Genomic DNA, 288,358 nt, shown 5'->3' on the forward strand with positions numbered 1-288,358 from the left:
GTGAAGCAAAATTTAAGCTGAACCAACAAACTGCACACTGAAGCTATGGAGGCACTGATTATGTCCTCTTCTTCTCTACTTTTGAGTTCACTGTGAGCATGGCAACCACAAATATGGGGGTAGTAACTCCTTAAATTACTGCAGACAGGCCTAACAATCAACAATAACTTATCTCAGCTGGTGCCTGAGGTCCAGTTACACTCATGACCATTTATTCCTATGCCTGTGGCCTTCTAGCACACTACGACATCGGTCTTTTAAGCACAGCTTGTGAAGAACTGCATTGAAGGAATTGTCTTTTTGATGGCACCCTGACTGCTGCTGGAAGAAAGGTGACACATCAGCTGATGTTTACGGGATTTGGGCCAGAATGTCTTCAGAAGGTTAGTAAAACTCCTTAGCTTTCTCTTTGTGACTATTCAATCTTGAAGGTTCTTTATGGTGTGCGTAGTGAAAAGCAATGTATGTTGTTGCTATTGTTAACCATTCTCTAAAAAATAGACAAGATAAGCAGTATTTTTGTTTTCCCTTGTAAGGGTTTAAAAGAACTAGGAGTATCTGCCAGATTTAGAAGGTGGTGTGTTTTAGCAGTGTGGTTAAGATGAATTCAGGTAGCAGATGAGCCAAAGTATGAATAATTCTGCAGCTGAAAACAGGAGTGAGTGGATTAGATGCATATCGTATCCATGTGGCAGAAAAATGATTTGTAATATTCCTTTCTTACTTAAATTACAATTCCATAAAATTTAAAAAGCTTTCAGCCTTTATAGAATTGAGGCTTAACCTAATTGCTTCAGTAGTAACACGACTTCTCTGGCCTCTGTAATACAATTCCTGATTTACTGCAAGAGATCAAACTCAAGGCTGCTGCAGCTCCATTTTACTACTTCACTCAAAATAGCCTGTATGTTGTTGATTAAATCACCAGCTATCCCTGCACAGGCAGCACCAGCCGGTGTAACTCAGCTAGTAGCTATACTTCCCGTCTGTGCTTTCTGTGCCCCACTGAATAGCCCTTTAGTCGCACAACTTCCAGTAAAAATAGGCCAGTTTGATGTCTTCTCACTGAAGAACGCTCAAGTTACTCTACCATTGGAGTATTACAGAAGGGGCAATTGCTTCAGACAGAGTCACTGAGATTACAAAGCCGGTGTCTTAAGTTTACCTGATTGAATTTGCTAAATTGGAAATGGAAATATTATTACAGTCTCTTCTTCCAGCAGAACTAGGTGATGGGCCACGCTGAGCAGCTCCAATCAGTAGCATCCTTCACAAAATGAATGTCTGTTATGGCCCAAGTTAGGCACCTCAGGGAATCTCTGCATGATCTTCTGCAGAAGGCTTAGGCTTTCTCTGCCCACGTCCCAAGCAGGTGCAGGCTCCAGGCTGGAGAGAAGCTATGTTAGGATGGCAATAAGCATGAGGTAATATTCCCAGGTTTCCAGCGGGATTACTAGATCAGGTTTGGCGCTCTGCTGATGAGAACTATGCTTTTGGCTCCAAGTGGCTAATGTCCGGGAGAGACAGCTCAGCAGAACCAGTGCGTGACATAGATAGGATCTGTGGAAGAGATGGCCAAAATATTGCCTGACCTAAGCGTTTCACCTCCCACACCCCAGCACGCATTGGACTGTAAATCTGATTCCCAGGTTCTTAATTCCCCTCGTTCACTTCAGAGGGATGGCAAGTACCTAAGTCAGCGTTGTGAATGGCAGCATTTTGTTTTGCTTTTAGGTATGGCATTAAGCGTTATGACATCCAAGCCTCTTTTTGGACATGGCACTAAATATCTATATGTTATTTTGTAGCTTCTGTGAGGACCAGATTTTGAATTTTTTCAAAAAATCAAATTTTATTAGGAAATGTGTTTGGGGGTCTATTAATTTCTCCACAGCTGACACTCAAGCCCATCTGTGCAGCAATTTGTTACAACGCCACTAAACCTGGCACTTTAATTACGGGATGCCAGTTCTTGCTTCTCTGTTGTGAAGTGAACATAGAGTCATCACTGGTTTCTATTTTTGCTTGAAAATGATTCACAATGTAGAATGTGCTGTACTACAAAAGGGATGGAAGAAAATAGTTCCATGATACATGTTGGGAGACAGGAGCAATGGCTTGCTGCTGTGATTCACGCTTGTACTGCCCAGGCATTCCAAAAATGGCTTTCCTCACAATATAGCCTCAAAATCTGTGAACCATAAAAGGGAAACCATTGATCTAACAGCAAGTGATTCCAGCTGGCTGCTTGAAAGGTGATAAAGGAAGGCGATAATTCACAGAGAGGGTCAAAATGTCAAAACTTACTGGACATCTTCTCCCAATTAACTTCACAATTGGGCAGGCCAAACCAGCAGTCTCTGCTCTTAAACTGACCAGACTTACTGGGCTTCAAAAATCAATACAGTCCAATGAGAACCTCTCGCTGATATTTATTAATGGTTTGACTGGCATCAGTGCCCTGTATGCAGCCGCTTGTTGAGGACAGGGCTCCTCTGGGGAGCTGAGGGGCTGCTGCTCACGTATTCCCTGTGGAACAGACTTGGCAGGAAGAAGGCAGCGAGTAGGCTGAGCCCTGGCAGATTGCTCTTCCCCCAGCACAACTGAAAAGTGAAAACAACACTGCTGAAATATGATAATGTGGGTGTTGCTTCCCTCAACACATCTGCATTTTTGGGACCCCCTCAAGCTTGGCATAACCAGGTGCATCTCAAGGACAACATGCGCCTTCCAAGGCTTTTTATGAGGTTTGAGGTTCTGTCAGCTTTGACTAGGAGAAGCTTACAGTAGCTGGTGACGAGGTAAACTCCAGCTGTAGCTGCTGACACCCCTCTTATAAATTATAAGCAGACTATTTATTAATGCATGCCTCCTGAGAGCCTTTGACATATACTTGAGAATGACTCTGGGAAAATATATATACACAAATGTAAGTACAGAAGCTCCTACTGGAAAAGGCAATTTATTACAGCTGCTGGTTCACTTTTTTAAAACTAGAATCCTCAGTGATAATGCTTGTGTATGTTTTGTCCTTTGCCTGTCAGGAATTCCTGCCTAACTCGGCCATGGTCTTGGCTGTATTTCTCACAGTAGATAGGTAGACCCTTTTCCCTTTTGGGGCTGAATCTATTTGCCAATCAACAATCTCAAAGTACCAGTAATTTCTAGGTATCTGATGAAAATGAGAAAATGTTTTTTTCATCCTGCAAAACAAATTATCTATGCTCTGTCTATACACATTCATAGTTCTAGAAGGAATGGTATCTTTAAGAAATAAAATAAACATCAGTACAGTTCCTCAATGTTTATTTGAAAGTATAGCAAAGGACTGTATTGATACAAATTATCATGGGACAGACTTTCTCAGCTAAGTAAATGCTAACCTTTTATTTGAAAATCCTTTAGGATCTCATTAACTGCTCCGTGCCAGGTGGCCTGTTGTCGTAAGAGAGACATTCTGGGTAAAAGGCAACTTCTTTAAATGAGTTCTAGATACTGCTATTGTACAATAATTTGCAACAAATGATCTGTAACACCCTTTAAAATTACATGAGCAGCCTTGAAACTTTGGCCTGAAATCTGGTGTGTGTTGTTGTCAGACTAGATCTGCTGGGCTACTGATTTGGAGAACAGCTTTACAATTTCTGTTTATTTTGCTGTATAATTGTTCTGTGCCAGAAACCTTCTCATTTGACCTCGAGTAACGACTAGTTCTAAATGGCGTGCATGCTGAGGTTTTCGATCATTTACCCTAAGTAATCTCATAAGCAAGTGCTCTCCTTCTAAATCTCATGGTAATAATAATGACACAAACTGATGCACTTATGCAGTGCCACTATCTGTGGGGGCTAGCTTTTCAATTTCATAAATGCATATCAACATCCTGTGAATGGCTTAAAATACAGTTACGGTCAGGAAAAGGATTTTGTAAAAGCAATGTCTCTGTGTTCTATATTAATTCTGAATTATAAACATAGCACAATATACACAAGTCCTACTTTCCGGATGTTTTTTTTATCCTGGTATAACTGTCAGGAGAAAGAAAGCTCTATGCTATTAACAGTCTCATGTCTATTGCTAAATGTCAGCTTCTCCAGATATAAGAATATTTTTTTTGTCACTTCCACGTTTTACATTTCCAACTTTCATTTAATTAAAAAAAAACACCCCAGTTTTAAACGGTTGTGATCCCGAGGATCTGTGACTGTCAGGTTTAAGGGATCCTTTATTTATTTTTTTTGATGGGGTCCTGACCATGCCAGGAAATGCCTTTCCCATTAATCACCTTTGCTCAACTAATCATCCCCAAGTCAAATTTGCTAAGCTTATAAATTAAGGGCACAATCTTTTGGCCCTTTTAGCTGTTACTCAAGGAAGTCACAGTAGATTTTGGTTTAGCTCAGTGAGAAAAATCACAGGCTTCCAAAACCAGTTTGGTTATGCTTTTCCCCTTCCCTACTGCTAATCCCTGAAAGTTTAACCAGGTCTCTGAAGCTGCCTTGTAGTTTCAGGACAGCCCTGCCGTTGCTGATGAGGGTCAGAACTGGCCCTGCCCCAGAGACGCAGGCTGCCGCCATCCAGCTGGCTATGGGGTTGATCTCCTGCATTCAGCACCCTCTTCCCTTCTCTGCAGTCCAGTTACAGCTGTCATGCTTGTGAAGCTTCTGCCTCAAGCACTCTAGTCCACTTCTGCGAAGCTTTGAAGCTTGTTTTTGTAGTGCTTGGTCACTGCAGTGTGTGTTTTACCACGTGAGTGGTACGCTGGCTTGTGGATTACATCCATGGCTGTCTTCCCTTAGTAGCTCTGCTGCTTGCTTGCTTTGCCCACTGCACCAGAAACCTAAGGTTGGCAGGAAACATTCTTTCTTTTCCTTGTTCCAAAAGCAAGAAGTAACTTCTCTTCCCCCTGGCATTGCCTGACTGATTGGTCTTTTCTTCGACGATGGATAAAACACAAATAATTTAAGAACCGTGTGGCATAACAGCATGCAGCCAAATGGATTTGTTCATATCTCCCTTTGACCAGCATATTCAAATCTTCTAAGTGTATGTAGGAATGTCTCTGCAAGCATTGGAGAACTGTGGCAAGCCTTGCCACTTCTCCGGGAGGCTGCTGCAAGCCTGCTTCAATCGGTGGCTATTGGGAGTGGTATTAAGGTGCTTGTACCTTCTTTCTTATTTCTCTTTTGAAGCATAAATAATAGCTATTATTAACCACCAGCAATTGAATCATTGTCCTAACATAATAACCCATCAATGAAGCAGTTGTAGAATGAGAACAGCAGTATTTGTAATGACAGGGTGCGGCATATGCTGGCTAGCTTGTAGGTTGGCACATACTCTACCTACTACCACAGCCATCTCAGGTCAAAATCCTTCAAGAGCCAAGAGAAATCTATTAATATCATTGTAAGTACTATGGCTAAGATCCAGGTAAGGAGAGCCTCAAGACGGTATCTTTAGAGAAGCAAAATAATTTATTTCCCATCTATATTATGAAAACGAATAGTCCGCTTTCATGGGTAGTCCTTAAATGGTCACCGAATCAGTATCAGCATGGTTTATCTGCTGTGCAAGTAACAGTAACCATGTCTGTGAAATCTGTGAAAACTCTGGTCTGTTCTGGAGAGCTTTTTCAGAATGCTTTTCATTCATAAACCTGCTCTTCTTTGTCATCTGCCACCTCCATCATGCTTTTCCCGTATAGCTTATTCTTTTTTTCCTCTTCTCTGTCTTGTCTGTAGTATTGCACTTAGCTTACTACTTATTCTTATTTCAAATGTACCGGCTTTGATCTATCTGATCTTTTATTCTAAATGATCAACATGATAAAAATTATGACAGAAAAGCTAGGGAAAATGCTGATGAAGTTTAAGAAAGAAATCCAGTAAGCTCCCTTCTTTTGTAATTATTTATTGCATTTTGTATTTACTATTCATCATAAGGTTGGTCTTTAGGATATGGGAGTCTAAGCTTCCCATCCTAGATGGTAGAACTATTTGATGGCCCATTCAGATATTTAAGCTGATGAAGGCTGATTTTTTTTGTTAGACTGCAAAGGAAAGACATCATACAATTTTTTTACTGTGCATCTCCTGACATTTTAGATTTAAATAGGGCTTATGTGGTTCGTGAATTGGCCTTAAATCATCTACATGCTGTCACTAAGCATTTTCTTAACAGCTGTTCTTTCCTTTAGTTAATTACTTATCAAATGTCAAAATGTGATGGCTGAGATCAACTTCCAAATATAACCAGGAATGCCTTTTCTGGATTGCTTTGGATTGCTTGCATTGCTGAAATCTGAAGTTTGGGCTTAAAATGAGGTGGGAAAATGTAGAGGAAAGCCTGAGTTACAGAGTAGCTTACTGTCTGTGTCTACAAACAAGTGGTACGAGCTGCACTTCAGTTTTGTACCAGGAGGAACTTTCCTAAATACTGCTCCTAGTTAGTTCTCCAACCCCAAAATAACAGGAGATGCTGAAATAATGTGTGAGTTTCATACCAGTGTCTATCAGCTCTAATCAGAAATAAGCCTTTAATGTGACCCTGACCAAAAAAAAAAAATGTGAGGCCAGAATCTTTTATATGTACAAAAGTACTTTAGCTTAACAGGATGACTCTACATGTATTTTATACCTTGCATTTATTTCTGTGAATGAAGAGCAGGGATCAGAGTATCTCAAGAATGAAGGATCTGTTCGTAGCTCTGCTCTGGAAAGTACAGATCTCATTTGCACATTCAAAGCTCACCGCTTAAAAAGCTCTGAAGAAACAAGCAGAAGAACCTCGCTGAGCTCTGCAGCAGCTCTAGCTGTTCAATGAACAAAGGCAGGAGGACTATGGTAAAAAAAGTTGACAGGCAACATTTTGCTCTGAGGACTGGAAAAGAATGTGCCAGCATGTGTTTCCTTACTCTGGGACTGTGTTAACTCACAAAATGTGAGTATGAGTCCCTGGAGAGGAAAAAGCAAGGAAGTAATATAAAAAGGGTCTGTACCGCTACTAGCCGTTCACAACACCAAGGAGGGGAAACTGAGGCAAAGGGTTATTGTCCACAGTGCTGTGAACAGTCATGTTTTCCTTTGATTCTATATAAAAACAAGAGCTTATTTACCAGTCTTTTGTTAGTCCTTTCCCCTCAGTCAAAGTTCTCTACTTGTTAGGAGAGACATACGGCCTATCACCGGAGTCCAGGGAAGATATTTTCTGTTCTAATATCCTGAGCAAGCATTTCAACTGATGACAAAGGAAATCTTCCTCCTTTTTGTTGCTAATTATACCTAAGAAAACAGTTGCATCTACTGTTTATAAGTAGCAAGTTATTCTGTGCAATCTGAATGCAGTCTAAACAATGATGAAATATTTAGAAATTACTTGGTAGTGATGCACCAGCAGTTAATGGAGTTCTCAGCTTCTTGTTTACATTACAGCATCCATATGTAACGCTTGATAATGTATTTGCTATGACATTGGCATGATTATCTGCATCAGTTAAAATGAGTGTTAATTTATAATCAACTGTGATTGGAATACTGTTCCACGGCATTGAATTATTCACAGCAAGAAATGTTCCATTAATCAATCCAAGAGACTAAAGGACAGGTTTTTTTAAAAAAATGGTTAACTGCCAAGAGATGCTAATGATGTTCTTAGGCATTTTTTAAAACCCTGGCATACAGTGAGCAGCTACAATTCTTCAAAATACCCACTTATTCTGAAACCTGTGCTCATAAGAAGTCATTTATTTGTGCATTTGTTTCTTTAAAAGTGCTTGCACCAATAAAAGTACCACAAATAGTATGGAGGGCTCAAAAATTAAGATACTTTTTTAAAGAGCTAGTTGGAAATTAAAGAGACCCCTGAACTGAGAAATAACTATCTCCTTTTACTTCTGGAAATTATAATTTGGCATATACACTGCAGAATGTTTTTCCTCAGTTACGTGTTCATTCTATGAGCTGCGCTGAAGATGTGCTGGATGTGTAGCCAGGCTGCTGGAAAACAAATGTGCGAAGCAAAAAGTCTTCAATCAATATCTGTGCACATTCTTTATTGCTTGATTGGGGTGATCTTGCCGTTTCTAAGAGTTATTAGGCATGCTGCATGTTTAAAAAAATGAAGTAGCAACAAACAAACTTTCAGTGCATCGAGATGATTCATGTCACGGCTACTGGTGTTCAAAATATTGTGAGCTATGTATGTTAAAGAATACATTTTAAGGGCATTTATCTAATTCCAAATGGCTTTTGCTGTTGATGGGCAACATGAGGTCCATGAGTCACCCAACTCACTTAATCACTGTGGCTAACAATTAAAGAAAAGGAGCTCCCCATGGAAGCAGTTGTGTAATGTTGATTTTAATAGGTCCTTGCCCAAGCCTAACCTTTTCCATGATGCGAGGGCTATCTCCTAGTATCTCTGCCTCATGAAGAACCCCAGTGATTTCATTGTGAATGAAAAACATGGAGTATTGTGAAAGCCTGACTCCACCAAAGACAGTGGTAAAACACACATTGTGTGCGGTGAGCACAAGATCTTGCCTGCAAGGTTTCTCTCTGCCCAGCTCTGGCAACTGACAGATGAGGACCATAAGGCCAGTGTCCTCTTCTGTCCTCACTAAGTTTCACTGAGTGAAACGCTTGTCAGCCAAGCTGACACCAGTCTTGAAGGCAGAGGTACTTCTTTATGTCTTTGAATCTCAGATGCTTTGTATTGGCTTACACAATCTGTCTTTTTTTTGTATCTCAGGCTGAATCCTGCTTTCAATCAAATATTTCCCCGAAGTCAGTGGGAGCTCCAATACCTACTTCAAATCTGGCAGGATGGGGTTATGAAAGCAAATCTTGCAACCACTGCACTGAGATGTGCAGAAGTGCCAAGTTCCACCTAGCTGACTTGCCCCTGTATAGTGAGTGCCCCTGTGTGTGCCTCTTGAGAAGGCTTACATGGATCTGGCAGAGCAGCACCCGGTGCAGGATTCCTGCTGCAGCTCACTTGTATGATAGGCCTCGCAGTGTTGTGACTCGGCTAATTTTATTTGTGGCAGAAATGTAAATGTCTGGGCTACAAGGCAGGAGCTAAGTGAGAAGCTTTGAGTTCAGCAGTGTTAGGAACCTGAAGCTGCTGTTGTGTTCGGACACATAGGTCCTTGAGTCAATTTAATACAGATTTTACTCCTAGCTGGGGTTGTTCATCCCCTCTGTAAATGAAGCCACCTTATTTGGGTAGCCAGTATGGTTTTAGAAGACTAATAATGGATCCCTACGTTAGAAAACTTGGACTTCAAGTTTTCCTTTGGATGTAGGACTCTCATGCAAACTGCAAGCAGAGAGCAGGGGGTCGAAATGCAACATCTGGTCTGTTTTTATAGCTTCTACTCTAATGCATGGTGGCAAATCCATTTAACTAAGCTGTACAAAACCTCATCACTTCTGCTTAATTATAAATCTGTTGCATATCATTTTGGGTTTTGAAAATGAATATGGATAAACAGACTTACCTCTAATCTATATTGATTTCTATCAAGAGCTGAACAGATGATGAACTTAAACCATCCAGTTCTGTACCAGTGCATTTCCCATCTGTACAGAAATAGAAGAATGTTTACTGTAATTAAGGCCAAACACTTCAAGTAAATTATTATGGTAGTAAGCAAAAAAGAAGAAAGGGGGGAAAAAAAAAAAAAAAGGCAAAGAACAAAACCACATGTGAGAAAATGTTGTTCCATGTTGCCAAAGTCAGTTGACACCAGAAGAGAGAGGGCAGGAAATATATTCATCAGTTTGAGTAATGGGTTGCGTTCTTCCCCTTAGCAAAATGCATGAAGGTGAGCGTATTGCTTAACATCTATGTGCTTCAGTTTTTTGCTCCTCCTAGATGGGATAATAGCTCTCTAAAATGGATCTGAGAATGCTTTAAAGGCAACTGGTTTGGTTTTATCCTGATACTGTGTTAGTCAGAAGAAACAATCACTCATCTTCCAGGTCTACCACTAAATTGGGAAAGACTCACAACTACACTGCTGGAGAAGTGATAAAATTAAAACACATCATGCTGTTAGGGGAGACAAAAAGACAAATGACATCCATCATAGCCACAAAGACCAAGAGGGCATCAACCTTTGTGCCTTGTGGGAAGATCCTTGCTGGCTTAGTTTTATAACTATCACAACATCTTGAAATGGTACCTTGAAATTTCCTGTCTGCCTGAAAAGCATTTAGTGGATGAAGAATCCTTCACTAGGATGGTATAATTTCAGTTCCAGAGCAGTATGTGACCCAGTTGGCACTTATGAGTCCTGTAATCTGTCACTCCCATCTGCCTAGATTTGGAGAAAAAAAGATCTCTATTTCCTCTTTCTACTCATCATCATTTGTCTGATGTAACTTCTATGTCAAGTTTCTGAACAGCAAGTGACTTGTTTAATACGATGGCCATATGGATATACATCCAGAGATGATAAACCTCGGTGCCAGTGGGCTTAGGTCTGCTTAACCAACTGTGAGAAGGAAATACGAACAAGGATGAGACTGTTTTCGGTTTACCCAAGTGTAAGCATAATGAAGACTTCCTTATCAGCCTATGAATTAAATTCTCGCAGGTGTCTGGATATTCAAGCTAGCCTGGGGCCGATTAGCATGTGCTGTACTCCGCATCTCTGAATAGCCCATTGTTTGGTGAATGTTATTTAGAAAACTACAAAATTCAACACGATGATTCTTTCTCCAGAGACAAGAATCATCACAGTACATTTATTTTTTTCCCTGGAGAAGGAAATATATACACAGCTCTGTTTTCTTCTTAACTTCTGAATCTGCAGGAGATCATTATCTTATTTCAATGTCCTATTCCGATTACATTCTGGTTTACAATCCTATAAAATTCAGAATAACATGAAAAAAAAATCCTTATATACCTATATAGATATAGAAGTGTCATATGTAATACTTTGCACATTTAAAGCCAAACAGTTTAAAAAGAAATCCAGTGTCATTTCTTTGTGCTTGCTTACTTGCATTACTTTTCAGCTTGTGTAATACCAATTAGATGCTTTATGATTATTTCACATTGAATTTCACTCCAGGCTCCCTCTGCACCAGCACAGCTCTTCAGTGGTTCACTGGTTGCAAATCCTGTGGGAAGAAAGTTTATTTCTTTGTTGGAAGACAGAATTTATTTTGGAATTTGTTTAAATTGCTGCTGTCTGCTCATCAGTCCTGGGCTTCATCACAGACTCATTAACATGTCAGCCCTGGTACTGTAGTAGATGCCTTGGCAAACCCAGAATATGGTTTGGACGTCCTTGCAATGCCAAAGAATTAAATCCTGGACCCAGTGAGTGCCAGGAGTGAGGAATGAGTAAAAGAAAATAAGTTTAAAAATATAAGTAACTGAAATAAGAGTTTGGCCTTACTGAGTTAGCCAAGAGCCTGGGAATCCCAAACGAGCACATGACTCGCGTATAGAGTGACTTGCTGTGCGCCCTCAGCACACAGCGTGCTGTGGTCTGGTCACTAGCTCTGCAAAGGAGGTAATAAATGGGCGCTCACTTTTTTTGAATTAGTACACCCTCAGCCTGTGTCTCTCAGTTATCCCTTGACTTTGCAGAGATCGGTGCCTGTACTTCCATCTAAGTGCGTGGGTCATCAGTGAACTGAAAATTATATGTGTGTAAATGAGTAAAATCCAGGGACCTTTCTGGACATTTTTCCTGACTTTCAGTTACTGGGGGCAGCGTGGCTCAGTGGGGATTGAAGAGATGTGGAGACCATGGGCAAGTCAGTTAATATTTCTGTGTTTTGGCTTCCCTACCCATCTGTAGAGATAATGACACTCTCCTGCTTTGAAGATGACTTGGGAGATCCCTGGGTGAAAACGGCTGTTCAAAGGCGTTAGTTGTTACTGAGCAATACAAAAGAGGCTGGGCTCTTGTTTGGAGGTTCAGACTCTTTTGCAACACAGTATTCCAAAAGAAAGTCCGTTGCTAACAGCCCTGGGAGTTTATGGCTCCTTCTTCCCTCCTTTATCTGATATTTCTTGTTTTCCATTTGTGTGGGCAACAGCAGGGCCTGGAAGCGATACACCCACAAGGCGGTTTCCCAAGCAGCCGTGAACTATTGCTGGCTTGGGTCAGGAGCACAGCATCTTCTTCAACTTGCAAAACAGTGTCAGGAACACGAGGGGGAAGGCAATGTTCTCTCTCTTCAGACACAGTTTCTCACCTGGGAGAACCTATGAGGTGGTTCAGAGTAACTGCAAATGAAGGAGTTACAGGCCATGAGGCTTAGGGGAAGAAAAAAATATTCAGGAGGATGAGGGGAAGGTGATTGAAATTTTTTTCTTAAAAAACTAAACGCCCCCTTGGCAGGAGAACTAGAAATAAACCTGATGACAAGAAGCCATGATTAGGTAAATGTTAATCAGAAAAGGTGGCTCCAAATGTCAGGGAATGTTCTTATTGATGGTGCAAAGTCTGGAAGTTTTATTTTCTGACCCGACTTTAAGGTTATACTTAGGTCAATGTATAATTTAAAGTATTGACTTCAGTGGGAATACTTGTGCTCTGAGAGCGCTGTGTGTGTTACGTATCTGTTGGAGCCAGGGACTCTGGCGGGAGTAGTGCTTTCTGCGCTGGTTAAGGTTGCTAAAGTGTTTTAAATTCTATTTTTGCTCCTTCTCCGGCGCTTACAAGTGCTTACAGCTTTCTGAAACTTCATGTACTGAGCTGAACTCTTCCAGATGGTTTCCTTTTGAAACTGGTTTCATGCATGTGGGCTTGAGGGAAACCAGTTCAGCCATTTTAAATCAGGAATGGCCTTTATTTCCATGTGCTGGCTTTAAATATTTCAGAAATCCCTTTTAACCCGTACAGTTGTTTTCAATTAGAGGTCAGCCTGGCGAGGTCTAAGGACTCTCTCTCCTGAGACTTGTAAGACTGAACACTTCTTAGGGACGTGAATTCCACCTTTTTTGATTTACCTTTTTTGTTTTAGTCATTTTCTTGAAGTAGTCCTAAAAATAATAATGGATTGTCCATAAGAAGATGCAGTGTGCCCTTTGTGGGTGAATTTTTAGGTTTCTGTTTAGGTAAGTGAAATAAATAACTGGGCCTTAATATTACAGGTGAAGTGGGACATGGCCAAGGGAAACTGTAGAATAAGCTTCCTAACACGGAAGAGAGAAACTCACAGTGTACTGAATTCATTACTGTTGCTCTTGCTGAAATTTAAAAATGTTACATTTGTGTCATTCTTCTCTATGCAAGGCTGAGCAAAGTCTTGGAAAACCTTACATTAACGGAGAGGGATTGGTATGACAGGGTATGTCTTTGCTGATGACAAGCAAAAGCAAGCAAGACCTTCCTGGAGGAGTTTTATTTATTTATTTATTTATTTATTTATTCCTGGTGATCCTCAGGCAGGAAAAACTTTCCACAAAGTGCTGTGGCTGAGACTCCCTCAGGAAATGCTGAACTGCTTTCGAAAGGCAGTAAAAAAATTCTGCTCTTAATTTGGTCGTCAAGTCTGTGTGCTGGCTTCGTGTCCTGTGTGTGACTCTCATCTTCTGACTGGCGTTAGCAGTGCCTGTGCCTGTACTGATGTACCATGGCAGGAAGGTGTCCAGCTGCTGAGAGAGGGAAAGTCCTTTACTGTCTCAGCTGCTGCTTTACAGAAGAAATTTTTCACAATGAGGGTGATGAAACACTGGAACAGGTTGCCCAGAGAGGTGGTAGATGCCCTGTCTCTGGCAACATTCAAGTCCAGGTTGGACAAGGCTCTGAGGAACCTGGTCTAGCTGAAGACGTCCCTGCTCATTGCAGGGGTCTTGGACTAGACAGCCTTTAGAGGCCCCTTCCAACCCAAACTATTCTATGATCCTTCTGTGGTGGCACGGTTCCCTTAGCACTGGTGACAATGACCTGTATCAGGCCTGGTATTACTTAGTGAAATGGAAAAAAAAAGAAACTTGGGTGCCGCATTGTGCCATGTTCTCAGGCCACCATCTGAAGGGTGATGAGCTGCCCTTAGAAGCAGAAAGGTGAACGTGGCCAGGGGTTGCCATGCTACCCGGGAAAGCCCTGTGAAGAAGTCATGACATCACAGAAATGCCTTTCTCCCATTTCATGTCTCTCGCATCTTTCCTAAATCTTCTTCCCTGTGAAGTTCCTCTTGGCTGCTGTGGTGCTTTCCACTAGCCAAGGAGTGGAGGTGGGCCCCCCGATACACCCAAGGGAAAACAAATGTTCTTTTCCTTATGGAAAGACATGACAGAATGAGGGTGGAGCAGATGGGTGTACCTGCCTTTAAAGGAGAGTAAGGACAAAAGGAGAAAACCCTTATCAGGCATGATAAATCTCTCTGATTGAGACATATCTAAGCAGAAAGCTTTAATACCTTCTGGTATTTCTTGCTACAGAAGGACTTCAGAAGAGTTGGGGCAACCCTGAGCAGGCTTGTCCCCAGGGTCAGGCGGGACTGGTAAACGTTCCTGTCCCTGAGATGAAATATGTCTTTGCAGCCTGTGAGTTATCTGTAGTGGTGTTATTGGCCCCGGTAATCAGTAACTAGCTATGGATACGAGATAAAACAGAGTGGTTTACTGCACTTAAGCACATGGGAGCCATTTTAGATACTGGGAATGGCATGATCTGGAACATAGCAACCAGTTCTGCCTGTGCCCTGCTTGCCATTTTTGCAGCATGGTGTTCCCAATGGGGCTAGGGCAGAGACTTGCTGCTGGGGTGTGCATGCTTCCTGGCTTGCCTGCAGTTCTATGACGATATTCAGGAAATGCAACTAATAGTTCAGCCCTCTCTTCTGTGCCCTGGTGCTTATCCATAGACAAATTGCATGCCCATTCTCTGTTAGCAAGCCCAGGAGTTATCTGCTTGGGCTGTAAACACTGGGAGAAAGGCTCCTGTGGCTTTACAGCACCTAGCTCAGAGGGAATCCAATCTCGGATCAGACTTTGGACTTTCTTGAAATTCAAATAATTCTAAAGGTCACTGCTCATGTGGAGGTTGGGGGAAACTTGCACCCAGAGGAAGGGGAGAGCTTGGGCGGCCATCTGCTTCTTGGTGTGAGCACTTGTAACACGCAGGTTGCCTGACACCCCCATTTTTTGTTGATCCCTGTAAATAACAGATTGCTTTGTGCTCCATCTAAATGACTGAGACAAAGTATATGTAGAAGAGTCTCGTTATACCTACATGGCCTTCTGGGCAGATGCATTGTATGCTGCTCCTTAGTGTTGGGAAGTGCTAAGGTTTCTTGATTTGCTTTACTGCACCATGTCAGATCTGCCAACTGAGCTGCTGATAGGACATGTCTGTCCAGATGACCCTTTGCTCCTTAAGTACATGAAGGGCCTGGGTGAGCTTTCAAGAGGCATTTGGGAATGCTGGTCCAGAAATGGAAATTGTCTGAATGCTGTAGCCAACCCAGCCCTTTCCATGCTTGCAGCGGTGTTAATTCGGTGCGGCTTGGCTGCGGGCAGCAGAGTGCTGCCACTGCAGAGCCCCGAAGAGGGGATGGCAGCCCCAACAACACGCTGCTTGGTGGGACATCCGACAGCCCAGTAAGCTGCTGTCCTTCCCTCTAAGTGTCCTTGGGCTCGACTTAGTTTTCTAGGAAAGGTCCTAAGTAAGATCCCAGTTCTGAAGCCCTCCCACTGCCCTGCTTGCTCCAGGGTGGAGAAGTGAGTAGCTTACATGCTTGTGCCTTACCGCCAACGCTTCAGCCATTGTCGGCCGAAGACAGCTCTTGCCTTGTGTCAGGTTAAGGGCTAGCCTTCGCTCTCGGGTTACCTTCACTGCCACAGAGCTGCCGTGCCGGGTTTAATGAGCCTCTGCGAGAAGGGGTTACACTGTCCTCTCCTCCCCATCAGAAAAGACTGATGAATAACTCAAACTTGCAACCTGATCTGTAGGGTTTTTTGCCACCAATTATGTTTCTGCTCGTGTAACCCTGGGGTGCCCATTTGAGTATGTGAGGGGGACCTGCAGTTCTCTCATCTCCCCTTTGAAAACAAACCTCATGGTCTGTGATACGGGTATTCCCGCCATGTAATGATAATACATCCTCTGATGGGCTTAAAATAAAGAGGTATCTATATAAAATAGTAGCACCCAGTATAAATTGATAGAGATTGATGCCTGCAAACTTGGTTCATTGTTCAACTTGGAACATTCAGCCTCCTTGTGTTGCCATTTGTCTGAACGTGGCTCCCATTGTACTGACGTGGCTGCCTGGTAGGTAGCAGGGGACGCATGGCTGAGTTTTCTTTATAGTTGCTTTCAAATATTTATCTGCAGGAGGATAATGGGAGAGCTGTGTTTCCTCTTGTCGTCAGAATTTCAGAAAGGATTTTAATCCCTTGTGCTCCTTCTGCTCATGGAGCCCTGACAAGAATGGCTTGGTCCTGCTGGCACAGCACCATCTCTCCCATCTTCCCCTCCGCCCCTGGCAGGGAGGTACTCGGCCTTCCCAGACGGAGCAGCATGCTGGGAAAGTATCTGGGTTTTGGAAACTTGGCTGAATGTGCTTTTCTGGACTACAGGGTACAATCAGTGAGACCCAACGGGGCCTCCAGCTCTTTCTTTTTCTTTTCTGTGTTCCTCCACTCCTCCTTTTAACCCGTGAGAATGTGAGTGAGGCTGAAGGATGTACAATTCTGACTCCAGTGTGAGATGTAGGTGTCCAGCACATATCAGAACTGGGCACTGATTTCACTCTTGTCAGCATGGCCATTAACGTGAGCATGTCTTGAGATGATACAGACCCGACTGCAGCTTCTGTTCTAAGTGCTTATGACTTACGAAGGGTCTACAGTGAATCAGTTAAACCCTAGATTAAAACCTTAAAAGCTGCCGCAGGTCTGGTGTACTGCTCAGTTTTAAGTCAGCGCTGAGATGACACTATTTACCATAGGGTTGTCCACAGGGACTGCCTTAAGGTGCTGCCTGCTCATTACAGTTTAGTGCTTCGGATTTCCCCCAGTCTGAATGTCTTCCCTTCCTTTGCTGTAGCTCCAACTGGGCATTAGGAGTTTTATTGTGTCTTTAGAAGTACCTGGCACCACAGCAGCCGGAGCATCAGTGTGCCTGGCCTTTGTGTTAATGATGGTGTTACAGGCCATGCACTAACAAAGATAAGGATCGTGTAGGGTTGCCTTCTGCCTCTCCCCACCCTCAGAGTGACATTGTGAGCTCTAATAACATTTAAAATATAGTTCAGCAATTGTTGTGAAACTAGGGGGACAACCCTACGCTTAGCAACCTGCCTCTCTGCTTCTCAAACTCTGCCCCTTTTGCAAGGTACGCACACCACTGCAGTGCTGGTGCACAGGGGACAGGGTGTGCGCAGTGGAGAGAAGCACAGCAACGTGCATATTGCTGTGCTGGGATATGCCACGTGCACCCGCGTTTTCATAGAGCATGTGAGAGGGGCTGCAGCCTCCTTACCTGCCTCCCTGCCCACTAAAACTGGGGGTTTCACAGCTGCTCCCCCGGCTTTATTCAATGCATCTCACCCCTGCTCCAGGCAGGAAAGTGGTTCTTCTCCCCTGAGCCCAGATATAAAGTGAAGTTCCTATCTTCTTCCTGTTTGGTAAAAGAAACTCTGCAAGAGAAAGTATTCTTCAGCTGCAGAAAGCCAGTGTGAGCTTTTCAGAGGACGCTCCTTGCAACGCATAGTCGCCTGCCACTGGGGCTCAAGGATATGAGGAGGTGAGAAGGGACCGTGTGCTTGCCCGTCTTTCCAGGCCCGGTTGTCATATAGATATCTGTTAAATTTACATTGTGGCTTATAGTGATAAAGTACAGCCTGGTGACTGGAAAGGAAAAGAATTCCTCTGTAACTTAACTGAGAAGTATAACCTTGGACTGTCAGCTGCAATCCAGTTTGAGGTACAATGCTGGTGTTAAGCTTTGACCTATTAACTGCCTGAGAGAATAGCTGGGTTGATAGATACCAAGATGGTATCTGAAATCATGTTTAAGACACTGTGGTGGTTTTCTTTTTTCCAAAACAGGGCTCTTCATTAGTATGTCACACGTAGCACTGTGTCAGGGGAACACCTAAGGCTTGCTAGATAAACATGTACGTTGCTCCTCTCCATGTGGGAGGAGCAGCCACAGAACTGCATCACGCAGTCCTGCTGGGTGCTCCTCCGTCTGCAACCTGCTTGGTATGCAAAGATACCTTCTCTGCAGTGAAAAGGCTTTGATTCGCCCAGGTGGAGATCACTTTATTAGCATTCAAAAAATCCCAAGAGCCTCTACAGGTGATAACCTTCTGTTCAGTTTGATCATCTGCTACTTTTGTGATCCTAGAAGAGATAATCTGGAAAGGTGTGTTTATTGCCTTGCACTTAGCAGATACGGATATGCCTGGCAGTTTCACAAACGTGTCCTTGGTTAAAGTCTGTTGCTAAGCAATAGCTTAAGATAAGCAATATATACAAATCCCTACATGCTCAATTTTTAAGGCTTTAGGCACTCATAGGAGAGAGGTATAGCAACATCCTGCTTTTGCCCAGAGCACCCAAATGAAATGTTAATCTTTGTTATCCTGGGAACAGCACTGAATTGTAAGGATCTGCAGAGCATGTTCCCCCTCCTGCAGCCAGCTGCAGAGCACAGCAGAATAAGCAGGTTGGATGAGTAACCAGCGGTACTCCCCATCCGAGGTGACAAAGTACAGAGAAAGGACAACTCCTTCTACATGTGCCTTTTATTTATGGCAGATATTTGCTCAGGGAGATGACAGGAAGGGAATCAGAGCCTTTCACTTCTTATCCCTGATTCGGTGTGTTCCATCCATGTGGCCCTTGTGGCTAGAGGTCACCTCGCACATCTGTCACCCATGTTGCCTTGTGCCCAGCAGGCAGTGAGTCACTTCATAAGCAAAGGCAAACTCTCCGATAGTGGTTCTCTGTTGCTCATGTCTCATGGATCGCGTTGCAGACAGGCTAATTTAATCTAAAATTGAACCTGCTTCTTCATTCTCCACCTGCCCCGGAGCTTTAAGTCACCAGGTTTCCACTCGTGCCCCCTAAGCAGTTTTCTGTGCTTTGCAGCCTGCCTTTGGTAGATCCAAGCAATGCTGCAGAGCCAGGAGATGAGCTCCATCCCTGCGTCTCAGCAGAAGCCTCATGGAAAGCCTTCTAGCCTTCTGCTCTCTCCGTTTTTTTTCTCCAGTGCGTGTGAGGGAAAAGCTAGTAGCTGCAGGAGCTTGGCAGCAGCGGTGGGCTTGAGCTGAACTGACACGTAGGGTGCAAGTAGAGTCATAAAGTATATGTGGCAGTGTGATGCATATTAAAGCGATTTGCTGGGTAATGTTTCCCTGACTATATTCTTAGTAACAGAGAGAAGTGATCTTCCCACCTTAGCTGTGGGCACGTAACAACGCCCACCGCAGGGGCCATCAGAATCTGGATGTAGTGCTGGCTCCAAGAGACCTCAAAGCCTGGGTTTGCAAGGGCCCCGTCCCTCCTCCACATGGCCAGCCTGCACCCTGCGACGCTGGGAGACCCTGTGCCATAAATCCGTGCATGTGTGAGCACATGCTGTCTCCTTGTCCTGGCTCTCAGTGGCAAACATAAAAACATGCCGAAGAAATGACTGTGTTCCCTCAGGAATAAGGAAGGACCAGCCTGGCTAAAATGAGAGGAGAAAGTTTTATATCTGTGTAGTTAATAACTCTTTATTTGGAAAAACAGAACTGTTTGTCTGGTGCTTCTTGGGCCTTTGACTTAATATTAAAATGACCCTCGCACAAGCCTTCTCCAACTTCTTCCCAGAGGAGAAGACAGAAGTCACAGTTTTCTTTTCATTGGCTCTTGCAGAGGCTTAAAACTGGGCTGCAGCTGCCCTCTCTAGTGAGGCCACAAATAAAGCAACTGCATTTTAGCTCAGGAGATGTTAACCCCGTAGTCTGCAGGGTGCGTTAGCCCCGTAGTCTTGCCAGCTGGCAAGAGGTCTTGTCAGCTTCGCAGGAGTATGTCCTTAAGCAGGTGAGGGGTCTTCCTTCTCACCCGCTCTTCCCAGGCGTGAGAGCTCTGAAGCCCTGGCCGTGGGATTACCCTCTCCTCTCCTCCCTCGCTCTCCACCTCCAGCACAGAAGGTGTGTGTTGGGGTGGGAGGGACTGGAAAGAAGGAAAAGAAGCTTTTTTTTTTTTTTTTTTTTTTTTTTTTTTTTTTTTAATATCTACATGACTCCTCCAAAGCCTGCTGCCAAACTCTGGCGATATAATGTTCTGCCTGTGGCCTTGCTTTGCAAGCTTCCCTTTCTCAGAATCACAGCATGGTTGAGGTTTGAAGGCACGTCTGGAAACCACCTAGTTCAGTCCCCTTCTCCAAGCAGGGCCGGCCAGAGCAGGTTGCTGATCTGATGGGATTTTTTTCTATTTGCAAGGGTGTATGCCCCACAGCCTCTGTGGGGAACCCGTTCCTGTGCTTGACCACCCTCACTGAAAGAAGTTTGGTTTCATGTTTAAGTGGAATTTCTAGTATTTTACTTCCACCAAAAACATACCCTCATCTGAACTGGGCCAGGAGTTCCTGCCTTCAGGTACCTGCGCAGAGAAGGAAGGATTGCCTGCCTTTGTGTGCTGTTTCTGGGATGCTATGTTTGTTCCCATGTCAATCAGCTACTCTCATCTCTTCCAAGCAGAAGGAAGTGGCAATATCTCCTCTTGGTTTCCAATAGTTTTAAAAGTCCGCTTATGTAGTTTTTACAGGTGTGTGAAGTTGTATGCACAAAACCTCCTTTGAAACAAGCTCCTCCACTTAGTATGTACTTCAGAGTCTCTGGTGATGGTACTCTGGACCACCTTTGTGCTTTGCTGCCAACATGAACAAAGGCATCTTGAGATCATGCCCTACCTTTTCTGCAAGTTACTTTTTAACCTGATAAGAATACTATTATCATACGGCCTCTAAAGCCCAAAAGCACAAATGGCCTGGGCTGCTGTTAACAAACATGGCAAGTTTTCCTGCAAATTCTCCTGGGAGGGTTTGATCATGGAAGTTACTTTTGTTATACCCGACTCCACTAAATATATCTCCAATTTTCCTTTCTCTACAGCAAATGGTACATGTTAAGGAGCCTAGAATAACAGCTGCTGCCACTCGTGTTAACTGAGAGGAGCACAAGACACTGAAGTGTCTAGTTTCTCATCACTTACGGGATGGATAAAAGTATCTGTTGTACTGACTAGTCCATCAAATATGAATGATGCAGATAGAGTGGCTGTTTACACACAGCGATCTATTTTAGTTAAATTGAAAACACACAGGGGAGTGTTTCAGCTTTGTGGATAGAAAACACTGGAAACGTTTTTTTTGTTTTGTCTTTTCCGTTTGCCGGTGACAATTAGCTCTCAGGGGCGCCCGGTCTGCACTGGGAAAGGATAAGCTCTCTTCCTCTAGGATAAACGAAGATCCAAATATCATTATCCAACCAAATCTCGTGAAATGGAGGATGAGGTGCTCGCCTCCCTTTATAATTCTAATTTTACCCAAATATGCAACTCTTTTGTACAGGTTAACATAAGTATTTACAAAGCTGGTCTCTCTGGAGGATGACAACAATTGTTTTGCTTAATGTTTAATGGCTTCCTCTCCCTCTGGACTCTGTGCCAGTGCATGTTGTAATGAACAAGCTCTGGAAGAATATCATAGCCTCACTTAATCTATTAGGACACTTTACACAGAAATTTATTTTGCACTACCATGAATTATATAAACACACAAATTAAAGATACATACGCAATGACTGCTTGCGGAGAGCATTGTCTGCAGCAAACTCATTAGGAGAATGAATTACTCTGTAGAAAACCACTTAACCTTTGCGGATTTCCTGGTACCATGTTTATTAATGCCCTTGCTTTGTTTTGAACCAATATCTCTGTGCTATCTGAAAACATGCTCCAGATTTGAAAATGAATGTACAGCATTAAGGTTTCCCCTGAACGTACTAATTATATAGAAAGCAAAAAGTGAGGCCGTGTTCTGAGCTCTCCCACATCCATGTATAAAAGAGTACAGATGTCTCCGCCTGTGCAAAGACTTCCACAGCCAGAGCCAAATGATACGGTGCTAAACAACTTTGCAGGAGGAAAAGAAAAAAAAAAAAAAAAAAAAAAAAAAAGGCTTTGGTTTCCATGGGCAAATGTTGATTACAAGTGGAAAGCTTCGCTGAATAGCCTTTATCAGGATTTGTCTGCAGGGCACAGTCGCTAACATTCTGCTGTGGAAAATATTTCTCCAACAGCAAATGGAGATCAGGGAAAATAGCAGACCAACTTTTTGGCAAAAGGTCTACTTCAGTTAGAAAAACAATGCTCAACATGCACATGATTCTGTCAGGAAGACTGCTAGCAGGAATACGGCAGCTCTAGTAATTTTGCAAGTAGTAAAAACAGGATGCATCAGGAATAGCACGCTCGGTGCAGAGTAACCCACACAGAAACGTGCTGTTGCAGGAAGCTGTGTGTGTGGAGACCTGCACCCGTTGATATTTTCAGTGGCAAAGCATCTTTGAAGTCTTATATAGTATTATTGAAATAACAAAAGCTAGCGATTAGTCACTGAAAATTTCAAGTGACCTTGGTAACCTGACTTCCAACTCGTTCTGTGGCGAGACGGCGGCTTGTCCTGTGCATTGGGAGAGCTGTGACCCACTGACCGAGGAGAAGCTGTTGCAGGTGCCTATCAGGGTGACTCGCCATTGTGCTGCTAACTGCATGGACATACGGGACCATGCAATGTAAGCAATGGAGAGATTTGGTTCAGTAGGTTTTAAGTCCGTAGCCTTATTTCAGGGACATGCTGATGGGAAATGAAAGCAGGAAGTGACTCTGATGTGCACTGGAGCAGACCGACGTTCCTTCAGTCTGTTGTACTGGGGATCTGTGGGCCTTTGTACCGCTCCTGTGGCACAGAGTTGCTTCTACCTTTGCTGGAAAAATACACATCGTTGTATGCGTACTACAACATGCTTGTATCTTCTATAGCTGCAATTAGAAGCCTGCAGAGTAAGTCAGTAGAGAGCAAAGGTTATTGACTTTCACTGATATGTTTCAGGTGATACTAATACAAATAGAATAAAACTTTGGCCTTGAGGGGAAAGCTTCAACAAAAGGCTACATGGAATAATTAAACCTACGCACAAGCCATGTCATCCTGAAATTAATTGACAAGCAATATGAACCTGACTGGAACTCCAGCATCCTCACAGGTCTGAAGGCCTGGCATGGACTGAAAAGGCTGGCATTGGGGTGGGGAGTGGTCCTGAGGACACGTATGCTCTAGCTGGCAGCACATCTGAGTCTTGTAATTACTTAACTGTAGTAAAAAGAAAAAAAAATATCCAATTTTTGCTGCTTCTGCACATCAGCATCATCTACCACTTTATCCTTTGCACATTGTGAATTCAGTATGGAATAGTTGCCAGCAGGGAAGGAGGGCTGGGTGTGGAGGGTGTTGCAGATACTGCCTGTAAAGTAAGTAGAAGACCTGGAAGGGGGAAGAGGGAGGAATCTGTGATGGAGAGAGGAAGACCTGAATTCCTACAACCTTTGTGCTCTGATGTTTCACTTCCACCTTAGAAAAGGAAGCATCTTATAAGAAGCTGCTAATTTAGATAGGTTATGGATCAACAGACTTCAGCCTCCTATGAATTACCTGAACAATCTTATTTGTTGCTGGAAGTTATAGCGGGTTAACCCTGTGTGTTGGGTTTGTAAGATTTCCCAAGAGCGATATGAAGTGTTTCACACACGGGCTGAAGAATGGAAGTGTCTAGTCTGTAAAAGCTCCTGATCCAAATGCTGTAATTTGCAAAGACAAGTGAAGCAAGGTTACTTATTTCTGTAACTTGGAGACTTACAAGAAGAACACACCTTGTAACTATTTAGATTTTTCTCCTAAGGGAGAAGAGAGGAGAGAAGAGAAGGGAAAGAGAGAAGAAGATGATACTAGAGTAGATTAGTGCTATGTCATCCTTTTCCATAAGAAAAGCCAATGAATTTTAGAACTGTTCTTTCCAGTGAAACCAAACCAGCTCTGATTTTGAAACCAACTTCATTGTCCTGGAGCTGGGGTATAATGATTTGTGAGTTGAAACTAAAACGTAACTTTGTCTATCTTGTCATCATTATCTGATCACAAATCAATATTTCCTAACTGTAACGGTGGAATGCAACTCTTGGACAAAAAATGGACTGAGCGTCTCTTTATATTTTAGGTTTTGCATAATGAAGCTATGGGACCCACTGTATAGGGATGAACATTTCTATTTTCATAGTAGGTTGGTAGCAACATCTTTCTCTCACGTGGGATGACTGGAAGCACCACAGCTGCTTAGTTAGCAATTGGGTTTTCGTAGTATTTATCAACATGAGTGAAAATGTGCATACACGGATTTAAGAAAGTGGACAGACTGCCAAATCCATTGATCAAATGTTTGGAGAGATAAGTTGAAGACATTTTTCAGTGCTGTAAGACAGCTCTTAGCCTCTAATACAGTAAGAAATGTTGGGCCCTATATGATGAATCCTCTAACTGCTTTTTTGCAAAGCATGCATGCTCCCTGTTTTTGCAGGTGTTGGGGTGGTTTGTTTTTTCTTAAAGCTCTTCAACACACACACATTCTCAGCTTCCACCTCACCCTCTCAAACGCAATGATCTCTGTGTGTGATTGACCTACGTGATCACCATGGTTTCCAATTCAATTCAGGTCCCCAAAGAGGTCTTTTAATTAAGAAACTCTAATAGAATCTTGGAGAAAACTTCTAAGTCCCCAGTCTTCAGGCTGTGCGCTACAGATCCCAGGGGTGTCTACGGCCAACGAGCGCGGGACCCTGAATGTGCCTTTTTTTGGAAAGGTCATATCCTATGCAGAAATTTGCGTAAGTGAATCTTACAGATGTAGATATCCCATGGAAAATTCCTGGGGATCACAAAGAGTTGAAAAGCTCTGTAGTACGCTGCTGTTGAGGAGTGGATAGTGACCAAGAGAGCAGTGGTTTGGAAGCAGACACACACGGAAATGGCTGTGTGAAGCTCTAACTGCAGCTGGTGTAAGGTGCTCAGCCCAGCTCACAGCCAGCTCAAGCAGCACCACAGCACAGGGCAGCTCTGCTTCTAGGACTTTGCTAGTGCTTTGCTCTATGTAAAAGTGCACTTGTTTTGGTAGCGAGACCCAAAATATTTAAGAACTAATTTTTACCCAGAGTGTGTTTGAGCCAGCCGTGGACTTTAATCACCATCACTTGAATTGCAAATGCGTACCTGAGTGGGATTTCCAAAAGTACTTGGGCTTGGTCAGTATTTATTTCGGTGGGGATAATCCCACCTTGTGTGTGTGCACGTGTGCGCAGAGTAGTGTATGCTGATGTTTACTCAGCAGCTTGTAAATCTCCAGGAACAACCTGTGCTTGTTGGACTGTGGATGCGATGTTTGGTAGTGCTGTGCAGGAGTGCTTGAGAACGCTTTCGCCCTGGGAACTCCGGCATTAGCTGTGTATGAGAATAAAAAGTGGGGCTGGAAAGCGCTTCTGAACTCTTTCAAGTATGCTATTTGCTGAAAAGCAAAGTTCCAGAAAACTGTAGGCACATACAAACTTGAGATAACTTTGGTGAATAGTTCTTGGCTGGAAGACAAAAAGGAAAATTTAAATGTGCTGTGTAGATTGTTTCAGGATTAAACATCTTGAATTTTTGTTTCAAAATGCTCTCCCTTCTGGCAATTCTCTCAAAACTTCTGGTCATATAAATCTGAGTTATCGAAGATACTACTTGAGGACTCCTGTCAGAACAATATTTTGTTTAATTAGAAGCTCTTTATTTAGTTGAAAAATCTCTGAAGTTTTCCTTTGGAATGTAGCTTGAGACAAAAAAAAAAAATTCAGTTTATTACTTTGTGGTTAGCTGGCTGAACAGAAAGCACTTTGCAAGTACCCAAGAGGGAACAATGGGAAAACAGAAGAAATTCATAAATAAAAGCTTTGGCTGTGATAAATCACCCTCTTGACACAGCAGCACTCCAGGGCCAGACCTGGACCACTTGTACAGAGGTACCTGTACCTCTCTGTACCTTATAGTTGCACTAACACGTGTCTAACGCGGGTCACTGCTGACTTATAGAAGTCATATATACTGCATTAATATAACAAGTGAGTGGAAATTTCCCTTAGGCCCCCCCCTGCAGAAGAATCCTGGGAATAAAATGGGGGTTGAAGGAGGAGTGCACCATGCTGCGATAGGGCACGGCACTCACGGCTGGGAGACAGCCTGCAGAAAGGAACAGACCCAAGGCACAGTAATTCAACCAGTTCTGCACAAAAAACCACCCCTCTCATGGCTCAACTCACTTGGTAGACTTGGTTCTCCATGTGGTAAAAAATGGGGATGAAATACCTCCCTTGCTACCCTTCAAAAAGCACTTCAGTATCCTCCAAGGAGATACAAGACCAGCATCATTATAACAGGGAAATTAATTGCTCGCTTGCTGGATTTAGCAGCTTCCTGTTCTGGAAATCCGAGATACCATCTCAAATTTCTGTTTGTTGCCAGCTTAGAAGAAGAGACTCCAAGGCTGCAAAGCCTCTGGCAAGGAGCGCTTCATTTGCTAATTGTCTCTGCCAGACAATGCCATTTACACTGAGCACAAAATCACCTCTAACCTCTACTGAACAGAAAATCGTTATATCCTTGAACTCTCATCCTTCTGAAACAGTACCCGGCGCTGCAAACTCGGGCTGCATATGTCAGCTCCTCTCACAGGACAAGAGAATACAGGAATGCTTATTGCTGATTAATTTACAAACATCCCCGTTTCCAGACCTAATTATGGTATCGTAAGCAACTGCATTATAAAAAAGATGTCTAGCTGGTCATACATAATGTAATGAATCTTTTGCTTCGAAGACTGTGCTGTCCTTCGGGAGGCAACGAGAGCTGGGCGCGGGGCTGGCATCTGCCGTAAGCGGCCGCGGGGGGTCCCGGCCCCGCGCTCCCAGGCTGCGCTGGGGTCCCCGGCTGCGGCGCAGGGCAGAGGCAGCATCAGGGCTCAGAGAGCCCTTTGCAGTCCGGAGGCCGGCGTGAGGTGCTTTACACTTGCCTTTACTCTCACACACTGGGGTTTCTTGCGTGTTTCTGTCGGAAAAGCCAGTGAAGCTGGGCTTTGCCTCTGTGAGAGCTTTTCAGTATGGAAAACATCACCTATTTTACAGGTTTTGTCACTCTCTTGCTTTTTTAAGACATGTTAACAATGCCTGCCATTTTTACTGTATAAAATTCAGATATTCTGTCTATCTGCTTCTCGTCCTCCATCAGCCAGATGATCACAGCAGCTACGTCAGTTCTAAATGGGATCAGATCTGAAAATGGCAGCTCCGCACATTCAGGGGAATGACCTGCAAGGCCTTTTCCTTCCATAATTCACCACTTGCTTAACTTGGAGCACTGAGAAAACCTTTGGATCTTGCTCTTCGGTTGGTGACTCTGTGGAGATGTTTTTGGCTGTGAGATGTTGCTCTTCGATTTGGAGACAACATAAAAGTGGAAACTGGCTTTAGAGCCACAGCTCAGTCTGTGGTGACTGCTAATGGCAGCAGAATAAGCCAGCGATACCCAGGTCTGCTTTCTCTAACACCGGCCTTTAAAGATCAACAGGCTAGGTGTGGATTTGTTCCAAAGACTGGTTCAGGCACGTCTGACTGGGATGTGACATCTCCCAAGGGATGTGGTTAAAGATGGGCAAAGCCCAACGCTGCTGCTTTGGTGACTCCACAAAAACCTGACAGGCGGAGACTGCCAGGGAAGCGAGCTCCTGGGCAGCAGCGATGCTCCTCATCTCTTCCCTTGCTGTTTATGGGACTGCTAAATATCTGGCCTTCACACGAGGCAGGAATATACTGTATGTATCTATGTGAGCTGGTTTTACTCATTCCACAGCAGAAAGAAGCAGAGGTATGAATAAATTATTTAAAATTATTAAATTATTCTTAATGACCTTTCAAGAGTGTCATGTCAAAATTACCACTGAACCATAACTTGGTTCTCTGCAAAGGAAGAAGTGATTATGAATTCAGGGTGGAAAGTACTCAAACCATCTGGAGCTCCTCCCATCAAAAATGAAGGGCAAAAAGACTTGCTTTTTTTTTTTTTCCACATTTAAGCAGAAAGGGAATATTAAGCATCTGTGTGATGCAGAGAGGGTAACAGGCAATGTACCAGTGTTAGGATGGAAGCAAAGATGCATGGTGTCCCTCAGGGGGGACTGAACAATGTCTCCAGTTTTCACTGGGGTTCAGCTGCTGGGCTCCTGCTTGGAGGGCCCTTGCTAGCCTTCCCCCCACCTCCCCCCGTCCCCCTTGGAAACCCCACACCACTGCTTCACTCCCTCTCTGTATCGTGGGAAAGAGGAGAAAAAAGTCAGAGCCAGTGTTTCGTTCACTTTTATTTCCAGTTTTTAAGATTTCGTACTAACAGCTGAAGGGCTTTATTCTGTTATTGCTGCTGCAGAGGAACCTTGTTGGGCTTGTGTCACACTGAATATACTTGCAAACCAAAGTAGCGACAGTTATGAAGAAATGCTCTTCAAAACCCTGTCCTTAATCTCATTTGAGTATGAAACTAAGGGGCTGGCTTTTTAAGAAGGTCCTCTTGAAGCTTTCCCAAAAGATTAATGTGTAAATGCAAAGAATGCTTTGGAAGCTCTTGAATTGAGACATTTTATTTCCAAATAACCACAAGGAGTAACTGTAGCAAAAAGATGATTAATGGCATTGTGGCCATTATATGGTCACCAAAATAAGGTGAGTCCCTAAACTTGACGGCATAGTATTTGCCTATTACTTCGATGTTTGAGTTTCTCACACTACCTTTGTTTGTTTTTACTGGAAGAAGCACAAGAAAAGCATGATGCTCATCTAAATCTCCGTAAATCCAAACATCTGAAGCTACATTACTCTTTTTTCCTGGCTCCGTTCCTCTCTAAAAGCACATTGCTTGCATGCTCACTCTCGTTTTTCCCATGAACTACAGGGTGTAGGCCAAAATACCCTTTGCAACTGGTAACTTGCTAGGCACACTAGGTTCCAGTTAATATAACAAACGGTGGTTTCATAATGCTTGAAGTATCTGTGGCATGAATATATTAAAAGTCCTGAAATTGGCAGGAAATACGAGGAACATTTTTTGTTTTCCACAGGGTCAATTTTATTCATCTGGTGAAAACATCTTACAATGACAAAAAAGGTTAAGTTACATGGAAAACTGGTTCCGACAACTGTGTTAACAGCATTCAAGAGGCGGGTAGGAAACACTTGTACATGCGAAAGCTGTGCATCCCTGTCAGTGCTTTTAGCTACAGACTGGCATGGGTTTCTGTGGGGAAACAAGCTGGAGCTTTTAGCATCCAGTTACTTGGGAACCTGCCTTGGTTTGCTGGAGCTGAAGGCACAAGCCCTTTCATTAAAGGCATCGTTGGAGGAACCATCTCAGCAGCTGCTGGGTCAGTGGTTACCTCCCTTCCTGCCAACGCCACCAAAGTGAAGGCCGCTTCAGCTTCTCCTTTCTAAGAAAATAACTCTTTATCCGAGCATGCACGGATATCCTGCAGCACTGAACAACAGCTTCACAGCAAGGAGACCAGTGCCAGCGGCCAGGCTTAGGGAACAGCCAGGGGGGTGGTTAAACCAGCACGAGCAAGAGGGTGCTGGCGAACACGACCGTGCAGCTGGTGGCAGCAGCCACCTCGCAGGTGAGAGCAGGCACCAGGGCAGTGCTGATGGGCAGCTAGACGGGCACTGCAGTTGTCCCCTGGGGCATAAAGCAGCTCTCCTTAGCCAAATATTTGACATGCTGGGGGAGGGAGAGATGTCTCAGCTACACATATATGCCCGTTGCATAATTGTCAAATATGCCTGTAATACAATTCCGTCAGAGGCAATTATCGCTGCAGCGCGGTTGCTCTGGCAAGACTTCCTCTCCTAGGCTGAACTGCAACTAACAAATCTCTATTGGTTTGGCTGAAAAAAGATCATGGCAGTGATGTCTTTTCACTAAAAAGGACTGTTTCCCACTCTGCTGTCATTAAAACGAAGTATAAACCAGCCAAGCTCTGTCTTCACCAAGACTCTCCAAAAATGGAACATTTTTTGGATAAAGTAACTGTAATTCTAACTGCAGCAGTTGGTGCTGTGCCTACTCTGGTACCCAGCCAGTGAAATTTAAAGTAAACACCCTCCAGGACTGTTCTCCATTTGGATTTATTAGTCATTACCAAGGAAAGATAATTAGCACTTCTGAAGCACTGTGATAATCAGTAGCATGAACTGTTACCAATAGAAACGGACTGGGGTACTTGTGCAGCGCAGGAATATGGCAGCGCCGTTGTACGCCCTGTACAGAATGAGTACAGCGGTGGGCAGATCCTCAGCTGGAGGAAACGCTTGTAACTACCAACAACTCCAGTGGTGCTAATGACAGTTTACACGGGGCACGGCACGGAGCTGTTCCCTGGCTTGTTGGGCTTCTCCTGTTATCCTGGAGGCAGATTCATTTTTGTTACAATATACAAACCTTCTGGTTGGTCAAAGGCAGTGGCAAATACTACTTCTTTACTGCACAACAGAAAAATAGAAGGTAATTATTTTTCTTTGGTATGCGCCCTGCCAACAGAAAGGAAAATAACCTTGTGGTGGAACAAGAGGAACCTGGGTGTACACCTGGATCCTTTAGGCAATGAAGCTTTTTTCTCTTCCTCTTTCTAAACTAATGAGAAAACACTGTTGGATTCAAGTCAGTGCTAAAACTTGCAGAACTGGTATTTCACTGATTCTTCCCCAAACTTCCATTACTTACGATCATCTGTAATAATCATATGAGGGATGGGATGTAAATCTTATGTTCTTAGTCTCAAACCCTGCCAGGCTCCCTGCTATACAAAGAAATATTACTGAGCTCAGGGTAGTAGGTCCATTAGATTTACCAGCATTGCTACCTAAATAAATACCGCAATACATAGGCTTGTCTGAAGTAGTTGTCTTTGGTTTTGTGTACCTGGTAGTATGAACAAACTCCATGCAGAATAACAGAAGGCAGCATGTAATCCTGGGAAGGCTTCTGGTTTGGTGAGTACTAACAGCAAAGTAACCAGAGGATTTACCCCCAAAATACTTGCAGGTCTGCAACAACCACCCTCCTTCCTGCACTGCATAAAGCATTTCAGGTCAATGTAACCCCCCTCCAGCCAACAGGTGCTTCGTATCCTCTGGGAAGCATGCAGCAGATCTTGGGATTGCGGCCAGTATGCATGTAAAGTACTTTGCAATCGCCACAGGGGCTGTGGTGTGTTGTGCTCGTAAAGGGTACCTTACCCGTGTAATTCCTATTGATGCTGACGGCATTTACTCGTATATGTCTTCCTTGCCACACCGGGAGCACAGGCTCTTAGGACTGCAGTTCCAACGGCAGTAACACTCATTAATGCATACAACAAACATGGGACCACCCTGACAACATCTGACGGGTTGATGCACTCGGAGTACTCAGGCATGTTTGAATCTCTCCTAGGAAGATGACCGCTGTGGTGAGTCTGATTATCGCCGCGATGAAGTTCGCCTGATGGCAACAAATATGATGGGGCTGGTGGCTGTTCACAAGCTACGCATGCAGAAGTAAATGGGTCTGTGAATGTTTGCTTTTAAGCTGCTGCTGGGAAACAGGCACCCTCCTGCCAGGTCACGGACCAGCTACATTACAGACCTCTTAAAGCAGCTCCTCAGCTGCGGAGGTAGATGCATAGCTTGTACTCAAATAGCTGCCCGGTACACAGAAGTTGCTATGGCAGCGCTTTACAGGTACACGTTGCACAAGAAAGCAGTGATGTTGGACCACACTGACTCTTTTTGTGTCTTACACAGAAGGCTCGCTCCCACCCTGGGAACTGTGGAGCAGAACAAATACTGGAATATAATATCTATCTATATATATCTACTTAAGTCTATTGTCAGATTGCATCTGACTGTGGAACTGGGTTTAAAGCACCTAGGTAACAATTTACATATTATGTCAAGAACAACGTCTCCCCCCCCTCCCTTTCCCCCTTCCCCCCCTGCAGGGCAGAGCAAACCGACTTCATAGCATCCTTCACAGCAAAATGGGTCTCTGCTGTGTCTTTCTGTCTTCATGAAACTCATTTCAGTCTGATACTTTTAAGACCTACTCCTTCCTCTGCTGCTGGAGCTACTGCAATCAAGAAATGTGGCTGGGTAACGCTGTCTCCTTGGAAACCTGCCTCTGGCCTAAAAAGCCCAGTTTGGTGCTGGTGTGGCACTGGAAAGCCAGAGACCTCACGGGCCAAGCGCCTTTCACACCTCGGCTGTTTTCACTCCAGATCCCTTGGTGAACGGACAAACAAGCTGGGCTATTGCACCAGTGTGATTTAATGGGGAAAATTAAAAATATTGGCCTGGGAGCGCAAGAGGCTGCCGAGAGAAAGCTGAGGGCAGCGTACTTCCCTTGGCGGGGCGCCTGGAGGGCAGGCGGGGGGCAGGAGCTCTGCGATGGTGTGGTCTGGGTCTGGATCCATTAGCCTGCAGATTTCCAAATAACTGTGAACAACACTGACTTCAAGCTTCCTGCCAGAGCCTCCAGCTCTTTAAGAAACCACCCCTACTCATTCATCGCCTGAGGATATTATTATTTCCAGAAACTAGTTGTGGATCACAATACTGGGCAGAATTATAGTACAAAGCGTGTTCTAGTGCAAATCTACTTATGAAATAGTCACAAATCTTCTTTGGACAGAAGTGGGCGCAGAGCCCCAACCTTCTGTGTAGCAAGGTGCCCACAGTTCATTTCTGCATCATCTGGGTCCCGTGCCACCTGGGACTGGCCTGGATGGGACTGGCTCTTGTGTGTCGTGTGAGAGCACGGTACAGCTCCAGCTTGCCGCTGAGGCCCCAAGGAGGTCAAGCAGAGCCAAGGAGCAGCTCAGCAGGGGAAGATGCCGGCTGCGTCCCCTGCCCTGGCCATGCCAGCCATAAGGAGGCTGCACGATGAGGAGCTCTTCACCTTCATATCTGATATGATATGCAAAATGGCCCTGCTCCACTTGAAGGCTCAGCTTTGTACCTCTGATGTGAAATTTCTACAGACAATCCAAAGCTTTGGTTTTAAGAAAGAAGTATTAATACACACACATGCTGCCTTCAGCATACTTCCACTTAAAAGACTGCTGCCATCTTTTGCATCATGAAACTGTTTTGTGCCAGGAATGGTTATGCAGTAGAGCACAGAGTTCAGTCACTATATACTGGTAACCACTATATTCCTCATTAAAAGTATTGCAATAGGTGATTAATAAGAACGAAACCCAGAGTTTATAATTTGGTACTTCACGTAAGGCCTTTCAATAAATATGTAAGTGGAGACATATATGTATTTTTAATACTAATTCAAGTGTGAACTGATTTGGTCTTTGGTCTTTCTGCTTTTATGAATCATACTGCAATAGCAGCTTTTTAAAAATAAAAGTATTTTCAATTTAAAGTGGTCTAGGCAAGCACCACACTAAATATAGTGAGCATATGCGGTATGTAAAAGCAAGGCAGGAAAAAGATTATCAAAATAGCTGAAATAATTTTGTAAACAGCATATATTGCATGTCTATATGTTTTAATTATCATTCCTATCCTGCCTGATCATGTGGAGGCAGCCACATGCTTAAGCACGACTTGGTCGAGTTGGTGCCTTTACTCCTGTTTAGAGCAGGTCTGGGCTTTAATTCAGGGCTTGGGGTTTTTATCTTTAATGAAAACTGAAAGGTGCAAGTCTTTGGATAGCGGTACTCTAGCATGATCCTTCTACAGTCACCTTGAACCAACACTCTGAAATAAGCCTTGCTATTAACTTGAAGAGGAGGTTAGCCAGGCACCTGTGAAGGAAAAGGCATTCTCTATTTCTCCCTGTTGCAAATTCTTCTACATTTAGTCTGGTCTCAACTAAGCATGTAGACCTGAGCCCTGTCTGGAATTATTTTGCCCAGTTCCAGGTTACAATGGCACTTTTCTCTTGGGCTTTTTCTTTGCTTATTTGTTTGATTTTGGTGTTTGTCCACAGAACGAAGGTGCTTATTTAGCTGCAGAGCGAAGTTTCAGAGCTCCCTGGGTATGACAGTGAACGGCATGACAGGACTGCTGGATTCAAGGTCCAGAGCGGTGAGGAAACATTCTATGGCCGCTTCATTTTTCCCTTGAGCTTGCAAGACTTCTCCAAGGCTGTTCCAGGCCCTGTGACTGGTGGTCTGGATCCGGACGGCGTCTCTGAGGACTTTCTGGGCCAGGTCCTTCCTCCCAAGTCTGCTCAGCACCAGGCCCTGTCAACAGACAAGTGATGAGCAGTTAACAACGGCACAGAACAGAAGAAGAAATGGAGCGCTGCGAGCTTCCAGCAAGCTGGGCAGACGTATGAGTGCAGGTACAGGAGTCCTATGGGGAGGATCTTCACCTGTTTGTGGAGTAGAGAAGCAATCAGCTGTTAAGCTCCGCTTTTTTGATTGTGATGTGTCATTCACAAATCAATTGTGAAAATAACTTTTTTTAAGCAGAGACTGATTTAGCTTTGCAAGTGCTCCTGCTGTGTGTTACTGGGAGAGCATATACTGGTGCCATATAGAGGAAAGGCTAAAGGCCCTTGAAGCATCCCTGTCTCCTTGAGTAGGTTACACTGGCTTCTAATCACCAGGAAAAGATACACAGGTTCAATTATACCCAGTATCTAAACTAACTCTTGCTCATCTGGAACATCCAGCTGAAGCTGAGGAAAGGTCTTTCAGCTCCTACAGCCTGACCATACAGAAAGATCTTTGTTCTTAACAAATGGGGCTAGAGGGACGCAGCCCCTTTCCAGCCTTCCAGGGGCAGGCTGTATGTAACAGCATGGGGCCCTCTGTTCTGCACTCCAATGTAGACCCTAAAGCAGTGTGGGGGAAGAGAAGGATGGAGAAACCTTGTTTAAAAAGCTGTCCTTAGGGTAAGAAAAGACACAAGTGGGTGTAACCATCTGGAAGGAACAGGAGGGGGAGGATGAAAGAAGTGGTAGGAAGAACATGTTTTCCTACAGGGCTTGCATGGATGTATCTGAACCCACAAAGCATCTGAAGAGCCAGGCTCCCTTTTAATTACACAGCACTCAACCACACCGAGCCCAGACGGTCACGTGGGCTTTGCAGGCCACAACGCTTTAGTGCCATTTCTCTGCTTCCTCCTGAAGGTGCACACACCAGGACAAGCCTCCCACCAGTTTCATCCAGGTGTGGCCTGTGGAAGAAGCAGCCAACACTTTCATGTCATCTGCCAAGCTCTGCGTGGCCTCTGCCTGCACTTACCCACGGGAATGTTGCAAAGTGAGACGACTGCCTGACTTCATGCTTTTCCTGGAACTACATAGTAAGTGGATGCACATATATGTAAAGAAAAGCATTACCTTCACCTTTACTTCATCTTTATTTTGTGTAATTGCCTTTAGTTGATATGAAAAGACGTAAGATACCTGCAGTCTCTTTGCAACTAGAACCCACGTAAATTTCTCATGAAAGAACGGTGATGCTTTTGGAGGTAGTGAAGATTTTCCTTTGTCTTGTTTTGTTTGCTTTTCCAAAAGTGCCGTTACATGCAGGATGCATCAACGTGACTAAGACCCCATGGCCAGTGATAGCACCGATACCTACAGAAACACATTACTCTGCCTGAGAGAAAAATTAAGGCACACCCATTTAATCAATTACCAGTGGTACTGTGAAAACTTTCACTGCTTCTTTCTTGCCCATAACCTTGACCTGAATAATCAACTCAGTATTAAATGTGATGATTTAGAGATGCAGTGGGGCTGTTTTTTCTGTAGGTTTCTCTATCTGTCAGAAAATGGCAAGGCAAGGTGCCTAATCCTCCTGTCCCCTTGCAAGCAGGCACGGGGGGCGCAGAGGTACTCTGATGGGAGAGGCTGGTTCCTCTGCAGGTAGCTGCCTGGAGACAACTGCAAGCGCGTAATGATAGACTGGAAAGTATTTGAGCAATTATAATTTGAATCACCTGCTTGACAGGGATAATGAGGCATAGAAAGGGCAAGTAGTGCGGCCGTACCAAATCTGCTGCCGAGCCAAGAACTGACAGGAGCTATCTCAGCTCCAGTTTGTCCTCAACCACAAAACCACTGTTCCTAAAAACTCTTCCTGTTGTGCTGACCGAGCAGAGCCAATTGTGCTCTCTGGTGGCCGGGGACCCATCGCTGTCCTCACCCTGACACCAAGCAGCATCAAGCCTCTCCACGCTCCCAGAGGGCTGCTGGCCCCAGAGGCGTAGGGGCCAGCAAGCCCGTGCAGCTGCTGCCTGTCATCCCTCTCCAGCGAGGAGGGGAATTCCCTCCCCAGATGACATCTCGCGCCTCTCAACAATGCTGCAGTGAAATCCACCTCATCGTAAACTGCTTGTGCAGCACAGCTCCCTTGTCTGCCCCAGCACCCTTGCTGGTCAAGGACCAGAGGCTGCACGGCTTCCCCCCACCGCTCCCCAGTGTGCAGCCACTGCATTTATTTCGCCTGTGCTTGAGGTCCCTGCAGCTTGTTGTGCAGCACCGGGAGGAGGCTGTACACACACCCCAGGGGCTGTGTTCACCTGAGGGAGGTGGTGAAGCTGATGCCCACCGGTAAGTGCAGCACACATGAACATTTTCTCATTGGTATTCAGTGCTTTCAGGCACGGCAGTTACGCTGAAAAACTAAGAACCCTCAGAAAGGGTGACCTCAGGTTCTCCAGATCCAGGGGAAAGCCTCCTGTTGATGCTGCAGTATACTGCATGGGTGAAAAACTGCTATATCTTTCTGGGGAGAAATACTTGCTAAAGGAGGTAAAGATTTCCTGTCTCCTCGCTCTCTCCCTGCGTGACAGCGCCAAAGGCTGCCCAGGTCCATGGCCCTTCCCAGGCATGCCCGCTGTCCTGCTTTCCCCTTGCTCTCATCAGGAGCAGCCCCATGTCCCATTCCTGCCCATGTGCCTGGATTTCCATGTGGTGTGGGCAAAGGTGTTGGGCTTCAAGCCTGAGCCCGAACAGAGGTTGGGGTCTGGCCAACCGGCTTTGCAACCCAGGTCCTGCCAATGTTCCCAAACGCCAGCACAGAGACCTACTCCTTCGCCCAGAGCGAGCTGCAACAGATAGCGCCAGACTTTCCCATAAGGCTTAACTGAACCAGCAGAAATATGCTGCTGGATGTTTAAAGGACAGGTTGAACATCATTAATTCTGTGCAAAGGAGAGTTTCTTGCTTTGGGTTTCCTCTCTTGCCTCTTCCCCACGCTGCTCCTTGCAAACCACAAGCATTTTCTGAGAGCTGGAGGCTGCACAATCCCCACGCCTCATGAAAACGCAGCACTGAGCACTTCAGTTTTTTGTTTCCCTGAGGTATTTGCACTTGAGAGCTTCTCCTTGCTACTGAATTTCTTATTTCCCTATGGAGTCTGGCTTGCTATAAACAATGCCTGCATGTTGTTGCTATGTAGGTCCAGCTGGAATCTGCCTACAGTGCAAAAGAAAAAAATTATATATAAATTCAGAAAGCCACCCACTGACAGGCAATTTGCATTTTTATCTGGAAGATATTTTTTTTTTTTAATTTTCTAATGAAAGTTCAGTTCCTGAGTTTCTATGGAAACTCATCTGCTTAGTGTGCATGCATAATTTCATAAAGTCAGATCTCAGGAAGATGAGCAATTAGTATAAATACAAGCAGGAATGTGATTAAGGGTTTCATCCTCTTATTCCTGAAGATGGAGGGTGGGGCTGGGTTTTGTTGTCTTTCCTTGGTTTGTGTTTGTGTTTTTGCCAAACTAAGGCAGGAAGCGGTGCACACGGTAGCCTGGCTCCTCTGCCACCTCCTGGCTACCACTGGCACTTCTGGCTTTGCCCAGTTATTTTCCTCCCAAAGATGGTGAGTACCTCCAAGTACGGTCCTCTCTCTCGGTATTGCTGGTACTGAGTCAGGCCCCGCGGAGCGATGAGGACAGGCTTCTTTTCAAACGGAAGCATACTATAAATAGTAAAAAAAACCCCAACCCAACCCAAAAGGTGTGTGGGAATCATTTTGCTTTCGAGCTCCTGTGGGCAGCATGTGGCTAGGGGCTCACCCCCGGGCTGCGCTAGCCACGCGCAGGCAGTTCATGTGCTGCTTGCGTTAATACAGCTGTACAGAGCTTGGATGCTTGCTCACTCACTCAAGGAGGTCTGAGGGTAACTTCTGCAGATTAATTTTATTTTCTTCTTTAGGTCTGAAGACATACTTCAGATCTTGTAAACAGAGGCTGAGTAGTGAAGCCAGACGACAAGCCAGACTGTAAAAGCTGGTGCTGAAAGCACTGGAAGAAATTCATTGGAGGTGAAGGGTTGCAGCACAGCAGAGCTGGTACGGTCTAGTGCTGCATGAAGGCAGAGGGGAGACAGCGAATTTAGTTTGCTGATTTAGGGTGCCTTATGCTGGCAGCTAGACGGCTCAGTTTATTGTTTTTAACTTCAGGGAACAGGGGGTGCACACGGGAAGCTTTTTCAAAGTTATTTTTGACCACATACAAAACAAACAAAACCTAAACCACTTCTATAGTAACACTGGGTTTGACTTCCTTGCCTTCAGTGATGTGATATTTAGTAATTGATACTTGAGTGAGGCTATTTTTGTTTTACAATAGAAAAGCCACACTTCATTTTAAGTTAGATGAGCAAAAAAGTTACTTGTCTTCAATTTCCACTAATAAAGAAAGTGAGCATAATCTCCATGTGAAGTTCCACTTCAGAAGGTTGTGAAATTTCTGATCCGTGCCTTTATTTCCTTAGTTTGACAAAACCTCCTTAAAGGTTGTTAGATCATAAAATTTGCAGAAAATAGTGCAGAAAAGACCTTACGGAAGACTACAAAATAGGCCTTACGTACAAGCTGGAGTTTATTTTTAGCAGTGAAAGTCAAAACTTCCTTTGCAAATGTTTAGTTCAAACACCTGATAAGCTGCAGGGAGTTATCCTGAGTCTTGGCATCCTCGTCTCCTTACACTAAGGTGGCACAGATCTACTTGTTCTTTCCTTCGGGGCTTGCATGGGAAAGAGTTTTCTAGAAATATGTTTTATTTCATTCCTGGAAGATTGCTTTTCATTTTGTTTGCGTGGTCATCTCATTGGAGAATCTGTATAGGTGGACTAGACTTTATCCTTTACAAATCGATTTTAATAATAACTTTAAATGCAAGTTCTCTCTATCTTTCCATGAGACTCAAATTCCAAAGTGAGGTTGCCTCTGATGCTTTTCCTAACTGAGCAGAGCATTTTTGCCCATTATTACCCTAAGAAGTTTCCAGAATAAATTGGACTTTGCAGACTTTGCTGTTGGGCTTCTGCTAGTGCATTATTTAATTAATTTCAAGGTAGATGGGGTATCCTTACTGTCTGCTCCAATCTGTAATACAGATATGTCACTAGCAGTTAGTAGGCGGGTAATCAGCAGCTGGCAAGATCAGGGCATACTGCAGAAAAGTGCTCGTTCCAAAGTGTGCTTATTCAGCAGAACCCTACAAAAAGCCTTTCAAGATGCATTTGGCACTTAGTGATAACAGTCTCATGTAACAGAAAAATCCGCACTGCTGCAGGGCAACATACACTTCTGTAATTATCTAGCAATCGGAATAAGTTGTAAGCAAAATCTGTTGCATAAACCATGAAATATCAGAGTCCTTTTGGAAAATGGCAGATTAACTCTGGAAATCCTAGGTCTCCTAGAATAAGGATAGACATGTAAGTAGCCAATGATCTGTGATTCTTTCCCTTACATTCATGACCTTTGCATTTCTGAGGAGGCAGGAATATTTTTTTTTTAGCTGTGAGCAGTGAAGTGAGTTTTTGTTGTGCTGTCACTTAGCCACACCGCAGCTGGCAGTGTGTGGGGTAGCTAATCATCCATTTTGCTGATTCAGTCCAGGTTGTAGCAAACCTGAGCTATACGTCTGAGCTTTGTTCCCTGAAAATACACTGGGAATTCATGGGGCAGGCAGGGTCTGCTCGCCAAACACACTGAATTAAGAGACCGTATCTTAATTTGCCGCCCTAACAAAGGGTGACTGGGATCCACTTCTGGAGGAAAGCTCATCTTTCAGTGTTTCTGCTGCCTCTTTTGTCAAAAGCAGATTTTTCTTCTTTTCCTTCCCCCTCTGCATCTCCTCCGCTGAAGCTGCTGCATTCCCTGTCAGTCAGTGACGCTGAAGTGCTGCATTTGATAAAGCAGAGGAGGGGAAGGAGAGAAGAGGATAAGGCAGGCAGGCAGGGCCACTGCAGAATGCAGCATGTGGAAAGGAAAAACGAAGGAACAGCACCGGAGGAGGGGGGAACTGGCAAGTGCTGGGAAAAGCAAAAACCCGAATTTGCATCATGATTTGTAGCACTTGTGCACTACCTGTGGGTTTCAACTCAGTAGGTTCAACCTGGAGATATCAGCTCCAGTACTGCAGGCACCGAAGGAAGGCAGCCCAGCAGCTGATTGCTGCTTAAACTTCACTGAAGTGTCTTCGTGTGCTACAGATGAGTGTGAGGTAAGGGAAGAAAAGAGACTGCAAGGAGGTATCAGGAGCGATAGGCTAGCTGAGCATGAAGACAGAGATGTCTTAAGCCCACCACAGACCTGGGCACACGGATATGCTTTATCAACCGTACCAAGGTAGCTTTGGCAGGGAGAGAAGGAAAAGCAAAAGAAAGAAAAGATCCAAAGCGGTGAAAACCCGGAGAGGAACATCCCCTTCCCTAGCTTGCCAATGTGTTTTTCAAGGCAGCGTGTAACTGTAAATGCACCATCCCACCCAGGCCCCCCATGAGGCAAGCCCCCCCTGCAGAAGAGGAGCACTGTGCCATGCTGCACGCTGCCCTCTCCCCAGGTTTGCCATCTCTATTTGAGTTCATCAAATGTTAGCAGGGATGTTTGTACCGTGTTTGAAGCTTAAATGTGATAAAACATTTATTGACATAAAAAGCAAACCCTAAGGCAGCATTTCAAACCAGGAGGCTCTGATCTCTTCATAGGGAGGCTCATACAAGCCTGGGGAGAATGAAGAGTTTTTCTGCCTTGTTGGATTGTCGTCACTTAAGCTTCGTTCAAAGCAGAATTGTTTGCTGCATGCTGAATATTCTCTAGACAGTTCTTCCTGTGCTGAGACCTACACGGAGATGAAGCAGCAAGCAAGGAAACCTAACAGGATGCCTCAACCGCATGTTTGAGACTATCTAAATGCAGTATTTGTTTCACACTCTCTTTTCCAGGGAAGGCAGATTTCTCCCAGCCCTGATCTTAGCAGTTGTCATAGTAATGTTGCAGTAGGGTGCACAGTAGTTTCAACTATGACTCAAGCTCATGGTGTCATCTGTAAAAACATGCACTAAGAGAAGGTCCCGAACTAATAATAAATAGCAATTTAGAATAAAAAAATTGTAATTTAAGGTCCCAATTCTGTTATGCACTGTACCTGCTTCTCTGGCAGAAAGCCTTGTTGAAATTAGTAAGATTCAGCCTAGATATATCAAAGTATTTCAAAATACATGCAGAATCAAGACCGATCAGCATCAGCAACGAGAGAAAAGGCATGCAACATACACGCAGGATGCTGAAGAGCAGCAGCCAGGTAACTTAGTAGCTAAAGCCCTTGACTAGAAAGCCATTGCTGTACTTCATTGGTATTTCACGTTAAATAATCTGCCACTACTCAGAAACACTTGAGATAAAAGAGACAGGGTCAAGACAGCAGCTCTGGGAGGCAGAATTCTTGGGTTTAAGTGTTCTCAGATTTAGAAGGGTTGAGACCTTGCCCCTCTTGTGCCCAGGGAGTGCATGCTAACTTCTAGCAAATATTTTTAAGCTGGGGTAACAGTTAAACACCTCCTTCTCCCCCAGGGGGGAAGCAGCACTCTGCCTCTATTTTGATAGTAAGCAGGTGCCTACATTCATTGCACAGAGCAAGATGTTGCTGCATACAGATGGGCAATGTCTAGGCTTAAGATGCGGACACTCAATTAATCTTGAGTGCCCACACTGTGCTGTGGCTGATGAACAGGGGATTTCTGTCCGCTTAGGTTTCCTCCAGTGCCAATGCTGCATCTTTCCCCAATTTTTAATGAACTACTTTGACGGAGGAGGGGCTGATGTGCACATTTCCCATGCATGTTATCTTTCCCTCTCTGTACAGAGTAAATCTGAACGCATGAATCATGAACAGGTTCTCCTAGATAACAGCTTCAGCTCTGTCGAGGGTCTCTATGAAACTCAGTCCCACAGAACTAATCACCAGAGCAAGTGCTGCATTTAGTAAGTCTCTGAGGACGGGTGTAGTGCAGCAAAGACCCGGCTGACAGAAGCACAGAGCATGCCAACGTAGATTACAGCAGATGTCTTCTGAAAGGAGAGCTGAGATATTTAAAACATCTTAATTTGCTTAGTTTTCCACTACTGGCAGTCTCTGGGATAGCATATTATCAATGACAACCTCTGCACAACTACAGCCGCAGCCTGAGTGCAATATTGCAGCCGAGTGCTAGGCCAGCTGCGCTGCTGGGAAACAGAGCGAGCTGGGCAGGAATGCACTGCTGTGGTCCAGCCAGTGCCTCTGGCTTCTGCACCGGTGCCTCTGATCCCGCAAGAAGCATGTTTCCTTATCATCTCTTAACATAAAATCTCTCATGAATGATGAACCCACATGCACAAAGAGATTTTGCTGAATTACAGACAGCATTTTCTGTTACGTGCTCAAAAGAGAATGAATGAAGAAACTCATTGAGCAGATAAATAATTAAAGACTTTTGATAAATACTGCACATAACATTAGTGTAAATGGAAGCTCCAGTGACACTGGAGAGCTATGATGTCTTCATGCTTCCCATTTGTTTGGCAAGAAGGGACTTCTGCTTCCTTCTCTTGACTGTGGCCAGCTCAGTGTATCGGGACAGCTTGCTGAAAACCTGCAAGTCTTGATAGTTCCCACCCTGCTGTTTGTGCAGCTGTGTCTTAGGTACCAGGAGGCGACACATTCTGTTATTGCGCTACACTCTATTTTATATACTGTATTACTATAGTCTATCACCCTGCCCTGTCTTTGGTGCGATAACAGGCAGCCTAAATAGCACAGAATTTAAACTAATTATAACTGGTTTCCTTGTTTTTGAAAAACAGTGTTTGAAGGTTGAAGTATAAAGGGGATAGCCATTCCACCCCTTCTCCCTTCTGGCAGTTCCCTGAGCACTTTCTGAAATAACCATTTATGAGTTCAGCTGTAGGCCAACTTGACTGCTACAGTTTCTATGTTTTAATTTGATCTCAGAGCAAAGCACAGCATGAGGACAATACTGATTACTAGAGCTGCAGTGGTTATCTCGAGGGCTGTGGATGAGAAACCACAGCCAAAGTTAGTAACGAAGATCAGGTTGGAGCTCAGTGGGGAGGCATCTGCTGCAGGGAGAGATCAGGCCAAGGACAATGTCTTTAGACCTGGATGCAAGTTTTATTCTCCAGAGAGGACTGAAACACCCCAAGAACCTGAGTGGTTTAATAATAAATGCATCAAGTTCTCTTGTAAGGTGTAACACACGCTTTAGAGAGATCAGAGAAGAGATGGGCAGTTTTGTCTTTCAGGAATTTATTTTGGTTTCTAAAGTTTGGTAAACACAGCCTGAATAATGTGGTAATGAGCGCCTCAGGGACATGAAGAATAACTTACCACAACAGAGGAATGCAAGTGATTGGCACAGATAAACAGGAGCTACGGGTTCCCTGGAAACTGGGATAATCCACCTTCGAGAAGCAGAGCACCAGCTCTCCTGCTAATGGACTGGAATCTCTGCACTGTGCAGTGGGTCAGACTTGCTCCTTCCAAGGACCTTGGACATCCCAGCAGGTCCTGGTCCCTCGCTGATGAGGGAAATGCGCCGTTCCCCCAGGAGAGGAAATGGCCACTCATAGTGGAAGTGATGGCTTCAGTGCCAGAGAACCACTTACCACCTCCTTTGTGATGGCTCCACTGTCTCCTGGATGGAGGAAGGAAGCCTGGCAACTGCAGAGGAAGAGAGCAGGCAACAATCCTGCAAAACAACTCTGTCAGCTCCGAACTGGTGCTCAGGAGCTGTGATCCTGCTGCACAGCCAGGGATTAGCGCCGATGGCTGGGCTACCTGGGGAAGCTGCCAGCTAACTAGTGGATTTGCTGGGAGGTTGGCAGTGGGGGAGCGGAGCTTCTGCAGCAAACAGAAACAAGGAGAACAAAGTGTTCGCAATTCCTTGGACAGTGAGTGAACTGACACACAAACTTATTAATGTGAGCATCCAAAATGCTCATTTCTCCTGTGGGAGCCAGTGACTAGAGGCAAAGACAAGTTCTCTCCCTCAAGCTCAGCTGCTTCAACACAAAAAAATTGAGCTAAGAGGCTGCTCTAAGGATTGCTTTTCCCCAAGGAGAGCTTAGAGCAGTTATTTTGGGCTATCTGAAGCGCAGGAACATTCCTGGGATTCTGCAATAAACTTCAGAGTTGGGAAAACAGAATCTGCCAATCAGCCATGGTTTGGAAGGAGGCTACCAGTCATCTCCAAAAGCCAAATGTTGCTTTACTGTTGTTCTGCTTGGCACAGCTGCAAAAGGTATGTGCCAGACAGGCGTAATACCCACAGGGAGAGCTTCTCTAAGGGTCAGATTAGGATTAGTTTCGATCTCTTTCTCCTCCCGAGCCCATAACCCACCTATCTGGGACTTGCAGAGGACCACTGCTGTACTAACGGGCAGAGAGCAGCTGTCCTGATTACACTCAGCATGACCGGGGATGCTTCCTGCAACCGCAGCCTTACGCACACACAAGGAGCGTGCAATCACTTGACGGCGAACTCCAGTGGAGAGCATCGGCCGCAGGAGGCCATGCTGATGGTCCACCAGCAAGTGTTGCGCTGCTGATGTGCCATTTTTGGGAGGAGGTGTAACTAGCTATGTCACCCTGCACAGCAGGCTGAAAATAGGATTGCACTCACTGTGCCACGTGGCTCAGTGGTATGTCAGGACATGTATTTTTAGGAAATTCCTCCTTTGGGCAGAAAGGGTGAAGTACTTGGCCTGGTTTGCAGGCTACTGGCTTTGCCCAGATCTTTCATACTAGGGTGTGGGAGCATGTTAGCCACCAAGTTGGTCTGTGGATGCCCTTAGTGCCGCGGCACAGTGCTAGTCCTAGTTTCCTACTGATCAGGGTGGTTGCAGAAGGGTAGAAGATAGCTGGTCTGCTGCTGTGCTTTTCTTTGTTTCAATGTATGCATGCTTGCTCTCTCTCTTTGCTGGTGCTTTTCAGAGAGGGAACTGACCTCCAGCAGAGCAGGGATGGAGAAAAATGTAAGGAAGATCAATGTCTTAGGAAGAATATGGTCTCTGAGGAGCAGCAATAAAAACGTACCTAGCAGAATGAATGTGTGAGGCGAATGGGGAGCTCAGAGAAGATAGCTCATGCAGAGAAAAGAGCGAGAGCGAGAGAGAACGAAAAGCAGATGGTAGGTAAGGGATTTAAATAAGCTTCTGAAGAGGCAAAGAGGAGTCTGCCTTGGTAAGGTGCTTTTTGGGTGCAGCATAATGAAAAAATGCAGTACATCTCCATGCCCTGCCAGTTACTGATGCATAGACAGTGCTGTGACTTGTCTGACCCCATGAAAAGGACAAGGTAAAGCAGTGTTGGACTCAGAATCAAATTCTTCTCTCTGACAGACACTTGCCAGCTTCCTCTTTCCCCCAGAACATCATTCCTATCAGGCAGTATGTGTTCAGCTCCAGCATCTGGGTTGTGATTTTTTGGCAGCTGCACAAAATCTCAGCTATTAAATCCCACCTGCCAGTCTCATGTCTGCTCCCACAGACCTTTGCCTGTTAGCAAATGTTTCGAAATCACACTGCCAGGCACAGCACATCATTCTGCAATCCTACCTCAGGCAAAAACCCTCATGCAAGGACTTCTTTTAACTTCAGTGGGCTGCAGGAGGGAAAGGCTAGAGGACAGGCTTCTGGATTACAGGCAGAAATACTCATTTAGGTCATGGCTTGCACTGCATTCTTTTCAGCACTAATGTAAAACAGCTATTTTCCCCATGAATTATCTGAGTAACACTATTTGTCTGTGACATTTTAAGAAGCTTTGAGACATGTTCTGTGCTATAGATGTGCAGTAAGAGAATTTTGTGAACTTCATTCACCAGAATGTGTTCATGTGAAATTGTTCTTCCCTTCTTTACAAATTCTTCCTTTCCCTTCGCTTGCTTCTTAGCAGTCCCAGATGAGAAATGCCACCGATGTGATGTGTGCATACTGTATGTTGCTTCATTGTTGAAACAGTTCATTAGTAAACAAAATGCTGAAATACAGCTTGATCATCTATCCTGGAAAGAGATCTACCCACAGAAGTAACTGCAATTTTTAATTTTGTATGGTGAGAAAGGACTTAAACTTCCACATAAATCATCTGCTGTAAGATTTCACAATCTGAATTTCCCCAGCATGAACCTAGGCAATGAGGCTGCACTTCTGGTGCAAAAGGCAATCTCTCTTGGAGATGGTCTAAGCTGCTTGATTATGGTATCTCTAAAATTGCAAACAAAAGAGACAATCAGTGCTTTTTGATGTGGACATCTGTCAGCAGAGAAATCACTGCTAACTGTCATATAATAACCACACCAGACACTTCCATAGCAGTCATCTTTCTGGAAGTCAAGCATGAAAAAGCATGAAAAAAACCTGTTACTCATCCAAGCACCAAGCATATTTTGTCTGGATCTGGTTGCGTTTCTGTAACTGTTCTGTAACTCCAAGGTGATGTGACAGATGGATACTTGAGGTCAAAATATTTAGCCAAGATATAGCAGTCAGTAACTATTTTTGTTGGCATGTAATTAAAGTATTTAGCTTTATACTCTAATATTTGCATTTTAGTTTTAGAAGCAATATAAGTACACTGAGAGAAGGTGCCGATAGCCTGACATAAATACAAGCAAAAGGAATTTGTAGAGAATTGGCTCAGCAGCAGAACTATCTAGCTGCACTTCACCGTTCACAGAAGTCCTTGCTCCTGCAGAAGCACCATAGGAGCTGTCAGTTTGGCAGGTACATGGTTCTGCATGAGCTCTGAACAATGTTAAAGCAGTACAGCGCTGTCTAAAAACCATGTGCAGCAAGGAGTATCTAATTGTCTTTTTATGAAAGGATTGACTTTAGACAGCCTGCCATCTATAGAAATCATACACACGATTTCCTAAAGCATTTGCACACCTCCTTTGCAGGCATGGGCTCATCAGCGTGTCACTTAATTGATGAAAATGGAAAAAATAGTTGCAACCTCTCCACAGACAACAGGTAAGGGGATGACATCTAATGACTAAGTAACCTGGACCAGGTTTGCATTGCCCAAAAACTCCTGTAGAGTATCTCTTGTTTAGATGGCACCAGGGCTGCCTGTACTACAGACCAGTTATTTTGCTGGTTACATAGTTCAGCACTAGTCTAATGATGGATACTGTATTTGCACGAGGGAAAAATGAATTTTCTTGAGAACTGCCAGAAGAAAAATACTGGATCATCAGGAAAGAGGGTAAAATCAGTCTCTCATGATTTGCAGCAAACCAGTGAAAAGACTCAACTGCCAAAATATAATGAACTGGGTAACTCCTGCAATCACACAGAAACATACACATAAGCTACACTTTAGCGCTGCCCACATATCTAAGCAAAAAAAAAAAAAATTAAATCACAAACATTATGAAGTCTTTTTAATCCATGTGGGGTGAAAGAGGACATTTACAGAGCAGTACAACCCCTAGTATTGCATCCATTCTCGAATCTAGCAAAGCCCTTTAATGAGGCTGACTTTGTGCTCGGAGGAACAGGCATGGGTACATTAAATGAACCAGCCTGCATCTGTGAGATGCCCAGGGATGCAGCAATGTGGAAAAGACTCACCACGTAGCAGTGTGGCATGAGTGCAGTGCTCATGTGTCGGGGGAACTCTGGAGACAGCAAGCAAGGGAGAGAGGCACCTTCAGCTGTTGTTGTTGTGTCAAAGCCTGAACAAAACAGGCTCCAGCAGCAGCCCCTGATGGAAATGATGTACTTGTAAAACATTTACATTTTCAGCAGGATGTTTCTAATTAAACTCAATTGGTTTGCACACCTGCTGGGAGTGACTGCTCTGCACCTCATCTCCCTCTCCTACTCGAGCACAAAGAGGATGCGACTGCCTAGGCTACCACATAGCACTGTGTTCCTTTTGTGCACTGAGAGTAATTGAGAAAATGGATGGCAACAGCCATGTTTTTTGTTTGCTACTGTTCTAGGAAGCGCCTTCCACCCCCCCCCCCCCCCCCCTTTTTTTTTCCCCCAGAGCATAAAACTGCTCAGGTTTTACAGCCCTTTTGCAAGAATGGGGAACTGACAGGGCTTTGTGTAGTTTCCTGACTGTAGGGCATTATGATTGATGCCGACAACAAACCTCTCAGGACTGAGGAAAGACCGGTACAGGTCCTGACTAGCATCAGATCGATGGGGAAAGGATGGTATTGAAGCATGCTATAGTTAGTAGTGCAAGGCAGAACAGCCAGCTGTCACTTATTAAACACTTTTTAGCCTGTCTTACGAGTGCAGCCTGACCTGAAGGTTTTAAGAAAGGGTTTTATTGATACTGTGTTATATTCTCTGAGTTATTTATGGGTTTGCCTGGAAAGGTCTAAGACAAGCAAACCTTCGGAGAAAACTGCTGAAACTGTGTGGACAGCCAGCAGGATCTCTGGTCTGTGACTGCTGTCCGAGGCTCCCTTTCTGCATCTTTACGGAGCCAGCATTTGTCAGTGAGATGTAAGTCATGCCTCAAAAGAATACTTGAATGTATTGGCCTTGTTGTACTGCGGCATTGCCCTGCTGTGAAATGAGAAAAATGCATTTACTGTGCTGTGGCAGCAGGTTGGCATCCCAAACGTTCTCCCCTCCAACAAGCTCACTGGGTCAGAATAATTCTGTTTTGAATTGTACAGGACAGTCTCCTGGGTAACACGCTTCACAGCAATGCTCGGGGGGAACACGCCCTTGAATGCAAGGCAGTCAATGAGATTTATAATTACCGTGTTTTATAACCTCGTTCATTCAGGCAGGGAAGGATACTGCTGAAGAGATCTCAAACAAGAGAGATTATATATTCACAGCTACATAAATAGTTGTTAATATGATTCAAAACCTGGATGGCAGAAGGCTCTCTTTTGTCCACTGTGCTGTCCAGTGTAACACAAAAAACGCACAGACTAGTTTTAAACTCAGGCAGCAGCAGGGCATAAAACTCTGACTTCGGCTACCCTCTCCCAGGGAAGGGGATGTAAAATACACTCTGCTATCACCAAAATCTTCTGATTGCATTAAGCAAGGTCTTGGCTCAAGGCCAGGTCCCAGCCACCCCTTTAGTGGTAATGACCGCCCTTCCTCAGGGCGCTGAGCACGGGCAGAATCCAGCTGCGTTTTCACACACGCACACATGTAAATTGTCAGAACATGGTGGTGTTAATGCTTCTGGGATGACAAATTGAACCGATAGATGTTTCATCCACTGCGAGCTCCATGCAGAATGCATTGTATTTTCAGAAAAGCCCGGAGGTCAAAAAAATAAATCTCCTGGTACAGTTTATCTGATGTTTTGTTTTTGAGTGTCCTTGATGCATAACAGCATGGTATCATCTCTAAAGATTAAAAACAATCCCTTCATATTGCTCTGCTAGGTGTTTTCAAAGAAATTCATGCACAGATGAAAACAAATAAAAACAATGCCCGATGGCTCTGCAGGGATCCTGGGCCTCTAGTTTCAGGTAGTCTGGAGACAATTTTAAACAAACAGGGACGTCTTAAATCCTCAGCTACAGCTCCAGTGAGGACATGTTGGCAAGACTTCAGTAGCTTTAATGGGGCGAGGCTGGTTGAGGATTTTCAACATCATCTCCATTTTGTGGTTTTTAGGGTATAGCTTAACTAGGATCTAAAGCTTATAATGTGCAATACTGGATTTTCATTATTTTTTAAACTGGAGCTTCGAGATAACACCATCTTTGTTTAGGGTTTGTTTAAACAAAAATTCAGAGTAGCTAGGTTGGTTTTAATGATGTTGTGGTCTGGGTTTTTTGATGGACTAAGGCATGGGAGGAAAAAGTCACCCTCATCGATGCAGGACGGGGGCCCAAAATGACAGAATTAAATGCAGTATAAACTGAGTGCGCCCCAGGCACTGATGAAGGAACAATTCAGCTCGCTTCAGTTAACATGTCTTACTTTTATCCACTTGGCTTTACTGTTTTAGAGGATCTGGCCCACTATGAGAACAAAATCCCTCCCCCAGTCCCTGTTCTGCTTCCAGCCTTTGCTGCTGGCTAACTCTGAAGGACAGCTGCAGGAGTTTCTTAAGGAGAAATCTATGTGACACTGCTGCACTTAGGAAAAGGCTGAAAATAGGCTTTTTACTTTTTCTTCACTCTTGCTTAGGCACTAACTTTGTTCAGGCTGAAAAATACTCTGCAAAGGTAGACTTGAGGGTTTGTTTTTTATTGGGCAGACTCATTCACGAGATCACTTGCAAGGCAAAATAACTCCAGACAGAACTTGCGTAAGATGTTTGTGCCAAATACGATGCACATATTGATTTAGGGGTGCTGGTGGTAGGGAGGATAAAGGGATAATGCTGAATACAAAACCATGCTCTGTTGCTGATGAACAGCCCCACATGCAGTGTATTGCAATGCATGGGAAGGAAGCCACAGCAGGTCACATTCAGATTGTACCTGCTGTGGAGTTTCGTTCCATTTTTTAAAAATCTCTCTTTTATTTTTAAATTACCTTTATACCTGCTATGCACCGCCCACCTGCTTGTTTGCTCTTAAGCCTGTATGCTGGCTGGGTGTTCAAACCGCCCTCAAGTTTTTGGACAGGCATACATTAAAAAATACTCCCATGGCCTTCCCTCACCTTCTTTAAGGTGTTAAGACTTGTTGCTTATTAACTACTTTGTCCTTGTTAACCCTGGCCATCCCCTATCCTTTGCTGTGAGGCCAGGGCTGCTGACCACAACTACTGTTAGTTGGTTACTTGTGGTGTAAAAGCACTAGCAGCAACACTTAGGATGCACAGTATTGCAGGACACCAGTTGCTTTCAAGGCCACCTTTGCCTATTCTCCTTTGGAAGGGGATTACTGGAAGCACAGTGGCTTTGTCTGGGATAGTTACTTTTACCTCTTCCCTGGCTTACCTCTTGAAGTACTGATTTCCCAACCTCCCGGAGGAGCTGTGGAAGCACCAGGTTCTTGTGTTGCGTGCAGTCAGTGAGGGACAGCAATGTTCAGGAACGGTTACTTTGGCTTGTCAAAGCTCTACGTAGCAGTGCTAGCCACCTGGGGAAGTAGGTGGCATCCACACCTACACAGCTGCTTCCCTAACCTCCTTCCTTGAGAACAACAAATCTTATCTAACATCTCAAGCCTAAGTAGTGTTAAAGACACAGTACAGGTCTTGCTTCCTTGCCCCAAGCGCTGGGATATGCTGCCATAGATACCAAAAAGCCATGGCAATTCCTTTTAATTTGAAAGGTTTCACCTTTCACCATCGGCTCTGTGGTATCTGAGCAAGGGAAGTCTCTTCTAAAGGGAGCTCTCTTCTAACAGGAGATACAGAGAAGCAGTCCCTCTGGTTCTTCTCAAACTGTGACACGCTGTATGATCACCGAGATAGAAAAAGTTTGCAAGTTGTCTAGTTCAAAGTATGCAAAAATAGCAGGGATGCACTTCCAACAAGGCTGCTCTTCTGTCCCTATTTGATGCTAGCTTGTGAGAGTGAAATTGAGTAGTGCAAGACTATCAAGATTTAATCTGTTTACAGAATTTCAGTTATATGAATTTGATTTGAAAGGATTTGTGCTACATGTGTATATCGTGACTTGTCATAGCTGCCTGCATTGACATTACATTATGTGAGCATTCTGATTCCAGAGACTAGCTACATTGGTAAAATCACTCACTACAGCTGACCAAGCTAAAAATAAATTAATAAAAAAATGTTTGGGTTTTTTTTCTGCCTTTTGGCTCAAGGATCTCACATATACACCATTTTTACTTTGTGATGCTGCTATTTTATATTTGCTTGTTTAGGAAAGCTAACTTCAAACAATGGGTTACTTCCAAACCATTTCTTTTGATGATTGTTCATTCACTATTCAGAGTAAGAGATTAGTTTAAAATGGTATATACTTCCAGTCTGTCTGATTTGCTATATCAGCCAACAAATAGTATATAATAGAGAACTTCTCAGAGAACGCTAAGTCTATGAGTTCAGAAAGTCTTCTAACCACTGGTGACATTCAAAGAAAAATAATTTAAAGCTGCAGAAATGTGAAATTAACACTTATCTCAAATACACAATCATTTATCATTAGTGAAAAGCAGTTCTGAGATTTCAAGGTTGCTTGTTTGACCTATTTGTGGTATTCTAGGAAGAACAGCAAGGAATCCTGAAGTGAGGGTTTCTGCTCCTGAAGCCTGGAAATGTCCAGGGCTTGTGGGTTTTATCAGTCTCTCTCCACATTTATTTACTTTTTTTGCTCCTCAAGGCAAGACACTTTTCAGGCAAAAAGGATACCAAATGGTCCATGAACCTGGTGCTGAAGATACTGCAGGCAATTTTGCTCTCAATGTGCATGAAATATGTGCAGAATCTCTTATTCCTGCTGAAGTCAGAAGGAAAACTGATATGTGCTTGTACTGCAGAAGCCTGTCCTGAACTATCCTCATGTACATAATTTCAGTTCAGAAAAGAATTAAATGCTGTAGGGTCTGGCTGTATGTTAACAAGTCCATAAACTCCCCTACAACATCAACCTTCAAGCCTCGCAATGCAGTAAGGGATCATACGGGACTTCACAAACGCTCTGCTGTGGCATTTGTTTAATTTGACCTAGCTTCGTTTGTCTGTATTAGTCACTTCTGTGCTGTTGAGCTGCAAGTGACAGCCTCAAAGAGAAAATACCACAGCCTGCCAATCTGGCACAAAAATTAATCTAACTAGAAGTTCAGAAATTCTATAGATTGTTTAGATGCGAGGGAATAATACTGCTCTCTTATTAAAAACCACACAATCCCGTATTAAGTGCCAAACCTGTTCACCATTAGCTGCTTTGGGAAACACTGCCCAGGGGAGTATTTACATAAAGATGAAGCTAACTTTTCTCCTTGTTTAAAAAAATAATCACAATCTCAGAGCTCCTTGACAATTTCTTTTAAATGCAATTCATAGCTCAGCTTTCACTACCGATTACGTTTGGCCAGGTTGGTATGTTATGTGTAGATGTGCTGAACAAGTGCTAAATTTCACTTCACGAGGAACTAGAGGCGGTGGGAGTGGCCCTGTATGTTAGGAAGTATTTTGATTGTCTGGAGCTTAATGATAGGGATGACAGGGTTGAGTGTTTATGGGTAAGAACCAGGAGAATGACCAACAAGGCAGGTACCACGGCAGGAGTCTGTTACAGACCACCCAACCAGGATGAAAAGGCAGACAAAATACCCTATAAGCAGCTGGGAGAGGTCTCACAGTTGCTAGCCCTTGTTCTCATGGGAGACTTCAACTTACCAGATGCCTGCTGGAAATACAACACAGTGGAGGGGAAACAGTCTAGGAGGTTCCTGGAGTGTGTGGAAGAGAACTCCCTGACACAGCTGGTGAGAGAGTCAGCTAGGGAAGGTGCCCTGCTGGACCTGCTGTTTGTGAACAGAGAAGGGCTTGTGGGTGATGTGATGGCTGGAGGCCGTCTTGGGCACAGCGATCATGAACTGATAGAGGTTTTGATTCCTGGAGAAGTAAGGAGGGAGGTCAGCAGAACCGCTGTCTTGAACTTCCAGAGGGCAGACTTCAGCCTGTCTAGAAGAGTGGCTGACAGAGTCCCTTGGGAGGCAGTCTGGAGGGGCAAAGGAGTTCAGGAAAGGCTGGACATTCTTCAAGAAGGAAACCTTAAAGGCTCAGGAGTGGACCGTCCCCATGTGCTAAAAGACGAGCCAGCAGGGAAGAAAACTGGCCTGGCTGAACAGACAGCTTTGGCTGGAACTCAGGAAAAAAAGGAGAATTCAAGACCTTTGGAAGAAGGGGCAGGCAATTCAGGAGGACTACAAGGATGATGTGAGGTTATGCAGGGAGAAAATCAGAAGGGCCAACTAGAACTTAACCTGGCTACCGACATAAAAGACAATAAAAAACGTTTATGTAAATCCATTAGCAACAAAAGGAGGGCTAAGAAGAATCTCCATCCTTTATTGGATGTGGGGGAAAACACAGTGACAAAGGGTGAGGAAAAGGCTGAGGTACTTAATGCCTTTGCCTCAGTCTTTAATAGTAAGATCAGTTGTTTTCTGGGTACCCAGCCCCTGAGCTGGAAGACAGGGATCGGGAGCAGAATGAAGCCCCCATAATCCGAGGGGAAACTGTCAGTGACCTGCTACACCACACCTGGTAGCGACACGAGAGCCAAAGCATGGGTGGTGGTTTCCCAGTGCCTCTCTGTATTGAATTTGCATGGCAAGGTTTTGGTAGCAGTGGGGCTACAGTGTGGCCAAGGTCAACCCACCACACTCTCTGTTTCAGGTATCCAGCATTGCCTTCACTCAGACTCCACTCTACTCCCTTCAGGATCACTAACTGCTTACAAACAAGGCTTCTCTCTTTCGACAACTTAAAACTCCTCCTGCCTTAGCTTGGCTAGATCTGCAAGAAGTGCTCTTTAGTTTCTTACTCTGCTCTACCCTGGGGCACTGCCCACTGACCAAATGGCACTGGGGACCTGTGCACTTTCAAAAGCACCAGACCCCAATCAGAAGAGATTGCACAGGGGACACAGGAGATGCTCCTTCCATCTAGGGTTTCCTAACCAAATCTGAGCCTGCTAAAACCAGCTGACACTACATTTCTTGTAGCTCTGAGGTACACAAATGCGTGTGTGAACACAGAGACACACACATTTACTTCCCTGCTGTAGGCCACAGGGGATGCCAGAACCATTCCAGCAGCTTGGCTGTTTACAAACAAACACTGAAAGCATAAAATCATGAGGTCACATCAGGGCGCCTCCTACCAAAAGTGTCTTACTCCAACAGCTTTCCAATGACTAGTGATTTCCCAACAGGCCTAACTTTTTCACATTTCCTTGTGTTTATTCATGTTGCCTTGGGCAATAACATTCCTTACTGTCTACAGTGTTGAAAAAAAGCCTGAATACTGTGTGGCTTTCTGTACAAAGGGCACTGTGGGTTACTGAAAAATTCAGTGTTGATACCAAAGCCTCAGCATAACTCAGAGATGGCAGCTTTGTATTTTATTTTAGCATTGACCAAACTTTATCTTTTACTTCTGAGTGTGTCTCATTTGCTGTAAGTGATCATTATGTGCGATTCGCCTCTGGCCCTTAACGATGCAGGTCTTGCTTGTCCTTTCAGTGCCCCTGCTTCCCTGCAGCTTTAGGAGGAACTGCATTTGCTGAACAGTGGCATCTTGCACCTGGGGTGGAATAACATCATGCAACTGCATGGGCTGGACACTGACTTGGGAGAAGCAGCTCTGAAGAAAAGAACTTGGGGATACTGGTGGACAACAACGGAGCATGAGTCAGCAGGGCACATGTGCAGTGCTGAAAGCTAATGGCATACTGTATGTAAATGTAAATGTAAAAATACATTACCTAATGCAGCACAGCAGACTGAAAGTAATTATTTCCTTCTATTTGGCATCGATCAGAAGTGCTGTTGCCATTTTTGGGTTCCCCAGTACCAGAGAGATGATGACAAACTGGAGAAGGGCAGGTGGAGGGCCACTGAGACGGCTGGGAGGGCCATGATACTGTAAAGAGTCTGAGAGAGGAGCATTTATCCAGCCTCTCCCTCTCCAGGCCAAGGAGGTATCCGATTGCCATCTTCAGCTACTTAATGGGGGACTGGCAAAAAGATGGGACCAAACTTTTCTCAGATGTACTCAGCTGTAAGAGATTAAGGTACAGCAAGGGAAATTCTGGTTGACTAGCTGTTAAGAAAAAATTCTTCACAAGGAGTGGTGCAAAATCAGAACATGGGCCCAGGGAGGTGGTGGAATATCCATCCTTGGAAATACTCAAAACTCAGCTGGACAGGGCCCTGAGCAACCCGGCTGTGTATTTGAAGCTGGCCCCACTGTGAGCAGCAAGTGAACCAGATGACCTCCAGACGAAAGCTCCTTTCTCACCTAAATTCTTCTATGATTCTAATGTGCCTCATGGTATGTGTGCTAAGATACTAAGCACACTAATATATCATCACTGGTGTCAGGTATCATCACCACTTCCATCAGCTGGAACACTGCCGAGCTGACTCAAATACTGTACATCTTGTCTAAATGCAATTAAGAAGGCACATGGCAATTTCTGTGTATCCCAATTAGCCTTGCTCATACCATGGCTGTTGACATTCAAAACTGGCTGACTTGGAGGCCTGTTTCCCACTCAATTCAGAGCTTATATTGAGCTTCCCTGGTTTGTTGTAAAACTTACCAAGGCCCACAAAGTAAGGCCCTCCTTCAGAGTCACATTAACCACAATATGGATTTGGGGGGAATCAAAGCAAAGCTCACACACTACAAACCTAATGAATCAAACCCTAAAAGATTAATGTTCCTGAATAAAGCAGCAAACCCCACACAGCTCCAGATCTGCCTCTTCTTTTATTGCTCTGCTCTTAGGATGTAAAAGAAGCCGTGGCAGTTGATGGCTCTCCCACATTGGCATCTATTATTGTAATGCTAAATGCTAGCTCCTATCACCCCTGTAATCCTGTTTGGGAAGCTCTGCTACAGTGTTTACATTCTTATCTTTGTTTAGTCAATGCTGGCAAATAAAAGCACAAACAATCTCCACTGTACAGCTTGGCACTACTGAGATGCTGCCATTTGAGTTCCAGTTGATTTTTATTTGCAGTCTCTTATGCTGGTGACAATCTTGGAAAGCAGATACAGTTACATCACTTACCAGGCTGTAAAACTGATGTTTTTATGAGCCTACACTTTGTATTAAAATGAATGCTGAACAGGTGAACACAAGCAATAAGAGAACTGGGCTAAATATAAACACACCAATGCAGTAATTTCTCTGGAGCAACTCAAGTGTCATTTCACCTCATTTCCTGCCTTAGGCCATGCATCTTAGGAGATACTCAACCGCCTCATGTAACTAATTTAAAGAGGTATGTGATCTATAAAAACATGGCACCCATTTTAATTGCACAGTCTCCCTATATCTTCAGGGAAAGAACAGAGGCAGACTCTTCCACAAGGTAATGCAGAGCAGGAACCTAACAAAAGGGGTCTGCACCAACCCTGGAGAAGTCCCTCTCTCTGGGCAACAGGTAGAGAGAGTGATGAACTCATCTACCTAAGCTAAAGGCTGAGAACTAAGCAACATGAATTTTCACTTATGACTTAAACCACCTAAAACGGAATTGCCAGCTCAGACTCTCAGAAGCAAAGAGGAAGTATTAAATCCCATTGTTTTGTTTATTTCTTACAAAGTTGATGGCTATTAAGTGAAGCACAACAAGAAAAATCACTCCCACCCAACTTCCAAAAATACTAGTTATGAGGACCCATTTAGGCAAACATATATTCACAATGCTAGTGAACTAATGCATGACTAAAGAGAGCAACCACAAGACATAGATGCTTAAGCCTGTTTCTGATTAAGCATCTCACAGTGTATGCTGCACCCAACGACTGCCTTCAGTCTATGCCCTGGCTGATGGAGGAAAGGCTTGGGTAACTACACTGGTCATAAATCTCCCCATTGAAATGTGATTAGCTTGAAAATCCCCTGTTGTTCTGTCAGGGAGCTGAAGAGGTGCAAATCCATTCAATTACATCTTGCAGATACATATCTAAGGAGAACACACGGCTTTTGGTGATATATGGAAACTACCACCTTATACAGTATCTCCTTCCAAATTAGCATTCTTGCCATCTGATTCTCATTAGACTGACTCAACTGTTCTCTTAATCTTATATTTTTCCTCCCAAGGGATTAACATCGATTTTTTTGTCTTGCACACACACAGGAAGGTCATACTGTTTCCTACAGGGTGGATTCATTCAATAAGGAACTGCGCTATTAAACCTGACTTGACATTATTGTCAATAGAGCTAGGCTGCCACAATGGTGCTTATTTTTAAGAGAATTTCAATGCAACTCTCCTGAGCCTGTAGTTCCTGAGCTACATCCATCATTCTACCCCATGATACACACAAGCCACTTGACAACTCGTTAGAAATATATATACAAAACGAAGGTCAGGGCTGTGTGCCAGGGAAGCCCTACTAAGATTCAAACTCCACCTCTAACTTAAAAAATAATGAAACAAAATAATTACAAAATGCCTCTGTGAATAGAAGTTCTTCAACAGAAGAAGGAAACAGGAAGGCAGGACAGCAGGTGGGCCTGCAAGACATTTTTAGCTGGACATTCTGGGTTTCATGTCATATGTGAAAACAGTACGAATCCAGTCACTGGTGGTCTGGTCTGGGCAGGGCAGCCCACAGGCCTGAATGGATCAGCACTATTTTGGGTTTGGTTAAGTCCTGCTTACAGGGACCTTCAGGGATGCCCCCTCCCTCCCTTGTAAACTGATGAAGCTCCAGTATCAGAGGGGTCAGATTGTTCTTCCCACATCTTGTCCCGGAAGGCTGCTTCAGAACCTCTCTGCACCAATGGCCAGGAACCCTCTTTCAACCTCCAGCAACAATTTATAGCAGATAAAGCTGCATCCTTCAGCTGACGCAGCTTTTCTCTCCCCACAGCATTCACTATTTGTTTCCACACATACCTGCAGAGAGAGCAAATGTATCTCTCCCCAGTCTTTATTTTGCTACCCTGACAAGTCACACTCTCTCTTGCCCATCCCTGACCATTGTAGGGGGTTTGGGTTTTTTTTCCCCTGCTCATTTTCCTGCCGGGGATTCTCTCTCTTGAGCACTTTTGCAAAAACATGGGCAAATGTCACATTAGCAATATTAAACAGCAGCTCACTGATAGACTGGATCTTTATAGAAGCATAAGGAAGGATGAGAGGGAAGGAGCAAGAGGAGTGTTTTCAACATATAAAAAATGCACAAGTTAAGATGTCGCAAAGAACAAACAGGAAACCTATATTGAGTTCCTGCCTCAGGAGTCTAATTTTCCAAAAGGTTGAGAAGTTCCTCCCAATTTCTTGGTTCGTTTGTTGTTTTCAGACACTCCTCCAACACTGCTGGAACAAGCTCCTGACCTAACGACACTTTCAGATTCTTTGTAGTGAATTTTACCTTTCTTGGACAAAACTGCAAATAAATAACATTGAAAGAGATTTCTGGGGCAAATCAGGGTTGGGTTCATCTCTTGCAGAAATCTACAAGGCAGAGCGGGGACAGAAAAGAAGAAACCACCTGCTGAAAGGCTAACAGAAGACAAAAATAATTGTAACTGTCTCTGGTCAAAGCTTTACCTTAGTATTTTAAAGCAAGCAGCAGTCTAAGCTTTTTGCTGTCTCTTCAACGTTCCTTCTAATTCTTTTCCCTCCCCTTCTCTCTTATACACCTATATATTACCATTTGCCTGCTCTCCAAACGTACAGGAGAAATGCAGTGCACTGAACAGAAAAAAATTTGTAAGAAAAACTATTAACAGCATATAGAGATTTCCCCACATTGAGGGAAAACTTACGGAGTGGGCTAAACTGTTTAAATGTTTTGTACTACCACAGTAGTCCATAAATATGCTGCTGGAGACTAGGACTTAGCAAATTCACCCTTCAAGTGTTTTCTTGTACACTCCATATTAGGCAGACCTAAGAGTCCCAGAGTCTGCAGCTCTCCAAGCTGCATCACAGCAGACGTCACTGCTCTTCCTTTGGGTTGCTATAATCTCCTGTTGACTGTCACTATTACTTACTTAAGGGGGGGTGGGGGGGTGGTAAGGCACTTTGTTCAAGGGTGCTCCATTTTTTGAAAGGCTTGTAATGACTGCCTACTCAAATGCTTTTTCTACCTTTAGGTCTGTCATCTCTCTCACAAATCCAAGCCCGTTCTCACCAGGGGAAACTGCAGAACTGTACTAGTACAAAGATGTTCTGCTTGCGCTAAATTTGTGGAGCAGAAGGATACATTCACTGCCAGAGAAAGGAAGCACCCCCCTTCCCCCTCCCGCAAAATGCTATTTTTTGCAGGCGTTGTCATATCGTATCCCCAGGAAGAGGAGAGGGCTGTGCTAGAAAGTCGTCAGATCCACATTTGCTTCTGTTTTACTCTGTCCTTCACAGCACCGCTGTAACAATTTATCAGTACAATGGAGGGCAAGGCACAACACACAGGCAGGGCAGACTCCTCTAATGAAAACAAATCCTTGCGAGAGGAAAAAATAGTTTAGATCTGCCTCCTAAAACCCACTCCCACCACAGCAATGTTTTCATCACTACTTACATTTAGGGACATAAGGGTACTCAGAGCTGTAAAGCACATCATTTGTGCTGAACAGTCGCAGTATTTTGCCCAAAATATCTGTAGTCCAAAAGCCCAAATGAATAAAACACCATAGGAATCAAGAGATATAATTAGGATAAATAAGATTTTGCGCTTACAGAGCGCCCGTCATCTGAAAGTATGTGCAGAGATTAATTAAGCTCCACAAACCCCAGATGAAGTAGATTAGTAGCTTCATCCCTTTACAGAGGTTTAGAGCGAAGTGTGACACATAATCACAGCTGAAAGTGCAGCGGAGCTGGCGGTGCCCGGGATGGGAGAGCCAGGGCTCCACCTCCGCTCCAGCCCCCTCCAGTGAATTGCCTTCCATGGAAAATGCCTGAGCTGCAGTCCTTCGCTCTCTGGAAGAGGAAGGACCCACCCTGTTGCACAACAGAAGCAAAGCCCTAGCCTGAAGTGTTTTGATAAATACCATGAAACCATGCTCAGCTTGGAAAGAGAAACCAAGAGCTCACTCGCTCTCATGCATTTGCTTTGGGTGCTCCCGCTCACTCTAAGATGCCAAGAAATCCCTCTGCATCAGCAACTCCCCAAAAAACTGTCCTAACAACATGGCTTGTGGCTTCAAAGGTTTGGAGGACATGGCATACATAGTATCTTAAGTACTTTAATCTGCAATGTTGGTTATCATTTTCCCGTTTCTATGTATTTTACTATATCAGAACTCAGAAGCCACACTGACCTAGGATCACACAGACACAATGTAATTAAAAACTATAGTCAATACATATATCAAAACCTTAAAAGAACCCTCCCTTGAAGCAGGTTTTACATTCAGAAATTCTGGATAATAACTATAAAAAATAAACACATCTCATACCATCCAAAAATATTTAAAGTAACAAACTTGATGTATATATGTATTTAAGAAAAAAAAACCTTTTAAAAGTAGTGTTACTAGTAAAGCTTAAATTGTTTTGTATGTCAAAGAACAGTTAGAAATTCCCTTTTCTGTCATTGTCTACTGAAATTCAAGTTCTTACAACAGCAGTTTCTCATAGATTCCCTTTAAGTAGTACCTGTGATAATGAAAAATATTCTCAGTATCACAGAAGTAGTACAACTATCCACTTAATCAAAACTACCAAGTCCCTAACTCTGCTTATCACCTCTGCCAAAATAAAACAAGTGCAGGAGGAACATCAAATGCAGCCAGGAAGAAAAAAATCTCCAGGACGGATAAAAACAGGTTGCTCATTGTGTCTGTAGATATAATTATCCACCTATTACACTCAGGGCAAACGCACAGTTGTCCTAACTACAGGGCAATGCATTTTAATTGTGATGTTAAATTCTCTGTACACAAATATAAAAAAAAACTGAGCAAGAAATGTCACTAAAAAAATGGAAACAGACCACGGCATACTTATCTACAAAATGGCAAACAAATTGGATAAAGTACAGACATAAAGCAGCTCCTTAGATGATAAATTACTCTATTAATGTGAAAACTATGCTCTTTTGTGCCCACATTTAAGCACAGAAAACATTCTAACTTCAGCTTTCAAGGTAAAAATGCTTTTAATTAGGGGCTAGCTACCTTACAAGACACACAGACCTTGGTATGATGGAGCTATGATAATTTACCCATGCTGAGAATGTGCCCCATGATTTATATGATTACTTCATGGCAGCATGAAACAAATCCCCAAGGAAGTAACGCATGTCATCCTTGAAAATATTAAGCAATCAAGCCATGTTTTTATTATGTGAATGGATGCCTTTGAAAACAAGGATGCATGCACCATACTGTGAGGTAAAATGAAACAAATGAACAGAAATAATTCATTTCCATGTTCTAATCAGTGGAAACTGTAGTCTTTCAAATTATACTGATGCTACCAAATGTGAGTCTAGAGACAATAGGTTGACTCTTCTACTAAAATGAACGTGAAATTGCATCCTAAATACACGATGAAGGCCAAATTAAATAGTCCAAGGCTCTTCCTTTGTAAAGGCTCTTTCTTTTCATTCAGTCCTTGCATCCAACTGAACAATTAAGAGCAAAAGATTGAAACAAAGCATCATATAGTTTTTAAACGCTCAAATCTAATCAAATCCAATATAGTTATCTTAGGCAAAAGGAACATAATCTATAAAAAAATCCTGTCTCAATCAACCTCTTCATCTTCTAGCATTACCAGCAGAGAGAAATTTGTGTTCCACCAGCTAAAAGGAAGTCTCTGGCAAGCACAATGAAGAATATATATCAACAACCAGAACTGCATGCATGCTTCCTGGCTGTGTTGTATTCACAGACTGGGATACTGACATCTCTGCAAGGACCCAGGACAACACTGTTACACGGCTCCTATGAAATCACCATGCATTCATTAGAGGTGCTGACCATAAAAAAAAAATAAAAATTACAAAAATCTAGTCCCTACAGGCACAAGGAGATGGAAACAGAGCTGTGATAATGAGAAAAGGCTAATACAAAACATTTGAAATAGAACACTGAATTTGTATGAAAATTTATACTATATACTATATAATATATATAATAACTACATGAGTAGAGGACCACAGGACAGTGAGGTTTTTTAACACTGAGTCTACAACACTGCCTTTGAAGCTAAGCTAATTTGTTGTAAGTGCATTATTTACTCTAGCCTTTTCACCTTAAAAAGAACTGTAAGAAGTTTAGAGAGAGGCCACAGCAATAATGAAAGGAATGGGACTGGTTCAGTGACAGGTATCTATGAAATCAGTAATGGGAGGGAGGATGAATAGTTATCAGTGGTATGTTATGTCTTCCAAAAAAAGAACAAGGTGCGTCAACATGGCTAGGAAGAGCTGCATCAAGAACATACAAAATCTGGCAATTCTTTGTACAGCAGAAAGCAGACCTGCAGGTCTCCTTGCTGAAGGGTACTATGAATGCTGAAAGCTGACACAGGCTCAAGACAAGTTCAAGAAGGAGAAATCCACTGTGAATTACTAAGGAAGAAGAATCTACACCTACTTCAAGGATGTCCCTGAGCTAAGTCATAACCTCAGAAGTACCATATATGTCTGCCCTGCTCTTGTTCTTTCCTAGGCACTTCCTTTTGCTGCTGTTGGAGGGAAGAACTAGTTGAACCTCTGGTCTGACCCAGTAGTCATGCCAACACTACACTTAGTATCTACCTGCAGAAAAAAATTCCTGGTAGTAGCTTCCAATTCACTTTGCGGCGGGGATGACTGGATGGAAGGCTGCTTTGCTAAAAAGCACCTGTTGGACAACAAGCTGGCCATGAGCCAGCAAGGTGCCCTGGCAGCAAAGGCAGCTAACAGTATCCTGGGCTGCATTAAGAGGAGCGTTGCCAGCAGGTCGAGGGAGGTGATCCTTCCCCTCCACTCAGGACTGGTGAGGCCATACCTGGAGTACTGTGTCCAGTTCTGGGCTCCCCAGTACAGGAAGGACACGGACATACTGGAGAGAGTCCAGCAAAGGGCCACTGAGATCATTAAGGGACTGAAGCACCTGTCATACACTGAGAAGCCCAGAGAGCTGGGACTGTTCAGCCTGGAAAAGTCTCAGGTGGGTCCTTACCAATATGGTTAAACATCTGATAGTAAGGTGTAAAAAAGACGGAGCCAAACTCTTCTCAGTGGTATCCAGTGACTGCATGGGCACAATCTGAATCGCAAGAAATTCCATTTAAACATGAGGAAAAGCTTTGTTTACTGTAAGGGTGATCAAACACTGGAACAGGTTGCCCAGAGAGATTGTGGAGTCTCCATCCCTGGAAATATTCAAACCCCAGCTGGATACAGTCCTGATACCCTGCTCTAGCTGAACCTGCTTGAGCAGGCAGTTGGACTACATGATCTCTCAAGATGCCTTCCAGCCTCATCTGTTCTATGATTTTGTTATGTGCCTGACTGTATTCACCATAGAAACTTCTCCCCAGAATAAACAGGCCTTCCTGGGGAAAGGCCAATACCTACACTAATCTCAGGAAAACCAGCCTGCAGTCAGTTTGTTGGCCCAGCTTAGGTGCCTTATACTCAGGTGAGTGGGAAGCTTGTTCTTCCATCTTCATTTGGAGGGTACCACATGAGTGCTCAGCCCTTCTGCATGGCTGTCAGTCTCATGTTTTGTGGTGCAGGTGACAGTCTAAGAAAAAGCAGAACTCTCATGATTAGCGCAACTGGCATTACCTGTATATTCTATTTGACTTGACTATGGAACAAATTCAAATACATTTTCAGTAGATTATGTTTTCCACCCATTTATGTGGTCACAACAGAACACAGGAACACATTATGAAGACTGCTTTCCATTTCAACCTTCAGAAAAACTCACCGAACAAAACCCAATATATATTTCACTTTGTTTTGCTATCAGGCATAATGATGAGGCAGTGCAGACAGCTCTGAGACATTCTGCTAAGAACCATATCATCCTTGCCCCAGCCTTCAAGAGAAGTAAGGAATCATTACAATCTTCCACTGCAATCAATAAGACTCAAGTATGAGTCAAGTGAATTTTTTTTTCTTTGTTTTGACAGTATTTTTTGTTGTTTTCATTAAATCTGGCACTGGTGGAGATGAGGATGCCCATTTCCTTCCCTTTTAAATACACGATTCTCTTTCTTCTTCCCTGAACTAATACATGCTGAGAATTGCTCTAATGCAGCAAAATGCTATGTGAAATGCATGCTGGGCAGGAGTCCTCTGAATATCTCAGTATATTTTCAGTTTATCTTGCAATATTATGTATGGAGCTTCAGGACTCAAATCCAACATGCTGGCATTGATTTTCTCCTCTGAATCAAAAGGGAAAATGGTACTGAATGAACTGGGAACTAGCAAATTTCAGTGTCCTTCTCTAGTGACACATAGGTAGGTGGATTTGTGTATCACTTTAAAAGGAGGTGTCATCTGCCCCAGCTTATGTTATATTTTCTGACTTGATTGGGCACATGTCAGTTTTGTTATCACCATCCCATAGCTGTGTGCATCATGATGTTATATAACCAAATTTGGTACACACTGAAAGAAGTAAGTCATAGTTATTTGGTTTTGTGCTATCAGAGATTAGCATCTGGCATGGCTGACTAGGCACAGTGTAAGACAAAGGGATATGGGCTAAGCTCTTGTTTCTGGACCAATGAAGATACCTACTCAGTGGAAACTCCATCAGCCCCCCCCCCGGGAGGGAGATGTGCTCTATGATCTTTGCAAGGAGGCCCCCCCGAAGGAGCTTGTGAAAGGTATGAAGGAGAAAAGAACAGGGCTGTTCTAGTAAAGGGAGGGAAGACAGAAATGTGAGACAGAATGAGGAGAAATGTGGAAAAAAGCCCCTAGCAAATCATATTTCTTGAAGAGAGCTATGGTCTTACAGTATGTGCAGTTTCTAGGGGCCAATCCAAACTAATTGTTTCTGACAGCAAAGAGTTGTTCAATCCAAGGAGTAGCTCCACACTTCACCAGGAGTATTTGGCACATAAGTACCCTCCCAATAGCCCCAAAACCTGATATATGTGTTTTTTCCAAACTTGCTCAACAAATGTGCTTCCTTAGATTAGGTGCTAGCCCATAGTATTTACTTTGTAAAGGCCATTGTTGGAGTCTTAATACAGGTGTAAGCATGCTGTGGTATCACTTACAAACTGCGAGTGCTAGCAAGAAGCAGCACAGCTACGTAGTATTTTCAATGTGCCTGTGGTTTCCTAACCACAGTATCTGACACCCAGTGCCAACAGCTCCCACGATGAAGCAGGACCCGCTACCCACCTCATCAGATGCTGCCTGCACTGCAGTCCTGCTGTACAGTGCTGCTCTTCCATGCAGCAGCGTGCTTTACATGGAAAGCACACTGATCTGACAGATAACGTAAACACCCAACAGTCACAGTAAAACACAGCAATTCTCAGCTATGCAGAGAAGGAGCTTGTGTTTATTACGGCAGTGGCCCTATCCTGTGTAAAAGTGAAGTTACTGACACCCAACGGACTCATTCATTGCTAGATCTATGCCCTTCATTTAAAGCCAGCAACGCTCTTCAGGTTGGAATTTTCCAAATATAGCTTTAACAACCCAGTTCTGAGAGCCCAGGGGAAGAGACATGACTACTTTGCTAATTGATGCTGATACACCAGAGGAATCATCACTGTATACAGCAGAGTTTTCCCTTAAAGCGGACTAGGTCGGTTGGATGGCAACTGCATTAAGTCAAACGGTAATTCTCCTAACCAGACCCTCTTTCCCTAAGTTATTACACAATCACAACAGTATTACTACAGTAGGAAAACTATATGCTCAAATGTTTGGGGAGACCAGCACTGAAACAGCATGTGTGAATTTAATTTCAGCTGCCTATGTGTCTTGCATAGTTTTAAGCCACTTAAAACTAGCTGATAATCTAGTTTGGCATCTTGCATAATTCAAGACATAGATCTCCCCCTGGTAGGGGACTGAACATACTGTGCTCAAGAACTTGCATTTTCAGTAACAGTACAGGTAGTACTTGGCTAATACATGCCTTTCAGAAAGGTATACAGTCTTCTTCTGATGGCCTTGAGGAAATGCAGAATTTACCACTTGTTACATATCCTCAATTGCATAAACCCAGTCTTAAGTTCTCCATGGGGACACCATCTCATTCAGTACACAGGACACAATCACTTAGCTAGCAGCCATTCAGTATTTTAATTTTGCCCTTTTTATTTGATGCATAGCCCTAAAAGCCTTGTTTACTGAACATTATTCCAGCTCTGTTCTGAAGGCAGAATGATTAATTTCTTTACAGGCTTTTCTATAGTGCTCATCAGATGCTTCGAACTTGTTATGTGCAATTTCCTAGCTTTTGGAAAAGCATACAAAGGAATGCCGTTATGTGGCATCCTGTAACTACTGCCATGATTCATATCAGCAGGGATAGACCAGACCTTTGGTATCTTAGCTAGCAGGTGTGAACCACAGGCTGCCAGCATGGCCGAGCTAAAGGACATGAGGCACATGCTTTAGGAAGTGATTTTCACTGATACTAAGATTCAGAATTTTAAGGAGACTGAAGGCTATGGAGTAGAAGTACTCTTAGAGGTTCATGCTCCTTTGTCTCTCTTGTAAGACTGACCCCTTTTAATTCATCCTCTCCAACACGTGCACCCCTCAACCCATGTGTCTCAGCCTGGCTCCTGAACCCAGTCTTATTCTTCTTATTGATCCAGTCTTACTAGTGTTACCTATCTTATCTTATTTTCTGTCTATCCTTATTTCTCTCACTTTATTATTGAGGTTATCTTTCCTCTTCCCTACTTGCTTATGGACTAAGTGTCTGCCCCAAATTCCCCATCTCACTGTCTTTTTCACCTCTCCTAACTTTCACTTCCATCCCTTGACTATGAGATGATGAAGCTTACTAACGTTTGAGGGGAATGAACATTCACAGACTCCTTAGAGGTCTCAGAAACACATATCTACTAAGCACATATAAAACACGTTTTTTTAAAGGTTGTAACTTGAATAGCCTAGGAAGGATTTTCTTAGGCATGGTAAAAAGCACATTAATATGTTACAAAGACTACCCATTCCTGACAAAACCTGGAGACACTAAAGCACAGTAAAGATGTCACAGAAGTCTTTAAGAGCTCTTCTTTAGCTTCATTTTCAGAAACAGTTAAGTCATGTTGGGTGACATTTTCTAGAGTAAACTGGGCCAGAGCAGATGTGCATCTCAGAAATTTTTATTCCAAATTACTATAGTTTCAGAAAATTGCAAGCAACTGAAATGGGCAGACACAGTATGTGGCTCTGCCCATAAAATAAGACAAAAATGAAAGCTGTTATCATGTTGGCATCTAACTTAATGCTGCTCTGGTATCGGTGACTTGTCTGAAATCGTGACACTAACTGAGCTAGAATGCCATTCTTTCTTGCCCACTTTTTACCAACTGGTTTTGTAAAGGTTGGATCACAGCAACAAAGTAATATTATTGCCCCATATAAGCCTGATATGTGCATAGCTGTTTTGTAACCTTCTCCTGACCTATTTATTTGCTAGTTTTGCACTGAACATTATTACCAAATATCTTATCCCTTGCCTGTAGGTCCTATTTTCTCTCAATTATAATTTCACTTTACATTTGTCCTCTTATGCACTGCTACCCCTTCAGTTTTGGAGTTGCAAGGCAAACCTCATCAGGACCAAATTTATGCCAGGAATGCTAGCAAAGACACAAAGTGATCACATGGATATAGAATTCCTGTAAAAATTAATCAAGAAAAACTTCCAAAATCTAAAATCCCAGAAAGATCTAGTAAGGGCTACGGTTAACAAGACCTATCATTGATGAAATATGATTAACTATTCTGATTTCAGAAGAGAAGTGGGTTTTAGTCTTCCACAAGGCTCCCTGTATTATTGTTATCATTACTAAGCTCTAGGCTCTGTGTCTGTAATTAAGTTTGTTTTGAGGATGGTGCAACATAAAAAATATTTGCTGGGTAGGAATGTTGCCAAAAAACCTTACAAATGTGGGGCCACTGCCCCTACACAAGGTTGGAGCTAAGCTGCAGCTTAAGACAATAACAAATTATTTCTATTGTAAAATCATAGTTTATCTTGATTTGAGTAGACTCAAGACTCCAGCCCAAGGTTTACAAACCCCATATATATCTAATATATCTATTTTCTATTGTTATTTAGTTCAGATCTTTCAAATATCAGTGTACTGCTTACTTAAAATGCGTAACAGTTAGTAGGAAAAGCAGCAAAAGACAAATCAGTGAATTGACTTCCAAAATAATCAGCCTTTGTCAATTAAAATATTTACTTTGACACAAGTACTAATTAGTTAAAAAACATTCAAACCAGTCTTAAAGTAGAGGTTCAAGCTCCCAATTTATTCTTGGAACAGTCACTTGCTTTCAGGATTAGGAAGACAGCGGCATCCAGAGCAAGCGTGAGCCCTCTCCCCTCTTATTACAGTTAATCAGGAACATAAATACTATAATGGAGCTGAGCCCCTGCAAACTCACCAGGCTGTGCATAATTTCCACTCCAGCTGGATTCACTGTGAGCGCTTCATCATACAATTGCCTAGCCTCCTCCAAGTTGCCTTTCATCTCTGCCAGCCTCCCACGCATGTACAGTACAGCATGAGATGTGGGGAAAAGACTAGCTGCCTCCTGGATACAAAAGCTTGCTTCTTTGAGATGATGTTGTTCCATGAAGAGTTCAGCTAAAAAAAACCAAAACAAAACCCAAATAAAAAAAAAGGAAACCAAAACCCCACCCTACCATTAGTTGAAGTCAGAGACCTTTCTTCACATGAATTGTGTATCATCTCCCATCTCCCTTAAGCATTATAAAATATGAGGCCATGATCCTCCACAGTGCTTACTACTATGGTTAGTGCTTACTACTATGGTTAGTGCTTACTATCACAAATGGATTCACTGAATGGATCTATTTTAATGCTAAGACTCTATATAGACATTCATGGACATCTTTAGGTGTTATTCTGACAGAGGACAGCCTTGAGGATTCCTCCATTAGGAATGTAAGCAGTGCTGAACTGAGCCCTAAAGAAGCAGGGCTGGTAGCCACTTGGAGCCATCCTAAGTATTTCCAGATAATCGGGGGGGGGGGGGGGGGGGGGGAAGAACAGAATAAGCCATCACTGTCTATAAGGAACTTCAAACATGTCAGAGTAATGGGATACATCTGACTGAGCTGGACATTAGATAACTTAATTAAAAGAGCACTTCCACACTTTAAAAGATTATTAAAAGTGTTTCTCTCTGCTTATTTGTCTAGTTTATGAAATAGCTGTCTCTTAACTTTTCATAGACTATTAAAATCAAGAGGCTTTTTTTCACAGATATACTTACATTGTGTATTCACACATTTACTTCCTCACACATACTCTACAGAAAAACAAGAGAGTGCTCTTGGAAGAGACTTTGCACAGGCATTTACTTCCTTCAACTATCAGCAACTACCTTACTGGTTTTCTTAGGGAAAAAAAAAGTAACAGGCATATTAATGTGCTTGACTGTCAATTTGTTAATCAAATCATTTCTCATGTTAAACCGATTTCGTTAACCATATAATTTCTCCATGTTAAACAAATTTCATAACATACCTCATAGTTAAACTTTAACAGTTCTCAGGATTTGGACTAATGATCATTGTATGTCCATTCTACAACCTGTTTGTGTCCTATATGGTATCACTGCAAAAACTCAATGTTGTCTTTTTTTTTTTTTTTTCTAACTGATACAGTAATGCAGTAAGTATTGACAGTTCAAGAGTCCAATTCAAAATCACTAATTCAGGCTCCAGATTTAGATGAGTAATTCTGAAATAAGACACAACCTTAAATGCCCTGACTTCTAAAGGTAGTGAATATTCTCAAGAAGCCTCTGTAGAGGGGGGAAATTAGCCTGAAAATTCCTCTTAAATAGGTTTAAAACTCTGCCAGTTTAAAAACACTGGGAGACCCAGATGACCATGGGGACTTGGCATGCTGACATGGAGTTTCCTGGGTAGAGGTCTGCAGAAGAGCATCTCAAAGGCAGTCCTGCCTGACAATGGGAAGGCTCCTCTTTGGCCTACCTGACATACCTTATTGACATAAGACTGGGACCACAAATAGCACACTGAAAACAATCACGTATTGAAACGACAGCGTGGCTGAACACTGTCCCACTTCTGAAGTGGTCATTCTAGAAGAAGCGTGAGACATTGTCGAGAAAATGCTCCAATATTTCTTAGCCATCCCTAGGTTATGCTACAGATAAATGTCATTCTCCAAGGCTGTCAACGTAAACAAAACTAGTTCCTTGGTAAAAGCTATACTCTTTAAGAATGACTCACTTCTCTCTGGTTAATCATAAAATCTCAGCATGCATCCCTTCCCTTGGCTCCCAAGAAGTTGCAGCTATCTATAATAACAGAAAGCAAGGCTGTGTACCTTGTCAAGCTGAGCATGTGCACAGCCTTATTCAAAAGTTTGTGGGAGGACAGTATTTTACTCTCACTTCCCAAGGAACAGAGCATTTTCCTGCCAAGTGCTGCATAGCAGCTGACGCCGTGCACGTGGCAGTAATGAGGATGGGGATGTGCAAAGTGACGATTCAGAGCCTGGAGATAAACACTCCATTTGCCAAGTTAGCACAAACGAAGGGGTGAAATCCTGGCACTGTTTGAAGTCAGCAGAAGTTCTGGATATTGCCATATTAAAAGCTCTATTAGCAACCAACAGCATAATGTGACTTGTTTCATTTCAGAAAAGAATCAGGAGCAAGGGGGTTTAGATATGAAATCACGCACAGCCAGTGTTTCAATGCATACAAAATGGAGAGTACTTATTCTTTCAATAGCGCCTGTAAATCCTCTTCAGTAATAACAATTATTTAGAGGAAGAGCAGCAATGCAGAATCTAAATAAGATCTACAAATTGTATTTTATGGTATGGTAATGTAGCATATTAAAGTTCAGTCCATTTCTTTGCAGGCTCAGTAGTCAATAAAAAGTGATTTAAGGTGTGGGAGGCCTAATTTGCATAAAAAAGAATGAGAGAGGTGCCTTTGGGTTACGAAAGGAAAGGATTGCACCCACCCAGCTAAAAATAGACATTAAGGAAAATCATTTAGGCCTGCTTTAAAATGTGTTTTCTGTAAACCCATTTTTCACTTCTATTACATACTCATTTTATTTACAGATTAGCAAGATACACTTACACAACATGGAATGAAAACACAGCTTGAGGCAGAAATCAAACCCAAAAAACAAGGACTCATCACATTTATCATGGTAATACTACTGCCTCCTTGATAGTACAGAAAGCACTGAAACACCTCCTTTGCATTACCTGGGTTAGCAGCTTCCTATCCAGTGGATTATTCAGCATCTCTCCATCATCACTTAATCATGCTGTAAATAAACATCTAACCAAATTAGCAGCCCTCACAAGGAAGTTCTGTTACAGAGGCATGACACCCAAGTGCACTCCAAAGCAGAGGATATCTCCTCAGGCAAACGCAGGTACACAGGATCTGTAATTCCTACCCTGTGAAAGGTTCAATGCTTTAGGGAAACCATTCATAAACCTCCTGTTGTTGGTACTGATGTTCTTTGCAACTTATAATCTAAAGGCTATGTTTGCATACTTCCTTGCCCTCTCTCACTTAATACCATCTTCACAAAAACTTAAATTTACATTCTGTTTTGAACTAAGTACATCAAAGGTTCTGTGAATGCTATGAGCAAAGAGAGGTATCATCCTGGACGTACCACCTCCTCTATTAGCCTCTCTGGAATAATGCTAGAAACTCTGAGTGTGAGTGATTATTAGGAAATATTTCAGCATTTTTACCTATAGGTACAGGCTGAGAACAGTGCACTGCATGGATGGGCAAAGACAGGATGAATCACGCACTGTCTCCTTTCATTCAGTATATGAAGCTTGAGCCTGTACACACCAAGACCACAAGCAGCTATCCAGCTGACTCCAAGGTCCAGCCTAGCACGATTCATTTCTTTCTCAAATCCACCTTACGCTTCCCATCTGTCCTCTCTGGCAGTACTGTCCAGCCTGCTCTGCTGTTCTTCCAAACAACTGTTGTCTCCTCTTGAGGCTATGGCCTCCTTTGTCTTGACCTGCAATTAGACTTACACTGACACATCAGTCAACACTGGGCCGGTCCCCAAGAGCAGCACGCATCTCCACTCAGATTATCATTAGATGCTAACATGAGCTCCTAGTTCTTCCAGCTGTTTCTGCTGGCATTTAAGCTCATCTAGTGAAGTGAAGATCCTTAATCAAGTGAGAATTGCCAGAAGCATATAATCTACTTGCTCTCCAAGACCAGTAACAAATGCACAGACTGAGAGCACTTTCCAGAACACTAACAAAACTGGGTCTCCTACAGTCAGGCTTCCTTTTTTATCTCCATGATAAATTATTTGACAGAGCTGTTAGGGAGTCCATCAGAGGAGTAACAACAGTGTAACCTAGTCACATTTGCATCACAGTGCTAGTCTGAGGAACAGAGTTGCTTGCCATCACCTTGAACACCGACTCTATTCCCCATTTCCTAGGTGTTTCAAAGCAGTATCAAGAGTATGCTCGTCACCACAGAAGCAGCAACAACTGTAATTCTAGAAAAAAAAAATCAAACTGATTTTTGCAATGTGAACAACCCAAGAGTTAAATTTTTACTCCTTGCAAATCACATTTGGTGTCATCCAAGACACAGCGGTTGACTCCCACAAGCAGACTGCTCCACATCACTCGGTTGTGTGTGCCTGTTGGATCTAAAGCACTTGTCTGCTCTTGCCCACCCCAAAAATGCTACTGCATAGCAACACAGTCAGCGCAATGCAGATGCCCAGCAGGATGGTACAGCGGAGAGCTGCCCTTCACACTTTAAGAAGGTGAGAGCACCTGTGAGGATGTGTCAGGAGGAGATTTCTGTTCCACATCATCTGCCTTCAGGAGCTATTAATGCTTGTTACTGCAGCAGCCCTTCGCCAGCTGGAAAGACCCACTCCTCTGAGACAGCTCTGCCTTGAGCTGTGAATACAGAGCTATTACTGTGACAAAGGGTACCCCCGTTGCCTTGCCTTTCTGGCAGGTAACATTTAGTCATTGTACCATGTTATGACACTATCCTGTATGCAGTAGCTTGACAATTCACAGGCAGATTAGATGGAAGGTTCCTCAAGCTGTATCCTGACTGCAGTCATTTTGTGTGATGCAAACCTTCCTTCAGAAATGAAGAACAGCAACTACTACCACTTGTTCCCATCCACTTGAGCTCAGCCACTTGCTCTTTTGAATGAGGCAACAGATTTACATCCTCAAAGGCTGTCTTTGCATGCAAACTGGTAGTTAACTGGAGTCCAGGGACCACTTTAAATTTCCAAGCTTCAGGTCTCACAGGGGCTGAAATGGCCACTAAGCTTCTTTATTTACATATGCAGCATTAGAGTGAAAGTTTCTGGAAGCAACACAGGACTAGCTCAAGCTACCTTCTACGCTAAATGGTGCAGTCAAAACATTACTTGAAATTCTACAAGATAGCTGGTTCCTTCATGTGAAGTGGGGCCCTGCTCACTGGTGAGGACACAGCTCTCTCCCAGGTGGGAGAAGCAAGCCACCAACTTGTAGGCAATAAGGCCACCACTGATATGGGTGACATAAAAATGCTTTTGTTTGAAGGGCACCTCTTGGATTCTCTCATGTATTCTCTCTCAAAACACCTCTAACTGGCTTATATATTTATATTTGACTTCTATACTTACAGAAGTCAAAGAAATGACTTCTAAGTCTTCATATTCCAGTCCAGTCAAGGATAAATTAGTCTTTTCAGTCTCTGGTGTGAATAGATGTCATGCTTCCTTTTTCGTGACTGCATGCACTTCATCACTTGCCCAAAAATTACTGAGCAGCTGAGGAAATGCTAGTATTTGGTACCCTCTGTCATCCTCTAGGTACCACTGGCAGTGCAACAGGTTTCTCTCTGTCTCTTGGCAAAGGATCTACAGACTGTTTAACAAAAAGCATTGCTAGCTGCTGTCTGTTTCCTTCACAAGCAAGTGTTCAACACACACGCGCATGTTTGCATGTCCCAGATTTCAAGAAATGGCATGTGCTCTTTGAAGAGCACCCATGCCAACGGATTATCAATCCACAAAGTTTCATGTCCTGCTCCAGCAATGAGAAATACCCAGAAGCCTCAGGAATGGGGGAGGCAATCCAAAACTCCCAGTACCAATGTAAGGCCAAGACTCCTTTTGACTTTTTAAATTCATTGGTGATAGAAAACACACTAAGCCAAGCTGGAGAGTGTCGATCAAAACCTAGTATCCCCCTGAGGACATTCAGGTGAAGAGAAATGGGAAATTTGCCGATGCTTAGCCTACACCAGAAAAGCCTGTTGCTAAAACAGGAGGCTTAGCAGAACCACTGCTGACTTCTTAATTCACCAGTAACATTTCAAAGGGGACCAAACCAGCTCATTTATCACTTCTAACTCCAGTGTGAAGTGTTCCTAATCCCTCCTAGTAAGTAAACACTGCAGGGCGACCATCTTTGCAGTACACCTTTGTTCTCCTCAGTAATAGCTGTGTAATAAAGGACTCCTTCCTGCTCCCTCTCGCCAGGTTCCAACTATTCATACTGCTTTGTGTTACTGTAGAGCCACAAAAAGCAGCGCTTATGGAGCTCAAGAACTCAAGTAGTGAATGGGGAAGTTCTAAATTTGAAAGCACTTAAAAAAAACAACCCCAAAAAAAAACAAAAAAGGAAAAGAAACACTAGAATTGCTTCAACAACCACTGCTGCATCACGAGGCAGTATCTGATCCCAGCTATGCTGGCAATGTCAGTAAAGATGTCTCCCAGACCTGATAAACACCTTTAATATCAGAGCCAATAACCTGAGGGGGCTTAGGATCACTAAAAGCTTCGGGAAGGAAGAGAATTTAAATACCCTCGTGCAAGCTGTGCAAATACGAGCTGTGCAGAGGAGGGCTCGGCCCGGCCGTGCCTTTGGCTGCTGCTGGGGTGCCTGCTGTGTGGCCTCGGGCCAGCCAGGGCTGAAGATTCCAGCCCACTGGCCCCGACGACACTTTCTTGTGGAACAAAGCCCATCTCTTCTAACACAGCTTTTTCCCAGGAATTGGCCCATATGGAATAAAATAAATAAATCACAAGTGTTTTGTGAAGGGAGGGTGGAAAAAAAAGAGTTCCTGCTGTACATAACTCGTGGGAGCAGATGTTTTTCCATTAGCTCAGTGTTCTCTGCACACTAGCTGTCTTTACGTTTCTTGTTCATGGCATGTTCATTGCAATGTTTTTTTCCTAGGGTAAACTTCAGCATGTTACTGAGACAGCAGGTAGCCCGCTCCAGCCCCCCTGTGAGTACATGGAATAGTTACCCTAGCAATTTCTGTTTAAATGCTCCTTTAAATTAGCCCTAGGTCTACCTGGTGAGGTTTGCAGACTGTGCTTAGCAGGCACTTAGCCAAACTTAGATCAAATTACCAGACCTACTTTGCTGTGAGTGGCCATATTTGGTAAAGTATTGGGTTAGTCAAGAAGCTAAATTGTCAGATATAAAGTACTAGTAAAGACAAACAAAGTGGACATTGTAGTTAAAAGTAAAGCTTAAAATAATCTAGCAACAGGAGCTGGAATATTAGAACTCATATTAAAACTGGCTTGCAGCATTCTAAAATGCTGTGTATAAATAGAGCATATGGTTATTACTGCCTAGAAATATAATCACACATACTTCAGATAAGAAATCACTCCAGTTACCCAAAAAGCGTAAAACTATTTCTTTTCAGTACTGACAAACTTTGCACTCTGGGTCAAAACTGATCTTACAAAAATTTTGAATGAAGGTAAAATTTGGTCATAAATTTGAACCATTTCAAGTAAATTTTCCTCAGCCAAAGAGCACGACTGTATTTTCTAAACAGTAGTATTGGCATGATTTTAAAAAGGAAATAACGGGGAGAAATAGTTCTTAGGTCAAGACATTTCTCTTGGTAACACAAGCAGTATTATCACCAGTAATCTCTAGGATTCCCCTTGCAGCTCCTCCTGCAACAAGAGGTATAAGGAGTTAACAAGCTTTACCAATGCTATGGAAGTTCCTTCTCTCCTCTCAAAGTTGAATTCAAACTCTCAGTCATGAAAAGTAGAACAAAGAGCAGAAATGAGCATATGGATCACATAAAGACCACCTCCCTTGAAACTCACCCCTGCAGCATATGCACTGCAGCACCCTTCCTCAGTACTCCCTGAAATGAGCTGTTTCTCAGACTTGAGGCCAAGAATAATGTTTAGGGTTATTAATATTAAAGCCTAATGAGATGACTCTCTCCTTTTAATAAGCCATTACATTTCAAGAGGACTAGGGGGGGTTATTGTTAAAAGGGACCAGACAAGCTGTGTTAACAGTCATTGCTGCAGAACACTTGAGAACAGAGTATGCTTATTACTATTCCAAGCATGCCTGCTGCAGGGAGTGGACCACCTCTCTAGTCTTTGGGGACAGCAGACCTCTTGTACTCTTTCAAAGCTAACTGTGACTACCTGCAAGGAAAACAGAAAGATATGGAAGCCCACCGAAGAAATGTGCAAAGTTCCCTTCTGCAGATGACTGTATTCCCACAGCTGGTCCTATGAGAGGTGGCTGGACATGAGATAAAAAGTGAGAATTCATAGTTCTGTCTGGATGTGTGAAAGAGAAGAGGGCTCTTTCTAGAGACCACAGATCCATCAACAAGTGAAGTAGTTCTCTGGCTGCTTACAGGAAGCTACAGAAAATTAGCTTGCCAAAGTTCACTAAGCATTGCTGTAGGGAAAGACAAGGTGCAGCATCCATTACAGTGCAGCATATTTAGACTTGGGAACTGCACTTTCAAAGCTGCTGCTTTAATATCTTCCCTACATAACTGTGCTGGTCATAAACCCAGAAAAGTTACAGATAAAAGCATTAAGTCTATGCTCTCTTACGCACAAGGTAAGTATCTTTATCACAGCACAAAAGAGATTAACTATTTGCACAGAGTTCACAGCCTTGCCTTCAGCCACTGTTAAAGGAACGCACATATTCTCATGCACTAATTGTGAGACCCCAGTGAAACAAGGGCTCTCCATCTCTGAGGGAATGAGGATGCTTCTGCACAAGACAGGAACTGCTATTGCAGCTGCAGATGGAGGATGATACAGAAAGGATTCCTCTATGTAAGCACCACCTGATAGCTACCACCCACCTAGGTCCCTTTTGCAAATGTATGTGCTGGCTTTGTGGCCTGGCCTGCTTGCTGGAGAGCCATAAGAACAGCCCTCACATAGCTGTGGGATAGCTGCTTTTATATACCTTTTTCCAATCTAAGTGCAGAAAGCTCTAATTGGATCAGTCAGTTGGTACCACTAGTTTTCATGCCTTGGGATATGAAGAGGTAAGGGAACTGTTACGGCTTTAATGGAATCCAGACGCGATTGCAGCCTGGCACTCTAAATCCATACCCACACACAGAGACATTGCCAGCTGCATCCTGTTAAGTGTCTGAAAAGGATGGATGCTTTGTTATTTACTTACTGTAGTATGAGGTTAGGAAATCGTAATAATTTTATCTAAAGGTTTATGCTTCATGCTAAAAAGGTTAAAGTGTTAATGACAACAAAACCAACAATACACAAGTCATTTCCCAAAGGCAGATTAACATTTTTTCCCTTTAGATACGGGATACTGAGCTATGAAAAAGTTAGGCAACTTGCCTAGAGTCACAAGATGAGTCATCGACTGAAAAAGGACAAGTCCAGACTAAACCTGATAGAAATCTACAGCATACTGGTACAGCTCATTCATGAGCATGAAGGGACTCTGGATGCAGGTGTCAGAACGTTACGCTTATTGCCTGTTGCTTTCCCCTGATGTCAGTTTTGGGGTGAGCTGTAATGAAAAAAGCATCGGACTACCTCAACTGTTTTTAACCACACATTTCTGTTTAGTTTGTTGTTTATGAAATATCTCTGTTTTGGAAGTTACTAAGTTCTTACGAGTATACCTGCTCCTCCTTTCAGATGGGAAAGATCCTAGTACAGAGGGTCAGTGATACCCTTTTGGATTATTCCACTCACTAAGCCCACTGATCTGACCCACTTCAAAGAAGTCCTGTAATTACTCAGGCGCTGTGCTCTTCTCTGCTGAGAGTAAAGACTACCCCAAAACACCTGTGCCTCTCCTCCTCCCTCTCATCCCTAAGGATACCAGAATGCAGCAACTTCCACACTACTGAGAGAAGAGGATGGACAGTACTTCACCAAGAGCTCATTAAGCCACATCCATAACAATAACTGACTTCAGTAACGAAATTACAAAGCAGCCACAGTATGATTTTTCAGAGTATCAATCCTGATTCAAGTCCAGTTAAAAGTAAGCATGAAACAAAACAAAGATTTTAAAAATAATTAAATAGGAAAGAAAAGTTGCAGCTTATAAAAACAAATTCTATTTAAAAGAATTAACACCTTTGAGAAAGGCACTCGATTTACACTAAAAAGTAATCATAGCCATTCACAGCTAGGTCAAGCAAGCACCAGGTCTTTATTGCTTTTGTCTTTTCACACAGCAGCAAAAATTTAAACTGCCTAGAGCTATCTGCAGGATGATGGACAACAGACACCTTGACTTTCTATTACAATAAACTCCAGGTCTTTTTGCTCCCCAGCAGCCTCCTCTGCCGCCTTAAATCAGGAGCATTAACTGAATAAAGCAAAACCTTGCTAGTGATTTTGAAGCCCACAGCACATCACTGAAATCCACATACACACAAGCCATTAAGTGAACATGTGTGATTAACTTAAAGGATGATGCATTCCATAAGAAAAAATCTTTTGTACTTTAATAGTTAGTCAAATTGTAACAAAAGGAATGTCACATATAATTGGTAGGAAATGGCCCACAAAACCAGCTATAAAAATCTTTGCTGAGAAGAAAGGTGAGACTTCCAGGTTTTATGTGAGAATTGTCAATTGTACAGATTAGCTAAATGAGAATTTGAAAAGTTCTTCTGCATACAGAATAGCAAATTATCAGCAAGGTTCCAGTGGGCTCTGCATTTTTTTTTCATTGCCAACAGTTGCAGAGACATCTAAGAAGCAATCACAGCGCTCAAATGTAATTGCAGGTGCACAACTGCGTGCCCAGGCGTGGAAGAAAAGCTGTATTTCTTAGGAGCAAAACTGCAGGGTCAGAACTCTTTTTATCAGTCCTGAAATGCTGGAATGCAAATGGCAGAATGTGCTGGGCAACTGCTTCTCACCAAGTGTTCTACATAAAACCCTTTAATGAGTTTGGAGATCGCCTCTGGGTAGAGTTCCTCTCACTGTTCTCCTTCCCCTTTATGTGCTCTGCTGTAACATCTCTACAGGAGTGTCTCAAACTGACATGCTGCTGCCCACAAGTCCTTGGGAGATTCAAACAGTCAAGGATAAAATGAGTGGAGGACTTGCTCTTTTTAATAATTTTCACTTAAACCTCAGCAAAGATTGGAAAGTTCTCAGTCTAAATAACATTTAATGCATGGTTGACCCAGTCTTATTACAGGGAAGCACACAGGAAAAGAAGAATGAAAAGAACTGTCCCTAACAACTAATATTTGTTAATGAGGAACTACCTACCCTCTTCTTTTAAAAGCATATTTTAGTGATGACTGAAGTATTCTGTATGTTATGGAAAAACAGAGGTGAGCTGAAAAATCACACTACTCCAGTATTTTCTTTGTTATATTGAATCAAGTAAGTGGTAATTCAAAAAATGGCTGGGATAGAGAGGCTGATTTTCTGCTGGAATAAGGTGATTTTCAGGTGCTGATTTCAACTACTCCATTAACACTTACGTCATCTCATTCACCACTGGAGGGAAAGAGGAACTCTAGGTGGTCCAGGACTTACCAGCTTGTAGCCAAATTTGTTCAAGAGCTGTCCACAGATGCATAGGTCCTTGCTTCATTGCGCTGCTCTGCATAGTTATTTCAGACATGGCCTGTTCCAGTCTTGATGCAGCAAGGGAGGAGGCTCGCTGTGATCCTATGGACCAAATAAACAAAATCAATAACACATTCTATACTTCTTTGGGATATTTCTTTGACTCATTCAGGAAGCAGGTCTGATTCTCCACTCACTGCATCTGTTTTATGTAATAGGAACGCCACTGAATTCTGGCATGACCAACTGCAGAACCATGTTTTATAAAAGGTTAACTTACTAAAAAAACCCCACCAAATTACCCAAGGGCTGCAGCTCAAACAAGTGAATTAAGAGACAGACATTAATATATAGTTATAAAGGTCTGCTTAGCATTCCTCAAGGAAGCAACCGTATTCTGCTCATTTGGAAAGCAGAACTCTACCATCAAGTATTTCCCACAAATACTTGCTGGTAACCCGTTTTATAAGCATGCTGTCACCACACGATTACAAAATACGGCCCACTAATGTAAAATCTTAATACAGCATTACAGAGCAGCTTGGCACCGTTCACACAGCACACACATCCCAAGTGACATCAATATTGTTCTGCTGGTTCAGAGGCAGCGTGGTTTTTCATTCAACCTTGGGGAGCAGCGCGCCCAGTGCTTCGACTACATTAACCTTTAGTGTGTGCCGTAACATTTATGCAAGAATAAAGTATTTGGCGCCCGTATCTTGGGGACAAAACATCCCATTGACACTACTCCCCAGAAGGATGCATGGGCAGAGACCATGTTTGCCAGTACAGCAGGTGAGATGACACTGGGGAGCCTGGCTGTCAGAGGGGTACCAAGAGGGCGGTAGCAAACAAGAAGCTGTAAGATGAGATTCTGGAGTATGATTTGTCAAGCTTTGAGAAATAAGTATTGGAATGCACACAGGTGTAATGTGATGTTAAGGTTGACAAGCTCTTTCTGTGGAGAGCCGCCGTGAAGCATTACTCTTCAACCTATCCTTACAGGCCGGCCTCACAGACCGCAAGATCCCGGAGCTAAAATCCCGCTTTCCTGCACTGAGGGAGTGGCAGAGCCCAGGCACAGGTACCCTGAGGAGCCGGGAGGGCTCTGGGCATGGCAAGGGCCACAAGGGCACACAACCTGCCGCAGGGCACACGCACCAAGTGGTCTGTCCCAGCGGGCCAGCACTGGAGCCTGCTGAGTTGGCCGAGCTGCACGCCCCCCTCCTCCCCGCAGCAGGCGGCCAGCAGCAGGCTGGGCAGGGGGGGCAGGGCGGGCAGGGGGGGCAGGGCGGGCAGCGGGGGCAGGGCGGGCAGCGGGGGCAGGGCGGGCAGCGGGGGCAGGGCGGGCAGCGGGGGCAGCGGCAGCCCCGGCTGAAGGGCCGCTCCCGCCCCCAGAGGCACCTGCCGCAGCCGCCGCCCCCGGCCATGGGGGAGCCGCAAGCGCAACCCCAAGCCGCAAGCTGCCGCCCGCGGGAGGTATTTGTCCCATTACCTCACCGCTAACTAATGCCATTCATTTTAAGCAGGAGAACTTCAAAACAGCCCTGCATGGCAGGGGCCTCCCACGGCTCCCTCGGAAAATGCAAATGTGCTCTTCCTAGATGCATTTCTTAAATTCCTGCGTATTTTCAAAGACATTCCTGATCTCGTGTTCCAAGAGATGACAGTGCAGTAATGTAGCAATTACGGCTTTAATGCTACAGTAAAAGCCATTCTGCTTTGCACGGAGAATTTATTATATTTAACAGTTGATTTACCAGATCCATCTTCAGCCGGTCCCCGTGCACTCGCTCTCCACTGTCCCCACCTCCACCTGGGTGCAATGTCACCAGAACTTCCAGGAGTTCAACTCAGACAAGGGCTGTCTAACAAAGGGAAAGCCACCAGGCACTGACCCCCAGCCATGCAAAACACGGGCAGCTTCTCCACAGCACAGGGGCAACAAGGAAATGGCCACAGGAACAGCCAGCGATGTTCCCAGGAGTGCCGTGAAGTCAGGGCAGACCCCTTGCCTTCTAGGTTGGCAAACTTGCAAAAAAATACAGGGGCTTTTGGGATTTTGCAGTCAGCCTAACCAGATACTTACATTAGCACTGCTGATCACGGTAGCATGCTTTGAAAGCAACTTTCAGCATTACATCCCCCTGTCGAGGCAGCCCTCCTTCAGAGAGGCTTTCTGGGGCTGAGTTTCTTGCAAGTGCCCCTGCGTATGGCTGGTCTGATGCTATTAGGTGGGCACATGGGCTGCTGGTTTACTCGCATCCTGACAGAGCTCAGGGAAATCCTCTTTTCCTTGCAAGTCAATCCAAGGAGACTATGTGAGGCATCTTTGGGCATTTTGGAGAGGTTCACATGCACTGTGAGGCTGAAGAGCCACTTAGGATCTACTAAAGCATCCTCCCCTCATGAAGCAGGCTTTAGGAGAATATCACTATGAGCTACTTGTACTCAAAGGAACATGACTTAGCTGCTCCTCTTCTTTTCTTCATCAGCTGAGTAGTTGCCAAGAGGGGAAAGCCTACGATCATAGACTGATCTTGCCCAGTGCTGTGGGCTTCAATCTGCACAGCAATAAAAAGGGAACCCACGTTATTTAGCAATTTACAGCGGAGGCTCTTTGCATTTAACAGCCTTTGGCATTCCAGTCCTTTGATGTTTATTTTCTTCTCCGTTCCAGCCTACAAGGAAGCAAACCACACTAGGCAGGGACCATCCGATCCCTTCCCATCCCTGCTTGGCCTCAGACACAGATATGGTCTCCTTGTTCTAGATGCACACATGCCAGGTGAAAAGACTCTCTCCATCCCAACCCATACCTGCATATTTGCTACCACTGTTCTTACCCATCTCTGCTGGATCGCTCACAGGAATGCTGCTTAAAGCTTGTCTGCTCAAATAAACTTTGTAAGAGATGGCCTTTGCCAGCCCTGCCCTTCTGGACTGAAAGGAGCTCAGCCACAGCTCGGAACCTCAGGCAAGCAATACGGTGACCCTGGGGGTGGGCTGAAGGCTACTGGAGCCAGAAAAGAATACACCTCTAACACACGCCGCCTCCCAAGAGAGGAGGTAGGCATGTATCGTACCAGTATCGCTCTGACCTCAGGGCAGTGGGGGCAGCCAGAAAAACTTCAAACAACATTAAAAAAAGGTCTCTGAATGTCTCATTATAAAATATCTCTTCCTAAATAAATGTAGATCTTTATATCCTAACAACAACAACAAAACCTGTCTCGCAGAACTTTAATGTCATGCCTCAAAATACATGCAAATGTTGGCATAAGAAGATATCACAGCAATTTGTTATTTTAGTGAGGTCTCTCTCTCTTTTTAACAGCTCCACTAGACAGAATATAAACTTCACATTTTACAATAAAGCTCTCCACACATTTTGGAAAGAAATCATAAAAATAACAAAACTGATTTTGTCGTGATGAGCTCTGTGCATAAGCTATATAAAATATATCTAAATAATTTTAAAGTGCTCTTCTAGCATTGTTATAAGACTAAGAAAGACCAAGTTCAATATTTTGCATCTATGAAAAAACTGCTATCAAAATAGAAATGTACCTCAGTAGATTTACTAGGCTTATAAGAAACACAGAATTCCTCAGCCTAAATCACTTCAGGCAAGAGCATTATAAGATAAGACTAAATCAGAAAAAGAATGAAACAGCAAGGCAGCTGACTGATACCGGTGAATTTAGTTAGGAACACTGCTTCAGTTAGAAGAAGATGATGAAAATAAAGAGGAATTAAATCTTCCTGGCAGCAAACCTAGAATTCTGGCACAGCAAATAATCTCATTGTGGTCTAACTGAGGCAGAAGCCAGTATCAAACGTGGCCGCAGTAATCCCCCCTTCAGTGATGAGCCCAGAGATCACAGAGCGCCTGTGCGTTACAGTGATACTGCTGCACACTCCCAGGGGATTTCATGATGGAAACCAGAGCCTGTTCCAGAATGGTGGGAAAAAAAAAATCAGATCTCCTCCCTCCTTCAAAGCAGCCAGCCACAGCCGCAGCTCTGGGGAGGCACAAGGGAGAGAGGGGCTAGAGCTGTACACTCTCCAATCTCACCGCCTGCTGTCTTCAAAGGCTCCCAGCTGGGACCATAGACCCAGCTGCCTCCTTTCTGCAGATGGAAAACAGCAGCACCTAGAGCCTGCAAAGCAGCCAGCTCTGGTGAAATCAGCCAGTGCCAATCCTGCACTAATGCAGATGTACGAGCCCCATCCTTACATCCATTGTGGGTACAACCATGTTAGCACGGAAACTAGATTCTTGAAGTGGAGGAGGAATACATTTCTTGGCTAAAACCAACCTGCATTCAGTACAAATCACTTCATGTGCGTGAAAGGCTTGTTTACAGCTTGTACTTTGCATTAATTTGCTCTTTCTGGCAGGCAGTACCATGGCATAACAACATTTTATGCTGAACTACAGCTCCTCCGCTGCATGCTGGCTGCTAGAACGGGGCTAAGGGCAGGCTGGAACAGAGACCCAACCCAGGTGCTTTTTGAGGAGGGCACTACATAGAAACCAAACATGCCTGAGCTTTGCTGTGACTCTGGAAGAAGTGCTGCAGGCCTGCAGCAGAGCAGCAGGCAGGAGTGAGGTCTTAGAAGGGTGGCACAGCAGCACATCAAAACATTACAGGCTCCTGGTGACAATTTGGTCTCAAAATCTCAAACCATGCTGTGAAGTGGATGTAGCCCAAACCTCACCACACTCTTTTCCCCAGACCACTACAAAGCAAGGCAATGAATCTCCAGAAGAGCATGGAATCCACATCCAGAATGCCTTTTACATGCCACTAAGCACCAGCTAGAGCTGAAGGGGCAGGGATCAGTCCAGGCACAGCCTCACAGTCTAGGCACCATAAGCCACTTGCTATTTCAGCAGCACAGTGGGAATTGGACTGATAACAAAAGTACTGTGGCAAATAATATTTTTGGGTTTTCATTGCTTTCCTAGTAATGCCTAGTGGCTGATGGACTCTGCAAACTACCAAACCATTTTCATATATTCACTGAAACTGAAAGTCCAATTCACTGCCCAGCATCAGGGATGATAGGATATATTTCACAAATCTTCACATTTATGTACAAGTGATGACTATCCTCAATGATTCTGCATCACCAGGAAGCTTTCACATCATATCCACTCCCTTTTCCAGATTAATTTTTAATATGCCAAACAACACATATTTAGTATATCCTCTTCATCTATCTGTGCTGAATTTGGCCTGTTCTCTTTAATTAAGCCAAAGACTATGGAACACTGCCACATAAACAATGAGAAAAAGGACCTATACAAAATAGAGACTCATCTCACCAAAGGGTAACAAAAGAGAAATAAACAGATTAAAAATTGCATAAATATGTGCGTATATAATCAGTAAGATTACAATGTCATAAATATAAACCTTAAGGGTTTAACACTACAAACAAAAGAGCAGAAAGGCTGAATAATGTTTTGACATTTGAATGTATGCTCAAGATCTAACCTTGCAATACTTTTTAACTATTGGTGGGTGTAAATGCAGGTTAAACACACATAATACAAGTTACGTACTTGACATGTAAGAACTTGTCCTCCATCTCAGCCGTATACGCTGAGCATGTCAATTCAGTTTTACAAGTTCCAAGTGTTCCTGATTAAGACTCAGATAGACAAACCTAATTCCCTAGCCCCAAAGCATGAGACTTGTTAGTGTTATGTGTGCTGTTTTTTTTAATTAAGCTTTTATATTCTTCTTGTCCAATTTTTGAGTCTGTGAGGCCTTTTTTTTTCTTTTTTTTCTTCTTTTTTTTTTTTCTTCTATATCCAGAATGGGAGAAAGTTGCTTCTCTGATAAAACCCTACAGGTTAAAACACAAGTTTCTCACATAATCATCTGATTCTGAGAGCTCGAGTTTTAAAGGAAGCACCAAGTATCACGAGACTTCTGATAAAAATCACAAGTCAGCAGCACACTCTGAAAGCTTCCTTTCCCCCTCCTGCCAAGATCAGCTTTGATGTCTCAGTTATTTCCATCTGATTATATCTGTTACTGTGAACTTGTATTTACCATGTAATAAAGCATCACAAGGTTTATGTACAAATCCCAAAGCAAATCATCCTCTAATAGGAATTCACACTCTCGCTCAGCTTTCCAAACCCACAATAATAGCTGGCTTGATCAGGACATCTAAATAGGATTAAAATTGGGGGGGGGGGGGGGGGGGGGGGGGGGGAGGCGGCAGGGAGAAGAGGGGGGCAGGGAAGACTGAATTATACAGTTCTTGCAGAAGCATTACATGGGAGCTCATTACACCTTTCATGCTCATCTCAGAGAGCTTTGTAAAAGAAAGCAGGAATTCTTTGTTTTAGGCATGTAGAAGCCAAGGTACAGACAAACCACGGTGACACGTTCTGCAGCAGAGATGGCCCTGGAAACAGATATGGACCTCTTTGACCACCAGCCCAACAACGTACACAAGCATGCATGCAGCCCTACTGCTGCACCCCAACCCCCTTTGCTGAAGAAAATGAAAGTTCTCTCTCACAAAAGCATACATTTAGGATGGGAAAGCACAGATCTTGTTTCCTCACCAGAATCGGTATCATGAGCATCTGGGAGTGTGAGATGCAGTCCATTATGCTTTTTGATCACTGGTGTTTCGGTCACACTACTTCCTTTCTCAGAGCCACTGTAAAGAAACAAAACTGTGTTACCTGGCCATCTTTCAGCAGAGAGACAATGTTCCCCTCGAAGCAGGCAATAGTTTTGTCTAGCTGCCACTGGAACTGAAAACTCAAGCTTTAACTGTCGCAGGCTGGCAGCTTCTTGAATGTGCCGTTCTACACCCCCACGCTGCCAACGGACAGGCAGCTCAGAGAGACAGTGCACAGCAAGGGTTGCAGGGCTCATGCCAGTATCAGTTTATTTGGCTGTTGCAAACCACTGGACAAGGAACATGTTGGCAGCTAGAAGCCAGACCAGAGGAAGCCAACCAGCAGCCCCAAACCCAGGAAGAACCACCATCCCTTGGTCTTGCCTGCAGAAGGATTTGTTCACAGCTCTGTTGTGCGGATCCTTTTGAAACAGACCAATTACCACCTTCCACCCAAGTGCTAACTTTTCATTTCAAAGGGATTATTTTCTCCTGTTCCACCTTTGTTCTGTTGAAACAGAGGAGGAAGATAAAAGCTACCACACAGCACCACTTTATGAAAGAAGGACTATCTGGTCTGCTCTTCTACTACACTTCTGTCCTCACAGGAAAGGGAATCTCAAAAAAACCCCACCCAAAATCATGTGCCCAACAACAACAAAAAAATAATCACTTAATGCAGATCTTCTGAGCCTTCCTGTCACCCCATGGTGACATGATGACATCATGACCCCATCCCCCCAGGATTAGATAGTGATATCTCCTCTCATCACCCAGTAAGGGACAAAATATCAAAAGGAGAAGTGACTGCCTGGTTACTTTCTCTGGTACATTTCCAAGCCTGCAGCTCAGCCTTTGGAGAACGTTCCTCCCAGGAAACAAGCTGTGACAGAATCATGATTGCTGTGGATGCCCCATCTTCCAGTCTCATCAGTCCTGTGGTAGGGATTGCACAGGATTCCCTTGAATTGGCATTTATCTAGCAAAAGAATTAGCTTGGGACTGCTACTTGTTTTAAACATGATTGTTCTGTTATCACAGAAAACAACAGTGAAAGATAAAACAAGTCTTGTCCTTCCCTGCTAACAATCTAGGACTGAAAGGCACTTAGTGTTCTTCATCATAGTGGTAATCACATTTACAGTAGCTAATTAACCTTTTACTTGGGTTTTGGGATCACACATTACTGTTTCTATTAATGGACTCTGAATTCTCGGACATTTGAGTGTTTGCATAAATCTCCAGCCTTGACTGGGTCTCCCCATCTTCCATACTGGTTTCCACAATGATACCCCCCATTTGAGACTATTGTGTGGTGACAGATACAGGGGAAAATTAAATTCTGTCCTGTGCCTCAGCCTAATCCAGCCAGGATTAACACAAGCGTAGGTGCCCTGGCTGGGGGCTGCTGGTGGAACCGTAGGGGCATTTCTGTCTTACTGGTGTGTTGCGTATGCAGGAACGTGGCAGCTGCACTTCAAAATACTACTCCCATGAGGCGAGCGCTGCTTTGGTGCGGCGGTCATCACCACCAAGGCACTATTCACACTGGCTTACACGCTATACTCTTACACAAAGGAGGGGTGAGTAGATGGGTGGATGGCATAAGGCTGACCACAGCAAAAACTGACTCCAGGAAAGCAGCATTCGGAGAAAGCTTGATCAGATGCCTTCAGTTAACAGAACGCACCTCAGTGCAGTCAACAGCATGGCCTTTTAACTGGGAAAAGAGACTGAAAAATCCCAGCCGAAAAACCGAGTGCATTGTGCAAAACAGCCACTCCCAATGGCTTTATCCGTCACCCTGGAGAAGGGCTGAAAACTAACTACTCCTTCAAAGTTGCAGTACGAGGCCTTCAGCCAAGAAAGCTTTTCCATGCACCACAGAAGGGACAGTAGCCAGATGATTTGCCTTCCGCATACAGCACTGGAAAGGCTGACAGTGGGACACGTTGCCACTCCGCTGCCCATGTTTTTAAAGAGGTAGTTGAGACAGCGGATAAGACGGTGAGAAAAACTGCTGAAGGGAACACTTGGTTGTAAAAGACTGCAGAGGCACCAGTTTATCAGAGAGAAGACAAGAGGGGACTTCAGCATGGCACATGAATAGCTGCCTGGGGAGAACGTGCTGGGCCCTGAAAGACTCTTAAACCTAGCAAAGTCATAGTAAGTTTGCAAAGCCAGGAAATGTGGGCCACACAAAAGCAGCCAAATGTAATTAAAGTGCAATAAACAGGTGATTTAACTGCTGATTGAACTAGTAAAGAGTATTGGGTGCAACAGCTCTCAACTTTATATAAATACAGGCTTCTCTTTTCCAAGAGGCCCTAAAAATGCCTGCGCCCAAGTCTCAGTGATAAGAATTCCCTCCAAGTTCCTTTGCAAGCCCAACCCGGAATATTTTACATATTTGTTAGCTCATACTGCTGCAACTTGCTTAATACAAAGGGGCTTCCTAGGTCATTGAATCCAGTCTAAAACTGCAGGTACCAAGTTCGTTCTTGTTACCTTTCAGGCAATGCTTCACAATAGAAAATACAACTTTTTTTGGGGGGAAAGCCAAACAGTCCCACTGGGAATAGCAGTGAAATACACATTGGAGTTCCTAAAAGCAAACGCAAAGCAATTTGTTTTGTTTAGGCTTCTATGGCTAAAGCTTATCAAAAGCCTCTAAAAGCTATTGCATCTCGGGTTTTTAAGTATAACAGCCAAAGCACAGCTTGGGATCCGAATGCAGTCCAAATGGCTGAACTATTTATTTATGTGTTTTCCAATGTACTCTCTTCAGTCGCAGGCTTACAGCCCCCCTCCCCCGCAAGAGTAAATCTTAGTTATATTGTTCAGTGTGGATTTGATCAGCTTCATGAGGACTACTCATGGGTATAAAGATTATTCATGTGAGAGGTACACGATTGAATTCTTAGCTAAAAAGCCTAAGGCCTAAGGAAATCAATGATTCCAGCCTGTAAGAGACCATTTCTCTGCTGCTATGTAAATATCTTGATTTTTGTGTTTGGTCTGCTGCTCATTAGCTAAACCAACAAGGAATTACTAATAATCCCTCAAGGACGACTTGTATATAGACATGCATCATTCTGTACATATGCTTCTGGTGTTTATAAAGCTTATGTAAATGCGTACAGAGATTGGGGAGCAATACAAGCTTCATCAGTCTCCTGTCATGACTGTTGCCACCAAGCATGCCGTCCTTCGCATCAAACACAACCTCTATGGACATTACAGGTTAGAGATAAGTATAGGCTTGGGATAACATTCCCAAGACAATTGTACAGTGGTATCATGACTAGGACAATATCCAAAGGGCGTGGGAAGACAGAAAACCCAACCTGGAAACTTCTACACTTTCTAAACTTTTCTTTTTGGAGGCAAAGCAGATGACAGGGAAGGAATGAAGAGGGAACCTAGCACTGCTTAAATGCAGATTTACTAGGACAAAGGAAGGGAGAAAGATGCTACATCCTTCACTCCTTTCCTTGCCCAGTTAGCACCAGGCTGTGCAACCAGCATGCAACCACAGCATATGATAGTGTTGGCTGTGTGCCTTTCCTTGGCTTACTCAGTTCAGGACTGTGTCACCCCCCACACATTCCTGGGTGGTGCCAACTACTGCAGACTGTGAACAATAGCTGGTGGATGCTCAGCAATATTAGGGAAAAAAAATCATAAATCTACCCTCCGTTCTGGATATCTGAATATGGATAGAGGTGTTTAGACATTCAGATCAATACCTTTTGGTTCAACCCGCTTCTTCAATCTTAAAAATCTTGAGGTTTTGTTTTGTTGGGGTTTTTTTAAGTCATGGCTATTAAAATCTTGCCTTTTTTTTTTAATCATAGCTTGAAATATTACTTATGTGTCTTTTTAAACAGTACTGTTTATTACTGTTTTTGCAAAATAACGTAGGTATCTAGACAATTAAAGAAGATGACTACACCTTCATTATGAAATCTGAACTTGTTAACACAACAGAAAAAGCCTACCTGTGCTGTAAAGCATTAAATACCATCTGCCACATCTGCAACATATGTCTGCATGTCACCAGAGCCTCTTCAGGTCCTTTGTGTATCCATTCCAGTTTTACTTTGGTGAAGAGTAAGCTGCAAGATGAAAACGAACAACTTCTATTTTATTGACATCTCATAAATGTGGAGAATCAGTACCATTCTAGCGAGATCCTGGCACCCAGCATTTTTACTTGCTTTGTATGTGCAGCAATAAAAGAAAACACTGTAGCACAAAACATTTCATATGGCTCAACTTTGATTCCTCACAAGGAGATGAGAGGATTAACAATATTCCTCAGCTGCAGTCAAATTTGCGTCACAAAGCTGGCAGGACAGTGTTAAAAGCAATGCACTGCAAAGCTAACAAGGTGAAACACAGAGTCACTCTCATTTTATTTTGGACAGCATTGAAAACAGAATAAAAAGGAATTGCCATAATACATATGCCAGACTGTTTTCTTAGTCTGGCATCTTCTTATAGCACTGGCTTATATAATAAATTTCAGACAAAACCCCCAACACACTTAATATATGCAGATAATTATGTAATGCCTCACAGGAAGGAATTGCTTTTTCTTAACCCCAGCTGGCAACCATCTCGTGCCCCCAGGCAAGGCAGCTGATAGCCCCTGTACATTCTTGTTCTAGGTAGCGTAACTGCTGCTACTATTCTTATACCTAGAGAATATGAATATGTACTTGCATAGAACACTGGAATTCAGCAGTATTAGGTCAAGCAGAGGTTAGAAGACAGATTTGGCAATGACACAACCTACCTCTTGCTGCTAGTGTAGCTTTTAACACCGTCCTTCACAACACCCACTTTTGGGGTTTTTTTTAATTGCTAAGATGATTTAATTTATTTCTTATTTACTAATGTAAATTTACTTATCTGCTTTGATGCTTTCATGAAGTCCAAGATCTACACATTTTGAATTGGCTCAATATGGCTAGTGATTAATCCACTGTATAGCACATACACACATGCACACAACCTTAACAGTTGAATGCTAAAAATCCTAAAAGCTGCTTTGTCAATGTGATTTGCAGGCTCCTGGGGAATTCAAACAACTTCAGAAAGAGACAAAGGCAACTGCATAGATGATGTTAGAGAAAACTTTGCAGCTGAATAAGAGATCTTTCATTTGCAGTAATAAGAAATCTGCAGCTGACTCTGTGGTGCATATCTACCAAAATGCACTAAAACGGCAGTCCCATTCTGAACTAACGAACATTAGTGGGTTTCTGGGTGGAGGGTTGTATGGGTGTGCGTGCTCTATCAACTGCTATAGGGAAGTCTGCTCATGGCTGCTGCTACAGCTTGACCTCACAGGACAAGCATTCAACTAAACTACCCAGGCACAAACTTAGGCTAGGAAAGAAAGATCAAGTTTTATAATCAAGGGAATTTGTCTTTGTCCTTTACTATTTTATATCCCTACTGTATGTTTACCTTTGATTTTCTTGTTACTCATCTGAGCAAAACAAATACTAATAAAAACATTCCCTGCTTTCAGAGATGCTGACCCCCTAACTGAAAGGGAGTGCCCTTATGATGATTCAGGTAGTTATTTTTGGCTAGATCCATGGACTAATCAAAAATTCTGCTGGGACAAAGAATATCACAGTCAACACACTCTTAATAGAAACGAGACTGAAGTCAAAGGACTGGTTAGCAATGGGAACTGGCCGGTGATGCATGCTGCTCTGTATCCCTTACTTGACTGGGCTCACAGGAACAAAGCTTGTTTTAATGCGAAATAATATAAAATCAAACACCTACGAGCAAGGAACAGATATAACACTAGAGAGATGGGAGGTTATACCCCGGAGTGCAATGGTGTTATAAAAGATAGCTTCATGAATGTGAAGTTCCTGAACAACAATCCAGTTAAGAGGTCAAGCAACCCTTAGCATCCATATACAGAAGCACAATCAAGTAGGAGCTGGAAGATGCGGTTATTCCTGTCCACAGCATCAGCAAGACTCTTACTACAATCCTGTTTCTAGTTCCTGCTCTTTAACTCCAGAAGACACCTAAAAATGGGATGAGGTTCAGAGAAAGATTATGCAGGTGATCTTAAGCCTGTGATAAAAGACATTTTTCTGTAGCCCTCAGAAGTTCAGTTTATTTGGTTTAACTAAGAAGCAGGGAAGAAATTATTTTGCCCAAGACTGCAAGCACCCACATGAAGTATATGATTGAGTCTTTGATCTAAAAGAAAAGGTATCAGAAAATCCAAGCATTTGTTGAAAGCTGAAACCAGTCAAATGGAGATGTGTAAGTAAATGCAGACATATAACTATCAAAGAAAAGAATCTATGCAGCAACTACATTGTGTGCCCAGTAAATTCTGTAGTCTTTAAAGCCTTTCAGCAAGAAAGGACAACATCTGGAAAGGAATGGTAATCCACAAACAGAAGCTATGGCTTTGATGCAAGGCTTATGAGAGAGCTTCCTCGGACTGCGCTCTGCAGAGGGGTGAGACTGCATCGCCACCTTCATTCTGGCAATTGCTCTACTAAAAATATTCTACTCATCCAAGAAACAAGCACATTGAACAATCTATGCTATTGTAAGCATACAGAGTATTTTTTTAAACCACTATAAACTTTAAAAATCAAAGACCAGCAAAAGCACTGTACAATCCTCCTTGCAGCAGAGGAGTGGTGGTCAAAGAGCCTGAAGCCTCGAGAACAGTCTGTTACATCCCTCAATAACTCCATGCTTTTGAACGCTGCAAGGTACCACTCCAATATTAATGAAATACAAAAATATAGGAAAGAAGAATCTGTTATACACATAAGGGTTATAGTAAGGGTTCCTTCTCCCTTTCACATTAGTAGGCATACAGACAGCTTAGTTATCAGCAGGCAATTACAATCACTACACAGTGTATTTAAACATTAAAAAGACAAACACATCAAGTTCTTCTCTCCATCACTCTGCTGTTTACTGCTTACATTCAACTTCGGATGAAGACTCAATGTTCCATCTCAGGAGAGAGATAACAACTAGTGAAACAGGAAAAAAGCAAATCTCTCGCACAAACATAACAAAGGCTCAGCACAACATTATCACTAGTCATACAGCACACAAAGGTTAAAAAACCCCCACATGCAAATCCAACAACTGTCTCTGCGGTGCAACACTACCAGATCCCAGAGATACCATGCACTGTTAGCTGTTGTGGTAATTCACCTTTGGAATAGTGCTGCTCATGTTATCATGTAATAATATAGCGAAGCAAACCGAAAGGCAAATAGGAAGAATGTAAGGGGCAAAAGGAATCAAACCATACTGACAGCAGTAGTAAACAATGCAATTAAACATGATAATTAGAAGATGGAAATACAAACAGAACATTAGGCTGTGCTATACATTATTTGTATTTCTCAGCTTCTAATAAGTTTTTTAACAGCAAAACCAGACAAATAAAAATACAGGAAAACCACTGAAGTGATGTAGTATCACTTATCTTCAGCTTATCATTTTATTACCGAGACAGTACTCTTCCTACAAATAAATCTAATGAGTACTGTGTCATATCAGTGTCTGTGCACAACTCTCGGGCATAAACAAAAATTATGTATGCACAGATCTCACCTTATTATATTTTCTTAATATCGTTTTACTGTACTTTTGTATGATGCTTGCGGTATTAAGCAGAGCAAGCTCCTAAAGAGATTCAACATATAAAAATAGCCCCAAGTTTATTAATACAGTCGTTGGTAATTCTGTTAGCCTCTGAAAATGAAAACAGATTTGGGCTAAAGCAAACATACAAACTGCTACTACATAGGCACAGAAAGAGAGAGTGAAAAATCCACAAACCATTCTTGTAATTTGTATAATTTCAAGGACAGTAACAATGGAATATAACCACTGCTCACTCTTGACACCAGAGTCTAAGCTCCTGCTCAGAAGAGGTCTTCTTTTATCATGCATGTGAACAGTATGCAAAAGGCTTCTATTCCCTGATGTACCGTCCCTTTACAAGCAAATTTACTTATCTACCACAGTAACTTTAACTCTGGAAAATAAAAGTCTGCATACAGTTGACTTTGATGAGATATGAAGCTCTGAAAATTCAAAATTAGTTTTCCCAGGTATCAAAATTCCAGTAGTATAAATGATAAATATCAGTTTTATGTGCCATGCATTGACAAAGTAAGGACTGGAATACTGGAAGGCCTATGCAAATTTTCAGTAGCAAGCAAGCTACTTCGGTTGGTTTCAGAAGGTGTTCAATATTTGTTTTCATGAAGACTGATTTGAGCTGCTGATACTCACTATGTCTCAAGGCCTGGCCAAAAACACCTACCCAGCCCTCCTGAGTGCCTTCTAATCTTAAAGGCTGAGCATTTAGCCATGTAAGTTCTTTAATATTACCCATGATGAAAAAAGGCAGCTCTTTCCTATCATTGACAATCCAATTCCTTAGGTTTAATAGTTAATACTTATTATCAGACGGCTTCATGTACGCATATAGTATACTATAAATGCTTATGAGCACATCTCTGGAAGAAGTTGTAAGTCGCTACGTTTAGTAATAGCCTATTGACTACTTTATGGATGCTCTAGGACTATATAAGCATTTATTAATCAGTTAATTATTGGGACTTTAAAAAGTTGCTTTAAAATGGAGCTTTTAGTATCAAATGTAGCCCTTTAACTACACATTTATACAGCATCACAATGGGATCTCTGTGCCTTATCATCTGACAAGCAATAAATAATGCTAGTACTATAACAAACAATAACACATTCCACTCCTTTCAAGATTGAGAGACCAAATTAGTAATAATGAGTATTACGTAGTCATTTAGTTATATGTTTTGCCATTAACTGGCTCCTTACAACCCCTCCAGTTTTTCAGAGCTTGTCAGCAGCTGCTCAGAGATCTGCATATCTTCGAGCTTTACCAGATCAGGGCCATCATTCCCCAAAGTCTTTCATTATTTACCCAGATTTGCCTGCCGACACACACAGCTGCTGGGTTATTTTGGATTTTGAATACAAAAGGAAACCTAACAAAACACCAAAAGCAGCAGCAATATGTCCCAATTCACAGAGACAATTGTGTACATTAGCATGAGGATACTGAACTTCTGCAACTAATATGTGTACTTTGTTTCATTAAATGACAGGATGCATGTGCCTGTTTGTTTGTGTGTGTTTACAGACATTTGCCTGGAGAGAGAAACCAGAATCCTAGTCACAGCGCCGAGGACAGCAAATGCACTTTATCCAATGACTGATTGATGGGGTGCTGGAGCAGCATCCAAGTGGCACTGGACAGCAGAGACCAGCTGACCCTCCCACCTCTTCGAAACCCAGATAAATGTTCCACACCAGCTCCAACGAAAAACAGGGGGATGCCACAACCTGGATGGGTAGACAGCCTGAGGATAGTCTTTGAGGAACTGGGAGCCAAGGATTAAAACCCCAAAACTTTGATCACTGAACTCTTGAATTAGTTTCCTCCCCTTTAAGGTAACAGATGCAAAAGCAGGATACAGGTGGATACAGGACATAGGCTGATCTAACAGAGCAGGAAACAGGATGGAGGAGATAAGGAGAATGATCAAAGTTCCGGGATGTTTTTGATATATGGAGGTAGTAAACAAACTTTGCCTGAAAAAGAGGCTGAGGGAAGAGAGAGCAGATGTATAAAATCATTAATAGCATGAAGAAGATCAGGAAATCAAAACGGTCTGTGTTGTTTCAATGAAAGAAGTAAGAAATATCCAATAAAGCAATCAAACAGTGGATTTGAAATGCCAAATGAAGTGCTTTTTCATACAACATAAAAGTAAAGTGCAAAACTGCTACAGGATGTTCTGAAGCAGACACATAAATAGGTTCAAAAAGGGATTAGATAAATTCACGGATGACAGGCCTATCAGGGGCATTAAACACAACCTAACAGAACCTCTAGCTCCAAAAGCCTCTGAACCACTCAGCTGACAGAATCGGGGATGATATATGAGGGGTAGGATCACCCTGCTGCTGTGTTTCTACATGCTTCTCCCTGTGCATTCACCAGATGCGCTGCTGAACCAGAGAAGCCCTTAGTTTGATCAAGAATGGCCACTCGTTACATTTTGATACAGCAGAAACATGATTGCAGCCTGTGTTCTTTTCATAACCCAGATTGTCTGGTCTTGTTTCATCTGCCAGTATGAGAGGACAGCGTATCTGCAGCTGTAGTATCTTCACAGCAAATTAGCTGCTCAGTTTATCAGTTGCTGAGTTTAGCTTCAGTGGTGAGTCACCTGTACAAGCCAATTAGCTAATGTATACTCTTTCACCATAGCCATTATGGTTTCATTAACCTTCCTAGAGCAACTGCTAAAGCCCTAGTCACATTATCAATAAGAAAAAACACTGGCAAAATTAAAAAGCTGTGGTTAATTGCCTGCATTTTTGTTGATAAAATCAAGATCAAAGTTGCTGTCTTCTCAAATAACTCGGTGCTTCTTGCAGTCTCCTGACATTTAAGGGCACATTCTCTACTTAAATTAATGCCAGCAACGCTGACTGCAACCTCCTTTTATAACTCCATGCTGTGCCATGTTATCTATCACTTCCCCTACAAAAATAAATTGATCATATACTTTTACAGACATACAATCCTCTTTTTTTATGGCTCCCTGCCCATTTACACACACACCCCCCCGCCCAATACAAATGAAAAATAAAAACAAGAGGCCTGGTAGCATGTCCAAAGAACTGTCCTTTAGAAGAATGTCCTGTTCAGAGCCCCAGTCTTGCATGATGACAGCAATTCAGCTAACGTTGCTCCATCAACTATGACTGCAACAGCATAGCACAGGGCGAGAACAGCTTCTAGAGAGGTGGATTCTAGGCTATTTAGAAGTTTACATGATAAAGACAATTTGCTACCCTTAGCCTCACACACAAGGCACCCAGAAAGCGGCTCTTGCTCATAGAGTAGGAGGGAAACAGAAGGGATCCCAAAAGCTAAGACTGCAGCCCAACCTGTCAGAGACTGCACAGCAAAAACAAAGGAGCAGCTACTGGCACGGCTCAGGCTCTGGGTGTTTTTCCTTGGATTGCCTCCTCCTGCAAGCTGCACCTTACACCTGATGGCAGAAGGGCCTCCCGTCAGTCAGGCGAAGGTCCTGCCAACAGACTAAGTTGTGTATCTCTGCATGGACCCAAACGTCATGTCCCAAGACCAACATGTCTGCAGCCAGTGCAGCAACCTCACACTCCTATTTCAGCATTCAGGTCCATCAGATTCATTTGTGATACAGAGGGCAAATGTGAGTCAATATGGATGCGGCCCATCCAGAAACTGCCACTTACATCAGAAGGCGATCTTGTAAGAAACCCCCTTTATCCGCTAAACCCAGGCAGGTTGTCACCTGAAGGAAAAACAACAACCGATAGATAGTCTGCTGAAAGAAAAAGCATGCTGGTCTGCTGGGGCAGGGGGCACTGAAAGTCTTCCTTGTCTTCAACTTTCTTCAGAATCAAGCCATATCTAGTTGCACCCAAGAAAAGGCGGCACACAAAAAAAGGGGCAACCAGAATTATTGTCTCCTTTTCTTTTAGTTAGATCATTCATTTTGAATCCCAGACTTGTGGTATTTTGGTTTTTGTTAAGGATGTAGGAATGAAGCAAATTGTTAGCAGACCTGATAACCGTTCCCTCACCCTGTTACATAGGATCCTTTGGGTGGTGATACACCTGAAAAGTTTTTGTTTTCCTCTCACCCTGATGAGGAACTGGCAATAAAATGATTTTGCACCATCAAAAATCTTAGGTATTTCAGTCCCTATCTCACCTGAATAAAGATAAAAATAATTGTCGTAAGTTTCACAGCAAAACCTGAAGAAAAAGGTTCTAGAGTTGCTATGCAGAGTGTTTACATCAACTTTTTTATATGTAATTTCCCTCTGTAAGGACAGTGTGTTAGACTTTCCCTTGTAACACTTCAGAAGATGGTAAACTGAGGTTTAATTTGCAAGTCTCGCCCCACGTTTTGTGATTTTTTTTTCCCTCTGACAGACTCCAACTACACAGAGTACTCCCCATTGCACTGTACACTGCATGAGCACATTTGAAAACTGGGGCCAGGTCTCAAGCATCCAAGGCTAGGAGTTTAGAGGTCTACCTCCTATTTAATTTCAGTCATGAATTTACTAGGAGTTCAGCGCATAGCTTCTCCAGCAGATCTGAGCCCTGGCACTTAAATTCAGGTGACCGTGGTGCAGTATCTCATTTGTGGGTGGAAATGGACACATACATGACAATGTGCAAGTGTCAGTGCCATCTCAGACGTGTACTGGAAATTGTGGTCCACTGTTTTTACCCGTGGTGGCAGTGTGGACAATACTGTGGCTTGAGCTAGGGACACGGGAGAGCCATGGTGCTCACTCTTGCATGGCTTCTTAGCCAGTCTTGGTCAAGTCACTTCAGGTCCCTGTGCTTCAGTTCTTCTAACTGCAGAGCAGATAACAGGAGTGACCTTTGCAAAGCATTCAGAGAACTAAGCTCTTCATCATCGCCTTCCCCGTATCCTTTACATTTAATCTCTTAATACTGGTGCTCTCAACTTCAGAGTTATTTGTGGACAGGAAGGAAAGCAGGTTGAGTTCCTCTGTAACTGACATCACTTTTAAAACATTTTCTCATTTTGTTGGGCCTGATTCTTCAGAATTTCATCAGATGTGCCCCCAGGTAAGTCCAGCCAACCCTGATTAAATAGGAATTCATTTGGAAGGGCAGAGCTGAGAACTATCATGCTGTCACAACCACTGGAATGACTCTTGATTTACAGAAATGGAAAAGGAAACCAGGCCTAGGGTCTCTAATTGCTGAGCTGAGATCCTGCCAGACAAGAAAAGAGCATTAACAGGACTAAGCTGAAGTACTTAATATGCTGCCAATACTTCCTATCCCCAAAGACTGCAGAACTGGATGCTTCACTTACACTTCTGTACTGTTAATATTTTTCAGAAAAGCTTCTCCCCAGTGCAGTTTAGGCAGCTTTTAGAGGAAAGGATACCAGGACTCTGGCTAATACAGTAACATTTGACATCAACCTCCCAAAGTCACCTCAGTCTGCCACCAAGAACACTCTTTCTGGAAAGGTGTGTCAGAATCCCGATTCACATATTTAAAATAGAGTGTAATACCTCCCAATTAACCTAGTGTCAAGGTAATAAAAAGCAATAGCATACTCCTATTATGGTTGTATAAATTATGCAATGAAATACAGTATAGCAGAACCCCCCATAGGATTAATAAAACATTTCTACCCAACTTGACACATTTATGAAATCTTGTGTGTTACTGATACTTGGAGCCAACAGTCTGAAACTGCAGCACCCCCTCACTGTATTAGTAAATTAGAACCACACAAAATTTGGCTTTGTTCTAAAAACAATAGGCTTTTTGGTTTTGAAATGTATTACGCAATGCTGTTAAACAGACCTCACTGTTTCTATCAATTTATTTTGGGACAATACAATTTATGCCGTTGTGGCACCACTCCAGCAAAGCACTTACAAAAGGTCTTCATCTTTAAGCATATGAGTAGTCCTGCTGAAGTCAACAAGAAGTCAATTATTCCTCTCCCTAAAACTAAGCATGTGCTTAAGAACCATAGTAGATCCAGCTCTTTATGAGAAGGATTATGACAGTCTCTCCTAATACCTTAACTTTGCGGAGGACAAAGCATAAATGTGAGTAACACAGGAAGGGCCAGAGTCTGCCGATATTTAGCACTCACTGTCTGTATGTCTCAGCAGAGGTGAAAAAGATAGAAATCAACCTGCCAAACACTGCTGAATTTCACTACAGGATGCTGGTCCTGAGGCACATGGGGGCATGTTTCAACCTATTTTCTGGTTGAAAACCACCATATACTTACAACAGTTCAGAGGCAGTGCTTTTTGTAAGATAAGCTTGTTTAGTAAGATATGGAGGAGCAGATTTCTATGCCAGCCTGAAAAATGATGGGCAAAGGCATTCTTAAGCAGTGAAAGAAGTGACAGAAGACAGACAAAAGCTCCTTCATTTCAGAAAAAACCCGCACATAATCTTGACCAAACCTGTGGTGTCGTAAGTAGATAGAAAACTGCTGGCTTCACCAAAGAAAATCCTAGAAAAAGAAACGGGTATTTTGCTACCAGCAGGAATCATATTTGTCTAAGCCTGCAAAGCAAAACCATGATGTAATTGCAGTCTATGTTAGCACCAGTGCCAGCTGAACACAGTTAGCGCAGTAACAGCAGCAGGAAGACACAGGAGCATGACCTTTAACGCAGAGCTAGCAGTCAGCATACAGACCCGGGTCTGTACTTCAACAGACAGATGTGCTGAAGATCATGCTACTGCAGTTTTGCTCAATCCCTCACTGGCACGACTGACCTAACAAAACCTGTGCTTACCATTTGGCTCAATGCAGCACACTGCCTCACAAAAATCAGACAGACGAAATTGTGTTCATGGTAGTGCTGGATTGCTTTTTCACCACAGACAGTGATTTTGGAGATGCACAACATTTCCTTATTGAGTTCCTTTATAGCTCCTTTTCAACCTGTACAAAGCTAACTGCAGGGTCAGGATTTGCAGCCCTTAATCCCTGTCAGGTCTGCGATCCTGCAGACTGGCTGTGGCAACGACGGCCTTTTTTATCGTGTTGTGATGTTGTTACCCTCCCACACAGTGTGGGTTACCCCCACAGATCTCAGCCCAGCCGGCTGAACTAAAACAGTGACAGCTCTCCTTAAGCATTACTCTGAGACAAAAATCAAACTCAGGATATAATAGTGAATAGCTATGTATGCTTCCAGTCATATTGAAAACGGTCACCATGGTTTAAATAAACACTGGAAGCACAGTCCACCTGACTGTATTTTTTAATAAATTCTGCTTCTTCAATATATGTAGATACATTCTTCTCTGAGTTAAGGTACACGTGCAGCCACTCAAGCCTTTCAGTTTAACCTAAATATTTTTTGTTTTCTCAGCACAAATGCAACTAAATATAAAATAATTCTTTAGATTTTCTTCCTAAGAATGTCTCAGTTATACACATCATCAACGCAAGGATACTGCCTACTTACAGAACCCAGTTCCACAGCTTGCATCCTTGACTACTACTTCAGCACAAGGTTTTCCTAGCAGAAATTCCTAGCAGAAAGCTGTGCCCAGTTCAGCTGAACACTAATAAAGTTGAGGATCTTGCAGGCTGTATTTTAAATATGAAGCTTCATTTCTTAGCCTTGCTGGAAACTCTAACTTCACTGTTACATGTATGACTCCAGCAGGTGCACCTTACACTGTTCAAATAAGCTGAGTCACTGCTTATGAGTAACAAAGAAAAATCAGCAGTCTCTCAACCTGTCAGAAATACCTAACAGATTTCAATTACAACTGCCAACAAAAACTAAAAGCCTCAAGGTAAAAAATATATGCACATTAAAAAAAAAAAAAAAAAAAATCCATGGCAGATTGAGCTTAAAATCAGATTAATGGATTATTTTTCTGCAATATCTATTACAACCCAATGTGACGGATCTTCCAGATGTGCTGAGAAAAGATGACAATATTACAGATCCCGAGCATTGCATGTGTGATTAAAGAAAATCCTTTGGGAAAAATGCATAATTATTACATTGTAAACATGCAAAAATGGCAGTATTTTGCCTTCTTTCAATAATAGCCTGACAGCACACCTCAGTGTAAAACTACAAATACTATTTAAATGCTGGATAGAATAAAACATGCTTGACTGTTGAAAAACAGGTCTCATTTATATACAGCACTCTGCAGGTGATAGGATTTGTAGTAGATTTGGATTTACTTTTGGGGTCTTCACCCACAGATTACCTGAAGGCTTTTTTTTTTTTTTTCTTTTGAGAAACAGTCCAGCAGTTAGCAGCCACTGACCTTTACATATTTTTAATGCCACAGTGCTTTATAAATTGAACTCTGTTTCAAAATTTACAGCAAATAGCTGCAATGAAACAGGTAAAAGGAACTAAACATTCCCTTCAGCTGACTGTCTAGCCCTGAATCAGCTCCGTTCAGCTGAAATGAATGCATTTTCGTCTTTTTCAACTAGCTGGGGATCTGGCAGTGGAGCTTCATGTCAGAAAGGCTCAGGCAGGCTGCCCTCAACCCCCTAAAAATGAGCACGTCAGAAACACAGAACTAAAGTGCAGGGTCAGCGCAGTTTGATCAGCTTGTACCAGCTGACTTCCTACTTTATCCCTTCAAATAAACCACTCATTTGCAGAATTCTAGCCTGCAAATCAAAAAAAGAGATGCTTGAAACATTCCCAGTGACTCAACCAAAAAACCCCACCACCACCAAAAAAACAAAACACCAAAAAAAAACCCCAAACCGTGTTGAGTTCTTCCATAATGATCCAGCAACTAAAAAAAAGAAATCAATAGAAACGATGATGAATAGCAAGCCCCAGCCTTTCACAGGGAAAAGCTTTATACTTTCCCTTCTCCTTTGTGGAGAGACACCCCATGCAGAAATGCCTGGCTTCTGCGGGGCTGCCAGAGGCGACCGGCAGAGCAGCCCTGCAGCAGAGCTGTAAGGTGCCTGAGGTCTAACTGCATCTCTATATCTCAGCCAAGAAGGGGGACAGAAAGAGGCTGGATAGAACTCCTTCACACTCGCTCCTGCTGACAGAACACAATGAAATCCCCATATTTACTCTTTTAATTCAGTACAGAGCTCTCTGCAGAGTAAGAGATCAGAGCACACTAGGATAAATCAGAAGTGTGTATTTATAATCTCTGCCTTCTGATAAGTTAGCAGCATGTACCAGTTTTTCCTTGAAATAAGTCTGAAGGGGAGGAACAGATGTCAACCTGAAAGCATAAGAGCATAACTGCCCTGTGTTTTACCATTAGCATTTATATGCCTCTACCTTCCCTCTTAAAAGGCCATCGTGCAAGCCAGCTGTAATTCAGAGTGCACAATCTGATTTCTATTCCCTCTCCTTTCTAAACCAACATATCCAAACCACAGGTAGAGCGTTCTCCATTCCCACCACACTGAGAAAGCATTTGTATTTGCATCGTTATTCCACATCTTTCCTCAAGTACCTTGCTGAAAGGATGCCCAAAGTCACTGTGCAGAACTCCTTACTCCAAGGCAACTGAAAGGGCTCTGGCTCTCTGCTGACCTGATTGGTAGTTTGCCTCCAGAAGGCTTAACAGAGCCTGTCATTATGTATGTGATATACCCTACCATAATTAATTCCCTCAGGGAATGACATCCAGAGGAAGCACGGTTCAAATACACAGCATGCACCTGAAATTTGACATTTTGAATCAGATTCTGAACACGAAGATGCATCCATGGAAGGTCTGAGGTTTTTATTTTCCTTGACCATAGATACATGGCATAAACTTAAGTATCCTGTCATAAAGAGGTGCGCTTAAAAACTGTTGAAATATACAGATAAAAATCAGTGTTCTTTGTTCTTGAACAGATTTGATTTAATTCATTAGAAATCCAGAAGGTGTTTAAAATTACCATGTGCCATTTCATATAAGATGAAGTAATAGCTTCCTTCAGCCTTAGTGGAAAAGATTCAAAGCTGTAATCCTTTTTCAAATAATTACCCTGTTCATCAGGCTTCAGCACAAGATGACTCCAAGCAGACGAGAAATGGAGTCACCAGCTATGAAAGCTTCAGTATATACATGCCCAGCTGAATGGCGATGAGAGCACTTCGCAAGAGTTTGTCGAGTCACAGGCCTGAATTATGCTACAATGAGAGCTGCGAGGGCAGGGCAAGGGCATCTGAAAGTATCAAGTCCATCTAACATATAAAAGGGTCTTTGGAGAAAAGAAGTAGGAAGGGTGGGCAAGAATGCTGATGGGGCGAGGCAGCTCCTCACAGCTACTGCAGTGAATTAATGCTTTCACACAGAGAACCCGTGTGTTTGACTCAGCCATGAGCTGTTCTGTGTGGCTACCGAGGGAAATGAGCTGGTAGAGAAGGGAAAGTTAGTGGCGGACATGAAAGAGCTGGCACAGCCTACTGCTACCCCCACTTGCACAGGCTTTACAAATATTTCACTTGTACAATTCCAGGACAGTGCAACTATATCCTTGCTTGGAATAACTATAGCGTTTGCTACCCGGTGTTCAAGGAAACCCTTCATCAGCTTGCACAAATGATTCTCTCCAACAGAAATGGCAACACAAAATCCAACATGCTGGCTAAACAGTACTGCAAATTACATCCTTGAAGTCAATCCCTGTACAGAATATTCAGGACGGCAGTCAATAAACTTCTAGGGCATCTTTCTCCTGGAGGCACTCAAGTTAGTAAAAGCAAAGACATGTGAGCTGCAGTGCACTTTTAGCATGAATGAGACAGAGAATGAATTAATTTGGAGAAACATCAGCCCTGCTGGAAGCTGACAGATTCCTTAATGCATCAGATTGTGATTGCTTATGGCATGACTGATTTTTTTTCCCGTGTGTTTTTCTTTTTCTTTGTTTTTTATTTATAATTTATTTTATAAATATTTGTTATTTATAATGAGGTTCTGCAGTAACTACATTTGGCAGATTTGATATATATATACAGGCCTTCCATTAAGTTTTGCTCAATCCCCTTCTCCCACTCTATGCAGCTCTATCTGTCAGGTCTCTCCAGGTATAAATTTATTTTTCAGGTAATACCTGCCATTCAGTCAGTCTCAATGCAGAATTTTTTGGTGTGATTCCACTTACCCAAACAGTTTCATTTTTCCACTGACAACTGTAAATAATAACATGCTTGATTTACTCAAATCTGGTGAAGTCTGCTTCAGTAAACCCTGCAGATCAATGTACTTCAGACTGCCATCTCGTATAACCAGTTTGCTGTTTCCAATGGATACAAATTCTGATCTTTTTGTTCAGGATTACAGCCAATGGACAACTGAAGCCTCAAGTACAAAAATACCACTTTTGCAGAGCCACTAAATCACAACAACCGTAGCACGTAAATTCCCAGGTCCATAAAAGCTATTATCTAGACACTACTTAAGTTGTAGAACACATCAGCTACTTGGTTTGCTCTGTAATACAGTTCTGTAGGAGTTAACCCAGGAAAGACCACCCTGGAAAATGGATTAAACCACTGAAACGTTTCACCTCTCCGTCTAAGATGTGTGTCCCCTCTTTTTAAACTAGCTAATCGCATTGACGGGGTAGCCTGGCGTGGCTTGGTACAGCTCTGCACTACTGCAAACTGCTCCATCCTGACTTAAGACACCACACTTCACTGCGGGCAACATCTGCAGCAGCAGATAGGAGAGGCTCTGTTCAGATACACCAGCCCTCCCTGCCTAAACCGTGTAACTGTGAGAGCCCCTGTCTAACAGGGAAAACACAGCCAGGACACTGGACTCTCCCTCTCCTCTCCCATGGGCTGTGCCTCGGGACATATCCATGTGACAAATATTTCTTTTGCTGCCATAAATAAAAGTAAAACTGCAACTTACCTCATCAAATGAGTCATTCCACGGTTTATTATTGCTACTCAAAAAGCAGGCCTAAATTACAAGAGTGAAAGAAATATTATGACTATCTCTGCTTGGGTCCTCAGCCAATTTTTCTTAAATTTAGAGCACAGACCAGTCCACAAAGCACGTATGACTGCTTCTTATGAGCACGGTGCACTGGCAGAAGGAGGAAGGGACAACCTTAGCAGCAGCGATTACAGCTGTGTCTCGGGATCCTGTATCCAGCAACCTGAGCTACGCTGGCTGCTGTACTGCAATCTGTTTTGAACACTACCCCCATCCTGCAGGGAACTGCAATCTGCAGTTTTGGTAATTTTGTCCTAGAGAATCCAGGGGATGAACCTGTCCAAGCCATAAGCATTAGTTTGTGGTCCACAAATCACAAGCACAGTCATGCAGGAGACCCTGTGCAAAAACTGCTGTACCATTACAGCTGTTATACAGCACCACAATGTTAAATGCTCCTGGGAAACAACACGCACTGACGTGATGTAGAATGAAGCCTGAAACTTCCTGCCTACCCACCTTAACTCACCCTACTGTGAATCCATTAAAATGGGGAGAAAGGCAAAAGCTGAGTTTTTTGTTAACCAGAACTGTGCAGTAAAGATGGAAAATCCAGGCAGTTCTACTAATTTTAGAACGTTTCTATTATGGAATTCAGGACTGATTTAAGGGAGTAAAAAAAATGAGTATCTTTCCAACCACCAAATGAAAGAGGTGGATTCAGTCATATCTGGCCAGCTTTCCTTAACACTTTGAACTAAATTGCTTTTATTTGGGTCTTTCAAGATTACACTTGTCCCCTTAAGATTCATCCTTTTTAATACCCGTCCCATCCCTCATTAGGATCAGCAATTTATTTTAAATGAAATGTAAAACCCAAGTTTTAATTAACTGAAGATATTAAGGAGCCTAAGTCACATTTTTACAAGAACAGAGGTGTTGGCTCATATGATAAGGTGAAACTCCAGCTCTGGTCTCTACATTCCTCCTCTCTCCAACCATCTCACCCACTTCAACTGGCTGATTATTTTTCCTAATCTGATACATGCTATTGTTATTCCCTGGTAAACAACTGTTCTACTCGTCCCCAATCACAGCTGCATTTCACTGGTGTGGAAAGTGCTTACAAAACGTTTGATGCACCACAGCGCTACTGGGAAGTTCAAACAGACTATCATGGCAAAGAGTCTGGAACTGAAATGGTTTACTACGGTTATACACCATCTAGGCTATGGTGCTTTTGCAAAAGAACAGCTTTTTGCTTCCTGTCTGCTGGTGGACAAACAGCATCTTACTGTGCAGAAGAGGTGAATTACCATATTTTCTGATTTGCAGGAACAGCTCCATAAAGCTACATAAAAGCTTCAGATGGATTTTCTACCTTCCCTCAAGTCCAAAGAACAGATTTTTGGCTTTCTCTCACTCTGTTTTTCCTTCTGTTTTCCACACCTCTGTTTCCTTGCCTGGTGCTCCAAATACTCCACCACCAAATGGCTAGAGAACTAGTAGGAGCAAGAAACTGTTGCTTTAAAGAGGAAATACATGGAATGGGAGAATCCCCTCCAGTGCAGTAACGCATTCAGTTTTATTGGAGGCTCATAATGTGAATTTATGTCTCATCCATTTGAACAGAAAGTTACTGAACTTTAGAAAAGGCAATTATTCACAGACAATAGAAGAGAGGGTCAGGGATCTTTTTAAAAACTAGCACTTTTTTTAGTTTATGAAGCTGGGATAAGGAAACTCAGACATATACTGTCCAAACGCAGTCAACAGCTTTGGGGCCAGAACTGCGCTTTCAGCTTGCTTCAGCAAATGCCATGCTTCCTTTAAAAGTGTCTTCCTGCTCCTCGTAAAACATGGGTTTGGCAACAGAAAAGCTCTCCACTGAAGTTTTACGAGACCTTTTTATTAACGGAATACTAATTCTTTCTGCTGTTATTTAACCAGGCTGTCACTTGGAGGTTAGGATTTCTGTGAAAACCTAAAAGAGGTGTAATTCCCTGGTTTCCAAGGGAGGCTGATTCCTGTGGGCCATGCCGAGACCCCAGCCTTTTACTGCACCTCCATCTGACACGTGCAGATTGGGTTAAGCCACACCGATTACCACTTCCAGCATCCCTCACTACCTTCCTTACTCGTTCTGCTATCACTTGTTACACATGCAAGCGAGCATACACGACACAGAAACAAACAGTATGTATTTATATACTCGTCACTTAAATGCCACAAACTGTCCCTTCCCAGATGGCATGCAACTTCCTATGGATTTGCATCCTCTGCCCCTGTCCCCGTTGCAATCTGTTTCTGTCCCGCACACCAGCCCTTCTCCCAGAGCCACCACCCTCGTGGCAGTGCTGCTGCTTTGTCCCCGTGTGTCATACCCCCTGTACGTGTCCTCGCCATCCCACTGGCAGCTGCCAACCCCAGCATGGCTGGGTTCCTCTCTGCCTGCCCTCTCCGGCCTCGACCCAGCCCGCTGCTTTTAGGAAACTTGCAGATACTTTACTTCTGGGACTTACAGCACACTGTCAAGACTTGAAAATATTGGCTGATTTAAAACAAAAGTGCTCAAGGTATAAAAGGCCCAACTGCACAATCACCATCTCTTTAGGAAAACAAGTTAAAAAAGCAGGAATATAATTAGAACATTTCCATTTGAAGGCAAAAGGAGCAAGTCCCTCCACAGGCTTTAGGCAAAAAAAAAACACCCCAAAACAAAACAGAAAACCACCACCAAAGCAAACCCACACCAAAAGAAAACAAAATAAGATTTCTGAATAGGTTTGAAAATACAGTAGTAGCTATTAAAATAGCCTTGCACACAAAACTGATAAATAAGCATATTTCAGGGGCTGGATCAGAAAGACTGATGTCCTGCTCATTGGAAATACTCCTTCACTAGCTAGAAACTTTGTTTTGTTACTATAGTTACTCTCACTACAAGTGGCCCTGACTAAGGCACGAGGTATTTGTTATATAAAACCTCGACGCAACTGCAGCCTTACACTTCAGAAAGTACCAGCTCTGCGCTCAGTCCTGCTTGAAAATTCTATTCCAAGCACAAACTCAAAATGCTTTCACGCTGATTAGGGCTTACGCTTGAGCAACGGTTTAATGGCACAGTTTATGTGCTGAAAACATAATCAGCATTGTTCACGATATACACTAAAACTGCGAAGGAACGTAGACGGACTGCACTGAGCAAGTCGAGCAGTGACTTCCTCCCCAGACAATTACACTGTTAGCGGTGACTGTCATGCACAAGAGAAACTGGCAATCCAGTTTAAAAAAATTTGCTGAGAAGCTGTTGAATTTGATGGAAAAAAATGTTTGTAGCCAGTTAGAAGAGCAGCAGGTAGAAAACATATATCCTGCAGTGCTGTGATTTTTTTGTTTTGTTACATTTTTATCAGCTTAATTTGATAAAGTTTAACATCAGTAAGAAAAAAATAAATATCCTCGCTTCCTTGGCCTTTAATGTATTCTGGTTTCACAGAATTTTTTTCTTGTTCTTCTGGGGGATATTTTCAGCCAGACAAACTGCTATTATGCATAATCTTGGAAAAGCAGCTTATGAGATCCCAAGTGAAAACAGGGAGATGACAGGACCTCACTTTTTAAGGTAGTCATCTGATGCTGATACTCCAGTACTGCGTGCCAATCCGATTCAGGCCATCTGCACTGTTCTCTGCTGTATTTTTTCCCCTACTTGGGTAGGGTAAAACAGTGTGGCTTTCCTTCTCTTCAGCTTGAAATCTAGACACTAGGCTTTTTCTTAAAAGGCCAACAGCCCAAAGAGAACCTGCTCACAAGCGGCAACAAGCACTTACAAGTGCTGAGGTCAGAAAAATTAATCTGTACATATGCTTTTCCTGCAGTAAGCATCATGCAGGTTGGGCCCATGCCAATGACTACTACAGCACTGATACAGAGCTATTTAGCTCTGAAATGACAGATGTAGCCATTTATGTTACATAGCTGAAGCTATGAACGCTACAGAAGACTGGAAGGGTGTCTTTCTCTTTCCTTTCCCTTCCTCCCTCAGTGCTGACACCCTGTACTATTCTTAGAGTGCAGAAATCAGTGGTGTTAATTTCAGAGTTCACACATCACAGGAAGCATTTAGAATTTATTCATTCATTTGTGAGAACCTGTATACAGCTTTGTCCTTAACCGTAGAGCAACACACTTTTTTTTTTTTTTTTTTTTTTTTTTGTCAGCTGTGACATTACTTGCAACCAGTCTTACAGTTTATTACAGCCTCGTAACTGCTGAGGAGCAAATCTGCCCTATCCTGTAAGAAACATGATTTCCTTAAGGTGCTGTTCGGATACAGAATTGCTTCATTGCTTCCTCCCTGTAATAACAGTGCTTGCAGTGACACCTAAAACCATGATCTCTGTTTCTCCCACGTCTTGCAACTAATCCCAGGCTAATGGCCTTGTCTATGTAGGCAACTAATGAGCACCTGCTAGAATACATAATTTGTGAGTGCTACTTCTAGCTTTTCGTGACACTGCAACTTCACATTGTACCATTGCTTACACTGTGTTAGAGAAAAAAGTTATTATTCAGCTACAATATTGTTCACATCCAGAATTTCCAAATTCAGGGTGTATATTGCAATACCTCTTAAAATAAGACACAGGCTCTAGAGTGGCTAATTAGATGAGATCAGAAGTGGATATTGCCATATCTAAACTACAGTTTTTGTATCGGAAGTTTACAGGAGAAATAAGCAAAGTCTAAATTAATATATGATGCACATCCAATGAAAAAAACATACTGCAAGGATTAGGTATGCTCGGAGCTGGTAAGGCATCTGAAGAAGTTGTCCCACTTTTAAGACCAGTTTAACCTCTAGAACATCAAAAATCTGTAGTAGAATCCTCTACATGCTTTCCAACATTACTATCACAGCTAGTAAGCTGAATGAAAACCCCTACAGCAGTTTATTTAGATACTGTCCTTCACAATATCATCATAGGGCTTAAATAAACATTTTAGTTAAATAAACTATCATTGCAGAAATGTAACATGTGTTTGTTTCTACATCCCCCCAAAGTTTAACTGAAAGAATAAGTCTTAAGTCAAGCCTGCTTTTGCTCTCTTCATTTCTATATGTATCAGTCAATCTTTTTTAAAACAACAAAGGTTTGATTCAGATGCATTTTGTCTCTGCAATTTTTTTTACAAATTGTAAGAAATGCAATGGAGCTTTTTTCAGAAGCAGTCTTACATATGTGGGACAAAACACCGTTACCAAAAGAAATACACAGTTTGGGGCGACACAGAAAGAAAAGAACGCCAAAGACCACAGGCTTTCCGATGGCAGTTTTCCTGCCCTGCAAGGCCACAGTGCATACCATACACACACACACACACCCCCCAAGGCATCATTATGCTACAGGATCTCTCTTTGTCTTCCCCACAGACACTTTGCACAGGGCAATATCCCTGCTATTCAAACTCTTGACGTTTACAGGTGGCCAGGGAAGCAGCAGGCAATTGCCGATTGCCACTGAGGAAGAAGCAACATAATCCCAGAGTTACTGGTAGAGCAGGCTTCAATCCCTATTATATGTGAAAATCATGGGGTGTGAAGGCTCCACAGAGTGCGTATATATTGAATTTGGTGGGTTTTTTTCTTTTTTAAAGTGGACTTGAAAAATAAAACCTTTTTCCAGTTGGCATTTCCAAACTGACAATGTACTGCCTCTTGATTAAGATGGGACATAGTTTATACCCCTGGCAACAGAGAAAACTCCAAGCATTTCCATCTGCTTTAACACTAAAGCAATAAACAAGAAAATGTAGCATCCAGTTTACTTTCAGAAGAATGTTTTTGATTGAAAGATAAATTAGTATATATATCCTGACTCCTACACGCAATTGCGTAAGAAAAAGCATAAATTCACACAAGCACTTTGGATGCAAAAAACCCCTCCAAATAATAAACTCCCAATACTACCATGCACAGCTTTGAACAAGTCTTTCTATAGAAGAGTGCTATAGCAGGAGCTCAGAAAGGCAGAGGAAACCTCTGCATTCTCCTGCTCAGGAGCCACTCCTTCTGCAGGTGTAGAAAGAGCACAGATTAAAGCAATCCCAGGTAGATTAAAAAATCTCCCAAGGGTACGATCAGCACATCTGGCTGGCAGTGGCATGGACTAAGCCTTGGGGACTGCTCTGTGCATTACCACATGCTTGGTTTGTGCAGACCAGGAAAATCTCTGACCCTTTTGCTCTCAAGAGTCCCTGTCTGCTACCTAGTGCTAGTTACCAGCAATGCTTTGCTCACCTTGCTGGCAGTTGGTGCAGCTTGATAAATTCAGGCCAGTCGATGCCTAGCTCAAGGCAGCCCATGGGGTCCACAAGGCTCACGAGTGTGAGTGAAACAGCTGGGCAATTCGCCCACACCGATCCATGTCTCTATGGAGACTCTTGTCAGCAGCAGCCCAGGGAGCTGGGCTGAAGCCGGCCCAGACACGTCCCTGTGTGGAGCAGCCCTGGCAGGGCGGACATACCCTTTGCCACCTGTGCTCCCTCATATGCATCAGCTTTTATTGCTCCCCATGGAGACTGTCTAGCAGCCACGTCTATCGGTTCTGCATCCTTATTTGTCAGGGAGTGCCACCCCTCCTGGGGGGGCTGTGGCAGCTGGCAGGAGCACCTGGGGTGGGCAGATGCCCCCCCCCATTCCTCAAGTGCCATTTTTGCTATGCAGCATCACAGCAGCCTCTCCAAGCACTTGTGCTGCAGTGGTCTGGAGAAGACTTTAAAGATGATCCTTGCACCTGTATTGGATCCCTTTGCTTCATATTGAGTTATGTCATTCCTCCTTTACTATACTGCACACTTAAACATTACTGAAATTTATTAAGCTAAGTGAAAGGTTTTTTTCCTTTTCTCCTCCAACACAGCAAATGCCTAATTTTTGAAGAATCAGACAAAATGACTCGTTGCTGAAACTCTAGGGCAGGAGGCACAGCTTCCTCTTCACTCAGTAGCACAGCTTCCTGCAGCCCCCTTGCCCACTGCCATCTCTCCTGTTCATTACACGGACTGCAGTGACATGCTACATTCTCAGCTGGGTTTAGAGCCTCATTGCATTACATACTCTACCAACAACAGAAAGACATTGACCCTGTCCTGCAAAAACACAACAAAAACAGCAGAAAAATCTTAAGTCATTGCAAGTGTTCAGATGGTAGATGCAAAGGGCCAGCACATTCCAAGGGGGGTGGGGGAAGATGCCCAGAAGTCTTTTCACTATGAATTTCAGTGCAACTGCTTTTACTGGTATGATGTTCAGTTGAGGTGCCAGTTATCAGGCTCCTGCCACTTCTCCACATGACAGAGGCACATGCAGTAGAGGTCAATGCATTAATTTCCTAACCTGCTGGAACTCCAGAAGTTCACATTTCCAGTCACAGCATTCAGAAACACAATACTACATCATCCTTACGTAATTCTGGGTTGAATTTTCTATTGGTGTACGTAGGAAGAACTCTGCTAATGACTGCACCACTTGAGCAGACCATTTAGCTCTCCATCCTCATGCTCACCCTTCCTCCTAAAACAGTCTTAAAACAAGCTTACTGCTGAACTATATACGTAACAGAAAGCTTCAAGCCAAGGTAAAAATTAATAAAGGAAAGAGTAAAATAATTCATATTATCTGTTTTGTGTTGTAAAAATGTTATCAAGAAATATGTCCGGATATTCTTAAAGACATGTTAAGGCAGAACATCTACATTACCGTCTCTCTCTATTATATTACCTCCATTCATCATTCTCTTGCCTTTACTAACAGAAACTAAAATATTAAATAACTTGAATACTAACTAATATTAAATAGTATGACTATGCCCACTTACATGGTTCTGCAGACAGTAATGACAACAGAAAATGGAGATGAAAAAAGCCAACCTTTTCATTGAGTGATCAGAGCATTATATGCATCTGAGAGACAATATGGCTTGACCACACTGCAAACTTCTTGGAAAGTCATTTGCTGCAGGAATCTACAGGACAACCTGCCAAATCTGAGCTTGAAGTCTCAAACACAAATTTACTGATGTTCCCTTATGAAACTTCCTGCTTTTCCACAAACAAATTGCCCTGAAGCACAGAACTTGTGGGTGGTAACTATCTCATTTCAAACAAGATACGCTATTCGTGCATTTTGGAATTTATTAAATTTCTGAAACAAAGCCTATGCATTTGCAGAACTTGTGTTACCTCTCCAATGCCAAACCCAGCACCTAGAAGCACTGCTGCTCATTATAAAGGTCTTGAACGGAGGCAGCAGCCATTTACTCAGGTGGTAGAAAAAAAGTTGTTATGAAATGAAATTGATTTTTCATTCAGAGAAAGACTCAAAACACTGCCGCTAAAATTGGCAAATCACTGTTCCTTCTTTTCATACCACCCTAAGAAAATAAGTCTGCAGCAGGTTTCCTCTCTAAGCTCTGTTTAAGTCATTTTATTCATATCCTGAACCCTGTGCTATGAGGGAATGAAGTTCTCCCCAGGTACCACTGAATCCATCCATATAATTTTAAGATGAATTGATACGTACACTAACACAAATCCACTTCTGGCACAAACAGACGTGAACCAGCTAGGGGGGATATTTCTTCCCACTGCATTAAGATGGTGGGTAGAAGGCTATTACAATCATCTGCTGAATTTCTGCCTTAGATCAGACTGTGATCCTTCAAAAGGGATGCATGTATCTCTTTGAACCTGCCAAAACGGGAATCTGATCTTGGATACCATAAATTCTGTTTCCTCATCAGACAGGGCAAAAAAAGGAAGGAAAAGAAGAAGAAAAGAAAAAAAAAAAAAAAAAAAGAGCTAAGAGTAGAAATAAATCCAAATCAGGAAAAAAACCCTTAGATTTCTATTTCTAAATTTTATTAGCTTTAAGTAGCTCTGTTACCATTAATAAGAGTCAGGAGACTAGCTTAAAGCTTTCCCTTCATCTATTTGGCATACAAATACTCAATATCATTACCAGTTCCACAGAGTACAGTCCTGATTATTGCAATGTATCACCAAGGTTTTTTTAGGTTAATTTTATAAAAACAACAAGGGATCCTAGCATGCCAACAAAAGCAAAAATTCACGGTTACTATAGTAAAAAACCCAGCTCAACCCTTCTAACTCCACATAATACATCTCTTGTTTAAGTGAATCACAAAAGCCTAATGTTTTGTATTCCTGTAGTACCCAAGTACATACTTCAATTTTTTATTACTTCATATTATTTTGTCCGCGGCATCAATACAGAGACAAAAATCTGTGGGTCACTCACCACCCAGGGTGTGACCACACCACCACAAGAAGTCAACTTGCAAAAGCTCCACCCTTAAGAGTTTTGAATATCCTGTTTATGAAAGTCGTCTAGCATGATCAAATGCTACAGCCAAAATATTAATGTATCCCTGCTTTAGATCCTCAGATCTTGCTCCCTTGAGGAACTCAAACAGAACAATATTCTAAGAATATTAACAAGCTGTCTTATCACCACGTCTGCTCACAAGATGTACCAGACTTCCCTTGCCCCTTGCCTAGTGATGAACTGGAATCATATCAGCAGGCTGATGGGATTCTCTAAAGCCATACTTCTACAGCTAAGTGAGGTCGCCACCCCTTTTGTGAGAGAAGTGGTAAATACCATTCTACAGCATACACAATCGTATTACCTGGGGGTGAGGTAAGGTGAGGGGGGGGGGGGGGGATACAACCATCTTGACAAAAACTGTAGTGCAGACTAGGCATTAGACAAAGGTTTGCAAACCATCAGCTGAGATGCAATTGACTCCTTATTCCCCATAAAGATTATAGGCAAGACAACAGTTCTACTTCATGGCTGTCAACAATATTGCAGTATTCCACTAGTGCCCATAAAGATATCGCTCAAAGAAGGCATGAGTTATTTACTTTCAACATACAAGAAACTGCCTGACAAGTAATAGAAAAAGAATTCAAGCTGGAAATGCCAGTTTAATCATGCATCTTGAGATCCTGATTTTACACCGCTTTTTTTGTAGCAAGTGGAAGCACCTGTTAAATGACATTGCTTATATTCCACAAACTCTCCCTCAGTAAGTCTGCACCAGACTATGATAAATAAATCTTACCGTATGATTACTTCACATATCCTTAATGAAATTAACGTAGTAGTGATGAAGTCAAGGACATCTGCTGTCAGTAAACCACTTCTAATCCTTCGTATTTTGAGGGCTGGCTGTAGCCAAAAACCCCCTTTCTGTTATAACACCACCAAGACAACATACACAATTCCCCATGCAAAATTTACTTCCTTTTTTATTCATCTTCCCCAAGGTATACTTTTAATATTTCTTGGCCTTCTGAGCTTTGTTGCACTGTATCTACAGTAGTTACTTTTGTGACAGCAAAAGCATCTGCGTTTGACAGCTACATGGCTCTGAAACACCAACCCACCTGCTCGTTTTTGAGTTTTTATGTGTAGAATTGCAAAGCTTCTCAGAAGTTTTCTGTTATTTCTTTCTAAAACTAGTTTTGAGGCTTTGAAAGCAACAGAATAGTGACTTATAGTCTAGGAAGAGAAGGAATATTAGCAGTTATTTATTTAAGAGTTACAATTCCTGTGCCACATGCAGAACTGCTACAGATATAAAGATGTAATCATTTAACAAAACATTCACCATCACACTGGGCAGCAATTAGAAGTTGTGGTTGGTTATGCCAGAAGAATGTATTGTTCTAACTTAACAGGGAGCCATCCAGGAGACAAAAACAAGCCGACAAACAACAGAACAGGTTTTGATAAGCAGTCTGGGAGCAATTATAAAGCAATAAAGTATCCATAAAATTGATAACCTATTTTCAACCTCAGGCTAGGTACAGACCTCATTTTTCTCCAATGATGGGAGCTAACCAATTAGAGCTAAAAGATGACCAGAGTGCAAAACAGTCTCTGGAAGAGTGGATGAGTCGGGAGGACAAAGTCAATTTTACACAAGTGAAACAGGAAGGAGGAAATACTACCAGCTGAAGGTAAAGGACCACGTTACCTCCTTACACAGGCTCTGTGGTGGGTTCTGCAGGCTGCCAGACCTATGGGACTTCTGCATGGAACATTGTGAGGTGTGAAAGTAGACTTTGAAAAGGGATATTCTTCCTTTCTAAATAAAAAATTGCATTATTTTAAGAAGATCACCTGGAGGGCAAGAAGGGTGCTCACTAATATGATTTCTTCCAGGTAAAAGATCTATCCTTGAGACAAACCTGGGGAGGTAATCACAGCCAGTCCCAGGCAGAACGCTGCCCAAAAGGCTGGCCTTTGAGTTGGAAAAAAACTGAAGGAATCCATCTTAAGAAAGGCTTATGATCAGCATCACTGACCTGGTGGGGACATACATGATGCTATCAGGAGTCCTCTCTCCTAAATGTGCTGGAGATGGTGCTTTGAAATATATACTAAAACCAACTATTGATACTGCACTCATTAACTTCTTTTAAAAGCATACCAACATTGACAGGATGTAAACCCAAGTTTTACCCTGGGCAGTCTGCCTCCAGAGGAGCCAGTGATTTTTCAGGTGGTACCTCCCATGTAAAGGTTGCTATTATTTCTATCTTTTATAGTCATGACAAACAGAGTACTACTTCTGGTTCACTCCATCTTGCAATAATATGTCTAAACCAGGTAGCTCTCATTCTTCCTCTACCCAGTCTTCCTCTGTCATTCTAGACACATTTGGGTCAGTATTATGGGGCTCATGCCACGAATATACTGTATATTTTTTTTCAGTTGCCTCAGCCACCAACAAGTACATGACAACCTGAACAATTACTTCCTTAAAATACATAATGAAAGAATTTAACGGGGAAATAAAAAAACAGGAACAAGCTCATCTTACATACAGTCAGAGACCAACCAAACAGTATGGAATGTCTGTAGTTTGGGCCAGCTAAGACCTTGATTTTTAATGTATTATTCTTTTGTTTAGGATATACATCCAGGTAATGCTTATGGCTTTTGCCATCTACAGAGCCCTAAGGTCCCTTAACGCAGCTTTCATCATCTTTTCTTGATACGTGCCATCAAACTACACTTCCAAAAAGGGTTGTCATTAGGAAGGGAGCCCCCAGGCACACATTACACAGTCGCCTGGTTCATATCAATGTGAAATGGGAAAAATAATCAACCGCTTTTAAATACAGCTTTAAAATCGTGCAGTTGAACTTGCCTACATAGGCACATGAAGTATCCTGTTGTCATTCCATGCAGTAGTAAAATTTACTACACTTTTTTTGTAAGGCAATAGCAACTTGACATGTATGACGTCATCAGGTCTTTCTCTCTTAAAAGAGATTTTACAAAGCCGTAAAGCCCTCCTAGTATAACCTTTACTTTGGTCCTCTAGAAATTCTGGAACAGTTTCAGAATTGGTACAAACTATAGATGTATTCTGTTACTCTTCTTCCTTTCCCCCCTCATTGGATTCCTGTTCTTCCTTTTTCTTCAGAAATGCTTTTTTAAAGAATATTTTTTTTCTGTCTTGCAACTCTGATACTCTTTCTCCATTCCCTCACTCATGAGTTATTTGCCGACTGGTTTAGAGAAAGACCCACACAGGCGAGGCATAGCAGCAGAGGCAAGAAGCCAGCCCCTACTCCTGAATCTGTGTGTACCTTTGCATGAGTCTCACCGCCAACTGTGTTACATACCACAGTGCGTGCAGGGAGCAAAGACGTGTTCTTCCAGGGGCACATGCCCTAGCAAGTCTGTGTCTAGGAGTAAGCATGAACCTGTGGCTTTCACTACCAATATTAATCGCTTCTATCACAGATGACTTATTCTGCTATGCCTTGCAATGCCTTTCCACACATGAAAATTGGCACTAGAAGCTCCTATGCTAGAAGCATGGGAGATAATATTCTTTCCTGCTTTGGAGAAATCAAACTACCAGGCCGCACAAAGGAACCCAGCCAGCAGCCCTCCAAGATATTTTGTGCACCATGTTTTCTTTGTCTTTTCCTGAAACATAAATTATCAGTAGGTGCTGGAGGAAAAATCCAGGACCAGCTGGTCAATCTGACATGGAAAATACTGCATCCCTCACATAAACAACCAATTTCTTCTTCCTCTTCCACCTCCATCTTATCTGTCTTTGAGTGTTTGCAGTTCTCAAGGAACGTCTGACCTTTGACTGTATGATGTGACCTTTTGACTGTATGACATGAGGGGTTTTTACTATGCTTATTACTTGCAAAACACAATTTAGCAGCCACTGGAGTATTTCCTGTTTCAGTCATACCCATGTTCACACTTTGAAGAGATGCTGTCATCATTTTAAGAGCTCTTCCATTACCAATTTTCACTTCGTTCTCAAAGATGCGCTCTGACAGTCTTAGCTCCTCACATGCACAATTTAACTAACCTCAAAAATACATACAGCAGAGCTATTTTAAATGGTAACATTCAGCTTACAACGAAAAGCATTATATGCTGATACAGCACCATAGTTCTAAAAGATCCTAAAGTATTCAAGCTCACTTTTGGATAGCCTCTATCTCACTTGTGACCTTCCTTTGCTCTGGTTTAGACAACATCCCACTCAGCTGCTGGACTACACCTGTGGAGGCCACTCCCCCTCTGCAATGAGAAAGCAGGCTGCCTAAAGACAATGCTGCAAGGGTTTGAAACATCAATTAAATACAGGCAATTCTGAATGCAAGTTGGTCTTCCAGCAATGCAACAGGATTTTCTGTAGTTTGGCTGAGAAACCCAGCTAGTATGCCATCACTAGAAAGTATTACAGTAGCTTTAATTTTTGCACAGAACAGAGAAATTCATTGGTTTGAAAGGTCATTAGAGTAAATTGCAATGAATTCAATTTGTATCCCTCAGATGGATGAACGTATGCAAGTCAAACACAGAACAGTGGAAACCTCTGGCTCCAAAAAGTCTGCTGATTCAAACCTGCTCTTTAGGCAGCCAAACCATCCTTTCAGCTATGCATTATTACAGCTCGTGATTTTCATCTGATCTTCTTCCGCAGCTATGCTATTGCAGCAAATTGTGTCATACGTGAGCATCAAAAGAATGGTCAATACATGAAGAATTTGTTTGTGTTTAACCAGGAAGTTCAGCAAATACAAAATTATTTGTGATACAGACAGACATCATCACAGATGTCTCACACTCATTTCTGCACGTGTAAAGTGACATACGAAGAAAGTACAGGGCGATATATGGGAGAAAACACCATCAGCACAATACTGGAAAAGCAAACAAGCATAAGAACTAGTTTTAAAAACAGAAAGACCATGAAGATAGAAAATCAAAAGAATACCCCAAGCCTCATGTTTTAGCTTCACAGTACACCCAGAAGGAGAGTGACACACCAGAAGCACACCTGATTTAACAGGCTCCTTGTGCATAACTGAGAACAACAGAGCTAGTGAGCAGATCATCCCTGACTAGACGTATTGCATCATGCAGGAAGTCTTACCTAAAGCTTTCTGGGTATTCAACAACAGCCATGTTGATAACATCCAGTGCATGCTGATAGTGCTTCTGAGCTGAAAAGAGGAGGGCCAGCAGATGAAGTGAATTCATATCATCTTTGCACAGCTGCAGTGCTTCTTGAAGATGTTCTATAGCATCAGAAATCTGGAAGGATATGGGATAGAAATAAAAAGAGAATACATTTCTCCTTCAGTCCTATGTTATATGCCAAAGGTAAGAACAAATACTGTCATTAGAAATCCAGAAGTTCTACTTAGGCTTCTATGAGGAAGGCTTCTACTATCTGAACAGTCTGCCAAAATTAACAGACTGCATTGCTTGGGAAAAAAAAAAAAAAAATCAAACCACACATTCTAGAGAAAGGAGTCTGCAGCATTACTAAATCACTGCTTATAAGCAGGAGCAGCAGTTGATCCAATCAACCCCCTCTTACTTTGGCATGGTGCTTCTATGCTGTAAACAGATCCATTATATAGGCCCAATTCTCAGCTCCATTGTCTAGGATGGGTGGCTAGCTCTTCACTGAGGGGAGAGCATTACACATCTCTGCTGCATTTTGTCTCTTGTGATGGCTGTGCAGGACCTTTCACGATGTGGATCAAGAACACATAAATTAAGTTTGAATGTTCAAGGGTAAGAGAGTCAAGATTCAAAACGCTGTCAGAAAAAGAAATAACTTTGCAAGCAGTGATATAAAGAGCAGACCTGACACTCACAGCAGCAGAATGTCATGAGAATCAAGCCTCACTTGGCAGAAAACTTAACATCTATAATGAATGTGAGTATATCACATGCTCTTTGTAATCCCATACCCTATTTTAGGCTATCTGTTCAAAAGGGAACTTCTTAGTATGTTTTCTTTCCTTTGGCTACTGCTAAGTTTTATATGGAGAATTTTCTTTAAGATTCTCTAATGTCTGAAATTACTACTTGATTTTTACTTAATTGGTTAAATTATTCCAGATCTGCGTTTGGCCCTGGAAGCCTGCAGATAAAAAAAAAAAAAAAAAAGTATACATTTCCCTTCCTCATGTATACTTGCCTTGTCCTTCCCTTAAGGGCTGGAGAATGTAGTTCCTCCTTTGCTATTGTGAGAACTTCCCACCTAGCAAAGCTCTGCAGACATTCCCCTGCCTTGGCATACCACTAGTGTCAAATTCCCACCGCCTCCACAGATCACTCAGGTAGCACATAACTAAGGAAAGCAACAGTTAACACTGCCTGCAGTTAAAACACAGATTGCTGATTATCTAGATCTCAGGTATACTTCTGGAAGCGTGGTACATATTTTGCTCATGGAACGACTTCATCCTAATGTCCAAGTGACATTTTACTCTTGCTGTGAATCTGCAAGCCAAAGTACTTAACTACTCTATTACTGGTGATTCCATGCAAGTCTGGAGATCAGTGTGACTGCTCCACAGACATAACCCCAAACTGGCATCTGGCCCACAGTTTCAAAACCGCTGAATGTCCTGGCTTAGGTTCAGGTTGGGATATATGACTGAGTGCTCAGCTTTAATGAATTACTGCTTGTCAGTGGAGCTACTTTAACCACGTGTGTTATTATAGCCTACTGCAAAGGTAAACACATTGGCTTAAATCACCGGTGTTCCCTCAGCAGCTTACTAGGACAGATTTTCTCACAATGTAAAAACACCAGTGATGACAAGACAACTTGGAATCAGACCATGCACAAGACTGTGATGGGCCCAGATCTGCCCATCCATGAAGTTCTTCAGGAGGTATATAAATCTGACTTGCTACAATGAAGCTGCTATCCAGACTCTTCTTGCTTATTTTTTCTATTTCTCTGTCTCAGACCTGCACAAGTAGTCATAAATAAATTCTAGATTTTGGGGGAAATAAGTTCATTAGAAGAAAAAGAAAACTTGCAAACAAACAGCTGGAGGAGGCTTTGAGCAACCTGTTCCAGCTGACCCTGCTTTGAACAGGGATTGAACTGGGTGATCTCCAGAGGTCCCCTCCGAACTCAACTATTCTATGACTCTACTCAAAGATTTGGGAAGGTGATCCTAATTTGCTACTATGAATCAGACAAAGAATAATACTTGCAACTAGCGTCTTTACCGAGGGATTTGAAACTGTAAGGATACTTGACCTTACTTGCATATTAACGTGCAAACTAAGTCACTGAGACTTTGCTTTATGCGTGCACATGCCAAACGATCACACAACTGCAAGTTCATACCCCTACCAGAGGCCAGGTATCAAAGAAGCTCTTGGAGTGTTGTAACATACACAAAACAGAGCAGCACAAAAGCCAGTCGTGGTCACTCCTGCAAACCTGTGCCTGCTGAACACGTGGTGACATACTGTTGAAACAGACATAATCTAAAATAATTCTCCCCTGTTCTGTAGCATAGGGTTTGCAATAGTTACATCTCATTTCAGTGCTTCCTTCTAGTACCATCAGAGTCACAGGCAATGGCTGTTTCTGAAAGTTAATCGTGCTTCCCTAACACCTGATTGTTTACCTTGAGCCCAAAAAGGTTCTTCAGTGCTGTAACACCATTAGTACCCTACACAGTACTGCTGCATAATTAGAAAGATGGACAAAACACAGATGAGAAAAAAACCCCAGCTTTGATAATATGAATAGACTCTATTCCTTTATGGGAATCATTACACAAAACAACCACCTGCAATAGACCAGATGCAATGAAATACAAACTACATTTCTAGAACAATAAAAGCAAGATATTTGGCAGCAGTCAACACAAACTTCTTTTGAAAAGCAGAGATCAACCTATTGACAGATGCCACAACTTATTTATTTAAGTAACTATGTAATTTGAGAAAGATGGAAGCTGGCAGCCCAGGTGGCACCCTGAAACTTCAGGGGTGTATCAGAGGTAGGCTGCCAGTTTAAATTCCCTACAAGTGCTGCACTTTTAAATAATCCTATTTCAGCTGGACTGCAAGTCCAAGTGGGACCTGCAATTAGAAGATGCTACCCTTCTCCGATTCATCTTTCTGTTAAAAAATATACCACATGCGTTCTGCATGGCATACAGGTATATTCAGATCCCACTGATTACGAAGTGAAGATACTGCAGCAAGCCAGAAATAGCATCTTACAGCACTACCAAAATAATGCCACATTATGGATTGTTTAGGCTGCCTCATATATAGCACGACTGATTTCAATAATGCTATACGTTTCCTTAAAAACAATGCTGGGATGTTACAACTGTAGGTATAAAAAGGAAACCAGTATGAACATTAAAAATAGTTCCCAACAGTAGAATGCACTTGCATATTTAGATTGGTAAATGAAACAGGATCTTCTAAGAGGATTTTCAGGCCTTGTAATTTCACATCAGTTGTGAGTTAGCTAATTAATCATTAAAACTACCCTCTCCATCTCTTCCTATAGCACAGGGATTATAGAAAGGAGAACGCTTTATGGACAGGCAACCAAAACCAGAGTTGCTACAGACCACCAGAACTTGAGGAAAGCAGGAGCAGACGTATCTGTGAGTTACTACTTAATTCTTGCTACAAACTGGTTTTGATCACCAGAAAAATCTAGGCCAGGACCTAGACAGAAAAGCAGCATGTTGCTGTTCAGCAGAGGCGGCACTAGCCGCTCTGGGAGAAACAGAGACCAGAACTACCCACATTCAGCATTTATCTTGCTGAAAGACGTGCCTTTCAATACCTACTAAAACCAAGCTCCCCTGCTGGGGCAAAGACAAGACAGCAGTCTCTCCTTCTTGAAACCAGAGTAAACACTGTGGAGAAAACAGCTGAAATACGTTCTCTGGTGTCTTAACCAACATCTATCTTATTTTTACATCCAGACATTCTGGAAGGTGATAGGTGTTTTTTGGATATTGCCACTTGAAACTTCAGGTTTGTTGGCAGCCCACAGATGAAACTGGTAACTGAGACCTCTAATTCTCAGCTGCTGGCCCCTGGCTGTCTTTCCCTTCCTGTTTTCATGCAAAGAAAGGTCAAATCAAATCAAGTATTAAAATGGTATGAAACCCCCATATGTTGTTTTTATGTTTCTGATACTGATTTACATGGCATTCAAGGTCAAAAACAACACCACCACCCAAAACGAGAAGGGAACCTGCACTTAAAATTAAAAAGAGTGCTGACTCTCTAGAGTCATTTCCATAGAAACTGGCCTGCTAAAAAAAAAGGCAAGGCATTAAAATCAGTGAGCTTTAAAATATTCATTCTACCTTGTTTTTGCTGATCCAAATGCTGTTGCCACAGAAACAAGAGAAGCAGCCGAACCAGCCGCAGGGAGTGGGGAGTTACAGGTCTCCTCTGTGGATCGGCTCGGCTGGGCCAGCTGCCAGCCAGGCACTGCAGGTGGAGATCACCACCACAGCAAACACTGACCTTGGCCTTGTGGCACTTCAGCTTTGGGGGAAAACCAGATTGAGACCCTCCTTATAAAAGAGGATATTATCCTTTGTATTTTGCTGAAAAACCTACCCTAAAACACTGCAGGGCTGACCTAGACCCTCCAAGAGTCACTGGAGTCCTCCCAGCAACCCCAGCAGTCTTCAAAACACAGAGCTGCGCACACAGAAACACAAGCACAAAGCACGTAATCATCTTTCATTTTGGTTGCCAGTGGTTTTCAACTGCCAGCTCTGTGAAAACCCTTTATAACCACCCCTCTTCTTGTCACATCCTCATCACATGTCAGAAGGAAGCTTACACTTTTCCGTTTCCCCTTTCCCTTGCCCAGTGCTCACAGAGACAAGTGCTATTGGAAATATTTTACAGAGTCTTCCAAGAAAGATGAATTGCCCCAACTTTGCTTGGCACTCTACTGGTCAGCTGCCTCTCTTGCTTTGTTCAATGAAAATGCTCTATGCAAGCTGATACCTAGATTTTTCAGCGTTGGGTAAGGTTACCTAATTTATTGCCCTTGCCTATGGAAACAAAAAGACCTATTTATTGAGAATAACATTCAGGTATTATATTATAACCTACTGTGCAGGAATGGCCTGATTTGTTGGTATTGTAGCATCACCTGATGAAAGCCTAACTGTGATGTTCAATAGTTAATGCAATCTACCAAAAAAAAGGTATCATTTATCTTTCAGTTAATTAGAAGGAGAGTATCTTAGATACTTTAAATAATTAAGGATATTAAAAATGCATTACCAAATGTTTATCAGTAAGTAAACTGGCAAAAGAAGAGTAGGACATTTTATAGCAGTCTAAAAATAAAGATGTCTCAGGTATCTCCCCTCTCTCCAAGCATACGTTAAAAGATTAATATCTCACTAGATGGAGAAGAGCAGAAGCAGCATCGCAGGAGTCAGGCTGACACTGCATAACACACTTAGATCACACACCTATGGTAGCAGGGGCAACTGGCAGAACATCAAGGATGAAAATACACAGGTGAGGCAGACAAAAGAGAGAGTGAACATGAGGACAGGAGACTGAATGGAAAGAACAGGAGGGAGGGGAAATGATGAAATGAGATATACGAAACAACACTGTAAAGGCAGGCTACAACTAGAGAAAAAGAAAGGGTAATGAGTTAAAATACAGCAGACCAATAATAGTGAAAACAGCAAAGAACCAATTACAACAAAAATCTTGATTTTTAAGGATAGCAGCTGAAAAGCTGTAATGCTTTTACTCATGGAAAGAAGCAGAAGAGGCAGCAGATCAGACAACCTCCCTAAGAGGCAAAAGCTGTAAGAGAAAGGAGGGTAGCTGGATATTTTTTAATGAAAGACCCTGAGCAAACTGCATCATAAAGCAGCCAGTAGGCAGATGAGAAAGTTAAATAAGCCATTTTAATTACTCTTTCTTATTGCAGGCTCCCTTACAACACACTGCTCTCATTATGAAAGGGTTACAAAAGTGGCATTATCAAGAGTGTGCTCTCTTGGAACAATTAGTTTAACCTAATGAACACACAGCTCCCCTAATTAGCTCAGGAAAGTAAGAAAGATCCAACTGTTTGACTCTGTAGTGTAGACTAAGGAGAGAAAACTGCTGCAAGCAGGAAGCCTGCCAAAGGAAGAAACTATGATGATGAAATTTCAAATCGAGTTAGAGAAGCATTTAAAAAATAGGGGCTGCTACAATAAAGACTTTGGCTTTTAAACAGAAGGGACAGAGAAATAAAACACATCCCAATTATAAACAGAAGGGACAGAAAAATAAAACATGACCCAAATGTTTTTTCTGAAAGGCAGTGCAGTGTATTTTCTGATCAGCTTAATTTTTATGAGTTAACACCTGCAGCAGCATTCAAATGCCAACTAATCCCACTCGCTGCAGAACTCCAGCACCCGTCAAAGCCTAACGCTGAACGTACCCAAGTATGGAATAAACCAATCCCCAGCGCAGACAGCATGCGATCTGGTGTGATACAGAACTGGGCAATAATGAGAGAGCTTTTGGAGTGGCCTGCAGCACGGTGCAGCATAATATCCAGGAAACACACCCCACTCGCCCCACACAGACAAAGTTGCTCCAAGTGGGAACAGCACTGCTCAGGATTTAGAGCTGAATGCATGCCCTAGTGAAGGTCATTCCATGCACTACAGAATAATTATTTAATAATAACGGAAAAAAGCCTTACACAAACATATTCTGATTGCTTGCTATAGATTACAATGCAGGAAGGAAGGGATCCTTAGCAAGTCTGGGTCTTGTTCAATTGGACTGTCCTTCTCCCACCCTCTCACAGCTCAGTAGTTGCCAATTACTGCACATACCTGTCTGACAAGAGCCAGCTGCAGTGATAGGTAGAGGATGATTTGGTGATCTTCTGGGGCCAAGTCACGCGCTCTTTAAGGACGATCACATAAAAAAAAAAAAAAAAAGAAAAAAAAGTGACTGTTAGCTTGTACTTCACCATGAGTCACACACAAGCACAGAACAAAACCCAGTCCTCTCCTACTGAAAACCAATTCAGTAATGGGAGCACACCGAAACTAGACAAAAAGCAAATCAATCCTGGCCTGGCTAAGCCAGGCTTACAGGAACAAGTATGTGAAACACAACTGCCAGGATGTTATCCAACTTACATGCTCCTTCACTAAATACCACTTAATGTTTTAGAACTTGGATAACTGATATGCAGGAAGTAGCTCTTAACGCATGGCAAACCCATTAAAGCATTATTTTAAGTAATTTAGGTGAGGGAGATAGTCGTTCAGCTTGTTCCTATATTGCCACTTCTCAAACAATAGCAGAGTTTTAGGTTAGCACTGAAAAAGTAATAATAGTTTCTGCAGTTGTTGTGACTATGAGCATCTAGAGGTCTAAAGATCATGAGCCCATGATGTGAGCTGGTGCTCCAACACACAAAACATCCTCCGCCCTGCAGCTTCTAGTCTAATGGCTGACAGTAGACTCCTGATGTGGAGAGGGAAGATAATGAGGATTTGATGACAGGAGCTGAGCCTGGGCCAAAACCAAGGCCCTTACTTCTCAAGCCTGGACCTCTTAGATACTACCTTCTAGCCCACAGCAGGCAACAGTGTGCACTGCAGGGATCCTGTGGCTAGTGACAGCTGTAGTGTCTACAGAACCAGACACAGAGGCCCTTCACACAGGCTTGTGCAGTGCAGCAAACAGGGATGGACAACCAGGGCAGAATCATCCCGCTCAGACTACACTGAGCATGAAACGGCAGTCTGAGCTTGCTAGCCCGTGGAGAAGCCATTAACCAAAGCAACATGCAGGTAAGTGTTTTGAGGACCTAACTAGGAGCAATGTGGGGCACTGGCTCATGCCACACTGGCAGCCCAGCCCTGGGACCAGTGGATTATTGCCTTGCTGACCCACAGAGCTCACTCCTAGCTCTGTGGCACAGGGAAGTCACTTCACGTGGAAGAGATGGGGAAGAGGAAAGTCCCTCGTAGCTGATCGACATTCCTGACACCTCTTTTTGGGCTGCATTCCAGGATCTGCACCTGCATCACCCTGCCCGAAGCAAGTACAATTAATGTCCTCATGAAGGAAAAACAACAGGCTCACAAGGCTGGTGGTTAAAAACCCTACCAAAACTATTCATTTGCTAATAATAAACAAACAATCAAAAGAATTACTTCAGGAAACAAACCACACACCATTTTAATGGCAGCCACCTCTCAAATGCCATCTTAGCCTGTGAGCAGGAAGTTGTTGGACTTGTTTTTTATAACTAATGTCTCTAGAATGAATTAATTCAATTTGAACTGAATGTGTCCTGCAACTTTGCAAGTCAAAGCAGCACTAAAGGCTTCTGAAGCAATGCCAAAGACATCAAGGTCTGTACTAATTGCACAAGTCATTAATTTGTCTCCCCACTTTAAAAAACCAAACAAAACCCCAAACCAACCCCAACAACAAAACCAGAACACCTCCCACACACACACAAAAAAAAAGAAAAAAACCAACCACAAAACACCCACAAACGCCTAAAACTAACCAAAACCCAAACAACAACAAGAAGGCTCCACAAGATGGAACCTAGCTTTGCCCTAAGCTGTTGGGAGCAGGGTGAGCCACCTCTTTGGCAAGCAGCTCCTGTGAAACCTTCAATAGCCTCTCCAACAGTAAATAACAGGAAAGTTCACACGGGTGTATGGGAGAAGAGGTTAATGGTACTTTTGGAAAGAAACAAAGTTACGTTACTGCTCAGTATTCTGAAAAAGTATTAAAAAAATATTTGATCCAATCTCCAGCTGAAAAGGCCACTTACAAAGATGGCTACAGGCTAAACCATGGATTGAGAGATCATACATGTACTTTAAAAACAGGTGAAAAACAAGGAAGTGAAACAAAAAGAAAGAAACCAAACCTCGGGCATTTAGGAAGACACTAGTAACCAGCTCACAATCACAACATCCCTGTTGGCTGGGGTTTGAGTACTTAATGTTTGGCTAGAAGCTTGTGTACTTCCTAGCTAGAGTTAAGATACCATGAAAAAAAGTTACATCCAGTGGGAAAGGTCAAAGGATAAAAATAAATGCAGTTTAAAAGCACTGTAATTACATCAAGATTGGGCAGTAGTGGAAGTATTACATTGCAGTCCAGGAACTACTGCAACTTAAAAATATACTCCTGATCTAAAAAGTAACCACATAAATTGCTTTTTAAAAATTTATCTTTCAGATCTCCATAGGGTAAATATCCAGAAATACATCCGTGGTTTCAGCTTACTACACACTCTTGCAACCACTGCAAAACAAACATGCCGGACTCCTTGCTCAGCATCAGAAAACCAGCTAAGATCCAGTAACATGTTCAACCTACTACATCTGTACTTTGAGATAGCAGAGATCTCAAATTTTCTTCACTTTTGTAATGCGTTTATTACAATTTATTTTTAATATACAAACTATTTAATACAGTTTATTACCATACCAAACCCAGAACTAGATAATTCAGGCCAAGATTTAGATCACAGAAGCTTCCATTTAATTGCCATCCAAAGATGCCTACAGGCATCTATATTTACAGTATTACCTGCCCAAACACCACCTTGTGTATTTTGGTTGGCGTAACTTAGTCTTAACAGGGTCAGGACGCTCACACCTCACCTCTACTACAACAAAACAGTTCTTAACCCAAGCACTTGAGGTAACTGTAGCTACAGAGGAATTTAATTCACAGATACTTTCAGGGCAGAGCTATTGCATCAGACTTCCCCACAAAATACAGGGGTGAGGAACAGCTGAGTGGTAATCACTTTGCATGGCTAGTTCCACAGCCCCCTTTTCATACCACAGCTCACTAATCACTCATTAGGATGGCAATCACCCCCTCCCCGGTAAGCAGTAAGCGCGCTGATGCCAGGTCACCTCACAGCAGCCTACACCCTGGTGGTGAAGGTACTTTCCCACCAGGAGGGAAACAGTTGAAGCCTGCCTCACACAGGAATGGAGACAAAACCAGCTTTCCACATCCACCTGCTGCCATCATGTGAGGAAGCTGTATCTCCCGGCACCGTAGAGCTCCCTGCAGCTGATTTGGTGCTAAGGTTATTTCTGGTTAGTGGCAGAACAGGTACTCTTACCTTGGATATCCAACCAAATATCACTGCATTTAGCCATCACAGAAATGGTTTTGACAGACTGTTGCTGAAAACTACTGAACTGGTTTTAAACTTTCAGGCAAGGATGCTTTACAAAGAAGAAAAAAAACCATTAAACCCAACAATTATTCTGAATTCATCCAAAGAAATACACAACGCAAGTGTCTGCAAGATTCCTACTCACCTCTCCAAAGTCTGAAGTGCTTTCTTGTTTAATTCATCCTGAGTGCCCTTCAGAGTAGCTGCAGGACAAAATACAATGCCATTTAAGAGTTGAATTCAATGTTTCAGATTAAATAAATAAATAGTTACACATGCACAGAGTATTTCAAACTGGGAGCACAAAAATGTGGAAATCTGGTGGTTCAAGGCTGGAAAACATGCCATTTTGTTCTTGAACAGAAGAAAAACAGTATTTAAATCTGAATTCTCAATTTCATTTTAAATAAAGACTCTTCCAACTCCCTTGTCTGAAATGCCAAAGCATTTTTTATGTACATATGCCACTGAAGAGGTCTGGGAGGAGAAGGGGCCATATGCTAACTAGATAATAAGACAATAAGAGGCCCTCTGCCAGATTGGGGTAAATGCTAAAAGCAGTAACAAGCAGTATATTCTGACTCAGATACAGACCGTCTCCACCACCGTCCTCATGTAGGAGGGTGTTGCAAGTTGAGCAGGGAACACCAGGAGCCAGATTTACAACTCCACGACAAAACCCTTGACAACACACCACCCCACTGAGACCATGACAGACTTTTAGTCTACTTCAGGGGTGGCATTAGCCACTAATGCTCTCCTTGGTGCCTCTCATTACTTGACTAAAGGATCCTGCCCGCTACACTCACTTCTCAATGTGTGAATTAACTCCTACCAAAACCATATAGGAGGAGAAGAATCAAGTACTTGTTATGCCAGAGTACCTTATCATCATCATCATGAGCAAGGGGAACAGAGGAAGAGCTTAGAAGAGCAAGGCTTTCTCAGGTCCAAAATATCTGGAAAGCTAGTGACAATTTTCAGAAGTACATTGGTTATCTTATTCTGGTTCTTAGTTTTGAGATCTTGCATAGCAGTTGTTTCTTGTTCTGTCTATCCTGAATTTGAGATCTACTGGTAGATCTCACAAAGTAGTGAGGAGTAGTTAATCCATCAGCAAACAACCACCTATGAATATACTTGACTTCAAACATCAAGTCACTGTAAACTCCAGAATAGAAAGTAAGCAGTATATACATAAGCAACAAAACCAGATAAAATTCAAGTATTCTTAAAAGCTGTTGAGAGGAATGCGTTGTGTTCTACAAGACGAACAAAGGTAATTAGTTTCTTTGGACTCTGCCAACACGCTGGTGAGTGAAACTTTGAAAGTAATTTATTTTCCTGAAGTAGTTATAGTGATCAGACCTTTTTTATTCCTACATCTTCTGACAGTTCTTCAAAACACCCGGTTCATTTGGGAGGAACAGCAATCTTCATAACTTCCCACACCACAAAGATCAAAAACTGCTTATGCCACAAAATCTACTCTAAGTAGTAAAAACTGAACAAAAAATTTGCAGTTTAAAGAATAAATTTGAAGGCGTGGACTTTCATGCAAAATGCAGCATTTATTAGAAGTAGCTGGAAATAATTTACTCTCAATAGCCTTAAATTGAGTGTTCAGGTCCACTGCCAAATACTGGAAAAAGACAACAGAAGAGGAGAATTTAAAAAAATTTACAAGAATCAAGATGGATGTAAACATAAAAATTCTTGAGAAGACACTGGAAAGGAGCTATGAACATTCATCCAGAAAAAATATGTCAGATTTTTTCTCATGGAAACTACAAGATTCCTTATGTAAGTTAGAGCAATTCCGGAGATGCCACATAATGAGGAGCACTGAAGGAAATTTTACTGTTTGCCCCCCAAAATTTACATCAAATGCTAGGAGAACTTTTAGGTTCCACCTGGTAAGACTTCTGATTGATGTTCAGCTTGTAGACAGAAAGAGCACAAACTATGTTATGGAAATGATTACAACTAGTTAGCTTTGCCTCTGCACTACTGGAAAACAGCATGTGAGTCCCACCTCCCACGATATCAACTGCATCTTCAGCTACAACTACACTGGAAATCTAGTTGTCCATCTCTAGATTTGAGTCCGACTTGGATAAACACGTTGAAATTTGTGTTTGGCAATACTGAGGACTGATGCTGCAAGTTAACCTTGCCATTTACAGGGCCTTTACAGCTAAAGGAGATAAAAGAGAAAACAAGCAATGAAAAGTGATTTTGGGAGGGATGCGTAAGAAGCAGCTTGGCCAGGAGGTCAATGGAGGTGACTTTCCCCCCCTCTACTCTGCTCTCGTGAGTCCCTGCCTGGAGTACTGTGTTCAGCTCGGGGGCCCCAGTGCAAGACAGACATGGACCTCTTAGAGCAGGTCCAGAGAAGGGCCGTGAAAAAGGTTAGAGGGATGGAGCACCTCTCCTATGGGTAAAGAGGGTAGGGTTTGTTCAGCCTGGAGAAGAGAAGGCTCCAGGGAGACTCTATTGCAGCCTTTCAATACTTAAAGGGGGCTTATAAGAAAGATGGAGAGAGGATTTTTTACCAGGGCCTGTAGTGATAGGACAAAGGGTAATGACTTATCAAAAATTAAAATAACCTGCAAAGTGGTCTGACCACGGTAAGGCAGAGAGCACAGGGGAGTTTAACTTTCTGAGGCTTCAGCAACTATCCCTGTAAGACACAGTACTTCTGCAAATGCCACCTTAGGAGCCCAAGATTTATTTTCTAAAGCACTATTTTAAAATAATTTTTTTTAAAAGAGCTGAAGCCTTACTAAAAGTCAACAGGATCTTCAGCAACATTTTGGTACCTAAATACAAAGCTCAAGTCACATTTGAAAACAGAGGAGGTCACATTCTGTGTTAGTAACCAGGTGCAGCACAGTAAGTGTGAATGCATGGAGTGAAACACAATGCTGAGGATCAGCATCAACACTACTAAGACAGGGACGGGGTTTACTTTTAGTGTTGTCCCACAGACTGAACACTCACTAGCAGCTGCAGCACAATCAGGCCTATTTATGTAGCACATTAGTTTTATGGGAAAGAATTCAGTTTGTGTAGTACAAAAGTGTTCCATTATGTGAATCACAACATAAGTGGGGATGATGGAGAGAGGGACTTCACCAAAACACCAATATGCATGTACCCTTTTGCACACATCAATGGGTTTCAAAAAAACATTAGGTGTCTTAACACCTAATACAGCAAGGTGCACAGTTTTAGCACCCAGAATTATAAAGATTGTATGTGTTGACTGTTCTCTCCAGAAGCAACAATGATGGGTTTGTTCACTAATAAGCAATGTCTATTTTTTTATTTTTATTTTTTTAACATTAAATCAGTGCTGTCAGAATACAGGTTATTTATAAAATCCACAAGGACTGACAGAAAAAGTTTCCAATTCAGTCCCTGATCCATGGCCTTACACCAAAATTCTAAATGAAGACAGACACAGCACACACTCTCATCTCTGAAAGAGTGAGGGTCTGTTAAATCTACAAAGATTTCACAAAATGTGAGGTGGTGATGTTAAGATTAGAAGAGACTTGTATTTCATAATGCATTCTCAACCAGTCTTTCCTCTTTAGCCTTTGTTAAATTCATCTCACCTTTCCCTGTGTTCAAAGTATTCTTCAGACCTAAGGGAGGCAAAGTTGACAATACAGCTTATGTCAAAACTGGAACTACAAGAGGAAGACAAAGGTTTGCTGTTGACTTTGACCCATTGGGAACAGATCTGCAAAAAATTTAGCATAGCAACAGATGGACATTCTGTACGAACAAGAGATTTGTGCTTCTAAGAGTGAGGCAAAAGTGGCAATGACTTCCTCTGAGGACACATCTTTCAGCTACTTCAATGAGATTTATTTCAAGAAACACATAATTAAGACATTAAGAACAAGGAAGCTACACATACTGCTACCCAGCATAAGTTCCAGGAAGTCTTATTTCATCGAGGAGTGAATCTAATAGTTGTAAAGGGACTTTGATAATTACCAAATGTTCCCACAAGTTCTTTGAATTGTCATTCAGTAGGATTCTCTCTTCTGACTCCACTTTTTAGCAAGTGCTTTTTTGCAGGTCACAAAGGCTTTAATATAACTCCTCTGTACCTCTGTCACACAGGAGAAGTATTTGCTAAAAGGATATATTAAATAAGAAAGCCTGACCTTGAATGGAAGGCATCTTGATATAATACTGTGAGCTTTATAAGGCAACTGGACAAACACTTCTGAAACACTTTGCTACCATTGAATATGCTGACTCACTGAAAGTCAGCTCAAGCAGAAAGTTATAGAAATCATATATTCATACAGACTTTTGACTGTGTGCCTGCATATGTTGCTATGAACTGGTACAAACACAATGATAAACAAGATTGACAGTACAAGGCAGAATTACATAGAAGAGTTGCTATCATGCTTTCAGCAAGTTCTACTCTTGCTTCCTCATTGTGATATGCTATCTTTTAATGATACTAATGAAAAAAGGTCTCGTTAGTGCAAATTTGATGTTTTCTAGTAAAATGCTGTTTCATATTTATGATTATCATAAGTATGCTTTTGAAAGAAAAGACTAAATGGTTTTAATAAAATATAACCTGAAAGATTGAAATATACTCTTCAGATTTCCCTCAAATAACTGAGTGACTGGCCCTGTTGACTTAAAGGCTAGAGATACAAGGAGAAGGCAGATCTTTCACTGTTTCACAACATAAATCAGATGCTAATCTGGAAAAAAAAATCCAATAAATTTGTTGTGAAGACTGTCTCCTTTACATTAAAAAGGATACATTACATCTGAACTAGTCTTTTGAAAACTCAGAGAAGACTTCCCTTCCTGAAGAAGCTTCCAACTCACGTTTTGCTGCACCAAAGATTTTTAGAGCTAGAGTACAGCACATTCCTCTACAGCTCCATTCTTTAGAAACTACCTTCTTTCCATACTGAGGATAACAAATTGATCATAACGGGCTAATAGAGAAAACCACCTATCTCCAAAAATAGTCTCTGAGATCTTGTGTAGCTTTAGGGACAGTTTAAACAAAGTCTGGGCAAAATGCCCTAAAAGGTAGGCTGTTAAGCAGAAACCAATGTTTAATGAACTTAAAAAAAATTTTTATATATATATATATGAGAAAGTTCAGTCTAGGAAGGACATATGTTTCTTGACAAGAACTTTCTAGGAGGAAGTGTTCTGAGGCATAGAAATGGGGAACTGAAGAGAGCTACAGTGCCTGTTAGCCTTCGTGTTAGAAACCAGTTCTCAGAACAGCTGATCAGATAAGGGTGACTGAAAAAATACACTGACTTGCACTACTGAAGAGCACAAGCCACTTCCTCATATAGATGCCTTGCAGAATTCTGCTGTAACTTCCAAGGCCTACATACTTCCATGATACCATACAGTCATTTTAGCTTTGTTTCAGGCTCATTTGCTGGAAGAAGTTGGTTTGCTTCTATGGGACCCATCTGACAGAAAAGACATTGCTTGCATGGGGGCAGAACTCCTAGATGGGTTAGGAAACGTACTAGCTCAGCCATTATTCAAAGAAACCATGTTAGGAGGCCTTCTGCCTATGTTAGAAGTCATAGAAGAAACAAAGACTGTTCCCACCTGTGAGCTTGATGAAGGTCAGAGCTAGAACTCTCCCAAACACTGGGACTTCAAGCCCTTCTGGCCACCAAGCACCAAACCAGCAAGAGCCCATTGTCCAGTCATTTAAAACCCAAGCAAGCAGCAATAAAATAGATCCTTACATTCAGTGATCTGTGTCTAGTCAATATCCACACATACCTGCAAGGCAGATCTTTTTATCTTGTTTACTTCTAAGCACAGAAAGAAACAACATTGCAGAGAGGTTGAATCTCTGCGAGGAATCAGTATCAGTATCAGTATCAGTCAAGCACTTCTGACTCCAGTTCTTGGACTGTATTTCTTTATGTGATTTACCAGTGGGTGACAAAATAGATATGTATTTTGTCATATGAATGAAACAGAAAATAGATGGAAAGCTTGACTTCTTGTTGTGTAAATAAGTGAAAGAAATGTATTAAAAATACTCAAATAAAGCACACTAAGCATTGTCGGCTGCAGTCAGATTATCACCTCCTAAGTAATGATTTGCATTCCTTCCTTTACGTAAGTTCTTCACTTTTATTACCACAGAGGACAGTTCTCTGAGCAAGTGAACAGTCCCTATCTGTCTTGCAATCTGATTGTTTTTCATGTCCAGTCAGCAATAAAAGCAAGGTTTCTAATAAATTTCCATTGCTTGCACTAAAGACTTTGAACAGATGCTCTCTATACAACGTTCCTGACAAACAGGATAACTCACCATCAGTAGCTTGAAGACTGTATGTCAGGCCCAGTGCCAGGTAACCCTTTGCTAGGGACTCTCCAGCATCCTCACCCAGGTCTATCACCATTTTAGCAAAGTATTCTCCTTCTTCCAGCTGCAAAATAGGTAGAATGAGACTTATAGGCACTTCCTCTGTACCTGCTACAATTAGATTACCCCATTAAACTTACCTGTAAGTGATCCGAGAGCCATTCATACAAAGGCCTTCAGTGGTCACAGTAAACACTCATAGAAAGGAGGACGTAGAAGGTCAGATTAGCAGACCTTGGTACACATGCACAGTTTTGAGAAAAGTTTTGGTTTCGATTTAAGCATCCACCCCAAACTACTTCCAGATGTTTAAGGTTAATGAAGGACACTATCTTATTTTTGTATTTCCCTTCAGGCTTGCTGCAATCATGCAACCTTAAACACAAATGTTGGACCGACTGCCTAATATACTATCCTAGCAGTGCATTGAAAGGTCTATCAAGTTTCTTCCTTCAAAGGAAGACCATCTAGTTTCGTTGTATGATGTTTTGAAACTTCAGCAAATTTTACTTCCTTTTAAAGTGTTAGAAAAGTAAAACAAGAAAGCAAAACTTCACTGCAAGCTTTCAGCTGCTGCTTGCAATTCTGCTGCCACAAGAAGGTGGCAACAAATCCAGGACACAAATTTTGATCTGAAACACCACACTACCTTAGCAGCTCATGCTGCACTAGCCCCATTTTGCATTATTTGCGAAGACACAGTTCCCTTGAAAATGCATTTTATATTACAGATAATAATGGGAAGAGAAAGCAGTCATGACCTCTCAGGATCAGTCTCCAAACTGGTGAAATACATAAGCTGGTCTCTTTTACTACAGTACAGACTGCTCCCCCCAACGCTCCTTTTTAGCCAGCCACGCAGATCTAAGTCTAATGAAGCTTTAGTATCTTTACAGTTTGAGTTAATGATAAACAAACAAAAAAATTTATTACAGAATAGAGTGCTTCTCATTTCTAACTTTAAACTCTCATAACATCACTCACCCATTTTACACAGAAAAGACTAAGAACTGTAGACTGTACATATCTGGAAAGGTGCAGGCAAAAGCTGTAAGTAATACTTGAAAGACACAGCCTACAGGAAGACCTCATTTCTGTAGAAGACAGTCTGCAGATATTGTTAACCACAATCAGAGCCATCCCTAATCAATAACCAGACACTGGAAAATCATCCTTTTAGAAACTTTTATCACATGATAACTGACTTTCTGGGATGGGGTTGTTTAATTCTGAGAAAATACATTATTGTTTGAAATCCATCTGTTTTAGGCGCAAGTACTGCAGACGTAACTGAAACGTGCTCACTTAATATTCAGCTTTGTCAGATGTCAGCACCTCATGTTCCTTAACATCTCAAAGGAGTCACCCATAATGAACTGAAATCAAAACATACCAGCAGATCAGAAACTCCCTTTCTGCAACGATTTGTTAATATGCTGCCTATGAACAGAATCTACTTGACTTGATACACTATGCAGTCAACGGGCCTCCTAGTTACATCACTCGAAGACATTCAGGTGACAACATAAACTAACAGCTTCATAAATAAAGGAGTTGGTATTTATTAGATGGTATCAAACGTAAAAAAATTACTGTTAACGTAAGTGTGAAGAAAAGCTGAAAAGTGCAAGTGAAGAAGCAATCTCCACTGCTTGGGTCTCTTCCTCACCTGCACAGCTCCCTGAGGCCATACAATTCAAACTAGAGGTAGACCAACAGTTCCTAAATTTCTGAAACCTCCGGTCAGTCCGCCCAATGACCAACATGTATTTTCTCATCAAACTCTTCCCTGAAAGCACTACAAAAGCATTAGTCTTGCTGGTTGCCTAGTCAACTACGAATCTGAAACTACGAACTGAAACAGGAGTACTCACTCCCTTGGGACATACTTGGGGCTACCAACTACATTGCAAGGACTGCCTTACATGTCATTATCCAAAGTCTACTGAAAACACTGGGAATAGTCCTACTGACTTCAACGCTGCTCAGATGAGACCCTTTAAACTCTGATCACACCAGGAAGACTGAGATTTGTTCAGGAGATTTCTTAATCCTGTCAGTAGCCCTGCTGACTTCCCCAACACATACTAAAGCATGTTCTGAGCCAGAGCCTAAGACAATGGAAAAAGAAAATGCCCCGTGACTTGCTACACAGAAAAAAAAAAACAAAAAACCCAAAAAAAACCCCTTCCCTTGAAACACTAACTGAATACTGCAGCTCTCAGGAACTTTTATGTAAGACACGAAATCTCTGCAGCCAAAAAATTAATTATGCACCTCTTTTGCCACCATAAACAGCTGTATTCCCACTCCCTTCATTGTTCTCCTCTGCACCTCACACACACTTTCATCCAAGAAGTCTTCATTAGATGAAGAAAAGAGCTATACAAGGAATTCTAACGATGAGTGAATAAGAATAGGGGTGGGTAGAGTGTATGAAAAAAAAGAGATTAAATGAAAGGTTTTGAGTTGAAATGGAGACATTTAAAATTGGGAGAGATTTTGCTCCATTGTTTCTCTGAATGGTCACCTGATGGTGTTTCCAGTCTCTGACTGATGGCCTACACTGCATAAATCAGCAGCACACCATTCAGCTTTCTTGCCTGACAGTTATCCAGGGCCACCTGTGAATGTGAGATTAATCTACTGCATGAATAGTTAAACCCACAACTTTTCAGAATGGCTGAAAAAGCACTTCTAGCACAAACATTCTTGTAAACATTTATTCATACTAAACATTAACGACATTTTGACCAGCCACAAATTCTCATGAATGCAAACTTGGGTCAGCCGAAGGCTGCTTTGAAAATAAGTGGCCTTGCAAACTCCAGCACAGCTGGTTCTGTTTATGAGAGCATTTACTTTTCCTTCTTACAGCACTCGGCTACTTCCCCTGCCCGCCTTGCTGTAGCTGCCATCTGCCCCCTCCCGTTCTCCTACTCTTCAGTCACTCTGGACAAGTGTGAAGAGCCAAAACTTTCACTCATGCCACCCACTGTGACATTCCCACTCCCCAATGGATGCCTCTTGCTTAGTCAACTATGATTCTGGAAACTACTAACTGAAAAAGGAATACGTCCCCTTGGGGCATACTTGGGCCTGCCAACTGAATTGCAAGGACTACCAGATTGCAGTCTGGATGAAAACTCCCTCTCCATACACCTGAGCAAGGGACCATCAGTAAGCCTGAGCTGTGATCTGCCAGTAAAGCTGTACCTTGCAGGGGTCCTTAAGCATATGAGATGTCACTCTGTGCTGTAATGATGGGAAAGGGAGAGAGGAAGGCCTCCAAATGAGGCATCAACCCTTCTAGAGTCCCACCAGATACAACAATTCCCAGCTGGAGCTCCTGCATGCTGCCACTTGACCTGAAACAGCAGGAGCTGCTCCCCCTTTCTTCTCTTTCCATGTGGTGTCAGGTAGGTCAAATCTCATCCTGCAGGACTTCCAGAAGTTGTGAGCTCAAAGTACACACAAATGAGCTATGTGGCAGAAAGTTTATCAGAAGAGTCAAGATGTCCATTTCTACTCCTACTGCACAGACAGAGGCCAGCCTCCATATGAAGGGAACCTAAACGGTTCATTCTCATCAGAGGGGGACTCAAATCTTAAGGTGACAATGTTGCATTGGAAGGGCAAGGAACACAGATCAAAACTTCTTATTACAACTTAATAGACCCTTGCTAGCAAGCTCTAAGCCACAGGATGCCACGTCCTCCCCCACAGCAGGCATGGGACAGGCACCACTCTGTGATTAGGAAATGCACCAGGTCACTAGCAGTGCCAAAGGCAGCTCCCAACACCACGGAAAAGATACTCTTTGGGCATCAAGAGTGCTGGTAACAGCTTGAAATCAGTTTCCTTAGAATCACTACTTGTTATTCTCTCAGAAGCAAGCAAAAAACAAAGTCCCCAAGACACACAGATACTACTCAATTTGGCCCTTATATTCTTACATTCTTCTGCATACTTTGCACTGCATAGCTGGTGGACAGAAGGGCAGCACCACAGGTTGCAGGGAGAGGTTCCCTGCCTCCAAGACCTACATGGATGAAAACTCAGATAGCAGGTGTGGGGAAAGGATAACTTAAAAGGAACTTTTTGTATTTTGAACTCAAGCTGTATAAACTGTCAGGAGGCACCTGGAAGCACTTAGCTAAGGAATCTCTCCACCACACCAGAAACAAGCACGTACCTGGCACCTGGAGAGACACAGGCTACCAAACTGTGCCCTGACACTGATAAGATTGTAATGCTGTGGGGTTGTCTGGGTTTCTTCCCTCCTTCCATCCTCTCCATCATCTTTGATGGAAAAGGAACAGTTGTTAGCTGTGCAACCCTGACGGACGTTTTCCCTGAAACAGAGTGGCTGTTTCATACACCCTCGTTATTTGACCGCAGGTTTTGGTGTGTGCTTGAGCCAAGCCCGGGGGCAATATTGACAAGGGAGTGGGGAACAGCAGGTGCTGTCCCCTGGCCTGTCGCCACCCAGCTGGTTTCCAACTGCCACCCAGCTTGTTTTTAGAAAAGCTCAAACCCTACCCCACTCAATCAACACCCTGCAGGACTAAGTGGGAGCTGCAGTTCTCACCAGCATGGATTTAGAACAATTGAGGACAAGCAAATTGATGATGTACAGCAGTATGGACATGGCACCTTACAGTGCCAAGAGGAGTGCTCAAGGGAGGAGGCAGGAAACATCAAGTGACACTGGACCTAGGACAGCAGACAAGGTTAGTGAAGCAGGGGAGTTTGGACACCAGTGAGACCGAGTGATACCCAAGCACATAACGAGACCCAAATCCTGCAGAAAGTGTATTTATGCAAAATTACTCAAGATATTAACTAGTCAAATTGATGACCTCTTATAATTTCCATTGTACTGGGTTGTAGGTACAGTGACTAATTAAAAAAGGAGAAAAAATTAAATATTGGAAAAAAGAGAATAAGAAGAAAAACGCACAGAAAGAAAGTGGCTAATAAGGCCTAGTATAATGGAAAGGTTTTGTCCTGCAGCTGTTTACAGTATACAAATCAAATCATGTTACATATGTCAGGAAAAAAAAAATATCTTATGCTTTCTATTGTTGGTCTAGTCAGCATTTTATCCATGTGTCAGTGCTAAGCTCACCAATTTACTCTGCATGTAAGCTCAGCCTCAAGCACTTAGGAATACTTAGGCCTTTCCTCCACTGTAGCGAGAGTGGTTTGTTCACAAAGGAGATGCATAGAAGGCAAAATACTTGGTCATTTTTGATGTCTAAAAGCCTTGGGATTGCGCCAGTATCAGTAGCTGTGGTGTTAGCAAGAATGCCTTTTAAAAGATGGTAGAAAACTCTCATAGCTCCTTACCATTCACTGCTTTCTCAGTAGCTTCTTGCCCTAGCGATGTCGGTCCTCTAGAACATCCACTCAGTAGGCAGAAAAACTCCAATAACGTGACTAGATTTGATATTTCAATATTATTCATACTGCAGTAAGACCTAAGCATTTCCATGCAACTCCAGGGCTCCTAGGTGACTGGGTACAAGCACATGCTCAGCATTTATTATCTATAGTGACAGGGTCAACAACGGACAGAAGGAGAGAGAAGCACTCTCGGATTAAGTGGTCTGTGAAAGTAATGAATGAGAAGCTGTTGCCTCAGAAGTATGCAGCTCTAAATCTACATCCTGCCAATCTCCCCCCGCCCTGAGGTACTGACCTCATGGTATGTCTTACTCACTTTTTATGACTCCACGCATGGTCTGGCCTGGCCCGACCCCACTCTCTTCTCCCTTTCCCTGACTGATGGTGTGATCTCTGTCTTCCCAGCAAAATACTGGAGTATAGCGCTTCACTGTACACACTAGAATGGGCGAGTTAAAAGAAATAAGGGAAATGTCTGAGAGGCACAGCACCATCTTGCACTGCAGCTTTTGCTACAGTTTGAAGTCCCTCCAAAAGCTCATACTGGCTGGTAATACTGGCATCATTTGGTGCTACACAAGTTTAACACACCCCCACTATTTCTGTTGTATCAACTGGGGGCAATGAAAACAGTAAGAACCTGCCTCATGTCTTCCTACCCTCTGTCAGACCAGAGTCCTAGAAGATTCAAGCCTATCTTATGACTATAGTCCATTTGTCTCTATATGTATTTACAAAATTTTCAACTTGCTTCCATTGAAATAAATGGAGTAAAAAACGTAATAAAGGCATCATAAGAATCCTAAGTGCCTTTAAAGAAGGCTCCTAAAAATTTGAGAAATTCACTATTTAACACTTGCCTGTAGGCAAAAGTTCTGGTTTTAGTATTTTCACACCACCTGCCATAACAGGGTTCTGGAGAACATAGATTAGTAGTGAAATTTACAGTATTGTACTATTAAAATGTTAAAAACAACAACTCATGCTGCAGCTCAAAGTCACTGCCAAAATAGGCAAGTGAGCATTCAGCTGAGGACATGCCAGGGAAGGCTGAGTGAAAGAGGAAATTGCAGTAAGCCTTTTAGTAAGTGGAACTCTGAATTGAGAGTGGACCAAGGCAGGACAACCTCAGTATGGACATAATCCACTGTAAGCTACATCAACTTTCCTACGAAAATATAATACTTTGAACTTCAATAGTCAAAAACTTCATAGTGCATTCTGTAAAGCTAAAAAACAGCTGACTAATCAAAAATGGGATTTGTGTTCCTGGCTGGAATCATCCATATTTGAGTTCAGCAAACTGTTGCGTTGAAACTCCAGCAAACTGGAAGGCTAGGTAGCATGCTGCCTCAAAAATAATTCTGAGCCTACTACAAAGACATTTTAAACACCTGTGTAACTGGCCAAATACAGTACAAAAGTTCCAACTTTGCTGAAAACTTTTGCATCTTGTGAGCTTTAAGTACAGGTCCCACCACATTCTGACCAGAGAAGTGTGGTCTATATAGGTGCACTAGTTTTGGAGCTTTTCTGTTACTCCAGGACAACTGGATAAGCTTTACAATTAATGAAGTATCGATTTACTGTTCACTCTGCATTTTTTTTTAATTTGTGAAAACCCTGTAATTCTGAAAAAGGTAACCAAAACATTGCTTATATCACTTGATTGTTTATGGCAGGCCCAATCCTGAAAGCTACTGGTTGATGGGGCAGCTCATCTGCTGATATAACCCAGCACGGTGCCAGTAATATGCCAGTGGAGTAGTGCCAACTTACATCAGCTAATAATCTGGTCATACTGTCACAACAAAAGCTGGGGGCATTTAGTTCTTTTCCACATCAGGCTCTGTTATATATTGATTTGCATGGCACAGTATGAATGTACACGTTTTTACTTTGATTTGTTCTGCTTTGAGAGATAATTTCATAGATGTGATCTGAGCATTGTCAGTGCTGTAAATCCATGTGGTACCTTTCAATTATTTTTTTTTGTTTTCCCTGGTTCTTGAAGTGTGCTGAGACACCACGTACAAAGCCAGCAAAACAAGTTAAGTGACTACTAGATTAATCAGGAAAGAAACTGTTCTGTGTTCCTCATAACATTCTGTAATTATTCAGCTACATGAATGTTTTTAGGGTTTTTTTTATTGCTAGTAACTGAAATAAGACTAAATAAAGTACTGCTTGTCCATGGACCATAAACAGAGTACAATATTGCACCAAAAGCACATAGCAGACAGATGCAGGACATATAAATTAGCTGTTTCATTTGGATAAATGGTGATCTGGTTTTACCCTTTTCCTGCCTACCCAGCAATCCAGTACATAGATGTATTTCCTAATTGAGAAATTAATCATATTTTATATGTTCTGAAAAGCAAGATGTATTTGAGTATTTGTAACTGTTAATATTTGTCCATTAGACTGTTCCCATGCCACGTCTATCCTTTCTATTTATACTGACATTGATCAGCTCGTTCACTTCCAGTTTAAATGATTCAGTTCTGATTTGATTGCCATGTAATTTAAATGCAAATAATTACTGTAAGGGTGACATTTAGAAAAACAGCTCTGTTAAGCAGGAAGGTCTTTATTAGGCACAGGAGTTTGCCAGTAATATCAGAAGCATCCCTTTTGCCTATGAGATATGGGAACCTATCATTTCAGTTCTTTTAAAAGATTCTCTAATTTCCATCTGACTCCCCTTAATTAAAATTCTTCTAACCATCATCAAGTTTGGTATCGGGGTAGAGCACAGGGCACTGAGTGAAAGGAAGAAGGGAGACAAATATTTTAAATTTGGTTTTAGTTCATAAGGTTGCACTCTAGATAACTGCAGTAAAATTACCTTCTTGTGAAATCACATTTGTATTTCATACTGCACCCCAGTTCTGAGCCAGGGTTTGACTGAATAACACTGAACAGTGTTTCACACAATTAAAAGGCAGTAGGTAAGAGGAAAAAACCCTCCTACTTTGCAGTAATCAAAACCAGCTCGTTTTTCCCTTCTTGCTCCTATTTTTTAGAGTTAGACCATTGCTGCCACGTATGAGAAAGTCTGGAGATACTGGACTGTCTGAGGACAGAGTTGGGACTGAACTACGGTCTCTTTATCTTTCCTAAGTGTCTCTGTAATAAGGTATTTTTAATACGCTAGCTGTGCTAGTGGATCCAAAAGGGTTTTGTGGAGAAGCACCAATGAGAAGGGCAAATCCTGACTCTGCCCATCGCAGCATCTTCAGTGTGGGCTCATAATTTCACAGCTGGGAGACTTTAATAGCACCATTTGAAATTTAGTCCTCAGTAGTGAAAGCTGCATAAACACCAGGGTAATACATGAAAGAAATGGGATTCTATGCCATTTCTTTTCTTATGGTACAGAAACCTTGTCCTTTCACCTCAACACACATCAATGACCCAGAGTTTGGTAGAGTGCCTCCATTAAAACTCAATTGCTCCTGTTAAACATAAGAACATCCCAGGGATCTTGATTTTAGCATGGAGTCTCACAAGATGCATGCACTGTATTTCAATTTTGTTCAAAGGCTAGTTACAGCAGAGGCCACGTGTTTAGCAAGTACCAAGAGACCACAGCCTTCTTGAAGTCATTATTTGTGTTTAGAAGTGGTCAGTCGGTCAAAGCACACCTGAATGGACCATTCCACTATTTGCCTTGTTGCCTTCTCTCAGGATCCTGAATTTTGGCACCCCATAGTCAGTGCAGTCAAGGCTGCCCCCAAACCTCACATTCCCAGCCAGTTCTTCCTTGTTTGTAAGTATCAGGTCCAAAAGAATATTGTCTTTCATTGACTTCATGGCTCTACCACCTTCCCCTTGTTGGATTAGTGTTCAGAGAGCAAGAAGACAGAGGAGTGAAAGATTATTTGTAATATGGACATCCCAAATTTTGCCTCCTATACTAAAATTCAGGCTACTAGGCAAAAATCAGCCTGATTTCAGAGAAAGAATTTCCTCACATTTAATACAACTGTTCTCCTGAGTTTTGGTTGGGCTTATTTTTTTTGGGGGGTGGGGTTGCCTCCCAGCAATCCTTGAGACAGCAGAATTGCCAGGGGAATCTGTTAGGGTCTTGCAGTCCCCCACTACAGCTCCAAGTGAATGCAGGAATTTAGCTCACAAAGTTCCTCTAGCTTCAGAGCCTACAGAGTAAAATTCATCAGTGTACTTGCTGATGTTTTAGACTAATGACAAGTTGATCTTGCTTTGAAAACTTCATCAGAGTACTAATAAAGAGTGCTCAACACAGTTGTAATGCCTGGCTTTCAAAGTGTGTTAACATCACTAAGAATCAGAGAAATAAGGTTTATTTGCTTTATTAAAAAAAACAAACCAAACAAAAACATTCACTGTGAATGTTATATCACTGAGTGACTTTCAGCCCCTAAAATTTAGATATTGAACTAAGGGTGCAAGAGATTTAAATTGCTCTATATAGATAACAGAGGTAGGCTGGGTAGCTCAGCAAGGATTCCTCTCAAGGCCATCAGACCTGAAAGATTATTTCCTAGAGAAAGATCCTTCCCAGTTTTTGCTGACTCACATGTAAGTTTATCATACTTTGAACAGTATAGTTCATTCAAAAACATACATAACCAGATTTCCTAGCTGACGGTGGTGTAAACTGACACAACTCAGTCAAGTTCAGCTGAATACCAACTTTCATCAGACAGGGATGTACAGGATGGGGAGGTGGCAGGCAGAGGGACACAACAACAGCAAATCTAGCCCCTACAACTTTTAACCAAAAATCTGGGCAGATACTTCTGGTATTTTCTTTCATGCTTTCTTGCATCTTTGTTTTACTTGTATTAGCAATTCGAAACCTTCACTGACTGCAGGGACACCTTGTGGTGAGGGCAGGTGAAAACAGCAGGCTGCCATTCGATTAATTAAACCAAGCAGCAAAAGACTGACAGATGTTTCTGCTTCTCGGGATAATCAGAATTTCACAGGCACAGACTTCCACTCCCACTCTGCTTCTGGGACATACATTAACACAACCAGAACAGAAAACACTGACACAGCAACTTCAAGAACAAATGACTAAGTTGTCCAGCAGACCTGAACTACCAGTCCATTTAATTATTAACTTTTGTCTTCCAGGGGCTACAAGAGTGGCCAATTCAGCTCAGCACTCAGCTGAAGCAGCAGTCCCCAGAACAGCCGTTATGGCTTTCCCCCCCTCCTCCTTTGTTTAATGTGCCAGCAAAACACATTTCAGTGACTCACTGCAAAATTTCTTCCTGGGATTTTCATCTTTTTTTGAAAAGGCATGCATGTGTGTAATTTTTCTAACAGGGATTCCCTTTCTCCTCACTGCAACTACACCGTGGCACTGTCACTGCAGCACCTGACCCATTACATAATGAGAACTGCATCAGCTTGCTTACCCAGTGCAGTGACCCAATGCAGACCTTAGCAGCCAGAAGAGGAACGGTGGGATCTGTAGGTCGCAGTTTAGCACACTCTTTGAGCACTGACACAGCATATGCTGACTGGAGGAGGAGGGGGAGAGAGGAGGAAATAAGAAAGGCTGGTTAGACAATGCGGTTACAGAGTCTAAGCAAGGTATTTCAGTGAAATATACAAAGAAGTGCTAGGAAATAAATAATCATGTATCAGCAACAAGTTAGCAACTTCATTTCCACCTCCACAGACACACGTGTGCACACATGTGCATGTGAACACACACTCTTCCCACACTCAGAGGTAACGTGCCAAAGAACCAGCCCTGGCTGTGCACTTTACAAGGAACAGTTTTCCTCAGCTGTTAATATCTCGATTATTTTAACTCTGCCCCCCCAATTCACAAGGATTCTGCTATAGTTTTCCTCGCACACAACCATCTTTCAGTAAACCAAAAAAAGATCATAAAGAGTTTATCCTCCAGTGTGTTAACATTGTAGGTCAAATCTACTGAGAGAGAGATTTGTGCAACTAATCTGCTCTGGAGATTGTTTTGTGTCTTCTCCAGTTCCAGAACACACAAGAATACAACTGGGATCCCACCATACAAAGGGTGGAGCAAGCAACTGCAGAGCAATACACTGTTCAGTGGGTGGTCTGAATAGCATGTGTTAGAAAGAAAGCCCATAAAACTTCTGCTGTCAGGTTACCATTAATGAATGACGTTTATTAAGATTAACAGTTATATAGCCCTTTTGATTCAATGTGCTCTACCAACACTGTTTTTTACAGCACATGTTCATGGCTGCCACATTTCAGAAGGTTTGAAGGGGAATGAGGAAAGCTCTGGTCCAAGAAACTGCTAAGGTCTGGTCAGCCAATGAGGAGATGACACAAGTTGCTCTGCCACAGTCCCCCATCCCACCCGGACCACAGTTTCTTTCACATTTCCAACCATCCTCACTACTGACCCCTGATGCCTCCAAACTCTCTCATCCTTGAACTCATGGAGAAGTTTTCTTCTCTCAAGATCTCTCCTTGCATGTCCCATTCCTCCTAAACTCTTCCATACAGTCCCAAGACACACACAGGTGCCCCTCAGTCAGTATTCCCTCTCAGAAGCATGTTAAAATAGTCATGGCCTTTCCGTATTAAAGAGGAGCAGCAACAAAAGCTTCCAGAGTCAAACTAACCACTATTCCTGTCATGTCCTGGGCATCTCCTCCTGACCTGACCCCCAGGGGCTCTCCCTAGCAGAATGACCAGCACAGGCAGCTGGGTCTGGGGTCTTCTCCAATTCCCTGCAGACCTGCCGGTGTTCCCACCGGCCATCAACACTTCCCTTCCTCACACCACACCAAAGCCAGCTGCACCTCCTGCCTCCTTTCTACACAGGACCAAAGGTCCACTATTTGCTATGCGATTCAAAAGCCTGGATAGGAGTTTTCTTGGAAGGAAGACTGAGAAAAGGGAAAACCCAGATGTACAGCAGCCCTACCTATGCTAAGGCAAAGATGGGTTTCATAACCAAAGATGCGAGCTCCACAGCAGCAGAGAAAACCCACTTCCTTGAAGAGCTTATGTACCTGCTGCGTGGCCTGAAGAACAGCAACAGCATGCCCTGTGTTCTCCAGGCTGCTCCCACCTACCTAGAGCATCAGGTATCATCAATAAAAGTAAGGAAATAATTGCTCTTTTACAATTCCAAATGCACAGTTTGCCTAAAGTTAGAAGAAAGCTTGTCTCAGAGCAAAAATGGGAATCAATACACTTTGTCCTAGAGCTTAAACCATTACCTCACCCCTTTCCGAAACGAAGACTTGGGTAATTCAACCCTGAAGTACAGAAAGAAACGTATCACGCTACTCTGCTGTCATGAGGTGACTAGCATCTCTCAGAATGAATCTCCCTGACACCTATTTGTTCAGAACAAGTAGTGTCTCAGGTTTTAGTGGCATCTTATTCCGCTCTCTCACAGAATGCTACCTGCACTGCAGGCAGCCAGTATTCCCAGTAGCACTGCTGGACATGTTGGAAACACAAGTATAACCCTATAAGGGGCCCAGCCTGGCACATCATCTCCGTGCCCTCCTGCCTATATTCTAGCCCCATAGGTGCTTCCAGACAAAAGAAACCCAAGGAGTAGAGCAGGACAACATGCACCTTGCCAGCTGGTGTATCTGCAGCTTAAGCCCCCAACCCTCATCAACTCACCATGCAAAAGTGAATTGAAAAGGCCAGGTATGTTGTAGAAGAGTGTACGCTGTCCAGTGCCTTCAGAAAGATACAAGCCAAACCTGGTGGTGGTTTCTCAGCTCCCCATCAGCAGTGTGACTGCAGGGAAAGCAGGAGATGCCTGGGAGCTGGCGACAGCTGCCCTGGGGGCCAGCACTAGCACAAACTGGAGCAGTAAGAGGCGTGTCCTAACCTGGGCCACAGCTCCAAGACCTTCCAGAGTCTACACCAGATGAGAAGTGATACAGTCCAGCTCCATGCCAGTTCCTCTTGTACTCCGCTCCCTCTTTGTCTGCAGCCAGTCCATTGAGTAAGACTGGTCCTTGGGACCCCTGCAGCCTCCTACAACCTCAAACGGCAGAGTGGTTCTCTTGTCTGTCCTGAGTCTGTGCAGGAGGCAACTGCAAAACAGTGACTACCGAACACTGCAAAGCAGAAAGTCCCACCCTGTGCCTACGCTCCAACACCTCATGTGGAGTTACTTTATCACATGCACTCAGGAGCTTCTGAACACAGATTTAGAGAGTGAAAGCCACAGTTTCCACACTGCTTCTAAAGCATTTACAAAGTTATGTCACTTTAAAGAAGTTTATAAAATTAAATGTATGGAGAAGAAGTGGTTTTACAAACAGGGTGACATGAAGCCTTTCTCTTCAGCTGCATTTTAGAAATTCAAGAGATCTATATAATTTCACCTTGAAAACTTTACTCAGCAGAAATTACATATAGATGATGAAAACATTAGCCATGGAATAACAGGAGAAAGAAAATCCCACTCCCACAGCGACCTTACTTAGGGGAGACTGGCTTGATATATAATATCAAGGTGTTTAAAATACATTAATTACAGACCTTAATAGGCAGGGAACAAATATCATCTACTCAGTATTGAATACAGATGTCACTGGTTTGTAAAAATATTTAATATGAAACAGTGTTTGTGTAACATTGGAATAATCTGATAATTAAAATGTACATATTCTTTCACTTAGCGTGGGTGGACCAGGCAGCCAAGCGCATTGTTTGTGAGATTCACTGCAAGGCAATAATAATTAGATTTATTGGTGAGGCATGTTTTGAGAAGAGCAGAGCTTGAACTCCAAGTGAGTGCATGCTTCCTACTCATAATTCCAAGCATCAGAGGGGCTCACATCAAAATGCAAGCCAGGGTTTAAGTTCTTTCTGTTTAGCTTGTTAATTGCTGGATTATAATAATTGCACTGCAACCAGTTCCCAAGGATTTCAGAAAGCTAGAGATCTGCCTCTGGGTCTCATTTGGCCTCTCTCTGGGAAAAAGGCTTTTAAGTTCCCCCAAACACACACAAACCCATTAAACAGACACGGTTTAAAGAAATGGCAGGCTTGCCAACAGCTGCCTCATGGGGGTTTCTACTTTGTTGATGGGAGGTCTAATGCAGGAGTTGTTCTCAGCCTTGGGATCCTCATCAGGTTTAAGGAGATTCAAGACCATCCTTCCCCTTGTTGTGACCAAAGCAGCACAGAGCTCAAATCAGGTTATGGAGTGAAAATGCTGCTTTAAGGGGAATGTTCAGCCATCAAAAAAAAAAAAAAAAAAAAGTAGTTAACTGTGTAAAGGACTTAGAAACTTCAGTTACCCAAGTTGGGCATTTCCATTCTTCACATACCAGCAACTTCATGGGTTTTTTTTGCAATGGAGACAGGGAAGGACATGACACTACTGTTCCATATTTAAATCCAGCATTCATAGGAAGCTGCTGTTCTCTGTCAATTTTTTCCTCACCTAGTCTACTTGCACACAATATGTTTCTTCTGCAGAGATCACAAACATGCTCCACAATAATTTATGAGAAAAAAAATAATTAGGAATGGTAGTTTCTGGGAAGTAGCAAGTAATACTGACAAATGGCTGCTTTTGATACAGATTTCTAAAAAGCTTGATGTATGTATGTGTAAGTCCTTGATTCAGCATAAACATCACCCAGCAACAACTGAAAACATAAGTGTGCTATCAACATTGTTCTCACATCATAGCCAAAACACAGCACTATACTAGCTACTAAGAAGAAAATTAACTATCCCAGCTGAAACCAGGACAACCACATCAAATATAGGGGACACTTCTCGATCTGCAGTGAGAAATCACAAGGAAGCTATTGGGGAAGGTGAACACTGAAGACGACTTTTCCCCCTAAGTACAGCAGCCATGCTTTTGAATCCTGTAAGGGAGTAAAATGTAACTAAATGCAAAACAACTCCCATTCCCCATTTACTAATTATATAATGAAGTATGCAAGCATACTCCTCAAAGATGCTTGCACATGAGCGGTACAAAATGAAGAACTGTCTACAGCTAATTCTTTCTTACTTTTCCAAAATGTTCAAGAGATCTTGCCATCAATTACTATAAACACATCGATACTGCCCAGATGCTGGCTTTCCTAGCTCACTCCAACACGATTTTCATTTTTCCCCCTCCTCTTCTCTCCCACCATACCAAAGCAACAAAAGAAGGACATCAGAGATTCGTTTCATATTTAAACGAATAAAGATAAAGAAACCACAAATGTAAGTAAAAGGAAGAATTTCCAGACAGTAAATCATGCCAGGCAGATTTGACACACCATAAACAGTTGCTCTTTTCTTGTAAGGGTTCCAAAAACCTTTCTACTTTTTTTGCTTCTCTGGTTAATACTTTTCAGTCAGAGGGAAAAATGTTCCTCGTGGTGGTGGTTTTGGTAGACAGCTTCATTCCAAATTCACCTTGCAGTTTGTACACAGATGAATCTCCACAACTATTACTGCTTTCTTTCTAGCATCATCCTGCCTGATTTTAAAAGCTGCACTATTTCTAAGGGATTGTGGGGAAGGGGAGAGGAAATCTTTCATCATTATGCAAGAATTAATACTGCCTGTATCCTGGGATTCGCAGCCATCTAGCTATAAATGACCTTGAACCAACATAGGAAGATAACACACAGTGAGCCAGCAATTGATAACTCTGGAACTAGTTCTTCTGATGTTAGCTTTCCACTGGATTTCTAGATTTCTGCAAATCCCTCAGCATGAACATTATTCCTCTAAGACATTTATTTCTCTCAACAGAGGGACCAGTTCTCCCCCTTTTCTTTTACATTGTGTTTAGCAAATTACAGCACTGGAGTTAAGGAGCTTCAAATATTCACTTTTTAAAGTACCTCTTAAATTTTAAGATCTATAAGCATAAATTTGTCCTTGCTAATGTGGCAAACACCCCACTTCACACTTTCTGGCAGGAAAAGAGAGTTAAGCCTGAAGGCAATTATATAGCCCACCTAGGTATTCTGTTCGACAGTCTGGCATCTTTGGAAATTTCCATTTTTGTATTATCTACAGCACACAGGCACATCCCCTTCTAATCTTTCTTTTGCACCAAAGGAAACCAAACTATTGAATATCCCCTAGACAGCTGACCTTTGTAACAGGATCTTTAACCAATGAACGTTCAATATTTTAACTTTCATTCCCCAGCAATGCTATTTAAGGAGCTGTCCGAGGCCTCTGCTGCTCCCAAGGTTCCTGCCTGCAATGCAAAGAGAAATGTACTTCTTTTTTATGCCAGTTGCCTAGCAACCAGCCTAAGCTTTTGCAAGGAAACCAACAGAAGGAACAGCCTAAATCATAAAATTCATCTGCTGTTGCTGCAGAATTATGTATTAAATTTATTTATAACTTTCCTTCTAACCTTCTGGAAAGCTGTATGTTGGCAGTACGGGCATGGCTGAGTCAAATTTGAAGCTCCTCGAAGCTGTTGGAGACATCCACTTTTGCTGTACTGTTTAAATAAGGGGAAGCTTTCCTTTTCTTGGGTGCAACACAGATATGAGCAGCTCAGACATCAGCTTGTCATTGTTTGGCTATGACCTGTATGTATCAGCAGCTTGCGAAGGGCTCCAAAATCAGAGTTCATGTCTGTGTGAGCCTGGTTTCAAAACCCTAAAAATGCTGCCAGCACAAGCTCTGGGCAGGGCTGCAGTGCCTCCAACTGCTGAGCAGCCAAGGGGAGCACGCTGACACTGCAGGGCTGGCTCCAGGAAGAAAAACAGCTGAAGGACAGATGCCAAGAGGGTTATGATTATTTCCCTTCGTGTAACACCAGACACCTCCTGAAGCATTAAGAAAACCATTCAGGTAGACAAGCATGACTCTTTCTACCTCTTTGCTTTAAAGATGAACAAACATAAGGGGTAAGAGCAGAGAGGACCATTTTGTGTAGTTGCAAGCAGCTGTATCTGCCTGGTTTTGCAAGGTACCATGCCTGAGGCTTAAATCCCCCAGCTGTCAACCCATTGTACCTACACAGCAATGTTGACCATGGCCCCTATGGTGCCCTCAGCATGGGCCAGCGGGGGCTGGGGAGGGTCAGCAACACCACAGTTGTTTCTGAAGTCATGCCATTGCTGTCCTTAAGGCAAGCACTGGGCTGATGGTGTTCTGTCAGCAGTGGATGACCGGGGTGGGACAGCTGCACACCAGCCACCCCAGGAACACATAAACCACCATCAGCAAACAATCCCAGCACAAGGCCTGCTGAGCACAGCCCTTGCCCTCCAGGTAACTGCTTCCAGCTCCACTGGCTTCTCACAGAGGCTCTTCCTGACAGCCCTTTCAATTGCTCCTGAGCTCCTCCCTTACACTTTTTGCTGCACTTCATCCCCTAAATGAGTATATAGGGTGAGAGGTAAAAGCAGATTATCCTCTCCTAGCAGACGTTCCAGACTTCCCTCAGCTGGTCTGAGGCTGTATCACTCCCCACCCCTCCTCTCCAGAAACGCACATCCTAAAGCTTTTAATTCACTAACCAAGTTGTGTTGGCTGGGGATGTTGGGCAGAAACATTAAATATGATCATGAAAATGGTTTAATACACTGCGTACAATAATAATAAACATCCACCAGGCACGAGAGATCAGTGTAAGACTGCTGTGAGTTGAATGGCTCAATTAGGGTACCTAGCACTTTTAGACTAAGTAGACTCAAGTGTTAACAGAATAATTTCACAGCTATCCCTCCCCCACCGCCCTTAGGAAAATGGCACATCAATGTCACTAAATACATATCTTGTCTTCTTGGTTGTAGGTAGAAAAGACACATCAGTGCTGCCTCATGTTGTTCAAGGCACGCATTTTATCAGTTTATCTTCCCCTTAAGCAGTATGACAGGTAATAAAAAAAGACAGTCACAATGCAGATCTAGAAGACTTTCTGACATACTGTCAATCTAAGCTAGAGCCAAATTCCATGATGCACTTGCGAGTTTCTACTCCCAGACAGCTTCAGTGACACTTTGGGACACCCAGGCTGGGTTCCGTGTGAGGCTGTTTGGTGTGGAAGGGGACAGAAATCTAAACAACTGAACACGTAACTGACCCAACTGGTCCAAGGCCAGGAAAATGCTTGCAAATGCATAGGGACCTGGACCCTGTCTCACTTCCCTTGTGCATGTAATATGTCACCCAGCCACTACGACAATTTTGCCTCCAACTTCAGATATGTCAGCAGCCTAGTCTACAGGACCGGTCACCCTAGTCCACAGGAGTGCTGTGCACTGGTAACTGCCACCATCTCCAGCGGAAACTGTTTAGCTGAAAAGCAGCAGCAGAGAACAGATCTGTCCCAAACGGCTGTCTCTCTTCTCACTGCTGTGAAGACTAAAAAGTCTCCCCCATTCTGTAAGTAAGAGTTTGGTCCTTTCTTTCCCCATTCTGCTAAATACAATTCACTTTCTCAAAATCTCAAGACAAGCAGATGCAACCTACTGGACTTGTTTCACTCTGGCAGCAGGACAGTGGCTGATATTGCCTGAAGACTGCCAGGTGGCATCTGGCTATCATACCACTCGCCACTCAGACTCAGGCCTGTCTATGCATGGCAGCAGAGCCAGGGAGCTGCTACGGCCACTCGGCCTCTGGCTCTCGTATTACCATATCACAAAGGTTATTACCAGCAGAAGCAATGTAAAGCAGCTGTGAAGAGTTCAGCATTCTGCTTTTCAGCACCAGTTCAGAAGAACAGAGGTGCTGCATTAGACTGATTTAAACCTTCTATCCAGAACTGCACTTGGTGACACATGGCATCTGTCACTACGTCTTTGCCATTGTCTAGGCTTTCCCAGCATTTCATCTAAAATTCCCTTCAAAAGTTTTCTGAATGAACATGCTCCTTTTGTTCAGAAAACATACAGCTCAGCATACATGCATTCCCAAAAGTGAGTTAAAAAAAAACAAGCCACCACCAGACCATGCCATCTTTCTCATTATGCAAGTTGCTGAGAAGCACAGGAAAGTGAAACTGCTATCCCTCCATTATTTCCACCGCTTAAGTGGATAGGAAGACAGACAGGAAGGTTATGTTCTCTGAGTTTCTTCATTCACTGTTTCATGAAGCTCTAAGGCCTCGCTTGCTCTGTAAGAACTTACTGAACTGATGTACCTATTTTTAAGACATGTCTTTTAGAATAATGTGCAAACTCAAGCCTACATACAGTAATACGCCCAAGTGACTGGGGCTTGACATTCAGACTGATCACTTGTGAAAAATGACAGTCACCATTTGGCAATTTTTTGGCTGGCAGAGGAAGAAAATAGTTTGAAATTCAACTTGATAGACTCAATCTGAAGAGGAATATACAAAATAAAAGTAACACTCATCAAATGCAGTGTAGAATAGAGGGCATGATAGGATTTTACAGCACTTTTAAGAAGGTCAGAGTTTGCAAATGCTAAAAATGTGTTAAAAAAAAGAGAGATCAAAGTTTCCAGCATTTAAAGGTTAATAAAACTGTTCCTGTTGTCCCAGGATTTATGAGCATGATTTGCTGTACTGCAGAACAAGTAACGCTGCAGGATGTAAGATTTCATTACCAAGAAATGAGATCAGGAATTGGCTGTGACTGAGACAGGTGAAAACAGATCTTCTACCTATAAAAGCTCAAGTGTACTCTGCATCCTGCAGTCTAGACAGACCACACTGTTTTCTCATCAGTTCTTTCTGCTACACGGGAGCACTTACTTTTAAATGAACTCTGTCCTGGTATCAAGCTGCAAAGCAATGTAAAAATGTATGCCACATCTCCCATTAGCAAGATGACGCATTCCAGAGTATACGACAGGAAACGTCAAGGAATACTTTGGGATTAGAAGTGAAATACTGCACAGACAGGATTGTTGGGTAAGGGAACTCCCTCTGACACATGTAGGGCTCAGAACATTTAGAGCTTTTACAACAATAGGCAAGATCAGGCCATTTTACCTTGTAAATATTTAAAGTACAGGCAAAAAGACATGACATACTTGAAAAATCTCAAAAGACAGGAGAGTTATAGAGATACAGATACTTGTGTTGCTCTTCCCGCCCCTCCCCCCTTAAGTATTAAACATTTAGTAACTTCTAGGGAAGGTAAAGAGGTATGCAAACACATAAGGACAAGGACAGCGTTCTCATGGAAATTATTAGAAGCTAAAGATCAGGCCCCGTTTCTCTCCTCCACACTAACCTAAGACTGAACCACAATTACGCTCTGGATACACTCCTCAACCATCCGCAGTTAAAATCTAGATTTACTCCCTGGCAGATCACTAGAGCTACAGCATTGTTTGCTGTTGAGAAACAGGTTACACAACCTGTAAAGCCAATGAAGTTCCCAGACAAGTCCTGTGTTTATGGGAAGATACCGCGCCTTTCCATCATTGACTATCTAGTTGTTGTTCTCTGTATCAAGAGATCAGGTATCCAGAGGATTTGCAAAGGCACAGAGGGCAGAAACGTGCTAACTCCAGCTGAATGCCAAGGGGAGCTGGACCTGACTTGTAAACCCCAAACTCGACATAGGCCAGCGCCAAGGAATTAGCGCCATGGCACCAAGCTCATTGTTTAAGTATTCCACCAGTAGCTTCAGGTTTCCCCACACATGATTGAATCTAGCCATCATTTTCATACTTGGAATGGGATTTTGAAATGCTTGCATTGAAATCCTATAGGAATCTGTGAGCCTCCTTCTCACTAAACATCTCCCTTCAGCTCCCTGCTGATCTAATATGCTTTGTCAAAGTTTTGATGTCTCCTTTGGATCATAACAGATCTAGCTGATTTATGAGACAACTCTGGAGTCCCAGAACAGAGTCAAAGTTTGCAAGGTCCCACCAAGTACACCCCTAGTGCCTCACAGTAAGGTCACTGCTGACTGATATTTGTCTAGAGTGTTCCACAGATCCCCAGCGATGCAGGCTCCACACAACCTCTACAGGCAATCTTTTTCCAGTGTATCACGATCCTTATTTTTTGCCCCTTAATAAGAAACATGAATTTGTATTGCTGCAACTGGAAGCCATCACATCTTGTCCTACCCACAATAGAAGAAGGGGTTAATTTGTCTAAGAGCTCTTGAAGACTTGTTTCTCTTTTGGATGTTCTTCTTCTCTTTAGGGTAAAAAAAAAAAAATAAAAAAAATTCTTTCAATCTTTCCACAGTCCTGCTTACTATACCCTTAGCCATTCTTGATGGTTTTTATTAGACCTTCTCTTGCTGCTCTGCCATCTTCTTGAAGTGTAACGCATAATAACTGACAGTCTTCCAAGATAAGGCTTTGCCTGTGCTCACAGAAGTGAAGGAATCCCTTCAGACATCTTCCAAGCTTTGCTGACGTTTATACATCACAAGATGATAACTTCTTTGCAAAACCACGCCACTGTATATTCATCTCCCCCTTCCTTGTCAAAGCCACTGTTTCCAGCTCAGCTTATAGTCATAAAAGGCTGGCAGTAGTTATCATTTGGCAGATGACTGCTAGTGGGTGGTCTCTGCCCAGGTCCACGTGGATTCCCTTACACTCCATGGGCACACAATATAGGACCATATTAAGTGGTCTAGTACTGTACAGCGTTAATTTGCTCACACCTCCTACAAGTGTAGATGGGGACCCCCAGAATGAACAGGCTAAATTCTGTACCATCCATGTTTCCTGCAGGAAGTCTACTCTTTTAAGACTAAAAAAGAAAAGCTTCTGCTGCCTCTGCCTACCTTTTGCAACCAGACTTTAGCCATCTCAGGGGTTAACTGGTCACTTTGACAAATGCTACACTAACTTAAAAAAATGCTTATTCTAAAACATATGGCCATGCCAATATTCACACATCACTTCTCTTTCTACAGTATCTTTTGCACCAAGCACTTAAAAAATATTAATCCTTGCAAGCTCTCTATGAAAAAAAATTAACATTTCCTTGATCAGATGGAGAAACCACAGCTTAAAGAGAGGTTAAGTAACTGCCCAAAGACACTGAGTTGATGACAGTTTTATACATCAGTATCTTTCTTACATTAACCACATTTTTGTTGAAACTGCAGAGAATGAACAGCTGTATAATGCTTTTCAATCCACAGCTACGCACAAAATCTGTTTTCTCCTTGATAATGAGAAGCAAACACTACATGGAAAGAACAGTACTCAATACCACACATTTGATCACAAAGTGCAATCAGAGTCTAAAAGGAGAGCGCTGTCATTCCACATAGCTGTCTGATGGCACCTACCCCCACAAAACACAAGTAAGCTAGTTACAGTCTGCCAGACGAAAAAGTTCCCTTTCTAAGTTCGGTTTGAACCTTACCTTTCCACAAGCCACCATGGACAAGGCAAGCTGGTACCAGAGGTGAAATTCATCAAACGCAAACTTCATGGCTCTTTCCAAGCACTGAGAAATAAATGTTGGGAGAAATATCAGACTTCTTTTTTGTTTTAATATCTTTTGTCACAAGACTGTTGCTTGGCTTAGTAATCAAACCAGGGGAAACAATCTGTTGTGGCCCAGGTGTTTTGTTTTTTTTTTTAACGATATCATTTTCTTCTTCTCAGTTAACGGGGCTTGCTAGCATACACCATCACTTCAAATGACAGCCACTTTGTTCAAGTGCCTACACACAAATTATCTAACGTCTCAAACAGTTTTGTGTACGTTTTTGGCCTGTGCTGCCATAGGTTTGTAGCTGTTTCTGCTAATTGCCAGCTAGTGTGGCTCATTTTCACCTTCCCCGGCAAGTTACTGCAAAGGGGGGCTTTGCTGGGGAAGTGGAAGTTTCCGCAGCAGCTGGGAGGAGGTACCTCGGCAAGCAGGACATACTGCCCTCTTCTGCCCAGCGTGATGCTGAGCAGGTCGTAGACTGCAGAAGCATCCCGGAGGCTGACAGCTCGGTCGTCCTGCTGGTCTGGGGCTCGGCTGATCACTGCGTCCCGGTTTGCCTGGGCACAGACACAAATGAAGCATCAGACCCCAAAAGAGCAAGGGAGAACCGACTCCTTCACAGGAAGTTCCACCCGTCATCCGTAACATTTTGTTTACAATCATCTGGAGATTATTTGTTTTTAACTCATCCCAACATAAAGAAGGTGTTTCCAATAGAGTTACTTTTTATCCACGTGAAGCTAACTCCAGAAGATAGCTGTACATACAGACAGAACTGCTGGGAATACCTCATCTGGATTTGTTTCACAGAATCACGGCATTAGGAAACAGACCTACGAGATCCCATTTCCCCAATAATTAGAAATTCAAGGCCATCCTTAAACCATATTCCTTATTACTTCAATTGCCTGTGACTGTGATAACTGCTTCCACGGTTCGTATTTTATCTTCTGTGTCTGCACTTGATTTCTTCTCAACAACACATGGTGCTTTTCTGCTACTTACTTTTTTATGTTTTAATTTGAGCAGGTTGCCTTAGTAATCAGATTTGCCTGTCATCAGTTTAATGCAATTAGTAGTCTGGGCAACGCAATATGAAGTAATTTTTTAAAAAATAATCTTTTAAGTGTTAATTTTGCATTATCTATCAGTGCATTGCTTGGCCTAGACCACAAAGAAACTACTTTTGACAGAAAATGATCAGTCTAGCAATTAGCAGGGATGTCCCCAAATACCATATGCCATAGACTCAGATTTACCAAAAGATCCCCAGCCTCTGTTTTCTGAGCACAGAGGGAGATACCAATCCCAGAGTAAACTGAAAAGTCCCTCCGATCTCCAAACGCAGAGGACCTAGACTGGCTAACCTCTGCACCAAGCAGTGCTGGATGCCATCGCGCTAGCACTGACCGATAGCACAGATACACTGCCCTGGGCTCCTCAGCTTGAAAGGGGTGCAACATCAGACATTCAGGTCTAGACATCTAAAAGATCAGAAAAATTAGGAAGATTGCTAGCAGTTTTACCTGGGGCAAAGACAAACAAAACGCTCTCTCCCTGAAACAGGAAGGCTATGAGATATATTTTATAATACTTACTACTATAATCTTACATCTATTTCTCTCTAATTGCAGGGAGATTTTTTTTTCCTAAAAAGGTTAAACACGGGAATTAAGTGTAATAAAAATTTCCAGAATATGCAGCCCTTAAAGCCCACGCATATTTCATTATGATTAAGCTGCAGCTGTTTCATCATGATATTATCTGTGTAATGCCCCAGTTCCAAGCACTCTTCATCACAGCCTCCAGCTGAGACAGCAAACACAATTACTGACAACTAACACAATCACAACCAAGAGCTAAATGGCAACTACAGTTAAAGGCAAACTGACAGGTCAGACTCAGTCTAGTGTTTGCACAAATAAACTTACACAGACTCTTGTAGCCATAAAAGTATATTTTTTTTTCCTCATGTTACTGCAAAAAGTCATAATTTGTGATTTAAAAAAAAAATAGTTCAGAACAGTAGGTTGCATGACAGAATGAAACCAGCTTCAAAGAGAAAATCCTGCAACCAGAGTACAGAAGCACAGCTTCTTTATTTCTTTAATTTAATTTCTTTATTAGCAGAACTAAACAAATGGGAATTAAAAGTAGTAAGTAGATGTTTAAGCTCTGTTTGGATTTAACCCAAGACTGCTACTTTAAAAGGAAAAAAGAAGTTAAAGGCATATACAGAACAACTCTGAGATTGCCACTTCAGAGAGTTAAAGGCAAAGCATATACAGAATGAACCTTATTGCTGAGTGATTCCTCCTACATATATACAATAGCATTAACAATTTTTTCTGCACCGGTTATATTGTTATGACAATTGTTTGTAGAAAATAGCTACTGAGATAGCACCCCCGTGCTCTGTAATCTCATCATCAGCCTTCCATTAGTCACCTATAACCTGATGCTTTTCTGAGTATCCATCTAGTGCCAAGCTATGATTTTTAAAGTTGATGCATTAGCACAGATAGAAAATTATTCAGAACTGGTGAGTGCCCATTAACATCTGCTAATAGATATCGGTACTAGAGAGAAGAACATGCCCAAATCCTGCAATAAGCAGAAGTATAAGATATATTACAAGGATGCAACATTCTAAAATTGCAGTCATACTGAACATACTGTAGATATTGTACTTTACTTCAGCAGACAGCAGCTCAAAACAACATATGCATAGGCACGACTAATATGCTTTCCAAGACAGTCATAAACCTGCTTATTTTGTTCAAGCTTTCAACTCTCAAAGCCATAGAAGGTCTCTGCAATATATCTCTCTATACTTGCACGCATAAAAGTTGCCACTGAGCAAATTCATCCACCACTTTATCCCAGCTATTTTTTTAATACTGAATCTATTGCCAGTTGCTAGTTCCAGCTGCTCAAAAAAAAAAAAAAAATGTCAAGGAGTTCCCACATTATCACAGAGAGATAAAAAACACAAAACCAAAACATTCAAGCCTTATAACAAACTGAACAGTAGCAAAAACATGGAGAGTGTCTAACACAATAACGTAATCATCATCCTAAGGCTCACTGTATTATTTACTACTGCAGCATTACATACAGGGTTACAGAGAAGGGAATGTGAATCACTATTGCTTGAAACCCACCCAGGGAAACTGGCATGTTTGTTGTCTGCCCCTCACAGAAGCAAGTGTGCCATGACCCAGATCACCATTAACCAATTTTTTTCTCTTTAACTATTTGGTTTTGTAAGCTTCAGTTTGGCAGTGAGAAATCCTGACAGTTGCTATTAAGTATAGATGCAAAATAGTTGTACAGTTACTGCAACAAAGCATACAGTGATGCTGTTGGATTGGGAATTTTACTTACTGAAACATATCAAGAGAGATACTTCATTTTGCATTTGAGAATATGTAAGTTCTAAGCCATTTATACCAACATCTTTTCAATACTTGTGTTTATGTTGTTTCAGACAAGTAATTTTCCTGAACACCAATGGAAAAAGGGTTATTTGAAGAACACCGATCTCCAAACAGTGTATCAATAATATCAGCAGCAATTCCAATTTGTCCTACCACATCACTTTGTCCTCCTCCACTATAAGCAGCAGTAAAACATAGCTACAAATACATTTTCAACACCCCCAGCGTGACTCTTCCCTTTAAGCTGTTCCCATGGTCACACAGCCATGCCTCACAGCACACAAGCAGGATTGAGAGAGATGGTGAGTCACACCATTAAAAGAAGAGAACCTCTGTTCAAGGCTCTTGTGTGGGATGGAGAAGGTCACTAATGCTACCAACAGGAGTTTCACCATCAGGAGTTAGTGTAACTTGCATTACACAGAGCAAAAACATACAGTCAATGCCCCTTGTTTGAGGTACTCTTAGGTAATGGAGCAACCCAGAGATGCATCGCATTTGTGTATTTTGGGGTGCATTTGACACAATTAGCTGTGCGTACAGGTGGCTCAGACATGACACCAATCCTATTTGCGAAGATAAACCACATCCTGCACTCAGCACAGACTGTGCACCATACAAGACAAAGCACACTTTCAGCTCTCCCGTTCCGCAGCCCAGGGACGCAGCCCGTTCTGCAGGCCACACACATCCAAAAGGCTCCTCCAGCACAGGCTGGTACCCTCAAGCCAACCCAGCACTCTGCATTATAATCTCTCTGTATCATGCTTGAAGCCCAGCTGAGGTGTTCAACCTGGCTGGCCACAGCATTGGGGTTCAGCAGGGCTTTTTAGGTCTGGCTCCAAACTGCAGCAATACAACAATACGGGACCTTCAGACCCATGCTGGCTCTGAAAGCAGCGAAGAGATCTGCCTTTCTGGGGCTCTGCAATTTAACCAATGACCCTGCTGAGCTACTGACAGCTTGTGCTTTCCTATCCACATACACAATACACTTACCTGCAAACTAGATAAGCCACCTGTCCATGGAGGATTTGCTGTACATCAATGACCCTGATAATTACAGCTTATTTATGGCATGTTTATTACATGTAGAAAGGAAAAGAGCCATAGCAAATCCAAACAGCCATTACTTCAGCAGTTATTACGCACACAGTTACGCTGCAGAAAATTAAATTTTACCACAGTACAATGATGTGCTTCTTAATAAAATGTCAAGCAATCACATGAATTACAATAGAGCATATTCCACGTAGCAGCCCCTTCTCACAGCAATTAGCTATGAAGTATCCTTTAATTGCTCACTTTGAAACATGGCTCCCCCTGCTTTTTTTCCAAAGAAGAAAAAGAAAGCAATTAAAATCTTTAATGAGTGCCTGCTGCCTGCCCCCTAATTCATGGGCATTCTAACGTTCAACTTGTGTCTTTTCATAATAGACATAATTGCCAGATCCACTGCAACCCATCTATACAGAACGGCAGCATGTTTTACACAGTGTACTGTAATAATGTAATTGGTGTGATTCAATACTAGCATTAAGAGAGAAAAACAAATGCTATGTGTGTAAGATTGACAACAAGCTTTTGAAATTATGCAATTGATGCCTCTACTGCTAGCAGCTGGGAAATAGTTAGCCCATATCCTTTGGGTCTCCATTCTGGCTGCTTTGCCTGTACTGCCAAAAAAATAAATGAATCCTTTGCAATGTCAAGGGCCCATTCACATGTAAGAGGCCTTGGACTTTCCACCCAAGTTACTGATGATCTCTAAAAAGCACTAGAAGGTCCCCCTCACTAACATATACAAAGAAAATATTCACGGTTGACTGCAAAGCTGCTGTGAAAATGGTAAGCAGGTGGAACAGGGAGGAAATACCATATCCCAGCCACTCCCGAAATGCCTCTTACAGAGATACTGCAACTTGCTTCACTTGAGGCCAGAAGCCCAGCAAATGGAAGCTCACCGCCTTGTGAACTGTGTGGCATCTGTCTCATTTCTGGTAAGCAACAGATCACAAGTTACTGGTACCCCATTCAGATGTCTCATCAAAATAGCCCATTATTATTGGTTATCAGCTCTGACCATATAGCTATATTTTATCTCTCACCAGGTATATTTTAATGTCTCTTACTGTAGCAGAACGAATTCGGAAACATCACTGAAAGCAAGACAGACAAACATCCCCCCACCCCCCGACTAAACAGCCCAACAATACTAAATAAAAGAAAGGGAGACTGAGAAAGTAAGGAAGTTTGTTTATAGATACTCTCTTTGGTAATAAAATTGTATATTTGATATCAGTATTCTGCCTTTAGAAAGCTATCTTCAAGAATTTGCATCGTCCTTGCAAGTTTGGAAACAAGACTTGCTACTGCAAAGCAGAGGAAAAAAAGCTCTCTACCCTGACTCCAGCAACTCACATTAGAACTATTTATTCAAGAGGTAATTAACAGAGGTGGTGTATTTTCCACTAGAAAAATCCTGCAGTCCATCTTTGCAGGTCCCAAACACATAGCTTTGCCTTGCAGACCAATTAGACAGTCGGATTTGCTATTGTAAGTGCACAGCCGTGATTTGGCAGGAAGCAACAGAGCAGGCAATCCTGTCCCCAGTTGTCTCTTTCAGCAGCCATAGTCTAATAGCCCTCAAGAAAATACTCACGATGATTGTCCAGCTGTTGTATCATCACTGGGCTTGGTGTCATTAAAAAAAATAACAACACAAAACCCTACAAAAGCAACAAGAGATTCTTCTCCTTTGCCAACCCATTTGTTGGACAGTATTATTTTATAAAGCTAGGAACTGCAGAACTAACAGATTTTAATTACTGTGCTTAAAAATACATGGGTCTAATCTTATTCCATTACAGGCATGCTTACAGCCATGAGTTTGCTCTCACCAGTAAAAAGAACCGGACAAGTCCCAGTATCTTACTTTCCCCCTCACCATCTGTCCTGTGCTCTCAGGCTCTCCAAGGTCAAATATCCTTTAGGGATTCAAATCAGAGATAAGATGAGGATGACATTTCTAATCTTTGTTACACAGGCACAGAATTTATTAGTTTTGGATACAAGGAGCTTCATTTCCAGTATGAGTGATGTGAACACAGAGCCAAAAAAAAATAATCCATGTTACCTGGTATGTTTGGTGGACTGCATCAGCCAGAATCCCAGACTGAATTTTAGACAGTATGTTGGACCTCAGATTCAAGAAAGGAAGGTTTCTAAGTGCAAACAAAGAACTTTTTCTTTCTTAACCACCTCAAAAGTAAACACAAAAAGTAACAGAAAGTGTTCTGTTCCTGGCTCTAAGAAACTTCTGGCTAATTTTAAGGGACAGTGCAGTCAGCTCAGAATACTCCTGAGAATGGCTACTAAAATAAACAAAACTGCAGCTAAGGGTTAGTCCTGCCAAACCTCCCCTGCCTACGCCCTGAAGCACAAAGTACCAGAGTCCCTGATGGCAGAACCAGCGTCGCTCCCACTGGCAGCACGATGCAGAGAAACCACACTGCAGCAGGTCACAATATGTCCTCAGTTCTCCCCACACACACAGTGTCACTGGTTTTGATGGGTTAAATTCAATAAGAGAACTAGCAGGTTAAAAATAGGCAAGTCCATTTTTTCCAACATGTGATAGGAACACATCATTCTACCACAGCCTGATCTTGTAAAGGCTGTCACCAGCTGGCATTCTCCTTAGTATGAAGGAGAGCATTCCCCCTCACAAACACAGCCCATCCATACCATAACTCAGGCTATGCATAAAGAATGAGAATTCAGCCAGGAGGCTACAAGCCCTGCTAAAGACAGCCCTAACTGTGGTAATCTTCAGGCTGCCTGATTTGTTTCACTAGATTCCTTCATGAGAACTCCACAGCCAACCACCATGACTAAATAGCAGTTGGTATGCAGGAGGAACACTTGCCAAACTCAACAACTGGGATGCTTGTCATTGTTTGCTGAGATGCCTTAGATTATGAAAATTGGTTCCCATTTTCATTGGGACAGAACGAACACAAGAGGCAACTCAGGAGAGCGCCAGGAGGAAATGGGCACCAAGCTTTAACTGTAAGTGTTAATATACCCACAGAAGCATCTCGAAAGTATGAAAGAGGCTACCATATTATTTGGCCATCTGAAAAACTTTCACGTACTTAGGCTCTGAGACAGAGTGAGTGAAACACTGAAGGAACCCTTAATTACCCCCTTAGAAGATACTTCATCCCACTAGAACATGCAGAGTGGCTCCCTTCCAACGCAAGGTAAAGGGATATGAAGAAAAGCTGGGGCAGCATCGCAAACCAGAACCCAACACCACAAGAGCCAGAGAAGGCTTGCTGGAGTGTAGGGTCTGGCTCACAACACCTTAGAAGCGATTTCTTTTCTCCTTTTCCCCCTTACAGGAACAGTTCTCATAACCCCTGTTAACATCTTATGGGGAGTCACACAGAACCTGGAGAAGTAGATGTTAGCTTCACTTTAGGAAGGCAAGACAGAAAAATTTCAGCAGCAAACTACCTAGCACTAGTCTCTCTGTATGGCTTGGTGCAGCAGAAAGGTGTTCCAGATGTGTACTTCTTGAAAAAGCTACCATGTCTCCTTTTCATCAAATTTATCACATATTTACTTTGAGGTTCTCTGATGATTTATGTTCCTCCCCAGTCCATCTTTTCTCTGTGTCTCCTCCACGTGCTGACAAATCTTCTGACCTCCCTCCCTCCAATTCTGTTCCCCTTGAGCCCATTTTGGAGTGTCAAAATTCAGGAACAGGCATGTGGAGCAGCTGTTTGGCTTTACTGTCCTGCAAAAGAGTTATAATGGCATGGTTGCTCGTTTGTCTTTTTAAAAATCAGACAGGAAAAGTACCTTTCTGGTGAATTTTGCTGTGACAGAGCAATCAATGTGTCAGAGAAGCTGGAGAGCTCCCAGCAAGCCAACCTAATTGTACACTTCTGTTTTAAGGGGTTCATAACTGCAAATACTGAAAGAACGCCTAATCCAGCCACAATCTAGGAACATCTACTATGTTGCTTACTTGCCTCAAACTTTTATCACTTGCCATTAACGCTCTCTCCAGGAAGGAAATAAGTTTTATTCAATTGTTAACATTATATCATTAGGGAGATCTCAACTGGAAATCTGCTTCTTGTTAACTCATTTTCCATAAGCTTCAGCAAGTTTTAAAAAATAAACCAAAAAGTTTCAAACAAACCAACCTCTACATGAGAAACTCACTAGCTGACACCAAAGATGTCTCATATAACTAATTAAATAAAACTTCCCCTTCTTAGTACCATAATAGTAAAACCACAGGAAAATATTTATGGATTGCAAACATATGTAAGAATCAGGTTGCTCCCTCTGCTCCTTCGTTTAGGAAGCACATTCCTGTGGTTCCCAAGTGTATTTCTATACACAGATGTATTTCTACATACACTTGTCCTGTACTTTTCTTAAAACAATACACTCATGGCAAGCCTATTGCTAATGCAACAGGAAGGCTCAGATGTTCCATTTCCCAAAAATCAGAGACAACTATGGTTCCTGCAGTACTTGGCTACAGGGTCTTTGATTATTTAAGTGCTTTATATGCAGCAGATCAAAATGCCTTGCACCTACCTCCAGAAAGTTCCCATATATAGAAGACAGCACTTAAGCAAACACAAGCTTACTTATTTAACCTTGAAGTCAGCACAGCAGTCCAGTTCCTATCAACAGTATTTTCACACTGCTTCATCCATAACTTATGGGACTATTTAACCATTTTATACACTATTGGATAAAACAGGGATAACTTTCATTCCCCTCAGCAGAACAAGATTATAGAGTTCAAGGCCCCACAAGGCCTTTCTGACTACAAGCTCTGTCCCAGAAAACTGAAGCAGCCAGTACTGTCGCTGGGGCTGCAGACCCCTGGTCCTCCTCCCACTTGCATCAGCCCTGACAAGCCATGCTGACACAAGTTCTCCTGATTTTAATAGAAGCACATGTGGTATTCTACAAGCCCTTGCTCCTGGAGTCTCCACTTCTGATTATGAAAAGCCCTTTAACTGCAGCAAAGCCCTTGGAAACACAAAGCAGATGTACTGTAGAGGCTTAATCTAGAAAGCACGGGAAACCACAAAGTAACACTCTGATGTACGTGATTTTTAAGGCAATTTAATATTTTGGGGTGGTTCTGCCTCTTCATACTTTCCCCAAATTCTGAAAGCAAACAGTATTAAAATGCCATGTTCTGAAGAAGTTTGCAGGAAAGAGGAAGGACTTGAGCCAGAAGAATCAGATGACAAAAAACAAAACAAAATTTCCACAGTACTTCTTTTCAACTTGTCTGAAAACCGTTTGAAAATTCCCAAGAGGGTCACTGATGCTCCAAGGTTTTCAAGTCTCACCTTTGAGCTACAAGTGACCACCCAGTATTTAAAGGAAAGTAACTTTTCTTACGTTTTCAGAAAATATTCCTTACACATTTTCTGAATGTTTGCATCATCTCAGAACATGAAAACGATCACGGGTTACCATGCAGTTTTCCATGCAGTTGTTTTTCTCCACCTTTTTCCCTTCCTCTTAAAGGGATTTTTTTAAAGCAACTGATGTTATAAATAGAGGAAATCTAATTATTTCACTGCAGTTCATTATGGGTGTTTCTGCATGTGACAAAACTCCCTGTATCATCGGAATTCACAAACTGCCAAAGATCATTCAGGACTGCCACAGCTAAAATATTATCCCTGCAGACTAAGGAATATAAGCAGGACGTTGTACCCTGAAAATGCCAAACAGTGAGTACCACCCTCATGCCTGGCTTTAGGCAAGGCTCCCTGCCTCTCATTCTTGATCCATAAATCCACACAGATGTTTTGAATGGAAACATCTGTCTACAGACAATGTATCTCAATGTCAGAACCTGCATACAGCTGTGGTGAATGCAGTCGCTTACTGTTCTTGACAATTCCCAAACCCCCTCGCTAACATTCCATTTAATAAAAGTGATGTCACTAACAAAGAAATAAATAGCATTCCCTGTTCAGTGGTCAAATCCTTGCTTCTGTTTATCTAGGGAAGACTCTGTAAACAAAACCAACCAAAAGACTTGACACGGAAACACTAGCTATTCCTTTGTGCTATTAGTATTACAAACTCATTTTTGGCTTACCATGGATTCACTGATTAAGAGGAGAAGAAGAGCCTCTTCTACGTTGTCTTGAGGGCAGTATGCACTGAAAAGACAGAACACATTTTTCTGAGGAAGGTCAAGAGTTATCCTGTCAGCCTCTCTCTCATTTCACAAGAGGAGCAGTAACTTGAAACATGTCATGCATAATTCATTTGCCAGGCAATACCTTCTTTTGCGGGTTCACACAATTAAAAGCTCTGCAATATATCCTAGATGAGCTATACTGAACCATAAATAGATTATTTCCATTTCATAGCAAAGACAGCTATTTGACTGGATTTTCCTCCTTCCTGGGAAAAAAAAAATTAAAAAATCAAGCACTCCAGGTTTAATGTTTTATTTTTCCAGCGGGGCTTTTGATGGGAAGTTAAACACAAGAACACACAAAACCATGACATGAATCAGTGACACAATTAGCAGTACTGAAGAGTATTCAAACACTCTCCTTCCTCCTGCCAGTAAACTAAAATTAAAAAAGAATGCTTACTTCTCTTCTGTGTACAGCTCGGGCCTCCGACAAAGAAGATTGCTAATGTAAGACTGATCTTCCTTGTTCATGAACTCAGGAAGCGGATCAGATAAAGGGCTCCAGTAACAGTCTTCACTGAGGGAATGGAGAAGTACTTGGGCTAGCTGTTTGGCTGCAGTCTAGAGATAGTGAACAGTACAGAAAAAAAATATATCAGTTAAGCCTTCTCCAACACAAAAAGTTCACCCCTCCCCACGTTCCACCTAAAAAGCTGCTAAAAAGTCTACAGCAGTGGCAGTTTCTTCCCTCTTCTGAGAAGGCCAGCCTTTTGCACTTACATATCTTTTCGCAATGCTGTAGGAAAAAAGTATCAACAAGGCCTGACAGCAAGGGGCGTTTTGGTAAATGAAGATAACCAATGGCCACATGGACTGCTGAGACAATCTCACAGTTGGAGTATAATGTCACTTCACAACATTGTCAGCCTCAGAATCTTGTATGCAAGTCTCAGTCCAGAGCTACTTTTGTATTAGGTTTAAAAGATCAACCCGTTATCTGTTTATACCGCTCTTCCTGCGGCATTTTACAGCTTCATCTGGGTACTGCTTCTCTTTTTGTTGCAATAATGGAGGGAGGAGAGAAATGGGTTAGGAACTTTGTGTTGAGACAGCCACATCACATGCACTTTTTTGAACATCGAGTGGCTGAGGATCCTTAAATATTTGCTTTCTGGTTCATAAGCATAGCTGGCAAGCTGGGCCCAAAAGGAAGCAAGTTAACTTGCCGGTGCAAAACTATCTTTGGCATTTGTCCTTGTTACCCACCCACCAAATCTCTAATTTTTTGCACTGTAAATAGGCAAACATGCAAACAAGCATGGAGATATCAAACTGGGTGGTATCTTCCATGAATTCTAAGCAGCACAGCATTGTAAGCTGTGAAGTAAATACTGCACAGAACAGAGGCAGGCTGAAACTTCAGCCCTTCTGTCCTATTACTTGTAAATATTATTCTGGAACTTGACTGGACATTCTGGAAATTACTATTGTGTATGGGGTTTTTACATGTAATTTACACCTTCAGATGTGTTACAAGGCCACCAAAACTAATGTTCTTTTAAATACCAGGATAGGTATGATTGATAAACTGAAGCATTATTCCACTTAAGGTACGACATCTGTAGGACCAAATAAATCACACTGAGGTTAAAGAACCTTGCATCAAAGAAAAAGTTATTTTTCTGAATCTGGTAACAGGAACTTTATTTTCATCTACCTCACCACATACAAATTCACTGAATTAGTCTAAAATGCAGCCACAGTAGTGTGCGCTGTTTCTTAAACACCAGAAAGGGAGGTTTCATAGATGTACCTAGCAAACAGCAAAGCGATTTGAATGCAGGATGGTGTCTCAGAGAAATACTGCCACATAACACTCCGTGAAAACCCAAAGACCTTCCATGCACTCCTACTGACAAGTTACAGAGAGCCTTCTTTTTCTAACTAGGCTTTTCTATGCTTTTTATAGCAATAACCATGAGCAAAATGGCCTGGGGCCCTGCAACATTAGCCAGTATTATTTTATCGTCTCAGTGTGTCATTATTTAGTCAGTTTTACCCTGAGGAGCCAACTCTCCTATATTTTTTCCTACAGTCTTAGGGGGGAGGGGAAAACACTATGCCAGCAACAGAAAGACCTCTACTGGTTCACACAGAAGTAGGAGTACAGTTTGTGATAAGCCTTTCAAAAGGCAAGCACCAAATACTTTTAATGTCTTTGATTTTAACATACAGTACAGTAGCTGTGTAAATTAGCTTCACTCTTGTTTTGAGTAAGACCAAACAAACCAGAACAGGCCAAGACTTTGATTTATGTTATTACTGCCTTTGGCTAAAAAAAAAAAGCATCATTATGCTTGAAGAACACTGTGATCCCACAAATTAGGAAAAAAATCCAACATGTATTTCACTTTCATGCTTGAAAAACTTGTTTAATTAAGCACGTTCCTCCCTTTGCCCTCTTGACAGCTCTCTAAAAACAAGAAAATGCAAATGCAACTTCCAGTAAAATAGAAATCCCAGGAAAAACTATTGGATTAACACCTTCAGATTTCCCCTTAGGGATAAATCCTCCAGGGGTTGTACAGCTCTCCCCAGTTGCACAGGGACAGGACCATGAGTGCCATGTTCTGTCATGGTATAGGAACAGCAGATGGTTAGACTAATTTCAGCAAAATAATAAAACAGGCAAGCAAGAAAAAAACCCTGAACCCTGATCTCAGTCTGGAAAAGGATGCAACCATTTGAGTGTCACAGTTATTTAAGTCACATCTTCTAATCCCCTGCACACACTTCCATATGCATCTGTATTCTCAATTCAACATACAAGGCAACAAGAAGATTAATATACAGAACAAAAGTTCCAGACTACACATACGTGAGGAATCTAGGCAAAAAAAGCACCCAGGATACACTTTCTGCTTGCATTTTCATTTTAGCTCTGCATTTGCACGTGAGCTAGTCATACAGTCCATCCATTGGAACCTGGCACTCTTCATATCCAAAATGCTATGCAAACCCACGCCCACCTCCCTTGCTGAACTTCTCTAGAATTACACAAAACACAAAGCTGAATCAAGCACAAAACAAGTTTAGTCATATCAACATCAATGCTTTTAGGCTGCAGAGGTTTCATTCATGTTTTCAAGACTGCTATTCTCCATGCTGTTGACCTCATCACCTCCTGAGCAACCTCAGGATAAGATCTCTTAAAGGGGACACAGGGAAGAACCAGTTAAAGGTCTAAGTTGTTGAACAGGCACATAAATAACTTTCTCCATGCTTTCTTTACCAGAGGCTCTCAGGATAACAGGATGTAGGATACCAACAAAAGAAATAAAAACAAAGTTTAAAATCACTCTGTACTGTCCCGAAGGGAGTTTTACAGGAACACCACTGAAGTGAGTCTAGAAAAGCACTGCTTGTTGCAAAACCCAGAAGTACTTAATGCTTCTACACGAACATGCGAAAGGTGTGCATGCACACAATGAACAGTGAGAAAGAAAACAAGACATTACCACCTGAGAGCATCACCGTTAAGCTAAATACATCCCTATTTCTACCAGGGCTAGAAAATGCACTAAAATTAAAAAAAAAAAAAAGAGAGAAATCAAAAGCAATCCACATGTCCAGGTCTGAAGGCTTGGAGGTTTCAGTTGGGCAGGTCAGTCTGAATTAAGTGCATCACTTGACACATCACTTCCAAAAAAAGGAAAAAAAAATAAAAAATGCAGCAATCAATCAGGTGAGGACAAATACATTTTTGTCCTACTGCATTGGTCAATAAACACAGAATTCCTGCATAGCAGATTACCCCACCTACCCATCTCCCATTCCTCTTACCATTTTGAAGGTCTGAGTGGCTTTTGTTTCCACAGTCCGTAGTATTTCTCGCAGACTCCTCATTCCTTTCACGATATTTCTGTGGGGAAGGCAGGAAAAAAAACCACATTAAAAACCTGAAAAACATTGGAGACAAAATATATTTTTATGATGTGCCAAAGCTTGGCAACAAATTTGACATTCAAACAAACCCATGAAACAACCACTAATAGCGAGTGTGCAGTAGCAAGACAAGTCACTCCGAGGCACAGACAGGACAATGGCACTGAGTAAGGCAGCGACTGTAGCATGCCTACTCCAGATGGCTTCCTAAGAGAAGATCACATTCACATTTGACTAACAGAGGGGACATTTGGAAGCCTTTCATAGCTCATCTTTATAAAGCAGATGCTTCTTCTCAAGAGCATCCACATCTCCTCTTCGTACACACAGATTGTACTTGTTTGAATTATATTAAGCCTATGTGATGCTTTTAAATGATGGCTGCTTTTAGGTGGTGCTTAAATGCCTTGTGTCTGATGGTCCAGACATGATGAAATTACAGTGGTTTAAACAGTTTATTATCAGGTGGCTAAGTTGTAGTATCTGTCTGCAAGCACGGCTTAACCTGCACTAAAAGGTGGTTAGACTTGGGGGGGGGGGGGGGGGGGGAGGGGGCGGGAAATCACTTTATTTTGCATACACCATGAACAAAGCAGACTAATTGCCAAATGGTATCTTAATCACGTGTCTGAGCACTCAGACAGACGCAGAGAGGAAAGATTAAACATTGGACATACTACTTAACACACTTGCAGCCTATAAGCTCTTCAAGGTTAAGGACATGATTCTACCACTACAGTTAACTACAAAATAGTTTAGCTCATTTTCATTGCAGGGTGGAAGCTACCTAAAGAAATACAAGCTAACAGAAAAGGAGCAATGCTGTACTGAAATAAAGGCAACCAGATAAGCAGTTGTACTGGTACATTAACTGTCACTTCAGCCTATTCCAGGAGAATTTTCTGTGCAGACAAAATCTAGACTTCATTAAAAAAAAATAAAAGCACCACAAAACATAACAACCTTTTCTGTCAATCTGATTAAATTTTGCAGATAAGCAGTACAGACTGCGCTTGTACTCACCTTCATGCGCCGCAAACCTTACACTCCAGAATCAATGGCAAACATTTGAAGAAATAATTTTAAAAAAATAATAATTGGGGGTGGAGTGGGGTAGTGCATGCTGGGAAGGATAAAACTTGATCATGTTCACCATAAATATCAGCTACATAAAATGCTGCCCTAAAGCTTATGGTCAGCAAGTCACAGAATGCAAAATGCCTGTGGTCCTACTTCCAATCAATATTCATCCCAACATATTTAAACCTTCAGGTAACCTGTAGATTACCTAATTGTGGGCAATCTACTGGCAAGCAACGATGTAAGTCAAGAGCGAAAACACTGGAGACTTGCCCCTGTAGAGAAAGTCAGAGGCTGGCTGTCTTTTTTCCCCGCCACTTTCTCTCTTACACAAAAGACGTGCTTTGAATTTATCAAGGGAAGTAAGTTTTTTTTTAAGCTGGACTCTAATGCTTCAGCAAGCTCTCCAGCTACAGGGCCAACACACCAGGTGCTTTTCTGTGCGTCTAGGAAAAAATATACCCACAAAGATGCAGCTCTGGACCTTAAACTGAGGAAAGCAATAAAGCACATGGTGATATTTATGTACACGAGTAGTCACACGAAATCCTGTGAACAGGATAGTTCACATGCTATGTATTATCAGAAAGTCAAAATCAAGAAATTCCTCCATCTAAACAAAACGCACCTGCCCAGCTGCACTCCTCAGTTACTGAAAACTACTGGAGTTTCCTGTGCTTCCTCTTCCTTGGGCTCCTTAAAAGGCTGAACAGATGAGTTGTGGCATATAACAGTTATACAATATTTTAAGAAATCCGTATGTTTAGATTTCTTGTTAGGATAATGCTATTTGTCTTAATAAGGTACCAATGAATTCCTCTAACGCGCATCAGAAAGATTAGTGACCACTTGCAAAGTCAATTAATTCCACATTTGGCACATACTTAAAGAGACAGAAACCCAAGAGAACACACTAAAGAGACAGTTTTGTTCCCAGAGAACGGGAGCACCATTTCAGTTCCACTTTTTAGACAAGACCATAAACCAAGTTAAGCTTCATGGCATAAACACCTTGCTCTGCGGGGAGGAAGGGTAGAGGAAAAGGACTTACACATTGAAGAGAATGAAAGAACAAATGGCAAATTGCTGCCCATCTGCAAGCAGTCAGGGTTGAAACCATGAACTGCATGACAGATCTCTATGAGTACCTTCAACAGAAGGTAGAAGCACAAGAGGAGCACCCAGCACTCGCCACACTCCAGACAGGTGCTTGTGTGATCAAGCTCTCTCAGAGAGCACCGGCTCCTGCTCCGAGCTCTCAACTCTGAGATGTGCAAAGCATCTGACAACAATACCAGTTCTACAGGACTGAGAATTTTGTTTGGCAGCTTTTACATTTTGAGCTTTATTGAACGTTATTGAGCCATGACAGGAGACTGAGGACACCTGCCAGCAGTCTGCAAACATACCTCACTACAGAAGTCTTTCTACTCTACTGCTCCAAGCCAGGAGGCCATCTGAGCACACATTTCATTTTAAGCATATGAATTGCTCTACTCATAATGGTAAGGAACTTACTGTTCCATTAATAGATGTCCTTCACATAGTAAATGCGCACTTGAGGTTTTTTTTAAAATTAGGACCTGAAGAAAATAAAAAAAAAAAAGAACATGTGTTTGAACACAACTACATGTATGTACATGAGCTGATAAGGATGCAAACATAAAGCCTCTAGCAATCCGTGGAGAATCCATTTGATTTTGTCTACATCAGAAACTAAGCCATCTTGAGCCTCTGCAGGATTTGGACAGAAGACTATCTGGAAATCCCAGGTACTGCTGCCTGAAGCCACAGCATCATAAGTGAACATCAGACCATGGAAATTAAACGAGTTGGAAGAGTCCATAGGCCCCTATTGCGCTGCTAAGGTGCCAGAAAAAAAAAAAAAAGAGGAAGAATAGGAAGGGAAAAGCACATGCTCAGTAACTGCTTCAGTTTTAGCCACAAAAATGACAAGAGAGGCATTTAAAAAAAAAGAACATGATGAAATGTGGTTTAGGACTCAATTACAGCTAATCTAATAATGATGAACACAGAAAACCACAAGCACAAACTGTGACTTTAAAAAGCACCTTGTCCAGTCAGTCCAGCTTGGCACCAAAGTACACTTTGTTTGTACAAGTACCCTATCAATACAGGGTAATTAATTACCATTCATGAATCAAAGCAGTTGTATCACATTTATGTCATATTGTTTGGTTAACACTGCACAAAATTTTAAGATACAAGAAAATAAATACACTGTTTTCTATGCAAATTGCTGGGAAAAATATTGGTAATGAACTAGAGTGGACCGTCTGCAAAGAGAGTCCCTGAACAACACGGGCACCAGAAGATCATGTTTTTATCCACACTCATTAACTGTTAAAACCATTAGCCACTAACAGATGGGAGAGACCATCTTGAGATGTCCACATGGAAGTTTGCAGAGCCACCTCTCCAGGGGAGAGCAGTATCCAAAACACACAAATAGCAGCAACACCACTGCCACTGTCCAGCTCCTTTTGCATCTTTGTGTCTTGTCCAGATTTCTAAAAATCCAGTCTCTCCTTAAACAGCTGTTCATGCACAGGCCAAAATGCACCTGAAGAAGTAAGCATCAGTTTCTCAGATTCCTATGAATGAAGACACAAGACAAGTAACTCCAACAAAGCACATCATTTCCTTAATAGCAGCCGGTCTAACAGAAGTGGGGTGCTCAAAGAAACCCCACCAAACAACGATAATACAAAACAAAAGATTAGCACTTATCTAGATCCATCCAGCAGGCAATAAGACTCAATCCCAAATTACCAGCTGCAGTGTCCTGGATAAGGTGCTAGACTGGGAGGACTGAAGAGGAGATAAATGACAAGCAAGCCCACATAAATTCCTCAGAAAACACAAACAGTCTGGCAGAGACTGTACAAAGGGAGGCAGGACATTAGATTCTACTGTAAAACAACACATACATGAAGTTACTCTTTCAAATCGCCCTTGCAACAGAAGCCTACGAAATTTCAAAAAGGGACTGAGCACTCTAGAAAACTGACAGGAGAAGAGAAAAAATGTTGTAAGCTTTCCCTCCTTTTATTTTCATCAGGGTTTTCCAAAGTAATATAGGTCCTAACTGGAGGGACCATAAGGAAATCCAATTTCTAATAAATGCTTACTATTTATTTTTCAGAAATTAATTTTCTTCAAATGCGTCCCATCTGGAGCTTCCAAAACCAACCACATCCTCTAGAAACCTCTGACTTTGTCTTGCCTGTGAAACTCCACACATACTTCAAGTGCCATTAAGAGAGCAGCATACATATAACCATTACTTCACACAGGTCAAGCCTGTTTACCCTAGGAAAACGCTAAGAACATCTTGATCAAAGCCCCCATCCGTAATAGTATAAAGTAGTAACACCTATCCAAAAGTCTGAAAAGAAAGGCAGTAAGAAATGAGCCCAATCTTCACATATCCACATCAAAAAAAATCCACAACAAAACCCAAAACCCAGTGCAGATGCTAACGTAAAAGACAAGTGACTGCCTCCTACAGTATGACAGCATCTGCCTGCCTATATTCTGCATGCACAGCATCAACACTGCTCGCTGGAAGAATAAAAGAAAGCTTTCCTGGGATGCAGCAGAGCAAACAACTGCAGGCAACATGTCTTCAGCAACACAATATTTTTAAGTAAACATCTTATTAAAAGCATCTGGGACTTCCACAGCTGCAAGACTTGCTGGTCCTTCCAGCTGGCGGCTCAATATCTCAAAGGGAGACTGGACCTTTGTTTTGTACTGGTGCCTTCTTTCCGCTGCACACTGCAAGAGAAAAGGACATTCCCGAGAATGCTCCAAGAGATGCATGCCTGTTCCTGCCAGCAGGAACAAAAGCACAACACCACTCATATCCCTCAGCTCTTCCGCCTGGCGAGACAAGAATAAAGTACTCACTATTTCTTTTGTACACATACCTCTGGGGAAGGACAATCCACCTGATAGGACCTACCCCCCTGCCAGCTTAAGCATTCATCATCCAAGGCTTATTTCCTACCTGGACATGCTGGAAGCAATAAGGAGAACAAAAGCATTTCTTTGAGCTGATCAATATTGGGTGGAGAAATCTATTATACACATGAAGCATCCCAAAAAGCTTCTTCCCACTTCCCGCCTCTTTCCTTAACATATCCCAATGCCGCTGACGCCCTCTCGTGGCAGACACCGCACATGACCGCCAGCGGGGGGGCAGAGACACGCCGCAAAGTCCCACCCGGCTCCCTCCTGCCCCACCGGACCTTCGCGTTCCCCCGGCTGGTGTCTGTCACTCGCACCGGAGGAGGCGAGGCGAGCCCCTGGGGCTCCACTCCCACCCCAGCCACGGGAGCTCCATCACACCAACCAGATGCTCCTTTATCAGGAGACAGCTACAGAGAATATTTTGCAGCTGATTGATTATAAGCCGAATTGCTGCAACAAAGCACTGCTTAATTCACACATGTATTTTAATTCCAAATTGTTTTCCCGTAGGGTTTTTTGTGGAGTTTGTTTACTGGATTTTGTGGTGTGGGGGGGTCTGTTTTGGATTTTTTCTTTTAAAGGCTGTCAATAAACTAACATGGGAAGGGAGCAAGCAGGGCCCACAGTAACAGCTAAAACAACCCACTGGATATATTGAACTGATGAAGACTGAATTAAAATGTCGCTGAATAAAATGAACATGAGTTTGATATTCAAAAGGTGCCTAGAGGACATCAGTGCCATATGTTCTAAATGACATTTTATTTTATCACATAGTTAATGAGCTTACTGGCAAGACCTGAGCTTTTTGCTCACCATGAGAAAGGCGAAAGGGTAGGAAAGCACACGCTTGTGCCACAGCTGGTCAACACCAACTCACCCCAGAAAACCACATACTTGTCCCTTACTGCTCAGGTATATAAGGTGTAGTATCAGTCTAAGTCCATACTCTCCTTACACATAAACTTGTACTCACCTGACTAAAGGGGTCACTTTACAACATTTGGGCTTTGTGTATTTGTAAACTTTTGGGTTAAGCAAGGCTTTCTTGAAGGCACCTCTCATGGATAGGCTTACAAGTATGGTTCACTGTACATGCAGGCTTTTAATGAAAGAATGGGGAACAGAGGCTAATCACAGTTGCATTTAAAGTCATACTTAGGGAATAAAAAACTAGAAAAAAGTCCCTTAACAAGAAGCAACTTCTCCTCCAACAGGATCAAAAAATGGTATCAATTTTCTACAGAAAAATTTAAACTGATTTTTTGCTAGGATTCTCCCCCCGCCCCAGTTTTCTTCCTTTCAAATCTCCCCTCACTTTTCGTTTTCTTCTCCATTTTACTTGTCAGGAAAAGGAAGAGTGAAGAATATGACAGGAAGTATCTTTGACTGGAGATGAAGGTAAAACCCAACCAAATAAAATACTTTCAATGATGGTTTGCTTAAAAAAAGTTTATAGAACTTTGACCAGAAGTATTACACTGAGCTGTGAGAAATTCAGTTTACAAGTCCTTGAGAACAAATGGGATAATATGATGCAAGAACAGGACTAGGAAAAGATGGATTCTTGCAAGTACTGTTTATATATGTTGAATAGACCTTTTCCTAAATAGCAATCTCTCCATCAGTTAAGAGTTGATCATGTTTTGAAGACATGGCCTGGTTTAGGGAACAGTGTGCCCTCACCAATGGCCTTTGGAAGTCGGCATTTGCAATGCCTTTTTTATTGTTCATGAGAAGGGTTTTTTTCAGGTGAAACTCACTGTAGGCTTGCAGCCACCAACTTGCCTTGCCCTTTCAAGGTTCACTGGGAGCTGTATTTCAGAAGCGCAACATAAAATCTGGAGCAGCGCTGTTCTGCACACATTCTCTCTAGTAAAACCACACAGATTTGGGGTATTGATCAGGATATTTAAGATCTTAAACAAACAAATGAAAGAAACTACCCTTAAGACTTCACTGAGTTCTTAGCCAGGCCCCCTGGTTGAGCATTTTAAAAGCACACAGCAGTGTAAACTCCACCCTCTTTCTATGGTCAAATTCCCCTTGTCCTCACAGGGAACAGAGCCGACTCAAGACAAAAAAAAATTGTTCTACTCCACGCTACTTATGGGTGTGGAAAAACTAGGCTTAGGGCTCTTAAGAGAAACAGAGAGAAAAAAATAGGAGGGAGGGAAAGACACTGAGGGGACCTGAGGTGAGCCAGCAGCAAAAGAAGTCACAACAGAACACATACAAAGACATAAGGCTTCATCTGTTCCAAGCCAAAACATGCAATATTATCTGGTTTTATTAACATCTGCGTCCACCTACCCCTTCTTCAGATGAGTCACATAGGCACTCTGTAGAGCTGCTTCCAGGAAGTAGGAAAGTTCAAACTCAGAGTAAGTCACGTTGCTGCCTTTGATAGTCCTTGAATGTGTGTTGTTCAGGGTCTGAGGGGGAGGAAAGAAACCATCTGGAATTACAGGAAACTGTTCGAACTAGCCAGCTCTTCATGAGCCAGAGATATCTTCAACAATAAAATGTTAGCTTCTGCCACCAGATACCTCCTCAGACTACTTGAAAAACTCACCTTGATTAGCTACTCAAACAACTTTCAAAGTCAACTTTAAACTATACAGTGACTTCAATGAAATATTCTGCATACAAGTTTTGAAACATCACCCCTTATTACTTTCCAACCTTTAATAAAGTAGAAAGCTACACATTAATACTGAGGTCTTCAGAAGTACTACGCCAACCACATAGATCCAGCATCTTGCACAGAAATATTAATGCAATGTTTGAGTATGTATGCCTAGCTTAGCATAATGTAAATATTTGTTAAGACTTAGTAAACTATCAGGAGTCCTGAGGGAAGATTCTTCGCCCTTTCTCTTGTTTCTCCTCTCAAATCCTTCTTGCTTTTGCGTACTTACTGGTAACGAACATATTTCATTGCTGAAAGTTGCCCTTTGTGGGCTCTCCAAAGCAGGGGTTTGCACCCAGGACTGCAGAAAGCCCATGGACTATTAGTACATATCTATCAGTAAGCCTGCATCCTCGTTTCTGTATCCAAAAGATGAACGAATTATTGTTCAAACTCCTTCCCTTCTTTGCAGGCACAAGCTGTCAGTAACAACATTTACAGTACCCAGTACTGGCAGGAACTTGTCCTTCCACAAGGGAAGAACAGTACTTAATTTTAAATAAAAAAGCCATTCAGCTTTTTCCTACAAAGAAACAGACCAGATAACTTGATAGTTGGCTTTCTTAATGAATTTTTATATATGTACTAAGCTCCTTTCTTCTTGTTTTAATGTATTTAAAAACAAAACCTGGAACAGACACATTCCTTGCTGCAGAGAAGAGCAGAAACGTCTGGTCAGAAGGTCAAAGGCCATTAAGTTACAGAAAAACATGTAATATGCATTGCCATCAGGGCTGCTGGTATCAAGCATAATGTGTGGCAAAGGAAGGGCATGGAAGAGCATTGTGTGCCCTGTTAAACTTCGCTACACAAAGTTAGACAGAGACTACTAAGCACACGCCCTGCACATCGGCAGCATGTATTACAGCTCAGTGGAGGGCTCACAGTATTCATCTTAGCATTCTAGCCAACCACTACTAAGCAGTTACTTGCTCCTAATGGTCTAGGTTCCTCCAGTTTTACTTGGAGGAGATGAAGCACCAGCAATTAAACTGCTGTGTAACCCAACAAGGTTACTTTCAGCTTGTTACAGGATCTCAATATCCACTACTGCAGATCACTTACATTACAGATATGTAATGTCTTGAGTTCCTTCACGTTGGTGCTTGCTATACAAAGTTTGTAGTCCCTCTTTAGTGTTAAAACTTGAAATACAACCTGAGCAGATCTGAAGCATTCAGTGCTTTACCACAGGCAAAACTGGTTTCCAGACCACACTCTCAGAGGAAACAGGCACAGACCAGATAAACTGCTGTTTTGCAACTCCTTATACTGAGACACCCTCACTCCTTCCAACTTGTTCTCATGCTCACTGTTCGATCACTCATTTTTGCTGTCAAAATGCTGGAAATTCTACCCAGGCCACGAGGTAACACCCTGAGCACATTTCTTCTTACCTTTTCAAGCTCCTGCAAGTACACCTGGGCAATGACACATGCCGTCTCAAAACAAGCCATGACTTCTTCCTCCCTTTCACACAGTCGAGCACGTGAGGCAATTGAGTTGGTTGAGCGCTCCAGTGACAGACCTGCAAAATCGCAACACCTTCTTTAACTGAAGTCTGCCAACAGCAGAATGGCAGTGTTATTCCTTCATTTACCAGCTAACAGGAAAGTTTTTCCACATGTGGGTTTCTTCCTTGTTTTAGTGGCTTTCAGGAAAAGACCCACGGGAAAAACATAATTCCTACACATGCAAGGCATTTCTGTCATGCTGCTCTAACACACAGTGTCATTGCACACTTCTACAGCACCTTTCAAACACTTCAGGAAGAAAGGACATATGATCCCTCTGGTAGGCATGAGCAAGCAGAGAAATTAAAAGCCTGTATTTCCAAAGATGGCTATAGATTTGGGGTGCTTCAACGCAAGCACTGTTTTAGAAACACCCGGGCACTGGATTTGATAATTTCTAAGCATCCACTATTCCAAGTGAAGCTTTCAATAAGCAGCAGTTTTGAGGGGAAAAAACAACTGGAAAATGATACCAAAACAAAGGCGGAAAATCTGAGCACGTGCAAATTGCACATGGACATACAGCAAGCTCTTGGCAAGGCACAAGAGACTCTTAACCCTCTTTTCAAAACCAAGGAAAAAACGCTGGGTTTTGTACTACTAAAACTCTTTCTTGCATCATCATCCAAACCCACTTAAAACCAAAAGCATATTAATTAGAGATCCACAGCTACTGTCCTTACGTGAAAACCTTTTATTATCAGGTCCTTGTCTGGCACCACACTATGACATCCTTTGTATCTCTAAATCTATTTGGAGAAGCTAAATGGCCACATACTGATTTTACTCTGATCAGTGTAGGTTCTTATACCACATTGGATCTCTACAATACACTGCTGCTTGGAAACTCGGGTCTTCTACACTAAACACAACTGCACTGGTGTCCGGTAGCCCGACACAGGTCGCAAAAAGTTCAGCACATGCTTCCCAACAAATTTTATATATAACACCACTCACTAATACCAATGAAACACACATAAGATATAACACAAAATCCTAGTGTTTCTGACAGATCCACAGAGGTGATGAAAGAAGAAAGCATTCAGCTGCCTGGACAGCCTCTCCAAGGAAGCCATTCAGACTGCTGCAGCATACAGCAAAGGTTTCTGCTCCATGTGAAGAGCCGCTGCGCGTACCAGGAGCCACCATCTCCTGGATCCCCATAATCCCAGGCAGCACAGCCCAGCTCATTTCAGGAGTCTGACAACAAACCACTGTGAGGCAGCAATGGCAAGGCAGGTTTCTCCATGATGAACAATGAGGTGGTAATACCCAGCTCATGCTGGAAGGGACCCGAGGTTCCTAGGCTGTCTTAGCTTTGTTTACTTCTCATGTTCAGTGTTTGTTTTGTCCCCTTGGTTACTCTGCTAGGACTTTCCCTATCTCATGTCTTACATTTGAGTCAGACAGGAGCAGTTAGTTCAGTGGGTTGAGAAGAGAAAATGACCCGTTGGTTGGTGCAAGCTCAGGAGGTGGCTCCTCACTCCTCCTGCCCTCTCCCAAGTCAGAAGTGCATAGCACATTCCCTCAAGGAAATATATCTTGAAGGAACACACATTAGTACTTTCCACCTTTGAGAATTCTGACCAGAGTAGAGCAGGGGGAGTGAATTTACTTCAAACTGACAAGGGGCGGGGGGGGGGGGGGGGGGGGAAGAGGGCCAAAGATCATTTTGCTGCTTTTAACTAATGCCCATTCTGTGTTCTCTCTTTTCTACTGACATACACCTTGTACAGCACTCAACGTATAACAGATTTTGTCCTCTAGTCCATCCGTGAAGTCTTTGGCTTTATATCATGGGTTGTTTTCCTATTATTTCAAATCTTCTATTTCCTAACCCTGTTGCTATGTAATGAAGGGGAAAAGAGGACATTAACCCTCTGTATAGTTATATATTCAGCACCATCCAGTGCTGAAGCTAGAACAATCAGCCGACAAATATCCTTACATCTGTCTCAGTTTGATCCACCTTTGAATTCTAGTTGTTCCCCTTAACTGGAAATCAATTTTAAGCATTGCGGAGTCACCATCCGCTCAAGTGCAAAGGGGGTCTGAGGGCCCTAAAAGAAATCCAGTACAATCCACTGACATTCATACACATGCAGCATTTAATCAAACTGCAAGAGCCATCCCAGCACAGTCTGTGTGGGGGTGGTTATCGTGGGAGATGTCACACAGTGAACAGGCTGATAAAAAGCCATTTACACACACGCTCAGCCCACTGCAAGGAGCTACTATCTCTAAGCGTTGATGTCGGGGAGGAAAGCAAGCAGCCTTTGCCAGCACCAAGTACTGACAATAAACATGCCCATCCATGCAGAGAAACAGAGCTGGGGCTGATCAGACAGGGGAACGAACATCTCCAAAAAGAATTCTTGCCATAGTAAGTACAGAATAATATACAGTGTATTAAACCAGATACAATGCTACATTGCACACATTTTTCTACTTGTAAAGGGCAAGAAGGAAAAATGACCCACATGATGTGACATTAGTCATGGTTCTTTTTGCTAATACCATATGCACTGACCTGATGTCATCAGAGTATAAGATCTTCTACAGAATCCAAACAGGTCTATTCTTCCCTACCACAGAAATGCAACGAAAAGAAGATTAGAGCAAGCAGACTGCAAATCCAACAGATAAAGTGAGGAACAAGAATAACAAGAGTTCCCTACTCTTGCAGCCACCAATTCAGTTCTCACAGTGCAAAGCCCCAACAATTACAGATTTGCTTGAAGTGCAGTTGGACAAAACTGTTTACAAATGCTCCAGTTCTGAGAGCATGAATTCCACTAACTCATCTCCATCCCCCAGTTATCAGGCACAGAAAAATCTGCAGCACAACATACATTTTAAATTCAACTCAGTTTCCAAAAAGTGTCAGAAAGCCACAAAAGTGCTACTTCTGTGCAGGAAAATTGTAGCTCTTCCTAAGACAGAATTAGCTTCCGAGTAAAGCATAAAGCCATATGCTTTCTTGGTAGCTGGCTAAGGTAAAGGGACTTCAGTATTTTTCACAACCACTTATGGTAAGATAATGCCAACTTATAACTCATCTATGCTAAGATTTTTCTCATATGAATTGGGTGCCCAAATTTAAATATATACATAGATATATGCCACAAGAACACTTAACATAGTGAAGACACAGATTTCTAATAGAGTATGGCCCAGGCTCAAGATTTAGAGAGACACATGCTTCCAGATTACACTTTTTAAAAGAACAAACTCTTTCTACCCACTTCAGAGCCAGTAACTTTCTATGTATAGAAACACCACTTTTCTTTCCTGCATAAAGATAAGGCTTCCATTCACCTCCTCTAGTTCTCCCAGATTCATCTCTGGCTTTTGATCTCTCTATAATCTTTGCCTCTTCTTCTCCCCTTCTAAAACTAATCTGCATTTATGTCAGAAAAAAAACCCAAACCCGTAAGGTCTGCAAGAGGTGTCACTGAACTAATTTGTTCCTAGAGCTGAAATGAACTGCTTTCATTTTCGGAAACCTGAAAGGGGAGATTTTATGAAGGCGTATTTCCACTTTCATCTCACTCAGTCCTTGCTAAGGAAAGACATCATATCATGTAGTGCCAGTGCTCTGAGGTGATGTTATTACCAGAACTGGAACATACATGTGCACATGGACACACAGTATCAGATTCTCAGCAACATAAATGAGACGAAAATTCACACTAGAAGGGATCCCTGGAGGCCCATGGTCCAAATTTCTGCTCAAAGCAGGGCCAGCTCAGGGCATCACTCAGCCTGGTCTTGGAGACCTCAGTGCACAAATGGAGACTGCACAACTGCCACAGAGAAGAGGAGGCTAAGGTGGCTTTCTTTTTATTTAGTTCATAAACTAGTTGACCAAATAGCAGCATTCCTTCTTTTGAGTAGGAGGAATATAGCAATCCACTCACAGGGTCTTTTTTCCTTTTTACAGACTTCCAGCCTCTTGTATTTGGATGAATTTGCACAACAGGGGGAACGGTGGGTTCATAGGTGTAAGAATTCAGGGTCAGCAGCAGCAGGCTGCTTTCACCAACAGTGCTAACCTGTAGCTACTAAAACCCCATAGCCCAGGAGCATCAGCTACCTGGCAATCTAAGGAAGGAACCAAAGAAACACAACAGCACACAGAGCATGAAACCTACCTCTCGTGTTATGTCCTGGCACTACACTCGTGTTGAACACAGCTATGGCAACTTGAAGCAAAAGACACCTTAAGGCAAAACAATACCAGCCCCAGTCCACAGAGCAAGGCTACACCATCTATGCTCCTGTGCCACAGAGACAGGCCATCCTGGCCAGAAGCCACTGTGCTGCTAAGCTAAGTGCTTGAAATAGTCTTACTCTAGCTACAGGAAGATAAGTAATTTGTCTTGAGGTAAGCTGGGTGTGAACATATTGCATGGCAACTGCTGCAAGGAAACTGGCTGTGTGCGTGTTCTCACCTGGTGGCTGATGCCAGGTCATTCTAGGCAGCTGTCCCCAAGCGAAAGGCGCACTTCATTTCTAGCATGGGGCCTTTAGCCTAGTGCAGAAGTGTGGCTCTAGAAAAATCGATTAGCATTGAAATAAGACTATTTTTAAGACTACCTCTTCAAACGTATACACATGCACACTGACTAATCAGTTCAGCAGAATACTAAACACATTTCAAAGACAAAATCCAAAAGCACAACCAAACCATTTTAGAGATGGTATTACGACCAGCCTGCCTCACTGGCTAAATTTTGAACTTGAGAGCACAGCCCTGAAACTAACAGTTGGATTCATTACTGTGTCTTGCAAAGCAAAATAGCCTGAACCTCAACAAGCCAAAGGAACAGTCAGGATTAGGTTGACACAGGCAAGACCCAGCACTATGCGTTACTTCTGCCACAATTCATGCAGTTTAAGTCATTCACATCATGGGTCTTGACACTCATCTCCACAGCGATTAAGCTATGATTTTTCAGCAGGATTTATTTGCAATGCAAATAGAAGAAGAGGGGGAAGAAAGGCCTAGAAGCCCTTGGTTTTGAACATATTCATTCACACTGCACCTCATGAAAGGTGGGGAAGAGGACAGAAGTTTTGATTTGCAAGAAAACTGCACAAACTTATTTCACCATTGCTTTGTATTATAAGGATTATTGCATATTCACAGCAATCTATTATAATCTTGAGGTACCTTTCATGTATAAGTCTCAAAGGTACAAAGGAAGAAGATTTCAGTAACCCTAAATAAAAATATCTGAAGTACTTTTTGTCCATAAGCTGGGTATGAAGCCTGAAAATTTAAGTAACCTGTGCAAGGATGCTTAGTTGCATCAAAGCAGAAATCAAGACCCCTACGCCCAGCCTTCCCACTATATGCAATAAACCAATGCTAAACAATGTTACTCCGATTATTTTGAAATTAAGAACTCTATCCAGTTAGACTTGTAATTATAGCTAAAGCAGACTGTTGAAACTAGGACAGTTTGAGTGTCTTGTGAAGCCAGAATTTAACAGGCACTCCCCCTAGATGCAGCCTCAGTCACCTACCCCTGGATCGATGCTGTCCAGGCTCTGCAGCACACTGCATATTTTTCTGCATAATAGAAATCAGCAATCTGAATCCAAAGACGCTAATTTTCCAGCGTATATCAAGACCTGCTGCCAAACATCTGGCTGCTCTTAAGCTTTGTGGCAGATCTTTGGACCTCAGCTTTCTGTAATACAGTGGTCTACAAACTTTTTTGATCACACACCCCTATGAGTAAAAAAACTTATTCAGCATGCACACCCAACATACGTATATACACACACACACTGCTTTACAATGTATTTGTGTGTTTATTCTTTCAAAACCATCTGCTAGGTAGCATGCTACTGACAGCCATCTGTCATCATGTAAAAGGCCTGAAAATTCAGAAAACTGACTTTTTGTAAAAGCAAAAAAGGTATAATTCATCTTTAAGTTTGACAACTCTTTTAAGCATTTTGCCATGAGACAATCAGTGAGCTTTGGTGTAGTACAAAAGATTTTCACGGTCACTCCCCATCTCATTACAAAGTATTGTAAAGATTCTATTTCAAAGTTTTGCATTTATAAATTTAATCCCATTGACAACATCCTACAGCACTTTGCGTGCTTTTGGGTCCCACTTTGCTGCTAAGTAGTTCTTAGTGTATTTCATTGTTGAACCAGAATCTAGCAAACTCCTGACACTGAGACATGTTAGGAATAACTGTCCTTTGATGCAACCATACAGTAAGCCTCCTACACCGTGTAGTTTGTTTGAATACTTGTTTCTTCAAGTCTTTGGCAATGTCTTTATGTTGCATTTTAGTTTGTTGCCATATTGTTTTCTGCGTGTTATCTCAGGCATTTTGCCACAGCTGGAAGAAAAAGTGTTTCCCCAGTGGTATGTGGGGTTTCATCTTTTGCTCTCACATAATAAATCTCAAAAGAGGCTTCTAAAAAGTCACGTTTAATGAATTTTTTTAAAGTATTCAATTGAGTATCATTGGACTTTAAACATCACTGATTAGGTCTGATTAGACTGTCATTGCTTTTACCTGATGAAGAGCTCATACTAGAAGCAGTGTCAGCTCTGCCACTTTCTGATTGTTCACTTGTGCTCATGTTCTTAGTACCACCTCCAATCCACAGCTTCTTTGAGGGAATCTTTAAGCTATTTGTCTATTTCAAGAGGGTTTGCTTACTTAAAACTAAATAATATAATAAAAAAATCCACTTAACCAGGCACATGTGAGCTGCAGTACACTGGAAGTGAACAAACAAGTGAGGGTGTCCCTGTTAGCCCCTCCACGCTGTTTAACACCCACTCTTTTGCAAGACACTTCATGGGCTGTACAAGACATGGAACCCACCAACATACAGACTGAGAGCACCACTGTCAAACCAATATATTAGTAAAGCTTAATTTTATTTTTTTTTTAAGAATAAATATAAATAGAAGCTCTGATATTTTTCTCCTGCACCCCAGTGGATCATCTTGCACACCTCCTGGGACAACAACCCCACTCTGGGGACCACTGCTCTAATGTATTAATTGTCCTGGTACAAGAAGCCACCTCCATTCCATGACGTACCAGATAGAAGTTAAGGAGATACCTCTGCTGGAGCAATGCTCTGGGGCACAGCAAACACAGGGGAGAACCGCAATCTCTTACAGCCCCACATCTAAAGGACTTTGCCAACACCATTCACACCCATAAAATTTCACGGCATGCTGCAAGCATTACATATTTTCCCTGGTTTAAATCCAACAGGCAGAAGCAGAAGAGAAAAAATGGAAAGTGGATGGGGCACAAGGGAGAGAGATGCTGCTGCTGATCAAGTATTAGGATTCATTCAGCTTGAGCTCATCTACATCACAGTCAGGCAGCATGACCCGTTGGAAAGTTCTCTTCTAGCTGCAGTCACAGTCACTGAATCAGACTACCCCACCTTCATGTGTACTTTGGATGCAGGAGGGAGAAAAGGGGAGGGTAATTCAGATTCTACTATGCTGATTCATATCAAGTGCTCAAGCCAACTCGACTGAAAATTTGTTAGAACAGACATAGCCTGCACAGGCTTGTTGCCCTGTCACTTAAAAGATGGTCAAAGACATTCAGAGCTTACTTCAGAGTAAACCAGCACACGGAAATCTTCCCAAAGCCACTGGACACAAATCCTGCTACACAACACAGCCCCACTGTGGGGACAGCATCACATCCATCTAAAAGCTACCTCCAGTTTAGGCCATCTGAGAGTACATTTGTATTTGTTTTCTTTTAGTGAAAATAGGAGTGTAGCATGTTGTCTCATGTTACCACACAAACATTATGCATTCCTTGTTGTTTCCACAGAAATGCATGTACAAATATTCCTGTATCTCATGATGCTGCTGACTCCACAGCTTTAGAGAACTAAACCATAGTGCAGAAGGTGGAGAAGGTTTTGTGCATACGTGCAACCAGCAACTGCAATTTTATATAGAAAATGGACTGAAAGACTACCAAAAACTTTACCATCACAGAAACCAAGTTACATTAACAAAAAGGAACAAGAAATTATTTTCCACTCTCCAAATTTCAGTTATTTGCATTTAGTGGCCTGCAGCTAACCCTTCTTAGAAGTCTAACACCACACCCATGCTGCATTTGTGCATAGCAGATTGTGCTAAACAAGCTACTCCTAAAATGCAAACAGAAAGAAGTAAACTATCCTATCTGACAACAGAGGAGAGTTCACGGAGTGCAACAGCAAACCCTAAGTGCACCAAGAACACCCAAGTTGGAAAGCAGTAGCAGAGAGGCACACAATTCACCAACATACAACAGCTGCATAGTCAGTACTATCACAACATAAGAGCAACTCCAAACTCTTCAAACTTCTATTCTGAAAAACCAAGGAAGGCATATGAATACTAGGCCCTTTTATCAAGACAAAAGCATTTACAAGCTGGGGCTTTTGCTTATTGGACGGCTACTCTGATGCCAACATGCATAAACAGCATGCTTCCCGTCTAGCTGTCAGAATGGTGAAAACCAGCTCTTTGAAGTGCGTACCAGGTACAGAACAAAGTCTCTCTCTGATGCAGCTTTTGTCAAGCGAAAGTGAAAACAAGCTCTGCTGACAGAATGCCTTACCTTCAGTTACTCAGTTTTTGATGTTATATTGTATCATACATCCATGTGGCTGGGACTTCATTTTTCTAATGGCCAGGCCATAAAAAGTAGTTTTATTATTTAGGTTTTGTTTAAAGGAACCCACCTCCCCATGGATATCAATGCCCAAAGATAGGAATCTCACCCCTTTTTAGCCATCAGAGAAGGATTCAAAAGAATTTGTGGCCTGCCCGACAGACATTTGAAAAAAAAAAAAAAAAAGGGGGGGGGGGGGCGGGGGGGGGAGAAGCAAACTCAGTCTGTAGCGAGTGAAATTCATTTCTTAAATGATTTTTTCGCCTCTCTAAATAATTAAATTCATAAAATCTTTTCAGTTAATCAGAACACAGCTTTGCAATAAAGCCATTTTGTCCTAATTTCCCAACACATGCAGCTGAATACAAGTTTCACCTAGGAAATTAATCACCCTGTAGAAAACCATATTAGAAAGTGAACGACACACAAGCAAACTTCAAAATTAAAGACTAATGAAGTATAACAAGTGGGTGGTGTATCCTCTGATTAGCTAGAATGAACAATTTTAATACCATTTATATTTAGTGACTGCAAGCCTGGGCACCCCGTGCCAGTGTCTCACCACTCTCACTGTAAAGAATTTCTTCCTAGTATCTAATCTAAATCTACCCTCTTTCAGTTTAAAGCCATTCCTCCTTGTCCTATCACTACATGCCCTACTAAAAACCAACAAAATAGGAAATTGATTAAGCAGAACAAGCACAAACGAAGTCCAAAATAGATTATTCAATTTTTGAGGTTTAAGTTGGTCCATTTAAAAATCACGATTAAAATTAAGCAGGTAGTTTTCAAACCAGCCAAGTAAAAGGTCAGGTTTTTGTGTATTATCTCTGCGCGGTATCACCATCTTCCTTTCAGGACACCACATGACCTCTAAACAACCACTTCCAGTATTACAAACCCAAGACAAAGATTTCACAGTGGGACAAAGCTGAACAATATACTTCCAAGCAATACTGACCTCATTATCATTAAAGTTTCAAAAGATACAACCATAACAGAAACAGGAAAACGCGTAAACTCAGCCATTTGTCTTAAAAGCGAACAAAAAAATCCCGAACTGCAAACTCCCAATGAGCTGAACTGAACCCAGCACCCTGGAGGCAGGCTCCAGGCTGTTTATTACCATCAAGCTCAGGAAAAACTCTCAGTGGTGGATTCAGGGTTTTGCTTGCAGCAGTATCATTCACAGCTCTTAGGAGGGTTCTGAAGACCAGTGGCTCAATTCAACAGTTTGCCTCATGATCTTACAGTTTTTCAGAAGTGTCACACTACAGATCTTAAGCATCTTTAAATGACTGAAATGGGTTCAGAAGAAAATAAAGATTGACCTGAGCCACTGAACTAACAAAGCCTCTTCTTGTACATGTGACTTGTGGCTGGACTTTTTTTAACAAAATGCAGACTATGATCAAGGCTTCTTACAGACACAGTATCACTCTATTCTCTTCCACATGGAGTTTTCCAAGATCTAAACAAGCCAAGCTCACACCGCAGCATTTTCATACAATGGATCTCTTAAAAAAAAACAAAAAAACCAACAACAACACTCAAAACCCGCAAAAACTTTTAGAAACAAATTTACAAGGGATTAATCTCACCTTGCTTTAGACACCCAGAAACAAGTTAGTCCAACTCTGTCAGAAACTTGGTAGAATACTGAGTGACTTACTTGGCTAACTGGAAAATAATCACCATGACTGATAAAAACCGTGGAACAGTAATAGCACAGAGGTTGCTCTGCTATGGCAGGGGCTCCTTACAGTTTAAACACAAACACAGGGGCAACACAATATGTTCAAAGCCAAACCACATGGGAGAAACAAAAAAAACAACACACACAAAAAACCCCAACCCTGATCCCCTGAGGCAAACACCTCCACCCCCAGTATCTTCATATGCAAGTGAGGTAGTCAATACCACAGAAGAGGCCTTACAGGAATTATTCCACCAGTGTTCATGCATACTTTATCACACTCACAACTCACCAAGGGCCTCATTCAGCTCCCAGTGAGAGCAGCGCATCTCCATCAGACTCTGGAGTGCACCAACAGCTGCTTTCAAATACACAGCTACAAATGCACTAGCAATTACTCACTCCTCTGTGCCATGCAAGTGTTAGTGTGAGTTACAAGTAAAGTAGTTCTGCTCCACAAAAGCTCATTAATGAGGCAGATTCAACCAGTACCACACAAAACAAAATCAAAGCAAGCAAAGCAGCACAAACCAGGTTTTCAAAAAAGCTTAACGACTGCGTGAGATCATGAAACAACCAAAGTATTATCAGTAATAATAGCAGCCCAGTCAAACAGTATTTTGGTTTGATTTGGTTTCACTCTTTTACATACCAGTTGAAGGTATCTGATCATCAGAGTTCTCATTCACCTAATTAGCTGGTGGACATGCTGAAAAGAGTAGAAAGCAGTAGATAGGTAGCAGTACTTGAGCAACATTTATAAAGGAACTGAAAGCAAATGAAGGAGAAGAATACTAATCTTTTTTCCCCCACAAGTCATAAACTGACTAGGGTCTTCCTTTCCCACACAAAAAGCAAATGCAATTTCATCACCCATACAGGCAGTTTTTATTTGGATCTCTCAAACAGTGCAACGCTTGTAGAATTACAAGGGGGAGGAGAGATTCGTGTTTGTACATAAGGTCTGATACTGTGTGACATGCATTGCAAAAACATACTACCTGCTTTGAAAGCACATATTCTGTTAGTCCAGAGTTTAAAACTTAGAAATATCCTCCTTGCTTAATTCACAGAAATCATTAAAATATTCAAGTAGATTTAACACTTTCAAAAAGAAAGCAGAGGCCCCAATTCAGCCAAATGCTTGATTTAGATTTTCCCAAAATGGATACACAAGCTCAAGTATGTTGCTGACTTACAGCCAAGTTACCACAAGATTTCCAATTTCAAGATTTACTTTAAAAGCCAGCTGAGTTTAAGAACTGTGGACTAAGACTCCATAATGACTTGAAGTTTAAACTACACAGAGCATACTCAGTAGAATTTTCTAAAGCATACAACATTACTCTAACTCTGCTCCAATCTAATCATTTGGAGAAATACCTTCAACTTAAACCTAAATACAGCATACTTCAAATACACATACATGGTCCTTTACCTTTAATAACGAAGGCTTCAGTTACCAAACGCAGCATGTACAGAGGTTCATCTTTTGTTGACAGGTCATCAATTCCTGCTCTTGCATACATGCTGATGGCATCTCTGTAGGACCCCTCCACATAATGAAGCTTTCCTAGGATCAGCATAGCTTCTGTCATATACTTAGGCTAAAACAGAGCAGGGAAAGGAAAAGAGTGTTTACATGGTAAAATACCAGACAGCAAGAATGAGGTACTTCAGAACAAATTAAGCAGATTCGTAATGCTTTCCCCTCCACATTGCTAGCTCCACGGGTCAGAGTAGGAAGGATTTAAGTGTCTAGAGATCATAGGGCTATGCTCATGAGAACAGCAAGCAACAAAGGTCAAGCAACTACTTTGGAGCTCTGTTTGGGAATACACCACTTACAAGACACCTCTTTGGTTTCAGCTGACCTATTCTATTGATTTACCAGCCACAGATAGGACATAAAAGCCTGGCACTGTCAGAACTGCCTACATAACACACCAAGAAACCCCTCTACTTTTAAACTAGGCAGAAAGCATCACTTTTCAGTCAAGTGTTCCATTCCCAAATTTTAAGTTATCAAAGAACTTTCAGGCAACAGTAGAAAAACACAAGGCATGCCTGCTATTTCTGAGATTTGTTTAGTTTCTTAAAGATTGAAAACATGCATACAAATCTGCATAACAAAAAAATCTTAGTAAAATACATCTGTTCAGACTCTTTTCATGCTTTGGAAAGCATGAAAAGGTCCCTGAGCCTTCATACTCTTTTTTTTTTTTTAATACAAGCAGTCAACACAGGGTCAATGCTGCACGAGTAGCCAAGTCACCACTAACAATGAAACAGTAACGGCAATTCACTCAGGCAAACTTAACATCAAGACCCAGAAGAATTCAGTGAGTTTAGCTGTTATGGGGGCTAAACTATACAGAAAGAGGGTTGGATGGACTTCCCTTCCTTCCCCCCTCCTTTCTAAATACACTGAATTTCCAAGAAGTTAAATACAAAGAACTCCCCCAGAAAAGCCACTTGCACACTTGCTCCCTGGAAATTAACTTGACAGAAGTATAACATACACTTTCAAGCTAAGTTAACCTGTCAGTTTCAAAACCAAAAGTAACACGGGTCTAGAATAGACTATTGTAATTCATCATCTTTTTAAAGCCAGTTATGCAACTGTATGTCCAAGGACACTACCACAGCAGCACCCACAGAGGCTGGGTCTAAAAACATTCCTGAAGCTCTGCAGCTGAGTTGACAGGCAGCTACCAAGCACACACCCAGACCACAAAAGAAAATAAAAGCATAACTTCTCTGGCAGAGACCAAAAGCAATGCAAGGCTGTAATCCTGGACTCACACCACAACCTTAAGTGCCTGACAGCAGCCTGTGGCACATTCTACCTCTGATCTGGAACTGACCAGGTGTACACAATTCCCTCAGACCAGGAGCAGCAGTAGGTCACTCAGCTGTGCTAGCCTGACAGCACTGTTAGGCAGCTGTGCCCCACCACCCCACAGAACTCCTAAATATTTATCCTGCTTCTTTCTAATAAAAAGTAAAGAGGATATATACTTGTAGCACATAATTCATTTCTTATATAGAAAAAGCAAGTCTCCCAGCAGAAGACACTGCGAAGGGGTATTGAATTACCAGTCCATTAATAATACCTACAATACAGCACTGTACATACAGGAACACAAACAGGCAACACAACACCTTGTATCAGACCAATAATCACATGAAAGAAGCATCCACGTGGCAGGAATTATGATGACAGGACCCACTTACTCGTAGTTTTCCTCTGCTCAAGATATTGGTCAAATACTGTTTAGCTTCGCTCAGTTTTGGCTCAGTCTTCTCTGTCAGTGGAATACAGTCCTTCAGTTTGGCAAAGTTTTCCTTCAAACATTCTTCCAGCAGGGCCTCTGCAAGCAGCATACTCCCATAGTCCTCTGAAAGCACATACCAACCAGGAAAAAAACATTGCTTAGGGCCATACGGCTGATAAATAGCATTACAAACACACACAGAAACAGTAACTTAAAGTAGTTATGAAAAAATGAAACAACACTTCCTTTTAACTTGAAGATTTTCCCCAATGAATCTGTTCATTTTGACAGCACAGCTCATTCTTGTGCTGTCACTAATAAAACAGTTAAGAATTTTCAGCATAAAACTCACTTCCTAAAGCATAAGACCCATCCTTGCAAGCATTTAAGTGCATGCTTTAGATTTACAAATGTACAAGCATATAATGCATGCTTCAGACTACAGATACAAATTTCACTGCAAAACAGTAACCACATCAGAAATGTCAAAGATTTTACTGAAAATTCACAGAAAGAAATAAAAATGGAGAATTTAGACACACAAGGCTTGATCCAGTGACATAACTAACATGGCGTATAAAATTCTTTCTACATTAAAACCCATTCCTGTTCAGTTCCACAGAAGAGAAACTCAAACATAGGTAGTAGCACTGTATATGGCATGAAGCATCAAGTGATGTTGCAACCATGCACTGGGAGAAAAAAAAAAGTTTCATCTGCTAGTGTACTTGGTAGTTCTTGCATGATGGGTCCAGTTCTGCAGTTCATTTATTCATAAAAGTAACACCTCAATCAGCTGACTAATGGGGCAAGCAGGGTAAGAAAATCTTCGTAAACCAAAGAGCCAAGCCCTACATTTCATGTATACTTCGCTTTTCAAAGTTGGAAGTTCCAGAAAGCAGGAAACACGGTAATGTCTTTATTTCTGTATTTTCAGTCCATGGGACAACTTATCCCCACTTAGTACCCATGCATTATATACATCACTAATAATCCACATGTGGGGGGGTCATTTGTTACAGATTTTTTTTGTTGTTGCAGCTTAAGTGTTCAGCTGCATATCAAATCATAACCATAGTTCTTCCTGCTCAACTGTGGATCTACAACTAACTTGTATACACAAAGTATAGGTACATGAAGTGGGAAGAGTAAATGTCCCAAATATATTCCCCCACCACCACCGCCTTGCTTGCAATCATTTCTACACAACACTGAAGAGCTTTCAGGTAGCCACTAATCTCCCTAGCCAAAATTAAGGAATTACATAAGATCATATACAATTAAGAAATAAATATACACAATCCCTCAAAGCAAATACTACTGTTAAAAAATTCCATATAGACACACGATTGTTTCTAGAAACACAAAACTGCAGCTAGTCCCTCGCTGGAAGAAAAGTTCTGTAGCCGTAACAAAAACCCCCTCTTTCATAACTAGCAAGTTATGATGACATAGCAGCAAATTAACAATGTTTTTACAGCAATCACACTGTTGTTATGACTCTTAATTACAAGGGAACAAACCAATATGAACTCTTCAACTATTAATGCCCCCAAACTGCATGACGATCTCTGCGCCTGGGAAGCGCAGCTGAAACTCGACCGAAGTTCAAAGGTTGGCCACGTGGCTCACAACAGGACGCTCCATCAGCATCACGTATTACACTGGGAAAGCCTTGTAAATAAATCTCTATTAAGCTACCAACATCTCCTCCCACCACGCCTTCCCACTCTGAGGTTTACTGCACCACAGCAGGGTTCAACTAAATCTAAGGCCACATCCCAGAAACACATCTCTGAAGAAGGGGGTTTATTCGGGAAATAGCTCCCCTGACTCCAACAGCAGAACCTCTTGTACCAGCACGGTGGCTTGGATCAGGTCTTCTTCACAACTTATTGCCGCTGACTACAGACACAGAATTTTACAGTTCTAACGCTGCCTCACTTCTTACAAGTGATGTCATTTAAAAAGAAGCTGTGTGTTGTAACAGGGAAAAAAGAACACATTCGCTATTTATGAAACCTGTCTCACACGTGAAAGGGTACTGGGATGAGCCCCAGACTTTAAATAAAGCAGTCCCATTCAGAACTGAAGGGAGACAGTACAAGGGCACCCACAACGGGGTGGGAGGGAGCAAGAGGGCACCGGCACCGCACGCATCGCGAAGCTGCAAACAGCCACTTCCGAGCACGGCAGCCGAGGGTCGGCAGCCTGGCCGCAGCCCAGCCGAGCCTGCTAAACCAGGGGCTGGCACAGCGGGCGGCAGCCGCCACCTGCGGGCCGCTGCTCAGCGCGGCGAGAGCACCGTGGCAGTGGCCGGTGGCCACCGAGCGAGCGCCGCCGCTGCCCCCCGCTGCCAGCCCCGAGCAGCGCGTGCCCCGGCCGCCCGGCGGGCCGGGAAGCGCCGAGGAAGCGCCCAGCCTTCTCCCGCAGCCCCGGGAGAGACGGAGCAGCCGCGGCTCCCGCCCACGCCAGCCCACCGGGCCGGGGCTGCCGAGTCCCGGGCGGCGGCACGGAGCGACGAGCCGGTCCCGCCGCCGCCGCCGCCCCGAGCCCGGGCGGTCCGGTAACGGCGGACGCCCCGCCGCTCTGCCCTACCCCGCCCGTCCCCCGCCGCCGCTTACCGGCGTCCTGCGCGCCCCCCGCTGCCGCCGCCTTGCGCGGGGGCCGCGCCGGCGGCAGCAGCTGCTGGGCCAGGTGCCGGAGCTGCTCCCAGTGCCCCTCCGCCCGGCACCGCTCGATCTCCCCCTCCAGCTTCACGTGCGAGTGCGAGCCCTTGGCCGCCATCTTACCGCCGGGCCCGCCCCGCCCCGCCCGCCCGGCGCGGAGTCCCCGGCGGCGGCTCCCGGCAGGCGCCCGGAGCGAGCGCGGGGCCAGCGCCAGGTGCCCGGCGGGGCGTGCGCGGGCGGGGCGACTCGCTGCCCGAGGCCTGCCACCGTGGGCCGCGGCTCCTTCACAGCCACCCCTTCCCTGCCACCTCTCACTTGACGCCCAGGCCCGGAGAACCGTGCCCCCGGGAGGGCAGCCGCTGTCCCGCCACCGCGGCCCGCCAGCGGCGCTGCACCCACCCGACCGACCGCGGCCTGCGGGCCCGAGAAACGCCGGCATTGCTGAGGCGCTGTTTGCTGCCCCACCGAGGCCCTGGGGCTCCCTTCCCCAGCGGGGAGGGACAGAGGCGCTGCCCCCTTGCCAAGGCCCTCAGGAGCCCCTGGAGCCCCGGGTCGTTTCTGCCCGCTGTCCCGGCAGCCACCACTGGGCCTGAGCAGCGGCCTCAGCAGAGGACACGCGGCTGGTGCACGAGCAGCGAGCCAAGGGCCCACGCCGCCTCCCGAGCCCGGAGCTGGCTCTGAGGGTCACAACCTTGAGGTGACAGCAACGGCCGTTCAGGCGCCAAGCACGAAAATGAGAGACCTTCGGCGTCTGGTGGAGGGGGAGCAAAGCGAACGAGCCGTTTATAAACGGCAGAGGTAGCGTGCCAGGGCGCTGCTGCTCCCCGGGGCACGACGGGGAACGGAGAGCATCGCCGCTCGCTTGTGGAAGGCACTGCGGAGAGGCCGCGAGAGAAGCGCGCAGAGCAGGGGCTGACGACAGCCCTCCGCCCGGGGCACGGCTGGCTGGATCCGCCCGGTGCGCCCTCGGGACGGGCGGCTCTCCGCACCGGAGCCGGGACGGGGCTCACGGCCGGCCGCGGCCCCGCCTCGCGGTGGGCGGCGCGCTCCACCTGTCCCTGCGCGAGGGCTCCACGTGGAACTGCGGGAGCGGTGACGCAGCCGCCGCCCGGCCGAAAGGTGCAGCCAATGAGCGGGGAAGGGGGGCGGGGCGGGAGCGCGGCGCGTGCGCCGGGTCAGAGGTGAGGCCGGGGCTGGCGGCCGGCCTGTCCCCGGCCCGGCTCCACCTGCCCGCGCCCCGCAGCCACGGCGTCGCGGCCGCCATCGCCCGCCGGAAGGTGCGTAGCCTGGAGGCGGCAGGGCCTCTCCGCCCGCCCCGGCAGCCGGGGCTGGAGCGGGGCGCGCTGCGGCCCGGGCGGGGGGCGGCGGGCGGCGGGCCCGGCCGGGGAGCCGCGGGTGGGAGGCAGGCAGGCGGGCGGGCGGGCGGCGCGGTGCCATCTGCCGGGGCCTCCGGCCCCGCTCCGCGCTGAACCGGCAGCAGACTGGGGGCTGCTTCAGCTGGGGGTGGGAGAACTACAGAGAAGCCGAAACCAGCGATCGGGTGTTTCGCTCGCCTCGGCAGGGCCCCCTGTCCCCCCGGCCTGCTGCCGCGCTGTGGCGTGTCCCTGCCCCTGAAGCGGTGCGGTGACCGATGCGTGGGTACAGCCGTGTGTTACTCCGGGCGTGCAGTCCGAGTAGATCGGCTAATGAGATGGAGTCTCTTCGGTAATTGTAAGCGACCTTTGCTCCCCTAGCTGTGGGGCAGGTGTGCGTGAAGCTGGCATGGTTGGTTGTCTGGTAGCTCTGTGAAGACCCACGCGTGGCTGAAGAGTGGACATGGGTGCATGGGGAAAAAAAGTCATTCTCTGAAAGTTACTGCGTGTCGCCATGAAATAGGGACCCTCATAGAAATTGTTAATTGGAGTTCTCTGGTTTTCTGCTTCCTGAGTGCTTGAAATGTAGCAGGTTCTTCTAGAACTTAGTTGGGTTATTTCTAAGCACTCTAAATCTGCTGAAAGTAGATTGCAATTTTGATCTGTAGTGTGGTGTTTTTTTTTTTGGGGGGGGGGGGATGTTTTCCTTTCTGTAGGAGATCAAGATGGCTCAAAGGATTTTTCGAATACATTTGCTGTTCTGCTCTCTGGCTGCATTCTTCATCTCTGCACTGGCTGAGGAACACGTAGGAGAGAGTCAACATGCAAATATTCGCCTTGATAAGAACTTGGTACAAGATAAAGAGTAGGTGTTCCATGTTCTAAAAACGTAAACTTTATTAATGATTTGCTAATTTCTGAAGTCTTGTTAAGTGAGTTGGACTTAAGCCTAGGGCACCCTCTTTTCTCAGGATGTTGTATGACTAGCTAGAGTCAGATATGAGACATGCTTGCTCAATAAGTTTGTGGAGATACTAGACCTAGAAAGGCCTCTCAGGAGCCTTTAGCCCTACGCATACTACAAATAATTTCCTGCAGGAATCCTGCCTACCTAGATCAATATACTTTAGACAAAATTGTATGCTGAACAGGTAGAGTGACAATTCTTTTCTCACTTGCTTCTTGATACAGGCAAACCAGTGGTAGCAGCAAATAAAACTCCCTAGAATACTTCATGTTTGACTAGAAAAGATCTTCCAGTTCTTGTGCTTTGGAAGACAGCCAAAAGGAGTTTCTGGGCACTGCTTCAGTTTTGATAACCTGCTAACCAGGGCAGAAGAAATAGAAATAGCTATCTTGGTATTAGAGGCTGGTACGACACCTGTAACAAACCGCTTTTGTGCCTCCTTCATCTTAGCATGAAAGTGTAGCTTTCGGTTGTCCTGGTTTTCCAAGGTGCTTTTAGAGATACAGTATTTCCTATGTATTTGACTGTTTGATCAAAGACTAAATTTCACGTAAACAGAGCATTAAATATTAACTGACGGATATGTTGTGGGGTTTGGGGTTTGTTTTTTTGTGGTTTTTCTTTTTCTTAGCCACATCATGGAACATTTGGAAGGTGTTATTGAGAAACCAGAATCTGAAATGTCTCCACAAGAGTTGCAGCTTCATTACTTCAAAATGCATGACTATGATGGCAATAATTTGTTAGATGGGTTAGAGCTTGCTACTGCTATATCACATGTCCACAAAGAGGTAGGTAGAACTTTGTAATGTCATATGTGTTTGGAAACAGTTCTGTCTACAAGAATACAAGAAGCTTAGAATAGAATGGAACAGTTAGAACACATCTTCAATGCAGTTACAGTTTTGCTTGAAAGTGAGATTATTACACACACACACACCCCTCCCTAATAGTTTTGGTTAGTTTTAGAAATGTGCTAGCTTTATCACAGCTTTTCATGTCACGCTGCAGTTTTCAAGAAGACTCTGTTGTAGTTTAAACTTCAGAGTGCGGAAGGACTGTAGAGTGAAAATGATTTGACAGAGGGGACACTTTGGTAGGCAGGGATGGGGAGAAAGGGAGATGATCCAAAATGGGATAATGCTCATGAGGATTTGTAGAAATAGCATGTGACAGGATGCTGTTTGAGGTTCTGAGGCTGATGTTTTCAACTCCAAACCATTAATGCCTTGGATACAGAAACGGTAAGAGACCTCTTGCACAAAATTAGAATTAGAAGAACCAGTCACGGTCTGAATTTTTCATAAACGCAAATTGCCTTTCCAGCTAGGAACTTCTATGGACAAAGTAGGAAGATACAATCATTAGATAGACCATGCTAACATGTCGTCTCATACTGACCTTTTGGAAGTATCATCCTTTTCCATACGTACACCTGTGGCAAAAAACACCTAGATGAGAACAGAGTAATGACTGTTTCCTTTTTGTATTCAACTTTGCTCATAAGGGGTGTTGCTAAGAGTTTTACTGACTTAAGCTACAGCGCTGGATTTCTTCATTACTCTGTTAATGTCAAGCTTGCATTTTATAAGTTCTGACACACAGGAATATTTTCTGTACTGTAGGCAAACTATAGTGTCTCTATTACATTAAGATACAAATAAAGAATACATCTGTTAGATTATTAACCATTAGTATACACTGTGCTTTTAGAAGTTTGGCTAAGTATATGAACTGGATACTTATTCTGAAGTCTGGAGAACCTGGACTTCATAACTTGCACCTGGTAAAAGTTGCTTATATTGGCATAAATGATTACTTAAAACTTAGTGCCAAATGAGGCACCAAACATGAATAGCTTAACAAAAAATCAGTTGTCAGTAATCTGTCATGTGTGCCACTAGACGGAAAAACACTGCTAAACTGTTCAATGTGATTTCGTTTTTGTAGGAAGGTGGTGAGCACACGCAGGCAATGAAAGAAGAAGAGCTGATTAGTCTAATAGATGATGTCTTAAGAGATGATGATAAGAACAATGACGGATACATTGACTATGCGGAATTTGCAAAATCACTGGAATAAGGTTTTATGGGGGGCTTGTTTCTCCTTCTAACTACATGGAAATGTGAACCAGTATAATGTGATTCATTACTGTCTCATATCAACCTCTGTGCTGTGAGAAGGAAAGGTGTCCAGTTCCAGCTGATTTTATGTTGTATGTGTTAAAAGACTGGCTAACTCGGAGCAGGAGCAATGTTTGACTAAACATAGCTGTGCATTTGAATCTTGACACATGGAAGTGTCAACAGTACTCCATAGGGTACAGCTGGCAAACTCTTTTAAGTAGCTGTGTATGAATACTAAATAGACCATATACAATCTAAATTTCAGGTTTTCTGTCATTGGATTATATAGTACTTGTTTGCTTTCAACTTCTATTTAAATTTATAAAATACCTAGGAAAGCAAGAAAAGATTATTGCAAATAGTTGTATTTCAAGGATAAATGACCTTACCTTCCCACTAATTTCAAAGGAAATTTGCATATAAGTACAGGTGCTTGAAACAGCAATTATAGAGGAAAAGCGTTTGAAGGTGGTTTATGTTTGAGGTCTGCATGATACCATATGGACTTTAACCCAGACTTTGAAGAAACTAAGTATTTTTAAATATATGTACTTCCTAGCATACCCTTAAATTTTACATATAAATATATATACACATGTTTTTCAATTGCTTCTCACCCTTCACAGATTTACTTTTTGTGTCTTAATTTACTGATTTTTCCCCCACTACCTTCTGTGGTGTTTTCTTAAGAAAATGAAAGTATTTTTATTACATTCATATGTTGTATTAATGCTGTATAGCATTTACTAGAGTAGCTTCTGCTATCTCGTTTTGAAGATCACATTAACAGTAAACTGGTTTAAATATAAAAGCTTGTTCAGTTTGGTTTTTACAGTATTAGCCAGCAGGATAATCAAAGTGAGCAAGTAATGCTGCCTTGTTAACATTTAAGTTCATATTCCTTGAGACTTAAGTTATGGTATTACTTTCAGGAAGTATTTCATAACTAGCAGTTTCAAGATACTGAAGTATTTGCAAATTAACATGGTTCTAGGTTTATTTTCACTGTCTTGACTCAACACTTAAATAGTCAGACAGTTTAAGAATGTTAGAGAAGTGACATAGTGCTGTGTTATTGATACTGGTGGCTCACACAACTGAAATCTTAAATAGCATTCAATCATTATCCATTAATAGAGAATCTAAATGTTAGCCTATTTCTGTAAAATTTATAAAGAACTATTTTCTGTACAAAATTATTCTTATACAAGAGAAACACATTTGTAAAAAATTATTTCCTCTGTTTAAATGTTTGTGCAATGAATCCTGAGTGTCGGACTCTTTTTCTTGTACTATTTATTTTGATACCTTTGTGGCCAGGTTTGTGCTGCTTGTACAAGCCATAAAAATAAGCTGAGGCTTGTGCACTCTGGAGCTAGACACATAAGGCTGGAAGTTCTAGTGGGAAATGTACCTAATTTTCTGATGTATTTTTTAGCCCATCTCTGATGCTAGTAGTCATCTTAAAAAGAAAGTTATTTCAGTTGCAGTCACAGCATTTTTAAAATACCTCTTTTGAGGGTAATTGATCTGGAGTAGATGTTAACCTAGAAGAAAGTATAGAAAATGCTTGTTGGGTGAGAGGGGAGAAGAGGGTTAAGCTCCTCAGCTTTGAGCACTTAAAGCAGGTTGCCTGTAGAACTGCCAGTTCTTCCATGCTTCTGAGTTTTGGATTTATTTGGGATGAAAGAGCAGACCAGGGAACTGAATTTATGCAACTGCTTTTAAAAAGTTATAGTTTTCTTATCAAGCACAGCGTAAACTTAGTCCAGAAGCCACCTGTGAGGCAGACTTACATACATATATTGTATTTATATACATATTTATTAACTCCTATTTTATGTGGCAAAGGACATGCATCATAGAAGCCTTATATCAGAAATAATTATGATAAGTGCAGGTACTATGAACATTGTTTACCTGCTATTTTAAAACTGGGGTTTTTTAAGGGTTCAAAAGTATATATAAACAGAAAAGTTATTTAGCAAAAATGGAGAACAAAATTGGCACCTCTGATTTCATGATACATGAAGAGAGATCAAATCAAAATTTCTGCTTTCCTAGAAAGAACTGTTCAAGAAATGCTACCCAAGCTGCAACCTGCATCATCATGTCTTTACTCAGCCTCCTAAAGCAAATACACATACTTAAGTGCACTCAAAGATAAATGGTTTAACAGCTGTCTAGGGAGCTTTCTCAGTTACAAAGTAGAAAAGTGCAAAATTGCTGAGAGCGATGGTGAGTCAGACTTTTTTTAAAAAATATAACTAATCTGTGTGCTAGTCGGAACTCATGCCATACCCTGAATATGCTGGTACAGGTTATATATACATAGAGTATTTTCCATTTCATATACGTAACGTAGAAAACACAGCCTTTACAACAGAAGTACTCGTTAACTATAAAGCTGGTTTAGCTTCGATAGAATGGTACTATCTTCATTTCACAGATAAGGTAACAAGGCAGAAGCGGTGTATGATTTACTGAAGCCCAATCACATCCCTGGCAGAAACAAACCGGGCGAATGCTGTTGTGTATGACCTTCGCCTCTTCCGAGTCTGATCTCAAGGGATGGAGTTTGGTTTTCCCCATTAGAGGAGAACACATCTGGCCTTGCATTACTGTATACGATGTGCCCAGTTTAAAGTATCTAGATTACCTGCTTTTACCTCACAAAATATTGGTTCATGTAGGAGCTAAAGAAAACAGGTAAACTTGTTCTTGAAGTACTCCTACACTGAGCGGTATTTTTACTGGTCAGTCTAGGACCTAGTCTGTGTATGAAGGAGAAAAATCTTAACTGCTTGTCCAGTGTCTGTCAGAATGCTGTTAATGACAAGAATGACTGCCCAGAACTTCCAGCAACAGTTTTGTCTGCCTATTCATGCAGACTTTGCTACCTTTCTTTTTGTATTCTTTTATTAATCACCTCTAACCTCAAAATGTCTTAGACCTGTTAAGGAATGTTTACACTTACAAATCCTGATTTAGTCTAAAGTATTTTTCAATATTGCAGTTTGCAAGCAGAACAGTAACTCAGGAAAAATGTCATGATCGCTATAGCCACTAGATAGCGTATTGACACCACATTTGTTCCCTGCAGTATGTAACTTGGAGTGATTTTCAACCTGGCTTTCTCTAAATCATCACCACTACTTGCTCCCCTGTCTCCCAACACCACATTGCCAGTATGATGCCCACATTGTTATTAGTTTACACCTGTCATAGAAATTGACCATAGCGTGGACTGGTTACTGGTAATTAATTTTCATTGTTGAGGGAATCCAAATCAGCTTGAAGTGATAGTAAAGAAATGTGGATTATAATATTGTCAATAAAAATATTTGTGTAACAGGAAAGCTTTTGAATATAAGCACTAGGCTTGGCCTGACTTCTTGACCATCTCTAGTTGGCCTATGAGAGGTCCATGAGGTATCTACAGTGCTGTCAACCAACAGTAAAGAATACTAGAGGGCTTTAGTAGGACCTAAAGTCTTCCTGGTTTTGAATTGGACATCAGTAAGAGCTTCTGTCACTGTTCTTACAAGTTATAGGTCCAATGTGGTCTGATCAGCTATTTTTGCTTAAGGTGAAGCTTACTGCTTTTTTCTTCCTCTCCCCCGTTATGATCTCACTGTCTGCCCATTGCACCACGAAACAGCTGCGTAACGTTTTAAGTCTTTAGTAAAGAAATTAGGGCAAGGATCATGGCATACCTTAGTCTAGATTATTTATTATCACAAAGCATTTGTGTTCTAAATGTGTTTCATCAGCACAGATCCTCTGTCCACTTTGAATGAGATCCATTATAAGGGCAGTTATTAATGCTTTACAGAAGCTTGCTCTGAAAACACATTTTCCTTCCCATTCTTCATGCTAAATTCTGAACAGCAGTGTAAATCTTAAGGGCTAAGACACACTGTAATTGTCACTACCTGCCTCAGCTGAGCAGCAGTGTTACATGTAGGTAGAGGGCAGTGTAACATATGACTCAAAGTCTACTACCAGATATGACATTTTAGAAGAAATCAGTACTGCAGCGAACATAGTGTCAACTTCTGCCACTTGATCCAAGTGACTGACAGCACTAGATTTCAACAAGGCAGATGTCAATAAACTCAGAGAATGGGTAAGGAAGATCTCGTAAGAGGCAAATCTAAGGGAAAAACAAATCACAGAGAGCTGTCGGTTCCTTCAAGAAATGCTAATGAGAAACCAAGTGCAACCTATGCCATTTTAGAAGAAACTAAGGAAATTCAGCAGAAGTCAGCTAATTCACAACCTTTTAATTGACTGCAAGCATAAGAGAGAGATACGTGTAAAGTAGAAACTAGGTCAGCTGGTTGAGAACCCGCACAATACTCGATTCATTGGGGGGTTGAGGGAGTGTGTAGTTAGTAAAGACAAAATGCACAAGATGCAATTAGCAAAGCTTGCCAAAAGTAAAAGGCATTTTACGTTTAAGGTTGTAAGAAAAAAACCAAGGGAAGTTTGGACCACTACTCAAAGATTGTGTGTGTGTGCTATCAGCATAGGACATTAAGGAAGCTGAAGAGTTTAATGCCCTTTTTTTTTTCTCCCTTTTACATCAAACTTTACTACAAAGGTCAACAGAAAACAGACAGTGCAATTATCACCAGGAAAAAGGGGTAAAATTTCAGCCTAAAATATGCTTAACAGCCTAAAAACCTGCTTAGAGAGTAACCAGTTAAGTTAGATGTTTTCCAGTTGCCTAAGTCTGATCAACTTCACTCTAGGAGTCTTAAAGGGAGGGTGAAGTAATGGCTGCAGATGTCATATAGCTTGAACTTATTTTATTTTTTGCAAAGCCTTTAGCACTACTTCCTATAATATCCTCATGAACAGTCTAGTGAACTGTGATCTAAATGAAACCACTGTGGGAAGGGGCAGGAGGTCAAGTCTGGTTGGTTAATTGTATCCATGGGGTAATTCCATCGTAACCTATCAAAACACACAAGTTTTGCAAGGAATTCTGTGGGTCTTGGTCCCATATAAAGTTTTATTTGATGATTTCATTGAAGGGGCATACAAGATGGAATATGAAGTATGATTATTAAACTTGCAGATGGAGCAAGGATGGACTGCAGATGTTACAGATGCTAAACCATCAGAATTTGAAATGGTCTTGATATATTTAGAGAAGTCACCTAAAATGGACAGAATGCATTAGTGCAAAATACCATGCTTAGACAGAAACACCCATGTGTACTTGTGTAACTGTAGGTACCAATTCACAAGAGAAAAATTCCAGGGACTGTGGTGAAACAAGGTGAACATGAATGGCAAAGCCCTGACGTTGGGGTGTCTAAAGAGTCAGTGTGGGCTGATACCCACTGTTAAAGATTCATCTGGAAGATGTGGACTGTTAAGTGCACTGTACTGCAAGAAAGATACGAAGTAGTTGGCAAGAGGCCAGAGGAGATCAGCAAAAATGGTCAGAGGTCCAGAAAACATGAAGGAAGATTTCAAGAAATTGGGGGCGGGGGGGGGGGGGGGGGGGGGGGGGATTAGTTCTGAAGAAGTAACAAATGAGAGGAAGGAAGGTTAATAATCTTCAGCTAAAAAGCTTTGCAAAGAATAAGGAACTGGTAAGTTCTTAGTAGAAAGATCAGGAAGAATAAAACATAAAGAAGCATAAGACAGCTTGGGAGATATAGATTAGACACTGGACAAAGCTTCAATATCAACAATAAGGTACTGACATGATTGTAACTTGGTCTTGCGATGGAAAGGTGGAGTTAATGACTTCTCCACATCCCCTCTGGTGAAAGCCTGTCTCTCGGTGAGTCTGTGACTGTCAGCATCTGTGTGAACTTGTAGTGGGAGGAGAAGTCCCTTAAGGTGGGTTCCACAGCTGAGAGCCAAACATAGGAAGCCTGTGCTCAGCTCCAGCCAGATCTCAAGAGAATTCTTCTCCAAGATCACAGACCATCCTCCTCTGTCCCTGCTGCAAGCCTTTCCTCTTCTCCTTATCATCTCTGTACCCTCTTACTGAGCCAGCTGTATTCCAGTTTCCCCCTAATCCATGTAGCTGTCGGTTTTAAATCTCATCTTACCATCATAACCCATTTTCCCTCTAGAAAGCCCCCGAAAGCTTGTTTGTCACTTCTGCCTTGCAGTCAGGCAGTTCTTCAGTCCCAGAAGACAGTGGCCATTTGGACAGTCCCGCTGTGCTGTCGCTGTGCCACATGGCAGAGCAGCCAGCAGTGTGCAGCTCAGTCCTGCCAGGGTGTGCCCGCTGCCAGCAGCATCCAGGTGCAAACCCCTACCAAGTATCTACCAAGCACATAGAAAACATGATTGTCAGGAGCCAGAAGTGAACATATGAACTAGAATGGGAGGAAAAAAGCGTATCCCTGCCTCCAAGATAATGCTTTGCTTGGGATTCAAGTCCTAGCTCCGGAGCACAGAGATACCAAAGCTCCTTCACAAAACAGAGCAACAGTAAAAAGAATCTTTAAAATGACAAAGTGAATTCCTAGCCCTGTTTTCAGCAAATAGTCAACTCTTTGTTGACACTGAGAATGTAGCCTAAGAGCATTCACACCGAGTCAAAACAAAGGTCCGTCTAGCCCAAGAGCTTGCTTCAAATAGTGGCCAAGAACAGATGCTGATGGAATAATAAACAGAGAAAGCGTGGTGTTGTACTTCTCCCAGATACACACACAGGCTCCAGCAATTTGTAGGTCAGGAACCTGACTTCAACAACAAAACCAACTAAAGTCAGGAGCTCAGAAAGATCAAGGCTTAAATGTTTAAAAGTCTGGCAACATTATTAACTAAAAACAAGGTCCCAGGGGACAACGGCCATGTCCCATGGTCAGTAGCACATGCAGGGCAGACTTTACTGTTGCTGTGCTGTATCCTTCAGTACAAGCTAAGGGGATGATGCAGTGGGTAAGTAGTGATCCCAGGAGACCACATTAATGCAGTGGTATAGCACAACTATACTGTTTCCAGATGTCACATTCTTCTTACTTAAAGTGAGAGACACTGAAAATTGTCTAATGAGTCTGTTTGCCTCCGGTTTTGGTCAGACTTCAAGAACTGTCTTTAAAAATTACGAGAAAGCCCTAAGCACATATTTTGAAATAAAACCTCTTTAAGAATAGAACATTATGCCTCAGAACTTACTTTGTCATAAAACCCGAAATAAGCCACAAAACATATATGCTGAAAAATAATATTGACTTAAGACTTCTCATGTGTGGCTTGCAACCATCAGAGACTGACTTATTGCCACACGTCATGGCAGGTAGGAATTTTTTGACCCGGGAAAGAGCACTGGGATGGGTAGAATGAGATTTGAATGCTGTTCCCTTTGGGAGAGGTCTCCAGGGACTGCGCAGAAGGGACTGTAAAGCCGTGCTGTCAGCTTCAGCATGGATTGCAGTGGGAGTCAGGAAACACACAGGTGAGGATTTTAGGCAGCAGTGCGTACAGATAGGACTAGTCTCAGGGAAGCAATGTGTCTGTTTTAAGATACACGCAGAGTTGTTTAGAAACCTTACATATGCCACTATAAATTTATGAGCACATTGGCACTGACTAGTTAACATCTCCAGAGAACACATAACACGTATACATACACACACTGAGGCAGGAACCACTTTCAGTAACCAAATAATTCTGTCACCAGACAGCCTAAAACTATTCAAAGGCACCATTTCTAGCCAAGACCAACAGATCTGAAATATTTTTTTAATCTCTAGGCAAGTGAATTTTCAGGATATGACAAGCCAAAAAGCCTTTAGGAATCTTTCCAAGCAGATGATCTCATTTTTTTTTTAGCCATCATCTCTCTTAAACACCTTGACCAGTTTCCTTCAACTCTTCCAAAAAATCTGTTCCAGAATAAGATTATGCCTGTGAAGTTGTAGGTGTATAGGGCTAATTTTGGCAAAGTAAAGAACAGGAATAAAATCAAGTTTATAATGGAAACTTAAGGACATCTGCAGTTTACTGAATACTGTTCAACCTGGTCTATATAATGCCTGATCTTTCCACTGCAGCAAAAATATAAAGTGCTTTTATTATCACCAAGGGAAAAGACCACTTCCTCCATATGAAGTCCTACCTATTGAGACAAAAAGAGCTGGCAGGTCATGCAAGTATTTTTGTTTCCTCCCAGTAAAATGTTTATAGGATCCAGATTAATTTCCTAAGGTCTGGCTTGAGGATTTGTGCAGAGTATTACACCATGTTGGCAGTGCAGAATGATGACAGTTTCTAACTGCAGATGTGTCTCTACCACAGACCTTATTAGAACTCTAGCATGGCATTGACATACCCAACCAGTTTTAAATTGGCCAGCTAAGGTACTGTTAATGCCATGGCAACGCCATTACAGAATCCAGTACAACTGCAAAGCCCACTATAAAAGCAGGCTACAGTAAATGGTCAGGTATTTTTTGCAGGCCATCCTGAACACTGTCTTCCTGGGATAATGTTACTAATTAGACCCAAGCCATCTAGTTTAATGGAAATTCAGGTTTGTCAGAGCTCTAAATCATCTGAAGGTCCAGTAGCGTGGGTAGTGAAATTAAAAATATTCTGGGTCGTTATAAAGTTTACCTCTAGACAGTTTGTAGCCAATAGCTCCTACAATTCACATTGATGCCCAGTTTGGGAAAATATAACACATACAGAGTTTTTACTGAGATCTGGAAATTTTCTGGGTTGCACAATGGTTAAGGAAAACCTCCTTTAGGGACCTTACACAAGCCTTCTCAGATTCCTGTGGCAGTTAGAGGTCCTTTCTAGGGCTTGTAAAGCGGACTAATAAAAATATCTGTAGGGAAAGGGAGAGGGTTATATAGGCTGCAGATCAGAGAGCACATTTCCACCCAAAGTGCAATTCATCTGCTGATATTAGTCTCAGAAAGAACATATCATCCTCAAAGTTACTTTTGGTCCACTAAACCCCACCCCTGACCCACAGTCATGCCAGTTATTTCTGGTCAACAAATAGCCTCCCAACACAAGCATCTCACCAGGGGACAACTCAGTTCCCCCTGAAAGCTCTTCCTGTTGACCTCTCCAGTATTGTTTGGAAAACATGAGAAAAAAAAATAAATGATTCAGTGGATCAAATTAAAGTAATTCTAAAAGCTGCCAAAGTAACTCAAGTCCAGGAACTAGCAGCTTCAGCCTGGTGCTCAGACCCACAAGGAAAACTGGTCCTGATTCTGTATGACAGGGAATGCCGATCAGAAATATGACAACTGGACAGCAGTGGAGAAGGTAAAGGGTGAGCAGAGGAGAGCTATAAAACTATCATACATACCCAAACCCAAGATGTGCTCAAACTCAAGCCATTAGATGCCATCTTTGCAATTGTGCTCCCTGGTAGCGTAATCTCAGTCTGCTTAAAATTTTTGTCAACAGTATGGGCTACATATGGGACTAAGTATGTCAGTGGACCAAAGTACAGCCTCAGAAGACACTGGTCATTTGGAAAACTTTAAAACTGTCAAGGAAGTCTACCAAGTTGAGAGCCTTGAACATGAACCTCTTGCACTCAGGCTGTTTAGCTGCAACTCCAGCTTTGGCCTGAACACTGACCACAGGGGAGCATCTAACTCCAGGTGGTTTTCCTGCTCCCTCAGGAAAGGAGAAATGTACAGTTACTCTCTGAAAGTTTGTGTTCAAGTGACTTTTCAGTGATCCAGGAACTTGGAAATGCCATGACTATTCATCTAGGCCCTTTCACATACAAAACCTCAGTTTCTGGTGACATATGGCATGGGAAATTCCAGCTCAAGCAGCTGAATCCTGACAAAATTATAACAATCAGAAACCGCCTTCAAATGGAAACTGTTAGACAGCGTTAGCTATTGGGCCACTGTCATTTTCACAGCCAGAGAGTGATTTAATCTGTCAGTTATGTGAACACTAGGAGTAATGAATAGGTCTTTGTATTCATTCACAGCAAGTACATACTTAGAATGACATATGATGTTGGTTTTTTTCTGATAGTCCACTGGATCCCTAAAGAGCTGGGAGTTTGCCCAACACAGCTGTCTAAAGCAGTGCCACAAAAGATACCATCCATGCTCAGAAAGAGGGATTCCCAGTGTGGCTGGCTAGTGCCCTTCTTCCCCAACTCAACTTTTCCATTGTTACCTATGCAACTTAAATTCCCCATGTCAACAAAGCTGCCCAGTTTTTCCCTCAGTTTTAGCTATCCCTGACGGCCACGCTTATTATTAAGGTGGCACAGGGGCACAAATGCAGTTTATCTATGGCTGTCAGCACAAGGTAGTGCAGCCACAGGGCTCCTCTGCAGGGCCAAGCCACATAGACCTGCTAGGGCCATGCTAGCAGCCAGAGCTTTTGGGTGACCACACTCCCAGAGGCACTCAGCTGTGCTGGCAGCACAAGGAGCAGAGCACAGGGCTGCCCAGCCAACTGACTCCTTTGCAGAATGACTTCTCCCTGCTTTATCAGTGAGTGCAGTCTTCTGACTTCTTTTGTTGCCGCAGCAGCACAAAAGGACTGGAACAGGGCCAGCAACTTATATCATGCTTTTACCCGGTGTAACTGAGAGCAGAGTATGCTCTCCACGTGTTCAAAAAAATCCTTTAAAGCTGGTTGCAGCTCTGCCAAGCTCTGGTGGACGTAGTGGTCCACTCTTCCTCAGCAGCTGCCTGGGCTGGAAACTGGCTGGGTATAATCCTCTGTGGAACAGAGCCACGGGGGGACAAGAGTGAGGTTTGACATCTGGCTAAAGTCCTACATTAGCTTGGCTTTTCTAACGCTCAGGAAGCCAGTGGCAACTAGTCCTAAGCCAAACTCCTTCTTCATTGCCATATATAAAATGCTAATGCACACCAAGTCAAGCAAAATTAGATGATTGTAAAGCTTCCAAGGGTATTCCAAATGCCAGCCAAAAACTCTCTGAAGTCTCACTTTTAGGTTACTACATGCTACCCTACAACCCTTCCTCCCAGGACAGGTACAACTTCTAAACTCATCTGTGTTCTAACTGGTGTGAAAAATTAGAGTCTTTTAACTGGCCACACTTCAACAGTTCTCATTTCATCTTGGCACCACCCCCAGAGATGATTTCTGCTGTTGAGATTAATATGGCTTATTTATTTTCCTCTTATTCTTGTGATCGTTAATTTCTTAGCACTTAATCTCAGTGTGGACAAGGTGCTCAGTCAGGCCCTAAACAACATGAATTATGTTTTTCTTCTTTCTTTTTGCTTCCTGAGCTGCCCTTAAACGTACATACTCTTGACTCCTAAGGGTGAGCTGATCCTGGGAGGAGGTGCAGCAGAGAAGAGATCTGTGTGGGTGTCTGGGGATGGCGGTAGGATTTGGAAGGGACAGGAAACAGCTGTCTCCACCAGCCTGTGCTGGAGAATTGAGACATTATGGCCACAGTACGAAGGTTTGACTTCCTGCTGGGGTGTCCTGCCCCAGCAGAGCATGGTGCTACCAGTGGGCCACAACCAGAGAAACTGGAGGAATCTTTCCCTCTCTCATTTTCCTGCAGGTCAGACCTAGGTTTCGGGAGAGCACCTTTCCTCCATCCTCAATGAGCAGCTTGACCTAGGGCCCCATCAACCTCTACTTTGGAGTTTCATGAAAGGTTTGAATGGTGTTGTCTATCACAACCAGAAAGCAAACCATTCCTCCAGGTGCAGGACTGTCAGGGCTGGCTCCTAACTTTTATCTTATCTGGGCACTGCAAAAGAAACTGTTGAAGTGCTGGCAAGCCATGAACTATGAGTAGGCACTTAAGTCCATCCCTATTCAATGAAATGACAGGAATGAAGTGCTTAGAGCTAAGTGTGTGCTTAAGTGCTTCACTGAAAGGCATAAACCTTGAACTAAGGCAATTGTCAGAGGACAGGAGAAAAGGGGAGGAGGGAACATTCATCTACAGCCATTACTTCTGAAGGCACAGGAAGGGGTCTGCTGTCCAATATCAGTAACACCAGCTGCATTTGGAAACCACCAGACCAAAGGTGAAGTTAGACTGGGACGCTGCATGGGTAGCATTTGCCATTTAAACATTGCAGAGAAAGACTGCAGAGAAAGACCATGCAGTACTGTACTTGTAAAGATGCAAGTCACTTCAGGCGGTTAACAGGTTCATTGAGCAACCATTAACACAGATAATTAGAGAGAAGGTACCAGTTTCTCAGTGTGTTGTCTCCTTTTGACAGACAGCTCCCAGAAGTCATGCATGATTTTCATAAGGCGAGATAATAAGCTGTCAGTCATAGGATGCCTAGAGTGAACCACACAGAAAATCAACATGGTATGAAAACAAGAAACATGTCAAACTTCAAAAACAGTTTCTGTCTTGAAAAAAAAAGGGGGGGAGTCATTTGAACAAGCAAGATTTGGCTTGCAAGTAATATTCTAGCCCTCAACAAAAAAGGAGGAAAGTATCTGATTCTGGAGTGGTTTGACAGGAAACATGCTGAACTTAACTCTTGATATGAATTTGCCCAGTGTCGTCCCTTGCTCTCCAGGCTGCATGACTTCATCCTCAGCTCCTCTTCTTCCCTGTAGACATCAAGTTAGAGAGAACAAGGAGAAGAAAGGGAGAGCGCAGGACAGTTAGGTGGGAGGAAATCTTAGAGGAACCATACATAATACTTCTATATGGTGTATCTCATATATCATATGCATGTTTTGACTCTCAAACACTTATGTATTAACTTACATAAATGACAGGGAAGACTTAGATGGTCATCGAGTCCTATGAGCACAGGACGTCACCTCAAACAGAAAACGTGTAAGAAAACTCACGTAACCCATGGCGCTTGCCAGGGTGCCGTGTGGGCTGTGGGGACAGGCTGGGGCACGGGCCCGTGGCCTGGCAGAGCTGTGGGGGGCTCCACCTGGCCCTGCTGCAGCATTGCTGGGGCAGGGAGCTGACATGGTCTCCTGGGCCCTGAGCAGGGTGTGCAGGGGCTGGGCAGGGACATTAGGGCCCCTGAGTGCCACCAGGGCCCTGGCAGCCGTGGCCCAAATGTCAAAGATACCTCAGGTCTATGTGAAGAGACACGAGTTAAAGGCAGGTTGTACAGATATTGCTACCTCCAGCTGTTTTGGGGTAAATCCAGCAGTGGTGGTAAAGGGAGGATGTAAACTCCATGATCCTGATCCACATGGCAAAGATGCCCCAAGCAGGACAGGCACTGTTAGCCGTGATGAGCACCAGCACCTCCATTCCTAGCCATGGGGGGAGAACAGGTTTTTCGTGGCTGAGAGCCTCAGCAGAAGGACGGACCAGCTGGAGTCGAGCGTCATTCTCTCCTGCCCCGCTCTCACCCCGCTCCAGTCCTGCCCGCGACAGCGCATCCCCGGGGGGACAGGAGCAGGCTGGAACACTGAGGCCATCGCTGCCTTCTCAGGCATTATTTGCCTTGAGGAGGACCAGACACCTGGTTTTACTCAGGTGGAATACCCTGCATTAGGCCTTCGTTTACTTTTTCTTTTTTGTTTTGGTCTTTTTTTTTTTCTCAACAGAGTGAGTCAAAATTGTCAGCAAGTGACAGTTTGGGTTGCTGGGCTTTAGTGGTTTTTAGTTTTCTCCCCCCAGCGATTTGTGCCAACTGTTACTTCATGCATATGAAACAGCTTCCAGCCTTTCCTCACTGGTGTGAAGTAAGAGTTTGGCACGTGTTGAAAACAAGAGCAGAAATTAACTTGCTCTCTCCCATCTTTAATGTCAATACCCGCCAGTAATTATTTGGAGAATTAAACATGTAGTCATCTTGCCGTCACCTTAATTCTCCACATTAAAAAGGGATTATATAACAAATTAGCCTGATTTAGTCTATCTTCCAGGGACTTACCCAGTGGTTCGCTGCTCTTTATTAAATTAGCAGTCAAAAGAAGCTTTTGGCTTTCAGACGTGTTATGAAATCCTTCCCAAGTCGAGGGACCGGTGCTAGGAGCTGCTGAAGTGCTTACTGCTCTGGAACCACCTCTTTGGTACCGGCGGCGCCCGAGCTCCAGCTGACGCACTGTGCAGCAGCAACGTGCGTGTAGGCACCTGTCATCTGACCTTCCGACATTCGCCTTCCCTTTGGAAAAAACGATCCCCCAATTCACCGGGGTCACAGAGTCTTCAGGCTCTTTCCTGTGCTCGTTTAAATGTCACCCAGGTATCGGGTTTGGGGTATGTGACAATGGAGTCTCTGCTAATTCTCCCTCTGGAGACGGCTTAGCGGGAAGCAGCCGTTGCAAAGCACAGCGAGATGCCTTTCCACCACTTGTGCAAGAACATCTCCGTTGCCTTCGGTGACAGGCGTGTCTGCTGACCAGGAGGGTGAGTTGTAAGACACAGAGCGTCTTATTCCTCCTCAGCTGACTGTATGTTGGAGAACTAATGCTTCTTTCATACAGAATTACACAGAATGAAGTCTGCTGATTGCTAGTCATCTGAAAGCCTGATGCAATGCCCACTGAAGCCAAAGACTGTTTTTCTTCTGCCTTTATAGGCTTTGGATCATTGCCTTACTCAAAACACTAAACCTTTGAGTGTTTCAAGCTTTAGAGTCAAACCCCCTTACTTACAGCTAAAAGCAAAGAATGCAGAAACAATTCCGTGTCACCACCACAATGCTAGATTTGATGGCAAACAGATCTGTGAACCACTACAGACACAATCATATTCTCCTGGGTTTTTCCCTTTCCTTTCTTCAGCTTCTCCCTTGAGGGTATAAACCCAACTGCTCCAGATAGGCCCTTCTTATACTCATTGGAATTGCAACTCCATGTTTTACTGTGGTAGAATGAGATAACTATATTAGCAGTGCCAACAGATAACTTCTACTGAGACTTACAAATATTAGATATTTTTGCTTAATTTTAAGCAATAATTCCTGGGTGTCTTACAAAAAAAAAATCTATTTTAAAGAAAAATGACAGATGAAAACACACACAAACAAAAATTACACTCTGGTTTTCCAGGACTAGACAGTAAGTCTGACCTCCTGTACACATCTTCTCATTAGTGTGAGTTGCATGCCTTTGCAGCTGACCCTGAATTGCTTGTTGAAGGTGTTGGCCTGAAGTGCAGGGTAGCTGAGCTCACCCACGTATCTGCACTACTTTTACAGCACAGGCAAGGAAAGGGTGCCTGTCCTCACTGGGCTTGCAGCAGCGCTTGCCTGAAGAAGCCCTAAAGGACTGATTGCTGATGACAGCTCTGAGGGCTGCCTGCCATCAAGGTTTTCACACCACAGGCATGCACACATGGGTACCTCATGTGGGACTTCAGAGGGTGGTTAGGGGACCACAGCTTTTGGTCACCACTGTGGAGGCTATGGGTAAGCCAGAGGCGGAGGTATCTGTGCTCTGCTAATGATCCATTCCCCATTCCGTAGGCAAAACAGAATCTGAAGAAAGAAGAAAATACAATCCCTTGTTTTCAGAGCTACTGATACAGCTACCGATTGCAACAAATAAATGTTCTGGTCAAATCTGGCCTACACTACAGCAAACAGTTCTTGACTGGCAAGGTTTGGAGATGACCACAGTTTAAAAAAACCCATCTCTGTTAGTTTTGATTTCTGTCATTCTCTGCTATGTATCTTTTTTGCCCATGCGGTCACCTCCTGACCTGTTAACCCATGTTGCTTTGAAAAAGCTCAGTTAAGGAAAATTCAATACAAAGCCACATTTTGTTCCCAGTACCCTCATGCTCTGCCTACCACAGTTGTAAAAGAATGGTGTTTACCCAGCTGCAGAAATTATCAGTAATGTTGAACTGACATTGAAGTTTCCCTTTAAAAAGTCTTTATGTGGGGTGCTTTTCTTTTTTTAATCAAAACCTGATCCTGTCAGTTGCTTTGTTTTATTCCCAACAGCCTCTGACTTAAGAACAGCTAAACATTCTCATGGGAGGAACATATTGTACCATGCCTCAATATTCATCAAAGTAATTAAAGTCACCCAAAGAGGAATTAATTGGTCCTAAAATTACATACAATTATTGAACAATTAAGCAATATTTCATCTGAAGTTGTTCATAGTAAGCAAAAACTATGTGCAAACATGCAATCTGAGATTGAAACTCCATGTACTTGCCTAAGGAGTGATTGCTTACAGCAGATAGGCTGGATAAATAAAATAAAGAACCCCAGTCCTCAAGTGACAAACCACATGGGTAGCAATAGCGGTTCCTGCTGCCTTTGGGGATCTTCACACCCAGAAATGGAAGAATTTGCAGGAATTGTCCTTCCAACCATGCTATTACGTGCAGTGTGAAAATAGCTTCTTTCAAAACGCCTCCCATCAAAAACTAAAAGCTTCTACCCACTCAGAGTGGATATATAAAAAAAAAGAGGATGCCTTACAGAAATGGACAGGGATAAGGAATCTCTTTCTATAGAAAGGATTCCTACACATATAAAAGTAATGACTCAATATTTTGATAATGTAAATTTTTTCCTCATTTTTACACTTTTTCAGGATTTTACAATGCTGATTTAAACATCTGCGATTCTGCAGCCTGGTTTAATGTGATCTATATGTAACATGTCCCACCAGTGATGTGAGCTACATGCTCCCCTGTGCCAATACACACAGCTTTAGTTCAAAGTGCAGCAGCTTGTACTTTTCCATCTAGTATTTTTGCTTTGGTCCCCAGTGTCAGGCAGTACTGTAATAGTGAAATGTAATTGCAAATATTACATTAAAAATGTCTCCTGTTCTATAAAACGTGCTAGTCCTGTAAAAGTGAAACCCTGTTGGAATCCTGATAACTCAACAGGAGGCAAACAATTAGACATTGGCAGATTCTGTAGAATATTTGTGACCTTCATTTTTAATCCAGCAGCATGGACAGGATGGAATTGGATTGGCAAGCCCACACACTTGTCAAAAATATTTCAGTCCCCCCAGTGCACTTACATGGGATCCAAAACACCACAAACAACTTCTGACCTCTCTGGGCAGTCATCACCCCCAATGATGGCATTCTGCAAACTGGAAAAATAAACAAAGAAAACTAAAATAAAGGAAACTGGTTTTATACAAAACAAAGGCAAACAACCCAAAAATCTTTCAAAGGAAGAGACAGAGCCAAGCAGCTATGTACCAGTATATCTGCCTCAGAGGGATTTCCCACCTCCCCTCAAAAAAAACCCAAGCAGACTATGCATTCGTTATCCATTTAAACGTCTTTTCTGCAATGTTTTGCTTTTAAAAATGAGAGGAAAGGAGAAGGAGATAGAGATTAAAAAAAAAAAAAAAAAGGAAGAGGAAAATCCCATCGTAAAGTGTTGAGCGACGTATTGCTCAGTGAGGGATGTATTCAGAGAGGTTTCATGGAAGTTCCTCCCATTAATCCTGTTGGCAGGTACTAGAAATTGTGTTGCAGAGCTTCTGGGCTTGCATGTACTGGATTGCTACAAAACATCAGAGCAATGCCTGCAGCCAGAACAGAAAACTAACTCTAGAGTACACAGGAATGAAACTAAAGAGAATGACAAGGAGGTTTTAAGAGCAATATATTAGGAAGAAGACAGAAGCAGTGAAAAAAATGGAAGTGGGAAACCCCTTCAAATCCATAAAGTCCTAAGAGATCATTCGGAAGTGTCTCCCCCAAAGCAAAATGTTCCTATTGCCTCATTTCACTGACATTGGCATTTCCATAGGGTCTGGGATCTGATATGGCACATGTCATTTACAGAAGGCTTATAAAATTTATTTACTATAACAGCACACAAACAATGATGTACTATGGATTTTACATGAGTCTTTTTTTTCTCCACAGAAGTCAATAAAGTTGTGCCAGCAGAAAAGTTGGCTTTACAGTCACATAAAATATTTTATCCCAAAGAACAATAGAAACTCTAATCAGACTGCTTCACTTTATATTGTTACAAACTGCAATTAATCCGCTCAGCCATACTAGTTCTTGACTGAAAGGCATGTCCTTACATTTCTGAGTTGTTTACGTGTAATGCAACACGACAGGAATTTGTGCAGAGATCGGAGAAAATGAGTTATTTAAAATTAACCATTTGGAATCCTGTCTATGGCTGTTTGCAGTCTGCAGTGGATTGGCAGGGCTGATTACATGGACTCACGTGGCATTTGTAGGAGGATTTCTCATACTGAGTTGTTCTTTAAAGAACACTTGGTAAAAACTCACTGCGCTTTTGGGTGTTCAGGTCTAGGGAGCAAGGAATTCTGCATTAACATCCTCTGTTTCTAGCAACAGTAAATAATACATCTGAAAAATAGAAATATGTCAATTGTGTTAAGCAGGACAGGTAAAAAGTAACGAGATTCATACCTTGTATGTGAAATGTGGCAGTTACCTCCCGCAGTCCTTTTACCGTGGGATGCTGAGACAGATGATGGAGCCCTGCAGAATGGCTGGGCAAAAAGCAGCAGCAGGGCGCCACAGGGTCTCACACATGATCACAGGAGACGCTGTGCAGAAAGGAGGAGATTTGCTTAGGTAAGTACAGCAGAAGATCTGTCAGTGTGCCTGCACAGTGACTAGTTGGTGTGAGCTTGGATGTAGAGAGTCAAGGCAAGCATAGGATCCAGGCTCTGTGCTCGGGCCTGGGCTGTAGGCAGATATATCCTACTTAGGAAAGTTTCTTCCATTGTGCAGGTTTTTTTCAACTCCTTAGTCTAGCAAGCTAGTTAGAAAGCAAGGCAGGAAGGAGATCTTCTCTCTCCAAAAGCCAGAAAGAATTAGATTGAAAACATGAACCATGACAGTTCAGAAAACAGGAAACAGTTAAAAACATCCAAGTATTTGTTTGTTTGCATGTTTTAAACACTGGCAACTTTCACCCAATCTTCTGATCTGGGGCACAAATAGATATTTGGGAATGAGATTTTTGAATGTCTAAGATACATTTTGGGCCAAAAATGAGTGATAGTCTTGTATGTCAATTTAGGATACCTCAAATAAATAGTATCAGGGATGAGAGGGCAGGTACCCAGCATTTGCTGTCACTTTACAATGTTTCAAACTTAGTACTTGAAATATTAAGAACCCCTAAATCACCAGGAGCTTTTTAAATCTTCATTTAAAACTTTTTCTTTGTCAAAGAAGAATCTTTTTCCTCCAGAGAAGAGCCTCCCCATCATCTGGGAAAGTCTATTTGATGATGGGAAGGGGAGGAAAATTCATTAGACAAATGAAGAAGGCAACTGGAAAAACTGAGTTCATTCTCAAAAACTTCATATGCTCATGGAAAACCAGCCAAAAGTTAGGGCTTCAAATGATTTGGGTTTGGAAGAGGAAGAAATTATATTGCTGGTGTTAAAAAGACAAGTTTTGAGACAGATGTCATCATATCTTCCACTGACAAAGAGCTGGTGCTGAGCAGTGATGACAGCAGTCACCCTTGGCGGGTCTTGGTCCCCTGGCAAATTTTGTGACTGCTGTCAGGCACAGAAGGATTCTGTGGTGTCTTTGCCTACCCCAGCATCCTGGCTACCTTTCACGCAGCTGCTGTGCTGACCTCCTAGTTGCCGGTGGCCTGTGCCCGCTCGCTTTGCTGTGAGATGGGACTGCCCATTGGCATGCTCAGGGGTTTGCTCAAGACACAAACGTTACCTGACTACAGCTCCTGGTGCAGGGGCTGAAGGGTGGCATGCTTTGCCTTATTTACTTCCATCTTTTGTTTTTGGAGAACTGGATTAGCTACTGGATTTTCTCATGGAGTTGCTTCTATTTACAACTATTGACACACAGCAGCTATTGCTGATCTGCAGAAAAAGCACTCCAAAGCACACAGGTGTCTTTCACTGGGGATGTGTTCCCCCATACAGAAAAAATACAGAAATCTGAGAGGGAACCACAGAAAGAAACACAAACCACAGAGCAAAAGTTCTGTTCATCTCTAAACTAGTTGTCCCTCAATTAGGTAATTAGATCTGTAAGAGAATGAAAATGCCCCTACAAAGATAGTGAGATAACTCTCTTCATGTCTCAGACACTGAAGGAAGATAGGTTCAATAAAGCCAGTGGAAAATTATTAATAAAAAAGGCGCTTTATGTGCTACTCTTGTTTCTCTCTCTAGCTTCTCCTTGCTGTTTGATCTGAGTTAAAAAAACCAACTGGATCTGTAAGTAGAAAACCTGCATTTCTAGCTTTCATGCTTGCTTTGAAGCTTGAGTCCAGTAAGTGAAGACCAGTGAATTTATAAGGCATATTCAAGCTAGTCCGTAGAGACAAGTTTATGAGACTCCAAAACTCTGGCAAGCATCTGCATCTGTTCTATTTACTCAGATAACACGAGAGAGGCCACACTACTAAAACACAGCATGAGTGAGTTACTAAATTAGGTCATTCAGCCCCAGCATTAAAACTGGTGGTGATTATATATTGGTTTATTTTATTAATGTAGGCAGTTACCTCTCTAATGGGACTCAGATGATGTTCTTGCTGGTAATGGGAAAAATAATAATCTTTTTTAGTTCTTACTGTCTCCTCCCTTCTCATTATGTATCTGAAATGGCTGTAATCCAATGGCTTCTGAAAATGTAACCTCTAAAATAGTGCTTTCTTAAAACCAAATATAAAAACACAACAAAAAATATCCCCTGAACAGCTAAAAAAAACCATACACAACACTCTGAAAATCTTTCTCTCTAAATAGTTCCTCTGATGAATACAATAACGGAAGGAAACAGAGTACATTGAACAAAATCTATCCCATGTTAATTATGTTGCTTTTTCCCCTTAGGAGAGAGTATTGGGTATATGGCAGAATACAAACTGCTGAAATTAAAATGTGCTGCAGAACTGGAATCTTGTTAGTCTCTGCTTAATGTTTAGCCTTTCACTCGTGAGCTGGGAAGAGATGGCAGTTCGTATAGGAAACACCATGTCTCTGCCAGGCTACACATGACAGGAGTGATCAAACAGTCTGCACCCAGTACACACACATGCACTCGTTCATGCCAAGACAAGAAAATGTTTTGGGGGCTCAAACATACAAGCAGCTGCTGCAGCAATCTGAGGTAATGTTGCTAGTGCCTCAAACCTCCTTTCAATGCTGTGGAAATGCAAAGGAAAACACACCTCCATGAAATTCTGTATTTTGAATATAACCGAAATAGGGATTTTTGTCTAAATTAAAGTATGTCTGCCCTTTTGTTAGTGGCGCTTGTCCAGCTAGATAATGAGAAATCCACTTCTTATTCTTCAGTTATGAAAAGTTGTTATAGGTACATCATATGGTTAACAAAACACATCTACAGCAAAGCTTAATACTTGAAGTTGTCATTCTCAGTTCAGAAATGCTATGTGACACACCAGAGTCCTAGTCATGCCATAGTATGAATCATGGGCATCAGTGACCATGTTCCCACATAAAGCAGATAAAATACCAGAGCTGTTCCTTGAATTTTGCTTTACAGCAGAGAATATTGATGTAAACAGCAATCCATCAACTCATCCTCTGCAACCTAGAGCATTACCGTTGCGATGAAGAACCAACAGACAGCTTTGTCCCCAGAGCATCCCTCAAGAGCAGGGTATAGCCCAGAGCATTTGCTTTGATCTATCCAGCTGCCATTTGCTTTAAGCTTTTTCCTGCAGACCCAAGTTTCGGCTGGGGAACTGGAGGCTTTGAAAGTCTGGGTCACAGCATGCACGGAAAAGGCATTTTCAAGGGAACTAATTGCCTGCCCTGGTCCAAAGCATCACAAAAAGTTCAAAGGAATCAGCTGCCCATGCTGGACAGGATAAATACCAGCATTTATTACTGATATGAGTCAGCAAATAATTTCTTGCCTTGCAGAGTCAAAAAGTTTGTAGCTGTCAGGCTCCCCATAAAATCTGACATAGAGTCATGAAATACAGTGAATTTATCAGTGACTCCAGCCTAGTCATGAGTCAGAGACTCACACTGCTCCATGAAGCATGATAGCCAAGGTCCTTCTGTTGCCAGCTGTAGGACTGGACTCAGACTGACAGAATAATTCAGGCTGGAAGGGAGTTCTGTAGGTTATCTGGGACAATCATTTGCCCAGAGTAGAGCCTGCTGAGGTCATGTTTGTTCAGGGCCTCGTCCAGTCAGGGTTTGGGTATCTCCAAGGTTGGTGATCCCACAGACTCTCTGGGCATCAATTCCAGTGCTGCACCCCATTCCAGTAACGAATGTGAATTTCCCACATTGCGATCTGTGGTTGGTGCCTCTTGTCCCATCACAGTGTTCCTCTCCTAAGAATCTGGATTCAACTTTATACACTGGCAAGTTTCTCTTGCTGCCTCCAAGTCTCCTCACATTCTCCATCCTCAGACAAACTACTCTCTCACTAAAACACTCAGTGAAAATGACCAGGTTCCTCCTTGCTACCATCCTTGTTCATCTTGCAGTCTTCCTTCACCCCTCACTGGAGCCACACTCACTTCACTACCCTGACCAGTGAATGAGTTCAATGCTGAAACATTTTTTTTTAAAGAAGCCAGGCAATCAGCAGTGCTCTACAACTAGGCAAGATTTTCTGAAACAAATACACATGACCTATCGTTTGGGTAGTAGGATGCAGAGTGCCTCAAGCCAGAAGACTTAGGCCAAACTTGATTAAGCCTTCAGCAGGAGAAGACATATTGTTTTCCTGTTATTTTTTCCTCCAGGCTTTTAAAATTCACTCTTTTCTCTCTTGCTGTCTCTGTAAACTTTTGCTCAGCTTGTGTTTCCTAGGCAGCTCATGCCAGTGGGAATAAATCCTGCAATGCCAATGCTCCTTCGCTGAGTCTGCCTCGGCTCAAGGCAAAAGGCTATGGCCCTAGTCAAGATTGAAAGGCTATTCTACACCACATTAGATCAAAAAGTACAAATATTCTCATGTCTTCTTGTCATTCAGCATAATATAAGACTCTTACCTATTTTCTCCCCTTAGAAAAAATACATAAATGTGGGGAAAGAAAAGCAGGCCCAGCAGCATGAAACAATTACAAAACATTCTTGCCTGCTGCTTATTGTCACTCCAGTCATGACCAGTTCTGATGTACACAATTGGGAATTCATATCTATCATGAAAATTTATCTATGGTGAAGTTAGTAGGATGGAGTTTGTATGTCCTGAGGTAAAAATCTACTGCAGTAATTTACTCTGAGACTGAGGTGTCATGTCTAACAAGTTCAGGCCTAGTGAAGACATCAATATACTGTAAGATAAGCAATATCTACCCAAAGGGCTGCTGCTAGTCACTATATCACAGCCTTCTTCTGTATCTCTGAGCCACTAAGTTTATGTTCACTTAATCTATTAAATTTTACACAGCAACTTCATACACTTAAAATATTTTTTCAGTATCTGAAAGGAAAAGTTTCCATTCTCTAGTTTTCTGGACTAGCCAAACCCATATTTTGGTCCCAGAATGGCAGGGTTTATCTATTTTCTATCCTGTCATTAGAAAAAGAATTGAAATATTTTTCTTTCTCATTTCTAGCAGCCAGGTATTGATGGCAGTAATCAGTCAGCTCATTATTATTGGAAATAATAATGTTGGCAATAAGCCAAAGGCTGTATTACAGCCTTGAGGATGCTCCCATGCAGCAAAAGCTCTGGAAAGCATTTGGGTGGCTTAGCAAGATTTCAGCATGGCTCCAGGGAGCAAGATTAAGGAAACTCTGCAACCTTTCGAAAGAACATTGTATGTTCTTTTTCCTCACAGTTCCCGTCTGTGAGGTTTCATGATCAAAGCCTCAGCAAACCCCAAATCATAAGGGAATCACTTGCCACTCCACACTGACATCAAGATCCTGTTTCCCACAGAATTTTTGGCTGGTGGCTGGACGGAGGCGTAGGGGTAAAGCAACGTTCATACAACATTGCAGAAATCTAGTCTGAAGTTTTTCACACTTCAGCAAAACTCAAGGCCATTTATGGGCTTTGCTGAACACCCTGACTGAGTTCAGAGTCTTTAGACTGGAAAGTACATGGAAACAAACCAGCAGGATCCAAAACATCAGCTCACCGTAACTAACCATGGCAAAGCTCACAAAGGATCAGGTGTCACAGGCTCTCACTCTGCTAGAGTGCTCCCAAGGGTGCTTTGAAGTTGAAGATCAGCATCTGATGACCAGATTCCCTCGGCCTCAGCTTGGGCTGACTTTAAATTCAGTCTGCTCTTGACCAGGACATGTCGGAGCCCTTTGGAAAGGCCCAAGATCCTTGCAATGTAGGATCTGGGTAATCCTTTCTGCCAGACATTGTCACCACAAGACCAAATACAATGGTGGCAAACTGCACAAAGTGCCAGGACCTCATCATGCCACAGGGAAGCCTTCGTGCAGCAGTGTGAGCAAGCTATTGAGTCCAGCTCTATCAGAGGCACAACACCCAGGAATGTTTGAGATTATCTGCTCCAGCTCCACTTTAAAACCAGGTGGCTTTCTTCCTCCTGTTTCTCTTACTGGCTCTAGGCTGTCACTTCCTTGACAATTAGAAACTTTCTAATTGCCAATGTGAATGTATTCCAGTTGTTTGTATACCCTTTGCTTAAATAGATCTTTTTCCTCCCCACAGGTTACGCCACTAATGTTCTCTTAGGGAGCATCTGACCTTGACTTGGGCAGCTAATCCCAATCATCTCACTCTGCTGGTTTCCTCGTTCCCTAATACTGATTCTGGCTCTGACTATTGCCCTCCTCAGTGGAGGCATTCCTCCAGGAAAAAAGAGATTTGAGGGAGGAGGGTACATAGCGTTAGCAAAGGCCAAGTTCTTCCTGTCCCCCAACCCCGTTAGGATGAGGTACTTAAAGCAGTGCTATGATGTTGCACTGGTGACAAGTTTCCCCCTCCCTGGGGAGCAGCGTTCCTGCTTGGATTCTTCCTTTCTGCCTAAACAGAAGATACATCACCAAATGTTGTTGCTTATTCAGGGAAAATTGCTAGTATTCTTTTTATATGAAACAGGTCAATATACCACAGACTTGGAGCAACCGGATTAGAAATTAATAGAAAAAACTCAGGAAGATGAAGAGGAAAAATCCCCAAATCACAAGTGAAACTACTCCTGCCCCCAGTCTTACATTTAAGACAACAAATATATTAAAACTTGTTTTTAACTTGTAAGTATTGGCAAGCAAAGCCAATCCTAGAGCAATCACAGAGCAATAAAATAGCAGCCATAAAAAACAGATTGGATACTGTGAGATAAACTCCTGCACATCAATTTACTCAGTTAATAACTGCCAGAATAATTGCAATTCATTTAGGAGTTGGAATCAAATCATAAATCAGTCCTCAGCCATGTCTTAACAACAAATACCAATTTTAATACAGAATTGTTGAGTGCGGCATTAGTAATTGTAAGGAGTGTTGTAAATACAGATGCTTATCCCTTAGGGTTGCTCACAGTATTATGCACACATTCTGCACTAACATTTTGTCCCCAGTGGTGTTGCACACCACAGTATTTATTCCCAGGGTAGTGTATTACTACTTGCTAATTCCCATGTACCTACTTGGCCTGTTGCTCAATGAACTTCTGCCGTATGATTTGCCCAGTGACCACATACGTGGTTAGCAGCCCTTCTAAGTCTTACCAGAGAGAGTTTTCCAGACTTGCAGCAGTCACTATCTATGACGGATAATCAAGTACCACTGATTATCATTATGACAAAGCAAAACACGTGTTTCCTGTTTATAAACTATTATTATAGGGCCATAATCTGTGTAGTTGTAAAGCTCAACCTTCATTAAAGTTTTTACTTACAATGCAATACTTTGTGCTCATAACTGGCTCCTGAAGAGAGGGAAAGAACGTGTTGCATCCGTGACAGACATAGTTTGCTGACTGTGATGGTTTGCTTCTCCTGAGCAGATGCAGTGAGGGTGAGGCGACAGGCCATACCCACGTCCGTCTATTGTTTCTCTGCTTGCTCATGACAGGTATGGCATATTGGCTCCCTCCCTTCTTCATCTCTCACAACTTTATGTAGAAATCCTTGCTGACTTCTCTGTCCCCTTGGGTATGACTCTGGGGAATGATCCAGAAATTAACCTTATCATCATATTCACCTTGAGAGGAAAAGCAACTCCTTCTTCCCTCTTAACCATCGTAACCCTCATTGAGAACAAGACTGAGGTTTAGTGGAATTCTTGTGTTTCTGCATTTGAGATAATCATTCTTCAAAAAAAAAAAAAGGAAGTCCCATAAAACATGCAATATTCATGCTCCATCATGAGGGATTTTCTTCAGCTTTGCTGAGCTTTGGATCATGCTTCATATCACTTGAAACCTCCCACAGTCTCAGACCTCATCATTATTGGCCTTTCTACAAGCCTGTAAGGGACCCAGCAGTCCCACCCTAAACAAGATTTCAATTAGCTCCATCTCCATCTTAATTTGCCAGTTGATCTAAAGATGTTTTGAGTGAGGCCTGTTCCACATTTGCTCATCAATACTGCATCTCACATCTCAGCCCTAGAGATTTCTATATTTGTCTTGTCTGGGATTACAGGGAGGACAGAAGGAGACTGTAAATAGTTCGCACCATTCTTCTTGACTTATCAAGGGCTTCTGGTATGGAAAAGAGTGCTGGCTGTTTTGAAAACAATTTGCAAAACCAGCTTACATATAGACAGCCACACCAAGTTTCAATACAGTTTAATATACAATATTAATAAGAAACAATATAATAGTATGGCTGAAAAATATTTTGCTTACATTTGTTTATATTTTACCTAATTGCAAAATTCCTGTCCATAGCAAAGTGTGAGGCGTATTTCTATAGCATTTTCCTGATGAAAATGGGTAGGTACATCTTCTGTGCACACCTACTGTGAGTAACATTTCATGCATGCTATACAACAATCTGTATTTCAGGTGAAATCTATAGGGCACAGCTGGGGGCTTGACACCCTTACTCCACCTCTGTTTCCTTTGGTATTTCCTGGATTATGCTGTCTTGTTATTTTGCCTTTATATGATACAGTTTTTAAGCACTTGGACAGCTATCAAGTATCCCTTAAGACTCCCACAGATGGAGGAGCAGATGCACCGTAACCATCTGGGGCCAGAACTATGATTAACTTTCAAGTCAATGTGCCTGTACGAATGGACTGCGTGTTAGAAATGTTTCTTCCACTTCAACCAGAAAAAAAAAAGGTTTAAAAGCAGCCTCTGGACTCAGGTGCCCAGCGTGAGAAATTTTTTCTGTTAGGCATGTGAAAATCAGCGATACTTCCAAAACTTTGGAATATGGTGGTCTCCTGCCCCTAAAGCAACAGAGATCATCCCTCACCTCACTATACTGGTGACCGAGTTGTGTTCACAGCTCTTACCAAGTGCCTCTTGCTTGCCGCACAGGAATTGTGTCAAGAATCACAACAGCCTTTTGTAATGCTATGACCTACCTTTCCAGCAGGAGGGGAATGGCTATTTTTGGTATCATTAACCTGCAGGTTTTGGTTTCATTGATTTTATCTGCTGTTTCAATTTACAAAGGAATGAAACCAGCACAGGCACCTCAGCTGGTCAGAGAGATTGGGACAGGTAATTGCTCCTCATTCACCTAGGAACTTCTGTAGCTGTTTCTGCCACACGGTATGAATGTCTGGAGACCTATATGATGATGAGCTATATCTGCAAGCTTTCCTGATCCAAAAAGCCAACAGCTCCCTGACTTCAACACAAAAGGATTTCTTCATTGCTGGACAGAGAGTGTCTCCTACAGTGGCAGCCTGCATGCTTCTACCCCTGAGTACCTCACCTGCTCACACCTTGCACACATCCCACTGGGCTCACCAGTACACCAGTTAATCTCTCTGTCAACAACCGCATACATTTTAGCTTTCAGCAAAGCACCAAAGGAATCTCCTTCCCTACTTCCCCTTTGCGATGATGGCATTTGGTTACCTTTTCGCTTTCTGGTTCATCCAGAGGAACAGCCTTCCTAGCTGGTTGGTGAGGAGCCTGTGAATGAAAACAGGTTGGGTGAAGTCTGAGCAAGGACTATGCAGCCACAGGCAGACTGGCCCAAGGAAGACCCTTCCTAAGTGACTCCATATACAGCTCACTGTGCTTGCGTTGGGAATAACCTTAGTGAAGAAATATGAGAGACCTTGTTTCTGACATATCCCTTTTTAGGCCCTGAACTCTTTTCTTTCTCAATAGGACTGAAAGCTTACTTTCTGTCAGGGATTACTCATGTGCCAACCTGGGCTTAGATGCAATAGCGGGTCAGAAGGGGCCATATGGAAACAATGTGAGCCCCGCAAATGTTAGTTGTGGGTCTAACAGGTGAACCCAGGACTGGACAGGACAGGTGAGGAGTGGGCATACAGGTGTTCCCTGGTCACCAGCAGCTAAGGCTGCTTGCATCTTAGTGGAAACAGTGGGACTGAGGACAGGATGCTGCTGGCTCAGATTGTGTCAAAGGACAAAGACAAGCAAGGACACCTTATACCTTTTTCTCAGGAGCCCATGCAAATATTTGGAAGAAATTTGGCTCAGCATTTTCAGAGCTCACATGCTACGGAAATGGTAGCAGGTATGTAACGATGCTGAAAATACACTGGCATTTAGCAGCTGCCTACTCTTGTATGACCAAAGTGCCAACGAGAAGCAAATCTACCGTGGGGATGAAAGAACCCCCTTTTAGCCACACGGCTGCAATGTAGACAGTGGGGCAGCAGTGCAGTGGAGCGGCTGTGTAACTGTGCAGCTCCCCCACCCACACTGCACCTCAGAGCCAGCTGTCTACTGATGCCATTGGTGGGCATCAAGAGCACAGTGTCCTAAGGCAAACTTCCCAAAACTTTGAAGATGCCTAGACTGGGAAAGAGAGGTTCTTTGGGCTGTCTCTGGCATGGACTGGAATAACTTCAGTTAACACCAAGCACACCAGCCTGCACATGCATAGCTTCTCTTACAGAGACTCCTGCAAAAGTATCAGAGGGTGTGAAGTAACATTATTATTATACTTAGAGGTAGAATTTTCAGCCAGGAATGTCAGAGTGCTTTGTAATCTTTAACTAAACTACATCTGTGAAACAGAGAGGCCACATGGACATGGACCACCTCATCCCAGCCTCGAGGGGAGTCACCGCTGGAGTAGAGAGCATCAGCTGCATAGGCACGCACAACGATATCTTCTCCAGTTCAAAAGGAAGTGAAGACTATCACCTCTAGTTCAATTTCACGAGGAGTGTGGGAGGCTGGGAAGCTGTGTGCAAACACTCAGATTGGACCTGGCAAGGCTAAGATTTTCTTTGCAAAGCAGCTATTGCTCTGTCACAATAATATTACTCAGAACTGATAGTGATCAGGGCAGAGAGACAGGTCAGAGTCCACACATTGCAAGAACTTTAGTTTCTCTGTCAATGGCTGGATAAGCCTGAAAATAAATCTTAAGGAAAAATCCTCAGCACCCTGCCAGGCTGCTAGCAGCCCACATGGGACCAAGCAGTGCTTGTTTGCAACTGTGCTCCCTCCCTGCCAGCACATCTGTGCACACTCTCAGGGCAGGAGTGATCTCTGGTCAGTCCTCCCCTATTTAAGGCATTATTTAAGCATGTGCTTACCTGAAAGCCAGGTCCAATGCTTGTTCCAATGCTTCTGATCTTGAGTCAATGATTTCTGTAACAGTAACAGATGAAGATGCACAAACTGCTTAACAAAGTCAGCACTCCCTCACATGACTAATAATGATTCCTGTTCAACAGTCAGCAGGTGAAGAAACCCAGCAGTAAAATTCTCCTGTGCATAAGGATCCCGGATATGACAACTCCTGCCTTAACAACAGAGCATATGATCAAATCCATTCATTTCAATGAAAGGGAAGGCAGGAGGGAAAGTGTTAATTATTCTTTGTGAGATGAATGAAATGCACTGTACAATTAGCACCTTCTGTGCTCCCGCCTGTTGACAGGCTTAACTTAAGAGATTTCTCTGTACTGTCCTACGTATCACCTTTCCTTTGACATTATCTTCCTTTTCTTGGCTCTCTACATAGAATTTTAATGAGATCTTAATTGTTTTTCCATCAGCTGCAAGGATTTCAAACCCAAGTCATATGTTGGTTGTCATTCTGCAGAAGGTGGTATGGGGAGCTGTAGAGATGTTCTCTTGCTAAAAAGGAGCAGGAGGCAGCCCCCACACCTCCCACTGCATCCCAGGGAAGGGCTGTCTCTGTATTTCCAGTGCAGGCCTGGAGACTACAGTTTGGTATTTCTGCCGTTACACAACGGGGATTGGAAATATCAGTCACGCAGATGACCATCATCACCTCCGTGTGACTCCACTGGTTGCAATAAGATTTGAGGGGTTGGTTTCTGAGTCTGCCTTGCCACAGTTCTCAGGGCTTAATGAGCCCTTCGCTCAACACAGCCAGAGGACACACAGGTGCTGAATGAGCTGTACATCAGCCTCCTATTTTTTGTCCTTTGCTGTCTACTAGTCGCCTGCACACTCTCATCTTTTGCTTCATCGTTCAAGTAATTTTCAGTAACACAACCTATTTAAAGCATGCATTTACTTACGTCTCTTGAACCTTTTCAAGGGCACTTTCTGAAGGTATCACAGATTCCCTGAAGCATTATGGGGAGAATAGGATGTTGCAAGAGTAACTGGATAGAGCTCACCATACGTATAGAGTCCACAGGGAGCATAAAGAGTTCCTGAGATACAGGCACCCATGGTGCTGTACTGTTATGGAGAGGGATACTACACGTTAGGGTTACTCTTTATGGTCATCAGACTGTATGAAGAGTAATTTATTACGGAGTGGCTGCCCTAGGGTTTGTTACCAAGCCACTTCAAGAGCTGATACTGCCTGCGGGAACCTGGCACTAGGCGTGAGTGCACAGGCAGGAGCACTTGCCTGGGAGCAGTGGGGTTAACAGCCAGGGAAGTACTGCATCGGGCAGGCAAGTCCTGAGCACTGGGGGTTGCCTAAAGCTGGTGGGACAAGTCCCAGACACAGAAGGGGGGGCCTGGCCTCTATGCAGGGCTGCAAATTCTGCCATCATGCAGCAAAGAGCCAGGAGCCTAAAACCAATGATGATCAATTAATATCTCAGATTTCCATAGCTATTCACTCCAGGGTCCTAATATAACTTATAATCAATATCTGACAATAGTCTGGGGATTATGTTAGCAAACAGCAGCATTTTAGAGATGAGGGAAGAGGGGCACACGTTGCTTGTCCAAAGAGTACAACATCAGTGGAAAAGACGACTCGCTGAGAAAACTAGTTTCAGGGCCACGAGTAAAACCTCAGCTTCGCACTCTGAATCCTGTGTTCCTCAACTGGACAATGCTGCACAGGCTAGCCATCCATGTTTAATTAATGCTTACATATTTTTGTTATTCATCCATGAACTTAATATTTATTAAAATATTTCTAACAGCCTTGTTCCTCCACATTACTCCATTTCAGTGTGGAGCATTCAGTGACAGTTTCCATGTAGCTGTCTCCCGTAATCACATTTCCTGCCCTCCCAAAATATCTCTCTCCCTTATGGGAAACAATATGGAAGCAATAGCATCTTTTATGTCATAGCTGCTGTGTGACAACTATGTGGTTTCCATCCACACCTTACACTCATTATAGACATTCACTTTTTGACAGCTAGATTCTTCCCTTTTGGGCTTTGGTGCCAATCCTAATCTCAGTAAAGTATAAGAAAACAAATTAATTAGCAGGCACTGGAGAGCCTGAATGTTGCCCAAAGGTATACATTGTGAACTAAATAAGAGAAGCCTATAATGCTTATTACATGATTTGAGCTTGCCTGTTTTTTATTTGCAACAACACAGCTCCTGCACCAGGGAGCAGTGGGCAATTTGCAGCTGGAAGCATGGCCAGAACTCTGCCCTGCATCCTTCTGCACCCTGGGCATGTCTGCTGCTCCACTTAACATGACATCAGGAAACTGCCTCAGCACAGAATTGGAGCATTCGAGGTAGGAAATTTCATTTGCTCAGTTGCTATAAATGAGATAGCCCATTCATACAGGGCTGTAGTTTTGACCACAGATAGCAAGAAGACACAAATAAACTGATGGGACCTGGGAAACTTGCTCTGCTCCCTCTTTCTCAGGCTGTCTTTCGTTAACCATGACAAATATTTAAATTAAAGCAAACACTGCAGATATGAGGGAACTTTTAGTTCACTGACAAGAAACACTGCCTTCAGGACCTCTTTCATGTCCATTATAAATAGAAAGCCATAGCACTGCAAAACTAAAATCAGTGCTGGCAGTCCAGCTCTTGCCTTCTTTAAAGAAGTTGCCAAAATGTGCAAAAATTTAAACATTCAGAGAGATAACACACTGCTTGCTCAGTGCACCTCATCTGTAATTTACAGATCGTTATTGCTGGCATCACTCGAACACTCCATACTTGCTTAAAAAATGTGTCGCTTGCCTAAAGCTTTAGACAAATCATCTAATTTCCTAACAAGCCAGTAACACTCAGTTGAGTGCTGCTACTGGAGCAGAACAAAGTATGTTCCTGTTGTATCACAAATGGGGAATGCTGAGTCCAGACCTGAAATGTAGAGGTGCAGGCAGGGGCTGGTGCATTCGTCATTCTTTACTTTTCCGGCTGAACTCCTTTTTCAAAGTGTAATTGTACTTCTGAGCATGGGAGATATGCAGAAACAAGCAAAGAGGTACCTACATCAGCTTTAGCCCTTTACTGCCAGCTCCTTTACTCCTTCCTTCCACTAGGAAAAATGTGATACTTCATGTAAAAAGCAAAATGAAAAAAAATTTGACTTGGAAATTCCTCTAAATGTCTTACAACAACCATGGTTTAGGCTGCTCATGCTCCCCATTCTCTTTTGCACACCTTACTCCCCCTCCCAGGTACTTTTTCTGGTGCTGTGTACCTTTTAACCTGAAGGAAGGACATTCCACTTTTTCTGCACCAAAAATCTCTTAGCAACCTTCTGAAAGCAGACACCTTTCACAAACAACACCAAATTAAACTGGAAAACAGTCCTACTTAAAAAGCAAGCAAGCAAAACCAAAAATCCATAAAAGTCCCTGAACAAGCCCTGTCTTGAGAGAGAATGACCCGGTACTGGGCTGAGGGTATGATTAAGCAGTGATAACCCCAGGGACTGGAAAGCTTCCCAAGGGATTAAAAGATCTTTAAGCATAATTCCCTCTGCAACTGAAACCAAAATTTGAACTTGGTTCTTTGGAAGTGAAACTCCAGTCTGTTCACCCCGGCAGCCTCGTGTTGAGGCACCACGTGAAGTGCCCGGTTTGTCAGGCTGAGACTTTCGTGCCTGTGGATGGAGAGCTGCAACACGGCCCGTGCCGAGGAGCCGGGAGGGCTCTGAAGGAGGCGATTAGCAGCGAGCTGGAGCCTGCTGAGACCTGCATGGCTTGCGCGGGTGAAAATGCAAGTGACGTGAATGGAGCAGGAGCCCACGCACACAGGAGGGGCTGTGGGCTAAGGAGGCACAGACAGCTATGGAAATGCCCTCCGGCAGGCAGGCGTAGCTGCCTGCTTGCAGTGCTGTGCAGCAGGGATACCCACCCTGGGGCACCCATCGCAGCTGGCAGGGCCTTTGGGTCCCTCCCAGGGTCCATCCCCAGAAAACAGAGAGCTAATGGGTGTTCGATGACATCGCACAGCAGAAATATATCCGGCTGTACATGTACGTGTATGGAGCCCCCTGACTGGGGAGAAAGACGGCATGTATGAATCCCACCACCAAACAGGGTACATAAACGCACATCTGGTTTACATGTGCTTTCCTCCACATGACACACAGGGCTCATGGTCTGCATGTGTGCCTTAGCTGGCTTTATGAAAGGCTGCATAGATCAATTTGAGAAAGTGCTCGGGATCCTCGGCTCCAGAGGAAGGAAGGGAGAAATTCTGCAACAGACCTGGGATCTTGGGAAGCTGCTAGACCCACCTAAAGCAAAGTGCAGAAAGCACACCATGATACACTGAGCATGGTACTTTTCTTCCATTATTTCTGAAAAGGCTAATTAATGTCTTTGCCTGTGCTGCATAAAACTTTGAGACAAATCTGTCCTTCAGGTCACAGGAAGTGGTGACATACAGGCAAAAAAAAAAAAAAAAATCAGCTTTCCATTCATTTCACATCTGTGTGGTTCCCACTGCTACAGCCAAGATTATTTTTTTCCTTTAATTTTAATCATGCATGCAGAAAATGAGAAGTATGTAGCACGCTCCTTCCAAGCCAGAGTGACAGACAGCCTGTCTCTTCCCTACCAATAGCCTTTTGGGGCCAAGCTATCCCTGACTGTTCAAGAGCACAGCTTTACTGACAGCATACACAACTTGACAAGTAACGAGTACAAGATGGTGAAGAAATTTTCTTCTCTCTCCTTTCCCCCTCCTCTTTTCGTTGCACTGAATCTATATAAACAAATTCTATCACTGACTTTGCCAGTAGATGAGCTTTTCCATCTGGGAATAATATTTCATTTAAATAAGGGATTGGAAGCCCTTTGCAAGAAAAAGGTAAAACTAGCATGGACACATCATCCCCAAATATTCGGGGGGGGGGGGGGGGGGGGGGGGCGGGGGGGAAGAAAAGAAGAAGACAAAAGACAGAGAGCGAGAGGGAGAGACTGACCAAGGGACCTATGAGTGCTTTTCCTTTTACAGCTGCTATGGGTTTTCTTTGAGAGAAACCAGTTGCCACCTTCTAGAAGTGATAGAAACACTGGCTTTGCTCCGTTATAGCTGTAAGCTGGGAGAAACTGGATGGGAGAAATAACGAACCAGTGCTACTGATTCCTCTCCCCTCTTGCTTCAAGTTAGGTGCTCCCCAGCTGCCTTGCAGGGCCCCCCCACTGCCCCCCAGCAGCCAGGGTCAGGCAGGGAGAGCAGTGTGGGGAGCAGGGGGTGGCAGTGCTTGGCTCCCTCCCAGGGTCCCACAGTGGCTCCACCAGCTGCTGGGGAGAAGAAAAGTTGCACATTATCCCCCTCATTTCTCTTGCAAGGAGCACAGTGGGCAAGTAAGCAGCCTGCCCCACATGAGGGAGGGAAGGTCGGTCCCTTACTGCAGGATGGCAGAAGTCAGTGCTCCTCCCTGAACTGGGAGAGGATCGGGGGGAGATGTGTCCCCACCCTGTCTCAGGAAGCAAATGCTCTTAATCATTTCAGTACAATAATGATAATATTCCACTCAGGCAGAACATACAAGAACTTTCAGATGCTCTCAAAACTTCTTCCTCAGATTTGTAGCTGCAGATCAGCACCATAAACTACAGGTTTTTCTGTTGGTGCTGAGGGAGCCCTTACCACAGGGCATCCCCACCGCAGGGCATCCCCACCGCAGCTTTACAAACCCCGTGAAAATCATTCTCTGTTGTTTTTTCCTAATGATGACAGGAAGCCAGGGCATAATGCAAGTGATAACTAACCTCATGTCACAAGCTTCAAAAAGGTAACAGCTTGTATGATTTCCGCCAAGTTTCCGTAGATGTTTTCTTTTACTAGTACTTAAACCCACTGCAGATGTCCTTATGCATCCATGTAGGTGCAGTAGTCCCCAGGGGGATGCTGTGGGGTACCACAAGGTCCCAAAGACAGACACGGCCCACCTTGGGCTGACCACAGAAGGGGGAATACAGAAGAAAGTTACAAGGCCAATTACAAACCAATAGCCTTCTGTTTGTTTGTTTTCCAAGATACACTGACTAAGTAGTCTCATCTTGTTAGAATTACCTTGATACAAGCATACATTACAAAATTTTCTGTTCGGATAAACTAGAAAAGTTCAGCAAAAAAATTCATGTGAATTCAACAACGCCCTGGAGAACAGGGCAGGGGGGAAGAGGTATTTGCTTTTTCCTACCAGTACTTCGTATAAATTCAGCAAAACAACTGCCCTTTACTTTCAGTCAATATACAAGTTCTTTGTATTTTTTTGGGGGGAGGGGGATGGGATGGGAGACAGACAGACAGACTGAAATTGCCTAGTTTCATTGATTCAGTCCATCTTCTGCCAGTCAACAAGAGCTTTCAGCCTAGACAAAGACTAAAATAAAGCATACCAAATAAAAACCATGGACATGTAATTGTCATTTCCCAAAAGCTTCTTTCAGTCCCAGCTTCTCAGAAAACTACCCAAGCATTAAAGCTGCTGCCACTCAGGGAATCTAATTATAACTCAAAAAAAAAAAAAAAAAAAAGAGGAAAGAAAAAACCAACCCACATGTCTAACTGAATATATAAAGGATAATTATGTCATTAAAGCTAACAACATTTCAGATGGCGAAAGAATCATAAGGCAAGAATGGATGTGTTGGACACCATCAGGCTCCCATCAGATTATTCACAATAAAAATGCAGCCGTCACCAAAAGAATCTAATCCTTGTGTGCTTCCACTGATACAGCTCAGATGTGCGTGCTGGTATTTTTGAGCCCTAGCAGAGCTGTAAGTGTCAGCGATTCATTGTTTACTGTCTGGACTGAATTGACTCTTCAAGCTCCTTAATGATACACAGGCGGCCAATGCTTCATCTACCAAGGCATGTTGATCGCCATCCAAGTAAGTATAAGATTTCACATGGCTGTAAAGAAGGATCCTCCTCACATAGTCCAAGGAACTGCTCACAAAGGCTCTATTTAATCAGCGCAGCTCCATCTTAGTGACATGGGCACAGCAAAACAATTGTCCTTTTAAGAAAAACTAAGTCCTAGAATCAAAGAAACCCAGTGGGTGCTGCAAGAAATGCAGGCAGCAGAGGGTAGGTATGCTTTCTGGCCACAATTTATCATGAAAAAGAGTTGCTATCTCTAGCAGTAGAATTGTGTATCCCCAAAGAAATCATAAGAGCGTGTTTTCTGAATAACTTCAGTCATTCCATAGTCTTACCTTGCCAACAAAGAGGTTGATAATATTAGTTCTGTGAGTAGCTGAGCTAAGGAAACTCAGTTTCCTATGGATTTCTGTTATGTACCCTTACACTACCACGGAAATTAGCCTGCTACAGCCCAGTGTCCCCTCCATGTCACACCTTTGGGTTTACTCTGTACCCCTCAGTCCTCCTCCCCACCACAATGCTCTCAGGTGTACTGATATTTGCTTGTCCTTCGAAAAAAGTCACACCCCTGAAAACCTATCAGTGCATCACACCTTCTAGGTATCCCTCCCTTGTTGCCATCACCTACTTTCATGGTGATCTCAGTTATTTCTGTTTCCCATCTGACGCCCTGCAGTTCCCCTCCAATCCCTTCTAAGTCTCCAGTGGCACCTCCAGCTCCCCCAAAACCTTTACTTTTTCATTGCTTTGGAGCAAGCGAGAAACAGCTTGTGCTGTAGGTGGATTAAAGCCATTCACACGACGATAGGGCAGCTGGGTTCTGTTCCTTGGGGCAAACAGAAAGGGCAATGGTTGAACGATCACAGCTTTACCTTGAGGGGACATTAATCAAGCCTTTGGAAAATTTCCACCAGTCTTCATGAAATTCATAAAAATGGTAATGCCTTTGAGATGCTTTCCTTTCTTTCCAGATTGGCTGAAATTTGCTGACAGTTTGAAAGTTACAGGGAGGAGCAGGGGGGGGACCAACAGATGGACAGACAGCCACTGTGACTGTATAAGCCTCATTTCCTTGGAAAACCAGACAAAAATAGAAGAAAACTACAGTGGCTGACAGATTTAATTAATGTAAACATACAAGGTTTTTAGTCCATTAACCTTCTTATTGGTCTAACTATTGCATGAGAGGTTCGGTTGCCTTTTCTGATAGAAAATAACTTGGCAGCGCAACATCCTGGCTGCAAAGAGTCCTGCAGACTCAGAATTCGTAGGCAAAAGACACCCTTTCCCGCTGCTTCTTGGCATTAATCAAGAGTTGCCTCTAACAGACACACAGAAATCTCTTAAACTTGTCTTGTGGGTTTTTCTCCTTCTCTCTGCTTATTTGTATTTAACTTGGAAGAGCTGCAGACTGGATAAGGCTATTAAGGCTCACATTTTAAACAATGCGTTATGTATTAAGGGTATAAATCAAAGACATGATGTCAGTGCAAAGACTCTCATTAAATTCAGTTTGGAGTGTCAGTTAATAGAGCTTCAAAACTCTTCATGAGAAAGTGTCAGAGCATCTCATATGACTGAAGTCCTCTAGGCAGCTCAGCTGGGCCACCCTTTGTGTGCCAGAGCCAGGCAGAGTCAGATCCATGCAGCACAATGCAGTGACTTGCAGGAGCACTGACCTGAAGGAAGCCCTCCGGTAACATAGCTGTTAGAGACCTTTCTAGCATTAGTGCAGACTGTGGTACCTCTACTTTCAAGGGATACAGTCTAAAAAGTGTGTATGCCCTGATACCGCAAAAATTAATAAAAATCCTCTTTTGCTCAATCTCTACTTTTGGGATTAAAGTTCCTGGGTTTATCCATTCAGCCTAGGTGGTAGCTAGGGTGTCTGCCTAAATGCTGCCTTGGATTCTCAACAGCTTGACGACAGATCAGACACATTTTTCTTCAGTAATTCAACACAACCTTTAAGACACTCCCTTGTCTGTTAAACGACCCACTAGAGGAACCAGTCCAAGTGAAGTGGAATTTACCCAGTGGAAAAAACCAGTACAAGTCCCATCCAAAATTCACCTGGAAATGTCTTTGAGAAGCGGTGAGCAGACCTTCTTTGCGCAGGGGTACGAAATTAACTTTATCTAAATATCAAGGGTGCTCATTCTATGGAATACTGACATATCACAGACATACAAGGATTTAGCAATTTTTGGTTGAACCATTATTAACCTTTTTGGGTCTGTGACGGCAGTAGGGCAACTGAGGGACTGCACTAATAACTGCAGCAATATGCAAGGACAGCAGAAACGAAAATCACTGTATTCATTTAAAAATGCTTAATGTTCTGCCCAAGGAAATTAATGTAATAGAAAAAGATGATCTGAGATAGGATACTGCTGGGAGACCTCAAGTCATTTTTGATCTGCTGCTCTGCTCCAGGCAGGCTTTTTTTCAACCCATGCAGTGCAATCACACTGAGGAGTTCTCAGACTTTTTATGACACTGAAATTTGTCCCATTATTTGGTTTTGCAGATGCAATCATCTTACAAGGGCCCTAACCATCCCCAAGGGTCTGGGCAGACTCCACAGCCCTACAGAGACTGAGATTCACCCTTGCAGCCTTGCTGGTTTGGGTTAGTGCCCTGCCAAAGACTCCAGAAGTCACCTCCTGCTCTCGTGCACCAGCACCTCCATCCATTCCGAGTGTGCCGGGTGCCAGCCCACAGCCCTCAGAGCGGTATTCTTCCAAGCTTCCTCTCTGCTGCTTCTCCTGCTAAACACTGCCTACAGGGAAGGAATGGACAGCTGTCAAGGTCAGCCCGTGACCGACAGTCATGGGCTTTAATTTCTCCTCCCTCGCTCACTCTTGCTCCGTTACAGTCAGTTTAGCCTTTCCGCAGCTGTTAGTTTCATTGACTGCTGCATCTTCTCATATATTTGAATTGTGAAATTTTGAAGGCAGGCCTGGCTTCCTGTGGGCTATTTGCAGACCTTCAGTGCAGACAGACACTGGGATGGCACGGATACAGGTCAGCAACCAAGTCAGCGACATGGGACTGGTTGGGAACGGAACTCACGTGAGATATGTGAGAAATCCAGGTTCTTGCAGAGATTTCTGTGATGTTTAATTCAACCTCAGCAAAGCCACATTTCTGCTGTGAGCATTTATGGCATGATAACTTCAGAAAGGATTTTTGGTTTTCTCTTATATTTTGATATTTTCCCCATGAATCTGATACAAAAAGTTGCACTTTATTTCTACAAACTTCTTGATGCAGGCAGGAAGAAAACACAGACAGCCTAACTACTTGTGAGAACTGCCTGGGGGATGAGATGAAGGAAAATCAAGAGCTAAACTTAGCTAAGGGAAAGGAAACAGGCTATAAAAACTGTTGTCAGGTGCAGAAGAACCTTTTGGGAGTTGCAAGCATTTGGTCTTTCCAAAAGGAGAAGTGCAAGCAATTAGAAAAATGGCCATAATATTATTTATGCTCAGGGAAATGGGTGAATCCTCAATTTTCTGGGTTTCAGAGACCTAGGAAGATGCCAGCTGAATGTTTTCAGAGCTTGTGTTTGGGTAGTTATGCACCAGAGAAAGATGCTTTTTCCTGACGTTATGAGTATACAATACACATTTTTCACAGGCATCAATTACAAGTATCTTCCACCTTCCTCTTTCTCAGCAAATTCCCTGGGTTGTAAATAGCGAGGACGGCTATTCAGGAAGAGAATGGAGATGGTAGACAAGTTTGTGTAGTAGCAGCTGGACAATTTCTCGTTGTTCAGAAGGAACCTAAATCTACCCAGAAGGCACCCAGATGCTGGAAATGAAAGTAAGAGGTGCCAGTGGACCAGAGAGGAGCCTGGTGCTGCCAGAGGTGTGCCATCCCCAAAGCACCCCGACAAAGCTCCCCAGCTACTCAGCAGCCAGAAAATGCTACAGCTGACTGAAAAGCTGAGGGAGAAGGCGGCGCAGGGAAGGGAGACATTTCCACCGTATACAAGTGGACACTGGATGAACATTTCACCAGAAACCTCACCACGTTTCTCCTTGATGAATGCTCAGAGCAGCTCTACAGGAAATGCTGTAAGATGAGGCAGCCCTTAACTTTAAATGACTTTTACATCAAAATCTGAGGTAACGCCGGCAGCGCTACAAAGCCCCTTTGAAAGCGCTTGCTGAGGCAGAAAATTTCATCTCACAGGAGAGCCAGGAGCTGAAGTTCCTGAGAAAACAGGCCAAAAGCAGTTTCCTTGTAAATAGCAGTAATATCAGAAAGTCTCCTGGACCTCAAAAAGAAACCAGTGGGCCAAGGACCTGGTTGTTGGGCTGCAGCAGTCCAGGGGATGCTGCTCAGGATATGAATCATGGAAGCAGGACAGTCACATCCTGTTATGAGCACACTGCTTATTTTTCCTGCTCCTTCAGCCCTGGACTTCTCTGCTGTGCCTGCCACCAAGGCTGCCAGCTGCGGAGGTTGTAAGGTGGACGCCTGTCAACAGGAACCAAACTATAATCACTGATTCATTTCACAGCGTCTCCTGAAGCAGCCATCAGCTGGCAAATGTGTTCGGAGAGGAACCAGAAACCTATGGGTCAAAAACTTTTCCTGATACTGACTTTTTTCCTGTCAATGGCAGCAGAAAGCATGGGAAGGTACTATTCTGGTTTGGTAACGTCTCCGTAGCCACTGGTCTTACTGAGAGGTAAATGGTTGGCCAGAAACAGCAGCTGAGGAAATGAGGAAAAACACACCAGCTCCGAGGTAGTTTTGGTATGTCAGATCAGTTAATACAGAAGACCAGCTCTGCCTCCATATCAGATCAGTCTCAAGACTGTACACTAGGCTCTGGAGCAACAAACATATTAATTTTACACCCAGGAACTTTGTAGATGACATTATGGTTGAAGACGTCAGGACAGTGACAAGCACAGTATGTAAACTGCATGACACAAAGGAAGAGCTGTAGCCCCCACTTGAGCTGCCCATCTCACGCTCCTCAACCAAAGACTACACCAGGAAGCCCCGGCTTATTTAAGCATAGTAGGAACTTTACCAGCGCCTTCCATGGGAACAGTTGCATCACACAGCGATACTAACACCTTCCCAGCTGCTGCAGTTCTAAAGGACGCCAGCAGACCTAACGTGGGTGACACTATTTTTCCAGTGAGAGCCCTTATTAAAAGTGACACCATGGCTTGTCCAGACAACACAGCTGTGCAAAGGTCACCTTGAAAGGAATTGTACTGAAGAACGCAGTGCCTCTTTTAGCTAGAATATTCAATTAAAAATGTATTATTTTAAATAACTCCCAAGGTTGTGTCCTCAGTGCTGCAGAATGCTGGGAAGGCAGATATTTAAGGGGCTCTTCTTTCTTTGTCAAGATCTTCTTAAAAAATCCTATTAATGCTTAAAAAGCTCTCCTTTCTGAAATTAGCCATTTAGAACACAAAGGTAGTGGGACTGGTACAAGCAAGAATGCTTCATCAAAAGCAAACCTTAGGTTAATTGGCACACAGCAGAGCGCTCGATAAGGCCAGAGTTTCCATAAGGAAATAATTGTATAAGATACCCCCTTTGAAACACATTAAGAGCCAGCCTTCCTGCCATGGACATAATTTCCCCTGACCTCAGGTCTGAGCCCAGAGGGTGCACACCTTGCAAAGCCCTTCTGCTCCTCTTGCTCCATGAAGCAGTATCGGGTCCAGGTCCAGGCACTCAGGGACCTCCTGTGGTGGCTGTGGCTTCCCATGGAAGCCAGGGAGACAGCAGGCAGAGAAGTGGCATAGAAAAATTAGCAAAATATTACATTTGTATCAAGCCAGAATCACCATGCCCCTACTGGACAATTTCACAAGCATTTTATAGAGTGACTTGTGTCTTCTAGACACTCTCGCTGTTAAACTATCACTTTGATGTTTTCTACCTGAAGTTCAACACAAACTGCAGAAGCCAGCCTTTTGCCTGAAAATGAGCACCTGAAGATCTTTTCAAGGAGGAAAGGCTAGAAGGCTGCAGAGCGTGCCGCCATCACTTCCTCCAAATTGTCCTTAGGGAGGCACAGATATGTCAGTCCTCTGGAGATACTCTGCCCTTCCCGGGGGGAAGCTAAAAGGGTGAAATTAAGAAAAGCATTGTTTATTCTCTACGCTCCAGTGAATGCTCTTGCCCACAAGTAGGGATGGAGTTTCAAAAAATGGTAAGGCCGTCTGTGTCAGGACGAGCACCTTCACCCATGGTGGTGGCTCTCTCAGGCCAGTTAAGGTTTGTAGCTCTCTAAGCAGCACAGCAAAAGTTTTCTTGCCCTGTCTGTATTGCAACAAAAAGCCCCAGTGACTCTTGCCAGGTCATCTTCAAGTCACTGGAAGGGCTGGCCCAGGATGGCGTGAGATAATTCCATTCCTGAGGCACTTGATCCAGCCATTCCCAAATTCAGGGTCATGACTCCGTGTGGGCTGCAGGAATTACAAGAGTTTTTACAAGGCTGACTAAAGTTCAGTTTCATCCAATATCTATGCTAGTGCTCTGTAGACCCAGAATTATCCACACCCACAAGATAACTTCTGCTTCCCATCCGCTGGAAGCAGTGTTCCCTTGTCTTATGGTCTTCTTGGTGATTTTTAAGCAAAGTGAAGGAGCAGGCAGAGTAATATTGCATTTCCAGTATCCATTTTTCAAAATTTGTGTTACTATGACAAAAAATCCCCAGTTACTCCAGATTCACATCAGTATTTTTTTTATCTCAGCAAGTGTTTTAGCTAAGAGAAGAGAGTGAGTATGAGAAAATTTGGCTCCCTTTGTACTGTTAATATAGTTGAAGAATTTGGCAGATGAAAAAACAGTACTTGTGTAAGTGGCTTTACGGGTAAAACAACCTTTCAAACACATTACAAGGAGCAGAGATGTTGTTAGAAACAAATACAATTTCCCTATCAAGGAACTGTAGAATGCCTTTATGAAGCAACTAGCAACTGTCTGGGGCCATATGACAGCAATCTACTTACATACCAGCAATATGCTCTGGCTGGGAGCAGATAAAACAAACATTAGATAAAAGATCAACATCTCCCTGCAAGAGTTTACAGATTCAGCCAGAAATTCTTTATGTACCAGGCCTGTTAGGAAAACACTCTTTTTTAAAAAACAGACTCTGATAATAGCTTAATGTTAAATAATCCCCAAGCCTGCAGAGCTGTCTTTCACTCTCTGGTTTGCCTTGGTAAAGACTCATTACTCAGCTTGCACAATGTAGCTCGATGGTATAGAGAAATGAGGAAATGAGGAAAAAAAAATAGAAAAAAACTGGGATGAGAAGGATATTTATGCCAGCTGGCTATGTCATTCCCTAGGAATAAAGAAGCAGCAGCACTCCAGGAACAGCCACAGCAAGACCCTTTGACAACTTTTTGCAGCACACAGCAAAAACTTGCTTTTGCTGTGTGCTTCAAAAAGTTGTCATTGTCTTTCGCAAACACGGCTCCAAAATGTTCAAATAAAATCCTCCCCAAAACTATTCACCCACATTTCTGTGTCAGCTGTGTAACCGTGTGATATAACTATGCTACAGTTAGTTCTTCTCGCATGAGGATCTCCCTGGAAGACAGGCAAGTGTGATTACACTTGTTTCATGGATGCCTGAAACCACCAGGATGCTTCCATGTGAGGGTGCTGGAAGGACTTCTACTGCGCTTCTTGGAGGGGGAGCAATAAGGGATCCCTGGTGCACCACAGGACTGTCTTTATGAAGGGATTTGCCCATTAAATTCACACAGACATATAGAGACCATGCTGATACTACAGCCAAGAGTCCTCATTCTTCACTCTGTTCTCTAATTTGAAGTAATTCACAGCAAATTATACATCCTAAACAGTTTGCATTGTGCTTGTCATTTTAAATAATTTCAAGCATACAAATAAGTTACATAGATTCAGAAAAGGGCTGAATGGTACAGTGAAAGAAGGACTCGTGCTACGCAAACAGGCAAGACCCATCCTTGCCAGTACCAGTGGTGAGTGACACAAGTTCAGTGCCTCATCTGCTACAAACACAGACTCAACAGGCATTTAGGAAGAGGGCAAGGGGCTTAACATGTGCCCCAGCACAAGGTCCAGGCATAATTCTAACATCCTTCTAGGTTTTAAAACTCACTCATAGCAGGGCTGCAGCCTCTTCTAGATGTAGGACAAGCCATCCTGGAATTACCCTGGAGACAGGCTGCTGCCTACTGAGCCAAGGCAGGCAAGAGCTTGATGGTACTAACTAGTCCAAAAAGGAAATAATAGAAGATATAAATCAAAGATCAGGGACGGCTTTGGAAATCAGTTAGCCCATCGCATCCTGCCAGCCCTAAAATCTGTACCTCCTCAAACCTTGTCAAAGTCATTACTGAATAACTAAGGAGAACAAAATATTGACTTCAAGTCATTTGTGTGCATAAATCACAGGTTCCGTTTTCCAAGCTGCAACAGTTTCCTTGCTTATGCGAATGCATACCTCAGGGAGTCTTTCCCCACTGGTTTGTTCCTACCAGTGGTCATTCAGGTGGCTATACAAAGTATCCCTGTTATATAAAATTCCTTTGGCAAAAATGAGTTATTTTTCTTTACTATTGTGTCCATCCTTAAAAAAAAAACAAACAAAAACACCCCAACCAAAACAATCTTCCCATTCATTCTGTTTCATTTTGGTCTTTATACTCATTTCTGGCACAAAGACACAACATGAACAGACGATAACAAACTACTTAAAATCCAGCATCACAGGAACACTGGTGTGAATCTTGGGCCCAAAGGCTGAAGTATTGCTCCAGCAAAAACCTGGGCTTCTACTGCCAGTTTGAACCACAACCTGCCACATGAAGGTGACAACACTAGCAGTGGAGACTTGGACGAAATTTATCTGTGGGGAAGCACAGATGTAATCATGCTAATGCAAACAGATCTTGTATTGATGGTAAATTTAATCCATGATACTCATTTCATTCCCCTTGGAGGTCCAGATAACCATCTGGTATAAATCAGCCTGATTCCTTTGACTTCAGAAGGATTATAATGCTCAAAGCCTCTTCAAGTTCTCACCCAATGACTAAGGAATATTTACTCATTTTCACGTAAAGCTGGCAAATACTGTTAGCTTTAAGTTTCTAGTCAAAGGCAGAAGGGAGCTGAACAAAACCCGCTTTTTATAAACAATCCAAAAAGGAAAACCAGACATTATTTCAGGTCAGCCTGAAACACCTGGTTCAAATTAAAATGAAAAGGGTTAAACTTACAAAAGCAAAACAAAATTTATGAACTTTTCTTCAAAAAAAACCACTCAAAATTGGCAGGGATGGGGGGACAACATGACAACACATGATACAGTACTGTGTCAAAATGGAAAGACAAAGTTTTGTTTTGAAAACACTGAAATGAATAATTTCATTTAGGGAACAACAGAAAACTTTTTTTAAAGATCAACAGGGCAAGTTCTACTCTATCTATGTGATGTGTAATTCTCCAAAACCTCACTTTTTTCAGGCTCAATATGACCTGGTAGAGAGGGCAGAAATTTGTCCTTTCAAGCAGTATCTAGCTTTTTTTTTTTTTTTTTTTTTTTTTTTTTTGTGACAACAGCAACAGCAGCAAGGGGACCTCACAATCTGATTCATCCCAACTTCTCTACTTTCAGAGTCTGTCCCATGCCTTTGATCCCTTTGTAGCATGAAATAGTCTTCTAGCAACCTAACATTAGCAAGTATAGGAACTCAGAGAGACATGGTTTCCTACAGCTGAGCTGTGGCTGATAAAGACACAAGAGACTGAACTGTTCACGTGCAATTGCATAAGGGCATGCATGCTTAGCTGTTGCATTCACCTCCTACATCGCCAGCTGCATCACCAGGCACTTGCACACAGTGCTCTGAATGCAACCACAGGGTGCAACAGCCTTGGCACAGAGGTGTACAGCTGGCACGGAGAGTGTAGTCTCCAGACCAGTGTCACCTGGAGGTGCAAGTTCAACCGGCTCCAAAACACAGACCCCTTTACAGTTCAGCAGCATCAGGAACAAACCATTATGTCTGCTGTAAGCTAAACGTTATCAAAGCTTTATACATACATATAGATATATATATAGGGAGGGAGAGAGAGAGACCTGAACACCAAGGTCTTTCATCTGTTTCTAATGCCTGATGGCCAGAGATGAGGTACTGCTTCTGGGCAAGGAGGCCCTTGAAAAGTCCAGCTGTTGAAGCTTCAGCCATTCGCAGTCCCCCCTGCCGTGCTCGCAGCTTCTGCTACCCCCTCTGCCCTGTGCCAGAGCCACCACCGTACCCACCTTCCCTCCCACCCCACACCCCTCCTTGGGCCATGGCCAGATGCTTCTGCAAAAACAGCTCCTGCCTGCTCCCCAGTCCCCCCTTCCCTGCTCCTTGCCTCCAGAACTAACCTCCAAACACAGGATGTCCCTATACACCACGGTCAATACAGTTTATCACTATAAAAAAAAGCAACAGCTGCAGTTGTTTAAAACAAGGCAAAATTTGGATAAAACAGTCTCTCACCTTGTAGAGACTGCCATGGATCCTCTCGGAGCGTTGTGAGCTCTTGCCTCCAGGGAATACGTATCCAGTGCCCAAATGACTTTTGGCTGCTCCTTGGTATTGCTTGACATAGCTTGATTCCTACCAAAATAACATTTGTTTTGGTACATGCTCCATAGTCTGAGGGCAGTCAGAAGAAGGATAGACATACCAGGGATGGTGCAGACCCTGGATGTGTGTGGCCCTTAAAACCAGCTGAGTTCAGCAGACACAAAACCCCCAAGTACAGCAACGGCAGCTTGGCACTGCCTATTTCTTTTTAAAAGCAGAGTTTATTACCTCCTCACAGCTGGTGCCTGGGTGGTATCAGCCATCTGGAATTCGAGCTTCTTTCTAGGAACCTCATTTCACTAATTGCATTTTCATTTACTCTTCAGAGTTCGAAAGCAGGTGAAAGCTAAGCACGAAGTCTGCTCCAGGATCCTCCGCATGGCACTTCCCATCTGACTGCTACTCTCTCCTCTCTTTTTGTTGCCTGGTGTTTATCTTCATAATGGATGGATTTGGTATTGCCTTTCCCGAGCTGTTTTCTGACAAGGAATTTTAATTTGAGGTGACTTGTGCAGATTCCCAGGCAGGACTGATCCTGAGAAGTGCTCGGTAGGGATGCAGTTGGCTCTCCTGGAAGAGCAAGACCATCATCTTTAATATGTGAGGTGGGCAAAGACAAAAGCGCCAGCCATTCAGCCCTAGGAGACCGTGATTTTCAGTAGAAAACTCAAAAAACTTAGCATCAGCTTTGAGACATAAAAGTAACATCTATGTATTCATTAAATCCATTTCACATTAACGTAAATGGGAATCACCCAATTTTAGGAGAACAGATTTGTGTTAGCTGGACAGTCAGGGGAGAACCTAAAGGTCCCTTCTTTTTTTGTTTTTTTGGGGTTGTTTTTTTTTCTGCTTTACCAACAAGCATTAGAGAATGGCTCAGCTGTGGCCCAAGCCATTTTGTGATTATTTTCTAGTATAAAGAAATATTCCAAGTTCCAAATGTGGGGACTGAAAGGGAAAGGAAAACCGAGAAAGCACTAGAACAAAAGAGAGGGCTGTCACCCACCCAAGCTTTCAGATACATAAACAGACTTCAAAACAATATAAACTCAATGTCTGTCCTGGCTCCATAAAATAGCCTGGGTTGGGAGCATTAGTTTTATTACCCAGCTTTCAGACATGGGTAGCTATCGCAGCAAAGTGCAAAGGTTACCTGGAAAACATCTGCCCCCTGGGGAATAACATCCCCAAACACGCCTGATCCCTGTGTGCATCATACACTGCAGGACAACTGCAGAATCAGTCCATTTCCAAAAGGCTGAAGCAATGAAACTCACTGTCTAGTTGTCATATCTTCACAAATCTCATATCTGTAGTATTTCTGGTCTTTTTTTACCACAGTGTTACGCTTTGTTTCTCCTGTGAAGGCTGCCTTGTACATGCTCTTACCACCCTCTTACCACATGTTTATGCAAAGAGAGACAAAGGACATTTCCTTGCGATTGCATAATCTCATCCATATTTATAGCGGTATGAACTTTGATGCAAGTCTTTCTCTATCCCTATCCTTTTCGCAATACAAAGATCCTGTACGGAAGAGTCCCAAGGAAAATCTGAAAATTTGTTACAGTGACTCACATTTATTATGCCCCATCCAGACTTTTCTTATATAAGGCTGAGTCACTCATTAGCTGAACCTTTGCAAAGAAAGAAGAATATAAGGGTGGTTTTTTTCAACAAACATTCAGATCTCAGTTTTTCCTCTGTTACAGCAACATGGGTTATGGCTTCAGAATTTTGGTTGAATTCTCTGTGACTTCCTTATTTTTTTAGTATTTCTTTTATACAGCAGCATCCTCATGCCACTGAACTGATTTGGGGTTTGGGCTGCCAGGCAACACAATTTCAGGTGAAATTGGTTCTCTTGGAACATATTCTTCCATTTCACATGCTCTGGGTATTTTGTATTTATTTTCCAAAGCCCCAACAACACCTATGTCACTGAGATGTATTTGTCTCCCTGTGCATATAAATTCTGTTGTTTGAGAAGTTACTGGTAGTTTAGACCTCCAGCTTGCATTGCTTTATACACAGCCATCACCCCACCAGCCACCTAGCCTGCCTGCTTTGGAGAAACGGACCAGATGTGTGCAGATGTGAACCTGAACAAGCCTCCTGGGGGCTGCAAGTCCTGCAGCACTCCTCCCCAAATCTTTCCTGCCAGTCTCTGAATCCACACATTTGAAACAAAATGCTAGGGCACCTCCATTTCTAATCAAACCTTATTGTGGTCAGTCACTTTGTGTGGAAGTAGATTTAATTGTCATCCTCACACTCCTCTTAATTATGGCTTTTTTTATATTTTAGGTTCAAAGCACTCATGTTTTCACAGGAGAAAAGAAAATTGTTGTCCACGTTATAGTTCCCTAGGCTTCACTGGCAAATCTCAACTACGATTTTGGTGAGTACTGTCTAGATGGTAAAAACTAAACCAGATTTACTAGAATAGAATTTAGGAACCCATATGACTTCAGCTACCCATGGAAAGACGATCTAAAAAAATAACCTGCCTTGGTCTTTTATAATTAAATAGTAAAAAACAATGCAGTGCTTTTGTCCGGCGGGAAAACAAAGCGAGCACTTAAAGATGTGCTGGTTAGTGACTGGCAATTAAATTATAAGTGGTGAAGTGTAATTTGTATTTTGCAAGGATTTGATGCTTGTGCTTGTACATATACTGCTCAACAGACAGCGGTATAACCCCTTGCAGGCTTTTGTGTGTGGCAGCTGCCAACGAGCTTCACGTCCATTAGGAGGGGAAGGTCTCTGGGGTTAGGCAGGCAGCTCAAGCCCCACATTTAGTTTGAAACTCACCCTGCAGCTGACTCCCACACCTCTGAGATTTCTGTCTATCATATCATATCCATCTTTCCCCAGATGAGAAGCTGTCCCAAAGTGGCTAATCACTGTCACATCTGCTCTCAGTCCAGAGCCAGTCAGGGATTACACGCAACGAACACATTTAGACAATTGTATCAAGTATCTCTTTTGATAGATGGACACTAAATATTTGGCTCCAAACAAGGAGATGCTTCAGGCAGAAACACTCACAGTGAGGCTACAACTTCAGAGATACTTTCAGCCAGGATGCGCTGGCGGTCCCCTCCTCAGCCCAGCAGCCACATCTCATTCTTGCCGCTCACCTGCCCCTTTGCCAGTGTTGCCCCAAGTATTCCTGCAGCCTCGCAGTCCACACAGCAGAAGTGATCCAGTGAAAGATAACCTGACAACAACAAAAAATAAAGGTCTCAGCATGGATGCGTTGTCTAACTCCCACCACTGCAGCACCCCCACCAGCATATCCAAGGCCACCATGGAGGAGGTGGCAGGGCAGGGTTTGGTGGGTAGGGGCAAGAAGGTGGTAGGATTGCTCCTTGTGGTGAAAGTTAATGCCAGGGGAAATTGTTGGAGATCTGTGGCCACAGCTGGGGAAGGCAGGCAAAGCCCCCAGCGAGGGGTGAGTCAGGAGGGCACCATCAAGGTGAATACTTGAAGCTCCAAGCATGTGCGCTTTTTTTGCATTTAAGTCTCACACGAATACCTGTGACACTTTATCCTGCTGTGCATGCTATAAATAAATACTTCTGCTTGTGTTTTACCTTAGTCTTCCTGAAATAACAGTGATTTCACTGTAGCTTGCAGACATTTTTTGTCCTAAGGGTGTAGCGAAGTGTAGTGCAACCTCTAGATCACCTTCTAGAAGCACCTGAGCCCTGCAGGCTGTTTTCCAGAGTATCCAAAGGGTACAGGAATGTGCCCCAAAGAAGGTGCATGAGATGGTTTGAGAGATGATATTGTGGGTCAGAAGAAGAAGAAATATGTGCAGTGCCTGTCTGGACCCTGAGTATCCCAGATAATGTGACATGTCAACGCTGTCTCACACAGAGGCAAGCTGCAGCAGGAGGGATTTTAGCCTCTTAGTGTCAACACATTGAGTTGAGCTGAGAGCAGACAGAATACACCAAGCGTTTACTTTGAAAATGAAATTCAATCTGCCCACAGCCAGTTCTGCACTTGCTTTTCTGTTGACATAAGAGGGTCAATATTTGCTATTCTCTGGCTCCTATAGGTTTGCCACAAATACATATTTGCATGAAGCTCAGCACTACCAAGGTTTCTTGACAGTAAGCCAGAAGAGAAAAAAATGTACTCAGAGGTTTTATAAATGAGTGGGAAACCTCTCCCAAAGCTATTAATTCTTGTGGACAATTGTTTTGAGGTACTTGCCTCACTTAAGTGATCTGTAAATATGACTTCTGAGGAAAAAAATGCTGTATTTTAGCTCTAGATCAGCCTGAGCTACACCACAGCTCGAGATTCAAAACGAACTTCTGAAAAGATCCCCGTGAATACAATTCTGTCAGGCACTGTTGGTGCTGCAAGCCAGGATCAGCTGAAGAAATGTGGATTGCATCTGCCTCATTGAATCCTGTTATTATCATTATTACTTCACAGCTCATTTTTCCTTCCCAGTGCGAGGCTCTCCAAGTGCAGGAATTTGCCGAGCTCCTGGTAACGCGCCATGCACACTGACAAAGCTGGCATTTGTCACGGCTTGTTGGAGCGACATTGCAGCCGCTGTGTTGCTGGTCCCTGCTGCTGCACGAGAAGCCCTGGGCCTCGCAGGCGGGCATGGCGAAGCACACCTGGAATATTGCATGTTACCACATTGCTCATTTCCCCCTTCCCCAAAACCCATTACCTGTGTCTTGCATCTTTTCTCTTGCCCACCTGCTTTGGTGAGATATGCCTGCTTAAGATAGCGCTCCCCGGGCCGGCAGTCCGCTCTCCCCTCCTGCTGCCCATTTCCCACCGGCACAGCTCCGTATCCCTGGCTGGGCTTTTCCACCTGTTCCCACATCCTGCAGTGGCAAATACCAGTGCTGTGACTGGAGCCAGTGCTGATGGTGGGGGCTGGCACCAAAGGCAGTGTAATACCGTAACATACAATTTTGACAAGCTTTAAGATGTGTTCATCGTGTCCTACAGAGGCATTCCCCATGGCTACCAGTGCTTGTGCAGGTTTATAGAAAGGGAAAACGGGAAGCCCCAGTCAGCTCTGCCTCCTGGCTCAGTGGGCAAAGTTTGTGTGATGTTAACGTGTAAATGAGCAGTCCGGCTTCATGAAAGCTTCACCAGCAGCTTGCTTAGTTCATTTTTGCATTTCTGAAACACATGGTTTTTAAAGGTCATATTATGGCAGGCTCTTGGTGTTTGCAGCACATCTAATTCCACAAAGGTGGCATTTGGCTTGGCTGTGGCTGCCCATTACAAAGTTCACTAGCTCTTTTATTTTCTCCTGGAAATACTAATGAGCTAATGGCTCACCTTTGGATTTCTGGTGCTTTTGCATTAGCATACTTTGGAAGGAACTACACAGCTCCCAAACAGCGTTAGAGACCTAAACTAGTCATGGAAGAGATTACACACTCAAAATCAACTTATTTGTTCTTCCCCTCCTTAAGAACTTCTTCGATGACCCCTGAAAACAAGGCAACACCTCCTACTAACTTGCAACATGTTGAGTTTCCTTTTTAGGCATCCGGTATTGGGGAAAAAACACTCAAAACTACCATGTCCTGTTGCCCACACTTCACTCATCGTCTCAACAGAAGAGTGAAGTGTGGGGAAAGGCAATGATTATCAATATAGCCAAGTTTATACAAGGACTAAGATCTACTAACTGACATGAAAGTAAAACCTGACTCCAAAGAATGACTATTCCCAACTTTTCATTTGCATATGTTAAATGGGGAATGAGAAAAACAGATGGGGGAGAGAAGAGGGTCTCCTCTTTTCCCCTAATTGTGCCCCTCATGGAAACGCAATTGTTAAAGTTCCTTGAAGACATCTGCATCCTCTTCAAACTCTTTCTTTCCCACAGCTGCTCACAGGCTGGGGTATTGGTGTGAAAGAGGAGACCAGCCCAAGCAACACATGAACAGATGCCTTGGGTTTCTTCCTGTTGGCAATTCTTGTACTGCTTCTGCTTTTTCAGTTTATATTCTGGTTTTACCTCAAAAATCTTGGATATACAAAACACGGAGGACAGCTCTTTTTTCTTCATCTTCCTCTAGCCAGGCAATATTTTTACCACCTACGCTTATCTTTACCAATGCTTAAGTTTTTTCATCCTGCCCTCTTTTTCTTTCAGTTGGGGCATATTAAAGCTCACACATCCTCACAGGCCAGGATTAGAAGATCCCACCACCCACCTCATCAGCCAGAAGGAGGACATTCCCCTGTGGCCAGCTCCACATTCCCCTCTGCATCCTGCTCCCACGGGCTATGCAAACTTCACAAAGATACTCAGTGGAAGACTGTTGGTGTCCAAAAGTACACTGAAAAGACAACTAATGGGATTTTCACATATCTCAACAGGCCTATTTCCAAAATCACATTCCTTTAGAAAATTGCACTGCTGTCACCTGCACTACTTCTTTAAAAGCTTTCCACTTAGGAGCCCAAGCTCAGTGTAAGGCATGCTGCGATTTCCCCCTTTTTTGCCAGCCCTGCCACTGGATCTCATGTGCTGCTGGAACAAGAAGAGACATTTCCAGCCCCTTTCCCTGGCACACAACTTACCCCATGCTTTAAATGGTGTGCCATTTGTTAATTCTAGCCCGATCTGCTTACATCCTTACAGCTTACCCAAACCACGCACAGTATTCGGTAGCATCCCAGAGCAGGGTAAGCACCTTATCCCTGGACAGGCTGTGTGTGAAATGATTATTATATGAATAACCTTGTAGTGTGGCGTGGTTTGTGTTAGCGTGGGCAGGGCAAAGGCAAACCCTTGCATACAAGTTGCGGATCAGCCCAAGGAAGAATTCCTGCAAGATTTTTGGTTCCATGGCTCCAGACAAGCCTGAGAAAGCTCTGCCTTCTTCTCAGGCGAGCTTTATCATCACCGATAGGTTGATAAAGAGCAACAAGATGCTCTTGTTGCAGAGGCCGGGGGTGTTTCCCACAGGCTCTGCTTGCCCCGGGGCACCTGGCAGCACCCTGGAGGCAGCACCAAGCTGGGAATGACAGCATGATCAGCTGCCTTGCAAGGGTGGCTGCCCACTCCCACCCCTCACCAATGCATTTGCAGCAGCTCTGTCAGCTCTCATTTTAGAGGTGTCCCTGCCAAACAGAAAAGCACAACTCTTTCCATGCCAGGGCAGCTTCCACGCTCCCGTTATTGACAGCTGCTGCCACCGGTGAGTCAGTCAAGCCTCCGAGGTCAGCCAGGGGGAAACTATCATAGATATGGTGAAGACTGGGCTGTTTTTACCCTGACAGGCATTAACAGAGCACCCGACACCAAAACATACCTTTGGGATAGGAGAGAAGGAGAGGCCTTGCAGTCTGGCTGGATTCGCACACAGCGACTTGGAGCTGTAGGTGACCCTCGCTGCCACAGCAGGCACCATGCTCCATGACAAATCTGGCTGTGTGCATCCTCACTGCAGCCTAAGGTGTCCGGAACGACGGGGTTTGTCTTTTCCGAGCAAAAGAGGGTCTAAGAAATGTTAATTAAGGTATACCTCCAACCCATTAGGCAAGTGTACCTCTGTATGCATATCCCCTACCAGCAGGAAGAACATTTATTCTGAGGACTGAAAATTGCTTTTAGACTTTTAGCCTTTACAGACTGCTGTGCTTATAGGTTTCTTTTTTCATCACACACTTAACTTGCTTATCAGTCCCTTGCATTTTTTAACTGTCTGTTGGAGAAAACAGATGAAGTAAGGTTGCTGACTATTTGCACCCAGTAATCAATACCTAGCATGCCTGTGATATATGAACCCTCCACTAATATTAACAGTTGTACGTTCTTGGGGAGTTTGTCCACACTCTGAACTTAGACAAGTGAAATGGTGATAGGTTAAACAATTTCAAGCTGAGGAACTTTAAGCAACTCTACATCCATTCTGACATATTTATAAAATGTTTAATTTAGGAGCTTACAATTAACTTCAGATACACGTTGTATGTCTCAGGAACAACCGGCCATCCCTCACACCCACTCCTGCCTTTGCCCATTTCATAACCTGTGACCAGAAAAGATGAAATTATAACAAACCTTCTGCTAGAAAGGCAAAAAGCTGAACTGGTGAAATTTAGCACAATACTCTCAGCTCTGACAGTCCTTTTGTAACACCAAAGCTGGAAAACAGCGTTCTTGGCTCTCTGATGTTCAGAGATTTCTCCCTCTGCAAAAAGGGAGTAATAGTACTTACCTAGCCCACAGACATGTTGAGACAATTTGTCCACTACAATTTGAAGTCTGCATCTAAGAGATGCTTTACAAAAGCAGACTATTATTAAAAGCACAGTTCTTTTGGAAAAGCAGTTAAAAATAATAAGTTGCATATTCAAGTATGTTCTGTAGTATTTTTTCACTGCTGGTCTTCATTGAGTATTTCTTGTATATTTTGAGAATGACATGGCTGCAAAATAAATAACTTCTGACTGAGAAATCTTCTTTCAAACAATACCAAAAAATTGGGCAGATGAAGCAGAAGGAGGTCTTTGCCATCTCCTGGGTCTTTCCTTTCTCGTCAGGTACGAGCCTAGAAGACAATAAAATGAAGCACCATAAATCACAGAAATCTGCATGGCATTGTCTCATTTGATGTTTACTGAAGAGAACATGTATTTTAAAGTTTTTAGTCATCAACTTTGCATAAGTAATGATCCATTTAGTTACTAAGGATCCCTATTGGTGGCAAATTAATGTATGTGGCTCCATTAAATATGTTTTCCTTTGAATGTGTGATTGTTTTGCTTCCCACTCCTCAGAATACAAATGCTGCTGTGCATTACTGCAGTGTGAATCAGTAACGTTCTTCCAATCTTACAAGCACGGCCAAAACCTAAAAAAATAATATTTTTTTTGTTTTACACTAGTTAAAAACATCTCAAAACAAACTTTTTTGTCACACAGGGCTGGATTCTGATCTTAGGAAAAGCGTGAAGTAGGAGTAGTTCCATACAAGAGAAGGAAATTATTCTTTGCATCCCCTAGAAGAAGTGAGGATTTTGATCCGCTGAAGAAATTAAATATGTATGAACCTGCCTCAGCATCTGCCTCTTCCCTGCATCCCACCAACAGCTCAGGCACCACTGGCTCCCAGCTTGATGTTTTTCCAAATCAACAGCTGCCTCTCAGCTACCATCTCTTCTCTGGCATCTTTTCACCTCAACTTCTCTGGCCACACACACACTCTGAATTAGAGAGATCTTCACTTGTTCTTAGATAACTACAGCACCTCTCTCCTCCAAAGGAAAGCTAGACAACATAATTGGTATATTTGCCTCTGTCCCCCAAATTAATATTGAAAACATCTTTCAAGTAACCTCATGCTATACAACCTAAAGAAACCCCTCCCAAGCAATTTTAAGTTACTGTGTGTCTGACATAGATTTTTCTTTTTTAAGTAGAAAGGCAAACCATGACAATGAGCTGATAAAGCATGGTCAAGCAGAACTTTGGATTTCCTGGATGAACTGTTGCTAGCTTGTGTCAAAAATTCAGTACTTACGTAAACAAAAACAAAAAAAAACCCAACAAAACCAAACCAGAACAAAAAACCCCTATCAAACAAAAAAAACAACAAAACCCACCAAAATGCCCCAAAACCTCCTTTCAGCAAATTTCCTGTGAATGTTGGAGTGCTCACTCTGAAGATAGAACAGTTCCTTGGGTAAGTTTGTAATTAGAAAGTTTTACAAGGTTCATTTAATTTACTTCAGAGACAAGAGCAACTCCACTGGAGCTCTTCTGGTCTGTCAGTCGCATAAATTCGTGCAATTAGATTTTTTTCTTTTTACTAGACAAGACATGTTATGAATCCACAGGAAAAGAGCAGTCCCAGCCCTAGTCAATATATTCATTTGACGCTTATGTAGCACGCCATTAATATTTTGAAATTATTGGATCTCAGATCTTTTTATGAACAAAAGACAAATGACATCTCTCCATCAGCATCAACATGAGACATCAAGCTTTTTAAATACTGTTATTCCCTCACCCTCTGTTTCTTAGAATATCTTAACAGTGACTGTATTGATGCATTTAAAATTACTAGGGAAAATCATTTCTTGGCTGTCACTTTGCCAAGTTTCACTGTGAAATGTGTTTTTATAACTCCATTATGAAACTCTGCAAGTTGGGAGCAAAGAGCAAAACTAAATTGGGAGGGATACTGAGCTGCAGTCACAGTCCAGCAGAGTAGTTCACTGTGGTTATAGTTCATCTGATCCTGCTCATTTTGGGGTCTAGACAAATGTATTAACTGAAAGAAAAGGCAAGAAGCAATAAGGAAGCTTTCTTGGGAGACCAGAACATCCATGTGTGCCTGCCCGTGCTTCGCAGATGCCTGCAGGCTGAGGTGAGGATGTGAAGAACAGCGGTTGTAATTTTGTGATAGTGCTCCATGGCACAGCCATTTTCTTTACATTACATTCAATCCCAAGAAAGATGCTGAAGAGTCAGAAACTACCATAACTAAGTGTTAAGTCCTGCTTGTGGTTTTAAGAATTCACTGTCACTTGCTTTTTCAGGAAGGCTTACACACAGTAGCCAAAAGCAAACCGTTTCGCTATGAAAAATATCTAAGCCACTGTTTGCCTAAACTCTATTATTTTTAACTTCAAACTCCCAAAATAGTTTGTTGTCTTAGAACATGATTGATGTGTTACAATGAGATGCACAAGCATTATGAAAGCAATTATGAAAAATTTACTGTTTCTTGCTATATACCATTGCTTCGTTATTTCTAGCTGTTGAACTTGGACCGACTTGGTGAAGTGAACAGATTTTCCAACAGGTAATTGACTTCAAGAGAAGGTCTGGAATAATTCTAGCTGGCTGTTACATTGGGAATGAGTCTCCTTCCATTAATTAATCACTTTGGGGAGAATTTTTCTTTCTGAATAAACTCATTATTTTTAAACATATGACATTTAGCTGCATAAATAAGCTCTGGAACTGTGATTTAAAATGTGTGCTAACTGCAGGCACGGCATGCCATGGATAGCAGAGCCTCCTCTGCATTTTCTGGACTGACTTTATCTTCTCATTACAAAGAAATGGGGGCAGGGAAATGAACTAACTTGTGATTTCACCCACGTATTACCAGGATTTATTTACTTGCATGACTGTTGCATTTAAAGACACACACAAAGAGACATCAGCTGCATACCCAGAGAGAACCAAAGTGTAACCAAATTAAAAAGAAATATACCCAAAGAGGACAAAACCCAACCAAAGCCAAAAAAGGTGCAACAAATCAGTCTTTCTAACACAGAGATGTTCCCTCAGGTTCAACTGGACCAGTTCAGTGAATGTTATTCAAAACTTTCTTCATTTTAAAAGCTGGTTTTCACAGTATGAGGCTTGGACAGATGTTCTCTTCCAAATCTGGTTGTAACATCTGAGGTTACTACTACCCACATTGCTAACAAGAGGTTACAATCTTCCAGCTAATTTTATCCCAAGTGGATTGAGTTTTAGTATCAACATGTATGGGTGGAAGTCTGCCTCCAATGGAGAAGCTGATTTTTAAAAAATCATGCCACTACTACAACAGAGTGTCTGGTAACCCTTTCTGGCTGAAAATCTAAAAAAACCCCAACAACCAAAGAAAACAGTATTTTCATAAAATCAACTACTAAAATGTGCAACTCATTCCTGTGCCTGACTAAGGGAATGGGGTTAGTCCTAGTGCTCATTGCCACAAAAATGTTGTGGTGGCAAGAAGTTTATGTTGAGTTCCAGAGATTAAATACATTGATGGACAGTAGATCCATTGTTTGCTGGACCATGATGATGCAGACGCTGAGGTTAGAGCACCTGACTGCTGAAAGGATGTATGTCGATACACCTTCTTTAAGCATTTGCTACTAGCCAGAGTCACCTATACGGGGCATTACCCTGACCTGAGCAGGGCTATTTTTGTCATGCTGGAGTTGCTTTGCATTATTTATTCAGAAGCACCAGCAAGTGAATACTGGCTTCAAAGTCAGTTTGGATCGCTTGGCTTTTGCCTTTTCTCTCTCCCTCTCTCTCTGCTCTTTTCTAGTCTCCTTGCAAAGGAGGACTTCATACCCAAACAGTTCCCCAACACCTATCCAGGCTGAATTCAACTCCAGGCAACTCGGCTCCAAAAACCAGTCCCTGCCACTTGTACCAAAGAAGAAACACCATCAGTCACAGCACTATTAGTACTTCATTAGAAGTCATGCAAGTACTTTCCATGCCTGGTATGCTAGCCCACAACAGACAGTAGTGCACGTGGTTGGCAAAGCATCCAGACCCTTTACGGACTAGCAGACAGGCAAAGCACTTGACCCACTGGCTGCAAGTCGGCATGAAGCCATAAAAATGAAAAGTCTCTGCTTCCTCAGGTATTAACATGATGCTCCAGAGTGTACAATTAGAACAAACATTAACATAATTATGGTTTTTTAAGGGGTCCCATTTTGAAGTACCGTTTTTCTAGTAACACCTCTTCAACATCTCTCCTACATTCAGCTACACACAAGGTATTAAACTGGGCCCATGCCAGTATCAACAGTGGAGCCGTCCCGCCTGGCAGTCCCAGCAGTTTGCTCCATCAGTTCCCACAAGCCTATTGAGCAACACGTATAGGAAGAGAACTGCAGCTGTAGCTCTGGCTGCACTTCACTCAGAAGGTATGCATCCACCATTCCAAAACATCCAGTGCTTTATTGAAGTACTAACTAAAAAACAGGGAAGAAAGAGAAAGAACCCAAAATTCATTAAATTCATTTAAACTTTTTTCAGTCGCTGGGGAATCTCCAGTCTGCACAATGACTACAAAGGCAATGCATCCAACAGCCTTGCCAAGCAATTTGAATGTGTCTGCACAAGACAAAAATTCAAACCTTTCCTAGTTGAGCTATCAATCAAAGTGAAGCTAAAATTACAGCTTAACAAGCAGGTATACATGTTTTAGTTAGCAAATGAGGCAAGCAGGGCACATTATTTTTAGTTGCAGTGATGAGGAAAAGAATGAAAAATAGAAGGAGGAAGGAAGGAAAAATTGTGTGTCTCAGTTTGGCTCGGGCTTCTGAAGTTTTAGCTAACATTGGCAGCGTTTGGATACGATATGTCTCCTAACAGCATTCAAGGAGTCTCTTGGACTGAACTATTGCTGTGCATGTAATTATATCATAATTTATTTTTTTTAAAATGAGCTAGAAAAGAGTGATTGAACTCACCCCAAACTTGCAAATTAATTGTGAACTGTTTTATTAGGTGAGCCCAGAGGGAGGATCGTAAAACACTGCTTTCTCAAGCAGATGCTCACCAGAATCCAATGTACATCAACATGCATTTTCTCCTTGACTCCAAATGCCTTTCAGATGAACCCACAGAGAACTTTCAAATTTTTTATGACAAAATCTGGATCAACAACGAGCTGATTTTATCTCTCTCAAATTATGGAAACAATCTGCTCAAACACAGCCATCGTTCATCTTTCCTAATACCATACAATAAGGTGCCCATTGCAGGACTGCTAATTGACTCTTTAGTCTGAGCCCTCAGACCCGAAGTCAGCCAGGTTTCCATTCTCTACAGCTCCCTGTAACACGGATGTGGAGGAAGAGATCTAATTTATCTTGCAGGTACACTGAACTCATTACTGAACATACTAATGAAAGTGACAAATACATTGCTACCTACCAAGAAGCCTTAACTCCAGCAGGGTTATGGTTGATGTTGTATGTTTTTTCCCAAAGGCTGTTCGGTGAAAGCACTCACCCATACAGCTTTAACTCTGCCCTTAACATACGTACACTGGCACAAACACAGTTACAATAGTGCTAGGAACAAACAAGTTCCTCCCAGCACTTCTTGAAATGTAGATGACCACGACTGTGTATGCCAGAACTCTGTCCTGACCTCATCTTTTGGCACATTTTGTTCCAAAATCCTGATTCTTTGTCCTGGCTAAGGCATATCCGTCCATGGCAGCACTGAATTCCAGTCACAGAAGCTCAACGTTTTTGCTAGAATTTGATTTAAAGTAGAGTTGTCTTGACAATCTACTTCTCATAAATAATGCAAGGCTGCCTCTTCAAAAAGATGTGGCAAAACCCTTTTGGTCAAAGACAAAAGGTCACCTGTGAAATGCAAGCTGTTTTTTTATCATAAACCAATTTCTTTTTGGCTCATGTGTGGTGGGAAAGGGAGAAAAAGACTCAAGGGTGCTGCTCAACCCTTTTTCAGAATAATCAGCCAAACAAAAATGGGAAGCAAAGGCTAGCCTGTCTCATGCTATCAGAATTTTCTGAATGCTATACTCACTGGTTTGATGAATGGGGAGGGGGGGGGATGTCTTTTCATAATTCTTTCCCCAAAAGGAATAATTCCCCAAAGGAATTATTTCATCATAAATTGCAGCTAGTAAGTCACTGAAGAGGGAAAAGAAACCAGTCAGTAGCAAAGAATCAACTTTCTGGCCCCAGCAGGGAACCGAAACAAGAAGCTTTTTTCCCTTACTGTTCAGCCCATCCTGGGGTGTGACTCATTAGTGCCTTCATGCCTCATTGGGATGTTTTTGTCAGTCTTTTAAGAACAGTCTGATCCCTTTTTCTGTTGCTTTTAGGGCACACACTGTGTTTTCTTGCTGCACCTAGCACTCTTCTAAATGCTGGAGGTGCTTCAGGTTCAAGATTGCACTTAGGGGGGAAAAAAAAAAGGTCACTGAGCCAAGATGCACAGCTCTGGTGAGCTTTTGTTCCCCACCAGATACTCACAATTTTCGTTCAAGCAGAAGTTTGAATTTCTGAGCTGCTGCCATCCCATGGGTGTGAGCAGATTCAGGAGGGTCCTGCTGAAGAGGGTCTGGAGTAGGCATGGGATGGGACCTGGGCACAGAAAATGGCCCCGGATCGTGTTTGCAGAACAGAAACATGGGTGGCCGGTATCGCTGGTCCAACGAGAGGTGGTTTTGCTGAAGTGCAGTGTGTGCAGAAGAGTCTGGAGGTGGGATAAGGCCATTGTGCTCACCGACTTTGAAGGGCTTTTGATGGATCTTCAGCTCAGGTGTTAAGAGATCTCAGCCACAACTGACAAGTCTCCTGGAAAAACCAAACTTGTCCGATGGGTGTTAATATAAACAGGTCCTCTCCCCAGCCAAAGCAACCCAGCAAGCAAACAGCATGGGGAAAACAGGAAAGTCTGAGAATGAAGACAGATGTGGGAGTCGCTGGTGAATGGAAAAGTGACAGCTGAGCACCGAGTAAACTGCCTGAAATACAGTCAAAGGCCTCCATTATGCAGCTCCTCACCCCCAGTTGACCCAAGCATCGTATTTAAAGTGTTTCATTATCTTCTGAAACCTGGTGAGTTCACAGCCTGGATAACAACTTTGACAGGGAATCTCACAGCTTCATGGGCCTTTTGTCCTGTGTTGCCCTTCTCCATGTGGGAACAAAGCAAGTGTAAACAGGATCTGTGTATGGAGAAGGATAAAGAGGGGAAAGTGAGATGCAGACTTTCAACAGGTTGGGGAGAAGCAAAAAATATGATGATCAGAGAAAAGTAAGGTTTGACGTGGAAGAAAAAAGAAGGCATAAGAAAGGCAGGCTCTTGGACACAAGAAGAGTAATTCGAGGCATGACCTTGCAAGACATGGGGGCTTGACAGCTGAGCACCATGCTGGTGAACACGTGCTGGGAGGTGGATCAACCCAGGACACAGCAGTACCAGGGAGGAGCGTTCCCCTGAACAGTCCTGTGCTGATTCAAAGACCAATGCAGAGGCTGCCTCGGGATTTTCTGGCTGAATTGAGTCCTCATGGTTGCAGGGGAATTCTGTTGCTAAGCTGCTACAGCTACAAACCTTAACAAAAATCGTTGAGTTCATCTCCTCTACCACGTTTATCAGCCTGGACAAGCAATGCCATGCTATGCTCCACTAGGTCTTCCCCCTTAACACAGAGCGTCACCAATGCCAGCTGCAACAAACACAAGAAAGAAAATTTGGGCAGCTGCTATTTCCACTGCAACCACACTCGTTTGCGCCCACTAACAATGTTACTTCTGATACCACAAGAGCAGTTTACTCAAAGTCATCACAGTTGGAAATAGATCTGTCCCTCAGGAAACAAAACTACTGCAAAAGAGTGAGGGGGGTGCCTCTGCCCTAGCTGGATTCTTGCTGTTGGGTGTTTCCAGGCACTCCAAAACAAGCACTGTTCTAACCAATCTCTTTCATCTCATGGAGCCTGGCACCCAGCGTTTCTTGCTCTCATTCCTTTCACCAGGCTGTAACCACTTGGTTTGAATCGACCCTGATGGCTCTGTCCAGCCTGATTTATTTTTTTTTAGTATTTTCAGCAAAATAGTTGGTCTGTTTCCAAAGCAGAAGCTGTTCTTTGCAATTTTGTGCTTATAAGAACCTTGCACAAGCAACTCTGAACCACATGGTCTGGAACAAGGACCTGACATTTGTCACTGACATGGCCTTTGCCTCTAAAGAGTAAAAATTCATGTAAAAAATTCCCCTAATGATGAGTCTTTGGGGGGGAAGAAAAAGAAACTACAAAACAACCCCCCTTGTTTAATAGTTCACACATACTCCATAGAAGCATCTAGCACAAATTCACATCCCAAAAATTCACCCATGTTTGGCATGTTCCTGCTTTTCCTGACCTCTAGCGGAAAACCACGGAGGACCCTGGGGGGGTCTGCATCCATACAGCTAGGTAGAACAGAAGGAAAGAGAAAGGGAGAGATTTTGCTTATCACTGCACTACATGCACACGTTGAGCTGAAAACAGGGATATGAGTTGTTCAGACACAAGACCATAGGCTAGAGAAGGAGATGTGTGTGCCCTGTGATCTGGGCTCGGAGAGAGCATCAGGAAGAAAACAAAAGAAATAATAATGACTTGTGGCACTTCAGGCTTTTCAGACTTGGTACAAACATTAAGTCATGAGAATAACTTGAAGGCAAATTCCAGACAGTGACAGTGTAGGTAAAGAAATGAGTGCAGAGGAACATTTAGCCAGAAAAGGAGAAAGGAATTTGCTCTGCAGAGAGACTCCACTGGCCATCAAGGGTCAACCCGCTCTGGCGCACGCCTTAGGACAGCTACCTCTGGGAGTGTGCCCAGGCTGAGCACAGAAGTGGGAGGTTACAGGGGCCATAGGTCAGGCTCCTTTGCCAGCCACTGGAACAAGTAGGTTTCACATTTTGCTTTTAGAGTAAGCAAAAAGTCCCGGACAAGGAGGTTGAAGAACCTTTGAACTGCCATACTAGCATAGATAAATGACCCATTTGGTCTGCTATCCTGGGACTGTCTATCCTGAACTCATAACTCTGTGTTAAGGGAATTTGACATCATTAATCCTGGATTGACTTGGTTTTTTTCCCTCCACAGCTGCAGAAGGAAAGTTCTGACCTTGGTGTGCTGATGGAGTGGAAAGCATTGCCACCATCGACTCACTGTCACCAGTGGGCTCCTGCGTAACACTGGTGTTTCTTCCCACAGTAAATCTCTCTTTCTCTTTCCCTTTCCCTGACCTACCGGTGACCTGTCTATTAGATTAACAGGCCGTCAGCAGAGTGTGACTAACCGGTTTGCACACCACATTGTCAAGAGAGGCACGTGCAAGTCAGAAGAAGGGAAGAGCAGCATCGATGGGCTGATAATTTCAACACAAACAGGAAGGAAGGACAGGTTCATCGATGAAAAACAATGTCTGGAGCTGAACTCAGTAAACATTTCTACTTCAGTTTACTCTCACTTCTTCTATGGTTTCAGAGGTAAAAGTCCGCATTTTTGCTGAGACATCTGCAAAAAATGCTTTGATTCCACGCCCATTTTACAATGGCTATGAACAATCTGGTAGGAACTATAGATTTATATGCAGCATAATATATAGACCTGTGTAATAACTGATTTGTCAGCTTGACAACTGTCCTGGAAAAATAGAATGAGGGAAGGATTTATTTCAGGTTGGCCTAAACTTATTTTCAGGTTTTCCTGCCAAAAAAAAAAAATTAAAAAAAAAATAATCAAAAAAAATAAGAATTTCAGTCCAGAATAGAAGCCTGGAGCTGACTTCCAAACTGCAGCTGCTGAGCAGAGCTGCGGCACTGCCAGTTTTTGGCTTCTTGCCTAACAGTCACAAGAAAGAATTTATATGGAAATGCATCGCTAATACAAGTCATATTTTATACATTTGATCAGCAATTAAATTTTGACTTCTCAAGAACTGACAACTAATTCATGCTCTGTCCCAACAAACTCCGTGTTATTGAAAACATTTTGAAAGCATTCTAGGCTAACAATACCAATAATGTCACCAGCACAGTTTCTGTCATGCCAAGAGTTACGTTAAAAAGAAACCCATGCCTAACTGGGAACAAGAAACATATGTAGGTGATTTAGACACAAAATATTTTGGGGGGGAGAGGTTTGCTTTGGGTTTTGATGTCTTCAATTATGAATCTGCAGGCGATCAGTGCAAGTATCAAAATCATCATAATGAAATGTTTCACTTCCTAGCTGGTTTAGGCAACAACCGTGACAAGATGCTGCCACACCCCATGTGAAGAGACTGAATGGTAAGCAGTGACTGCACTGCTTGTCAGGCTGCAGCCTTCTCCTCTGAAACCAAATATCAGCAGAGACAAGTGAGAACGGCTTGGCTGTTACGATCATGTATATAAAAGAACTGAACATTAAAATGAGAGGTGATTTTGCTCTACTAATTGCAGTCACTTGTCCTTCTACAAGGTTTTTCACTTGAAGATCAAAACCTTATTAAAAGCACTAGTAAATGAAGTCCTAGAACACTCCAGTGTGAAAGACATCATAAAATCCTTCTCCTTGCTTCTGAAGTCAGAAAGCTCGAAGAAGACTGACAAGCTCTAAAATTAATTTGTTTCAACTTATGTTGCACATGGGCTACTGCCAAAGGCTCCAGCAAAAGATAAGCACATTGTGTGATTTTGGATTACTTTGGCCCAGTTCATCTCTTCTATGGTCTTAGAAATTACAACACAGTGTGCAGTTTGGAGTTTGGAAAACAAAAGAAGCTGCTATCGCATTGAATGACCCGCTCTTATCCGAGTTTTGCTTGCCTCCCCCAAGTTCTATCAAGGGCTGAGCCTTGGACACTGGAATGTCAACTTCCTGCGCATTCTCTCCCATCACTATTTCTTCATCCACTCATGTCCACCTGCCTTGTACTGCAAACAATTGTCCAGGCTGGTCTGGAAAATTAGATTGTACTGCAAACGGCCATGCAACAAAATGAGTTTGCATTTGTATCTAGTACTATAAAATCCAAAATGAAGCAAGCAGAGTCTTAATAAATTAAGCCCTTTTAGGAATGTGAATTACTGAATAAAGCTGCATTTATATCAAACAATGCTTCTAATCACTTCCTACTAATAAATATTTTCAGTATCCTGAAGTGTGACCTGTCTTTTAAAGGATGCTCTGCACCACATGAACAGTGGCTGGCATGCATGCACACACACCTGTTTGTACCCACAGAGGCCTTTAAGCGCACACATGCTTTCGTGGAAATGGATGATGGCGAGACAGGAGCAGCCTGATGACAGTGTACAAACTAGCGTCGCACTGACAGGGTGACAGCTTTGCACCTGCACGTGGACAGCAGCCCAGCAGTACTATCCCACCTGGCAGTGTGCAAAGCAACAGTTTCAGTCTGACAAGGGGCTATGTATGAACAGTCGCAGCTCTATGCGTGCACCAAGAGCCATTTCTGCTTTGGTAACAAAGCCAGGTTTTGGTGCTCCTCATGCTGTGAAGCCTGTGGGACAGCACTGCAGAGGAGCTGTGAGCTCAGGCTCAGCTCTCAGAGCCTAAGACTCACTCCCGAAGCCCAGACCAAACTTCAGATAGCCATTAAAAAGTGAAACAGCTTTTCCAGTTGCCCACAAGACACAGAACATGTCAAGTGTCAAATCAGGGAGGGCCCAGGATGCCCTGCTTGGAAGTATCTCTCTGAGATTGCCTGGTAAAGGTCTGCTCTCCTTCCCTCTTCCCAGCAGAGAGTACGTTCCTGGAGGCTCTGGCAAATACAGTATTCCTGAGCAGATACTGGTACTGTCAGTGTTATTTGCAACAGACACAGACCCCCAGGGCTGGATTTCCCGGTCCAGTACCAAGGAGAAGAAGACAGCATCCCTCACTGAGGATGCATACAGCACTGGCTTGATTCTGCCTACCGCTGCATGCCCTTGGCTGTCATTCATTTCAGAGAGAACTGCAGGCATGCTGTTGGGCCATTTTGGTCTGAGCATGTCTTTTTTTAAAAGTCTTTGTCCCTGTTCTGCTACCACTGAACCATTACTTATCATAGGACTGGCAGCTTCAGGGATATCAAGTTCTGCAGGGCAGTACCTGGATGACCCCTACTGCCTTTACCTCCTGCTCTGTACCATGGACTTTCCCCATCTTCTCAGTAAAGCCCAGTGCTACCCTTTCTTCGTTCCAAGGTGATCAGGGTTTTTTTTCTTCTCCTCTTACCTTGGTCTTTACGCAGCAGATTCCTCATGAGGAAAAGCAGAGCAGCGAGTGGAGCAGTACAGGTGGGTGCAATAAAGGCACCGAGTACCCTGTTGGCCTCCCCTTCAATGCAGTTTCTTCCTTTTTGTGTCCTTGTCCCGCTTTCATCCCCACCAGATGCTTCCCCCAGCCCCTCTCCTCCCCTGCGCTGCAAGGGTGGAGGGGACAGGAAGGCTCTGGGGTCAGAGGAAACAAGAGACAAAAAATAGCAGAAGGTGTCCAGGAACATGCTAATTCCTGAAGGAAACACACAACAAATGGAGGGGTACAGCCTGAAGCCCGCTTCAGCCAGATTACAAAATGGGGCTTTCAGGAACCAGAAGCACTGGCAATATTCATAGGCTGCTTTTCACAAAAACCTTTTGTGAACATTGACACCTACCTTTATTTTGACCTCTTTAGGTCCTTCTTATGTCTGAGTTGACCTGTTCACTCTGAATTCACCTGTTGGCCAGTCAAGCAAAAGGAGGAAGGAAATTCTCCTTCTCTGCAGAAAGAGAAAGTACACCCTCAGTTTGTCCAGTGCAGCAGAGGTAGTGGGATTCAGTACAGAAGTATGCTGCTGATACCCAGCATCCGACTGGTGAGAAAGTTTCTGCCGCGGAACTATTTTTTGTTATTATTTAAAAAAGAGGAGAGCATGAGTTTATAATTTCCAGCATCCACTTAAACACACAGCACACAAACCTCTGAACAAACAGTAACTTTTAAGTTCTTGCCTAACACCCTCTCGCCTAGAGTGAAAAATACCTTTCTCAGGCACATCTCTATGTCTGCTCTCCTTTGGCACTTCACAAGATTAAAAAAGCCCTGTGCAGTTCGTTCGCTGTGCACGTTGCGTGGCAGGTGTTTGCAGCGAGAGCCAGAATGACCTCATACGTGCCAGTCTGTCCAACGGACACTGACGCTGTGTCAGCTTCAGGTGGTGCTTTGTTAGAGACTCCGCCAAGCCGCAGATGGACAGAGCACACCTGCAGGCTTGAATGGGCTTGCTTCTTAAATACCTTGGGATGGCTTTGGTTCACTCGTGTCTGGTGCTTGCACCTAGGATAACCTCATGATCTTAAGGAAAAGTCTTATCAAACCCTCTCTTCAGGCAGCAGCCGATGAGTGCCAGTGTATAGCAGCAGCTCGTGAGATATTATACCTCAAAGATTCACATGTTCACTCCCCACTTGTGTTATATTTTATTGCAGTAGTCCTTAGAGTCATGTACAATTTTCCTGCATGACCTACCTGAAAGGCCAAGGTAAAATCTGATATTCAGAATCTTAATGAGTTAACTTGCCACATTTTCACGTTAATGGCAAGTTTGAAAAGGTCAAGACAAGGTAGGATTTTAGGAAATAATTGTTTAAAATAGTCTCTGGGTTATCGTGTTTCATGTGTGTAAGATGACTAGGCCAGAAGCTAGATTTTCACCTGATCTTCACATCAATATTTTTATCTGATTATATTCCAATCAGCTGCTATGTGTTATATATACATTTATACACACTTTGTTCCAACACAAATTCTTCCATTACAGTGAGACCATTTCTAAGTCACCTTTACTGATGTTCCAATCTGAAGCCTGTAAATCAGCATCCCAGGAAAAGATCCAGTTCACATTCTCTGTGTTGATGCTGTCCCCGTTTCTGCTCCTGACAGGATGTCTCTTACTTTAAGTCTTCCAGTACTCAGTATTTGCACTAGGATTTTAAATAGATACTGTGATACACAGTTCACTGCACAGTACATCACATTGATTTTGTCAGCAGTTACTTCTAAAGCCAGGCAAAACACTGACTGCTGTATCCAAGTTTCTATGAAATGGAGCTTAAAGCCCCTTTTTTACTTGGGTTTGAATGGATGAATTCCACCTCTGGCACAGCCTGGCTTGCCTTTGGGTGTCCCCAGATTAAGTCTTTCAGTTCTGTACTAACGATGATGCACCCTACTTTTCTCCTCAGGATTCACCACCAGAGTGTAGGATAGAATTATTTACTTTGATGATTTTCTTGTAGGAAATCCCCAGCCAATGAAAACAAAAAAAACCCCAACACAACAGAAGCAAGCCAATGAAAGTATAAACTACATTCACCTTTAGCCAAATAAACTCTAGGCCCAAAATATTAAGGAATTTCCAGCCAATTATCTCCTGGTACTGCAAAACAAAGTCAATAAATGAGGGCCATTAAGAGGATCAATAACAACATACAGGGAAGCAAACGATGTTAGTCATCACTTCCTTGGAATGTTTTTAGGCCTCTCTCTTAGGCTTCTAAGAACATCTTTTTTGCTGGTACTGAAAACCATGCAGAAGATGTCTGCATTATGAAAGATTTTACAATAAGAAACCTAAAAAAAAAAATAATATCTCTTCTCATCACTTGTCACAGGCAGGAAACATCTTAACTCCAGCAAAATCTACAGGACAGAAGCATTTGTGTATTTCATCACATCCATCAGCTGTATATTGCTTTAGCCAGGGAAGCCTGCTGTTGTCTCTAGCCTGTCACTATGTTCAATTTATCCCGCATGGAAACATTTCAGCTCATTTCCTTGCTTTTCATCACCTTTCCTTACTTGATGAAACTAAAGCAAAGTGACAGGTACATAGAACTAAACAGCATGACTGACTTGGACCTCCAAAGGAATCAGACCTTCTGACAATGCCCTTTTCATTGAGTCAGCTTGTTCAAAGATGCAGCCACCTGAGAAGGAGCCTCTGATTTTCATCATGTGTGTCCTTGGAGATGGCACAGCCTTTGCTTTTACACAGTCCTAAGTAGGAACCCACACAAAGTGATGCTACATGAAACGATGTTTGTGACTCACAGATTTCCCACAATATCCACAAGACCTCACCAGTTTGGTGACCCCAGCCAGCTGTGGCACTGGACTTGGAACACAGGGCTGGTTCTTGGATCTGGAAAAACACTACCTGGCAAGGACCTCTCCAGGTGACCCAGAGGCCAAGCACAACACTGGGTGGTTAGTGGGGAACCCATGTCTCATTCTGCATTATGGGGTGCCCCCACCTCAGGCCCTGTAAGGTTCAGGGGTTGGAATTAAAAACCTCGCTGCTCTTGGTACTTGCCATATAGAAAGTTTCTAGAGCATTTTTTCACTAAATTCCAGAAAATGAATCCTATAATAGCACCAGCTACTTGAGGTAGGAAAGCAACATCCCTGTGGTTGTAGAGCTTCCTAAAATCCCCCAGACTGTGGCTAAGAAGAACTGCGCTGGCACTCATGTGCTCCTAAAAGTTATCTCCTCACTTGCAATTACAAGCCATTTTTGGAAGTTTTCTATACAAAGGCAAATGAAGAACTCAAAAAATAAACCCACCCCACTTATCTGTGCTGTTTAGAGCTTCCTTAAATTTTTTTCCCCTCAGTGCAGGAGGCAAGCCATGGGTGAGTTTGGCACACCCTTGGAGATCTCATAAGGTGAGAATGGGGAGAAGTGGTGCCATTTCTCAAGCAGATCCACTCAAAACCAGACACTCTGGTGCTGGAGACTGAGGTGGAGCCACTGATTTCAGTCAGTAGCCAACAGACATGGGGTAAATGTTGCCACTGGTGTCCAGTCCACGACTTACCTGCCACTATCCCTCAGGCCTGCACTGAGCTGGAAACAGATACAGCAATATGGAGAAAGCAATATGGGAAAAAGAGGTAGAAAAATCTGACACATGAACCTTCTGCATTGTATTACACGTGCCCGTGCTGACTTCAGGGTCCATTTGTGAAGCTTTGGCTGGGTAGGTCTCTGACCCCAGCAGTAGTCCTTCAGTATTAAGCACAACAAGGAGCCCATTACACCACAGACACTTGCATATGTATATAATTGCCCTACGTTGAATAGACATGCAACGGACAATAAAAGCACTTGATAATTAAAGTGCATATGATGGTCCACAGCCCACCACCTCCCAGTCATGCACTACCCATCCTGCCAACCATAACCTTAGTTTCCAGCCCTTGCTTATGAGTCCCATGCCTCTACATCTTTCAGCATACTGCTCACATCAATTTTACAAGATCTCTGCATAGGTCTGAAAGTTGGTCTATGTTGAATCGCTTACATTAACAAGGCCAACAGCACATGCAGCTCATTTTTTTGTAAGCTCAGAAGTGTGTTTCTTTGTCTGTTTGCCTTCTTACCCTCTTCCTATCTTTAGTTGCTACAATTAAATTAATGAGAGAGACCTCCTGAGTCCCAGCTCTGCAATTTTGACCATAGGACTGCGCTACACTGACTTCACCAGCTTGCTCTGTCATCTGGCTGTGAAGGTCTGCTTATCTGCTCAGGGATCCAGTCTGCAACTTTGATACTTTGCTCCTTACCACTTTCACTTATATGATCTATAAAATCACAAAAGGGAATGAAAAGAAGAAAGAAAAAAAAGAGAGAGGGGAAAAAAAGAAGCTGTTTTGAGACCTTTGAAATAGCTGAAATATATCATACAAGGAGCAAGGAGTTTTTGCAGAAAGAAAACCCAAAAACTTGACAGACATTTGGCAGTCTTCCATCAACTAACCAGGCACTGGTGAACCATGTACAAAGAATACTCATCTGAGATGAATTTAATTTATTGGTGAGCTTTGTTTTTACTAAAGAGGAAAAAGGGAATCTGAGAAAGAGTTAAGAATTTCCTCTTGTCTGATTACTGCTGACCTTCCATTAGTCACTGAAAATGAAACGGCTTGTAATGGGATCTTGTGGTTTCTATGGCTCTAGAAAAGCCATTTTTATGAGGCTGCAGCTTGATGACTCTGATGAGTCACACCTCGTGAAAAAAAAAAAAAAAAAAAAAAGGCAGAGTAGAGAACAGCCAGTTCCAGCGGTCAGGAGGATGTGAACAGTCCCCAGGGTGTCCCTCGTGAAGAAGCACTGCCAGGGGCTGGGGAGCAGGTCCACCCTGGTCTCAGGTGGCCAGCCCAGAGCTGCTGGGGATGCCACCGGCTCACGTGCAACCAGCGCTGGGGAGCACAACTAGAGCCGTGTTCACAAAAAGGGTGGGGAGGAGCAGGGAGGCTGCTTCTCAGCATGTGCTTGGATTTATTTGGAAAGCAACCTTATCAGACAGCACAGCAGCCATCATAAAATTATGCTTTTCTCTTACTATGGTTTACTATGGCATCCGCAGTAAACTATCCTAAAACCCCAAAGAAAACAAGAAAAGTAAAAAACCAGAAACCAGCAACCCCCCTGGTGCCACTGCCACCACCAAAACCATCTCAGAACCTTGTGTTACCTAAAGATTCTGGATAAGCCATACAACCTATTGAATGTATCGCACACATCAATGATGTGGTAATATTTACTTGCGGTTACTCTAAGCTGAGTGTATTACCCACAGCTAGCATAAATGTAATTTCTTTTCTAGAAGAAATTTTTTCTCCACTACTTTTGTGTAATAGCTATTAAAAAGAGGAATTTATTTTTTTTTTTAAGAGGGACTTAATACAGTAACACTCTAAGCACAAATGTGAAAGAAGCCTTGAACTATTTACCTATTATGGAAAACTTTAAATACTTTTGTAGGAGTCAGCCACTTGAATTCAATCAATTTCTGCTGATGACTGGAGCACAGCAAATATCCCTCCATCTTCAAGAATGGCAAGAAGGAAAATGTGAGGAACTACAGGCTGGTCAACCTCACCTCAGTCCCTAGGAAGGTGATGGAGAAAATTGTCCTGGAAAGCGTTTCCAAACGTATGAAGATTAAGACTGGGAACAGTCAGCATGGATCTACGAAGGGGAAATATTGCTTGACCAACCTAATAGTCTTCTGCAATGCCATACACTTCCTTAGTACATCTGAATTCAGTTTGGCACTCCTTGCTCATCCATACAGGCCTCCCGCCACTTTTGCTTGATTTCCTACACTCTCAGATGGTCCTTTCCTGAGCACCCATCTCTCAACTCCTTTCTGGGGCCATATTCCATAGGATTCTTCCAAGAAGATCTCTGAAGAAGTTGCATTTTGCTCTCCTGAAAGCCAGGGCTGTGGTCCTGCTTTTTGCCCTGAGCCCTTCTCTTAAGGTCTTCACCTCTACAACCTCACGGACACTGCAGCCAAGGCTGCCTCCCACTTCCACATCTCCAGCCAGTTCATCCTTGCTCGTAGTATCAGGTCCAGCAAAGCACCTTTTCTTGCTCACTTGTTTGTACAGGATCATACCTTTGCTCGATACTGTTCTGTGTCAACGGGTATCTCCCTGTGAACGTGGTTCTGAGTTTGCAGCCCTGGCAGTGAAAGCTGTTCTCACCAGTATGAATGCCAGGGAGCCACATGCAGCACCTCTTTGTTTCCTGACTGTACCGGCACACCTCTTAAAAGGAGACATTTGGCACAAATAACCACAATTGCACTGACAGGATATCCTATCGTCACTGTTTAAACATGATGTTTAGTAAAAACTCTGCCTGATGTATCTTTACATGAAATCATTCACATGAAAAATCAAATAAAACATAGGTGTTATGGTCCTGATTCAGAAAAGCACCAAATATTCCCTTTAAAGCTCTTTTTTATATCAGTCTGAGTTTGGCAAAATATTAAAGTTAGCATGCTCAAGCCCACCGCCTAATGTAAGATTAATTCTCATAGAAGTTAAGATGAATGTTTGCAAATACAGTTTTACAGCCCTCATTCATCTCTACAGCGAGAGACTAAATACTCTTTAAAATATCAGCTTTGCAACACTATCAACAGAAAGCAATAATTTTGGCTGCCCAAACTGAAACAGCTAACAGAGCCTTCATTTCCAAGGATGGGTGCTCAAAGCTCTTCAAACGCGAGATATTTTTTAAAGGCATCTGAACTTGAGTTCCAAAAAAACAAAGGCAATGAAAATTGCTAAATAGCTTTGAAAAGCAGTCTGTAACTTCAGTGTTGCCTGATTTTTAACTGTTGAAAATTGGAACGTTAATGTTATACCAACACGTTTTTACATTTTCCCTGGAAACAGATGGAATAATGTTGCTCATCCTATGCCAACACCATGTTGTTACATAGTCTTTATTAAAATTGCTTCAAGGCAAAAAGCTGTATGCATAAAGGCAAGGGGTGGGGAAAGTTGGCAACTCCTTTAGACTTTCAGACTTGAGCCCTTTAACTCTCAGCCAGCTCTGTGCACCATCAAGAAATACCCACAGCTTCACGAGGGCAGGGAAGCTGCGTGCAGCACTGGCTACTGGGGGAACCGCGTCCACGAGACCCTCGCCCTGCCAAAGATAGCTGAGACCCAAATAAAAAGGGAGAAGAGGAGAACAGGGAACAGGCACAAAATTAAGAAAACCAAGCAACACAAATTAAAGCAATGGAGAGAAGTATGAGAGGAATGAGATTTAAAGGAAATAACAGCATTGGAGAATTAACATCAGCTTTTCTTTAAATCCAGGAAAAAAACCCCGAAATTTTCCTTCCCTGTCTTGCTCAGACATTAATCTCAGTTATGACAAATGGCATGTGGAACAGATATGCATCTGTGTGTGTGTATAACTACGTAAATACATCTTGAATATGTGCTTCTAAAGCATGATCTAAAGCCACTGAATTAGATGGAACGATTCCCATTTGGCTTCGGTGGGTTTTGGACCAAGTCCCCAAACTTTGTAAATTCAGCTTTGAAAAATGAAAAGGACAATAAAATGCCAGATTAATTCTCATTCTGAAATATCTGAGTTGATTTACCAGATTAAAAAACAAGAGGTGGGGGGGAAACCTCCCAAACCAAAACAACAAAACCCTCACAACTTTTAATCTTCCAACCATGTAAATGCCTTCAATTAACTAACATTGATTTCCCTTTGCCTATATTGAGAATTTTTATGTCCCAAAAGGAAGCAGTAAAAACATTTCCATGATAACCATAAAAATCACTGGACAGAAAATAAAGTTTTCTGTTTCATTACCTTTTCTGTGTGGTAATCTGTTACAAAGGAAGAACAGTGCAGGTTCAATTAACTAACTAAATAAAAAGGAATTAAAAGCCACAGGGGATCTTTATTTTACTTATGTTAAAGTGGGGTCCGACTCCAGGCCTCATTGACTTGTTTGTACTGTATAATGGGGTTTAATTTCTGTGAACCAGTCTGTCAGCATTAGCTGATCATAATTAGGAAAATAGGGTTAGAGAAAACAGAGCTACTGAAAATAGCTTTTCCCAAGTGTAACCTTCCCTCCTCTCTGCTTCTCTCCAAATGGGATTATCCTAAACTCTTAGCGCATAGCAAAACAGAAATTAACCGTTTAGCAAAACAAAGGTCCTTCCTTTGAAACACAAGGTACAACTCGAGAACACTGAATGCTCTGTCCCAATTCAGCAAGCACCTGAGCACATGCTTGTCTTTAACCACTTGCTTAGATCTTCTGACTTGAGGTTTAGCATCTGCTGAAAAAACCTCTCCATGAGAGAGCTGCAAGCTCATGTTAAGTGGTGAGAGATTCATTTAAAAAGGAAATACAATTATTTTTTTTAGAACTTGGAAAAAATAGCTGTGGGTTTGGTTGTGGGTTTCTTATTTTGAAGCCTGAGTTCTTATTTTAGTCAAATAACTCATGACTTCATTATAGACAGTTAGCGTCACATGGGCAAAAAACAAGGCTCCTGGAGACGTACGCAGTATTAAATTTGTGCAGGTAGCTGAATGGAAAATTTCAGAGGAACTGGCACCTACAGGATGCTTTGCCAATGGAAAGCAGTGTTGTGCAGCTATCAGATTCACATATACATGGATGCTGGCACATACACACATGCAAAATTAGGGATTCCACTGAAGGTAACAACAGAAGTCTTAGAGACTCCAATGAAGCCATGGTTTCATCCACAACCTTTACACACATTGGCTAAGATTTGTCATCTCTGACCCCTGCAGTCTCATGGCCACTTGGCCCAGGCTATGCCAGCCTGTGTGTGTGTGCCTGGGGGTGGCACCTAGAGGGGCGGTCACCCCACCAGCCACAGTGGGTGGACTGTCCCTCTGCCAGTGCATGACATAGCAAAGGGATCAAAACATCTTTTGAGCTCCCCAGTCTGGTCTTCAACCCACAAGATACCTGTTCAGCTTCAGCAGGGACCTCTAGCACCCCTGTCCTTCCACAGTCCACGGTCCCTCTCTGCAGCGGGGACCCCCAGGGCTCTGCACCCCTGCAGCCAGCCCTCCCTCCCACCTTCTACAGCCACCAACCAAGGAGCCCAAAGCACCAGCACCCCTGCTATGGTCCACAAAGCACTCCACCTAGCCGTACAGAGAAAGAGCGAGCCTGCCCCATCACAATCCACGAGCAGTAGGTATAACCATACATCTCACCAAAAGGTGCCCCTCCAGAGGGCACGGGTTGAAAAATGCTCTCAGAAATCCGTTTGCAGAAAGATAACTTGGTATTGCTCATAAATCAGGCTACTCCATTTCACTGCCAAGAGATTCAACAAATTTCTTTTCCGAGCTGCTCATTTTTCATTCCTTCAGGCTACGTTTAACCAAGTAATCTCCCCATAAATCCTGGCTCCCGCTGCCATTCACAGTGCAGTGGGTCTTGTTTAGAAATTCTTAGAATCGGTGCATTCCTGCTGCATGACAACCCTCCAGCCTCGTCCCTTTCGAAAGGAGCAAAATGGAAATCGGTCCTTCTCCAAGTTTATCAGAAGGGCAGCCAAACGCTGATGTTATACAGCAAGATCTTCAGCTAAGAACTAGGCAGCTATTTTAATCAGTGGGCTTATTTCACGTCTGTCAAGGACAGTAGATTTAGACCTGGACAAGCTGTTTCTTCACTGCACCCCTGATCTAAAAAAATGACCCAAGCGCAGCATTGCTCTGATGGACTCTTATGCACTTTGGCAAACCCCCATGAAAGAGAGTTTAGATAACACACCAGTTATCAACAGGGCCAGGATTTAAAAAGTGCAAAGAAAAGTCCATGCAACTTAGAGCTGGAGCCATCATTGCTGTTTAATCAATCATAGCTATTTAATCATGCCTTCAAGGCACCATAAGATTATTTAAGTGAATCACTCAGGTCAAGGCACCAAAATAAAACAAGCCTTTTATCTATCACTGCTTATCCACTCAGAGTAAAGTGTATGTGAAAGTGATGCAAGTGACAATCTCTGAGCAACTGACAGTAAACAGAGGAGGAAAGCTCTCCTGCTGCACGGAGACGCAGCGTGAGCCAGAAAGAAGAAAGAGCTTCTTTAAGGTACCACTTCCCAGCTATGCCACCACGCAGTAGTGCAGAAGGCTGCCAGCATCTTCAGAAGACTAGAGCCCCTTAATCGGGCATCAAAACAAGCAAAAGGATTTTGGAAAGAGCATACCTCCAAACTAGCTCTCCTTACCACAATGCAAAGGTGAGAACAACTGGGTGGAGACCAGTCTCTGCTTAAAATCAGCCTTTTGTCTAGCTGTTGGAACAGGAAAGGAAACGGAGCAGATGCAAACCCAGGATAATTTTAGTGAGTGTTGGCAGTGTAAAGTGTCTGTAGCATCTACAGAGATGACTGGGGTTTGTCCAGTTCTAGCTAGGGCAGAAAGAAAAGTCATCCCATGGCTCACTGCCTGGCTAGAAATGCTAAAAAAGTAGATTTAGCTACCAGAAAATCCTGCTGCTACAGCAAAAGGATCCAAAGATGAACGCATTGCTGTCCAGCACATTCCAGCCACCTGAGTCAAAGATATCAGAAATATCGCCCCATAAATCCTGCCCAGCCTGCCATACACCTTGTATCACCAGCTGGAGCTGTGGGCTACAGCAGTAAGAGAAGATGCCTGTGCTGTGACCACCAAAGAACCCTGCAGCCCCTGCGCTGTCTGCAGGGACTACAGCTCATCTGCTGCAGCTTGGGTCACAAGGCTGGCTCCAAAAGTCAAGGTAACATGCAGGTAACTTGGCACCATATTACCTTCTTCATCCCGTCGTTAGTAGCCAGGGAACTTGGAGTTGGGACCTCCGGCAGACAAAAATCTAGAGTCTAAGAGCCTTTTGGACTTGCATTCTATTGCTGATAAGGCAGTGAGAGGAAGGAACACCCTCTGCACTTATGTCAGCAGATTGTCTGTCCCTTCGAGGATTTCTCAGCATGCCTTTTTAAGTGTAAAACACAGGAAAATACTGAAGCACAATAAAATCTGGACCAGTCATCACCAGACAGGAGACTGCAAGGACTTCAGTACATTTCCTACTTCTCCACTCTTCTACTTTAAGTTTTAAAGGAAGAAAAATAATTAAGTTAGGAGTTTGTGTCTCAGGTATGCCAGTGAACTAACTTTTTATTAAGGCTGAAATGAAGTCACCTGTTCGCTCACCACACAGCCACCACAGCCCAGGGACAGCTCCAGACTCACGCACCACAGCCCTCCAGGCTGCCCCACACTAAACACTGCACTGGGACCACTGTGGAGGGACCGTGGCAGGGAATCACCAGACAGAAAATGTAGAAGAATTAAAAAAACAAACCGAAACACACACACAAACCCACCAAAAAAGACTCTTATGCCTCCTGCTCCCATCACAAGCCACCACACACTCTTTAAGAGCTCATAACAAATCCCAGGGGAAATGATTTCATGACCTTCAGAAGCTAGTCTCGCTCCATGGTGTTGAGAACAACAAAAAACTCACCTGGCACCCTCAGGTGAGGAGGAAATCCCATCCTGATCTGATCACCAATGTCACTGGGAGCATGACAATCTGACAGGCGGGCAAACTCCTGCCCTTCCCTGTGCAGTCTGGTCCCCAGCCTTCCCCTGGAGGGCAGGAGCAGCACTGCCCCTTGTCATCCCTTTGCCTCACCTGCTGTAGCACAAGTTTCAGCCCTGGACTGTCCTGGAGTTTGTTGAGCAGGACCCTGGCTCTGGCCTCCTGCAGAGCTACAATGCAAACCTGTACTTCTGCTGGTTCAACATTGCTCCTCCTCTGCCTCCTCTCCTTTTGCTGCACATCAGCTCCATTCCTCCCACCATGTGTTTCTCACTTCGCAGCTCTGCCTTTCCTGTATCCCCCTTCCCATACCCCACCTTGCTTTTTGCCCTCTTCACCTATGCAGGTCACAGTTCTGTAGTCCCAGGAGCCACCTTTCACTGCAGGATCCTCTCCATAGGAAAGTGCAACATGGAGTGACACCTACGTTTCAGCGACATGTTTTACTGCAGCTGCAAACTACAGTTTCAAGATTAAGAACTGGCATCCTAACTGCTTCCTCCAACACCCATCAAAACTGAAGTTATTTTAAAAATAGTATTTCACTGGAAAGAGGTATAATGCAAGCTAGCAAAATACTGTTTCCTCCATTAATGCCTGTGGAGTTATAAAATTCTTGCCGTAATCTGCCTGCAGATGCACCATAGGTATTGAGAAAGAGCTCGGAGGCTGAAAAGATTCAGGAAATGACCCCTTTCTGGGGTACAGAGTCAGCTTGTTTTGTACAAACCGTCTGGCTTACTAAGACAGACTTGTCTTAGACTTGCCAGCCAAGCGATATGAGCTACTGATGTATGTCTGGAAAATATTTATGATAAAAATTACGGTTGCAAAAAGAATAGCAAGTAAGTAGCTGATCCAGCTGGCATGCAAATTGGGCACAATGTTTATCAGCACAAATATGTTCATCAGCACTACCACCTAGTCCTTCTGGAGAACAGTAGGTACTCAGGGATCTTTGTGACCATTAAGCAGCTGAATTTCCTGCAGCCCTGATAATAAATATTATTCCTGTCTTAAGTAAAACAGGCAAGGGTGTTTAACCATCTACCATACTGTTTGACACAGCAACATCAGGGCTTTTGCCCTGATGCTTTCCAAGATGAGAAGTGAAGCACTTTGACTCCATCTGGTATTTCCTCAAACAGTGCAATACCTCAGGACTTCTCTGAGCCCCTGGTAGAGTGCTGGGTAGAAGAATGTGCAGCGAAATCAACGTTACTGGAAAACAGAGCAACTGAGCATCACTATAAAGATCCTGTGCACTCTCTTTGACGTCCCCCCTCTGCCTAAGCAAGCTCTGTAGGTTACTGGAGACATGCTGCAGCAGCAAGTTGCGTTGCAAAAGGGACCTCCCCAGACCGGCACATGCACGGCAGCACCAGCCTGGGCTGGGTGGGCACTACACAGGGACAAAAAGCTGGAGGGAATCGGAGGGGACAGAAAGGCCCTGGGACAGGGATGTTTTTCACGGATGTGGCAGCCTGCGTGCCCTACTGAAACTGCTCTTCCGCACAGAGGGGGAGGAGGGAGGCCCATCTCAGAGCTCTGTGTTCAGAAGGCAATGCTGGGTTAAAAGCAAGGCACTGCCACCGGGAGCTGCTGGCTCCATGTGTCCTGCGGCTCTGCCTGTGCTCCTGGCGCTCCCTGGCATGTCCTGGGGCTCCCCAGAGCCCCCTTTCTGGGGTGAGTCCTCCGCTGTCCATGAGCACTGCTGAGCTCCCACTGCTCTTGGGTCTCTCCCCTCTACACAGCCACCTGTTTTCACAAAACAAGGAATTAGATATCTTTCTTTTGTCTTAAGAATGGACAAAAGAGACACTGACATAGCATAATCAGACAAACTTACATTTCCCTGGGAATCCAGGCTAGTAACAGGCTGGCAAGGACCCACAGTCTTTCCTGGCTTTTGAATAAAATAATCAATCTAGGAACTGCTGCATTAGAGCACACCTTGGTGTTGCTGAAGGAGGAAAAGCCAGCTCCCAGCCATCTTCCACATTACCATGGAAAGGTTGAAGGCAATATCTGGTGAGATCTAAAAGAATCAGGATCTGCTTCAGCATCTGCCCTTTCCAGAAACACCCCGAGACCCACTCTGCCAGCAAAGCCCACAGAGCATCCATGCTCCCTCACTAGCCCAGCAGGTCCAAGTCACACTAGTTTTTCACTGTAGGTTTTCCAGCCCCGTGATGATGCCACATTAGCCTGTTTTAAAAGGGCCAGATAACGAGTCATATCACCAAAAAGTATAGTTTGGCTCTAAATCCATAAATATTTTTTTCAGTTCCTTGAGGGGCAAGGTCTGTTAGAGTGACCCGGTCCCTTGTACTCCCCTCTATTCCCAAAATACAATGGAAAGAAAACCTCACCAGCCATCTGATTTCATATAAATGTCACTTCTTCATCTCAGCACAGCTTGACCAGCTTTGGGATCCAAGACCAGCTTTGTGCCCACCCTGCTCAGGCTTTCTAGAAATGACTTTGCTCCAGCGTGGGTCACTCAGACTGTGGATTAACTGGAAACTTCAGTGTTTATTAGTTTTCATTTTCAGTGCTCAGTGTATTTTCAATGTTGACTCACAGAGTGATTTTTAAAGGAATAATTGCTTCCAGATGTCACGCATATTTTGCTCTGAAGGAATACTGCAATCTTTGTTAAGGTTATAGAATTAGAAAGACTCTTTTCCCCTACCTGACTGGCTCACCCGAGAGGCTTTGGGAACACTACGTGTCCCATGTGGATGCTACAAATGCAGGTAAGACCCAAGGTCTCTGAAAAACATGCTTAGTTGGTATGACACCCTTTGTAAAGCTTCAATGTTGAGCGTACATCCATCATACAGTATTTGGTTTGGTCTGTAGTTACAACATTGTGTTGGGGTATTGCAGTAAGACCCAGTCAAAACCAGAGATTCCTAAAAGACCTAGCTCTCCAGTTTCACAGGAACACCCTCGGACTAGATGCAAACACGTTCCTGATGATGCCACAAGTCTTCCTTGACTTCAGTATGCAAAGGCAGGAGAAGATAGAAGTTCTTGAAAATGAAGCACAGGGGAAAAATAAAACTCTGCCACAAAGAACATGCTCAGTCTTGACTGGTTTTAATTGCACTTCTTTAGTCAGCTGACTTCTGGGCTTTCTCTCTCACTCTTAAAATATGTGCACATTATCAGGGTAAGGTA

General features: G+C 42.9%; 2 protein-coding genes and 1 long non-coding RNA gene across 7 annotated transcripts; 2 read left to right on the forward strand and 1 right to left on the reverse strand.

Moving 5' to 3' along the window:
* Positions 1 to 29,205: 29,205 nt before the first annotated feature.
* TTC7A (tetratricopeptide repeat domain 7A) lies at positions 29,206 to 201,847 on the reverse strand. 5 transcript variants are annotated; one of them, XM_055815976.1, is made up of 20 exons: positions 201,295 to 201,842; positions 198,630 to 198,793; positions 196,831 to 196,999; positions 184,895 to 185,025; positions 183,119 to 183,240; positions 175,628 to 175,706; positions 172,245 to 172,405; positions 171,737 to 171,800; positions 161,557 to 161,694; positions 161,066 to 161,149; positions 149,190 to 149,294; positions 138,313 to 138,430; positions 132,106 to 132,163; positions 128,614 to 128,686; positions 121,863 to 122,023; positions 91,784 to 91,900; positions 87,721 to 87,818; positions 81,093 to 81,227; positions 69,647 to 69,849; positions 29,206 to 34,394 (listed from the first exon to the last, which is right to left on the reverse strand). In XM_055815976.1, the coding sequence occupies exons 1-20, from the start codon at positions 201,776 to 201,778 to the stop codon at positions 34,173 to 34,175; spliced, it is 2,886 nt and encodes a 961-aa protein (XP_055671951.1). In that variant the 5' UTR covers positions 201,779 to 201,842; the 3' UTR covers positions 29,206 to 34,172. The 5 variants fall into 5 exon arrangements, with proteins under 5 accessions (XP_055671951.1, XP_055671953.1, XP_055671952.1 ...); XM_055815978.1 differs by lacking the exon at positions 69,647 to 69,849 and having other exon boundaries at positions 201,295 to 201,847; XM_055815977.1 differs by lacking the exon at positions 149,190 to 149,294 and having other exon boundaries at positions 201,295 to 201,843.
* Positions 34,401 to 55,840, forward strand: LOC129785300 (uncharacterized). The gene is made up of 3 exons (XR_008749142.1): positions 34,401 to 35,466; positions 47,374 to 47,446; positions 55,588 to 55,840. It is a non-coding gene; the product is annotated as an uncharacterized LOC129785300 (long non-coding RNA).
* Positions 201,848 to 202,458: 611 nt separating the features above from the next.
* MCFD2 (multiple coagulation factor deficiency 2, ER cargo receptor complex subunit) lies at positions 202,459 to 207,048 on the forward strand. Its single transcript, XM_055815981.1, has 4 exons — positions 202,459 to 202,616; positions 203,408 to 203,556; positions 204,290 to 204,449; positions 205,609 to 207,048. The coding sequence occupies exons 2-4, from the start codon at positions 203,417 to 203,419 to the stop codon at positions 205,738 to 205,740; spliced, it is 432 nt and encodes a 143-aa protein (XP_055671956.1). The 5' UTR covers positions 202,459 to 202,616; positions 203,408 to 203,416; the 3' UTR covers positions 205,741 to 207,048.
* Positions 207,049 to 288,358: the final 81,310 nt, after the last annotated feature.

Source organism: Falco peregrinus, chromosome 11, assembly GCF_023634155.1.
Source record: "Falco peregrinus isolate bFalPer1 chromosome 11, bFalPer1.pri, whole genome shotgun sequence".
In the NCBI taxonomy this organism is placed as follows: domain Eukaryota; kingdom Metazoa; phylum Chordata; class Aves; order Falconiformes; family Falconidae; genus Falco; species Falco peregrinus.

Coding starts and splice junctions, on each gene's coding strand:
- TTC7A (XM_055815976.1), bottom strand. CDS start 201,778: ATGCCGGCGTTTCTCGGGCCCGCAGGCCGCGGTCGGTCGGGTGGGTGC. Junction 161,695..171,736: donor TCTTAATCAGTGAATCCATG/GTAAGCCAAAAA, acceptor GTCTGTGCCCAG/GCAAACCGGGACGCAGTGAT. Junction 138,431..149,189: donor GCATTGGGTCACTGCACTGG/GTAAGCAAGCTG, acceptor CCTATTTTGCAG/CTGGAAGAAGGAGAATACTT.
- MCFD2 (XM_055815981.1), top strand. CDS start 203,417: ATGGCTCAAAGGATTTTTCGAATACATTTGCTGTTCTGCTCTCTGGCT. Junction 203,557..204,289: donor AACTTGGTACAAGATAAAGA/GTAGGTGTTCCA, acceptor TCTTTTTCTTAG/CCACATCATGGAACATTTGG. Junction 204,450..205,608: donor TATCACATGTCCACAAAGAG/GTAGGTAGAACT, acceptor TCGTTTTTGTAG/GAAGGTGGTGAGCACACGCA.